General features: G+C 40.9%; 14 protein-coding genes and 1 pseudogene across 22 annotated transcripts; 7 read left to right on the plus strand and 8 right to left on the minus strand.

Annotated features, from left to right (window-relative positions):
• Positions 1 to 6,714: 6,714 nt before the first annotated feature.
• kctd6b (potassium channel tetramerization domain containing 6b) lies at positions 6,715 to 13,815 on the minus strand. The gene is made up of 3 exons (XM_085344725.1): positions 13,677 to 13,815; positions 9,950 to 10,051; positions 6,715 to 7,426 (listed from the first exon to the last, which is right to left on the minus strand). The coding sequence occupies exons 2-3, from the start codon at positions 9,974 to 9,976 to the stop codon at positions 6,740 to 6,742; spliced, it is 714 nt and encodes a 237-aa protein (XP_085200851.1). The 5' UTR covers positions 9,977 to 10,051; positions 13,677 to 13,815; the 3' UTR covers positions 6,715 to 6,739.
• A 294-nt stretch (positions 13,816 to 14,109) lies between these two features.
• On the minus strand, positions 14,110 to 19,300 carry abhd6b (abhydrolase domain containing 6, acylglycerol lipase b). Its single transcript, XM_085344645.1, has 8 exons — positions 19,164 to 19,300; positions 17,543 to 17,699; positions 17,098 to 17,211; positions 16,868 to 17,000; positions 15,246 to 15,403; positions 15,007 to 15,061; positions 14,827 to 14,927; positions 14,110 to 14,289 (listed from the first exon to the last, which is right to left on the minus strand). Exons 1-8 carry the CDS (start codon positions 19,286 to 19,288, stop codon positions 14,110 to 14,112), a joined length of 1,023 nt encoding a protein of 340 aa, XP_085200771.1. The 5' UTR covers positions 19,289 to 19,300.
• A 4,829-nt stretch (positions 19,301 to 24,129) lies between these two features.
• slmapb (sarcolemma associated protein b) lies at positions 24,130 to 32,050 on the minus strand. Of its 2 annotated transcripts, XM_085344855.1 has the most exons (10): positions 32,001 to 32,050; positions 31,643 to 31,702; positions 29,677 to 29,805; positions 29,478 to 29,552; positions 29,078 to 29,380; positions 28,487 to 28,757; positions 28,149 to 28,320; positions 26,131 to 26,265; positions 25,207 to 25,294; positions 24,744 to 24,807 (listed from the first exon to the last, which is right to left on the minus strand). In XM_085344855.1, the coding sequence occupies exons 2-9, from the start codon at positions 31,692 to 31,694 to the stop codon at positions 25,211 to 25,213; spliced, it is 1,221 nt and encodes a 406-aa protein (XP_085200981.1). In that variant the 5' UTR covers positions 31,695 to 31,702; positions 32,001 to 32,050; the 3' UTR covers positions 24,744 to 24,807; positions 25,207 to 25,210. The 2 variants fall into 2 exon arrangements, with proteins under 2 accessions (XP_085200982.1, XP_085200981.1); XM_085344856.1 differs by lacking the exon at positions 25,207 to 25,294 and having other exon boundaries at positions 24,130 to 24,807.
• A 1,903-nt stretch (positions 32,051 to 33,953) lies between these two features.
• Positions 33,954 to 45,827, plus strand: LOC146611075 (ceramide synthase 5-like). Its single transcript, XM_085344647.1, has 10 exons — positions 33,954 to 34,328; positions 36,147 to 36,249; positions 36,453 to 36,583; positions 37,060 to 37,117; positions 37,247 to 37,297; positions 37,438 to 37,530; positions 44,045 to 44,173; positions 44,484 to 44,590; positions 44,723 to 44,879; positions 45,239 to 45,827. The coding sequence occupies exons 1-10, from the start codon at positions 34,153 to 34,155 to the stop codon at positions 45,374 to 45,376; spliced, it is 1,143 nt and encodes a 380-aa protein (XP_085200773.1). The 5' UTR covers positions 33,954 to 34,152; the 3' UTR covers positions 45,377 to 45,827.
• A 216-nt stretch (positions 45,828 to 46,043) lies between these two features.
• LOC146611076 (NACHT, LRR and PYD domains-containing protein 12) lies at positions 46,044 to 49,710 on the minus strand. The gene is made up of 9 exons (XM_085345099.1): positions 49,649 to 49,710; positions 47,945 to 49,538; positions 47,692 to 47,853; positions 47,442 to 47,615; positions 47,169 to 47,342; positions 46,879 to 47,052; positions 46,600 to 46,773; positions 46,352 to 46,519; positions 46,044 to 46,256 (listed from the first exon to the last, which is right to left on the minus strand). Exons 2-9 carry the CDS (start codon positions 49,525 to 49,527, stop codon positions 46,187 to 46,189), a joined length of 2,679 nt encoding a protein of 892 aa, XP_085201225.1. The 5' UTR covers positions 49,528 to 49,538; positions 49,649 to 49,710; the 3' UTR covers positions 46,044 to 46,186.
• Positions 49,711 to 51,485: 1,775 nt separating this feature from the next.
• On the minus strand, positions 51,486 to 55,240 carry LOC146611077 (keratin, type II cytoskeletal 8-like). The gene is made up of 10 exons (XM_085345306.1): positions 54,995 to 55,240; positions 54,572 to 54,783; positions 54,366 to 54,426; positions 54,173 to 54,268; positions 53,894 to 54,058; positions 53,575 to 53,700; positions 52,725 to 52,945; positions 51,855 to 51,901; positions 51,675 to 51,746; positions 51,486 to 51,577 (listed from the first exon to the last, which is right to left on the minus strand). The coding sequence occupies exons 1-10, from the start codon at positions 55,238 to 55,240 to the stop codon at positions 51,486 to 51,488; spliced, it is 1,338 nt and encodes a 445-aa protein (XP_085201432.1).
• Positions 55,241 to 56,906: 1,666 nt separating this feature from the next.
• Positions 56,907 to 58,380, plus strand: LOC146611078 (deoxyribonuclease gamma-like; annotated as a pseudogene).
• Positions 58,381 to 61,522: 3,142 nt separating this feature from the next.
• Positions 61,523 to 69,827, plus strand: abtb1 (ankyrin repeat and BTB (POZ) domain containing 1). Its single transcript, XM_085344435.1, has 12 exons — positions 61,523 to 61,732; positions 63,039 to 63,101; positions 63,193 to 63,248; positions 63,387 to 63,531; positions 63,638 to 63,797; positions 63,895 to 63,940; positions 64,493 to 64,609; positions 66,326 to 66,438; positions 66,510 to 66,608; positions 66,723 to 66,890; positions 68,222 to 68,422; positions 68,807 to 69,827. The coding sequence occupies exons 1-12, from the start codon at positions 61,677 to 61,679 to the stop codon at positions 69,011 to 69,013; spliced, it is 1,431 nt and encodes a 476-aa protein (XP_085200561.1). The 5' UTR covers positions 61,523 to 61,676; the 3' UTR covers positions 69,014 to 69,827.
• Positions 69,828 to 85,266: 15,439 nt separating this feature from the next.
• Positions 85,267 to 101,761, plus strand: LOC146611080 (sodium- and chloride-dependent taurine transporter-like). Of its 2 annotated transcripts, none has more exons than XM_085343983.1 (14): positions 85,267 to 85,360; positions 90,193 to 90,422; positions 90,516 to 90,650; positions 92,717 to 92,951; positions 93,353 to 93,485; positions 94,169 to 94,303; positions 94,966 to 95,069; positions 95,199 to 95,323; positions 96,674 to 96,786; positions 97,834 to 97,971; positions 98,388 to 98,490; positions 99,321 to 99,421; positions 99,582 to 99,752; positions 100,056 to 101,761. In XM_085343983.1, the coding sequence occupies exons 2-14, from the start codon at positions 90,194 to 90,196 to the stop codon at positions 100,209 to 100,211; spliced, it is 1,878 nt and encodes a 625-aa protein (XP_085200109.1). In that variant the 5' UTR covers positions 85,267 to 85,360; position 90,193; the 3' UTR covers positions 100,212 to 101,761. The 2 variants fall into 2 exon arrangements, with proteins under 2 accessions (XP_085200109.1, XP_085200108.1); XM_085343982.1 differs by lacking the exon at positions 85,267 to 85,360 and adding an exon at positions 88,436 to 88,506.
• Positions 101,762 to 104,404: 2,643 nt separating this feature from the next.
• Positions 104,405 to 137,262, minus strand: LOC146611081 (glutamate receptor-interacting protein 2-like). Of its 5 annotated transcripts, none has more exons than XM_085343978.1 (24): positions 137,085 to 137,262; positions 131,803 to 131,883; positions 131,004 to 131,139; positions 129,127 to 129,272; positions 128,185 to 128,268; positions 128,001 to 128,076; positions 127,171 to 127,316; positions 124,487 to 124,634; positions 124,221 to 124,390; positions 121,045 to 121,173; positions 120,681 to 120,842; positions 119,954 to 120,140; positions 113,990 to 114,135; positions 113,822 to 113,902; positions 113,401 to 113,464; positions 112,809 to 112,954; positions 111,746 to 111,890; positions 111,294 to 111,433; positions 110,783 to 110,965; positions 110,536 to 110,695; positions 109,440 to 109,554; positions 108,900 to 109,124; positions 107,276 to 107,422; positions 104,405 to 106,218 (listed from the first exon to the last, which is right to left on the minus strand). In XM_085343978.1, exons 1-24 carry the CDS (start codon positions 137,260 to 137,262, stop codon positions 106,021 to 106,023), a joined length of 3,393 nt encoding a protein of 1,130 aa, XP_085200104.1. In that variant the 3' UTR covers positions 104,405 to 106,020. The 5 variants fall into 5 exon arrangements, with proteins under 5 accessions (XP_085200104.1, XP_085200103.1, XP_085200107.1 ...); XM_085343977.1 differs by having other exon boundaries at positions 131,004 to 131,142; XM_085343981.1 differs by having other exon boundaries at positions 120,681 to 120,806; positions 131,004 to 131,142; positions 137,085 to 137,172.
• Positions 137,263 to 139,129: 1,867 nt separating this feature from the next.
• Positions 139,130 to 142,265, minus strand: rpl32 (ribosomal protein L32). Its single transcript, XM_085343984.1, has 4 exons — positions 142,219 to 142,265; positions 141,534 to 141,634; positions 141,244 to 141,425; positions 139,130 to 139,317 (listed from the first exon to the last, which is right to left on the minus strand). The coding sequence occupies exons 2-4, from the start codon at positions 141,627 to 141,629 to the stop codon at positions 139,188 to 139,190; spliced, it is 408 nt and encodes a 135-aa protein (XP_085200110.1). The 5' UTR covers positions 141,630 to 141,634; positions 142,219 to 142,265; the 3' UTR covers positions 139,130 to 139,187.
• Positions 142,266 to 142,536: 271 nt separating this feature from the next.
• On the plus strand, positions 142,537 to 148,101 carry ssuh2rs1 (ssu-2 homolog, related sequence 1). Its single transcript, XM_085344215.1, has 13 exons — positions 142,537 to 142,866; positions 142,992 to 143,056; positions 143,603 to 143,704; positions 144,385 to 144,460; positions 144,639 to 144,768; positions 144,904 to 144,964; positions 145,171 to 145,292; positions 145,387 to 145,449; positions 145,539 to 145,621; positions 145,729 to 145,821; positions 145,946 to 146,051; positions 147,289 to 147,396; positions 147,516 to 148,101. Exons 1-13 carry the CDS (start codon positions 142,844 to 142,846, stop codon positions 147,654 to 147,656), a joined length of 1,173 nt encoding a protein of 390 aa, XP_085200341.1. The 5' UTR covers positions 142,537 to 142,843; the 3' UTR covers positions 147,657 to 148,101.
• Positions 148,102 to 148,329: 228 nt separating this feature from the next.
• On the plus strand, positions 148,330 to 169,255 carry dcaf1 (ddb1 and cul4 associated factor 1). The gene is made up of 25 exons (XM_085344503.1): positions 148,330 to 148,517; positions 153,207 to 153,327; positions 154,237 to 154,313; positions 154,403 to 154,476; positions 154,575 to 154,688; positions 155,909 to 156,046; positions 156,217 to 156,813; positions 157,333 to 157,434; positions 157,525 to 157,683; positions 157,943 to 158,122; positions 158,277 to 158,486; positions 158,599 to 158,768; positions 158,885 to 159,009; positions 159,368 to 159,603; positions 160,862 to 161,946; positions 162,051 to 162,249; positions 163,356 to 163,438; positions 163,867 to 163,951; positions 164,034 to 164,267; positions 164,709 to 164,802; positions 165,292 to 165,396; positions 165,585 to 165,658; positions 165,750 to 165,845; positions 165,952 to 166,249; positions 168,878 to 169,255. Exons 2-25 carry the CDS (start codon positions 153,215 to 153,217, stop codon positions 168,931 to 168,933), a joined length of 4,704 nt encoding a protein of 1,567 aa, XP_085200629.1. The 5' UTR covers positions 148,330 to 148,517; positions 153,207 to 153,214; the 3' UTR covers positions 168,934 to 169,255.
• Positions 169,256 to 175,667: 6,412 nt separating this feature from the next.
• On the plus strand, positions 175,668 to 227,653 carry LOC146611085 (dedicator of cytokinesis protein 3-like). 2 transcript variants are annotated; one of them, XM_085345546.1, is made up of 54 exons: positions 175,668 to 175,704; positions 182,274 to 182,357; positions 183,593 to 183,633; positions 185,511 to 185,566; positions 190,079 to 190,175; positions 191,592 to 191,740; positions 193,102 to 193,186; positions 194,516 to 194,557; positions 195,161 to 195,315; positions 195,496 to 195,577; positions 195,655 to 195,715; positions 195,806 to 195,953; positions 196,965 to 197,053; positions 198,481 to 198,606; positions 201,653 to 201,777; positions 201,856 to 202,018; positions 202,149 to 202,255; positions 202,880 to 203,051; positions 203,129 to 203,226; positions 203,606 to 203,689; positions 203,789 to 203,889; positions 204,001 to 204,082; positions 204,487 to 204,657; positions 205,295 to 205,487; positions 205,645 to 205,791; positions 205,857 to 206,029; positions 206,138 to 206,236; positions 206,329 to 206,423; positions 206,617 to 206,692; positions 206,818 to 206,918; positions 207,013 to 207,071; positions 208,752 to 208,900; positions 209,013 to 209,098; positions 209,209 to 209,235; positions 209,328 to 209,423; positions 209,513 to 209,573; positions 209,679 to 209,772; positions 216,578 to 216,726; positions 218,997 to 219,083; positions 219,342 to 219,446; positions 220,722 to 220,863; positions 221,284 to 221,450; positions 223,596 to 223,682; positions 223,814 to 223,993; positions 224,102 to 224,185; positions 224,294 to 224,410; positions 224,513 to 224,655; positions 224,945 to 225,080; positions 225,325 to 225,406; positions 225,615 to 225,730; positions 225,842 to 225,926; positions 226,013 to 226,135; positions 226,287 to 226,369; positions 227,045 to 227,653. In XM_085345546.1, exons 1-54 carry the CDS (start codon positions 175,668 to 175,670, stop codon positions 227,651 to 227,653), a joined length of 6,306 nt encoding a protein of 2,101 aa, XP_085201672.1. The 2 variants fall into 2 exon arrangements, with proteins under 2 accessions (XP_085201672.1, XP_085201673.1); XM_085345547.1 differs by having other exon boundaries at positions 205,645 to 205,772; positions 205,883 to 206,029.
• A 4,514-nt stretch (positions 227,654 to 232,167) lies between these two features.
• Positions 232,168 to 271,043, minus strand: LOC146611086 (poly(rC)-binding protein 4-like). 2 transcript variants are annotated; one of them, XM_085344044.1, is made up of 14 exons: positions 270,649 to 271,043; positions 254,416 to 254,605; positions 253,550 to 253,573; positions 252,205 to 252,237; positions 250,567 to 250,683; positions 247,216 to 247,347; positions 244,884 to 245,012; positions 243,677 to 243,751; positions 240,059 to 240,130; positions 237,653 to 237,694; positions 237,484 to 237,559; positions 237,011 to 237,060; positions 234,189 to 234,358; positions 232,168 to 232,889 (listed from the first exon to the last, which is right to left on the minus strand). In XM_085344044.1, exons 2-14 carry the CDS (start codon positions 254,521 to 254,523, stop codon positions 232,544 to 232,546), a joined length of 1,374 nt encoding a protein of 457 aa, XP_085200170.1. In that variant the 5' UTR covers positions 254,524 to 254,605; positions 270,649 to 271,043; the 3' UTR covers positions 232,168 to 232,543. The 2 variants fall into 2 exon arrangements, with proteins under 2 accessions (XP_085200170.1, XP_085200169.1); XM_085344043.1 differs by lacking the exon at positions 270,649 to 271,043 and having other exon boundaries at positions 254,416 to 254,678.
• Positions 271,044 to 283,044: the final 12,001 nt, after the last annotated feature.

Raw genomic sequence — 283,044 nt, forward strand, 5'->3', positions numbered from 1 at the left:
GTAGTGCACAGGTGTACCTCAGACTGCCCACAACAAAAGGCCACCCTGGAATGTGCAGTTTTTTGCGCTATTGGGGGTCTGGGGACCCAGAACCGGTCAGTATCTGGTGTGACCACCATTTGCCTCATGCAGTGCAACACATCGTCGCATGGAGTCTCTCAGATTGTCAATTGTGGCCTGTGGAATGTTGGTCCACTCCACTTCAATGGCTGTGCGAGGTTGTTGGATATTCGTGGGAACTGGTACACGCTGTCGTATACGCCGGTCAAGCACATCCCGAACATGCTCAATGGGTGACATGTCCGGTGAGTATGCTGGCCATGCAAGAACTGGGACATTCTCAGCTGCCATCTGCCCTGAACAATGTGAACCATGATTCATCCGTGAAGCGCACACCTCTCCAACGTGCCAGACGCCATCGAATGTGAGCATTTGCCCACACAAGTCTGTTACGGCGACGAGCTGGAGTCAGGTCAAGACCCCGATGAGGACGACGGGCATGCAGTTGAGCGTCCCTGAGACGGTTTCTGACAGTTTGTGCAGAAATTGTTTGGTTGTGCAAACCAATTGTTCCAGCAGCTGTCTGGGTGGCTGGTCTCAGACGATCTTGGAGGTGAACCTGCTGGATGTGGAGGTCCTGGGCTGGTGTGGTTACACGAGGTCTGCGGTTGTGAGGCCGGTTGGATGTGCTGCCATATTCTCTGAAACGCCTGTGGAGACGGCTTATGGTTGAGAAATGAACATTCAATGCACGGGCGACAGATCTGGTTGACATTCCTGCTGTCAGCATGCCAATTGCACGCTCCCTCATTGCTTGTGGCATCTGTGGCATTTTGCTGTGAGACAAAACTGCACATTCCAGGGTGGCCTTTTGTTGTGGGCAGTCTGAGGTACACCTGTGCACTACTCATGATGTCAGATCAGCATCCTGATGTAGCACACCTGTGAGGTGGGATGGATTATCTCAATATAGCAGATGTGCCCACTACCACACATTTGGACTGATTTGTGACCACTGTTTGGGAGGGATGGTTATATTGTGTATCTGGAATGAATTTTAGGTCTCTACGTCCATCCCATGGGGAATGGGAGCAGTAACAAAGGTGTTGCGTTTATATTTTTGTTGAGTGTATCTAAACTGTGTAGTAGTAATATGAGAAATCAGTAATCTGAGAAATGTAATTTCTCACCCTGACCGGTTGAGGCAGATGGCCGCCCCTCCCTGAGCCTGGTTCTGCCGGAGGTTTCTTCCTGTTAAAAGGGAGTTTTTCCTTCCCACTGTTGCTCATAGGGGGTCATATGATTGTTGGGTTTTTCTCTGTATGTATTATTGTAAGGTTTAACTTATTATGTAAGTGCCTTAAGTTGACTATTGTTGTGATTAAGCACTGAATAAATAATGTCTAAAACTGAAGTTGATACTTGAGGTGGTGTGTGAATGACATTTTGAAAAATTTAAATTGTGTGTGGAAAGACATTTCTTGTAGTTAAGCAAATACTTCAATGAACTCATTTTGTTTGGTAATGGAATAGGATTTAATTTTATCAGAAATCCGTACAGTAATTTTGGCTGTGGATCACAGGGTGCAGAGTGGGGGTCACCCAGAGTCATAATCCAGTGAGATATCTGCGTCACCTCTTATAGTTTTCCTGTAATCTGAGGTCAAAGATGAGAATATTAAAAGTACAGTAGAGTAAATTGTGCAAAGTTTACTATCAATTTTCTCAAAAACCGTACAGTAATTTTTTCTGTGGATCACAGGGTGAAGAGTGGCGACAGCCTAGAGTCATAATCCAGTGAGATATCTGCGTCACCTCTTACAGTTTTCCTGTAATCTGAGCTCAAAGATGTCAATATATAAAGTACAGTACAGTAAATTGTGCAAAGTTTACTATCAATTTTCTCAAAATCCGTACAGTAATTTTGGCTGTGGATCACAGGGTGCAGAGTGGAGACAGGCTAGAGTCAGAATCCAGTGAAATATCTGTGTCACCTCTTATAGTTTTCCTGTAATCTGAGCTCAAAGATGTCAATATGTAGAGTACAGTAAAGCAAAATGGGAAGATTTTACTATCAATTTTCTCAAAAACTGTACAGTAATTTTGGCTGTGGATCACAGGGTGAAGAGTGGCGACAGCCTAGAGTCAGAATCCAGTGAAATATCTGCGTCACCTCTTACAGTTTTCCTGTAATCGGAACTCAAAGATGTCAATATGTAGAGTACAGTAAAGCAAAATGGGAAGATTTTACTATCAATTTTCTCAAAAACTGTACAGTAATTTTGGCTGTGGATGACAGGGTGCAGAGTGGAGATGGCCTAGATTCATAATCCAGTGAAATATCTGCGTCACCTCTTACAGTTTTCCTGTAATCGGAACTCAAAGATGTCAATATGTAGAGTACAGTGAAGCAAAATGGGAAGATTTTACTATCAATTTTCTCAAAATCCATACAGTAATTTTTGCTGTGGATCACAGGGTGCAGAGTGGAGATGGCCTAGATTCATAATCCAGTGAAATATCTGCGTCACCTCTTATGGTTTTCCTGTAATCTGAGGCCAAAGATGTCAATATGTAGAGTACAGTAAAGCAAAATGGGAAGATTTTGCTATCAATTTTCTCAAAATCCATACAGTAATTTTTGCTGTGGATCACAGGGTGCAGAGTGGGGGTCACCCAGAGTCATAATCCAGTGAGATATCTGCGTCACCTCTTATAGTTTTCCTGTAATCTAAGCTCAAAGATGAGAATATATAGAGTACAGTAGAGTAAATTGTGCAAAGTTTACTATCAATTTTCTCAAAATCCGTACAGTAATTTTGGCTGTGGATGACAGGGTGCAGAGTGGCGACAGCCTAGATTCAGAATCCAGTGAAATATCTGCGTCACCTCTTATAGTTTTCCTGTAATCTGAGCTCAAAGATGTCAATATGTAGAGTACAGTAAAGCAAAATGGGAAGATTTTACTATCAATTTTCTCAAAAACTGTACAGTAATTTTTGCTGTGGATCACAGCATGCAGAGTGGGGGTCACCCAGAGTCAGAATCCAGTGAGATATCTGCGTCACCTCTTACAGTTTTCCTGTAATCTAAGCTCAAAGATGAGAATATATAGAGTACAGTAGAGTAAATTGTGCAAAGTTTACTATCAATTTTCTCAAAATCCGTACAGTAATTTTGGCTGTGGATCACAGGGTGAAGAGTGGAGATGGCCTAGATTCATAATCCAGTGAAATATCTGCGTCACCTCTTACAGTTTTCCTGTAATCGGAGATCAAAGATGTCAATATGTAGAGTACAGTAAAGCAAAATGGGAAGATTTTACTATCAATTTTCTCAAAAACTGTACAGTAATTTTGGCTGTGGATCACAGCATGCAGAGTGGGGGTCACCCAGAGTCATAATCCAGTGAGATATCTGCGTCACCTCTTTCAGTTTTCCTGTAATCTGAGCTCAAAGATGAGGACATTAAAAGTATAGTTGAGTAAATTGGGTAAATTTTATTGTTAATTTTCTCTGAATCATACAGTAATTTGGGCTGTGGATCACAGGGGTGAAAGTGGAGATTAACCAAAACTGGGAGTGGATTGTGAAGTAAAATAGTGTCAGGACAGAAAACACTGCGTTTCTAAGCCAGTCGGCACCTATACCGTAATATGCGTAAGAGTAGTGCAACAACATTTTAGGTGCGGCTGGCGGGGCGGCTAGCTTGACTGCGACTTCGTAAGTGAGGGCTCACTTGACCGCAGTCTTTATGCATAACATGACAGAAAAATACACAATGGGTGTAATATCTAACTATATATTATTGTTTCCATTGCTTTTTACGCATTCTCTGAAACTTTTGAAAACGACCTCCGATTCATACCTGAGAATGAAAATGGACTATTTTTTTAAGTTTGATGTTGAATCTGAATAAATACAAGGCAGGAAATGAATCAGTCTTGTATTTGTAACAAAGAAAAGATGCAGTTACACCTGTACAAAATTACATCGCCTTTTTGTACTAAAGCTTTTGGTCTCACAAACATTGAGAATTAATGCCTAAATTCAAATATTCAGCTGTCTGTTAATGGCAAAAAGCCCCCAAAACATATCCATCACTATCCAGGCACTGCTACAGTCTCTATTTTCATTCACGTCTTTCACTTTTTTGGATTTGAAATCTATAGCTAAGGGGACTGAGGACGGTGTAGGCAAAATATAATTTAAGAGGTGCAGGCTATGACACACGTTTAGTTAATAAAATATTAAAACCTCTTTTTAAAAAATCTGTGTATAGGCTACACATTTTTACAATTCACGCAATGATAAATTAAAAATATTATTTAAAAAACTGTTCTTTTCTACAAATGTTCATTGACACTCTATCATACCATACACTTACATCATCCCATCTGTGCTTTACCAGATGGGATGATGATTATTATTACTACTATGAAAGTATCACTTGTTATTTATTCTCTTATCACTCATTAACACTCTGTCCTTTTCTGCCTGTTTGCACTAATGCACATACTGATAGTTCTCAACTGTATCTTGTTTTTTTTACTGCAAGTCTGCACACATTGTTTCTGTTTCTCTTCCTGTTTCTATCCCTATTGCATTGAGGATGCAAAAGGCACAAGAACTTCCCTCCAGGTTAATGAAGTTCTCATTGTATATTCATAGTAATCTAGTTTTTGGTCAAAACCACAGGGAGCCAGTGGAGAGAAGTAAAAACAACAACAACAGCAACAACAAAATGCCACCTGGTGTAGGCAAAAAATAAAATAAACACAAAACTTAATTTTATGATTATATCTCCTTATATTTTGGACCTGAAAATGTACATCAGACTGGTGAGAAAGACCTAGTTTTTCATGTTTTTAAGGAAATTGTACACTGCAAACCAAAAGAAGTTAGTAGAACTTAAAAGTTGAAGCTTATCACACCTCCAATATTTTGATTACATTTAACTAAAATAAAAGTAAAATGTTTAATAATTAAATTAAAAAATACTTAGCAAATCAACCCAAGTGACAAATAGAGAGGGATGGTTTGGATATGTGCAGAGGTGGGATAGTGGATCTTGAAGATTGAGTTCTAAGGCAGGAGAAAAGAAAGTGGAAAGCAAAAACTTAAGACAACGTGGGCTAATGCTAGAATTCAAAATCTCAGTTTGATGTTCATGATAAAGCTCTTTCATTTGTGAATTTTAAAAATTTCTGCCAAAACTTACCTGTATAGTATTTGGGAAAAAAAATCATCGGTCCAATAAGACTGCTGTCAAGTCTGGCGTAGAATGTGTTGGGCATGCTCTGTTTGAACCCCTTTGAAGGTGGATCACTGAGTGCATTTAAAAAAAAAATACATATAACCAAAAATAAAAATTTATTTGTTAAACCTTGCATAATGTTAGTGCAGGAAGAGCAACTGATGAAAGACAGACATTTTACTTTTACTCCATTGTCTTTCTCAGAATCTAAACCAATCCAGCTGTTATATCACACTAAAGACTAATGTCATTTATGTTTGGGGTCAAATCAACCCCAGAAATCAAACCCTTCCAAAGAGGTCTGCCAATTAAATTAAAATAAATTAAAATAATATAATTTAATTTTACTAAGTAGCAGGTTCTTGTGAAAGAGTTACATTACTTAATTTAAGTACTTTGAGTATTTGGTTTTACAATGTACATAAAAAGAACATACAATTAAATCAAGATGGCTTGTTTTGTGAAGAAAATCAGTTTTAAAAAATATTTTTGCAAAACTATTGCACCTAATGTTAAACATATACACGCTTTATTATTCAGATGAATCATTGTGTTTCATAGATGTTCTACTGTATTTCCTCCAAATAACAGCTATAGTGACTTTGTACACGACTGCACGGAGCCTTGATGTTAGAACTGACAAATTACATCAGATCTAAACATCAGAGTTAAAATGAGAAACTATGCAAATTTAATGAAATGAAATACACAGATGGGTTTATTTTGGCTGCGATGGCTGGAAACATTACTGGTGATATGAACAGTAATAGTATGGTGTATTTTAAACCGCGCACAGGACATATGTACAATATACATACACAAAACAGTCAGACACATGCAACAACTACTGGGGGCTTCAGAAATAGTACCATACAAGGGGCTAGACCTAAGAGACTAATTTCAAAATCTACTAGAAACTGACCAAGAAGCTACTGAGCTAAATAAGTTATTATTCATATTATTAGTATTATAAAAAGTATACTCCTGACATCTTACAAAAACATTTAGTGATGTGTCTGGAGTCAATAATAATTTTAAATTAACTTCTACAGTTCTATTTTTTTCTACAAATTGTGGCTTAACTTCGTATGAATGCATTTTTTTTTTTTTTTACTATTAAGGTACTCGGCATAGGCAGACTCAAATCATACCTTCTTTATGACCTCATTTCTAAAGACTTTTTTCTTTTTAAAGCCACCGTTATTCCTATAATAATAATTTACCCACACTATTTTAGTATAGGGACGATTCAATGTCCCTATATGTATAAAATCCCATGTTTCTATGGTAGGCCTTGCACTCTAATAAACATGTGTAGGGATAGCACAGGAAAAGTTGTAGCCCCGAACAGGTGAATAAATCCAAATTCACATCTTCTTTGATTTTTGCTTTCTGGATTTTCCTTTTTTAAAATCATGATTTGCGTAATATAAAAGACAAATCCAGCAGTAGTGTCACCTATAACAATTGTGCTACGTAAACTCAGTCTTCAACTTTATGAGCGGGTCTGCAGAAAGTCCAGTGATGCTCCACCGTGTTCTCATTGGCACGCTCACTCATGTGATGCACGCGTGTGTTCCGAATGGTGAAGCCCTGTTTCATTATGTAGTCCATCAGGTGAACCCTTAGGGACACCTCTTGGTGATAGTCACATGGTCCAAAGGTGAATGACACTTGGCAGTCTCTGGTGTCCATCATGTGTTTGTTCCACTTGGTGAAGTTGTTAGAAATACCTTCTAGCAGGGCATGAACCTTAGTAGTTATGGTTAGCTGCGTGATGATAACAGCAACAGGGTTTGAGTACTTTGACAGTTTCCGAGTGCTGGAAAGCTCCACGACCTGCTCAAAGATGTCAGGAGGGTACAGCGGCTTTGGATCGTTGAGGCACTGGATCAAAGGTTCGATCTGGTAGAAGTCCGCCTCTTTCCTCAGGAGGTCCGTCTCTGTGAAGTCCAAAGGAAGGGTAAGCTCAGATGTCCGCAGGAAGTTCAGGATGTACCGGAAAAGTGTTCCATCCCGGTCGATGAAGTAATTCCCTTGGGAATCGCGGGTTGTAGGGAAATCTCCTCGGAACATGGCTCCCAGCATGGAGTCCGGATAGCGCTGCAGCGTGGATAAACTGGTGGTGTATAGGTGGCCTCCCACGTTCAAGGTAACAGGAGTAGTCATCTAAAAGAAAAGAAAAACCTGTCAAGCTCATGCTATTGGAACTATATTAAAAAAAAAATTACAATGAAAAAAATATGGTAAAACATGAGTGGACACAATACAAGTCACTGAATCTAGAGCCCCCCCCCCCAAAAAAAAATAAATCAAAAACCTTTTAAACATCAAAGTTGCACAAAATAGTTTCCCACCACACGAAATTTATTTTAAGTATCTTCATAGTTTTATTTTTGAAATACACCAATTTTTATATACTGCAGGAAAAACGAAAATAAATATTATAATGCAAATTTGCAAAAAAAAACAGCATATGCATCAAAATAAACTATTTCCAGCAGTGCAATATGAGTCCTAAGCATCCCAGAAACGACACAAAGTCATAAAGTCAAACATAACTTTTAAAAACACCAGTATAGGCTCATAAGGCCCTGATGGTAAAAAACTACATTTCCGCAAAATGACATCACTTCCGGTTTCGGGCAGGACATGGAGGACATGGATAGTTCACGCTGATGGACATAGGAAGTGTTACAAATAGCTGATCGGATTGGCAAAGCGTGTTTCTGGAATATTATGTTTTTGTTGCTGCAAGTGCTTTTTAATGCAGTTTTTGCAAAGCTATTGTAACCCACATCAGATTTGTGGGTTGTGCTGCTGCATAAGGTTGGAGGTGTAATTTTCCCTCCCCGCCGCTAGGAGGCGAGTATGCCTTGAGATGACTTTCTGTTAGTCAACATTTCCTGTTGTGGAAGCCGTTACTCACGAGGCAACCGCTACTCACGAGGCAACCGCCAAATTAGCTGAAAGATCCTGGATCTGAGATCTGTGAAATACGGCCGTGGGAAGCTGCGTCAGCTGGACGAGCTATCTCACCACGAGCTCCGGTAAGGGATGCTACATGAATGTTAGCACCATAAAGACATGTAGTTGACTGCTGTTAATATATTTTCTGCTTTAAAAAACAAAACCAGTCGGAGTTGTGATATTTATGTTTAAAGTACTGTAAGATCACTGATGTGCAGATGTTTAATTTTAAGTGCTAAAGTATACATTAGAATGTGCCCAGCTAACCGCTAGTATTAAGCTACTGCTTAGCGATCTCTGTGTTCTAACATTACTGTGATTCATCTGAGTTTGTTAGCTTTCCAAAACGTTGGAGAAGCAGTAATATTGTCATGTAGTGCTTAAATGCACCCTTTCAGTTTTGTTGACTTAGAAGTTAATTCATTTGATGAAGATGCAAAAAGTTCATAAAATGTGATTATAAAATGTGAGGGATCTCATTACTCTGTTGAATGTGTTAATGTTTAAAGAAGTTGATATATTTTTCTGAGAAATAATTCAAGTTGAAATATCTTAAAAAGAAGAACAGTTAAAAGCAAGCTGTTAAAAGGATAAATATGGGAGAGTGAATCTTATAAGTTTATTTATTCCCAAAAGGGTAAATATAAGGTATATTTTCTGTTGCACTAAGACCTTGTGTGATGTAACTCAAGTTATTTTATGATGGTTGAGACATTGTATAACTAAAATAATTTGTTATACTTGAGCAATACTTGACTGAAAGATGAGTGATGGAAAAGGCATAGATAAAATAGTAATGTATGCACTCTGCACTGTGTGCATAGATTGGTTTTTGACCAGGACTGGATCATTTGAGATCTGAACCCTGTGGGTTCAGTGGCGAGCCAATCCCAAGAGAGTGACTGTCGACGGACCCGAGTGCGGTGTGGCCAGCCGTGGGATCCATCTTCAGCGAACCTCAGGACTATTACTACCTTCCTTGATACAGATAAGACTAACACTTTAAAAATCTACCCGGGTAGTGTTAGAACCAATGGACAGAAACACACACACACACACACAAGGAACTCTAATTTCTCTTTCTAAAGAGAAGTGGACTGAGCAACGGGAGCGGAAGCTCTTTAATTGAAACTCTTTGGAGAATTTCCTTAAAGAGGATGTTGTTTTGATTTTATTTTTGGGCCCTTTAATGTGCGTTTGTGCACTGTAGGAAGCCGGCTTTAGACAGGCAGGGTTTGTAAACTTTACAACTTTCAATACAGTTTCTATTCAAATCACATCTTATCTATCATTGTGTGGTTCCTTCTCTGCTGATCCTTTCAAGGCTCCATAGTCTTACCTAGAACTTTCTGATACTGGTCCAAAGTCGTCGAGACAATAATTTAATGCATATCTCATGTTGTTTAATTGTAATACCTGTTACACTATATGTGGAAGGAAACTTTGACTTAGGACAAGCTGATGGCATAAGATGTAAGTACAACGCCTCCGGTTTCATATGCAAAAAAAATTATTGCGCTAGCTTACATGGTTGCAGTGCTACCGGGATTTAAAAATAGTTACGCAAAACAGAGCGTGCCTGCTCCGGCTGGCTTTAAAGGGTTAATGCAGGATTTGCTTTATTAGACTAAACTAGTTTCAGCTAAAGTGGCAACAGAGCAAGTTTATGTGATTATGTGATCCATTGTCAGACACATGTCAGGTTTCTTAGGTGTCTCTTACCCTATGGCCCCAGTCTCCATTATCCATTTGTAGAAGAATAGCAGCTTGGCCAGAACCAAAATAGAGAGGGAACGAATGAGGATCAGCTCACTTTGATTTCACCTGTGAGAAAACAGTGATATTAACATCAGCTGTAACAAGACTTCATATGCAGAACAAGACGGACACAGTCTTGTTCTAGGTTAAATGAGGTTTTTCAGTACAGACTTAAGCATCTGTGTGCATGCCTTGAGTTATTTGAGTAAGGGTAAGCGTAAATAAACAGACTGTGCAAAAGATTTGAGTGGTGTTATTTTCAATGTGACTTTACCCTCTTACTGTGAAGTCAGCAGCCTGGGATGTTAGTAGATGCTGGGACTCTTGTGATAAGATTTTATTAAATTTGCATTCAGGAACAGGTGGAGCTGAAGCTCTGAACCTTAATCCCAAAGCCAACATGGCATTGAAGTGCTTTGTGTGCTCAGCACAAGTCTGAATTTCTAAGTATGGATTTTATTTAATTTAAAGAAAATAATCTCAAAAGCCACTCTGCATAAACACGAGATGACAGGCTTTTGTTTTAGCCTCCACAGTTACTCATGATAGTTGTCATAAACCTTACTAATCTGGCTGTTCTTTTGGAAATTCTGACATTATTCTTTTTTACATAGTTCTCCAGCTGTACCCAATCAGGGTCAAGAATAACAGAAAAGGGAATATAAGAATACGCTATAAAAACAGTAATGTCCTTAAACCATCATTAAAGTAACAAGATCAACTGGGGATTAAAGAAATACAAATGACAATAACAATGTTACCAGATGTCACTATACAGTATTTCATTGATATTCACTGAGTGTAGTAAAACAATTTGCACTGCTGCGACAGAGGAGGATGTTAGGGTGCAGCAGGGTGATATGGAGGAAGATGACCTGCTGTGGCAACCTCCAAGGGAGGAGCCAAAAAAGGAAGTGCTTATAAACACACACAAACACGCACACACACACACATATATATGTATGTGTGTGTATATATGTATGTATGTATGTATGTATTAGGGGTGCAACGATACACAAAATTCACGGTTCGGTTCGATACTTTGGTGTCACGGTTCGATATTTTTTCGATACAAAAAAAATGTTCATGCCTTTTTAATTTGTCATTTATTAAAATTATAAATATATATTTTAACTCAAAAGTACAGTTTTTAAATTTAACCCTAACCCTTGTGCGTGTTTTTTATTTTGACAGCGAATACGCACCTGCGGACCACTTATGTGCAGCCCTGGTTATTTAGCTCATCATATTGCAGCCACAGAAATTCTTTTGTCCATGAAACCATAAAGCTGCACTTTCTTTTTGCCTTATAGTCTGATTTGTCATAACTTCTCCGTTTTGTGGTAAGCTTTTCTTTGGCTGTCACTTCTTCACCCTGACCTGTCTTATTTGGCTCAGCAGAACTAAAATATATATCTGTCTGTGAAGGTTCTCAGTCATCCAGGTCATCGTAGTCAAATATATATCCTGCTGCTTTTACACACGCACTCACATAAGCTCAGCGATTCTCTGCGCGATCAACCTCTCACATGTTTAAGCTGCGGGAGATTTCACTTGTCATGTTTGCGTTGTAAGCTAACGATTAATAAGACAATGTCAGAGGAATTGGTGCACAAATTATCATCACTCACAGATCAGTGCTGTCGCTCTCTATACACAGTTCGCACGATTGCAAAGTGAAAGCAAAAAAACAAGCGCAAATTCAAACGCAATTTCAATATGTCACATATTGACAGTGGCTCATCGATGCCAATGACATAATTACCCAGCTACATTTCCGAAAGAATGCAAAAGCATTGACATATATTTTTCCTTCCTACAAAAGCCCGACGGGCAGGGCAGAGATAGATTTTGGTACCCCGACTGAAAAAAATCGCTAGCCCCAGGACGTCGGGCTAGCGATATTGCAAGCCCTGTATCTGATTGAGGAATCACTCATCTTTGGAAAAGAGAGTTTATTACAGAGAAATGTCTCTTTCCAAAATAAAAGCTATACTATCCGCTTCTTCTGGGCTATATTCTCAGCAGCATATTAAACAGCTGTCTAAATGACTCGGCTAAAGTTAGTAGCATGCTTGCTTGTTTTTTTTCTGCTTCCACTTGTCTTTGCACTAGGATGATGTCGGCGTAAATGTGCAGTCATATTCGTTGTGTTCCCACTAGTGCTTTCAGGTTAATCTCGTTGAAATGACCTTAACGCCACAGCACGGCAAATCTCCGTTAACGAGCTACCGCCGATCGCCCCGTGCATGGGGCTAGACGGCCAACACGTTAACGAGCTAACTGCGCTAACACACTAGTTCCCACCCATGTAATTGAGCATTGCATGGCACATCCAACATACTGTTTTACTTTAGTCCATGACTCGCTTACCTTCAGGGTCATACGTCACATGAAAACCAAAATAATTCCAAAGGCCAGATCTGAATGAGGGTGGTCCATGGGGGAGGTCCATGTTGTAAGGGGAGCTTAACTTCTGTCTCGCTAGCTTGCCCTGCGCTCTTCCTTCTGACGATGCTGTCTGTGTTGAGCGCTCAGTGAATCTGCGTTCGACTACTCCGCCTAGGCTGCACTGTCGACCCTAGGCGGAGTAGTCGAATGCAGATTCACTGAGCGCTCAACACAGACAGCATCGTCAGAAGGAAAGTTGATAAAATAAATTACAAATTTTGTATTGTTCGATACATATGCGTACCGAACCGAAAGCACTGTATCGAACGGTTCGATATCGATACGAATATCGTTGCACCCCTAGTATGTATGTATGTATGTATGTATGTATGTATGTATGTGTGCGTGTTAATTTAAAGGAAATTGCCAATTTAAATAATAAAGCACTACTATCCACTTTCCCAACTTGTGTACCACAAGGAGACACTTAGAGTATCTGCATATTTCTGTATACTTAAAGTAATAAAGCAAGTATAAGTAAGCCAATGTTCTAAGTAAGAGAGTAACTGATGTAAATTATACTCGCAGAATTTGGTTTTATGATCTGAGCTTTCATCTATAGGCAAATAACGTACGCGGTACAGTCCTCATTCTTAATTTCCTTTAAGCAACCCTTAGTACTCCCCATCTCATTTGTTATGCTACTATAATGTGGCTGGTTGCAGAGCAGCAAATACAAGGCTTGGTTCTATCAATTGCTGCTTCCCTGTTTAAATATAAACTTAACATTTCACTTTCAAAGCATGAAAGTCGGGACTAAATAGCAGAAACCACAAAAGCACTCAACTTGAAACTTAAACCTGGCGCAGATAAGCACCCTATATAAAACTGCCCACACAGACCTGTTTTACTTACAACATTTAACTAAGGTGTATTGGTTCACTGCATGCTAGTGAAGCCAGCTAACCAATGTTTCTTTAAAATATCCAGTCGACAGTGCCTTTGCAGTATTTGCTGCCAACTGGCTAACAAGCTGCTACAGCAAGCCCCGAAGTGCATTTTTAAGTTCAGTACCGTTACTACATCACAAACCCAGCTCGGATACACAGAGCTGTGTGGCGTGAAACACAATGAAAGCATACAAGTTAACATACAACCCGCTAATCTAGCTAATTGCTAGCTTCTGGTTAGCAAGCTAACGCAGCTAGCATCCCATTAGCTGCTCCTACTGCTAAGGTTAACGCCAGGGTCTTAGTAGGACCGAGCAGTGAGTGACACATGAGCTAAAACCATGCCTTACCTGCTCTCTTTCGTGCGTACTTGTGTGTTTGTTTTTATTCAGCGACAGAAGCCTGTGGTTGGTGTCTAACGGTGCAGCTTGAGAGTCACTGATGTTTACCGCTGGTCGCACTGGGTAACTGTGCTCGGCTCCGGGCTAAACCAAGACTGCGCACACAAGGAGGATCAAGGAAGAGAAGGAGGGAGGTCCTGGTGCAGCTGCAGGCGCCTCTCAGTGAATCACGCTCACACATAAACGCATGGTCGTTTTATTATCGTCATGCAGCTTGTGTTATAACAGAAATGTGATTCATTCACACTGAAGAAATGCAGGAAGCCTTCAATAATTTCTTACTATCTTAATTGTACATTTTTGTGAGGTGTCTGCATCTTCTATACAAAAGCAGGAGCACTTGGAGCATTAGAATAACATGAAACGATGAAAAGTCTTTAGGTCAGGTGGCTTTCTTTGTGCCACTTCTGGCATTTTGCTGCAAGATGATGAACTCCAGAATGAGTCTGGCTGTCCGAGAAGGCCTCTCCATCACCACAGAGTGTCCGCAGTTCTCCAGCAGATCCACTCTGCATTCAGACAAGGTCTCTGCAATCACTGCCGCTCCAGAGACATCCACCACCTGAGCAAATGCAGATGATTACCAGTATGTCTATGACAGGGATGCCAAACTAACTTTGCACTGCTCACTTTGATCTTAAGTGGTGTGGACCAGTGAAACTCTTCTTTTTGTCAGTGTAAAGAAGTTTATCTATGAATTTAATCGAAGAGGAAAAATAGTGGGAAAAAGGAACTTCTCTGTTATTTCATTTTTTTAAATTTGTTACCTATTTACTTTGGTGAAGTATAAATGGCCATGGGGGAAGTCTTTATCAGTAGCCAAAGCTGTAAAACGTATAAAAATGCAATTCAATTTACGACCTTCATATTTCCCAAAGCCGTCCAGTGGGCCAGACTGAAGTCTTTCTCAGCCCAAATCTGGTACCCGAGCTTTATGTTTGACACCCCTGCTCTATAAAGTTTCTCTTTAATAGAAAGCCTGAGCCACCACTTTCAGTGTACAGCACGTGTGCACCTGGAATATGAATCTTCAGATTAGTTTAGACGCAAAACCTGCTGTGTAATCATTTATGTACTTGGAGTCATTGTGTTAGTTTACCTGGTCTTGTTTGCCCCATATCACTTGTAAAGGTGTGGTTATTAGATGCAAGTGGTCCTGTAAGGCGTATCTTGATTTCTCACCTACAATCTCCATAAAAACTAAAGAAAAAGAGAATTTACTGGAATTTTTCCACTAAACTTGAAAATACTGAAATATTTCAATACAAAGTGAACTGACCCTCTTGGTAAAATGTGTTGTGAGGCTCTCGGACATCTACCAGGCCTTGAAGGATCTAATCAGCGAAAAAGTAGCTTTAACAAAAAGTTCACAAAATAAGCCAAGCTTCGAATAACAAAGCAATTCAGTAAGACGATTACTACTCTGTATTTGTTATTTTTATAGTCTACATCATGATTGCAAATTATTAGCGCATAAAACAAAACAAAAAAAATGTATACTTGAAATTAAGGCCTGACCTGCTGAGGAATTTTAAAGCGAACATGGGAGCACAGTTTGAACATATCCTCCATCTCCTCGGGTGTAGTGGGGATCAGCGGGATGTTCAGGGTGTAATTGCTGTGTTCCAGGTCCTGCACATGATTGTCAAACTTGGTCTCACATGGATGTCTTATTCCTGCAGAATAAAATGATGATTTTGGACACAAAGTTAATTTCATGCTCTGTATTAATCGGTTTGCTATTAAAAAGGCACTATTTAATCTCCAGAGAGCCCCCGTCCTCATATGGGGACAATAAATTGTGGCTTTCCTGCACCTTATCCTTTACTCTGTTCAATAATGTGATTTATATTTTGCTAAACAGTGTCTTTATCGTGTCTTGGCATAAAATAAACCCAGTCCCAATCATTTAATGTTGCGTCCTGGGAAAATTAATTGCATAATGGGTCCAATTACAGATCCAGTCTTAGGTGGAATGTAGGGTTTATATTAGTAATTAAATATTATGTCTAGCTGAACATATTTTTTTGTCATGAAAAAAAAAGTAACAAACTAAGCAACCTTCACACTTTCAGAGCCCATATGCTGCAGAATGAGTGCTCACTTGGCCAACCAGTTGAACAGCATTTCTCAGTGGCACTACTGGTTAGCCTGACCCATATCCACCCCCCCCCCCCCCCCCCCCCACCCCCACCTTCCCACACACACACACACACACACACACACACACACACACACACACACACACACGTTCCTCCTTAGGATAAGCGGAAAACCACCATAAAAGAAACACTTTGTACATTTTAAATAGTCTCCCTCATGTAAATACACTGACGTTGTCAATATCTTGGTTTTTCATACATTGCATTGTTCATATTCGGCTAACAGTGAAATGTGTTTAATAAATAAACTTACATTAAAGTTCATACTCACTTGTGTTGAGTAATTGTGAAAACAGCATTAAGTTAAATCCACATATATCTGGCATGTCAGGATGTGTCTTTATGATGTTGAATTATGTTAATTTTATTAGCCATTTTGTCAAACTTTTAAAATATAGTATGGTATTACACTACCTCTATTTTGAACAAGAAAATGAATAAAACTAACTGTATTTTGTTAACCCACTGATTCTAAAAACTTTGGATTTTCTGTTTCTACATCTTATACATCTTAGGACCCTACTCTATTTCCATTTGATCACAGAGGTGAAGTCCTTAGTTGGAGCTCTTCCTACATCTAACTTCTTTTTCTGTTTTTTTGGTAAGTTCCTTCATTTCTTTCTATCTGTCTATTAAGAAATGTGAGTGCCTGTTTAAAGTTAAAATATTCACTCTTTCCTGCATCCAGCCTCTCTTTGGACAAAGCACAAAGGGCTCATTGATGATGGTTTACACAGGAACACACAAAAGTGTGTTTCCATGACTTCAGAGGACAGTGTACTGACTTTCATTTCCTAAAGAATTACCACAACTCTAAGCACTGATTGCCGAAACAAGTCTTCCCTCTAAAACGTACTCCCTTTTTCTCACCATATTAGAACTGAACCCCACAAAGTGACCTTGACAGCAGACAGATTTCATCACAGCATAGTACGATTGGGCTCACGCATACACAGACACACAAACACACTGACTGACCATCTGGACAGATGAGAGTCATGCTACAGATTTCTGAGGGATAGCAGGCTGCGTAAACCCCGGCTACATTTCCCCCCATGCCGGTTCCAACCAGATGGAACTGTTTCCTGTTTAAGCGGATGGTTTCCACAAACTGAGAAGAACAAAAGACAAAAACAGAGTTTTACTGGAATGATTTAGGCACCTGACAAACACACCAACATATTTTAAAAACTATCTATTGGGTGTACCTGATGGATTCTTTTGACCTGCCCCTGAATGGAATAATCATCTATGTTGGTGCGTGTTGTCCCCTCATGGCCAGGCATGTCCACACACATAATGTGCAGATGTTTTGGCAGATACTGGAGCAGCAGAAGACAAAAAAGAACGCTTAATGTCATTAATATGAGAAATGCATTCAAGCCAAGAAAGGGTGTTTTAAGAAGAATTTCATAAACAGCACAATATGTATTTATGAAATCATTTCTAATTAATGTTTAAATTGAAATAAATTCCAGTCTTTCTCTTGGATCGTGTGACTGATGGAGCATAACTCTACTGGATAGATGTCTGACTAAAAGCATACATTCAGCCTTTCTTTGACAAAAAGTTTGAGTGTTAGCTAGTTTTAAGCTGAGTGTTAGCCCCATGAGCTATTGGGAAGTAAAATGTGATGTCTAGTGTCAGCCAAACCTTGACAACAGTGAGCCATGTGTCTTTGTGAGCAGAGAAGCCATGCAGCATTAAGATCGAAGGTCTCATTCCAGGCTTTCCTCTGTAGGAGTAACAAAAGCGATAACCACCACAATCCGCATAGCCCACCTGCAGGCCCAGAGTCCTCCTCCAGTACCTGAAAACAAGCAGGTACCATATCTGAGCTACAAAGACTTACATGCAAATTCAAATCTGGGCTTTCTTCGCTGAAATGCTTTAAAGGATTAATGATGAGGCAGATTCTTTTTCTTGGATAGTCACAGCAACTAAGACACAAGAAATATCATTAAACAAAGTATGCTAGGTAACCAATGCCACAGTTTTCAACAATGTCATTGATAAATGAATATAATCTTTAGAGCACCTTTCCAAATTAGAAACCACAAAGCGCATGACAAGAAAGGGCAAAGAAAATCCAGGTACACTATACAATATGTACATACACCACTTTGTTAGGCACACTTGTATAACTGCTTATTAACACAAATATCTAATCAGCCATCACAGGGTGAGATGCGAAAGCTCAAACCGTACATCAGAATGGAGCAGAACGGTGATTAAGTGACTTTGAGAGAATGGTCAGAAAGAGAAACTATCCAATGAGCAGCATTTGTCTGGGTGGAAATTTCCTGTTGATGTAAGAGGACAATGGCCAGACAGCTTTGAACTAATAGGAAGGCAAAAAAAAAAAAACAACAACCCTAAAATAACCACTTGTTTCAACCAGAGTATCTTTGAACATTCAGCAGGCCAAACCTTGAAGCAAATGGGCTACAACAGCAGAAGATCCCATTGAGTGCCATTTCTGTCAGCTAAGGACAGAAAAATCACACAAGCTCACCAAAACTGGACAATAGAAAATTGCCCACTTTGATGAGTCTCCATTTCTGATGTGACATTCAGAGTGTATGGTCAGAATTTGGCATAAACAAGATGAAAGCATGGATCCATCCTGCCTTGTACTAATAGTTCAGGCTGCTAGTTGTGCAGTGGTGTGGGGAATATTTTCTTGGCACACTGGGTACCAGTTGAGCATTGTTCTAAATATTGCTACCTATTTGAGTATTGTTGCCATGACTATCCCTTTATGGCCACAGTGTACTCATCTTCTTATAGCTTCAATATAATGCACCATGTCACTAAGCTAGAATCAGGCTCCAATTACAATGAGTTCACTATACTCAAATGACTCAGTCCCCACATCCCAGTCCAATAGAGCCCCAGTGAGTGGGGTAATGGAAGCCAGCAAATCTGCTGTAACTATGTGATGCCATCATGTCAATATGGACCAAAATCTTTCAAGGATGTTTCCAGCATCATGTTAAATCTATGCCACAAAGAATCAAGGCAGTTCTAAAGGCAAAAAGGGGGTCCAGCCCAGTACTAGCAAGGTGTACCTACTGTACCTACTGTACTCAACAGTGGCTGTTGAGTGTAAATCATAGATTCAATCAGATAGAAACATCAATAATGTGATTAAACCTCATCCTGGATTAAGTTAGCATTCCAAACCAAACATTCTGACTGACACATAAAAATATATCATAGAATAGTATAAAATATAAATTGAAGCACAGCACAAGAAAGTCATCTACATTACCAGTAATACACTTTAATTAATGCAGAGGGCCAGAGAAGAAAGGAAGCCAGAAAGGCCAGGATGGGAATAGCCAGTGTTCCTCCAGCAATAATACACAGGTTCACCACATCCAGATCAGCTGCCATGGCTCAACTGAAAATAAATGAACACAAACTCACGCATTGTCCTTCTGGGGAGAAATCTGTTAAATAAATTCCACATAATTTCCATATTTAGTTAAGACTATAAATAAAGGGATGTCTTTAGGATGTGCATGTGCACAAAATAACATGATACAAGCTGTAAAATAACTAAAGCGCGCTTCTATAACAAAACACACATGCTAAAAAAAACTGTAAAAACTTACCTTTGAGATGATTTCCCCTCCTTTCTTCTATCTCAGGCGGGAGCATCAAAAGTGATTTTGTTAAATAGGTGCACAGCATGCACACTCTACAGCATTTATTTCTGCTATTTTTATGTGCAGAAAGTATCAGTGGTTAACTAATATTTCTAAAATGAAAAGCGCCTGTTGCAGAGGGCAGTTATTCGTTTCAGATTATGCCTGCTCTGAATAAACTCATTGATTCTCATCGTCGGGGTAAAATAGGCCACTCCATCATTGGGTCGATCATTTAAAGTGAACACAGGCCAAGCTTTGTGCAGACAAGATAAATTGGGGTTCTGAATCAGACTTTAAATACTGAAAAAATAATTTTTTAGTGTGTATGACAGACCTGTCTTACTTCCATCTGGGACGAATCCCAGAAATAAATGTGCACTTTCATAAAAGGTGCCTCGTTTGGTCAGATGCAGTGGCACTCACTATTTTTTACTGACACGGTTAGTCTGAGAGTGGAGGCTGAGGAAGGCCAGTCCAAACAGCCACATCAAATTACAAGCTGAAGCTTAAGGCTAAAACTAACCACTGGGTGTCATTATAGAGGCAGACTGTTTCCTGCAGTGTGTGGTAAAGTTTCAAGGGTCCTTTGCACAGGGTGTCGTGAGGACCTAACTTTAAGATGTCGTCACTTCCAGTTCAGTGGGGATTGAGGCTTTTAGGGAATTGGATACAGATTTCATTTGCAGATGTGAGCGACAGAATATCACATCTTTGCAGACATGCTGCCCTACTGCATTGATGCTGACTCATCAGACTTCCCCCAGTGCTGTGTACATTTCTATATTTATTTTTCTATATTTATCCAATGCATAGAGATGTGTCAAAAATATATACAGATAAAAACATGAAGCAGAAAAATAAATCATAACCCTAAAAATTAAAACTACATTTTCCAGTTATTTTCAACTAGATTAAATCTGCTCAACTAAACTTTGCAAAGTAACACTGGGTGTGATTCTGATTTAGAATTAATCAGCAGTGTTTTTCTGTTTATCACCTTGTGTGCATCAGTCCAATCAGAGTCTAAAGGTCTGTAAAGCACACAGTACTGACAACTGTTAAATAAACAGCTGATAACTGCTGTTGGGAAAGTGACGTTCAGCTTCTGAGATCTGCTAAAAACGCCCGAGCTGTTCATTATACTGTGATTTTAGTAAACTGGTTTAATCATTGTGGTTATTCACAAACGATGTCAAAATTTAAACTGAACCCAATACAAAACAAGGATTACAGAGTAAAAAGGCTGAAGTTCACAGATGCCACTCTGCTGCATCTCTGGTCCACTACAGATGACCTACATGCAAAGTAGAGCAGAACAAATGGACACGGCAATGCTGCAGAGGGGCTCGCCTTGCATGGGAATGATTCTCATATTTGAGTGTATATAGGATGGAGGGGATGCTCCCAGTCTGCTCGCTTTGACTACATCACGTTAGCCGTCGTATTATGTCCTGAGAGGAATACTTGGTGGAGCAAAGCTGGCAGAACAAAAAAAAAGAAAAGCAATGTAGCGACACAAAAACGTGTCACGATGACACATTCACACAGGTCAGCTGTTTTGCTGGGAACAACGACCTCATTGTGAAATTTTAAATTTGCCAATAGGATCGTGTTGAGAAACACTCGGCCTCATCCTTAAAGAGTAACTGTGAGTGTTTGGGTTGCTTTAAGGGAGTTGCTGCAGTGAGTGTTTGTCTCCCAGCAGAAAGACAACCACACAGGCATGGATCGATTAGTGAAGGAGCTTAAAAGACCAAGAATCCCTTCATTTGAGCCTCAGTTCAGAAGTGATCAGTAACATTTCTTCATGGAAAATAAACAACTACTAGAAATCGTAAAATTATTCATTGGAAGAAAATAACTAATGGGGTTGTCTGACTATTTTAGAAGAGTATCTTTTGCGTACATTTTCTGCTTGTATGGTTTTGTGTCACGCTTCCATGATACAATTCAATAAAGTTGGAGGGAAAAAAAAAAAGAAAAAGTCAAAATCAAAGCAGCAGAGACTGCAAGGTCTGTACTCTGATGCTGAGGGTCCATCTGGTCACAATTTCTGGAACAGTTTGTTTGTGGTGGCAACCTTGTTTAACCCTGATGTGCTCCAACTTTGCATTCTAGGATGTGGAGGAATTAAACTCAACAGAATCAATGGTCTCACCTGGACTAGCATCACACCTTCATTTGAGCCTTCTGTGTTTATCATTTCTACGATAGACACATCTAACTAAAGAGCAGAGTGAAGGTTCTCCCGCGGTTTTCTTACATGTACTTTGGCTTACATTTCCCCCTCCCTCTTTCAAAGGAAATGAAACTGATGAGAAATACAACAAGTTCCCCCACTCTGCATCTGATTCATATCAGAGCAAACTGACTATATGTTTGGAAATGCCCTTAGCCGTAAAGGATTAACCCTTTAAATACAGTTTATGACACAACCTGTGTTGCAGCTATGTAGTGTTCAGTTGAAGCAGAGATAATCCTGTTGACATCACCAGGTATATTTTGCCAAAAAGTGGCGAATAAGCTGAAACTCTAATTTAAAAGAAAAAAACAAACAAAAACAAAAATGTTTTTCAAAAAAAGAAGTGAAAAAAGTGAAATCTATTAGCTCTGGGAGAATCAGGCATAGTTTGTCCTGTTTTCCAGGATTGTCTAATCCATTTAATCCTATGATCATGACAGCCTATACAATGCAGGACTAGTTATAAATGAGATGACCTATGTACAAGGATTTTTGTCTTAATTCCCACATTGATACCAGCTTTTGCTTTGCTTGTTGAAAAACAGGATGACGTTCAAGCTGATCAGTCTCGTCTGCCACTCTACGCCTCTATGCAAATAGAAGGTAAATTGCAGGCTGATGCCTGTCTACATGTTGACTTTACAACAGCACATGCTTTTCAGGTGATACACACCTTTTACCTAACAAAACATTACTCTCAGCATTAACCATTTTCTTTAAATGTCAACTGCAACACATAGTGTGATAGAAAAGGGAGGGAAAAACAGCAGATATGAGACCAAACTTAACCCTTCCTGGATGACAGGAGCGATATCAATATTCTAAAATGCTACAGAAAAGATATGACCTCCGGCAATTTGTCTACATGAAGACAATGGATGAATGAACGGATGGATGAAGATAATGGTTATTTAGGAGAAACAGAAGCCACCCTCTACTGTCTTCAGAATGAATTCCCTGTTGCATAGATTCAACAAGGTTCTGTAAATATTAGTCAGAGATTATGGTCCATATTTGAGTACAAAATTGAGTACAGTGAACTCATCGCAATGTTCAAGAAACAAGTTTGACATGATCTGAGCTTTGTGACATGGCATGTTACCTTGCTACAGGCAACCATCAGAAGATGGGTACAGTGTGGTAATCAAGTGGTGGCCAACAACAATATTCAGGTAGTTTGTAGTTTAAATAATGAGCTATTACACCACTACCACCAATCTCAACTACTTGTACAAGACACGGTGGATTGATGCTTTCATCTCTGTCCATCCATCCATTCACGTTAGTTATGTCAATTCTGACCTCATGTCTGAATAGACTTCTTCCAATTTTCTTTTGTTCAGTTTTGATGGACCCATGTGAATTGAGAGATTAGAGGATGCTTTAGATGTTAACGGTGCTGGAGCGGTTTAAATCATAAATATACAACAGACTCCAATTTGTAATAACAAACACACACCCATTAGTGCAACTGCAGGAATGATCAGGATGACCTCAAATTTACTGTTTCTTAACAGTAGCATTTCCTCTTTTTCAAAGTTTGATATGGGCAATTGTGGCTCAAGAGTTGGGAGTTTGCCTTGTAATCGGAAGGTTGCTGGTTCGAGCCCTGGCTTGGACAGTGTCGGTCGTTGTGTCCTTGGGCAAGACACTTCACCTGTTGCCTACTTGTGGTGGTCAGAGGGCCCAGTGGCACCAGTGTCCAGCAGCTTCGCCTCTGTCAGTGCGCCCCAGGGTGGCTACAATGTAGCTTGCCATCACCAGTGTGTGAATGGGTGGATGACTGGATATGTAAAGCGCTGTACAAATACAGGCCATTTACCTTTTTTTTTTTTTTTTTTTTTTTTTACCATGTTGTGTATTCAAAGATGTTCTTCTGCATACCTTAGATGTAACAGCTGGTTGCCCTCTTACCCTCTGACTTCAACAAGGCATTTTCTCTGCAGCTCATTTTGTGCCATTCATATGCTTGGTTTGAAATTGAGCGTGTAATCTTAACTATGCCTACTTGCCTAAACACACTGAGCTGCTGCCACATGATTGGCTAATGATATAACTGTGTTAGCGAGCAGGTGAACAGGTGTGCCTAATGAAATGACTCTATGTGTTTAATTATACATTTTAGGTTTCCCCATGCATGCAATAATTTCAGCAACCCTGCCCCTTAAGTTAATTTAGCATTCATGATCATAAAACTGAAATGAAAAGTTAAACAAAACAAACAAACAAAAACAGAAAAAAGCAAAGCAGAAACTAAATACAGATAAGTACAGATAAGTACAACTGCAGTCTAGACAACGGCCACATAAATGAAGAAAATGGATCTAAATGTATGTTTCTGCAATTTTCTTTAATGGTTCTCTGTTGAGAAAAAACAAACAAGATAAACTCCTGCTCAGCTCAATTCTGTCTGAAACGCTATCTATTTTCACATAGACAACAGTTACACCAACTCTTTGCAGTTCCCATCACTAATGCAGTTACCCATCTATGGCTTTCATTACACACTCCATTAGGGGGTGTTATTGTGACAATCTCCATTATTATGACAATTACATAGAAGTGCTACATTTAGAGCTCAAGTGATCCACCTAAAACATTATCATAAATACTAATAATTAGTTGAGTTTGTGGCATATTTATTTATTTTTTACATTCATCCATATTCCCAATCAAAACTGTAAACTTGACTAGACTTCCTGTAAATAACGGACGTACAAACTTACTTTGCACACAAAAATCACATTCTTTTATTAACTTCTCTGCCATCTAAAATAGAGCATCTTAAAAATTAAACAGTTAAATATGAGCCCTCCGAGTTAATAGTGCAGATATGATAAGGAGGGCAAGTTCTGACACCTGAAGACAAATATGGATTCCCTTGTGTGTGTGCGTGGGTGGGTGGGTGGGTGGGTGCGTGTGTATGCATGAATGAGTCGCCCTCAGGTCCTGAAGAGCACGGCAGCAGTCACAGCTGTCAGAGCCACAGCAACCACAGGCCCCCAGATCATCCACAGTTTCTGGAATAAGTGGCAACACAGAAATAGAAAGTTGAGCAACAGCAAATAAACATGCACCCATTTTGGATCACCAAAGCTTTGACAGAGGGAGCCACTGAGATCAAGGCAGTGCACAAATACAAACAGCGCTTGCAGATAAAGATAAGCATTATCAAACACCAACTGTGAGAAACAGTTGTTAAGCATTAGCCATCCAGGCAGGACAAACAGATGTCAGATGTTGAAGCTGTATGATTAGAGAGGTTAGATTTCTGAAGAATTTTTTTTTTTTCCTGGGGGATTTTCCCCTGAGGAAGGCATTCTCGGGAATGAGGAAAACCTGATTAAATCATGCAATGGTCTAAGAGACACTGATGAGGATGAAAAGATGTAGGCCAACTTGACAGGAGTAATGTGTACCTTGCTACCACAATGCGCCGAAGCACCAATACAGCAAAGCCAGGATAAGGCCGATGACTATGGCTTGAACAGGCAGCAATAGGGATGTCTACAGAAGGGAAGGGATATTATAGTAATCAACTGCAATGGGACATACTTTGGTTGGTTTATTATTAGATCCCTCAGTCAGTTCTCTACGCCTGTAACTAGTATTTATACAAATCTCAGTCACACACGGCTGTCAGTGTGTCATTGTTAGTTCACACATACAGATACAAAGGAGCTGGACCTTTATGGCCTCATAAATCCGTAGTTGTGTGTCCGGTGTGTGTTGTGTTTAGTACAGAGTTGACATCCTACATATCAGTGTTACTATACACGGTCATGTTTATCTCCTGCTGTACAGCATAGTTTGCTGAGTTTTTTTCCCACCTTTTTGTATTTGCTGAAGATTTAAGCTGTCAGGTATGCCTGGCATTTAAGTCCATTATCTGAAATGGAAGTGATACAGTTGCATGGTGCTCTCACCTCAGCTTAGCTACCAAATAGCAGCCGTCTGGCACAGCTTTTTGAATCCATATGTGTGAATGGCCCATAAAAGCAACACTAATAGACACTGGATGACTAGAGGGGAGCATATGTGCTAAAATAAAAAAAGAGATAATATTTGTGAATCTTACAATAAGATTCATCTTTTATATCTGGAGATGCTGCGCAAACAGATGCTGAACAAAAGGGGAACATTGGAAATGAAGCCCATGCCCCCCCCAAAACAGAAACTGCTAAAGAAGTTATTGCCCCTGAAAATAAAAGTGCAGATGATTGTTTCCACACTCAATATATTATTTTTTAAACCTGTTATATATCATTATACACGATGCCATTCATATATTAGGGTAAAATGCCTTCCTGTTTTTGCTGTGCGTTTGATAGATGAGTACTCACCTTTGTCCCTTTTCCTTGCAGTTCCTCCATGTTGGCTCTGCATGCCTCGAGTTCATCTGTAACCAATTGTTTTTCCTGCTCAACCTTCTCGTATTTTTCCTTGAGGTCTGACAGCTCCGTCCTAGCCTCCTCGTACTGCACGAAGCAAATTAAACATTTAATTCAAATATACACTCATCAGTTTAGATTAATTTAAAGTTTTTAGTTTGATGGTATTGTGTAATGCTTTTGAGGAACAGTTTCTGTTGCCATTTACAAGATAAACCAGTCTTTCCTGCAGTGCTTAACTGCTGAATTTTCTATACATGAGCTAATTAGGGTGAGGTGCAGTCCTTATATAAGGGACAACATTATTCCCTCCTTCCCCCCCTCATTCATTCATTGTGTCAAAGATGACCCAACTATGCTTTCTACTACTTAGCACTGCCACTCCTCATTAACTGACAGCAGCCAGTGATCCCCATACAAACCTAGAGTAGGTATTGCCCCTGGACAGCACGCAGCAACCTGTGAACTATCTGGGTGGGATCTTTTTTCGTTGTTGTTGTTTTTTTGGGAAGAAGCATGGACTTTCTTTATAATGTCAGTAAGAGTCATAGATTTATTGACACAAGTGTCTTAAAGGCTTCAGAGAAAGTCATTAAGGCTCCGTGATGGCTTCACCATTCAACTGTGGTGGATGTGACTTTGTTCTGACCTAGATGACGCCAACATCGTCTCAAAATAGAAAGCTCTAAATTCTCAGCAATGATCACTCAGAGACACTTTTAGTCATGGGAGAATGTGAGTTTTCTAAAATAGTGCAGTTGTCCTCATCATCCCATCATGAGGTATTTCTGCGCAATCTTAGATGATGAGAAGAAATACAATAAAGTACCTTGAGTAGACGACTTTGAGAACAGCTGCCCGTCTCATATAGCTGTAAATGTCCTGAATGGCAACAATTTGCAGTACTTCTTTTGTAAATTGGTTGTTAACAGCAAATTTCTTTAAATTATGTTACATGAGATTAAATAAAATGAAAGCATTAAAAGGTTTCTTCAAGACACTTCAGTCTTAGTTTGCTCAAAGTTATTTGAGTTCCACATTGATTTTACTGTCCTGCATTAATAATTTGAGTAAAAACCAGATTCTTGTAACTCTGTTGGATATTGCAACTGCTAATAATGCCAAAAACAAATCAAGTGATTTTAATTTGCTCACTTTAAATCACACAAAACTGAGAAGCGCATCATATCAGAGCACCAATTACAAGTACATGTTCTTGAGTCTTGATTTTTAGTCAAATGGCAGTTTGACCATGAAACCGAAGCAACAACATAAAAAGTTTTGACTAATGTGTTATCATAGCCAGGATGTGTTCATATTTAAACTTAAATCACTGAAAAAATGGGAGAACTGGGAATTTTCCAGAAATTATGACTTTACATTGCCTAAAAAAGTTAAATGTAAATCTAAAATGTAATAAGTAATATTGCTAAAGTTATATTCCACTATCCTGATAATACGTTGTCCTTGTATTTCTAATTCTCCTAGGCTTTGTGGTAACTTGCCATTTATTGTAATAAGAGTGTAATTTGACTTTCTTTCAAAACCTCCCCTTTCCCACAGTGTCCCAAAGTAATTTCATAAATACTGCAACAGCTTGTCAGCATTGGCCCTCTAAAGCAGCACGGTCAGCAGCACACTGGCAGCAGCTACAGTCTTCCAATAGCCTCTAAACTGGATCAGTTCTGCCACAGATATACATTCAGAACCACTACCATTTAGCTAGAAAAACTAAAATGCAAAAATTCAAGTGAAAACTAACAGGACTGAAGTCCAAATCAAATTTGGACAGCATTAATGAGTAAAACATGTGTGTGCTTATAAGGCCTGTCAGTTGCAGGACTGTATTAAAAGCCATCCAGGTCAGAGAGGGTTCACTTTTCACATTTGAGATAGAAGTATTCATCTGCATGACACCCACTAAGATACTGGACACCTAAGGTTGATGTCTCAACTTTTGAGGGGCGTACCTCTCTTTGCAGAGCCTTGCTGCGGCTGTCTGCCTCATCCAGTTGGGTTTGCAGTGTGGTGCTATCCTGCTGGTGCTGGAGCTGCAGGGCTACCTGGCTCTTTTCCATCTCCTGCCAGGTCTGTTCAAGGGATCCAAGGCTATTTTTCAGCTCAGTGTTCTGGGCACGCAAACTACCAGAAGCAAAACAAAACTGAGTTCAATATGTAAAAGATGAGAGAAAAAAATTATGTAGTATCGTGTAAATCAAAACACGTGGGTGCTGATTAAAACAGATGAGACAGAGGGAGCACGAAGGTGGGGGTAAGAGCTCCCAGTAATGTAGATCAGTGCACCGACCTGGCAAGGTCCTTCTCCAGCTGCTGCTGTTTCTGCAGGGCTGCCTCCTTCTCAGTGCGCAGTGCTGCACATTCACTCTGCAGGTTGCTTTTGTCTTTCTGGTGAGTCTTCAGGAGTTCCTCATTCTCAGCCCTGAGGGAAGCACATTCACTCTGCAGACTGCTTTTTTCCTTCTGGTGCTTATTTACGATATCCTGTTTCTCAGATCGAAGAACAGAACATTCTTTGTGAAGGCCATTACACTCCACCTGCATGGACTGAAGTTCACTGGCTGTAAAAAGAAACGAGCAAGGTTTATGTAACAATGCTGTTTTTTAACAGATTGTATGTCCTTGATTTGCCTACAGATAAAGCAAAAACTACCAAAAAACATGTTTTTAATTATACTTTGATTCACCAGTGTACAAGTATGAAGAGAAGTCTGCTTGTTAGAAACAAAATACATAGAGAGCGAGTAGGCCTCATGTCTTGGACAAGGAATGGTAATATTATTTGATTTATTAATACACAGTTCATTTCCATGTAAGAATTATTTTCAGTGCAAATGCTCCATTTCATGCGTTTATAACTACCAGGGGCACCGTGTAGTACCTTGTATTTCTGCAGTTTTCTGCCACTGCTTGCTCTGCTGCTGAAGGTCACGCTGCAGGTTGTCAATCTCACGCTCGTACTTGTTGGCCGTTTGACGCCATTTGTCCAGATCATTGGAGACAGTCGCCAGGTTAGACTGGACGGCAGCAACGTCACGGTCCCGCTCGGCAGCTGCTGCCTCCAGGGCACGTTTCAGCGACTTCACTTCATCACGTGCGCTTTGTAGCTCATCGTGTGAGCTGGAGGAGACGTCTATCTGCTCTCTGAGAACAGCCATCTCATCATGGAGCTGCCGCAGCTGACCTGTCCAAACCGGAGTCAGTGTTTGAATTAGAGACAGTGTCAATTTTAAAAAAAGATTAATATTATGCATATGCTTCTAATCCACAAATAGATGTACCTTCAAGAAGTTTTATCTGTTTGGCAGAATCATCAGCTTGTTTTTTCTTCTCCTTTGTCTCTTCCTCCAGGATACCTACACAGCATTTAATTGTACAAGTCATGTCATTTATTTGGTGTTGGGTGCATGCACACATGTGTGAATGCAATAGAAAATGGAGTGGATGGTCCTATTTAACATTGGAGATGTGGCGTGTCACCTTGTAGCTCCATGCATTTATGTTTCTCTGTGTTAGCTAGGTCCTTGGCCTCTCGAAGTTCATCAGTCAAGCGCTGAATGATTTTTTCAGAGTCACCAGAGGAGCCCATCTTTGCCTTGGTCAGATCATCTAATGAAGAAGAAAAAAAATGGGGATCCCAGTTAGAAGAATCATGATCTTAACATGGACAGGCTCCATACATTTGCCATAAAACTACAAAAATAATGAAATGTTTGACAGTTTTACTTTTACTGCAGTCCCAAATATTTAACCAGGACTGACATACTAGATGATTTCCCAAGATATTCAAAATGGGCCTATTACATAAAATAATTGCTAACCCAGAAATAGAAACAAGTGTCTTATCTACACTTTTTTCATTCCAAATTATCCATTACCCCAGTCACATATGAGTCTGTAGCGATTCTACATTACTCATTAATAGTACCTAAACAATGCACAAAGGTAATAGGCTTGCCAGCGTTGTCAAGGGTCTGTTGTGTTTCCTGGAGGTGGAAACAGGCTCCACAAATACTTGTGCTTTGCAAATGCCTAGTGAATATCTCGAGCCCCTAATCTACCACAGCTAGGAAAAGAGATGACCTCATCCCAGAACGAACATTTGGCAGGGGACAGGTCAAGCATGTGCACCATAAATGGAGACGCACCAGAACCTGAACTGCCCTGAAATCCAATATTTATTGTGAAAACTGTGTCTACATCCATCAAACATGGCTACATAATCACACGAAAATCCACATGATTGTAAAAATGTTAGCAGGCGGTATTGATAAGTGTCCCTAAAATGAAGCGGTGTGAAACAAAGGCTGAGAGCTGGTGACACCCTCTGACTCGAGCACATGACCACCCCGCTGTGTGCCAGACAAAGCATGGGGGGACAGTGTGATTGTGTGTTCCTTCATATGCGAGTGAGTGGGCACCCTGTGAGTATGCAATCTGTATTCACTTTCTGTGAAAGATGAATGCCCTACAAAGACAGCACAGGGAATAAAGGGTATTTCAAATGAGGGTGCAACATGTTATCTTTAGCGAGATTAGTTATTACGGCAAAAATGTCTTAGTGTCACAGAATGACACCTGACAGCATAGTAATGGAATTAGTCTGTGTGTAAAAATACCTTGCAGACTAGTTGGGAATATTGAGCATCACACTGCCTCAAGTGACGACAGGAAAGAAAAAAATTGAGGAGAAAGTCTTTTTTTAGCTCCGGTGCTGAAGGCTAGACCCATCGTGGCCCATCTTCGCCTGCTGTCTGTTTCCTTCTCATTGAATGTGACAGCATTCTTTAACTGAATCAGGGGGTTAGCACCACTCGCACGGAAAGTCTACAGTATTCCTTTTAAACTGCTGATCATAAAGGGAGATCATTTTACAGCTAACAAATATTCTTTATGCAGCTGAATCTCAAATATCTTCATCTCTCTGAATTACTGAGGTACACTATTGTTGTGAGGACACTGTTTGCTTTGTGCTCCCTATATATTGTGCAGTGAAGCATTACAAATTCATTCATCATGCAAAATTTATTCAGTCACCAACGTACTTGCACTTTTTCCTATGAATGTCCCCGTCGATTTTCATATTCGCTATATTGCGCCACCATTGCGCTGTCCTTTGCATTCTATTCTTATTAGTCACCCTAAATGTCATAGCTAACACACATCAGTCAGCTGACATGCCCTCTGTGCAAAGAGACTCCATCTTCTAATAAGCTGTTGACACAGGAGACACTAGCCTCTAAAACAAGGCCATCTACAGCACTGTAAGCTCTAAAAGCCATCCAGCTGTCCTTACAGGGCCAGACACTCATTTTAAGTGTGACTCAGGGTTTTCCACCCCCCTTTCCACACTCAGTTAGCGAGATGTGCTGTGTCAGGTAGGAGCCATTAGAGGAGCAAAACAATGCAAAGTCATTCACTTCAAATCAGTGGTGTCTATATTTACCTTTAATCACAGATACGTTATTCAAGGGATCACTCAGCTCTTTCTCATCCATTTTCTTATCTATAACAACATAACAAAAAAACAAGACATATCACATGCACAGATAAAGAAAGAAAGCTTTAAATGAAATTAATATTGCTTAAAAAGACCCCAAACAGACCTGACAAAATCTTTTGTTCTTTTTCTCACTGTTAGATTTGAGATGTTTTTAATTGTAAACACAAAAATGTTTGAACACACAAATACTACTGGAAGAGACAGGTGCAGAGAGCTGCTAGGGAAGAAGGATTTTAGGAGTATGTTACAGTAAAATAATTAATGAAGGGGTTAAGAATAAAACTTAACAGGAAAATATTACCTTAGATTATCCAGGAGCTGCGGTAATCAGTGTGCTGAGGCTACAGCAGTCCCTGACATGAAGAACTCTTCTCCAACTATGAGGTTTGTTCAGATGCGAAACGGACCAGTCCAAACTTGAGGGGGGTGGACAGTGATGACAGACACTTTGTACCAGACCTTCCTGCTATTGGTGGGCTGAAGCCAGTGAGGGGGAAAAATTAAACAGGGTAAAGTAAACAGTAAAGTAGCTTAAATATGATCCTAATGCTACACTAGAGACGCGTCAGATGGGCGTCCTTAAAAATTTGATCCCCCCCCTCTTTTGTGGCTCAGGTCCTCAGCCCCTCCACACTGGGTCATGTATCCAAGTAGGGCATCTCGGAAGCTGCAGCTGCATACTGACACAGAGAGGTTTTGTTCAGGGGGCTGAGCTGCTCTCTGGCTGGTTGGTACTGATGTAAAAACCTACAGGATGGCAGTGAATAGGGACTGCCAGCGTAGGAGTGTGTTTCTTGCATTCACTTCCTCTCTTGTTTTGTCCTGTATTTCACTGGGTTTTCACTTTATACCAATTACTGGCTTTTAGGGTTAGATATACACCGGACTCTAAAGGTGTAATTTTACATGTATAATCTTTAGGGATAATTTATGTATCTTATAGTGATTTCTTACTTTATTGGACTGTGTGTTAGCCTCTTCAGTAGGCTTTAAAATTATGGTGAGAGAGGTAAAAACAATCAAAACAATCCCAAGACAGAAATAGGAGGGGTTACAGTGGGAGGTATAAAAGGGTGAAGGGTGTTTGTTTCCATTTAAACATAAAGTAACACAGACAGGGTACGAAGACCTTATTTGACTAATCTTTCACACATCAGCTCATCTTCTTCTTTGAGGCTGTACAAGCCTTGTTCCAGTAACAACATAATGCAACAGGTTTCCAAGATCAATGCAAGCTTAATGTTTTACTGAGAATTAGTTAGCAAATTCAACACCAACTTAATCCATTTATGCAGGAAAAGGCGAAATATGTTTTTGACTAGGGTAGATTTGTTATCCCTTGGCCATGCTGATAACTAACAGTTGTAGGTCTCATTTTGGTCCTCATCATCTTTCTAACAGCGTCACTTCCCATCTTGAGAAACTAACAAATGACCCAAAAGAATTTGCTAGAAATGTTGTCTAGACGCGTGTATATATATATATATATATATATATATATATATATACACACACACACACACACACACACACACACACACACACACACACACACACACACATACATACATACATACATACATACATACATACATACATACATACACACACACACATATATATATATATACATAAATACACACACACACACATATATATATATATACATAAATACACACACACACACATATATATATACATAAATACACACACACACACATATATATACATAAATACACACACACACATATATATACATAAATATATACATAAATATATATATATATATACATAAATATATATATATATATATATATATATATATATATATGTGTGTGTATGCATGCACATCTCTCTCTCTAGCTAGGTTATTTAGATAGCATTACAAACGGCTATCATTTATCCCCGTTTACTTAAAATTGAGGCATTAAATGTGGCTAAAAACCCTTTTAACTGCTACAACTTACCAACATAATCACTCCACCATGTAAGAACGTTTAACCACTGTTAGTAAGTTAGTTTTAACCTACTAAGTAAGTTAGTTTTAATGGTTAACCTAGCATTAGCTAATGAATAACGTTTGCCGCTAATTGGAGGCGTAACCGACTCCGTGTTAGCGTCAGCTGCCTTTGACTCCTCCTACAATAGGCACGACGTTACGGCGAGCAGCACGGAACCAGTGGAAGCACTTTTGTGAATAATAATTGAGGTGGGTGTTACCTCGGAGAGTCATAGTTGTTACGTGTCTGTGGAGTTTAGTCATAGGAGTGAACCAGAAGAGATGCTTAGATAACTTAGTTCTGCTATTACAACAGCAGGGAGAGGAAGAAGGAGGGAGGAATGACTGCTAAGTTTTTCTTTAGCTAGCCTGAGCTACTACTACATGTACGGCAGTTTTTTCTCTCAGTTACCTCATTTGCTGCTGCTGATCTGCTGTGTTTTGCTTCTCCCCGATGACTTCCTTTATCTCAGCCTGGATTTGGAGTGAAAGGTTTTGGCTTCCTGAAAATGTCACTTGGGCGGACTTGGAGCATCCACCACCTGGCGTGGAGTACCCCAGACTCTGGAACATGCTGTATGCCTTCCCTCTGGCTGCCGTAGTTTACTTTCTGAGACTGCTGTTTGAAAGGTAAAATAGATTTTTGTGTGTCTGTGTAGCGCTAGTTTGTTCTGCACCGGTATGATTGGGCTTCGAGAACTTTTACTTACAAAGAAAAGATTACACCAAACGGCACCATACAAATGTTGCTACATGAACTTTAATATATGAGTCACTCTCTCTGGAGACTAGCAACTCTCTGTGGACCTACTATGTTAACAAAAATCCTGTCACGTGGCTTTTCTTGTGACAGATAATTATAGATCTCTTTTTTTTAACAAGAATACGTAAGAATGCAAGAATTTTTATTGGCTTCTGTGGCAGTTTTATATTTTACTGTGTTTGCATTGTTGTGAGGTGATGACACTGCTGATGAGAAACAGAAACAAGTTTTTTTTTTGTTTTGTTTTTTTGGAGGGAGGGGGATGCAGATCATACATTCTTTCTGATTTGCTCACTAGCTCTTTCACTTCCTGTTTTCCTGTTTGAATAAAATGTCTAGCGATGGACACTATTCTGTACCAATATTATGCCAATTAACAGTGGTTCTCTTCAGTAGCTCTGTGATTCTGAGTCACTACTTCCAGTCCTGATCCAGGCAGTCAAAACAGATACGCCTTTCCAACCAAATCACTCCTCATACTGGTTCCTAATCTAGATCTGGTTTATTGCTTTTGCATAACAAAGCTGAAGAGCTGGAGCTGGTATGGTACCTTAATATTAATTATACCTTCAATCTCATTCATAGACTGTATATAAAAGATGAAGGTACACACACTGATGCTACTCGTTGCTTCGTGAAGCATTTTTTGACACTTTAGTTTTAGAGTTTTTGTGCGGTGCACTCCGATGAACTTTGCCCGTTTTTCAAAGCACTCATGCACTGGCGTCACTGTTCAGTCCTGGAAGCTGCAGTTTATGGCCCCAATTACATTTGAGCCAGTTAGAGAAGCCTTACATGAGTCACCCTCCTTGACAAACGGGATTTTCAAACTGAGCAAAAAAAACCTGATTTGCTGGCTAACTACAATCTTTCAAGTAACATTTCCGATGAGAGAATCTGGTTAATTAAAGAATCTGTGCAGGTAAGGACGTCTTTACGTAGGAGGTATATTAAAATGACTCCTCTGGCATACTCTGGAATGAGAGAATTACATTTAAGGGAATGGCATTGCACGTTATGTGATTTTTTTAAACAAGGTTTTCCTCTGTCCAAACCTCACGACTGCACTAAAAGTCATGTTTTTCAGCTTAGTTTTGGTTCATGGAAACTGTCTGAAATTGAGCATTCAGGGACAGCCCTGTCTACTCTGTGCTGCTATTCATTCAGAGTTTTTTTTTTTCTTCTTTTTTCCGTGTTGTGAAAACTGTTCTAGATATGTTGGGTGTTTTTAGGCTGATGTGTGATGAATTTAATAAACACCGGTCGAGTCAACCAGATGATCCCGTGACACAAATTAGCATTTTGGTAGGCAGAGTATCATTCCCATACTCTGCGTCCCATACTCTCACATGACGAACTTTGTTTAGGCTAGGTGCAACATTCCTCAGGATCCCTTCATTTCAGCATTTCCTTGTGTCTCCCCCTATAGCTTCTGTTATGCTTCCTTCGTCTTAAACAAATGTATGCAAGGCGTAACTCTGTGGGCAAACTGTGAAAGCTCCACAGCTCATGTAAATGGTGGAATCTCCTAGCAAATGTTGGATAACCCTCTGTTTTGTTTTGCTTTTCTTGGAGACACTAAACAACTCTCTCTAAGTCTCTCCCTGTGTGAATTTCTCTTCTAATACCATACACTTCTGCTTCCCCACCCTCTTCTTTTTGCCCCTCTGTCTGTGTGTATACAGGCTAGTGGCCAAGCCCTGTGCCCACATACTTCAGATTCAGGCGGGAGTGCCTCGGCAAGCTCAGCCCAATGCTATCCTGGAGAGGCTGTATCAGTCCAAAGCGGTACATAAAGCCCGTGTTTGTTCTGTAGTCTATTACACGTCCCTGTACACACTGCAGCAGCAACATGATGTTATTGCACTGGAACACACCGCCACAGTCATAATGATATGTTCAGTCAATACCTATTGTCATGTGACAGGCATACCTATTGGTTTTGTGGTTTTACAAGGAGTGGAGAGTTATTTTATGTTTGTCCTCTTTAGAGTCCAGATGAAAGGCAACTGGAAGGACTCTCCAAGCAGCTGGACTGGGATGTACGGAAAATACAGAGATGGTTTCGCGTCCGTCGGAACCAGGACAGGCCCAGCACACAGAAAAAGTTCTGTGAGAGCATGTACGTAGGTTTCTACAGGGGTTTCTGCTTTGTAATGTACAAACAATTGAGGGGATTTAACAGCGCTAGCCCATGCACGTGCATATAAGCTCCTGTCATATAAATTGTTTTGAAATGCTGCGCAGGCATCCACGGTCCCCAGAGAATTAATCCAATGTGCCTGTCAGCATCTGCTTGAGGACTTAGCTTAATACTTTGCAGACAGTAGTTGTTCACAAGAATTTTCTAGATGGGTTGCCATAATATTTAGTGAAAATATCTCTTAAAAATGTATTTTAACCATCTTGGTGATCACTTTTGATACACTCATCAAGTAAAAATGTAAATAGGCCAAGTATTTTGGTTTTGAAACCTTACAGATGCCAGTCTAAGTGCTACTTAGTAAATGTTAAAATGATCACTGGGAGTGTGCTTATGTATGTAAGTGCCTCCGGTGTATGCTAAATTCGTCTTTCTATTCTTCTCTTTCCTTTCAGGTGGCGTTTCACTTTTTACCTGGCGATTTTTATTTATGGCATCAACCATCTGTGGTCGGTAAGTTTAAAATGTACTTTTTTCCCTCTGCAATACTATTACGGTTCACGGAAGCGGTTCTTATCGTTGGCTCGTAATAGGTGAACCTGCAACAGTATAATGCATGTTTTTGTAATCTGTTTCCTTCAGACATCGTGGATGTGGGATACCAGAGAGTGTTGGCAGAACTACCCTTTTCAGGTTAATATTTTTTTCTGCTTACGCATTATATTTGATTACTTTTATTATAAGGAGACTCTGTTTACCACCATAATGTTAACAGGTCAGTTGGTATTGCTACATATTTATCAAAGGTGTGTTTCTTTCACTCTCTCCCAAAGCCACTGAGTCCTGAACAGCACAGCTACTATCTTGTAGAGCTGGCTTTTTATTGGTCTCTGATGTTTTCCCAGTTCATAGACATTAAAAGAAAGGTGAGTCCAACAACAACCGGCCTAACTAACTATTAATTGCCTCAATAAATGCACATTGCCTTTTGTATCAAAGCCAAATCCTTTTTTTTTTTTCTTAAAGGAAGCGTGTAGGATTGTATCTTGATTATGTGCTCTGGCTAAAAGGGCAATAAAGTATACATTCAAAAATAAGTAGATCACATGGAAATTGGCTTGTTTTTCATGTGTTTGGGCAGGCCACCATTTGATCTTGTTTTAAACTGTGTCTACAGATGTAAACGCTTGAACACAACCACAAAGAAAATTACAGCCTATTTCAAATCTGCCTGCAACATTTCAGGGAGCTTCATTTTTCTTCCTGACTGTGGGCCGTTCCATAACCCTCTATTTCTTCTTTGTAAACTACCCATTTGATGCATTTGTGTGCTGAGGATCCTTTTGCCCTTTAAAAGGGCACCTTCCAGGTCCACCTCAGCTCGTGGGCATTTCCATTTTCTTTAAGCACAATATGATGCAGAATTTAAAGAGCAATTAATAACTGCAAAGCTGTAGTACTATAATACTTCCAGTGCCACGCTTTAGATTTGGGATGAGCTTCATATGCTAAAAGCTGTTTTTATTCTGTGCCACTTGTAAAGGATTTTCCTTACAGGTGATTGCTTTATGCCAAATGATTTGGAGCTCTTCCTTTGTCAGACTTGAAGGAATCCAGCCTTTGTAGTGAAAACTTTTTAAGAACGCTTTTTAGATCATGGCATGGTAAGACCGCACACTAAAAGTGAATAATTAAAGAACACAAGATTCTAGATGTCAAAGGTTTAAATAAGAGGTTTAAATAAGAGATTCCTCCTGTTACCACCTAAGCAGGTTCTAATCAACAAATCTGGAACATGTGTTCCCACTTTATGGATTTAAAGTGGTAAATGTAGTTGTGTGGCATTGCTAAATTTTGAAATTGGTTGCAGTTGCAGGTTAGGGATAACAGTTATATTAGACAAAGGATATTAAAAATGGAGCTGCCAGGGAATAGAAATAGGGAGCGATCACAGAGAAGGCTTATGAATGTAGAGAAGGAGAGGGTTGGTGTGACAGGCGGTACAAAGGAAAGGGCAAGATGGGAAAGGATGAGAGATGATCCACTGTAGTGACTGACAGAAGAAGAAGAAATAATTGGATTAGGCATGGTGCCTCAAAGCAATATGGTTCTGGGCTTGGACCTTGCTAGCCAGTTAGGGCCTTTATGTGTGGAGTTTGCAGGCACAGAGAACACATGCATGGATTTACAATACTGTACGTACACGATTTCCTTCCACTGTCCAAAGACATGCTTGGTTGTATGAATAGCTGGAGTGTGTTAAATAGATGAATGGTTTATTTAATTTGTTTTTGTTCAAAATAAAGTACAAAAATGAGCTACATCAGTGAGGTTGGTATCAGACAAACACAAATTTGTGACAGTCTAAACAAATGTTTTAAGCCTGATAGGGAGTAGGTGGAAGTTTAACATCTATCGTTATGTAAAAACAAACTAAAAATGACAAACTGAACTTTATAGACTCTGCATATATTCTCATTAGCTACAGATGTGTGCACATAACACTAAAAATGGACAATAGTAATGCCTACATGAGCAGAGTGAGAACTCAACAGAAAAGCTAAACAACTTGAATTACAAGCTAATTCATCCTCAGATTCACATAGTGATTTGCTTTTACACCATCGTGTGAACTCATGTTTCACTTCTGATTCTCTGCACTGTTTAAAAGTGGGCCAAATGTTGGCTTTTTGAACCATCAGTTTCATCAAAACTTCAGGTTCAAATACACATGACTGTTCAAATACATGTAACTCTACGCCCTACGCTGCCATTCCAGTATTTTCACTTTGTATGATAAACTGCATTCTTGCGTCCAAGATGGCGCTAGAGTGACGGCAGCCTGGAGTGACGGCAGCCTTTCCAAGTAGCTCTGCAACACCGCACCTTTTTTCTTAACTTTAACTTTTTTAGACTAGGTTTTTCAAAGTTTTTTTTCACCTTCCTCTACTTATACCTCTTAGATATAGCGATACAAGATGGATAATGCACTTTTCAAAACTTCTGGAACCAGCTCCTTCATTTATTCGAGAGCGGAGCTGCTGGCACTAAAAACAAAGGGACAGACCGGCATGCGACACAACATCCCGGCCGAGCTAAAGAGGAGCTACAGAGGCTGCAAAGCTGGAGCGAGGAGAGCGGATCACCGGAGGCGATTCAAACCATCAATCCCGACAGTGATCATGGGCAACGTGAACTCGTTACAGAATAAGATTGACGAACTGTGCGCTCTGAACAACCACAGACTATACCGTGAGTGCAGCTTGTTTATTTTCACGGAGACGTGGCTAACCGAGCTAACGCCGCAGGCTAACGTAGACCTATGCGGTTTCACATCTGTGAGAGCCGATAGGGACACGCAGGCCAGCGGAAAAAGCAGAGGTGGGGGACTCATTGTCTACGTTAACAACAGATACTGTAACCCTGGACACGTCTCCGTTAAAGTTTCGGTATGCCGTCCGGACCTGGAGCTGCTAGCTGTTAGCTTGCGGCCATATTATCTACCTCGGGAGTTCAGTCATGTGATCTGTGTGTGTGTTTACATCCCTCCGAGGGCCGACGCAACAGCTGCCTGTGAGAAAATACACACAGTCACAGCAAGACTTCAGACACAAAACCCCGAGGCTTTCATTATTATATCTGGAGACTTTAACCATGCCACACTGGATTCTACTCTGGCTGCTTTTCACCAGTTTGTGAATTGTCCCACAAGGAGCAACAGGACAATTGACCTACTGTATGCTAATGTGAGAGATGCATACAGAGCCACCCCCCTCCCCCCACTAGGGAAGTCAGACCACAACCTGGTTTACCTACAGCCACAATACACACCCCTCGTCCAAAGGCAGCCTGTCACAACGCGCTCCATCCGGAGATGGACCCCAGAAAAGGAGGATGCTCTGAGAGACTGCTATGACACCACAGACTGGGATGTGCTCCTGAGCCCACATGGTGAGGACATAGAGGGGGCGACACACTGTCTTACAGACTACCTCAACTTTTGTGTGGACACAGTCGCCCCTGCTAAGATGGTACGGTGTTATCCTAATAACAAACCGTGGGTAACACAGGAAGTCAAAGCTGTCCTCAACATGAAGAAGAAGGCTTTCAGGAGCAAAGTGAAGGAGGAGATGAAAGCAGCACAGCGGGAGGTGAAACGCTGCCTGAGGGAAGCAAAGGACACCTACAGGAGGAAGGTGGAGCAGAAGTTGGAGAGGAACAATATGAGGGAGGTCTGGAATGGTGTGAAAACCATCACAGGCCACAACACCAAGAAAAGCACAGTGGGGGGGACTGTGGAGAAGGCAAACGAACTCAACAACTTCTTCAACAGGTTTGACCAGCCCACAACCCCCCCACCCTCACCCTCACCTTCACTACAGAGTCCTCTCCCCACTCTCCTGCCTCCCTCGCTTCCCCCCCTTCCTGACACCATGACACCCCCCTCCTCCAATCCCTCTCTCAGCAGCAAGACATCTCCCCCCCTCCCCTCCTCCCAAACATCTCCCAGTGTCACAGTGGATCAGGTCAGGAGGCAACTGAGGAAGCTTCGCCCCAGAAAGGCAGCAGGCCCAGACAAGGTGTGTCCTAGGATGCTTAAGGCGTGTGCTGCTGAACTTGGGGAGCCGCTACAACGAGTCTTCAACCTCAGTCTGCGACTGGGGAGAGTGCCCGCCCTATGGAAGACATCCTGCATCGTCCCGGTCCCCAAAAAGAACCGGCCCAATGAGCTGAATGACTTCCGACCGGTGGCACTGACGTCACATCTTATGAAGACTCTAGAGCGGCTCTTCCTCAACCTCCTCCGACCACAGGTACAACATGCCCAGGACCCACTACAGTTTGCATACAAGGTGGGTGTCGGAGTGGAGGATGCCATCCTGTACCTCCTACACAGAGCCCACTCACACCTGGATGGGGGAAAAGGCACAGTCAGGATCCTGTTTCTTGACTTTTCCAGTGCCTTTAATACCATCCGGCCCTGTATGCTTCAGGAAAAACTGAACAGGATGGAGGTGGACCCCTGCCTGGTGGCTTGGATCTCCGACTACCTCACCGACAGACCACAGTACGTCAGGCTGAAGGACATCACGTCTGACACTGTGGTCAGCAGCACAGGAGCACCACAGGGAACTGTGCTGTCCCCTCTTCTCTTCACCCTGTACACCTCTGACTTCTGCTACAACTCTGAATTATGCCACATTCAGAAGTTTGCAGATGACACGGCCATCATGGGGTGTATCTGGGATGATCAGGAAGAGGAGTACAGAAGTCTGGTGAGGAACTTTGTCGCATGGAGTCACACAAACCACCTGCAACTCAACACCTCAAAGACTAAGGAACTGGTTGTGGACTTCGGGAGGTCCAGAGAAGGTCCACTGCCAGTTCAGATAGAGGGGGAGGAGGTGGAGGTGGTCAACAAGTACAAGTACCTCGGGCTGTGGGTGGACAATAAACTGGACTGGTCATGCAACACAGAGCACCTGTATAAAAAAGCCCAAAGCCGACTGTACTTCCTCAGGAGGCTGAGGTCTTTTAACATCTGCAGGAAGCTCCTGAGGATGTTTTACCAGTCAGTGGTTGCTGGAGTACTTTTCTATGCTGTGGTGTGCTGGGGGAGCAGCACAGCAAAGAGGGACTCATCCAGGCTGGAGAAACTGATCAGGAGGGCTAGCTCTGTGGTCGGCATGAAGCTGGACACTCTGGTGACAGTGGCAGAGAAAAGGACATTAAAGAAACTGATGGACATTATGGACAATGCCAGACATCCTCTGCACACGGCCATAAACAATCAGAAGAGTCTGTTCAGTGACAGGTTGCTTCTCCCCAAGACAAGAACTAACAGACTTAAAAACTCCTTTGTCCCACACGCCATCAAACTGTTTAACTCCTCTCTGGAGGGGAGAGGGAGGGGAAACAGGAGGACAAAGGAGGGGGGAACAACTAAGCTGCAGTGCCTCTGCACCTCACTGTACAATACCTTGTGCAATACTTTTTGTAAATAGTCAACAGTGCAATAGACTCAATACTTGAAATGTGCAATTCACTTGTATTTTTATTTTTTATTCCTATTTATTCTATTTATCCCCTTTGTATATTTTATTTATATTTGTCTCTGTATTTGTGTGTGTGTGTGTGTATGTATGTATGTATGTATGTATGTATGTATGTATGTATGTATGTATGTATGTATGTATGTATGTATGTATGTATGTATGTATGTATGTATGTATGTATGTATGTATGTATATATATATATATATATATATATATATATATATATATATATATATATATATATATATAAAAAACACCCAGCACGCCCCTGCGGGCGGTTTATCCTTCAAGCTCGGGTCCTCTACCAGAGGCCTGGGAGCTTGAGGGTCCTGCGCAGTATCTTAGCTGTTCCCAGGACTGCGCTCTTCTGGACAGAGATCTCCGATGTTATTCCCGGGATCTGCTGGAGCCACTCGCCTAGCTTGGGAGTCACCGCACCTAGTGCTCCGATTACCACGGGGACCACCGTTACCTTCACCCTCCACATCCTCTCGAGCTCTTCTCTGAGCCCTTGGTATTTCTCCAGCTTCTCGTGTTCCTTCTTCCTGATATTGCTGTCATTCGGAACCGCTACATCGATCACTACGGCCGCCTTCTTCTGTTTGTCTACCACCACTATGTCCGGTTGGTTAGCCACCACCATTTTGTCCGTCTGTATCTGGAAGTCCCACAGGATCTTAGCTCGGTCATTCTCCACCACCCTTGGGGGCATCTCCCATTTTGACCTCGGGACTTCCAGGTTATACTCGGCACAGATGTTCCTGTACACTATGCCGGCCACTTGGTTATGGCGTTCCATGTATGCCTTGCCTGCTAGCATCTTGCACCCTGCTGTTATGTGCTGGATTGTCTCTGGGGCATCTTTACACAGCCTGCACCTGGGGTCTTGCCTGGTGTGATAGACCCCAGCCTCTATGGATCTTGTGCTCAGAGCTTGTTCTTGTGCTGCCATGATTAGTGCCTCTGTGCTGTCTTTCAGTCCAGCTTTGTCCAGCCACTGGTAGGATTTCTGGATATCAGCCACCTCCTCTATCTGCCGGTGGTACATACCGTGCAGGGGCCTGTCCTTCCATGATATATATATATATATATATATATATATATATATATATATATATATATATATATATATATATATATATATATATATATATATATATATATATATAACAGTTCTGTAACTGTAACTTCGGTCGTTGCTGTGCTTTTTTTGGAAGTCGAATTTCCCAGAGGAACCCACCCGAGGGATTAATAAAGTTCTATCTTATCTTATCTCTTATCTTATCAAGTTAATATGCTATTATTTAATGTGCCAGTAACATGAACGTCTTCTCTACCTCATTACCTTTCTTTTGTTACCTACATTTGTTTTTCTGATGGCAGGATTTCGTGATTATGCTTGTCCACCATCTGGCTACCATACTTCTCATCACTTTCTCCTATGGTAACAACATGATAAGAGCTGGCAGTATGGTCATGTGTGTGCATGATGCATCTGACATCTTCCTCGAGGTAAAGTAAATCTTTTAGATTTTTAGATGTTAGACATGATCCTGGTAAAGAGGGCTCTTGGCTTAACTCAGCAAGGCTGCCCGTGTAGGTATCCAACATGTATGTAAACACAGCTAGGAACACAGAAGCTGTGATGTGAGATACTTGTACTACCAGTTTTACAGAGAAACAACGCATTGACATTACAGTAACAGTGTGACACTGGTGTATATTACAACAGTGGGTTTTATTCTTATCATTCTTATTGTTGTTATTATTATTATTGTTATTGTTATTATTATTAATCCCTAATGTATTATTTATTCCTAAGGCAGCCAAGATGGCAAACTATGCCAAGTACCAGAGGCTATGTGATGGCCTCTTTGTCTTCTTCAGCATAAGCTTTTTCATCTGTCGACTTGTCATCTTTCCCTTCTGGTGAGGAAAAACAAGAGCTTTCTTCCTTATATTTATTGTAAAACTCTTGTTATCTTCTCACCTGTTTATTACTATTTTCTTAACTGTTATATACAGATACATCTGCTAAAAATCTGCATGTTTTTGTTGTAGGATTATTCACAGTGTTCTGGTTGAGAGCTGGGAGATTGCCGGGCCTTATCGGGCCTGGTGGCTGTTGAATGGGTTGCTGCTGGTCCTGCAGTGCCTTCACATTATCTGGTTCTACCTCATCATGGGCATTGCCATCAAAGCCATTTTCAGGGGAAAGGTTAGTTTTGGGATCGGTTGTGGAAATTGATTTTCACATTTAACCAAGGCTGCTGGGTTTCCCTCCCCTCTTGTATCCTGTCACATTTTGTCAATTTCAGTATATGATACTAAGGCTAAACTGTGCTATTGTTTGTAATACAGCCACATTTAATCTAGCACCAAGATCCCTCAGTATCTCAGTTTTTCTATCATGCTAATCAGATAACATTAGCAATGATGTGACCATGGTAAACATTACTCGCTTAACATCAGCTCAAATTCATTAGGGTACTTATAGTCTCACATTGGAGCTAGCATAAGGTTCAGTTTTTAAGCCATGATTCATAACTAGTAGTTAAACTAATACTGCTTTTACAGGTGGCGAAAGACGATCGCAGTGACGTAGAGAGCAGCTCAGAAGAGGAGATTTGTAGCAGTACAGACCCAAGCCGGAACCAAACCCTCAAGGGAAACAGTCGCACCAGTAACCTTAATGGAGAAGCTCATGACCACTGAGTACCAAAGAGGGGATATTTTATTTCAAGTGTGGCCTTCATTCACCAGCGTGCCTGTGAAACCCACCGTGTCACTGTGACCTTCTGAGAAGAACTGTTGCCCACTCAGAAAAATGTGTTTTTCAAACAGAGGGAGGACCTGAACAGAGGAACTCCAGTTTTGGCATACAGACTTTTATAGTGTGAAGTTTACATCTGCTGTTGCTTACAGGAGTGGACAGCAACGTGTGTTTGTGTGTGTGTGTGTGTTCTTAAAGTTACACTAAACAGCACCAAATGGATGACTGCTCACACGGCTACTGCTGCATATGTACATGTCAATAATTTCTATTTTGAAACTTGGTAAAATGTTTGACTAATGAAAGAAGAAATCACGTCATTTGCCTTACTGAGTTAGGCTTTAGAATACAATTCCAAATGCCAAAGATGTCCTGATTCAAAAAAACCAAAGATTTCGTAATAAAACATTTGCATCAAATCCAGTGGTGATTTTCTTTCATTCTTTATACTGTAATGAGTGTAGAACGAAAACTACTGTCTTGACTGTGAAAACTGTCTTCACACATTGCCTTATTTCATATGATGAAAGCATAACCATAATAATTTAAATATATTTTATTGGAAGAGTAAATGGTAGGAACATTTTGGAACTGTTGGGATTCATCGTATAAACATGCGTACGCGTTACAACCTTCCTGTCCTCACTGCTGTAGCAAGCAAAAATCTCCATGAGTAACATTTATAATAATCAACAATAATACTTAGAAAACAAAACTTAAAGTAATTTTTAAGCAATCTGAGTCAAGCTTCTTCAGTATATTATTTTCGTGCACTTCTCCAACATCTCAAAAAGGTCTTCGCTGAAATCATTGTACTTCAGGCTGAAAGAGAAACAACAGCAGTGGTTAGACACTTAATTTTCTTTCGTGTGCACACTCTGGCTTAAGCGTTATTAACTAAAGTGAATCGCGCTTACTTCATCTCCTGCATCCCGTGGCTGTCCTGCATGACTTGGACAAGTGCTGGGATGGAAGCATCGGTCAGTGAGTTGTTTCTCATTTCCAGCTTCTTCAGTGTCTTACTGGCTCTTATTGCAGTGCACAAGTCTTCAACGCAGGCATTGGTCAGCTGGGTCATTTCAACACTACAAAACAAACAGACCAACATTTAAATGTAGTGGACTATAATGTGGTGATTATGATCACATCATTTTTTTCAACTCACTCCAGCTCTTCCAACAGGCAGCTTGGGTGTGCAACAGCATCCCAGAGATGTTTAACCCCTTGGTCTCCTACTTTATTTAAACCCACGCTCAGGGACTTCAGTTGAGAAGTCCCACTTTTCAGCACTGAGCCCAGTTCCTCAAAGACTGGTCGAGTTAACTCACATCGTGTCAAACTGTAGGGTGGGGCAAAGCACACAATAATGCTGTTATCTGAAATTCACTAAATATTTGAGAAAGGTGTTGCTCTGTCACTAAAAAGTTAATACAAATGAGTCTACCCAAGTTTTTCTAAAGGGCAACCAGGCCGTCTCAGGGCTTGGCAGAGCAACAGCGCCCCCTCCTGGCCTAACTCATTCACTGACAGCTCCAGCTCTGATAGAGTACAGTACTCCGACATTAAGGCCTCCTTCAGATGAGAGCAGCATGCGCCTGTCAGCTGGCACGTATAGAGACTAAAAGAAAAGTTAAAAGGCAGAAAAATATGTAGTGGTGTGATTTTTGTGTTCTTATATTTTACTTTTTTTTTTTTTTTAAATCTACAGATGCAGTTTTATTTAAACAGTCTTACTTGAGGCTCTGTAGTTTACAGAGTGGATGTTGCAGGGATACGCACAAAGCCTCCACTCCGCTGTCATCCATCGTGTTTCGTGCCAGTATCACTTTTTTCAGCTCTGATTGTCCAGAACGCAAAGCTGCAGAAAAAACCTTCATGGACGCTTCAGTCAGATCACATCTGTCAAGCCTTTCAATAAACAATAATTATGTGTGTATGTCAGTGATTTAAATAAAAGCAGACAGGATACAAAAGTTTTAATGAAAACTACACTATTGAAGTACATACTTGAGTTCTTGAAGTTTGCAGTGAGGGCTATGCAGTGCGTCGCACAGTTTTGCAAATCCCTGGTCCTCAATCTTATTGAATGACATTACTAACAAGCATAGCTGAGAGGTGCCTGAGGTCAGCACAGAAACCAGGTCTTCACAGCTTTCCTCTGTCAGATTGCAACTTTGAAGACTAAAACCCAAAGCAGGTAAATCATTCTTCCAATTTTAAAAACAAAGATTGCTTAAAAAAAAAGGGCAATTCTTACCATAATTCTTGTATCTTGCAGTCTCTGAGTCCAGTGCAGAGGATTTTGAACTTTTCGTCACCAAGGCGGGAGTAAGAGAGATCCAGCTCCGTGGTAATTCCTCTGTTGAGAGCTGAAGCGAGATGAGGAACAGCCCCAGTACTCAAAAAGCTTCTTTGCAAGCTGGCGGGTGGACAGCACAGTTTAAAGCAACAATCAATGCACTTTGAACATATGAATCAAATGATGTCAATTTTATCTAAACCTGTCTTACACTATCTTGAGTGATAGACTCATAGCTGGAGCCAGGACTTCTGCCATCTCTTCTGTTAGATTCTTTGTATTGTACAGATTCAACGACTTCGTCCCACCAAGGCATGTAACCACATAACTCCAAGGTACACAGTCTTGAAGGGTCAGGCTGCCATAGCTGAGGCCTATTCGTGCTGAGGAGTTGATGATCTCCTTAACCAAGCTCTCATTTTGAGCTTGATGAAGCAGGCGGAAGCATCTATAGTGCTCGTCTGCATTATATCCCTGCAGTGTATCCTCTGAGCTGCTTTTAAACCACTGCTTGAAATCTTTGACCCGATCAGGGTTGAACTCTCCCAGGAAGTTCTCCAGTGGTCTGCGCTGAGTTGGTTCAGAAAGCCCTGAAAGGAAAACATCTAGAAACTTTGTACCATCTTCGTGCTTCTTCAGCATCTTCTCAGCACTCGTATACGTCATCTTGCCCAAAAAGAAAGACAATGCCAGGATGAACTCCTGGATCAGCTGCGAGTGGAACGAGAGCACACATGTATCAGACTCCATTTCACCATCTATTCGCAGGAAAGTATCAACTGAGGTGAGAAACTGTTGAAAGCCAAAGGAATACATTTGCGCTTTGGTGCAGCTCAAATGCTGCTCAACAGAGCAATGAGAAGCCATCCTGCCGAGGGCCAACACCAGCTCTGTGCCCTCTGCTTGACTCAGCGAGAGCGTCTGGATCAAGCCAACCAGGATATCTACAAACAGCTGAGATAAAGTCTCGGGAAGTTTTCCTCCAGAATCAATAAGAGGCTTGTAAACAGAGCAAACTGTCCAACAAAATCTTGGAGATGTACAGAAATCATAAAAGCCCAGAGACCTCTCCATGTGCATAAGTGCTTTGTTGGCAGCAGCAGCATCTGTAAAGAAGCAGTTTCCGAAAGCTTTTCTTTGGGGCTTCAGAAACCCTAACACTTTCACCTGAGAACCGCTAAGAAACTTCAGATTCGCCGTTGGCCTGGTGGCCAACACAACTGCAGCTCCTTTCAGCAGAGATCTGTGAAGCAGACTGGCCACTAAACAGTCCACTGAAACTGCCTGGGTCGGGTGAGAGCAGAGGGTGAGCACAGAGGGGTCCAGGCTGTACTTACACTCATTCAGACCATCAAAAACAACCAGCACATCCTCGGGCTTCTGCAGAACCAGATGCATGGACTGAGGAGGGAAATAGTGGTGACAGCGTTGGATTAAGGTTTCTAAAGAGAGTGCATCTTCACAAGCATTTAAGTCCTTGAAACGGAAATGGAAGACATATTCAAAGTTCTGTAGATGTACACCCTTTGCCCAGTCCACAACGAGCTTCTCCACAGTAGTGGTTTTACCTGATCCTTCTGAGCCTATCAGGATAACAGTTTTATTCTCACCACTCAGGGCTGTGTGGATGGCTTGATCCACGGTGGGCAAGTTTTCCTCTCTCACTTCGCCTTCTGCAGAGAGTGGGGATATGTACTTATTGTCGTTTATGACTCTGAAAGGCAGGTCTCCACCAAGGAGCGTAGGAGTGCCCTTTGACTTCAGGATATGAATTAGCACGGAGTCTTTGTCCATTGCGTTAATCTCTGTATGTATAAACCAGAAGACAGAATTAAACAATTTGGTTAAAGCGTGCAAGAACAGGCAACATATCATCCGTGTCCACTAATAATTTCCAGTGTGTTAAACTACTTACCAGCTGTGACAACTCAGCTCACGTGTTTACAGAAAAGTACAATAAACACAACTAGAAATAGTTGCCTTGGATACGGTGCTTTTGGAAAACAAACCAAAACACACGAGCGCAGTGGCTCTTCTGTGGTATACTGGTAGAAAAAAAAAAGGAAAGAAGAAGTCACACCCTAACTAATCCCTCAAGCCAGTCCTCTTACGTTGTTTTGGGTTGTATATACGAGACATTACGGTAAGAGAAACTGAGACGCGATTTCAAAATAAATACATTTTAACAATAATTTTAAATAAATACATTTTTAAATATAACAAATTTACTACTATATTAATTCTTAATTATACAAACATTTAAAAATGAAGATTTCTAAAGACTTGTAAAGCCGTAACAAGTAAACTCGATGTTTCCAAATACTAATTTCTCTTTATGAACCGTACACCCTCACGGTGTAAATCAGTGTCAAGTTAAGAACTTTTATTACTTTCTTTGGAATCACATTCACCGGAAGATTGCTTTTATTTTGAAATCATATCTCGGGTTCTCTTACCGTAATACCCAGTATAAAAAATAACGCAAAATAACAGGAGGGCTGCCATGATCGCAGTTAAATAGCGGTTAGCTGAAAGTAGGAAGAGCGCTGTGGGATTTCAAAATGCATCTGTGTCTTACAGATGGCAGAGCTTCGCCAACTCTTCAAAACATTTACCTACTTGTGTTTTTTAGTTTACCGTATGTATTTTGTGCTGCTTAATAGCTAATGTATGTTTACTTTTAAAAAACAAAGGTTTTCCCCTCTTTATTTTTGTTAGCATGCTTTTCAAATTCACATATCAAAACAAAACCTACATATGTTTGGAAAAAAATATATAAATATACAATATAGTATTATGGGTGTTAGAATTACACTGGTGTGTATGGGTGTGTGTGCTTGAGCTTCAGTGCATTAACTGATGGGTGGACAGTCAACTCCAGGATTTTCTGATAGAGAGCAGAATTCAAATTTCCAATTAGCCATCAAGGTCCTGAAGTTCAAGTTTGCTTCATTTTTAGAGGCAGGTAGGTTTGGATAGCTTTCTCTCTTAATACATGATGTGAAGCATAAAAGTGCAACAAAAAACAAAAAACCCCAAACAAAACTAAAGGGCCCAAATTCTTTTTTCCCTGCACTGTATTTTTAGCTGGCTACTCAAACACAGTCCATCCAGCTTGTGGCACTCGAGTCCACTCAAAGCGGTCTGAGACTTATGTGAAATGCACCAGCTGCACTGAGCTGTAGTTAAAAAAAAAACTGTGTTGAAATTAGACTTCCCCTTTGCAATAAGCTCTTTCAGTTGATTGCGTAATAGGTACAAACTTTAACAAACCGACCTGTTGCAACAGTGTCATCCTGTTACAGTAACACAGCTGAAGTGAGCTCCTTAAAACGACTTGGACTATACCTGTGGCAATGACACTGAAAACACCTCAGTTTAGAGATTTAAAGTTGTGACCCAATATCTTTGGGTCCATCTAGTGCATATTAAAAAAAATGTAAACGCTTTGAAGCTATTTTCTCCTTATGCTTTATAAGAGACACATCAGAACAACAGCTGTGCAGCAAGATCTAACAATAAAAAGAATAGTTTTTAATAGTTATTAGGAACATCTATAGAGCAAACTAACAAACGTCTTACAGTTGCTGAGTACAATTTGTAATTTAATGTGACAGAATCACAAGGAAACGAAAAACAGAGACACAGATACACATGGCCTTTTGATACAGTGAGGTTACAGCAGTTTGAAAACAGATTAATTTAAGGGTAGTTTTAAGTAGCAATCGGTCAGTTCAGAGCACTGCTGCGTTTTATTTGCCTTCGGTGTATGTCGTGTCCATGGTCTCCACTGTCTTGATGAGAACAGGACCTGACCTTTGTCTCTGCATGGTAACGGGCACAGCTGTGGAGAAGTCGGAAAAGGGCGTCGCTTAGATCTCTGAGATGAAGGCTATTGTTATGATCTCATCTTTATTTGTAAAATACAGTGCTGTACTTACTTCGGTTGGGCACTGTTTGGACACTGAACACTCTTTCAGTGCCATCAACACAGTCGTTACTGGCAACAGCTGCTGAAAAGAAGACAGAAAAAAGAGAGAAGAGGGTGTCACTCTGATCCCCGAGATGAAGGCCATTAAGATGATCTCATCTTTATTTGTAAAATACAGTACTGTACTTACTTTTGTTGGGCACTGTTTGGATGCTGATAACAGAGTCTTTACCAAGTCTGTCAGGGTGAAAGCAGGAAATACATTATAGGGCATGTACTGGTAAAGTTATTCACACGGTTGTTCAAGTGAAGGTTGCAAAGCCCTTTGTGGCTCTAGAGGGAGCTGTGCAATAAACCTGTCTCATGTTTAAGATCCAGCAAAGAAAGACAAGTGATAAACCAAATTACCCAAAGTAATTGTTTTACCATTTTGTTTTTTTCCTGCCATAAAACTGGAAGACAGACTTCCAATAAACCATAAATCTCATCTATGTGTTACTTGTCAAAGTCTGGTTCTGGTTCTGGATGTGGATTGGGCTTTGCAGATTGGATGTAGATTTGTCTTTCAAACTTGCACCTGAAAGGCCGCTCTGCTCTACGACTGCAGTTACCACCAGTTGTCAAATACCTGTGGGTGTTTGCATTCCACCCCTGGGCTCAGTTCTTTATTGTTTAATGCAACACACCGAGGTGAACTATTTGAATAGTGAGACAAATATGTGGTTGTGAAACTATTAAAAACAACCAAACCAAACAAATAACTTCTTGTTTCTGACTGAGGCTTTTGCTCAAGGTGGTGTTTTTTTGTTTTTCTATACCACACCCAATTTCCATCTAAACTGTCGGATGACAGATGGTATGCACGTACAGTAGCTCATACAACCAAAAATATCAGTAATGATTAATATGTTTTAATCATTTTCTGAATCACTGTAGACAGTTTCCAAGCTGAAACCTTACATCAATGGTCATCCATCCATCCATCCATCCATCCATCCATCCATCCATTTTCTTCCTTAACACATTGTTGCCAGCAACCTCCTAAGTTCTGCTGGCTTACCTTTCTTCCTCTCCCTCCAGGAGTTTCCTGTAGGTGGAGATCTCGATATCCAGGGTCAGCTTGACATTCATGAGGTCTTGGTAGTCTCTGAGCTGCTTGGCCATGTTATGCTTGTCCTGCCTCAGAGCCGCCTCAAGGTCCTTAATGCGGCTTTTTGCATCTATTACAGCCTCTTCCCCTCGCTCTTCCATATCAGATATGCTTACCTCATTGTGGGAATACTGACAAAGAGAAAAGCTTTATTTAAATCTGAGCTTCACAGTGATTCCTGATGATTTTAATAATAATAATGGATTGGATTTATATAGCGCTTTTCAAGGCACCCAAAGCACTTTACAATGCCACTATTCAATCACTCTCACATTCACACACTGGTGGAGGCAGCTACAGTTGTAGCTACAGCTGCCCTGGGGCAGACTGACAGAAGCGAGGCTGCCATATCGCGCCATCGGCCCCTCTGGCCAACACCAGTAGGTGGGAGGGTAAAGTGTCTTGCCCAAGGACACAACGACCAGGACAGAGAGCCCGGGGATCGAACCGGTAACCTTCTGGTTACAGATGCGCTTCCCAACCCCCTGAGCCACGGTCGCCCCGATTTTGTAAAAATTGGGGGTTTTTGTGTGGGTTATGGTAACAGGAAAACCAAACTGCTTTTTCAGAGCAGCTAACAATAACTAAATGTATGCAATTAGCTGTCAGTTCAAGATGAAAAAATGTTTCCTTTGATTTGTTTTCAGTTTCCTTTCTTTTTATGAGAACAGGAGCTAAACCTGTTGTTCCTCTTGATACTTGTTAAAATCCAGTTTAAGATCAAACAGACTATGAGGTAGTCTTAAAGCCCTTCACTCACCTGTTCCTTCATAACATCAATCTCAGTCTGCCGACGAAGAATCATTCGCTTAAGCTCAGCTATTTCGGCCTTAGTGTTTTGCAGCTCGCTGTTATGTTGCTGGACCTGCACTTTCATCTGATCAAACTGGTGTGGAAAAATATCAAACAGCGAGACAAGGATATAAACACAGTAATTATTGGGTTAACAAATGCCGTTTTGACGTTGTAGTAGATTTATGAGCGGTAACTTCTGAGCCCTTTTCATGTCTCTATGCCCATTTTCCTAGTTGGTTTATTACATCAACAGTAATGAGCAAGAATTCATCTTAGACCTTCACCTTGCTCTTGTACCACTTTTCAACTTCTTCACGGCTGTAAGCAGCAATTTCTTCATACTGAGCCTTAACATCAGCTATAATGTGGTCCATGTTCAGGTTGCGGGAGTTGTCCATCTGCACCACCACAGAGGTGTCCTTCACACGCTGCTGCATGTCATACAGCTCCTTATTTAAAACAACACATACAGCGAAAGTTAAGAGGAAAAAATCCAGAATATGACACCTAATTTAATTCACTGATTTAAATTCTGAAAAGGTTTTTAATGTAAGCTTGTTTACCATCTGATACACTTCTTTGAGGAACAAGATTTCATCCTGAATAGCTGTCAACTGGCTTTCCAAATCCACCTTTCTCATAATTTCTTCATCCACATCCTGGAAGCAACAGAATAAATAAACAACTTTTCTTTTCACTGCTATTTTTTTTTTTATTACTCACAAATAAAAGTATTAGTGTCATTGCATACTGCACCTTTTTGAGCAGTACAAAATCATTCTCTGAAGTGGCCCTGCAGTTGATCTCTTCCTCATACCTGAAACACCCACAAATATCAAATTACACACAGACAGACCCCCCCCCACACACACACACAGAGTTCTTATCACTGTCCACTTTATTATCATATATCAAAGCTGAGCTCCTGCAGTGGTTTGATTTCTTCCACCAGGATACCTTACTTAGTCTTGTAGTCTTCCACAGTCTCGACCATGGCTGTGCACTCATTTTCAAGCCTCACTTTATCGTGTCTGCAAAGCTCCAGCTGTTTTTCCAGGTTGGAAATGAACGTCTTAATAATGGACTCCGCATCATCAGAGGAGGGGGCGCTTTGCTGATTCAGGAGCTTCCACTTGGTTTCCAGCACTTTGTTCTGCTGCTCCAGCTGTCTGACCTGACACACGAGAAGGGATACGAACAAATTCCAACACAGTCCCACTTTAGGTTTTAAAAGAAGCTTCAAATGCCACCGAGTTAACTTGGAATAATAATAATAATAATAATAATAATACATTTTATTTATGAGTGCCTTTCAAGTCACCCAAGGACACTTTAATGGTTTATAATAAAAAGATTTTAAATGTGACAGTAAAATTTCCTCTTACCTTTTCGATGTAGGATGCAAACTTGTTGTTAAGAGTCTTCAGCTGATTTTTCTCCATGGTGCGTATAGTTTGGACGGTGGGATCAACTTCTAAGTTTAGTGGGGCAAGCAGGCTCCTGTCGATTGTTACTGGTTTGATATCGGTAGCGGTGCTGATTTGGCGGATGGAGTTGGATCCCATGGAACTACTGCTGAATCGCCCTGAAGGTGAGTTCAGCAGGCTCTTCCGCTTGCTCCTCAGACTCATGGTGCTGTTGAGTTTGCACTGCTGGAAAGGATGGGGAGCTCAGCTGGTAGAAGTGGTGGTATAGCTCTGTTGTGCACGTTTTATCTTTTTGGCTGCTTTATAAGGCAGAACTGGGCGTGTTGTGATAGTGAAGTGATTGAATGTGGGTAAACCAGTTTGACACATACCTCGTGCTCTCCCACCTACCCCTCACTTTAAAGATGCAACAGGAAACTATTCCTGCTCCACAGCTTCAGGTGAGTTCCGTAACAAACTAAAAGTCTGCACTCACACAGTCTGAAAACTCAGTAAATCAAGAAGTCATCAAGAAAAATAAAACATTCCCTGTTATGAATAAAGAAAGATTTTATTTAACATAATGAACTGCAGAGCCACAAGTTTTTAATGTAAATTTAAGTCAGTATATGCAGAAAATTCTTTCAGTAGGCAATGTTACTTTTGGAAATGTTCCCAAATATTATAATATGCATTACACACTGGAAACTACATGCACATCAGTGGACCTCGTAAAACCTCCCTTAACTGAAAGAGAAACTCTGAAGTCCTGAAACTCTAGTAGTACGTTTAATAAAAAAAAGTCACAAATTTTCTGGAAAACTGTTATTTTTCTTCTTGAGGTACTAAACTAGTAAATATGATTGTAAGAGAGTAAAGTCAAAAAAGTACAAGGAAAACCTTACCAACTAACTACGCCCTCATAACCTCACACACTCCACTCATTAACAGGAAGCTCCTTACTTGGTTATTATGGACTAAAGTATTTCTTTATTTCTATCTTTGATTGATCTCCACTGCTGCTGCCTCTGTGCTGTGATAAATTTGACACAGTTATGACAGTTATGATTACAAATTATCAACCATGGGGCAGGGTCGGGGGTTCGAATTCACCGAATGGCTACCCTGAGGTACCCCTGAGCAAGGTACCGTCCCTACACACTCCTCCCCGGTGTGGCTGCCCGCTGCTTCACTGAGTGAATGGGTCAAATGTAATTTCCCCACTGGGATCAATAAAGTACACATTATTATCCTATGGAACAAAAGAGGAAAATAGTTTGATTTAAAAATTTACCACACTTAAATTAAATGTGTTTTCACTAATGTTAATAGAAACCAGTTGTACTAAAAAAAGGGAAACCTGTCTGTTCTCTTGTTTGTTTTTCAAATCCTCCCTCTCTCCCTGCGCGTCCAATTATCCAATCATCGCTTTCCTTTAAGCAAACAACTACTGTACAAAGGAAAAATGTTCTCACATAACCAGATTTATAAGGGTTTGTTTGTATGACACTGAATCTGTGCCACCCGCTCAACATTTCATCAGAGCTGAATAAAGTCAAGAGAACAGAGTGAGCGTCATGCGTATACTTAAAATGCTTTTTGCATGACACTGAATATTTCCTTCGGGTCTTCCTTTGACAGAAATTGCTTCATTCAATTCATTAATTAGTCTCAGATCAATGCTGGATCTGAGACTAAGGTCTCAGATCCAGCGGTCCTGACAAGCCTGGTTAAGGTAAAACATTTCTCCTTGGCGTTAGCGAGGCAAACCAAAGAATGAAATGGCTGATATGAACTCTTTAAATGAGGACGCCGTGTACAGAGTCAACACATCACAAAACATGTGTAATGCATTTCTTCTTTGGAAATTTGTTGTCAATGTCACTCACTCATGAGTGTTGGGAAAAGTGTTGCTGGAAGGGACGATGTGGTCGACCTTATCGATTGCTATCAGTATAAGGATGACCAGGTCGATGATGTGGATGCATTTAAAAGAGAGCCCTATATTCTCTACTTTAAAACTCATAACACAGGTCAATCTTTGCCCCTACTGAAGCTTATGGTACCTGGTTCAGTCAGAACAAGGAGTTAGGTCTGTGTGTGTACATGTTAGTCAGTTGCTGGGACATCAGCAGTATGTACGAGTCATTTTTAACCGTGGATCTGTTTGTTGAATGAGTCTGATGCAGCGTGACATGCTAATTACAGCAGACTGCAGCAGGTTTATCAAGTTTAGTATCTTGTGTGAGCAGGGAAATATGTTTAACTTACAGTATGTAACTACAGAGGATGTTATTGGAGTCAAGTCAACTGTTTCTGTTGCAGTGCTGAGGGATATAGTTCCGATCCCGATGCATTTTTTGAGTTGTGATACACATAGATAAAGATATATAGAGACAGAGATATCAGGTCAGAGGAATCTCATCTATTGCACAACCTGTAAATTATCACTCAGTGTCCTCATATTTTCTTTAGGGATATTTAAAGTTGTATTAGCCTGAAAAGCTGCGTTTTTGGTTTTTGTTTTCTTAATTTCCTTTAGAATGTAATGATCCTGGGAGACTTCAGGGCAGATGGCTGGTATCTCTCATCCAAGGAAAGGGAGGAGATCCACATTCACAGTGACAAGAACTCTTACTGGCTGATTGGTGATAACGTGGACACCAGGGCAAAAACAAGTGATCATCACGCTTATGACAGGTTTGTTAGAAAGATTTGTGGCAAGATATACAATTGTGGTCAGAAGTTTATTTGCCCTCGTTGAGGGCATGAATGTCAATGTAATGTTTGGCTTTTATTGATTTATTTGAAGTGTTTTTTTCCAGGATGGAATAATTATACAGCATACATCTTTAATGATTAAAAAAAAAGAAAGAAGAATTGGATGCATACGTTTGAATTTATTTCTTTAGTGGTCACAATCAACTACAACTGGTAGTTTCTCCAAGATTTATGCTGCACAATCATTGCACCCTGGAAAATGAACAGTTCAAAGAAATTATTGAAAGCCCAGAATTATCATAACATTTATACCCATGATGACTGTATGTAAATGTCTAACCACAACTGCATATGTTGTTATGTGAATTCATGAATTGAATGAATGCACATCTTCCACAGGATAGTTGTGTATGGAGAAGATATGCTGGCAGCCATTGTGCCAAACTCAGCTAAACCATATAACTTTCACAAAGAGTTTCAAATGACAGAAGAAATGGTGAGCTATCTGATCTATCCCTCTTCTTGATATGCACTTGAATGGCTATTTTTCTTTTCTATTTTTCATTTTATACACAAATCCTTGTGCCCTTAGGGTGAGCGATCACTACCCCGTTGAGGTGGAATTGCTATTCCCTTTTGGGTGAAAAAGAGCAACAACAGATGTGCAGTTGTTGACACCCAGCAAGGATTCAGGAGAGCTGTGACAGGTAAAGAGCAAAACACTAATATACTTTATCTTGTTCCTGATAGATGTGGAAAAAGCTGGGATACAACCCAGCTCAGAAAACTAGATGGAAAATTCACATAAAGGAAGAAAGCAGTGATTTCCAAATGCATTTTAACTTGTATTTCAAGAGTCAAGTCGAGTCAAGAAAGCCTTTATTTGTCACATGCAAGTTCCCCTGCAGCAAAATGGGACCCTCCCTGACCTTACATACACAACACAGACATCACATGGGGAGACAGGTCAGAGACCGGTAGTATTATGGAAAAACACTGAAATGTACACTACAATGGGCAAGACGAGGAGGGGGAAAAAAGAGACCTCTACTCATGCTGGGCTCCTATGGGGGGACAGCATGAGAACAGAAAACAAAAAAAACCTCCTCTGCACAAAGAGCACAGAAATGTCCACATCACAACATCATGAAGCACGTGACAAGCAAGCTGACAAGCTGATACACCAAACTGCTGAGGTCAGCACGCTGATAAAACATGAGGAAAACTGTGAAGTCTCTTAAAACAGTGCTCCTTAATGAAAGAACAGGAAGTGTTTTGGACTGTTCGCTACTTAGGGTGTGTAAAATAATTCAAAGTTTTACCAGTACACTGAAAAGCAATCCGGGATTTTGGAGCAAACTACCAACGTACTCCCTTCATGCAAACTGCGTTTTGCATGAATCACAAAGGCATGGCTGCGTAAAAGGCATGGCGTGTGCACCTGCCTGCCTCCCGTCAACACTTCTATTCAATAGAGAAGGTATGTTTGCAGGAAGAATGAAAACAACTGAATCACTGGCTCTCTTGGTGTTTTTGACCCTTAAATGTCATTTAGCATTGTGAAAAAGAGTGGATATAATAAAGAATAGTGACATATACTCGCCTGACCCAATATTTGCATTGTTGCATGTATCAGAATCAGTCATATCTGTGTGACGAAACATTCTCAGTGCAATACAGGCCAAAGGTAATTTGCAAATTGCAGTTGGAATTTAAAATTACGCCTCTCATTTGTTGTGATTAGATGTTATTCTTCTTTTGATGTTTTAGTGCAGTGTAGCCTCTATGAAGGAATTTGGGAGTGTCATTTTTGAATTCAGTTTTCATTTTTGAACCGAATGTGTCATGAATTCAGTGGTTTCTCACATACATCTGCTTTAAAGATTTTGTAACTACTCTATACATTTGGGGTGATAAAAGGTCATGAAATCTTACATCCAAGTTTAAAAGGATGGGGCTTTGGGACATTTTCACTTTTCTTATTGTATATAAATAACAGCAATAATGAACTGATTTTACTAACACTTAGAATCTTTTGGTCCAAAGCCCGAGTTCAGCTATGAGTCATAGAGCTTTTGTTTTTTGTTTATTTTACCTAATAAAGCTTAACTTGTATTTACAGACTGGTCTATAGCTGGACCAACTGTGATGTTTGAAATTAATTTGAACTGTCTGAGCAACAATCTTTACCAAAACTGGTGCACATGATCTATAAACTGGGTCTTAGTGTTTCTAAGTTTTGTCACAGCAAATTCAAATTGGAGTTGAGTTAATATCTCAACAACCTTTTGATCTGTGATCAAAAACAAACTGGTTACACGGACCACACACTGTATTACAGAACTGGATTTAGTCTTTTCCAGGTAACCTCAGGGTTAACCCTGGGTTTGTGTGGGTTAGTGTGAAGGCGGTTCACTTGTTATCTCTGTAAATTGCCATAGTAACATAACCTGCTCCAGAGCAGATTATGTTCCAGATTAGAGATCAGCGAGTAGGAAATCAGCGATTTCTGATCCGAAATTGATTCTCTGAAAAAGCATTGCCATTCCTGGAAAATCCCTCAGAAATCTGTGTGTGAACAGTAGGAGCGTTAAAGTTTTGCAGTAGCGTGTAATGTCTTCGTGTTTCCCTGATGATTAGAAAGAAAAGAGGCAACTTTATTCTTAGATATTTTTTTTCTGACTATGAACAATTTTACAGTTTTATTGTTTGATAAGCCTCAGCACACAATCTTAAAACAGATAACCTGATTGTATTTGCTGACTTTCCATTCAATTTGCATAGAGAGTAATTTTGAATGCAGTTTTCATATTTATCTTCAGGATATTTGATTATAATCCTTCAGATTCTCCTGTCTTAAAGATAGGGTTGAGTCTGTTCACTTGCACAGTTAGCCAGCTTTCTTATCAGGCTTTGCAAAGCGCATTTGTCCAATGTTGTTAAAAGTAAACAACTTTACAGTAATTTGCATCTTACTTTTATTAAGAGTGAAAACAGGAAGTGAGAAAGTAACTCAGAACCATCAATCTACCACACACACACACACACACACACACACACACACACACACACACACACACACACACACACACACACACACTTTTCTGTTAAAGTGTGTTTATTGTGTTTTTTCTCCTCCCAAATAACCAAGCTTAACCAAGTTAAGCTTTTTTTTTCTTTTTAGGATTCTGAATAAATATTGTGACATACAGTACAATACAAAATAAGTAAATATGGGTGTAATGCACGTATTGCCTCTGTCTGTTACTGAACTGCATGACACAGCACTGTGGCCTTGTATGCCTTGGCTTGGCCTAGTTAAGAGCAAGAAAATAGGGCAAGGTTTGTCTCGTAGTTCTTTGGTCAAATAGCGGAATGAAACATCTTCTGACAGCTGCTTAATCCGATGAAAAGAATGTACTTTAACAAGAGCGAAAGGCGCTATTTAATTGCATTTTTACCACTTGTTCAAATCACACATAAACGAACGACGTGACGGCATGACGTGTACCGTTCAAGTTAACGGCGTAAGCTCGGAAATTCAGCTTTTATATATTGAGCACGGGTTGCTACTTGTTCAAGTTATGCCTCTGCGGTTAGAATTATCAGCTCATTGTAAAACTTTTAAAAGATTTCTATTCATGTGGCTCACAAGTAAAAAAAAAAAGGATTTAGTAGTGCGGATAAAGAATAGCATATAGCTGCCGTTTTTGCAGTTATTCCCTTACGTTTGTGAAGTGTACGCTGATGTCACGTGACTGCTGGACCTCTTCGACCAAAACACCGAGGACCCCGCACAGCTTGTCAACAAAAAACAACGGTGACAACTTTCTCAGCGTTCACCGAGCAAAACTCTGAAGCTACAGCAAACCATCACTCACCTGTCCGGTAGACAGGCCGTCTCAATGCATTACAGAGGACCGAAAACACCGCGGCGATTATGGATGTGTACGATTTGTTTAGTAGTTGCAGAAAGGGCGACATTTGTAGAGTCAGGTAACCATCAGCTCTGCTGAGCTTATTATGGCTTGTGTGCTCGATGATAACTTATTTTACTTTACTGTGTTTGCCGGTGAGAGTTCTAGCATAGATTGGGCTAGCTTTTTCTACAATGCAGTCTTGCAGTTTAACTTCGGTTTTATGCAAATAAACGCGAGTTAACCACAGAAGGCAGTGTTGCTAACAGGAGCCACGATGAGCCAGTTTGTAACTGTAGCTAATTGTGTAGGTCAGCTCCTCGGTGTCCAGACGTAATGATCGCACTAGGTATCAGTGTCGGATGCTCAACCGGATATCTAGTCTCCTGCTATAGGACAGAGTTACCCCGAGAATTACGAGGAAAGAGCTTGACAGGACAGCAAAACTATGCTTAGCTGATCGAAGGAATCATCAGTGGTTACAATGTATACATAAACCAATTGTTGCAGAGTCCAATAAAGGGGGCGTGTCTGTACAGTCATGTGTACTAGAAAGTTTTCATGGGATTCATTGCAGTCCTATGTTTCCATAGGAATTAAGAGGCCAAATAGCAACCAGGCTGGCACTAGTAATTGAGTGCACTTGATAATTTGATCACCAGCAAGTGTGAGGAGCTCTATGAAGATTTTAGAGGTTTTAGCAGTTTGCTGGTCTGGAGCATTCACGTGTGTTAACAGAATGTCCAGCAAATTTATCATAGGTTCAGACTGTGTAGTGCTTACAGAAACAAACATTGCACAATCAATAAGACTTCTAGAGCCATGTACTTTAGACAGATGACCATATTTAAACCATAATGTACAGCAGAAAATCAAAAACAACAAACACCTCATACTAGTTGTCAAGCACTGGGATAAAGGGGTGATGATTTGGATTTGTTTTGCAGCCACAGGACCTGGGCTTCTTGCAACAATGCAATCATCAAGTCGAACATAAAATACTCTGTATACCAAAGTATGCCAGAGTCAAATATGAGCCAGCCTAATTATCCAAGCCATCAGAACTGCATGCCTCCAAGTTTTACTTATTAGTACTGTAATAAATGAATGCAAATGATTTTGTAAAAGAATGATGTCATAGTCATGAAAGCGGTTCAATCTCATGCTGAGAAGCTGCTTTTTCAAATTGATTAGAATGAATAAGGGGATTAATTAATCAAACAGAATTCAATAATTCTATAAAATAAAATCATTTGTATATACCCTCCTCATCCTGTGTGACGTATGTATCTGTTTATTTTTATTTAAATCCTGGCGTTTTGTATGGTGAGTCGTGTCTGTGTTTATCGAAGCGCATCACTGTAACCTCTCTGCTCTTTGCCTAGATACCTTGTTGAACAAAGAGATGTTGACCTCAATGTAAAAGATAAATGGGACAGCACTCCATTGTAAGTACAGTATAGGCAGCTGATGTAATTCTCCCATCAACGCCGCATCATAATCATAACTGCTTTTAATATAAACACTTGTGTGCTTCAGGTATTATGCTTGTCTCTGTGGTCACGAGGAGCTGGTCCAGTACCTGTTGGCTAGTGGTAAGTTACAATCAGTTATAATCAAATAACACAGTATTAAATTGATGTGCTGTGCTTTAGAACTGCTCTGACATATTCTGTTGTATCATTCTAGGCTTTGAAATTTTTGATTTCATTTATTCATTTGTTTTTTTTTAGGTGCCAAGTGTGAAGCCAACACGTTTGATGGCGAGAGATGCATGTATGGCTCCCTGAGCGACTCTGTTCGACGCCTGCTCAAAGACTACAAGTGTGTAAGCATCCGCGCCATGCAGCGGGATGATTTCAACTACTTTCTGCACATGTAAGGGTCATGATTTTTATGTTGAAAAGAAACAAGAAAATAAGAGCAATAACAGGATGTTATAGTACGTTTGTCTAATCCAGACATTTCTGGGTTTTTTCTTTAGGTTGCTAGAGCAGGGTCAGTATAGTGACGTCAAATTCCTGGTTCACGGACAAACGTTTCTAGCACACCGATGTGTTCTCAGTGCTCGCTCAGAGTACTTCACGGAAATGTTTGAGACCAAATGGAAAGGGAAGAACTTGATCAACCTCAAGCACCCTTTGGTAAGTCTATATGTTTTCATTAGTGTCCTGTTATATCACCATGTGTAATTCACAATTTTTAGTTATACTGTATGGATAAAGGCTGTTTTGATTTCAGATCAATCCTGCTGCCTTTGGAGCAATTCTACAATATTTCTACACAGGTGGGTGAAAAATATACCAGCTGATCTTCCATGTATCGTACAGGAGAAACCGGTGTTGTTGGGCAGGAAGGAAAGAAGGAAAATGCAAAAGATACAAATAAAATACAAACGAATATAAAATAAGTACGATAATACACTATATACAACGGTAGCATACACAGTATGTGATTATGGCTATGGTTGTGGAAATATGCAGGACATAAATTTAACTATTCTACCACTACTATTCCTATGTAAGTAACAGATATCTATAATTATAGACATGTACACGCACACACACATGTACATACATCTGTATACATATACCTGCACACGTCCATACACATAGAAGGTGCATTATGCATGAAGTGGTGAGTTATCGAATCTGCTTTTGGGATATAAATAAATAATGGTAAAATAATTTGATCTTTAAGAAGAAATTGCACACGCTACTCTTTAATGAAATGTTGTAGAAAGCATGCTTGGATGATAGTTGGATTGTATTTAATGTAATATTTTTATAACATGCAAAAATCTTAGTAAGAAAATGTTGTTTCTTTATCTCTGTTTCAGGACGGATGGATATTGATATAAGTCTTGTGGAGGACAGTAGACGACTGGCTAAACAGTGCAAAATGGCAGATCTCATAGAAGAGCTGGAGAATAAATGCAAACAAGTGTATGAATTTGGTAAGGCAGAACTCTTGATTTATATTTACTTGAGTAATGCACGTACAACTTTAAGCCAGTCTTAAGACACCTCTCATTTCTCTTTTATTGTAATTTTTAAAGAGGTTTTAAGCAATAGTTCTTCAGGCTTTCTTAAAGTCTTTCTCAGTTTTTTTGGGATCATGACAATGAGCCCAAAAAACTCTGCCAGCGTAGTAAAAGCATACCTGGATGATAAAACACAGTGGAGCTCTCCCAGAGCCCGGACCAGAACATTATTAAAGCAGTGTGGGATCATCTTGACAGAGAACTGAACAAAAGGCAGAAGCATCCAAAGAACAGCTTTGTCTTTCAAGAAGCCTGGAGAACTATTCCTGAAGACAAAGAGATTACAAGAAAGCTGCCTAAGAGACTTCATGCTGTTGAAGGTAGTCATACTAAATGTTGACTTTTAAGCTCGTTCCAGCTCTGTTCGCCTTAAATACTGTATTTCCATTGCATGTTTGCACATGCTTCAATAAATCTCTGGACCTATTTCTGCTTTCGTTAGAAAAATATATAAAAAAGGAGTGGCTCAAGATTGCATATTCCTGATGTAATGCAGTTTTTCCACTTAGCCTCAAAATACCAGACCACCTTTTAATCCCATATGTTTTTATCTAGGACCATGTCCACACTAATACGTTTTCATTTGAAAACGCATCTTTTTCTCTCCATTCGGGCCTTTTGTCCACATTGAGACGGCGTTTTCGGTCAAGGAAAACGCAGCATTTTGAAAACGCTCTCCAAAGCGGATACATTTGAAAACGCCGTTTTTGCATCGCACTGTGGACAGCGAACCCGAAGCCTTTTCGAAAACGATGACACATTTTAGTCATGTGATGCAATCATGTGACCTATTAAACTAAGATAGCAGATTGTATTATACAGCAGTTGTTTTGTTTGCTCTCAATTTTGACAGCCCTATTAAAGATTATGGGCGATCGTGGCTCAAGAGTTGGCAGTTCGTCTTGTAATCGGAAGGTTGCCGGTTCGAGCCCCGGCTCGGACAGTCTCGGTCGTTGTGTCCTTGGGCAAGACACTTCACCCGTTGCCTACTGGTGGTGGTCAGAGGGCCCGGTGGCGCCAGTGTCCGGCAGCCTCGCCTCTGTCAGTGCGCCCCAGGGCGGCTGTGGCTACAATGTAGCTTGCCATCACCAGTGTGTGAATGTGTGTGTGAATGGGTGGATGACTGAATGTGATGACTGAAAGTGCTATACAAATACAGGCCATTTACCATTAACATCAGTTTGTACATGCTCCAGATAGCTTTTCTTCAGATTCTTTACTTCACTCGCTTTTGCAAATTTGTACCTTTGTGTTATTCGCAGCAACAACTCCACCTCATCGTTAGTCCATTTAAAAAACTCTGTGCTTTTCCTCAACATTTAGCTGGGACGTTTCAAAGAGCTGGAAAGTAAATAAACGGCAGACAGAAATGAGGCAGGGTCGAATCTTCTTGCGTTTCACGCATGCGCAGGACTGGAACGCAAGCGTTTCCAGCCGTTTCAATGTGGACGCGCAACTCTGTGAAAACGACTGATAATGATAGTGTGGATGCGGAGCGTTTTCAGACGAAAGCGCCATTTTCAAATCTATCCGGGCTAGTGTGGACGTAGCCTAGAGCTGTTGTTTTTTTCGCCCACTAATGATGAGTTTTCCATCTTGTCTTGTTTTCTTTCTGTCCTCATATCAAAGTGTCCAATAAACCGGGAATCTGTGTCAAAGTTCTCACCCTCGAGCCTCACAGCTGTCAACTTCAGGATGAGATGGCTCAGTTAGCAGACTGTGCCCTGCCCACTGAATTAAGGGTGAGGACATCATGGCAGTAAAATAAGTATTTTAGCTGAACACCGCATTCATTCCTGTTGATTCTCTTTAGGTTGGATTTGGTGAGCTTCCCTTTAACAGAGTCGACCGCTTCCCTACTTATCCCGACATCTGCTTCAGAGTCGATGGTTACGATTTCTTGTGCCATAAGGTACGGATGAGAAAATCCTCACAGTGTCTTCTCAGTTACAGTGCAGACTCCCACACCACCGCAGCATAAACATGAATGTGAATGACTGAAGTGCAGTTGTGCGTCTCTCTCCAGGCATTTTTCTGTGGACGTAGTGATTATTTTAAAGCCCTCCTGGAGGACCACTTCAGTGAGGGAGAGCAGCTCCAGTCTCAGCCCAGCACCCCAGTGATTACTTTACACAACATCTCACATGAAATCTTTATCCACATCATGTATTACATCTACACAGATGACACTGAGGTTTGTGCACATTTTTTCTTTCTGTGATGTTTGCATCCCTAATAAATCATTCCGCACTTTTTTATTTAGGAAAAAAAGGATCTTTGAAAACAAACATCGATTATAAACACAGACAAACCTGTGTAGCAAAGCTTAATTGTTAAATACCTGAACAATTGTGATCCTGGTGAGGATTTCTCATCATATTGTAAGAGAAGCTTTCCTGTATTGATATGGCAACATCAGAGCCATAGTGGATACAGAGGCTTACGGCGAAAGTGCTTATGAAATAAATATTGTCAAACTAGACAGATTTTTGGGTCGGTGAAACTGAATGTGATGCGTAAAACTGTTGGTTGGCTCTAGTTTTTGACTCCAAAACTAAAAAAAATCTTTATTGAAACCAGAAATGAGTACAATTTTGGTTAAAATAGGGGTAGGTCCTAATTTTTACTTTCATCTTCTTAAATTAAATTTTTGATTAATTTGGCCTGATGTGAACTACAATTCATAAAATCATAATTGCCTCGTGGGCAAAAAAGGATGTTGACAATAGAGCTGCCAATCAGGAGACAAAGATGAAGACCGTGGAGGAGGTAGATGAAGGTTGGTGTGAAATAGAGGCAGATCATCTTCTGTGGTGACCCCTAGAGGGAGCAGCTAAAAGAAGATCTCTAATGTAAAAAAGTCCTATTAGTAGCATTTTTCACATTTTCTTCCAGTATGCTGTTGAAAGACACGTAATTCACAGAACTTGTATCAGTGAAATGCATACAGCATTTGCATTTCCTCTGCTGGTGCCCTCCGTTGTTAAATAATTCACTGTGGTTTTTTTGTGGAGGCATCCATAAACAGACATGCAGCCAAGTAATAAAGCAGATATATTTACATGTTGTAATATCCTAGGCAAAAGAGATCTGGGTTGATTAGTTAGACTTTCTCTGTGTCACAACAGCTCATTTCCACACATCTGGGCCAGTTTTTTTATTATTACATAAAGCTGCTATAAGCTTAGAATTTATGATTAAAATAGGAGACACGGAACTGGGCACTAATTAGCTATTTTAATTGTCATATTTGGAATTAGAGCATTAAAATCCACAAGTGACGGCACATTTTGTCTCAGAAGCAGACAAATTCTGAAAAAATGCTCACCAGTGATCTCACACTGTCATCTTGAAATTTCTTAACTCGTTTGACAACCTCCCCTGTACCTTAATCGTAAGTTTTGACACTTAAATAAGTGTCACTAAAGATATTGATTTATATGTACAAGGCATCCAGAGGGAGGATTGCTGTTTTGAATTCTCGTGATAATAATATTCTCCCTGCTGGTTTCTCTGCATGTCCAGCTAATGACGGAAAACGTGTTTGATGTGCTGTGTGTGGCTGACATGTATCTGCTGCCGGGGCTTAAGCGCCTGTGTGGAAAGACGCTGGCTAAGACGATATGCGAGGAAAACGTTCTGCACATGTGGAAGACGGCCAAGCTCTTCCGTCTCTCTCGGCTAGAAGATCAGTGCACAGAGTTCATGGCCAAGATCATCGAGCGGGTGCGTGGCAGTGATGGTGTCCCATTGTCAGTGGGTCGTAGTTCTTCATTGTATCTGTACTATTGTTCATGCTCATATTATATTCTAGTCAAACTTACAAATTCAGCTGGGGATCAAATAATTATTTCCCAGATTATAGGTACCTAAATGCATTGAGTTGTTGGAGTTTGATTGGCTAATTAGATGTTTGTGTTAACAACCAGTCGAAAATGCCCAAATGCCAATCATTAATGATGTTTTGATCTCTGAGACCATTTTATAATATTTTTGTTGCTGTTTCAGAACTACAGAGCTTATTTTTCCTTAAAAGTGTGTCAGCATCCCCCGAGTTCTCCATTAGGAAGAATTCACAACTGTCTACCTCTTGCATTCGTCCCATCACAGCTGGTGGAGCAAGCAGAGTTTGCCGAGATGGTCAAGGAGGACGCCGCGTCTTTAGAGAAGCGCCAAGAGACGGACTCGGTCCCCTTGGTGGACGACATCCGCTACCACATCGCCAGCAACGTGCAGACGTACAGTGCAATCGAGGAGGCTAACCAGAAACTGGAAGCCTTGGAGGAGCTGCTGGCGAGGATTAATATTGACTGCTGAGAGGTCTGCAGGTTTGTGATGCAGCTTCAGTGAAAGTTGAGGGCTTTTTTTTTAATGGTGGATACTTTGCAAGGAGGTAACAAGCACGTCTAGTAAAACAAAAGTGAAAAAAAAACACATGCATTTGTATGTTTGCAGTTTTTATTTTATTTTCAGCATATTGCATAGAATATATATTTGAAAAGAGCTGGTTATGTTTGGTGCAGATGTACAGAGAGCTGTTCGTTGTGGCTGTTTAACGTTTCTTTGAGAGACATACCAACTGTGACAAAACATATTTTGCAAAATGGGTTCTGAAGAGATCATGTGTAATATATTTACAACAGACTACAAAATGTCTTTGCACTGCGAACATGTGTGTTTAATTTAGATGGAAGTCGTGTGCAAGAATTTGAATGTTTAAAAAAATGATAAACAAGTTTACTGAACTTCATTAAATATAATTTTTACGTTTTAAAAAAGGCAGCTGGTTAAATTGATACTTTCACACTCAAGAAATATTGGCAAAAAAAAGTTTATGTTCGCTTTATCCAGAAGATAATTGAATCTTCTTCTGATCCCTTTGTTTGGTGTAACGTAAAATATTGCTTTATGCCATATTTAATGTGCAGACGCACCTAAATATTAACATATTTAGTTGTATTACGCTGCTGTAGTTTGCCTCGCTGTTTGAACAGTGACATTTCTCCAGCATGAATACTTACCCCTTCTAACACAGTAATGCACTTTATTTTAACCTAAAATGAGAAATCTGTCGCCTAGTGTGTGTACCAGAAAATAACTGCTCTGAATTTTACCAATAAAACAATATTGCACGCAAGAGTAGTGTTTTCTTCAGTTTCTTCAACACATTGTGATTTTTTTCCCTTTTTTGTGGTCTGGAGATTATCAATAACCAACAGGATGGATTTCAAATTAAATTTGTTGTTTAGTAGGTGAGCAGCAACCACTAAATTTGAGTTCTCTGACCTTTCATCTGCTTCTAAATTTTATCCAGTGCCATTCCTGCCAGCTCCACTCAGCACCGAATAAATCACACAGTTTTAAGCTAATACAGAGAACATTCGAGTGTCATCAATAATATTCCCACCCATCCGTTTTCTTCCATTTATCCAGTACGGGGTCGTGGTGGAGAGCTGGAGCCTATCCCAGCTGTGAAAGGATGGAAGGCGGGGCACAGCTATAGCAGGCCACCAGCTTACAGCAGGGCTAACCATTCACACTCACATTCAGTTTAGAATGACCAGTTAACCTATCACCATGGATGCCTTTGGACTCTGGGAGGATGCTGCAGCTCACTGATAGAACCAATGCGGACAGGGCGAGGACATGCAAACTACAGACAGAAATTTGAACCTAGGATCTTCTTGCTATGAGGCAACCACAACACCACTGTGCTGCTGTCATGATTTAGATTTGCTTAGTTAAATCTGGGTGGTGACTTATTTGGCCAAGCAAGTTACATTCGAGTCTATTTCAGCATTGCTTTGCAGGACAGCCTCACAGAGCTGTTGGGGTGAATGTGACCTGATGTATTCTTCTTTTCCTTAGAAAAAAAATAAGACAAAACATTTTTTTACTCTATAATAACATGGGATAGATAGTATTACTGCTAAGAAGAGGTTTGCTGGGTTTTAGATCCAGCCTTAAATAAAAGAGGGAAACACACTCTTTCCTTTCCACTTGTTTCATTCGTTCATTAACAAAAAATGTCATTGTACATTTGTTTGATTAGAGGAGCAATTTAAGACACCTAAGGCACCTGGTGATGGCGCCATTTCTCAAGATTACCACTAAACTGGGTCCGTTGCTGTGAGTTTCACCACAGAATTGATGTTTCACCGACCCTTTTATTTGTGGGAAACAAATAATTCCTTCATCGGGGTCTTCAAACTCATGGGAACCTTTTCTTAATGGCACTGTTTTACTGTTTTTCCAAATGGCTTCATTATCACGAGTTCTCAACAGTGCCAAGAAGGGCTGTAAACAACTTAGACATGACTGTGCTAGCTGTGATTTAGATATGTGTGTATGTCAGTTACTGTACTTGTTCTATAGTTTACAATTCACATTCCGGTGGGGGCATTAAGCTTCTTTTCCAAGAACTGAAGACAAAACTCTGCGTCAACTTACTGAAGACGTGTTAGGACACATTAAAGTGCCGTTCACACCAAAGGCTAAGGGGCATCCTTTAGAAAACAAAGCCCTTGGCTTCCAGCCAGTATCTTAAAGGCTTAGTTTGCTGAAAAAGACTAGAATACACAATACAAGCAGATATTAAGCCAGCAGCTCCCTTTGTAAAGGTTTACGTGTTGTTCCTAAGCAACTTGTTCTTAGTCTTGAATGGAAAAATACATTCAGTACAATCCTACAATGTCAAACAATGGATGTGTACTCAGGGCCCAACAAGAATATATATATGTTCAAAGAACTATCCTCACTTTCCCTGAAGACTGTTCAGCACTGGAACTTCACACGTTCACATGTTCATTTATCTCCACAGTCAGCAAACCTCAACAAGCCAGTGCCTGAAAACCGTGAACTCTGATTGAGACTTCCTGGTACTAGCTAAATCTGACTTTTGACTGGAGGGATAAGTGGGTTAAGGTGCTGGGTATCTGCTGACCCAGGTGTAAATAAAAATCTTCAACATTTTGGTTTTTATCAAAATAATTAAACGGCTATTCAGTGAATTGTTCTTTGATGCGGTGAGATTGAAGAACTTTTCTTTCAGAGAAACCAGTAGTGGAAAGTTTTCACTTACTTTTCACTCATTTCATTAAAAAAATTAGCCAGCGGACAAGCCCGCAGAGCCCTATGTATGGAGAATGAATCCTAATGACTTTGGCAATCCCCTGATTGTTACTGTAGTTTAACCATGGAGGTTACCTTTGAAGTTTTGAAATCGGGCATTACTTTGGTTGAGGAAGTCACCTTTACGGCCAGTAACAGATGGATAACTCACAGCTATCTGACTTGGTGCTGATTAGGGTTTCTCAGGGATTACACAACCCTTAGCTTTTTTCAGCTAACTTGATCCGCACCCAAATGTTGTGGTAAGCGCAGCAGCAAAAACATTCTTTGTAGCCTGTTGAGCAATTTATCAGATTCTCCCTTTGCCCTTTGTCACAGTATCATTTGGAGTAGTTTGCAAATGGACTTTACTATCAGTGGATCTCATTCACACCTAGCATGAATCGGGTTTTCTGATTCAGGAGTCTAATGGTGGTGCACAATATGCACCTCTATGCAGCTCATTAGCAGCACCAGAGGTAAAAAAAAAAAAAATAAAAAATCAAATGTCAATGTGACATTAGGAAGTTTCTCTGTAACATGTTTTGATATGGCATGCATCAAACACTTCTAACTGCAATTTTAATAATAATTTCCATTTCAAATCCACTTCACCGCACTGGAATGCTAGCACATCAAATGGCTACTCCTCCTTTACGGAGCACACTGACCTGTACCAAAACAGTTATTGTTTTTATTGTTTTTTTTTCCATATCCAAGTTATGACTCATATATCTGTCATGTGTCCAGTACAAACCTTTAAAAAAAACCTTGAAGGGAGGATGAGGGGATGAAATCTCTCAGCTCTGTAGTCATGCCACCTTGTGACTCATCGAGACTTCAGTGTGACAACTGGAGCCATCTGGAAAGGCAGAAATCAACGAGGCAAAGGGAGAAATGGCTGCACTTTCTGGCCTTTGCACAACATCAGTACAAGGTATTGGCTAGAGGCGGGTGTTAATCAATCAATAACAAGTTGGTGAGAACCAGGCAGAGTATAGTTATGGTTTAAAGCACATCAGCTTAACCATGCACCAAAAATCTCAAGAGACCGCCACATTTTATTTTGGCATTATCTCCCAACTTGGTTTCGCTGTTTCATTATAAAATGCCACTTCAGGTGCTACATGGATGACGTGTACAGAACATGCAGAGTTGTGTCATTCACACCATCTGTCTGCCCGCCTTTCCAACAAGCTCCTCTCGGTGTTCTCCTGCTGCACATGTAGCTAACATGTTTGGATTAATTTATATAGTGGAGCAGATGGAAGAGGTTGCAGGTGGCCGATAAGATGAGCAAATAAGATGTGTGTGTGTAAAGTAGGCCACTCCTTCTTTACTTTATTACTTTATTATTCTCTATTTTATTACTTTTCAGTGGTAAATATAATATGTATTACTCTGTCATATGTATTTGATATGTAGTTACTTTGCAGAAATATATTTCACTTAAGTTTAACAAAAAAACAGCTATAATAAGTCCTTTATTCAAAGTTTGCAAAAGCATAATTGATCTGAACAAATATATACAATATAGTGGGGATTTATACCCACCAGCTACTTTATTAGATATGGCTTTCTAGTTTTGATGTTGGACTGCCTTTTGTTTTCAGAATTGTCTTTTAAGGCTTAGATTCTGCAAGGTGCTGGAAACGTTCCTCAGAGATTCTCGTCCATATTTACATGACAGCACCACACAGTTGGTGCAGATTTGTTGGTTGCACATCCATGATATATACTTTATCACCTGTTCCTCACTGTGATGTTCAAGAAACCAGATTGGGATGATTTGAGCTTTCTGACATCATGCACTATCCTGTTGAAAGTAGCCACCGGAAAATGTGTACATGATTGTCATGAAGGGATGGACAACAAATAAAATCACAAGCTGCTGAATATCGACAGCAGCTGTCACATCGTTCAGCTGTGGTGGAGAACAATCATAAAGTATTAAATTAAATTAAATTAAATATATTTGCCTCAAAATAGATGTAGCGTTTGCAGAGATCATTTTGTATGGTTTTGTCAGTCATTTAAACAAGAAAAAAGAAAGGCACAATGAAATAATAAAAGAATAACAGTAAGGGAGAATACAAGAGAAAAGCTGTTTGTTTGTTTTTTGTTCCAGTAAAGGATCTTTTATACCTCTATCTTTACCACGTCTTGTATTTCTGTGATATTTTACATGATTCCATCATTATAACATCAAGTTTAACCATGATGTTAAAGGTATCATCTGTAACCATGTTCTGTGACTGACAGACCTGCACATTTGTGACCTTGTCTCTGAGTATTGACATGTCCTTGCAGGTGTCAGACATAACTCACAGCTGCTGTCACTGCCAATATCCTAATTTGCTATTAGTTGGAGATTACCACCTTAGTGAGAGACAGAGAGGGGGAGAGTGGTAAGCCCATACTTATCCAGTGACTGACCTGAAAGGCTTTGTCTCTTTCATGTCTTTGCTGTAGCTTACATCCCACTTTTATAATTTTCTGGAGAAATAAGCATTTAAAAAGATGCAGGTGCTTCTGACGCACACAATATAAAATTTGCACAATTTTCTTCCTTGCACTGTAGTTACAGTCCTTGTTTGGCAACAGAAAAAGCCTGTGCTTACATATTGTTAGAAAGACTTGGGACTTTCGCCGGCGTAGTGTAGTCCCAGCCAGCCATTGTGTAAGAAATGGCATCATCAGGCCTAAACACACTTAACTGAACGACAGGTTCCCGCCTGGAAGATCTCTTTATTGGATTGCCTTGATATGAGAGGGTTTCAGCAGACACTCATTTCCCCCACATTTCCACTGTTGTGTCAAATTCAAACACCAGGCAATAAGAACTCTTATAAACTTTCATAAAGACCGATTGCAGCTTGAGCTTATCAAATAGGAATTCTGTTTATCTCCGTGCCCTGCGTGGAGGCTCTGCTTAGAAGTGTTACAGTCAGATGCTTACACTTAACATAGCCACGGTAATATGGGATTAAGCCTTACATGCTCCCTTTAAGCATTAGCAGTTTGGGGACAGACAGCGAGCAGTGGTCGTATTAGTCAGCTTTGTCGAAGACAGGGAGCTCTCTGAGAACGCTGAGTAAATATATCCGGCAATCTGCTAATCACAGAAACAAATCTAAACTGCAGTAAAGGTCGTTCTTCGCGGTCGGATCTGTCCGATGTGCTATTGGTCAGATATGTGTTCACTTTATGCTCCATTATTTCTACATTTACTTGTTTGTGTACAGTACAACATCATGTTCATCCTGAGGTGAGTCACAAGGTTGCCAGCAGCTAACACAGCCATCTCTGCAGAGTGATACAGTCTCTGCATGTGAGACGGGATTACACTGTCACCATGTGACTGTTTTGCCCTTAGACAGACCTCTAACGAAAGACGGGCTAAATCCGTCGAGGACAACAACCTTTGGCCCTGAACTCTTCAAATGTAAACACACAGGTGGAATATCTGCGAATATACACTTCGAACCTGACAAACGCGTCGAGTTATGAAGTGTAACCTGCGAAGAGGAGAGGTTCATGCTAGTTCTGCTTTGTTTGGTTAAAACAAAGAGTTTCCACAGATGTATATGAAGCGCTGATGCAACTCAAAAACCTTTTTTTTCATGCAGATGAAAACAGTAAAACAGAGAATGTGCAACATCCTTTTTTCTCTTATAGTTTGCATTTCCTCTTTTTTTGCTTCTAATATTAAAAAAAGAACAACCATCAAACCCCAATCTCTTAAATTTAGGTTTCAGGTTTGTGTGCCTTTGTTACTTATTCAGCATCAGATTATTATTGATAAACCAGAATTTTCACATCTATTAATTTATTCAGAGTTAAAGTCACTCATCTGTCTGTGCTGCATACACTGGTGTGAGCCTGGATCCCAACATTTATTTTTAGTTTTCAAGCATTTTCCTCGTGACTGCTAAGAGTGACAACAAGCCCAGGGACATCATTCCACATTATGACTGCTATCAAGAGGAGGAACTGCCTGCAACCAGTCTTTATAGTTTAATTGTTTTTAGGTCTGTTCAGCTCTTGGCTCTGAGACACAAGTATAAAAAGCACATAATGGCTAAATGATTTCTAAGGACCTCCAAGTTTAAGGCAATGCACACTGACAAGTAAAAGCAAATGAGCTATAAACACTAAGTTTTTAAACTAGCATGGTAGCTAAAAGTTGAAAGACATTCAAATCAAATATATAATCATTTATAATAATCCGTATAAATGATCAGCTTTTAGGTTTCAAAACGGAAGACTAAGCAGAAATTTAGCTCCTTTCAGCTCAAAGAGAAACACTGACATTAAAATACAAACATTAAAAGAATAAATCTCACTGATTCACTAGGGTTGCAAGTTTTTTTTCTTATAACTTATTTCAACTTTAAAATATATTTTTTTGTCATTCCATGTCTGGGATGTTTACTCTGTAGGCATGCCTCCCATTCTTAAGTTAGAGAAAGCTCCCCCCTCCTCTGTGTGTGTTTGGCTAATTTAGATTCAGGGTTGGTTTTTGTTACAAACAGTGAGCAGCCAAACTTGTGTGTTTTTCACCCCGGTCCCTTTCCGGTTTCCTTGCTATTCTATCCTCAGGCATCAGAAGTCAGTCTGTCCCACTGACAGAGCTTTTCTTCTCTGCAGAGTGAAACCTTCACTGAAACCCAGAGGCACAGGAAGGCTTTAAAGGACGCTTTGCTTTAGGCCACAAGAGAGTCACGAGATGTTGCTTCCAAGGCAAATAATGAAACATGCAAGGAAATGCATGCACAGAGTAAAAATAGGGAACCGAATAATCTGTTTTTCATCTGATTTGATTTGAGAGCATTTTTATTATTATTATTAAATTGCACAATGAATTTCTTGGGTTCATTCCAGGTTAAAAACTAATCATATTTTGGTAAATGAAACCATGAGTCAACTTTCACTTCCTGTTTTTCAAACCCTGTATATAAACTTCATCTAATCCATGTGCTCCGTTAAAAATGTGTTTTGACACTGATGCCATAGATTCACAGATAACCTTCCAGCATACACACTGTGGTTCTGTTCAGTGGGCACCGTCTCAGAGAGACAGTGCATGTGTCCCTACCGTCAATGCATGACATACAAACACGTGGCCGTGCCATCTGTTTGATGCTCCAGATTAAGACAAAACTACAGTGCAGTGAGCTACATGCCAAAGAATTGACCTAACCTTAGCTGCTTCACTTCAGGGATCAGGCCTGAAATATTTCATCAATCATGTTTCAAAGCCCAGAGAAGTGGAGGTATGCACTGGATAGTGGCTAAATTAGACAAAGGATGTTGAAGATTGAGGCATCAGACAAGAAGAAAAGAGGAAATCTCAGTGAAGATTCATGGATGTAGTGAAGGAGGATGTGCAGAGAGTTAGCGTGACAGATAGGGATGCACCTGTTACGGCCGGGATGGCTGGTGTGTTAGTGGAGTGAACCCAAATGCAGACACGGGAGAGAAAAACTGAAGTTTAACAAAAAGTGAGCCGCTTATTTGGCTGAATAGCAAAAACAGAAAAACAAGGGCAAAACTAAACTAAAACCTAAACTAGGATAGAACTAAACTAACTATGCAAACAATTATGCAAGACAACATGAAAACTGAACATGAACCTGAGCAGTAGTGAGGAAAAACACTATGACCAGCTATAACTTGATGCTGAACAGAGGAAGACAGTGGACTTAAATACACAGAAGGGTAATGAGGGAAGTGGAAAAACCTGGGGAAACACAGCTGACACAAATGAACGGGATGCCACAGGGGAAGCCAAACTAAACACACCTAACATGGAAACAAGACTTTCAAAATAAAACAGGAAACATAATGGAACGCAGACATTACAACATAAGCTTGACAATAGAACATGCAGACATGCACACACAGCAGACTGGGGAGACAGAACACAAGCAGAGACGCATGGGAACAGATAAGGGAGCGAAAGCACAGGCATAACTAAATGCTAAACATAGAGGAGAAGACAGACTTACACAGAAGACAGGAAAAGACTCATAAACATGGAGACATGGATGAAACATATACTAGAATAAATCACTCAGCTAAACCCTAACTAAATAACACAACTTAAGATGAATGCAATCTAACATAAGAAAAACAAAAATACAATATTAACTTAAAATGCTGGGTCACAGACCAGGCCCCTGACCGCAGTAAGGAGATGATTATGGCGACCTCTAAAGGGAGCTGCTGAAAGAAGAAGAAGTTATCGGTCAATAGATGGAGGAAAATGGCTGGCTCAATGGATTGGTCTGTAGTTTGTGGCCGTGACATCTGGGACAACTTCAGACAGCCATCCTAGCAGCGATCTTTGAGACTTTGATGCTAGCTGAAAATACTGATAAAGTGTCAGGTGTAGGGATGGGTATCGTTTAGGTTTTATCCAATACCGGTGCCAAATCGGTACTTTTGAAACGGTGCCGGTGCTCAAACGGTGCTCAAACCGGTGCTTAAAGAATGGAGAACACAAAATTGGTCCAAAAACCTCTCATGTTCAGCTGGTTTTTTGTAAAAAGACAACAATGTTAGCCTTTTCTGCAGCTATGGGGCATATATGGTATCACTCTTGGCTGGAAGCAGTGCTTAAACAATGGAAAGAACACAAACTTTGTCCAAAAACCTCTCATGTTTAGCTGCTTCCCTCTTTTTCTTTGGTCATTTTAGCCTTTTTGTCCAGGGTGAAGGGAGTATCTGCCATCAAACAAGAAGACAGCTGCATGTAGCTATGATGATGTTTGCTAGTTCACCTTACATGCATTAATGTAATTGTCATGGATCGCTGTGTGGCAGGCAGGAGGAGGACCCAAAATGCAAAACTCACAGACACGGGGATGAACTCAAAAATTACAGCTTTAATGCTGGAGAGGCAGAACGTAGGAAATACGAAACTAAACTGGGAAAACTAAATACAAAGCTCGCCTAGAAACACAGGGAGGAACACACACAACATGAGGGATGATCAGGGGAAGTGGATGCACACGGGGAACACAGGTGACACTGATAATCATAACAAGACACAGCAGGAGTGAACGTAACACTGATGGGAGATGGGCAAAGTAAAACAGGAAGTACACAGAGGTTCAAACAGGAGGGGAGAGAGCACGGGGAGAACGCAGACATAACGGGCTGGGGAAAACATAGAGTAAAACACAAAGAGAGACGAGGGCTCATAAATACACAGAGGGGCACACAGGGGGTGAGAGTCACGAAGGGAAAACACATAAGGAACAACGTAACAGATCAACCCAGGAAGCATGGCCTAAATAAAGAACAAAATACAAAAATACATGAAAACTAAGAATACTGGGCCCACATGGCCCAGGACCATGACAGTAATAACGTGGTTAGCCTACTCAACGTAAATTACACACGAACGACATTAAGCTACTCACGCAGAGAAGAACGGCTGCTGCTGCCATCATCATCCGTCATCATTTCTGCTACACTGGCAGGGCTAGGGGCCAGGACTCTCCTCTTCGGGTTTTTGGGGGATGTTGCTAAATCCGGGTCCGATAACAGCCACCACACCCACAGTGGATGAGCTCGGTGTGAGGTCTCGCAGCAAGCTATCAAATACGGCGCGTTTCTCGGCTTTTAAAAAAAGACCGCTATGCGTCGCCAGGTGTTTCATCGGATTCGAGGTGTTACCTCCTTTGACAGTATCACAGTATCAGCTTAAAGCACTTGTTGCAGGCTGCTGAGTTTGCATATTTTGCTGTGAAGTACAGCCAGACTTTTGACTGCTTCGCCTTGGGCATTTTTGATCTGTAGCTCTGCTCTAAAAGAACGTACGTACCTGGACCCGCCTACTATCCTTGGAAACGTAAAATGATTGGCTAGAAGTGTATCACAGGTCAGGAAAAAAAAAGCACCGAAATGTGCGCTGCTTTTCGGTCTGGTTACTACCGTTTATGTCAGAACCGGTGCCATCATGGCACCGGACACCGGTACCCATCCCTAGTCAGGTGTACTTACAGTGTTACTCATATTAGCTTAGCTTGTTAGCATACTTTGGCGAGCTCAGACAAGGAGGAGACAGAGGTATCGTTTGGTCTTGCTTCCCGTGAGCTAGCCAGGGAGCACAGTCGTTTATTAACATTTGCAGAAGAACACACTGCCGCTAGCTAACTGCTCAGCGCGGCAACAACAACAACAACAACAACACACAGGGCGCCCTCTGACCCCGGAAGGACACACCGTCGCAGCGAGAGGGCGTCACCCGTCACCATGGCAACATACACAAAACATAACTGTACAAACAGAACCCCGATGTCCCCTGCCCCGGCATCTGCCGGAGCAAGCGGTCGATACGGTGAGAGCCTGTCCCGGTGCAACACCACCATGCGCTCCGGGCCCGGCATGCGGATACGGTACACCACGTCTGTTAGCCGCTCCATGACCTCCGCCAGCCCTTGCCAGTGACTGCAGAGTTTGGGGGACACTCCTCTCTTGCGAACTGGGAAGTACACCCAAACCTTGTCGCCAGGCATGAAAACCCCCCCTCGGCACTTGGTGTCGTAGGCTCTTTTCTGTCGTACTCCGGCGCTGGCCTGGGCCTGGCGGGTGTAGTCATGAACCACCTGCAGCCGCTTCCTCAGCCTCCTGTAGTAGTCCATCTCTGGCCCACCATCAATCTCCAGCTCAGGGGGGGACCCGAACACCAGATCCACAGGCGTCCGGAGCTCCCGTCCAAACATCAGAGCGGCAGGTGTGCACTGGCTGGACTCCTGCACCGCAGTCCGATACGACCAAAGGACCAGGGGCAGATGTCGGTCCCAATCCCGCTGGTGGCGGCTGGTGAGAATGGCGAGCTGGGTGGCCAGCGTGCGGTTGAAGCGCTCAACCAAGCCATCGCTTTGTGGGTGGTGCGGTGTGGTTCTCGTCTTTCCCACCCCCAGTCGCCGGCAGATCTCCCCAAAGACCTTCGATTTGAAGTTACGCCCCTGGTCACTGTGGAGCTCAGCCGGGACCCCAAAACGGGTGAACATCTCCTCCACCAGGTTCTCGGCCGTCGTCGTTGCGCTCTGGTCCGGCACCGCGTAGGCCTCTGGCCACTTCGTGAAATAGTCCATAGCCACCAACACATACTGGTTCCCTGACTCTGTGACGGGGAAAGGCCCTAGGACGTCCACTCCCACTCTTTCCATTGGGGCCCCCACCAGGTGCTGCTGAAGGGGGGCAGTGGAGCGTTGAGTTGGGCCCTTCTGTACCGTACAGGTGTCACAGCAGTGCACATGAAGTTCCACATCCCGTCGACAGCCAGGCCAGTAGAACCGTCCCCTGAGGCGGCGGAGAGTTTTGGCGTTCCCATAGTGTCCTGCCCCCACCGAGCCGTGGACCAGCTCACGTCACGTCGGCCTCCTGCTCCCGCTTCAGCTGCTGCGTTGTCAATGGGAGCCACCCCCCTCCGCCGGCTGTGGCCTGAGCAGTAGCCACCCCCAGCACCTCCTGGGCCCGCTTCTCCTGTCGCAGGCCTGCGACAGGAGGAGCCTGCTAGCATCAGTGTCCACAATGAAAGGTTGCCGGGTGTCGGGGAAGGCCAGGACTGGGGCTCTGGTGAGGGCCTCCTTCAGCTGTGCAAAAGCCGCTGCACAGGCATCCCCCCAGCCAAACAGCTGTCCCTTGTCAGTCAGGCGTTGGAGGGGGCTGGCCATTGTCGCGAACCCTTTGATGAACCGACGGTAGTAGGATGCTAGGCCCAGGAAGCTCCGCAGTTCTTGGACGTTCGAGGGAGTCAGCCAGTCCCGGACCGCAGCCACTTTTGCAGGGTCAGTGGCGACACCTCGAGCGCTGATCACATGGCCCAAGAACGTGGTCTCTCTCGCCAACAGCCGGCATTTCGCGGGTGAGACAGTGCACTGTCGAAGTCGCCACCGTGCACCAACAGGTCATCCAGGTACACAACGCAGCGGCTACGAGGGATATCCACAAGCACCCTCTCCATCAGCCTCTCAAACATCGCTGGCGCATTGCAGAGCCCAAATGGCATGACCCTGAACTGCCACAGCCCCTGTCCAATGGTGAATGCAGTCTTAGACCTTGCGTCGGGGGCTAACTCCACCTGCCAGTAACCGCTGCGTAGGTCGAGGGAGCTGAACCAACTGGAGCCAGTAATGTAATCTAGGGCCTCGTCAATCCGCGGCAGCGGGTACGAGTCCTTCTTGGTGACTGCATTGAGACGGCGAAAGACCACGCAGAACCTCGGGCTGCCATCCTTCTTCCCCACCAGAACCACGGGTGCCGCCCATGGGCTATTGGACGGCTCGATCACCCCAGCCGCAGCCATCTCACGGATCTTCTCTTCCGCTACCTGCCGTTTCGAGAGGGGCAGCCGGTGTGGGCGCAGACGGATGGGCCGAGCAGAGCCGGTGTCGATGGTGTGCTGGACCAGACTCGTCTGCCTACAGTCTTTGTCACTGGCGGCATTCTCAATGTCAATGTCCACATTTTCGTCCAGGAGGCACCTCAACCGCTGGCGCTGGTCGACGTTGAGGCCTACGCTGCTGCGCTGCCAAAGGTCATCAACAGCCTCGATGGTCTCAGTCGAAGGAGGGTTTGTCAGGCTGAGAGGCTGAGGCTGAGGCGAGTGGAGATGACCCGGAGCCACCGGCATCCGAAATCTGCTGAGCGGCAGCTGCCCGACACCTGTCTCGTCTGGTCCCCGTTCCCTGCTTTTGGCTGCGCTGGAGAGCAAAAGTCTCTGCGCCAAGAGTGATAGCCAGCTTCGCGGTGTCGACGCAGGCCCCCCAGCGGCTCAGCAGATCCAGGCCAATGATGCACTGGTCTTGAATGTCGGCGAGCCAGAAGTCGTGCACCAGCTCTAGATCCTTCACTTGGATCCGCAACGGTTTCTTCCCCCGCATAACAGTTTTCTCCCCCGTCACTGTCATCAGCTGGGTGTCTGTGGGCAACCAACCCTTCACCAGTGGCCCGGATGTTCCAGGGAGCACGCCAGGTCGTATCAGGGAAATGGTAGACCCTGTGTCCACCAGGGCCTGGCATGGCTGGTCCTCAACACAGCAGCTCAGGTAGAGTCCCTTGAGGTGCCCAACTCGGCCCACCACTGTGCATCGTCCTTGGAGGGGGGCAGGAAGCTGGAGCGGTGGTCCCCTTGCTACACCGCTTCCTCCTCGTTTCCCTGAGGCTGCGTAGTTCTGGTCTTCGGGGCTGGTGCTGGGCAGTCACGCGCCACGTGGCCAGGCTCATCGCACCGGTAGCAGCGGTTGGTCAGTCGGCGAGGACGCAGCTGGGACATCTCGGCGACCTCCCCCTCCCCGTCGCAGTCTGCGGCTCTGATTTGGGGGTAGTTTGGGGGGGGCACCTGCTGGTTAGGTCGCGAGGTGAGCACCGGCTCGGCCCTTTCAGCCTCAAGGAGCGCCTCACGGAGGGTCTGAGGCATGGCCAGGCGGACGTGTTAGCGTAGTCGCTCTGGGAAAAGTCCTTGCAGAAAAGCACGCAGGCTAAGCTCCTTACGGGCTGCTGCTGGAAACTCCGGGTAGCCACGACGAGCATACAGCAACACGTCTGCTGCAAAGGTGCCCAGGCTCTCCCCCGGTCGATGGCTCCGGTTGGTTAGCTGCTCTCTGCTCTGATCAGTGGAGTGCCGCTGCCCGAATTGCCTCTCGAGTGCCGCAGTGAGGGCCTGGAGCTCATGCTGCTCTGCCGGGGCTAGGTCAAGGAGTATCTGCAGTGCATCTCCCTCTAATGCTAGTGCTAGGTGTGTAGCAGTCTCCTCTTCGCTCCAGCCACTATGTCTGGCGGCCAGCCGCACTTGTGAGAGGTAGGACTCTAGCGGGGTTAGCCCGTTGTATTTTGGTACCTTAACTGGCGTGGTAGGCATAACTGCTCGCGGCTGGGGGCTCGGCGTGTGGGTCGACAGAGGTAGCCCATGAAGCATTGCCCTAGCATCTGTCGCGATGGGCCGCCGCCGCGGTGCGTTCGCGCCATCGGGACCCGTCGGACTTACATGGCCGCTCACATCCTCTCTCTTCAATCGCCAGTTTCCCAAGCAGGGAATGTTCTCCTCGACAGCTTGCTCCAGCCTCTGAATGTCTCTCTCCATTACGGCGAGGGTGAGCTATCCCACTTCTGACACCAATGTGGCGAGCTCAGACAAGGAGGAGACGGAGGTATCGTTTGGTCTTGCTTCCCGTGAGCTAGCCAGGGAGCACAGCCGTTTATTAACATTTTCAGAAGAACACACTGCCGCTAGCTAACTGCTCAGCGCGGCAACAACAACAACAATACACAGGGCGCCCTCTGACCCAGGAAGGACACACTGTTGCAGCGAGAGAGCGTCACTCGTCACCATGGCAACATACACAAAACATAACTGTACAAACAGAACCCCGAACAGCCCTGACCCGCTACAATATTAACATTTAATTAGTTGCTGGTAATATTGTAATTCAGACAAATTAACTAAAGTAGGACACTGAACATTTTCTAATCTTTAATGTAGTTCTACAAGATAAAAACGTGACAGAAACATCAAATTACTTAATGTAAACATGTTTTTACAGTATATCAAAGTATAGTATAGTAAAAGTATATCAGTAAATAATTAACAGCTCACCCAATTTTAATGACTGAATAACCCACTGAATGGATTTTAGCAGTTGCAATCACACCCATATACATAGGCCAGACATTCAAAATGGGTAAAAATGGCTTCTTTCCAACAGGTGTGGTTGGTTAAGGGTCCTTCGATTGGTCTCATGGCACAATGCCACGGTTTACTTATATACCTACAAGGAGCACAGTCATTGTTAATGACATTAGGCTACTCCTGTGCTTTTGCTTATATCACCTGTTCAAAATGTCTTCATCCTGTGAAAAATCAAATCTAATTTTACACCATTTGACTAGAAAATATGAGCCTTATGGTGGTGCTAGACAACGAGATAGTAGGATATTCATCCCCTGGGAACCACTCTAGGTTTTAATGAGAGGTGAACCACCTTATCAGAAAGCAACAGTTTATTAATTGATTGCCATAACATCGACATTACTAGAAATGATAGATAGCTTCCCGCTGTAATTTTCCACTTGTATGTCAGTATTGGGTAATAATTGAGCGATACTGCACATAGTCAATCATTTATAAACCACCAATAAAGCCATTAAGTCATACCGAATTCACTTGCGTAATTCTGGTTTATTTCCTATGGTGCTTTTCACTGTCACGTTAAATTAAATTTAGCCCTATAAATGTTCATCGTCTGCACTTTTGCAAATCCCTGATCAATGCCGCATGATGGTTTATAACGTTTGCCGGTCGTTATCGGTCTGTCAGTCAGAAGCTGTCAAGAGAATCAGGTAAAAGGGCGGATGCAGGGAGACTGCCACTTTAAGAGTTGCATGGAGAAGCTAGTGATTTTCCACTCAAACTGATATTAAACGCACACACGCTCATTGAATCAGCGATCTTGGGGGGAGAAAAAAAGTAGATTACATTGTATGACTCGTCGTTAAACACAGGCTACCAAACAAGGAACAACAGGCTGCTTAGTAAAAGTAAGAGGACGGGTAATCCTATATATTCTTAATATATCATTGAGTGCATGAGGTTAATAGACTATGTTTTAATAGGAGAAAATGTGTGATAGGAGAAACCCTAATTAATCCAAATGTAAGTTGTTGTTTGTTTAATATTTAGTGTTCTGATGCGGAAAGTAAGCTTGCTGATCCTTTTTATTCGCTCATAAAAAGCTGAAAACATTTCCTCTTTTTCTTTCACATGATGCTGTGCGCTTATCCGTTACAGAGAAGCAACACTGTTTCAGCCCTGCCATACAAACGACGTGACTAAATTAGGGCATGTTTTGGTCATATACTGAAAAAAAGGGAGGGAAAGGAGCGAAGTTCTGGTCTTTGAACCCTCTTTTGCCTGTTCATCGTGTCTGATAAGACAGCGTTTCCAGTTTCAGTTTGGTCGTATTTGCTGAGCTGCTGTGGTGCGTTCAGGGGCGGTGCGTTCACAGTGATATGTGATGAGGATGAGGAAAATGTGAAGGTGCACCTTCGCTTTCCTCAGCCACAAATCATTAGCTGAGTGAATGCTGAAGTAGGTGTGATGAACTAAGACGTTTACTAGCTTATATATTAGTGACACATACTTAACCTACTTCTTCTGTCTCCGCCTCAGCCAGTGTATGATTGATTGGCGTGTGTCCTTTAGTAACACCAGTCCGCCCTCTCAGCAGATGAAACCTCAGGGGTCGCTGTACCTCTTTTGGCATTGGTACTGAAAATAAAGTCCCCGAATTGGCCCTTCGGAGGGTGTGAGGTGCTCACAAGGTTTCTTGAAGGCTGACTTAAAAAAGTGTTTTTGTTTGTGAACTTGTGACATGTGTAGTAGTTTCATATATTACTGTGAAACTCCTTGTAAACCTGAAAATAAATTGGGATTCTTCGCTAAATTAGGAGGCGATGCTGTTTGATTTTCTTTGATGGTTAGTGTTTTCCTGGATTACTGCAATTCTTCATTTCAAATACAACAACACAAAACACAAACATTTTAATATATTAGCTGACTGCTGATACAACACAGAATCCCCTTCAAAATGAAAGGTCTTTAAACTGTACCCCATCCAACTTTGGCAAGGGGACCTTCAGTTACTGTGATCCTCCTTTCTAAACTGCCTTCTGATTAGATACCCATCACAACAGCTTCTGTTTCTTTACTTTTTTTTTTTTTTAATAAAAGGCTGCTGTGTGGTCAATCTAATGAACATCAAGTCCACTTGTGTCATATATGTGATATGTTTTACATTTTTATTCCTTTATTGCTGATGGTGCAGTGGTGTGGTTGTTAGAACTCCCGTTTCAAAAAGGTCTGGCTTTGAAGCTTCTCACCAGTTGGATCCTTTATGTGTAGCATTTGCATTTTGTCCCTGCACCTGCATAGCTTCCCTCCAGTTCCTCCATATTCCTTCCCACAGTCCAACAGCATGCATATTCGGTTGTTTATTTATGCAAAGAACATTGAATTAAAGCTTAATAACATGTACTATATAAGTGAATTTACATGTGTTGTTCAGACTGCACACAGACCTGATCATCTCAAAGTGAGCATCAGTTTTAAACCCGACACTTTAGCCAAATTGCAGAAGACAAGATGTGAAAGCCTGTAAGAAAAACAAAAACGCAATTCTTAAAGGGAAAAAAGAAGTAGTAGGTGAAAGAACAAAGTATATTCACGATTTGCATTACCCATCCAGTTTGACATTGTTATAGTTAAGTTCATAATTTGTTAGACAGAGACACCATTTTTAGAGTATGGCCTCAGAGGATTTTAAGACGAGCAGTCAATATGTGATTGAAATACAGGCTTGGATGTTTAATTTAGGAGTTAAAATGCATTAACATTTTAGGAATTACACCCATTTTTCATTGCTTAGTCCCATTTTCAGAGGCTAAAGCTAATTGGACAGTTGACTGACAAGCAGTTAAATTTCCAGGTGAGGCGTGTTTCCTTTTTATTTCAGATGAAGCAGACATATCTGAAGCTGATTCAGAGTGTTGAATTTACAAGTATTAACTTGAAGTATTAACCAGAATGATGGGAAGAGAAAAGTATGGAGATGGAGAGAAAGAGCTCATGATAAGAAGTATGCCACATCATCTGTCAAACATGGTGGAGGTAGTGTTATGACATGGGCGTGTATGGTTGTCATTAAAATCAGGTCAAAGTGATTATTGATGATGTAACTGCTGGTGGGAATGGCAGGATGCGTTATGAAGAATCCATGGCTAATTATTAGCCAAATTGTGTGACCTAACTTGGCATAACCCAAATAGTATATAGAGCATGACACTGAGGAACATACTGTATGGATAATGAATCCAAGAGGTGCCAAAGATGTATTTAACCAGCAGCTTGTCACCAGCCGGTTCATGTCCCTCATTTAACTGTGTAAATCCTCCAGTGGAGTTTAAACAGACTTTTCCATGCCAGCCATTGTGAGCCACTGAAGCAATGAACTGCATCCCAATAGACCATTAACAAGCAGAGGAGACACATTACCTTATTTGGCATTGTTATTAGTTGATACTGTACTTGTTTACATTTCCCAGATTAAACGCCACGTGTCATGAAAGGACAGAGGACATCTCGACATGGTCTTAAATTAAATTAGTTTTCACATGAAGATCTCTCTTAAAAGGAAGTGCGGTTGTGGAAGTGAAATTCATTTTTCAGTTCTGTTTAAGTGTCTAAAACAAACAAACAAACAAACAAATAAACAAACAACCTCTCAATGCTTCATTCAGTTGGTCACTTTGTAGCAGATCATAAACCAGTCAAGGACTCTCAGTCGCTTCCTCTGAAATGTCCTCTGTGTCTACAACATGAATAAATAGTATGTGTATGCATTGCTTGTGTGACACACACTCACCCCCCACCACTTGGCAGTTTGTATGTTTGTGGGCAGAGACTTGTAAGTGGAAATTTACAGTCTCCCACGTTGGTACCTGAGTTGTCTGTCAGAGGAAAGCTGTGTCCAATCTCTACTTTGGGTTTAATTGTCTTTAGCCAAGGGGCGGGCTCTGCTGTCAGCTTCACTTCTTCTGACCCTGGCAGCATAAAGACATTCAGTACAGAGGAATGGTGACAGCTGAGAGAGAGGAACACTATACATAGTCGCAGCCATGAAGGAAATGTAAGTTTTTTGTATTGTTTTTCTGAGGGGAGATTTGATTTTACCGGGTACAGCTTGTGTGTGTGAAGTCACAGCTTTGTCAGATTAAATACAGTGTGAAAGAACTGCGAATAGGCTTTGTTGTTGTTGTTGTTGTTGTTTTTGTGATGCAAATTGACATGAAGAAGAAAGGCAGTAATTTTACATTCATCACTGAGGATTCTCAACAAGTCCACTATTTTCGTTCTTAAAGGCTTAGGGATTTTTTTGTGAGCTATATCTGGGGCCAGCCCAAAGGACTGTTCGCTTAAATCTATAGCTTCCTAACACGAGGCAGGCAAGTGAAAGCTTACGCTGAGTGGACGAGAGTAAAAGGAGGGGAGTAAAAGGGATAAAGAGAGAGCGAGAGAGAAACAGGATGAGAAACAGAACTGATCCAGTTATGTAAGCAAGCCTGAGAATGGCAAGCAATTCAAGTGAACTTGTCATGCATAACAGGAAGAGAGAAAACTCAGAATAAGATGGCTCACAGTGTGCACCAATTTAGTGAGGAGACATGTGAGAGCTCTCAGAGAATCTTTTCCCCAATGTTGTTGTTGGTTAAAGTCCATTTCCTGAGAGATGAAAGTGTGATTGTAAATTCAATTGCCTCTTTTTTTTTTAACTGTCTCTATAAAAAAGTTCTCTTGACTAGGTGTCAAGAGGAACTGAACTTAGATTAGTTAGTTTCTGCACATGCTTTTCATCACCTGATCTTTGTTAAGAGGAAGTATCTGATTTTTCTGTGCCAACTCATTCTCAGTAGCATCAGATTCAATCTCATATCTTATTAATTAATTATGGCTTTGTCATTATGGCTCCTTTGTTCTTTCTAAAACACCCGCTGGCCGGGAACTTAAATTATATTCAGCTTTGCCATGCGTTACACAGTTATTCCTACCCTATTAGGGTTGCTTTTTTCTTTTTGGCTCATGCAGCGCAATAGGATACCTCGACCCGTATTAACAAATCCTTTCTTTCGTGGAAAGATGGTTTACACTGTAAACACTCGAGTTAACTTAGGCTGTTGTAGCTTCTTGAGAGTAGCCAGCACTACGGGGAATGTACAAGGATATCGTCCTCTCTAAATTTGGATCCTGTTGAACTGAGTCGCTACTGATGTGGTAAAAAAAAAAAAAAACAGAGATCCTTCAGGTTAACTCGGGTTCATAAAGTCTTTCATTGCATTGTAAAAAAACACTCATCTGAATTACAACAGTGTAATTTAACTGTGGTTTACAGCATGTGTTTAAAACCAAATGATTTTCTTCATCTGTGGGTTATTGCGACAGAGTAAGAAGGACAGTGGGTTTCTTCACTGTGTGATTGCACCAGTGTATTCTGTTGCAATCTGTAGCGCTGATGTTTTGATGTCTCTTGGTAAAATTGTAGAATTTGCATTTTGACTCTTCTTGCCTAAAACGTATTCCATACTGGATCTGCTCTCTTGTCAAAGGCAAATCTGCTCACCAACCATTTCTATAGTCTGAATGACCTCCAGGCATGAGTTGCTCAGATTAGCAAGATTAGCAGCATTGTCGTGTATATTATGCGCTCGCAAAGCAACCTGAAACACAGTCAGGAGATAGCATTATCTCCCTAATGCGTCTCCCGCTCACCTCTCTCCTTTTGTTTGTATCACTGTGTCTTTTTTTTCTTTGCCTGCAGCATGGCACAAAAAGAGAAGCTTCAATGTCTGAAGGACTTTCACAAGGACACTCTGAAACCTTCACCAGGGAAGAGCCCAGGTACGAGACCTGAGGATGAGGCAGAAGGCAAAGCTCCTCAGAGGGAGAAGTGGGCCAGTAAGCTCGACTTTGTCCTGTCCGTGGCCGGAGGCTTTGTCGGATTAGGAAACGTCTGGCGCTTCCCTTACCTTTGTTATAAAAATGGTGGCGGTACGTAATAGATGCACAACAGATAGAATAAAAAAAAAGATCAAGATTAAGGTCACAAAATATCTGAACTCAATCGTGCTTGAATTCCCTCAGGTGCATTTCTTATCCCTTACTTCATCTTCCTTTTCGGGGGTGGTCTGCCGGTGTTTTTCCTGGAAGTCGCACTGGGCCAGTACACCTCTGAGGGAGGGATCACCTGCTGGGCTAAGCTCTGCCCCATCTTCACTGGTCAGTTCAAACACACAAACACAAACTTCTCACCCACAGAAAGAAGGATAAAACCTCTGCACAAATGTTCCCCACCTTGTTCGTTTAATATTTAACACTGAGTAAAAGCCTCATTTGTCTGAGCGAGGTTTCTGCCCTCATTTTCCTCCTGTGTCAGTCCAGTATTCATCTTTTGGACAGCGTGTTCTGCCGAGTTGTCCTCTTCTCTCTGCCAGTACAATTAGACCAGTCTTACCCCATTAGTCTGCTTTGTGTTGTGAAGGTTACATCACAAAGAATGCAGAAATGCAGAAGCTAAGAATTAAAATTCCTGAATATCGAGGTTTGGAGCTTCGGCTGGAGGATACCCATGTTTATATATTAGGTTTATTTCCCCCTCTTTTTAAAAAAGAAAACATTAAAAACCCAGTTATAGCGCTACTACACATGCACAATGCTCAGTCCTCATGCAGACAAGATCACATGTCCCCAGCTTATTCTAACTCTTGAACATAATGCAAGCTTATATTATTCATACAGAAAGCAAAGAAAAAAAGAACAACACACACACTTACCTAAATTTTTCCTACAAGCAGGAGCACATGTGCCAGCCACCAAACAGCTGGAACTGCTGTGAACTTCCGCTTTGTGCGTGCTTCAGCACAACAACACAAATAGCTTATTTGTTTAGTATCTAGCACATAAATGGTTCTTTGCTGGGTGGGAGAGGACAGCAAGTTTTCTCTCATAGATGTCTGTTCTTAATAAGTGTCGCGTCTCTCCCCCAAAATGCGCCTGCTGAAATCGACTGATGAGTTCTTGGTTGCCATAGAAACAGACTGTGAGGGGGGAAAAGTTGCCTAGCAATGATCAGAGTCTCGTGCAAACCTGCTGCATGAGACTCTGATCATTTTGTTGCCATGGAGCTGCAGCGTGCCTGCTTGTTTTGTTTTGGATTATGAGATATAATCAAAACTGTGAGTACTGCGGGACAGCACTGCCTCAGTTGCTCTTTTGTCACCTGGTTTCTTTACTTGAGCTCTTGCCGGACCGCTTATATGCATCCCTTTACATTTGAATGACAGCTGTAGACAAGCACTGACGCACCACACCCGTGGCAGCTGCTTTGACACTCTTACTCATGTTCACACGTGGGACATCACGCAAGAGGAAACTGCATGGCTCCCGGATCTCCAGCAGCTGTCAACGGTCCCTGTTATCCAAAGAATGCCGAAGCTGATGTCTGCCCACCTGCTGTTATAGAGAAAGTCCCCAGTTTGCTGTGGAATTGACCAATCACAGCTCTCTGTGCTGTTCAGTATACCTTAATGTGTTTTTATCGCACAGGGAATATGCGACTTTACTCATGTGGACCGCGTGCGTCGTCTATCAGTTTGCATTTGGAATGTAGGAAGGGGGAGGTGGGAGTGAAAGAGATGATAAGTTTAAAAATACTCCAAAGCAATGGAAGAGTACCGGGGTGTTTGTGTCCAGGTTCCCAGCAAAGTCATCTAAAAATAACTTAAAAACACTAAGGACATTATAACAGTAGATAGTCAAGTGAAGCCTGGGCTGTGTTCCTCTGTGTTCGAGTTCGAATAAAGTCTTCTTGTTCACCTTTGACCACACTCCGTGTCGCTGCTGTAACTTCACAATATTTTCATGTTCTTTTAAAGTGGCAATTATCGATATTTTGAAATAAACAGAGGCTCACATGACTAATTTCCCATCAGCTTGTTTTGATGAACACGCATGGAATTTTAACCCATCTCTGCAGTAAATTATGTGTGCCGTTTTGTATACTTTGCATTGTTTTAATTTCCTGTTTTGGTTCACTCTGACTGAGCTCTCACAATAGGCAGTAATAAAAACAAAAAACCGATAGGGTAGGTGAGCAGCTGAACAAAAAAGGAGAACTGAATCACGTGTTTTGTCAATGTTGTGTTCACAGCAATTTTTCTGCCCACAAGTGGTCACAAATCTGTTACTGCACCTTTAAACGAAGCCGACACAAAGCCTGATTCGAATGTTAAAAGAAAGTTTTACCTTAAAATTCAAATCTGCCCGCCCTCTTATTGTGTCTCCAGGTATTGGCTATGCCTCTATCGTGATCGTGTCTCTACTAAACATCTACTACATTGTGATCTTGGCCTGGGGACTCTACTACCTGTTTCAGTGCTTTCAGCCCGAGCTCCCCTGGGCAAAATGCAAGCAGCCTTGGAACACAGAGCACTGTGTAGAGGACACAGTGCGCAAGAACAAGACCCTTTGGCTGGCAGCCAATGCTACCAACTTTACCTCCCCCGTCACCGAGTTCTGGGAGTGAGTGGCACACACACACACACACACACACACACACACACACACACACACACACACACACACACACACACACACACACACACACACACACACACATATCCACTCTTCAGTATACCAAAGTAACAGTGCTTCTTTATCTTGCTTGTGTAAATGTGTTTGAACAGCAACATTCTTGCAAGGGGAGTGTTTACTTTTAGAAAGCACTAGTTCTCCACTAGTTTAATATAAACTTGGTTTGCACTGCATTATGCTAGTTCATCCTCAAAGTTAGACCGTAACTGTGAAATTAAATTGAAGAAAAGTTTGGTTTTTTTTTCATGCACATTTGCTTTGTAATGTGTTTGGATCTAATCGCAATTTGTGAATTGTTAGTTAGGCACTTACATACGTTTTCTCTGCAGACGCAACGTCCTAAGCATCTCCACTGGAATTGAAGACATAGGGCCCCTGAAGTGGGACTTAGCACTGTGTCTCCTGGCAGTGTGGGTCATCTGCTTTTTCTGCATCTGGAAGGGAGTCAAGTCCACAGGGAAAGTGAGTGTGACTCATCAACACACCCTGTACTTTTTGGGTTGCTTGGATGCAGTTTTTTAGTTTTTCCCTAACAAGTCAGTGACAAAACACTGCTGCTCAGAGAAAGCCCACATGCTTGGAAACAAGGTTAATAAAGATGATTAAGAGACACAGGCCTCCACGTTGTCCTGGAAGTCAGTCCTTGGCTAGACACACTGTCTGCTGTAAACACTTGACTGGCGCTCCTTAGTCCTGTCTTTGTTTCTGTTAGCAGACCCGAAAATGGGTTAGAGGCAAAAGGCTTTGAAAGTCTTTGAAAATGGATAACTCTATTAGGAACTGGAGGTGTGCGTATTTCCCTATTTTTGTGACAAATTTGTCTTAAAATGATTTAACCTTTAATCAGCTAACAATTCAGGATTTATTGTATGCAGATTGCACGAATGCCACGTTATACTGTGTCATGCATGACTTTTCTTATAGAAGAAGTGTATCTAGGCCCTCCACTCAGCTATTCGTTGGGGGAAATTGTTATCACCCAATAAGAACAATGTTTCCTTTGAGCTGGAGCTGGACAAATATGAGTGGAAATGAAACTTAAAAAATGAAGAAGCGTTTATCGCACTATATCTCAACAGTGATGAGTCATAACCATGTAAATGTTGTTCATTGTTTTTAGCTAATAAATCCTTTGTCCGGTCTAGGTGGTGTATATAACAGCAACTTTCCCATTTGTCATGCTGATTGTACTGCTGGTGCGTGGGGTGACGCTTCCTGGAGCCAGAGAAGGGATCAAATTTTACCTTTACCCTAACGTAACCCGCCTACAAGATCCAGAGGTAAGAATGAAAACCTTTTTTATTTGATCTGTTAAAGCTTCCTACAATAGTCTCTGGGCCATATAAAATTATATAAAGGAAGCCGTTCACACATAAAGATCCCAAACAGCACCTGCATAGCTCACAAATCAAGAGAATATAACTTTAGTCCATTAAACCAAAAGATTAAACAAGGCAGCAATGAAGCAGTTTAATAGGATACAGTTGCAATAGCAAGTGAATATGCTTACATTACAGGCATGACTCTGACCATATATTTTTAAAAAGACGAAGTGATCTCTGGATTTTGCTGGTGGATTTTATTACCTTTGGAAAGAGTCAGAGGCCGTCTGTTTCCTTTTGTTCCCAGACTTTTTGCTAAACTAAGATATTCCACTGCTGCTGTTTATGGCTTTACTGCACCTTCACATCATGCACATGCTCCTTCTCCAAGTCAAACAACATGGTCACGATTTTTAGCTTTCGAGCAATTTTCAGTTCATTGTTTGAATTTTACTGGTCACAGCTTTCTGTGTTTTGGATATAATAGAACAAGATGATAGGATGATGATGATGGAGTACTTAACCTTATTTTTACTACCCCTAAGCATGTATCAGTGATTGTAGAGTTAAGGCAATCTTTTGAAATCTTGAAAAATCAGCAATCACATCCTACTTCTCAGGTGTGGATTGATGCAGGAACCCAGATTTTCTTCTCCTATGCCATTTGCCTGGGCGCCATGACGTCACTGGGGAGCTACAACAAGTACAAATACAACTGCTACAGGTGAGCTGTGTTTCCACTAGGGCGAGTGGGAGTCTAGTAGTGACAGCAACTCGGTTGCGTGAAAAGAAAATGGGAACTTCGGTTCCACCTGTGTTCATTAACAACCTCCATGACATATGTGTGACATAGGGACTGTTTGCTGCTGGGAGGCCTCAACAGCGGTACCAGTTTTGTGTCTGGCTTCGCAATATTTTCCGTCCTGGGCTTCATGGCACAAGAACAAGGGGTGGACATTGCCGATGTGGCAGAGTCAGGTACGAGGGTCCAAGGTGATGGCAGCAGTGATGGTGGGTGCTGCTGCCCGGAAAAAAAAGAAAAGAAAAGAAAAAAAAAAGACAATTGGAAAAATTGAAAATTGAATTCAATTTAAAAGAAGTAGCTTATGTAAGTCTCGAAATCTAGCAACGTAGAGGTATCGGCAACTGCGCACTCCTTGAACAAAAGCCTCAAAGAAACAGGTTTATTTCTACAAAGTGTGATCCACGTTTTCTAAGGACAGATTTCATGGCATTGGTGAGATGCTGTGTGTTTTAGCTACACAATGAACTGCGGCGTTAAAGAGCTCCTGCACTGTGCCGTCATCATTACTACAGCTGTTCAGTGGCACCAGTCTGTCCCACAGTCATCCTCCTCATGCCATTCAGTAACTTTATCTTTTGGACCATTGCTAAGAAGACTGGCCCTTTACTGTATGTATGTAACTGTATGTTGTAAGCCCAGTTCTGCTAACAAGCTGTGGATCTCCTGAGATGGACGCCACTGGTTCTGGATCTGTCTTCCTCTATTTCTTATGTTGACTTTGAAGGGGAGGTGTCTTCTTTAAGCATGCTTTCTCTGCTCAGTTTAAGTTAGAAGTTTTGCTATCTGGAATATAATAAAGTAATCAAATGAACACTAATTCTATGCTGCTTCCATCATATATGGAAACCAAAATATATCTATATATCTATATGTATATGTTTTTTCAAATATTTTGACCTACATTTTTCTCAGCTGTTCAATTGATGGAGTCTCTTTCTGATGCTCTTATAATATCTCACTGAACTGGTTCATTGCTTTGCTAAAATCCATGTCTGCTTTGTTTAAATTAAGTTTATTATCACTGCACACCTTGATGCAGTGATAATAAACCAGCATGTCACAGATACTGAGTGCTTATCGAAATGCATCCTGATAAACTCATGTTCAGAATGAATGAGCTGTAAATATTCTGTCAGGCAGCTGTGATTTGTACAGTAAGAAAGGCAATATACACTGAGTAACAGTCGGCAGTTATGTAATATGTTACGTGTGAAGTATGTATACTTACATTGTATACATAAGTATGTATTTTTGTTGATTTTTGTTGCTTGTGCTACAGAGGATAAATTAGATTAAAAACCAATCTAAAGATGGTTTTAATATATGGCCAGCAAAAAAAAAGGAACCATTTCACACAGTTAGAGCTATTCCATGTCTTGTTGGCCATAACGCAGTATTTCCTTTGCTCTTTGCTACTTTATTTTACCATTCCCTCACACTGTATCGGCCAAGCCAAAATTAGATAGAAATGTTAATTCTGTCCTCTCTCCCTTCTCCCCATCCCCTCTCTGTTCTCCTTCCAGGTCCCGGCTTGGCCTTCATTGCCTACCCTAAAGCTGTATCCATGATGCCACTGCCAACCCTGTGGGCCATTCTCTTCTTCATCATGCTGCTGCTTCTGGGCCTTGACAGCCAGGTCAGTGTTTTTGCTGTAGTGTAAAGCTATCCTCAGAACAGTTGTTTGGTCTTGTGCCCGTTAATTTGAGACGGACACCTCCAAGAGTCTGTGAGTTCATTGACCGAATACGTAAAACACATTTAGTGTCTCTCCTTTCTGTTTCTAACCTCTCTAAGTTATCAGATGACTGACAGACAAGAAACCGGTTTAAACAAAGGCATTTTACTACCACATTTGATTCCTTAAGGATCACAGTTCCTTTGTGGAAGTTGGTGGATGTCCAAACATTTAGTTAATAAAAGTAAGGATAATAGTTTGTACGCAAGCAGCCTAGCTTTCATACGAGGCAGAGCTCTGATTAAGACAAGATAATCTAAGTAGACAAAACACAAGTGTACTCCCAAGGGATTCTCCAGCTATATCACATTTCCTGCCTTCAAGTGTAATTCTACTCTTGTGCTAACTGAGTCCTGCACATGGCAAGCTTCTCATCTCAGTCAGTTGCAAGATCAGGCCATCACTCTAAATTTGAGTACATGTAAAAGCTCATGCAAGTGCTGCTATTTCCATGAGAGAACTAATGCCAGTGTGTGTGGGTGCATTTATTTGGCCGTAAATTATATGCACATTTGTACTCCTGAATGCTATATATTGTTAACCTCGCTCACACATACATGCCACAGTTGTGTAAGGGTTTTTTTCTTTGTTATTGTGCAACAAAGGAGCGTGTTCTCTGTGAGGAAATTTATAGTTTTCTTGAAACATATTGTTGCTTATGAGGCAATGAGGAGACACAGGGGAGCGAGAGTGTTACACAGACAAGCAGACAGAGACAGTGATTCACTGTTTTGTTGCTCTTGTGTCTTGGTAGCAACAAGCCAGTGTTGCAGAGAGGAGCCTTGTTTAAATTCTCATTACTGCCCAACAAAGACGGCCCTCATTCTCTAATCACTCGTTTGTGGAGGCAAAACAAGAGCTGCGCACACGCAGAAAGATATGCACATTTTTAAATGTTTTTTTCTTTTTTAAATTCTCTGAGAACTTTTTTTGCTTTTGTCCCCACAGTTTGTTGAAGTGGAAGGTCAGATCACCTCTATTGTGGATCTGTATCCAGCCGTCCTGAGGAAAGGTTATCGGCGAGAGATCTTCATAGCTGTGATGTGTTTCATGAGCTATCTCCTGGGACTCGCCATGGTGACAAAAGTAAGTCCATCAGCAGTCACTAGCGCACATACTTCTGATGGCTGTCCTGTTAAGATAAGGAAAAGGAACAGATGAACAACAGCGATAACCCCGCACATTTTCTACATGCCTCTCTGCTGCTGTATTGTCATAGCCAAATATGGCTTCCTAGCACACTACCACACACACATCCGGTATGTCAGAATGGAACAATTTGGAATGCTGTTTTCCATTCAGCATTTAACCGTGCTTCAATGACGTCTTAGCACCTGTTGAACTCTACGGGTAGGGTGCCAGGATTCTTGTGTCCTGCTTTCAGCACCCTCGCCCACCCTTATTTAATACCCCCTTCTATCTCTGTGGGGTCCGTTTTTTCACCACACACACACATGTACACACAGATAATTAATGCAGCTTTCCGTCTCCTCTTTTTCCAGGGTGGCATGTATGTGTTCCAGCTCTTTGACTACTATGCAGCCAGTGGTGTGTGCCTTTTGTGGGTTGCGTTCTTTGAATGCATTGCTGTAGCCTGGGTTTATGGTAAGTGGAAGTGACTCTAGATGTGATAGGTTTCTGTTGTGTCCATCAAAAAGTTTCGTAAAAGAGGTCTTAATGATCTCTGGGGTGTAAAACAAAGGTGGCCTTGTGAGGTTTTCAGACGTCAGGAGTAAATAACTTTAACTGTGGGCTTGCTTTGAGGTTGAGGGGAGGTGAGGATGGAGTTAGTCCCCTGCTAGATTGTCATTGGCCACTGAGAGTTGCCTCCCACCAGATTGTACCCTACCAATATTAACAAAGCGACATTTAGCCAGAAGAGAAAAACCTTAAATGGAATGGAAGTAAAGCTGCACCTTCCCTGCTAATGCCCATGTGCTTTAATGGCACCCCTTTTATTGGTGGAGGCTCTGTGGTCCAGAAAAGTAGTTCCCGGACAACATTTAATTTGTGAAGCTGGGGGCTTTTGTGCTGAACTGATGCTGTTATAGTAGTTATTTGTCTATTCATCAGCAAAAAAGAGGAAAAGAGTAAAAACAGAATAAACAGAATTAATATTCACATCAACAGCTAATGTCTTGCACAAACCAGTGGACTACAGCACAGTTGCACTAAACACACAGCAATCTATAGCCAGCCAGTAAAGACCATTAATGGTCTTTTAAGATGTAAAAGACAGAGCTAAGATTATTGATACTAGATAGCCATGACCCAGTGAAACTCCAATGCAGTCCAAGGTCATTCTATCATTGGAAACAACAACACGTGTAGATTATAGAGTCGCTGGTATCTAATGTGCACTATTCACCATTTTAGCAAACTTTGCAGAAACAAATAGACTCGGCTTATTGTTTATTCTGTTTTGTGTTGAACAGGAGTCGATAACTTCTATGATGCAGTTGAAGATATGATTGGCTACAGACCAAACCCGTGGATGAAATGGAGCTGGTCCATAATCACTCCTGTCCTCTGCATGGTGAGAGATCAGTGGCACTTCACTGTGTTGGAGGAACTGGCGTGACAAATGTTGATTGCTGAAGGTCACATGTAAGGGGCGCAGCTTGTGCTAAATGCAGTGTGCGTGTGTGTGTGTGTGTGTGTGTGTGTGTGTGTGTGTGTGTGCTTGCTCCCTGTAGGGCTGTTTTGTCTTCTCACTGGTGAAGTACAAGCCATTGACCTATAACAAGGTGTATGAGTACCCTGACTGGGCCATCGGTCTGGGCTGGATTTTGGCTCTGTCCTCCATGATCTGCATCCCAATGGTGATGGTCATCAAGATCTTGCAGTCTGAGGGACCTCTGATTGAGGTGAGCTTTTAACGGGAGCTTTCCTGCAGAGATTTAAATGAGGGAAATCAATCCAAAGTCAAGAGGAAACAGACTTCCCGGCTCTTTGCAAAAGCAGAAAAGTCCAGTCAGCAATTTGCATGTATTTTTGGTTCATTTGTTTCAGCATTTTACTTAAAAAGAAAGTACACAATAATTAATAATCACATAAACTGCCCTTAATCAACCGCCCTTGTTTATTTTCTTGATAACTGTCATTTCAAGCCCTAAACCACCCCAGTTTCTGACGATCATTATTTTAATGTCTCATCTTCTTCCCTTTAGAGGATCAAAGCAGTGGCAGCCCCAGCGAAGTCAGGCGTGAGCTCCCGCCCGAAAGAATACAACTTGAAGGGCAGTGAGCTGACACAGCCCCTGGACCCAAATGGGAACAATGGCTTAATCAAGCCCACCCACACCATTGTAGAAACAATGATGTGAGCGCTCTCTGTGAGAGGAATACGATTGATGTGCTTTCTGTGGTATCATATTTGCTAACTTTAGTAGGTTTACGTTGTCCGGTATATTCACGTTAGAGATAGTCTGGTTTGATTTCTATGAAGAGGGTTTTATTATTGTATTTTATTTTTCTTGTGATTTTTTTTTTCATTTTTTACAATATTGATATTGTTGTTGTTACAGTTGTTGTTGCTGTAGTTGGCACTGATCTCAGTTTGGGCAGTATTTCGAGATAAAACATTTTAAATGTTTACTACCTTTCTGTTGATTCCGGAAAGATGAGGAATTTGCTTTTTTTTTTGCCAGTGCTATAGAAGAAAAGAGTAAATTCTCACTTTTCATGTTGTTAAATAAACTAAATGAGTAATTAACTGCAAAAAAAGGTGGAAGGTGTCACGTGATTGTGACGGTCTTGTTGTACTGACTTCTAATTTTTATGTCATTTTATGCCACAATGAAATGAATGTACCTCCGCTTGCGGCGGAAGCCAGTCACCTACATCTCTCAGAGAACATATCCATGACATTTTAAGCAGCAATATGCAGTGTATAGAGTAATCTCTTGCTTGACAACTTTTAAGTTACAAGTTGGTCTTGGCCAAATACTGTGAGAAATGCCTTTTTAAGACGATCCATCCTGAAAGCAGTTGAGATAAAATAAGAGAAAACGACAGGTAGGAAATAAAAAAAAAAGGGGGGGAAACAAGGGAAGTGGCATTTTTAGAGTATTTGTACACTGCCTGTGTGACTACTATAGTCAGTACCAGTGCATTTATTGAAACCTCTCTTTGCACTTTATATGTTGTTTCACCTTTATTGTAGTGTGTTTTTATTGTTGCAGAGTATCGCAGCTACATTTGCAACATGTTTCAGGAGAAATATTTTTAGCTTCTAACTTTTTGAAATTGTAAACTTTGATATGAGGTATGTAGTTGTCTCTTGACAGATGACAGAATAGAAAGTAGAAACTTGCCATCAGATATTCAGATTTCTCATTGTTAGTGGGATCTGTGGGAACATCACTCAGAAGCGTTAGTTTTTACTAAACCGCCTGACAGCTCTCTCCGTTGTGCTTTCAGTAGCAGGTGCGCTCTGCAGAACGACCACTGGAGTCTGGCTTTTAATTCAATTGTATTTGAGAGACTATTTGTAGAATTTTAATTGTTTGTAAATCACATATGCCTTTTTGTATCAATTTTATACTGCACATCATCTGAACACCATCACTGATTCATTATTTTAATCAAAGCTCACCAATGTGTTTCGCTACATGTCAGTTATCGTGAGCCCGGATTTGCACATTCAGGGTGCAATATTCAGTGAAGCGGTGGCGTAGTCTAATCATACGTAATGCATAACAAAGAAACAACTTGCAATAGTTCAGTACAACTTCTTGAGGATTGTTTTCCTGAAGCATGTGTAGGAGCCGCCACACCACCGTACCCTGCTGCTTTCTCCTTTTAAAAAATTGCAATGTGGAAATTTAAATGTACCAAAGTATTTTTGTCTCACAGTTTTTCCCTTTGAGATGCACATTGCATCATTTCTATATAGATTAAATAAACATATTTTTCTTTGGATTTGTGTGTATTTGATATTTCTGAAGCTATGAGAGTTTCTTTGTGTTTATGCCTACTTACTTCTATCATTAGATCTCACAGTTTATGCTTTATATACACTTTATTAGGTGTTCGCCCAACCATTCATTTTCTTCCACTTATCCAATCCAGGAGTGACACTGAGCTACGTATCATTTGTAGCTCTTAACTTTCAGAACGGGGACAATTTGGGTTGTTGCACCAATGTTTTTGACCTGTGTGCAGAAAATAAGCTCATGGGACTGCCTCCCACTTTAACCATTTTCTGTTCCGAGGTTTGCTCCTTGCCCAAATCATAATACATAGTGATTCCATTCCTAAAATAGCCATCTATATTTATTTAGACGCCCTCTGGTGAAGGCCACCAATGTCACCCTGACTCCCCTCTCCCTGCGATGGCTCATTGACCTCTGTTCTAAAGTTTTTTCAGGATGTCTGTCCCTCCATTAATCTACTGTTCACTGGTAGTAGCAGGTGGGAACAGCTCTGACATCGCACACACAAATGCAGGGCTGACTTATTTGGGCAGGTCTCTGGTGTGTCATCATTCAAACCCTTGGAGCACTGATTCTCTAAAGAAGTGTCTGAGTGCAGGAGGAAGCAGGGGTGTAAAAGGATTCCAGGGAACTGGGAGAGCCCTTTGTGAAATCATGTTTGCAGATCGATTTAAGTCAAGAGTGAAGTGCAAGGCTCATTTTTCACATTGAATTTAATCACCTTAAGCAATAGGATGTTTACTCGCTTAGAAAAAGGCATAGCATGAGGGCGCCAGTATAAATCACTGAGTTGAAGAGGCAACCCATATGCCAAAAGACTACTGTAGGGGCCCAGGCCCAGGCCTCCCTGTATATTGATTTCATCTTCTTTTCTTTCCCTCTTTTTCTGTTCACTCTTCTTTTAAATTTCAACAGAACAGTAAAAACAAATCTTTTTTATTTGCTGCATATTTTTTTTTAGCACTTAATCTTAGTAACATATTTATATGAACTGTAAAAAATATCCTTAATAAAAGTATTAATTTTGCTCACTTAATTGCAAAAAGTTAAAAAGATTCTTACTCCAGCGGTTGCTGAGTATTTGCACGTTTATTGGCTCATAGTCAAATTCTCCATAAATGGAAATGACTAGAATTCATTTTACATTTTCAGGTTTGGCCCAGTGCTTAACACTATTGCCTCACAGCAAGGGGGGTCCTGGGTTTGAACCTGGCTAGCAGTGTGAAGCCTGCACGGTTCCCTTCGTGTTCCACGGCTTCCTCCCACAGTCCTAAGATATGCTTGTTAGATTAATTGGCAATTCAACAATTGGTGTAGCCGTGACCGTCACAGGATAGCCCTGCAATGGGCTGGCGAACTGTCCAGGGTGTATCCTGGACATTTGCCTTGGGAAATGGGATAGACTCCAGTCCTACTGTGACCTTTATTGGATAAGCAGGAGAAAATAGATGAATGTGCAACCGACATGTGATACTTGTCAATCACAGGTGGTTTGTATACTCCAGATAATCCTCTCTTCTTAAACAGAGTACGTTTGAGATTTAAAAAAGAAAAAAAAAAAAAAAAAAAAGTGATATAATCAAACATTGGATTTCTATAGGACTTCTCTTGAGGTCTCTGATTTGACGTCTTTCGTATTGCTCAAGAATTGTCCACCATCTTGGAAGTGATGCAACCACTGGATGCTCGGGAAACGTGTATTCCCTGACTGGCTGGTAGTGGTTCCTGGAAGTTGGTGGCTCTTGTTGGATGAAATTGGTTGAAAAGAAGGTACTTCACCAAAAATCCTCCAGTTGCTAACCAATTGGCAACTGTGGCAAAGGTTTTAATGTTTACCTGCAAATACTTGCTAACTAGCCTAGGGGTCGTAACTGCAAATGGAACTTCGCCTTTTGAAACATGTTGGCTGAATCACGGAGGCACAGTGCAAACTTTTCAGGCAAACCGGCTCCATTTGTGGTTTGCTTTACAATTTTCAGTTTTCACAGAAAAACTGAAAATTGTAACGTAGTCCTTCAATTTCATTCAACCTACAACCATAACAATACTCAGTAATACACATCAGTAAGTTAACATTACATAGTGGTCACATGTATGCAAACCCTCTTTTTGCTATTAGCCCCTAGTAGCCATTAAAAAGAATGCAAGTTTCAGACACTATGTTAGCTTCTGGATTGAGAAACTGCATCGTCTACATAAATTAAATACTAACATAAGTTTTCCATGTTCAACATCTGAACTCATGGTTAGCATTCCAATATTTGTAATTTAGCAGTAAGAGCAACATCAGGAGAGACTTGGATTTTCTCAGTCATTTTATTGTTGTCCCCACTGTGTCAAGGAATTAACCTGAATCATCTTGAAGTACAAGTGTTAACCAGGTCATGGTAACTCATTGCTTTAATGCAAACACACGGGGACAATCAAATTAACGACCACAAACCAGAAATCAGTCAACTGTAATCTCATAACTTTATTGTCATAAAAAGAAATACATTTCTTACTTAATAAATTAAACAAAAATAAAATATCCAATACATTTTTCAAGTTCTTGTGAAATGATACCTGACATATTTGGGGAGGATGTAGATGTTTTATAAAAAAAAAAAATAATAATAATAAAAAAAAAAATCACATTCAGCATCACAGCTTACATCAAGACACCATGCGATGTGCATGTCAATAAAAATAAAGCACTGCATACATGACATTTTACGCTATAATAAAAGGGGCAACGCATAAATTACTGTAAAACCTTAAAAACAGGCCACTGTAAAAATATGACATTTAATTTAAATTAAGAGGTTACAGCCTCACAGATGACTCTGATGCAATTTCCCGTTATGAGAAACCTACAGACCAACTCAAAACACGTTCACATGAGCCAAACACACCCAGTGAAACAAATGCTTGTTTCCAGGCAGTCTGCTTAATCAGCAGGTCACATTTCCTTCAGAGGCTTTTATAAAAACAGTGTCATGTTGATAAGCGCTCATGATCCTGCTGAAGGAAACTGATAACACTCCAATACGTATTATGGAGTGACTTACTCACCGAACAAGTCATATGCATGCTTAACATGCTTACACATATTGGTAGGAACTTCAGAGAAAAATAACCTGATAGCCAGCTGAGTGAGATGAATGAAACACTTTTCATCCTCCTTTTTGGAAAAGGTGTAATTCACTTGAGGAAGCATCAGTGCCCAAGTCATTCTGGTGCAATGCCACATGCAAAGTCATACAGTAATGTGAAAAATGTGAACATAGGAACTCTTAAAAGTGGAATGGTGCAAATGTGGTGCCACAAATAAAAAAGAAAAATGCAAATGTTGTGAAACTGAAAATCTGTCAACAGAAAAATAAATAAATAAAGCATGATATCTAGGGTGATTCGGAAGCAATGAAATTACTAAAAACTAAGAATTAAGTGCCTTTCTATGAATTTGTGACATTAACATAAGGGAATTTAAAATGTGGCTAATGATACTCACAAGTATCAGACAGCATTTGTCTATTTGGAGGCACTGTCCCATCTCTAGGGCAGGCAGTGTGGAGTAGAGACTGGAAACGAGGGCAGTGAGCCAAGTCATGGGTGAAATAACTCAAATAGGTGCAACATTCCTTGAATCTCGAGCCTACTCGCACCTTTGTGTCTCTGTATGACCGTTTTACATGCACATGAAATACTGCATTTGGGGCTTCTATTTGCAAATGTGTAAATGAAAAACAGAGCTAGGTTTTTGGTCCTTGAATGAGAAAACCTATTAAAGAAAACGGTAACTTGTGCAGTGAATGCAATGAGCATTCGAGCCTCTCTAGAACCGAGGCTTGTGTATTTGACATCCTGGCTCCGTCAGACACTATGACTCCCCTGTTATATAAGCCTGCATGTGGCTTTGCCTGTGGAGGTGGAATGGGTGGGGGAGTCTGCCCTTAAGCCAGAGCCTCCCCTGAACTGCATCATGTGAACACAGTGACTAAAACTGGCAATTGTGAACACATGCACTTGTGACTTTGTGAGACAGAGAGCGATGCTTTCAGGGGAAGAAAGTGGTTGAGTCTGTGGATGTGCGCTGAGTGCTGAAAATGAGTGTGAAGGTGTGTCTGAGAGGTACAATGTGACGGGCTTAACCACGTGATGTGTGTGTGTTCAAGAGAGGTCCCCTATACTGCAGAGTTAGAATCTCTCTTTGTGGTCAGAGGGCAACTATGTTGTTCCCGTGGTTGGGGAAGCAGAACAGTGAGTTTGAGGGGTCGTCACAGTCGTTTGGCAGCTCTGCGTCTGCTGCTGCCAGTGGATTCCTGCTAATGACCAATTCCAGGCTGTCTCCGGCCTCCATAATTAAGGGCACAGTTAGACAACAGTCCAAGTCCCTGGTCCTTACACGGTTCACCTGGGAAATGACAACCAGTTCTTTTACTATTCAGTACACACTTCTTTTCCCTGAAAGAGTCATTTGGTGGACGAGAGCTATTATTTCATAAAAACAACTAATGATGAAATGCAAAGTGGTGTATAAACAGTAGCAACAGAGTAAAGAGGAAACACTCAGTGGGATCCCTTAGGAGCCTAAGTCTTTTGCAGTGTAACTGAGGGAGGTTTCAGGGTGACCTCATCCACCCCTAATGCTTAAAGTAAAGTGGTTTCCCTGTCTCCCAAACTCCAAACTGGAAGCTGGTTCCACAGAAGAGAGGCCTGAAAGCTGAAGGCTCTGCCTCCCATTCTACTTTTAAATACCCCAGCAACTATAAGCACTGTTTTGCTGTGACATAACACTAGGAGATCTTTAGGATAAAATGGGAGTATTTGTGACCTTGCACGTGGAGAAAGATTATAAGTTTAATTCTGAATTTAATATGAAGACAAGCTTTTTTTTCCTGTTTTTTTTTTTTTTTCCTTTTTTAAAATATTAGCCTTGAACAGCATATCCTCATCAAAAACAACTTCAGGATTCCTCACAGTCTTACTGGAGGTCAAGGTAATGCCACGTCATGTTTCTAATCCCAAGAGTGTTGCTTTCCGATGAATTATGACTGTGTGTCTTTGGCTAGTCAATAAGCTGGAATGAAAAATTGCTGCCACTCCTCTGTGGGCTGTGTTTTGATTCGATAGTGATTCACTTAAGCATATTCACCTTGCTGCGAATTTGTCGTTTGTGAATTTTTATGCTTAAAACATTATTTGCAGATTTTTGGTTTATTTTTTGATGGTCTGGAAGCAGACATGGTCACTATGGAGGGTTTTGGGGGCATCACTGGAAGAGAGAAGTTGTAGAGTGGGGTGCAGGACTGAATAATCAAGGTGTATCTAACAACGCAGCTGGTGAGTGTAAATGAAACGTCTCAGTGTTCTCACCCAACTTGCTGCAAAAAACCCAAAAAAACAAATGCATTTTCCAGCATGTGAAACTTTTTTTCCCCCCCTTTCCTTTTTGTAAAGGCAAACAGTACCTGAAGAATGCGGTCAAAAGGTTTCAACCCTGCTTGGTCAGCTGGGCCACCAGGCCGGATCATATTCACGTAGACACCCTTTTCCAGCAGCCCGTCTGACACACTGAAACCAAAGTCACGGCTTTCGCGATCCTTTCTTATAGTCACCTATAAACAGAGGGCAAATTGCAGTCATAGATAAAACATTCTTCAGCATTTGGAACCTTTTTCCTCATTGGCTTTGAAAGATGTACTCCAGCTATAGATTTTTGTGAAGAAAAATAAAACACTACAGAAATATTTGTATGCCTTTAGGTGAAGCAGAGGTAACAACCCCCCCACCCCCAACCAAACAACTCAGGTCTGACATTGACGGTTGAGTCATAAGGCGACTTTGACATTAAACATTTTCTTGAAAAGGGAAACATCAAAGTAGAGTGTCTGAATGAGACACGGAAAAGCTATTGTTTCTTGGTGATCACTTCTCTGGAAAACGTTTTGCAAGATATTTTGGTACTTGGCATTAAGCACTGCCTTTCAAAGAGTTAGATGAGATCATTTTCTGTTTGTACATAATGCTAAACTAAGCAACCGGACACCCGACAATAACTTAAGAATGGAAACTAGTTTAAACAGCTGACCTGGCTCTGGACTGTACATTGTGTCTTTTATTGTGTCCACTCCCTGTGTAAAGACTAAACAATTACAATGCCCACAGCCACATGGCTCTTTGTTTCTCAATTTCCATGTTCCCTAAAACAAGGTCGGCAGCTTTAACCATAACCAAATAAAGCAGGTTTAAGCTTGTACTTGGTGATTTTTCCATGATAGCATATAGGTTGTGTCAACTAAAAATATTGTTAATTTCCACACTGCAGGACTGATGCCCTCTATTACTCCCAGTCATGGTGCGATGCACATATGACGCCAAACAGACTTCTCAGTGGGCGTGTAGTCACAAGTTTCACAGATACTCAGGTAAAGCATCACATGAATTTGTCTCATGTGCCAGTCCCGACGAGGTAAGTCACGTAGAAGAGATAAACACGCATTACACACCGATTTTTACAGAACATGCTGTTCCATGTTCATCAAGTGTGCGTGCACTGGCAGGCCTATTACTACAGCTCAAGTTTAAAACCTGCAAATCGGATAACACGCAAGATACCAATGTAGGTATTAATTTTGTAAATGCAAAGTCTTTGAGATACTGTATTTAAACTTTGGTTTTCGTGAAAAATTGTCTCATGTACCAGAACGTGTGAGGAGATATCCAAAGTTAGAGTAGCTGATCTCTCACATACAACCCAAACTCCACAAATTTTGGGATGCTGTGTGAAATGCAAATAAAAGCAGAATGCAATGATTTGCAAATCTCACAAGCCTGTATTTTATTCACAGTAGAGGATACAAAACATTTCTAATGTTTAAACATTTTACAATTTCACAAAAAATAGCAAATTTTTAATATGATGGCAACAACAAGTGTCAAAACTTTCTATGGGGCAAGAAAGGCTGGGACGAAAACAACGACGACAACGACACGAGGCGCACACACACACGCGCAGCCTGTAATTACTGTACAGCGTTAAGAATAACTTTTTTTCTTCAAATTAAATAATTATTTCATGACCCTTTTTGTCACCTTGTGCAGTGCCAGAGCTGTAGGGAGCAAATTTTCAGAGTTGTCGCCTTTGACCCTGGATGAAACATCTCCGGCTCCAGTTGACATGTTCAGTTTGCTTTTGTTTATAGTTTCTCCATGGCTTCCTTCCCTCTTGATTGGACTTATTTCAGAGGGAAACACTGAGTCTTCATTTGTTTTGGTCTCATCTAGGTACAGACTAAGAGCGCTACCCGTCATGGATGCCTGAAAGACAAGAGAGGGATTATTAGAACATTTGTTTTAAAAAAATAAATGATTTAAAAGGAACAAAGACTTATTTAGATTCACACACATAGATTAGAGGCCAAGGCATTGTGCAAAAGCCTTCTGCAGTCAGCATGGCAGCAGGTGCCCAGCTTGCCTTGTCAGATTTAATAACAGATTATAGCGATGATGGTTATCGTAATGCTTCATCTGGCATGTTCATTTAGGCCAATGCAAGTCTGAGAGTACACAAGTAGGACAAAGCTAGAGAGGAAACTGAAACAGAAGGGGGATGGAGATAACAGGCGGGCCTACCTCCAGCTCCCTGAGAATCTCTGACTGGCCGCAGGTCTCGAGGTCCTGCAGAGCCTGGGACCAGAAGCTGTCTTCCTGGTTCAGGGTGCCATGGCAACGAGGGGGGCTGACAAATCTATGACAATGCAGGAACCAAAGCATGAGAGCAGTCCTGCAGTCTGGATGTTGGCGCTGCATACAAAGGCAGCATGGGAAATGCAGTTTTTTTTGGGGCTGCAAAGCTGAAGAGTCCTTCTGAGAATCTCTCAGGACCACAGTGAGGGTTTAATGTAAAATCTTTCTCTTGTAACAGCTCAAAAGCCGCAGGAGTCCATTAGAATAAGATAAAGACTTCAAATTCACAAAGTGACGTCACCCCCCAAAAAAGCAGGAAATCTAAAGCACATGACATAAAAGTTCAGGGGGAAAAAGAAAAAAAAAAGAAGAAGTGTGACGAGACAGATAAGGCTGATCCTTGGGCTCTTTGGATGTTTTTCTGAGGAAACTGTTTTTTTTGTATACGGACAGGGGTGACAGAAAAAGATGTACACATGTGAAACACCAAAGAGCTTGTGGGCAGTTAGTAAAGCAGATGAGAGAGAGAATACCTGAGAAAGAAGAGAAAAGGACAGTTTGGAAAAAGCCCAAAAACATGAAGGCATACAACACAAAATGACAAAATAATCCAGAATGCACTTTTGTGAGTGACCTTAACGATCAGGGAAAGGAAACATCACAGGAGAGTTTGCTTATACAACATATTATTGAATTAAGAAAACCACTTAAAGCTAAACTGACAAAGATGTCGGAAACAAGAAGCCACCAAGGTGTGTGACCACGCAGCACAAGAGCAAAAACAACTGCACATGTTTGACAGATGAGGTGGGTTTGGGTGTTGTCATGTTACTGAATAAGGATATTTGAGCTGCAACCTGACACATTGCACACACACAAAGCCAGTCCTGACAGATTCATCCAGTTAAAAATACTGATTTTTAAATTTTATTTGCTAATACTGTGTTTAATGCTGTCCCTGTTCAACTGCACCAGCATCACCCACCCTCAGACATTCACCAAACTAAATGTCTGGGATGGACCTCAGGGCCTCTGTACTTACCCAGGTATCTTGTCCCACTCATCCTCTGTGAATCTCCCATCATACAATGAGGTGTGGTGGACTAGGCCTGCAGAACTGGAAGTGGTTTGGCTCCTGTGCTTTGTGCGCCTCCACTCATTTGGGTTGAGCAGTATATCGGATCCTTTGTGAAGATATGTCCCTAAATGAAGAGAAGAAAGAAAAATCTCATTAGATGTGCAGGAGAATGTGGTTTATCTGAAGACTGCTCGTGAACATTAGATTTCACCTTGGCTACTGTAGCCTGCATCAAACCCCGAGCTATCCCAGGAGCTCATGGCAGAGTCTATACTGGGTATAGTGGCAGAGTAGAGCTCTGAGTGTTTACTGGTCTTCTGGGAGTCTGTCAGATCATCCTCTGTGTCGCTCAAAAACGCAGCTTCTCTTTCTAAAGGCCGTCGGCCGTCAGACTCTGGGAATGGACAGTGAGCTGGCATGAAACAAGATGTGCACTTTTTCACACCACCTGAGTAAAACACTGCAACACTTCCACAGCAGAAGCATTTATTTTCTGCCTTTTGTGTCCCTCATCTCTTAATTCCTTTGACAACAAGGTGTTTTGTAAAGATTTGAAAAGAATTTGCTTCACGCAAAGAGGGACTTTAAAAGCCCCAGAATATTTTTTTTTTTTAAATAAAGGATCTACTTAGGAATAATGTCTCAGATCCATAAAACAATTAAAGTAAAATTTGGTTCATTCTCTTCCCCTAACAATGAAAAACAAACGAAAAAATATATACGATCAGCTTGTTTCTTGATCTTGAGGGTGACTGACTCCCCGGCCATCTGCAGGAGATGAATGGCCTCACTCAGTGGCTTTCCTTTCAGGCTGACACCATTGATGGCTAGGACTCGGTCCCCTATATGGATGGCTCCAGTCCTGCAGATTTAGAAGAGCAGATGAAGCAGAGATCTACCAGACAGTACCAACAGAGATGGCCAGGAGAGCTGTCAGGCTGCCAGCATGCTGACCCAGACAGAAACAAAGAGGCGTCTTGTTACAGGAGAAAAAAAAAAAAAAAAAACTAGCCAGCCATTGTTTACTGTCTCATTTATTAGGAAAGAAAAAAAGAAGAAGAAAGAGGCAACTCAAGAGATGACCTGGCTTAAGGTCAATGCAGCACCATTTTCTTGTACTACTACCTTGAACCCCCCCTGCAGCTCCACATGTCACGCCCTGCCCTTCACTCACCTCTCAGCCAGGCCTTTCTTAGTGAGGCCAGAAATGACGATGGGATCAAAGGGCTCCTCTGTGCCAGAAATAGTGATGCCCAGTGGTCCGTTATATCTCTTCAACTCCACTGTGTAGATTATGGAGCCTGACATTTCCAACTCATCTACAGCATGCAAGGACAGAGGATAATGTACACTCAAGATATGAAGACTTACAATAAATTGTTTAAAACAAATTATCAAAAGAACGACTGATAATAGGAAGTATTCACATTAAAAATTAAACCGTACAATATTAGAACTGGAACTTTTCCAGTGTAAGAACCAGTCAGCCAGCACGGGCTCTGGGTATGTGAGACACGAGCTTCTTTTTTCCAGAAATGCACCACAGAAGAGTTTGAGGTCACTCAGCTGTTGTTTATGAAATGAAACCACATTTTTATGTTTGTTTGCTTTTGTAAATCTAGCATCAAACCGATCAAGTATTTCATGAGCAACAACTAATGATCCATGAAAATGTGGAACATGAGTTTGAGAGAAATGTTGACACTGGCCAATAAAGTAAAAAGATTAAGATAACTGGCGGAGAATGACAAATTGCCTTTTTATCCTTTTTGCTTGCCTTGAAGGCCATAATCGTCACCGAGTCACCTCTTCACTGCTGACAAGACTCATTGTCATTTCCTGTGTGGTCAATATTATTGTCACAGATAACAGAAACAAACTGCTTTTCATTTCAAAGCAATGACATTTCAAAGTGACCACAAATCTTTGAGAGGTTGCCTGCATGCACCAAAGAGTTTCCTGATCTAGATAAGGGTAACAGTTAGTCTCTGTGGTCATGCGCTGGTTCACACAGTGGGTCGAGACCTTTATTCTTCAGGTTCACTTTCTTATAAACTGGAGCACTTGTAATTTTTTTTTATTTTTATTATTATTAAATGAAACCACCCGAGAGGTTTAGAGGGCGACCAACTGACAAATATCTGACATCAAACCAGGACCCCTATCAAACCAAACAACTAATGGGATAATCTGGTTTAATCTCCGACAGTGCAATGTATTTTAAATGGTTCGTGTACCAATGTTGTCCTCATCTTTCTGGATTCGGAGTTTGACCATATCTTCTGCTTGTTCCAAGACATGCATCGCGTCTTCCATTGTGCAGTTTTCCAGACGCACCGAGTCGATGGCCAGCAGCCGGTCTCCGGGCTCCAGAGTGCCTGTTCTGCAGGACCCAAGAGCAAGAAGATCACAACTGTTAAACTGGGACCGGCCACTCCTCCCGACTCACTGTCAGAATCCTATTAGCTTCATGTCTCAGTGGGATCCTTGGGGGTGACCGTAACCTCACCCTCAGCCTACTCAACACTGAGCCCTTCTGAAATGAAGTTGCTGTGGCCTACTGATCCAGTTTTTAAACCTCAATCCAATTAGGCTTTTGTTATATAGTGGATAGACAAAATGTAATTTTGTAATTAATAATCCCACCTAGCCCCAGAAAACCTAGATCACCCTGAAGTGTTGAGAAGTCTTAGAAGTTTGACTTCTATTAAAAAAAAAAAAAAAAAAAAAATATATATATATATATATATATCAGTATGACCCAGCCCTGAAAAAGCTGGACTAATAAATCATTCAACATTATGAGCTCAACATGATGACAGCACATACCTGTGCGCAATGCTTCCTTTTCTGATGTCAGAGATGATGAGGGGCTTGCCAGGTTTTTTACTCGCTGTTAAAAAACAGAATACATTTTTTTGACATTTCAGGCAGCAAGATATGACGATTAAACCAGTTTAACTAACTAAGCACTTTAGTCTCTTAGTTTCCTTTTCGTTTTGTTGCCCTGTCAATGTCGGCTTCCTGCTTGTGTCTTTTTTTGTTTAAAGATGGTTAGAGTAGACAGGGTAATGATGACTGTTGGTACAGGCCAGTATTATTCAGAGGTAATGAGGTATGAGCTTCATGCCTTTTTTTCCCTCTCTCCTTTTTATGGATCACAGAACATTGATTCACGGGAGAGTTTCAATATGCAAACATTTTGAGCAACACTGCCCCCTTCTGGGTGTCTCGCATTCAACAAACCCACCACTGATGGTGATGCCCAGCTCCATCCCTCGCCGTTTGGGGAGTTTAACATGGAAAGTGCCGCTGCTGGGAACCACCGACTCTGATTGAGATTTAGAACAATGTTAAAAGGGAAAATGGAAAAGCTTATACGATTTCACAATATGAAGTTACTGTTCCTGTGCAATACCTGCAACATCGAACTCAATCTCCAGTGTGACCTTGTTAGCCAGAGCAGAGTCTCTGAGCAGCTGATGAGCTTCCTCCAAAGTGCCATCTTCAGTTGGGATCCCATTAATGAACAACAATCTGTCGCCAACCTGCAGCAGCCCACACCTTCACGCAGCAAAACACACAAATATGAAAAGAACAGATTTTAATTTCACTTTCTGCCCATAACTGTTTGAAAATGTGTTTTTTTTTTAATGAAGAAAAAGAAAAGGTTGTCGTGTTCTCAAGAGTGTGATAGTTTTGTTTTTAAAACCAGAGAAACCTGAGAACAAATGACAAAATATCAGCTTTTTAGTTCAAACTAATACAACCGTCCTGAAATAAATCCTCCCTTTATGACAATCTTAAATGTTCTTTTTTATTTCCAGGGGGAAACAGGAGCTAACGTTATTTTAAACAGGACAAATCTACAGATGTTGCTTAGACATGGCTGACAATTTTCTTCACCTCAGTGAAGGGAAAAACAAGTCTGTTTCTGGCCCTGTCAGATTTGTCCCAAAGGTCACGGGCAATCTAGGTCCTGTTGCCATATCTGCCAAACCTATGTGAAACCTAACCTTTGGGTAACCTTTGACTTAGCTTTCACTCTGGATGCTCACATTCAGTTTCAGGTTTGCTCCTGCTTTTAAATAACTTCAAATCTGTTGCCATGTTGAGCTTCATCGTGTCACACTCATCAAATCATTGTTTGTCTTAAAATGTGTCATTTCAGCAGGTTTATAACCAAGTCTCCTAATTCAGGTCCAGCGGATCCCCCTTAACGTCAGTGTTCACTTTAATATTCTGGTTTTTACTTTTAGAGCTCTGCATGGAGAAGCACCAATCATACATCCCCAGGAGGTGCCTGAGGTCATGTGATCACAGCATGCTGGCTGTGCAGCATATATGGTTGAGACGTAAAGAAGAGTTTTTGCCTCCAGACGCAGGATCTCTGAGAGTGAAATCAGTAGACTTGGTAGTCTCTTTCAAAAAGCAGCTTAAAAAATATAAATAAAAGTTAAAATCTTTGTTTTATTGTCTTATAAAATTATTACAGATATTGATTCAAGTTTATATTCATCGGGTATCATTTTTACTAGGGGTGCAACGATACACAAAATTCACGGTTCGGTTCAATACTTTGGTGTCACGGTTCGATATTTTTTCGATACAAAAAAATGTTCATGCCTTTTTAATTTGTCATTTATTAAAATTATAAATATATATTTTAAGGCAAAAGTACAGTTTTTAAATTTAATGTTGCTGAAACAAAAGTAATTAAAAAAATAAATATATCTCAGGGCTCTCAAAATTTCAAAATCCCTGGTAGCCCTTCGGGCAGGGACTCTTCAGTTTTTGGTAGCCCAAAATAAATTTAAGCAGCCAGAATAAAAAAAAGAGCAATTTTTTGATTGATGTTTTGTTTCCTTTACAATATTATACTTTAATGTATAATATTGTAAAGGAAATAAAACATTAATCAAAAATTGTTGAAAAACAAATTACAACATTGTATAAAAATTACAATCATCAACTCAAATACTTGGTTCTAATTGAACAGAAATTTCTATGAACTTGTAAGAACTGTGTAGGACATGAATCAGTCTGTGTCAGATCCTGAATTTGAAATTTCCACTGAAGTCACGGGTAAGAGACAAGTGGAACCAAGATCTAGGCCATTTGCTTTTTGAAGTTTGCAAAGACTGCTAAATGTTGCCAGTGGTAGTTCACTCTTTGCAACATAGTACACTGTTCTAAACAGATTTTTCAGGTTTATTTTTAGTATGTTATTTGCAATCTGTGTTTGTTCTGGGAAAGATATTGCAGACTGAGCAATAATGTATTTCTTGCATTTCTCATGGGTTCTAATGGGGCCTTTCTTAAAATGACTGGTCCCAGTAACAAAGGCGCTTGTCGACTCAGAAATCGAGAGAAAACCAACAATACACCTGGCAGAACATCATGTTATTTATACGGGTGCACATAAGTGGTCCGCATGTGCGCATTCGCTGTCAAAATAAAAGACGCGCACCAGATAAGAGGTCGCAACGCGCGTTTGCGTCCATATAAAAAGCACTGTTTTTGTCCACTAGAGTGGGATTTTCACGGCACATTCCGCACCACATCTCTGTGCGTTCATCATTTGTTTGAAGCCAGCTCACCTCCTGCAACCACTTTTCCGAGAATACGTGCTGCTTTTGTGGTTCGGACTCCTTCTGACATTTGTTTGGAGGTGGAGGAACACCAAAGTAATTGCTTAAATGAGCTTCTTCGACATCTTTAAGAGTTCTAAACAAATGTCTGTCCTCCTCCAGAAAATCTTATGTATGCAAACACGCGTTGCAACTTCATATCTTGTGCGCGTTTTTTATTGTTTTTTTTTTTTTTTACAGCGAATGCGCACCTGCGGACCACTTATGTGCAGCCGCAGTCATATAGCTCGTCATATTGCAGCCACAGAAATTCTTTTGTCCATGAAACCATAAAGTTGCACTTTCTTTTTGCCTTATAGTCTGATTTGTCATAACTTCTCCGTTTTGTGGTAAGCTTTTCTTCGGCTGTCACTTCTTCACCCTGACCTGTCTTATTTGGCTCAGCAGAACTAAAATATATATCCTGCTGCTTTTACACACACACCCACACATAACTGTCAGCGATTCTCTGTGCGATCAACCTCTCACATGTTTAAGCTTGCTGCGGGAGATTTCACTTGTCATGTTTGCATAGTAAGCTAACAATTAATAAGACGATGTCAGAGAAATTGGTGCACAAATTATCATCACTTACAGATCAGTGCTGTCGCTCTCTACACACAGTTCGTGCGATTGCAAAGTGAAAGCAAAAAAACAAGCGCAAATTCAAACGCGATTTCAATATGTCACATATTGACAGTGGCTCATCGATGCCAATGACATAATTACCCAGCTACATTTCCGAAAGAATGCAAAAGCATTGACATATATTTTTCCTTCCTACAAAAGCCCGACGGGCAGGGGAGAGAAAGATTTTGGTACCCCGACTGAAAAAAATCGCTAGCCCCAGGACGTCGGGCTAGCGATTTTGCGAGCCCTGTATCTGATTGAGGAATCACTCATCTTTGGAAAAGAGAGTTTATTACAGAGAAATGTCTCTTTCCCAAATAAAAGCTATACTATACGCTTCTTCTGGGCTATATTCCCAGCAGCATATTGTAGCGGGTCAGGGCTGTTCGGGGTTCTGTTTGTACAGTTATGTTTTGTTTATGTTGCCATAGTGACGGGTGACGCCCTCTCGCTGCGACGGTGTGTCCTTCCGGGGTCAGAGGGCGCCCTGTGTGTTGTTGTTGTTGCTATGCGGTTGCTGTGCTGAGCAGTTAGCTAGCGGCAGTGTTGTTCTGCAGATGTCAATAAACGGCTGTGCTCCCTGGCTAGCTCACGGGAAGCAAGACCAAACGACACCTCCGTCTCCTCCTTGTCTGAGCTCGCCACATTGGTGTCAGAAGTGGGATGATGGTGGCACCCCATGTTCTGACCCGAGTGACTTTTCCCCCGCCGGTCGTGACCGGCCGGTGCGCCAAAAGAAGGCACCTGGACATTTGCAGGACTTTGTGTGGGGTAATGGGGTCGTCGGGGACGACTGACCCCTTAGCGGGTCAGGGCTGTTCGGGGTTCTGTTTGTACAGTTATGTTTTGTTTATGTTGCCATAGTGACGGGTGACGCCCTCTCGCTGCGACGGTGTGTCCTTCCGGGGTCAGAGGGCGCCCTGTGTGTTGTTGTTGTTGCTGCTATGCGGTTGCTGTGCTGAGTAGTTAGCTAGCGGCAGTGTTCTTCTGCAGATGTCAATAAACGGCTGTGCTCCCTGGCTAGCTCACGGGAAGCAAGACCAAACGACACCTCCGTCTCCACCTTGTCTGAGCTCGCCACAATATTAAACATATCAGGTCCCCATAAGGAGAATCATGTGCTAACGGCTGTCTAAATGACTCGGGTAAAGTTTGTAGCATACATGCTTGTTGTTTTTGTCTGCTTCCACTTGTCTTTGCACTAGGATGATGTCGCGGTAAATGTGCAGTCATATTCGTTGTGTTCCCACTAGTGCTGTCAGCGTTAATCTCGTTGAAATGACGTTAACGCCACAACACTGCAAATCTCCGTTAACAGCTACCCCTGATCGCCCTGTGCGTGGGGCTAGACGGCCAACACGTTAACGAGCTAACTGCGCTAACACACTAGTTCCCACCCATGTAATTGAGCATTGCATGGCACATCCAACATACTGTTTTACTTTAGTCCATGACGCGCTTACCTTCAGGGTCATACGTCACATGAAAACCAAAATAATTCCAAACGCCAGATCTGAATGAGGGTGGGGGAGGTTCAATTTGCCATGTTGCAAGGAGAGCTTAACTTCTGTCTTGCTAGCTTGCCCTGCACTCTTCCTTCTGAGATGCTGTCTGTGTTGAGCTCTCAGTGGATCTGCGCTCGACAGTGCAGCCTAGGCGGAGTAGTCGAACGCAGATTCACTGAGCGCTCAACACAGGCAGCATCGTCAGAAGGAAAGTTGATAAAATTACAAATTTTGTATTGTTCGATACATATGCGTACCGAACCGAAAGCACTGTATCGAACGGTTCAATATCGATACGAGTATTGTTGCACCCCTAATTTTTACCATGTTGTCTCCACTGAGTGGAGGTAACAATGAATCCCAAACACGTCACCACACACACCAAAATCTAAAGCAATCGGAAGCATCCATTTAACATAAGCAAGGCACGTTTGAAACTCTGATGAGCCACACTGTGTCATGTACTTTAACACCACATGTCAAATAGTGTGAATGTTTAAAATGCCATCCATAACATGAAATGCAGGCCCGAGGCTCGACATGAACACATTCACAAAACTGCCCTTTTGTGAACTTTAAAACTACCTCCGCACGCAAAAATGTATGAAGGAGAAAAAAAATGTAAAAAAATATAACACATTTAAATTGTGAGTTCAAACGCAGAGGCCCTGTCAGCTAATATTAATTCACTAACCACCGCTGCTCATTAACCTTGTGGGGAGGTTGAGACAACAGCATCACAGTCAGATGCTGTACTTGAGTCACTCCTGTCCAACTGCTGCTGGACTAATCATGTTACAACACCCAGGGGAGGCAGCCCTGCACCGCCAGCAGACACCATCATTAATCTTGCACCACAACAACAATAGATAGGCCTACTACAAGTTGGCCACATCTGAGCTGCGTGTTAATTAGACTGCAACACAGAGTCTTGGTCAATACAGAACACAGCTGTAATGTAATGTAAATATTAATGGTTGAACCCTCAGCAGCGCTGTAATCTTGGCTGGCCACACGCCTCTTTTTTTAAGTGGAGATTTATGGGATTTTTCACTGAGTGGGTTTGACTTCTGGAAATAGACATTGCTGCTGATAGAGTACCACAGGAATGATCAGTTACTACCTTTATATTCAAGGGAAGGGCGAAATGCATGCAGCAATATCTCCAAAACATCTCACACAAAAACCAACAAACCAACCAAAAATGTGCAAACTTAATCTGACATGTAATACTTCCAACATGACCTTGTTGGTAACTTCAAACCTTGCCAAGAAGATGCTCAAAACTCAAATATCTGTCTTGTAAATTACACTATATGGGCAAAAGTACAGGAGCCGATTGACCATGGAAACCTATGCCTCAGCTTTTGGTGTTTGCCAACTATTCACATAGTTGTTGTTGATCCTGTCAGTGATGGCAAGTATATAAAATCTCAACGCATCCTGTATAGAAATTGAATAGGAGAATTTAGGGGTGATTTCTTTGTCATTTAGATATCAGGCTTTCTTCCCCCCACAAATGGCAGGTCATTGTGAATAATTAACAATAAGGCACTCTAGTTCAAGGTGACTGCCTACATGATGTGTGTTTACTTGTTAGGCGTCTCATTGCGTTACCTCTCAGCTGGGCTGTCGGGCTCAATAAAGCGGATGACCGGGGGAGCGGATAGGGTTTCTGTGGCAAAGACACCTCCCTGCAGCTGGATCCCAAAACCTGTGAGTGGATCCCCCCTCAGGATGACCTCGCTCGTTTCCACATGAAAAACCTGTCCCCCCGGGCCGACAGAGCTCGATGCCAAAGATACTGTGGGAGGAGGAGGGAGGGAAGGAGGGGACACATCAGAGGCAGACAAATAGTGCAAGAAAGGGATTGTGGGAGACAGGGAGGAGGTTAAGGGGAAAAGACGTGCGCCCACAGAGATGACATGGGAATGGGAAGGGAATGAGTCACTTAATCAGAGTTTATGTCAGTCATGCTTACGTCAGCAATCAGTCAAATCTGTTCACACACACAAACAGGGTGAAACAGTAAAAAGGTGGCTTGCATATTAAAAGCTCAGTTCACTCAAATAACAAAACACTAATTTTGACACTTTACAGCAAACAGCTGCCCCCAAATGACCATAGAGCTGAATCAACAACCCCCTCCCTGTAATCCAAGAGTCCTGCAACAAATTACTAGCTTAGTTGTACCCAATTCATTGGTAAGGTGTATATCTTGCGCTTCTGGAACCAAAAAAAGCTGCACAACCTGATTAAAACAGTTTTAAATAAGAAAATACTTGAACTGAACCAAGCCTTTAATTTGGAGGGGAAAGAGGAAAAAGAAGGTGGTTTGCTATACATGAGCTCTTGTGGTCCTTCTTTCTGTTCCTCCTCTTGCCGGTGGAGCTCCGAGGGCTGGTGGGAGTGATGGGAAGGATGGGGCAGGGTAGCGTGTTGCTACCCTGGCTGCTGAAGCCTGAGGTGGCTGTGGAGGAAGGGGAGAAGCCACCACTCACCAGAGCTGAAAGGAAACACGTATCAAAAGGCTGGTACAGTAAGCTCTAAATTCATCATCCACAGCAGCACCATTGGAACATGCAACAAAAGAAAGAAACCAGTGTTGGGGTAAACCTCTTGGAAAAAAGATTTAACAATCATACTGAAGAAAGGGCTCCTGCTGTGGTGTCTTGCCAGCAGCAGTGCTGTCACAAGTGATAACTTACATTTGCAGTGGTCCTGCTGGTTGTGTGGGTGGCTTGGGCTGCTCCATGTCTTGCTGTGGCTGGCATGTGGGGGATGGTAGTAGTTGCCGCTTTGGTCCCAGTGATGATGGTTGCTTTTCTGCACTTTTACTGCAAGCAGCAAGGAGGAAAACACACCGACAGAATGAATGAAGCAGCGGCGCGTCTCCGTTTTCCACATTTTTAAAAATTCTGCCCATGAAATCACACTTTCATTCCCATGTCTAAATTTATACCATACCACACAGAGCCTGGAAGGATCATTCAGAGCAGAGTAATTGATATTTAATGTGTTCGTCATGGCACGCTAGATTAAATCCTGTGGTTTAATGTATTTTGTTGAGCATCTGAAAATCAGTTCGAAACACACCGCTCTATGAGAAGCAATCTACAATCTAAATTGAAATCCTTACTCTTAGTAGCAAGCTTCCAAAGGGATGATTTCAAGTTGAAGATCATTCTTCTACATTCATTTTCAAAAAAGTCCAAAGGTGCAAAAAGAGAAATCGGACTACTGCTGGACATGGCAAGGAAGTGACGCTAGCTGTGGAAGCATGTGGCTTGACCTTGATTGAGTGCAGCTGAAAGCTTGATTGGTGTAAATGTAGAGTGTCTGTCTCTGCATCTGATTGTCAGTCTATATGGTCTGCTGTAATTCTTTTCTCTTTTTTTGGGTGTTTCTGTTAAGAAATTAAGCTTGTTGTTTACGCTGAAAGTCATCTTAGCCCTGATGCCAGAGCCTATGTAACACCGAGTAGTCAATCAAGCTGTGTTCATGAGGCATTCAAAGGGAAGCAGATGACCTGCTGTGTGACACACACCTCAATAATTAACTTTATTTAAACAGATTAACTCAGCTAAATGTGTCAAAAAAATGCTACACGTGACAGTAATCTTTGCTGCTTCGTCTGGAGGCGTCTAATCTCTGACGACTTGCTCTCATAGATGAGGATTTGCTAGAAACATGGATGAGTACAGTTGCGCTTCAGATGTTGCCATACTCTGAGAATTTGGTTGAACAATACATGAAGGAAAACCTCTGGCCCTTTTCAGGAAACTACTTTCTATCTGACTCAATCAAAAGAGCTGAAAAGCTCTGGCTCGGCTGGCTTATATTAAGCTCACCTAGGGGAATCTCTCCAAGAGATGGTGCTTTCATTCCACACTGGTGGAAAGAAACATTAACGCCTAATTTCTTAGTGGCCGTATCAGTCTTCTTAAATCCCCAGAGCAGATTAGACAAATTGCATCTTATAATCACGTCTTATCCTGGAGGGGGAAGAAGCTGTGAAAAAGCTGCGTGCTATCGTAACACCACAACGCCTCCTTCAAAACCAGATAAATGAGTGAACTGAAATTTAATAAGATGTGCCCGTAAATTTATAGGGAAGCGATAGCCTGCTGTGATTTGAGTTGAGATGCTGTATTGATTACAGTTCAAGGATTTCAGCCTTGACAGTATTCATCCATGTCACATGTATTTGCGCCGTAGTGATAAACATTAGTGGTGGCAAGATAAGCTACATTTACTCTGCACTTTATTACGATATGGAATACATACATAATCTCATATGTAGAATAAAGCAGAATATATAATCATTTTCATCAATTCAATCATTTCAGTGTGACATAGGTATCTTTAAAGTAAAATATCCAAATTCTTTCCTCTGTTTAGACGATTAAATATTTTCAAAACATATTAGAAGAAACCAAAAAATATATATATAAGAAAAGCACTGCAGACCAGACCAGAGAAAGAAGTGAAATAACTGTGGCTCATTTCCCTTTTGTTGCTTTGTGATTCTTCCAATGGCTACATGTTAAGGAGTCCCTGCAGCTGCTGACCCAGAAATAAGCCTGCAGAACGTGGCAACATGATCTCTGACAGAGAAAGGGTGTGTGTGTGTGTGTGTGTGTATATTTGTGTGAGGCTTGTTGGTATGCAAAGAGGCAGAGTGTGTACCCAAAGCCAGAGGGATTGTGGCCGTATGCACACACAAACACACGGACTAATTCAGAGTGGATGGAGGAAGTAAGCAGGGAAGCAGTGAGGCTCTTTAGAGCTGTCGGGAATACGCAGAATACAAATGGTGAGGACTGCATCCTGGATCCACTGGATTTCCACACAGTGCTGTGGTGATTAAGGGACAGGTCGCTTATTTGAGATTTCTCTGTGTGAATCATTTGCACTGATGTGCACTGAACATTTTTATTGCATTGCACTGATGCACTACTCATCCACATCCACTAAGTCTTACGGAGAATGGCCTGCTTTTTAAGCCAGGCCTCGGTGGCTGTTTGAGTAGTTTTGGCATTGGTGTGGCTCCTTTTTTGTTGTTGCTTACCTTAGACTCTTATGTTTAAAAAGCCCAGCTTTACAGCAGAAATACAGCAAAAATTTACAACCTGGTATATAACACATTTATCTAGTTTTATCTTTAGCTCACTTCCAAAGAGTCAAGGTAAAAACAAAAAATTAAAAAACAACTTTATCAATGGCCAAAATGCCAAACTCAAGGCTTCAAACTGTATTTAGAAACATCACAGTTGCTACATGTCCACTTTTTACCACAGATTTTTTTACCAGCCGCTAAGATTATTTTCGATCTTTTGCCAAACAAGTTCTTGCCTCTTCTTTATCAGTTGCCTGTCTTCCTGGTACTTAATAGTTGTGTCTGCCGGCCTAGAAAGTTTCATTTTCATACATTACCTTAAAGCTGACCTTTATCTCCCTGTCTGGGTTTCATTGACTGGGCTCTAATCAAAGTCATTAGAAGTCTAAGAGCAAACCATGCCTGACTTTAGCCACAGTAATCATGTGATAAATTCTTTTGATCACAGAAACTTAAAGTGTGCCAGCTGGAAATTTCTTTAAAAGCTTATTCTGATTTTATTGTTTTAGATGTCGAGATTCAATATTTTCCTCTTTGTAAAATTCAATATCTTCTAAGTTTTTGGCCTTGTTTGATATAGATCTAAGCAACTAATGCACTTATACATTAAAAAGAAACACTGTCCATCACCTGTTGCAGTCCTGACATAGAAAACCTGTCTCCTGTTTTAATCTGAGACAGCTTCCTCTGTCACTACTGTCCTCTTTTCCTCCATAACCTTTAAGAGCCTTCCTCTGCTTTTTTCGTGCCACCTGCAGGATGTACCTGTGTCATACGGCCTGATGGGAAGTCTGCTCTGGCTTGCTGGAAGAATCTCCAGTTTGACAATGTCAGAAGTGCTGGCGAGTAGCTGTGCTGCTTCCATCAGAGAGCAGTGCTCTGTGCTGGTCCCGTCTATGGACAGGAGGATGTCACTTACATGCAGCGCTCCACACCTGAAAGAAGTGAGACAGAGGCGGATGGTGTGAGGAAGTTTTCTATCAGGAAGCTGTCTGTTCAGTACTATTATTTGTTTAAAAAGTGAGTTTCACCTTTCCACCACACTGGCTGCTTTTATCTTGTCGATAATAATAACTTGTTTGTTCCTGTAGACTGCCGTGGCGAGGCTGATCCCCAGGCTGGCAGAGGGGCCTTTCACTATCTCCACCAGCAGAGGGCCTGAGGCTTGCTGCACTGCCTCTGAAACCATTCATATAGACAGATATGAGAAATATCAACCAAGTTAATGAATGCATCTAAAGAACCTGACTCAGTAATGGATGAACTCACTGTGCTTAGTTTTTTAGTCTTACAGATGTTAGTCGCTGTGGCATACTTGTTCATTTTATAAATACACACATTATTTTCTTTGTTGTTGTCATTCAGTCACTAGGATTTTGGCTGTCCTCTAAAAAGCAGAGGTTTATAAACGGGATAAAAGCTGGAAATAATATATTTTTTCCCTCAGTTTTTATAATCATATTAATAAGGTCACCAGGACTCTGAGAAATTGGTGGATGCATCCATATCAAGCAGGTTAGACTACTGCAGTGCTGTATTTGCCGGATTATCCAAATCATCAGTGTGGCAACTTCTGCTTGTCCAAAATGCAGCATTTGAACATATAACTCCAGTATTGAAGTCACTTCCTCGGATGCCAGTTTAACACAGTCTTCCCTTTAAAGTCCTTCTGTTAGTTCATAAAAGCTCCCAATGCTTTGGCCTTTTACTACATCTCTGACTTGCTCAGTGTAAATAACCCAACTAGAGCTCTCAGGTCATCAGGTGCAGATCTCTTAACTGTTCCCAGAATTAGATCTAAGTGTGCTGAGGGTGCTTTCAGTCGCTGTGGTCCAGTTCCTGGAACATGTTGCCCACTGACCTGAGGTCAATTACAACTGTGTCTACATCCAAAAACAGACTCAAAATCTTTGTGTTGTCACAGGCTTACAGTTAATAACCATGTGTCTGTTTGTGCGTTTTGTTCTGTTTTTCCTTGTAAAGTTTAATTGTGTTCTTTTTACCTTAAGACATTGTAGAGATCCATATATTTTTTAATGTTTTTACCTTATATGGGAAGCACACTGAGGTCACTTGTAATAATATTAATAAAATTTACATTGACATTATTGTTAGTTAACAAAGCATTTAGACATTAATATTGTTTGGCAAGTTCTATTCCACATGTCTTGATGATAACCACACAGAGAAGTTAAATATCTTGAGTGACATCTTCTTTGCAGGACAAATGTTGTGACACTTATTGCTCATAATTAAAGTTAAGCAATGTTTCAAATAAGGAACTTTAATGAATTTTAAAAAGCACAACCAGTGTATTCTAGATCTTAGTGTTTTATTCGTTTCCTAAATGTATTTTTCTTGTAATTGTGAATCCTGTGGCTGGTCGAATCTGGAGCCAGCAGGTCTGAATCCTTAGATTCCACACACAGGATATGTGTGAATATGTGTCAGCTGTCCTTGGTGACCTGCCCTGTTTTGCATAGAGCAGTTCAGAGTGTGCAATCTTGAGAATTAGTCACTATGATCACATTGAGGTTATAATTAGGTTTGTAGTCATGCAGTGTGTTACTGAACTTAGAGATATAGCTTTCTACTTTTTACCCAACAAAGAGGATGTTTGGTAGAATATCAGTTGTGCTGGATTCTTTTTGTGTCCTCAGGCTGACTTATGTTTGGTGTTTTTTTGTTGTTTGTTTTCCTTTTTAACTCCATTATTGTTTTAAACTGAGCTTAACAAAATAAAACTGCAATTCCAAACTTCTAAAAATAATGGTGGTATGTACCATTTATTGCATTATAGTCCAACCATAACTCACTTAAAGACACAATATCATGAGGGAACACACTAAAGTCAGCGTATGAACACGACCACAGGCTGTACGCAGGCTTTGAACAAGCTCCATTTTTGCAAGTCTGAGAAAAATAATCCTGGTGTAATAAAGGTGACTCAACTAAAACCCATTACTAACTGTGGCATGTGACCAAGAGTGAAAGACGTGCATTGTGGGAAATGTAGAATCCAGGATTTTTTGTCAGGATATCCTGATATCTGCTGCTTCAACTTATTTATGTAAGCTGTCATTATGAACACTCCAACTCAATAGAAACACTAAATCACAGAAGTGCTTATTAACCTTGTTTAAAACACACAAAAGACAAAAAGTAATAACTAATAATGATTATTTTATGGGGGAAACATTGTGCTATAACAGCTTTTAGTGTGTGCTTTGATATCAGCATTTGATATCATTTGGGCAGGTGAACAGATTATTAAGGGTACTGGGGTTGTTGGATAGCAGAGGGACATAACTGGGACAGACTGATACTATCAGTACAATCAATATAATCAATACACTGCTTTGAAAACTTCCCATCTTTTCTCCTTAAATAGCATCACCAAGGATTAGGGGACATGCAATATAATATCTCCCTTTTGCTCCAACTTTTATTTAGAAAGAAAATGGTACAAAAAAGCAACATGTTTTAAATTTTTTTTTTTTTAGCAGTCATTGTTCGGGAACAGACAAACACATTTTCATGAAACAATCGTGTCCCCTTTCCCAGTGTGCTCTCGGGCCGTCTCCAACACAGTCACTCAGATCCACACAGCCAAACGGCCACATGATTTACCCTCAGAGCAATGCTGCCCTATATGCCTCCACATATTCCCTGTGTGTGTGTGTGTCTGTTTGTGTGTGTGTTTGTGTATGCTCACCCATGACAGAGACGTCATACTCAATCAGGAACAGAGCTTCCTGGCCGCTCTGCATTAACATGGTCAAAGCGTCAGCGTGCCTCTCCCGGCTCAGAGGCATCCCATCTATGCTCAATACTCGGTCTCCAGCCTTAATAGTGCCCTCTCTGGAGAAACACAGATGGATAAACAAAGAACAAAAAACAAAACATAAACAACCAGCATAAGATGCTTTTACAAGCAATCGTGCACCAGTCACAGTAGATGATTAAGCAGTTCCACATGAATGTTTCCTCCCAGGTGAGATGAAGGATAAATGAGATAAACAACCGTTAAGTCTTTGACGGTGAATTATGTTCACTCCAGTGTTTAGTGCTCGCAGTTTTCATGTGGGAAAAAAGTGCAATGTTACATTAGCCTCAGGATGAGCGCTGGCCTTTCTGCTTTGAAGATAACATACTCTGTATGTGTCAAAGCCACAGTTTCACAGAGTGGCTTGAATATATGGTAATGAGGAAGAAACAAAAAAGTCTGCCGCACACATACAAAATCGTTTCAACATTATTTTAGGTGCATTATTCTAAGGCCTAAAAATCAAATTCCACCTGAACAGCAAATGTTTTAATAGTAAATTATTAAAACACATCTATTAGGAAAGACACATACACAGTACAGATATATGCATTCATGCATTCGTAGAGTAATGTGAAAAGCTCACTCATGCATTCTCAAGACATAAAATGCAGGCAAGAAACATGAATGGCTACACTTGTAATGCATATAGCCTAAAGATATAAACACTGTTTCCAGTAGACATCTATCTTTGTCCATATCTGTGTCCTTATCCTTACCTATCAGCCGGACCTCCAGGCCTGACGCTGGTCACCACCAGAGGACGAGATCTGCGCCAGTCTTCATGGAAGCCTCCTGACCCAAATCAGAAAGGAAGAAAAGAAAATCAGAGCACACAGATCAATGGAAAACTATATGTATTAAAGGACTGGAAAAACAGAGAAAAACATTCTAGGCACCCACCTCTCATGACAAAACCAAAACTGTTGCCCTCCTTGTGTAAACACACCTCGATGCTTTTGGTTATGACTCCTGAGGGGTTCTGGACTAAGAGTAAAGCAGAATTGACAAAATGATTAAATAAATACTAGCAGTACAAAAGGTTTGTCAAAAGTTTGATTCCAGTATAACCTGAAATGTTGAATTTAGAAAGTTGATTACTTGGTAATAGGTGAATAACTTTATGTGTTTGACCTTCTGGTTTGCAAACAGAGCACTGCCTGAGGACCAGGTCAGCTTCCCGTAGAAACATAGTAAGCATTGATTTGATGATTTTCATCCTGAAAGTTCAAACCGAGCCTGATTTGGCAGATAGGTTTTAGGTTACGGCTGTTCTTTTAATATAGCAGAAATATTCATTAAGAGCAGCTGTGCTTCACGCGTGCATCAGCATTAAACATCTGTTCAGAAATACTTTTTCTCAGTAAGCGCTGATTTGGTGGGTTGCTTTTAAAAAGATGTCAGGATGTCTGGATCCAAACATGTAGAAAGGCCACAGTGCAGATGAGTGTGGAAGTGAGGGCTGAGCCCTCTGGCAGTGCAGTGTCCTCATCATGACCTGCATCATTTGGATGTCCAGAGATCTTTCTCCTTTACTTTTGCCAATTATCATTCATTTCCTTCCTTTCAGGAATTTAAAAACTTGTCAAACTAGCCTTTGAATTTAAACCTTCTTCATGTTTTTGTGTGTTGACCTAAATACTCTGTTTTACTCATAATAAGCAGGATAAAGAATGCTTTTGAAAGGCAACTACATTTTTCTCCTGTTCTTGCATTTTAGATTTTTGGCTGCAGACCAAATATTTGAAAATAAAAATAATTTGCATTAATGATAAGCATTTTCATACTGTCATCTCACACAACTCTTTCCATCTGCTAAAACTGTGAATCAGACACACCACCTACCAAATGGAGGCGGTTCATACTCCACTTCCAGCACAACTCGCTCCCCAATGTTCTTCAGCAGGCTGATAATCTCATCGTGACGAAGCTTTGACAGATTGATGCCATTCACTGACTTGATGTAGTCTCCTACATTCAGCTGGTCACTCCTGTGGAAAGTCATAGACAAGACATACGATTAGGATCGGCATTCAGTTACTAAGTGGACAAAGCAGGCAGCTGTTCTGAGTCAATCCACGTTTGTTACCAAAGTTTAAAAATTTGCACCACTAATGTGCAATATCAGCTTTTGGCTGCATTACTGTGTTACTTAATACGTGAGGTGAAAGGTACAAATATGTTTAATGTAAGAGAAAGCTGTGAAAGCTTCAAAATGAGAATTATCAGAATATTGGGGGGAGCTCATTGCTTTGGATTTATAACTCACTACAGCCCTCACCCTGAGCGATTTGTAATCAGCGAGGTGAAATAAGGTTCTTGGGGCGATTGTGGCTCAAGAGTTGGGAGTTCGCCTTGTAATTGGAAGGTTGCCGGTTCGAGCCCCGGCTTGAACAGTCTCGGTCGTTGTGTCCTTGGGCAAGACACTTCACCCGTTGCCTACTGGTGGTGGTCAGAGGGCCCGGTGGCGCCAGTGTCCGGCAGCCTCGCCTCTGTCAGTGCGCCCCAGGGCGGCTGTGGCTACAATGTAGCTTGCCATCACCAGTGTGTGAATGTGTGTGTGAATGGGTGGATGACTGGATATGTAAAGCGCTTTGGGGTCCTTAGGGACTAGTAAAGCGCTATATAAATACAGGCCATTTACCATTCTGAGTGGCTTTCAGTGCATCATCCCTTTGTGAAAAACAAACAAATAAAAGTGAGAAATAAACTTCACAGAAATAATCATAGTTGGTTTTCTGTTTTTGTTGAAACGGTTATGATAATTGGATCCGACGTGCATCAGCAGTAAGCCGACTAACATAGTGAGCCACCTGTGCAAAAAGGAGAGTGGATGCTGGAGCAGGTTGGCTGAAAGCCTCACGTCTTCACACACTGACAGAGATGATTGTACATGGTGTCTGACATGTGACATTCTGAGTCAACACGAGGCTCATCAGAGAGCTAATTAATTAAATAGATGTTCTGCCCTGCTTGCCCTTCTCACCTTTAGGCTACTGACAATCAGCACTGACAGCAGTAAGAGAGATGTCTCAACCGGCAGAGCTGAACGGCCTGTCGCCTGGTCCAGTCTCGTCACACTATGTCTTTGCCTGTCGCTCTCCTGTCTGCCTGTGTGTCTCTCCACCAAGTAAATTAACTAGCACTTCCACACAAGCATGAACTCGGCTGATGGAAAACAAGCTGCTCGGAAGAATTAGCACTGTGTCTGCGTTTAAAACCTCCTTGGATTTGACGAGTGATGGCATATTTGGCCAAGACATTTTCAGAGGGGCTGTGTCATTCTCACAAATCTGTGTGTGTGTGTGTTTCACTGTGGTCACATGCTGCTTAATCATCATGAAATGTGAGTTTTCCAATGAATTTTCTTATCACATGGCTGATGTTGGGGAAAATTAGCTTTATCTTAATTAAACAATCTTTGAGCACAAAAAGCACGCTCACAAAACATTTATATTGAGTTATCACCACAGTACAGCAAATCAAGCATGAACTGATCAGAAATAGAGATAAAATTTAAATCTGCTCTTGGACATAGCTCCATTGATCCTGTTGGGGTGTCACTCTGGGTCAAGCTGATCTAACACATTGCCTACAGCCCTGCAGTTAGTGAGACGGTGCAGCTTTGCAACATGCGCACGTTGTCAGGGGGCAGAATAATAAGTCCGGGCAGCTTGGTGTGGTTGCCAGGTTTTAAATGCATCACGGAGCAGAGATCTCACCTGGCAGCTAGCCCACCTGGCCGTAGGTTTGACACTCTGGGCTTGCCATCCTTATCAGACCCTCCGGAGATGGTGAGGCCAAGGCTGCTGCCTTCCCTTTTCATCAGATCCACGGTGGTCACTCCTCGATACTCTTCTGCTGACAGATACAGACGCAGGCACAGATCTGCAGTCAGCATTAGCTTCTGCTTGACAGAATCACCCTGTCTGAGGGGCAACGAAAGACTCTTTCCCTGAATCTTTCACAGAAATGCTCTCTGACATAAGACCTCCTACTTTATTTTCTCAGCCTCCTGTCTTCTCCTTGTTCCTTCAGATCTCTCTGTCTCAGTTAATCTTTGTGAAGAGTTCAGAAGGAGGATGTGGAGAATAAAACTGGTTTTATTCAAACGACTCTACATAAGGATTGAGAAAAGAAATGCATCGAATTCATAATAAAGAACAAGCTGGAAATTATCTGGCCTGTCAACAATTGATGGATATGTGCTTATGTGTCAACGGAGAACTCATTCTGTCTTGCGCTCCACATTGTGCTGTGCTTTTAAATCAGTCTGCAATGTGTGGTTTTACTACCAATGACAGGTTTGCAACACAAGCAAATATTTTACCTTATCCAAGCATTCAAAACAGTGCAACTTCAAGCAAACCGCAGGACGTAAACGGCTCTACAGACAAGCGTCTCAATCAAACATGGAGGGATGCTTCCTCTTCTTGGGGACTCAGGTGAATTGAGCATAGTAGCATGAATCAGACAACAAACAAAGTAAATGATGTAACATCAGGTTTGAGTGTATTGTACCTGAAAGGCTGCGCCTCCGAGACGAATGTGATTGGTCAGTTGCCCCGGACTCTTTGCTTCCCTTTGAGTATGGTCCTTCATCTGAAGAGACAGTGTGGTGATAGGATATGTAGGGAAATGCTGCAGCAGAAGACTAAATGAAAACGACTGCCCCAATGCACATCGTGACAGCAGCCCACAGTAAGGGGTTTGAACTTCACCCTCTGTCATTGAGGAGCTTTTGCAGGGAAACACTACAGCCAAAAATACTTCTGTCAGGACTATCTGAGCTAGAATGGTCACCTCAAACTCAGGACCTTGAAAGGTCACACCACTTTGTTTCCCTAACAATCATATTAAAGGGTCAAGGAATTAAAATAGCTAGCCCCTGTCTCCAGCAAGGACCTTTAAAGACCTTTAATTTAACACAAGGATACATTTGCAACAAGCAGCTACTACAGCATGGGAGCCTTCCTGAAAGAACAGCATGCAGTTAATGGTCTGTTCATGCATAGAGAGGAAATCATCATTTCATGTCATTTATAGCAGCTGTCAGATAAAGCTAGGGAATGTGCTCTGCAGAGCAAGGTAGTTTTTATTCTTAACCCACAGTGGGACTCAGCACTGGACCGTCCTCAGATTAGTGGAGCAACTGCCCAGCCATCTGAACCTGAAAGCAGCCATGCATCCATGTCAGCAGTCGTAGTGATGAGGAAACTGACTTGGCATTTCGCTAATCCTGTTCATTGCGGATTAGCTTTTTCAGCTGTCCAGCACAGCGATTGAACATCACATTACAAACTTGAAAAATAGCTGTGCCAGGTCCACACTTGGATGAGATGAGTGGAGGAGAGCATGTTGCTGCTTTTCATATGACGTGCATCAAACTGAAGTACTCACAAGCAAGAGTCTGGAATGATGACTGCGTTAGTACTGCAGAGTGGAGACACTGGTAAGAATCAGTCCTAACACATTAACTGCACAAGCTTTTCAAACCGCTGGACGGTGAAGTTAAGTATTTTTGATTGGTACATAGTTTTGGCAACGCGCAGCCCCAGAACTCTTGAAGGGAACTGAGGTGCCATACATGTTTTTAGATTTAGGGTGATTTACACTGTGTGAGAGTGTCACAATAATTACAATATTCATCTGAACAAACGTCCATAAATCTGTCTACACATCATTGAGAAGGCAAACCGTGGTACTCTGCTGGGGAATCATCATAAATGTACATTTTCCTCAGTATTAAATGTAATGAAGCCGTGGTTTTCGCAAAATCCATAAACACACTGCAAACGACACCTGCTGCTAAAAGCTCATTATGCATGCTTTTTAATGGTGCCAGATGTAAACAGTCACAAGAAAAGCAGATTTCAAGTTGTAGCCAACTTCAGGGCTCACTGAAACGTGACAATGTACAAAATGCAAGTGAGACAGAGGATAATAATAGACAAAAAAGAAATCAAGTTGAATTACATATATGTACTGTATGTCCATATATGAGAATGCCTATGAGAATCAAATATTCATGTATGATCTCCTCTCATTTGCTCTAGGTCAGAAATGAAAGAAGTAAGTAAGCTTTCAGGCTTCAGATTATATCAGTTTGACAATGATCTACTGACAATATATTGGTTTGACATGAAGAATGTCATTTCATTTAGTCTGACATGTCTTTTTTGTTATCTGCACTGATTTGCAAAGACTGAAGTGCTTGAAGGGCATCAAACCCACCGCTTTATCTCTGTCCACACCGAGTCACCACATCTGTCCAACTGAAGCTGAAGCCTTCGGACAGCTGAGAGGCATAGATCCTTTGTCATACCTTTACTGACCTGAAACCTTCAGGCAGCCGCGGGATACGAGAAGAAAATCCAGCCTTCGCGTGGACACATCCGCATGAGTCAAAGCTTAACTAGACAAATCTCCGTCTTGCACGTTATGGCGATTTGGAGAATATGCACAAGCATAACATTGTCATTAATTTACCTCACGTCCCTGCACAAGTCCTGTGTCCAGTAGCTTTGAGGCACAAAGCACACAAAGTGAGTGACACATCGCAAACATGTCAGGCAAGGCAAAAGCCTCGTAACCACACGGACTCCTGGGGGCCCTGACGGTCCAACAGCTGTCATTGCTGTCAAAAGGCAACACTGGCTCTGGGTTACACAGACCCAACACACCGCACGTGACTGAATGCTACTGTACCATCAAGCCATCCTCCAGGCATCCTGCTTCAGCTTTGAAAAACCAGCACCCAAATCAAGAGCCAAAATTAAGATTGGGATGGTGTTGATTACAACTATGAATCCTCTCAGTTCTGTTTCTTTAGAGGAAACTCTTTTTTTAAGGGTATGACTACTCCTCCATCTGAAAGACCTGGTGACTACAAATAAGATTCTTCCTGCATAAATATTTAGGGAGTTGATTAACTTCCGAATCAATTAAGGGCACTTTTTACTATCCTAGAATGTAGGTTAAATATGTGGGCGGTACTGACTGACAATGAAATCATATTGCTATTTTCAGAGGTGAAACTTTATTTATAAACTGGGCCCTTCCAGACCCAGTTTATGCTGCTATATCTGCCCTAATTACACATGACAGGATGATATGCAGAGCTGGTGGCTGAGTCCACTGACATTTAAATCTCTCGCAATCTATTACTGCTGCATTGCACGCACTGTAATGATTCCACCATCAAATTCATTTGCATTAAAGCTGAACAGATTTAAGACCGCAGGGACGTAGGCACCTCTCAGAAGTGACTGTCTTAAATCTTCTATGGCCACACAAAATCTGTACCCTTTGACTATGAATGTCAGAATATGTTCCTCTTACCAATGCTGTTCTTGGTGTCTCTCCTCAGACCACAGAGCATGGCTGGAGTTAAATCAGCGGAGCCACCCTCTAGAAGTAACCTTGCTGATCTTTAGTAGTGGGCAGAGAGCTGTGGTGAAAGTAGGCGACCCAAGAGACCAGATCTCAGCTGCTTAGAAAAAACATCTTTCTTCCTTCATTCCTGTGCATCAACTCCAGCATGTCCTTAAATTTTGACACTATCCAGGAAGGTCTGGAGCTCCAAAGGGCAAATTTTGATCCTCACTACCTTCCTAAATGATTATTCTCAATGCTCACATACATCTAAAACTACTATCTGCCAAGCTGTGCTCCTTCTATAAAATCCAAAGCAGGGAGAGAAATGGTTCGTGTCCTTTTCTTGCCATTTCGCTGTTGTCCCGTTTTTTTGCGCTATTCTTACTAATCGCTCGTCTTTTTTCCAGAGGATTTATCATGCCCTCTTCATACACTCACATGAGCTCACACACAGCCCTCTCATACAGAGCTACAGCGTTTGCTCTCCCCTCTTTCTGTCTCCCTCTCTGCCAGAGGGGTTCAGTGAAGCAGGCACACACGATAGTCACTCCCTCCCCTTTGCCAACCCCCACACACACATAGACAGACTCTTTATCCACTTCCCACCAAGTCAAACACATTCTCAGCACACACATAGAGTACACACGTTCAGATTAGACACGACAAAACTGCGCACACCCCACACACTCAACTCTCGGAACAATTAACACCACCTGCACATTCATTGTCAGACAGTGTCACGTTTTTCTCACATGGAGACAAAACCGTTTTACAGAGCTTGTGTCTACACAGTGCTCTTATCTTCTCTCTTTTTCTCTCATGCACGCACACGTGCACACGCAGCATATTGGAGGAAGCATATGTTAAATTCCTGTGAAGAACAGCTGCCTGTACATCTTGCAGTTGTTGCTGCTTCTAAATATTATGCAGTCGTCAAGCACAGTCGACATTCAAACTGCAATCGTGATAATAAGTGAAATATATTCAAACGGCAGTAAAATAGGAACACGTTAAATCTGAGCAGCTTAATGAAACTGTGAAATCTGTTTCCTCTGAGGCCTGACATCTCATGTTTCACCCTCTGAGGGGTTAAAGGACCCTTTGCTAATCCTTCAGGGGCCCTCCACCCAAACACGAAGGGCCCATCACTGCACCTGTCTGGGCATTTGTCACGCACAAAAACCTCGGCGCCTGCCACTTCCTGACCTGCGCTGCAACCACTATCAAAACAAACCCCTCCTTCAGCATCACTGGCAGCTCCTGGAAACCTCATCAGCCTCTGTTTTTGGTTCAGTGCAGATCGTTTTTGTCATCACTTTAGAGGCAGATTAAAAAAAAGGGATAAAACCAAAATACATAAAATTCAGAAGCTCATAAAAAACATTAGACCCTTTGTTCCAAAGCGGCCTTTTGCCCACATGTGTAAAGTGATTACAAACAAACATTTCCATGTTTCTATCCGCTGTTGCGTGGAGCCTAATTAGTCAGCTGTTCCAGTGGACACAATACTCTTTGGTGTAGATGATTTCCTCTGAGACTTTTGTCCTTAATACCCCATTTACAGTGTGAGCGAGTGTAGTCTTTCAGAGCGAGACTAATTAATTTCCACCAGAATAAAGAGAATTGGGAGATGGAGCAGTCTGTTGGACTGATAAAAACCTCTGGGAACCGACTGGCAATGTTATAAAAATGGACTCTTTTACATTTGCTCTAGACGATAAATCAACATAATTGCTGTAGCATTACTGACAAGGTATTGATTAGTATAAGAGTGCCCTTTTTTTTTTTTTTTGTTGTGACCTTGGCATAAAAACAAAGATGTGTGATATTCAATATTTGAAAAAAAGAAAAGAAACTGGTGCAAAATATTTCGTGATCTCAACAGACATTGGTGTGTGACTGGTTTCGCTGTTCGATGCTGATCCATCTCCATTTACGTAGAGAAACCCTCACGAAAGTGCCTACATTTACTTCACATGACCATATTCCAGACAGGAGGCCGTGGAGCTTAACCTCAACATCGATCAAACTGACCACACTGCCATCTTATGGTTATCAGCTTCAGCTGCAAGTGAAAGTGTGAGGAGCGAAATGACTAAATCACTTGTCAGCCAGCACATATCAGTGTGAAGAAAAGGAGCCAGAGGAAACGCGTGTCCCACACATCACACGCCTGCGTTCCTGTTCACCTCTAAGAATCATCATCCAAGATTTTCTTCAAGCGAATGTTCAGTTTCACAGGTCTCAAGCATGCTCACACATTTATGTTTGACAGGCCTGCAGCATAATGTACATGAATTAAAGAGTGTTGAAGGTTATATACAGAGGTAAACTTGCGTAAGTATTTTGTTGGGATTACAAGATAAATTCTGGATACTCCATAGAAGTCTTGGGTATCTTGTTAAATATTAAATGTCAGATTTTACCTTTTGTCCTTCCTCTGATGACACCCAGTCGACATCTGAGAGAAAAGGAGAACATCCTTCTCTTTCCTCCTGCAGACCGGCTGCCTTTCCTCAGGGAATCTGTCTGAGGGAAGGCGAAGAAGAGCTGTTTGGAAGTGAGGCGCCCTTTTCCAAACGTGACCCTTGCTGACATGTTCATTTTCTGAGCAGTGAAAGGGAAAAAATAGATTCTGTCCTCTTCCTGACACTCTCACCATCTCTCAGACGTTGCAGTGTCTGCCTGCCCTGCTGTTCTCATGTTCTCCTCTCTTTCTCTCTGGAGAACATCCAGTCCTCTAAGGTGAGTCTTCCAGGACACTCCACAAACAGGTGCTGGTTTCGGAACGAGGAAAGCTTCAGATCCAAGATTCTGCTTGTTTTTTCCAACCATAATTGGTAACTTACTTCCACATCCTAACAGCCACAAGCTGACTGGCCAAATAAATGTTGTGTTTTTGCTTCTCTGGCAATGTCAGTTTTACGGGAACAGATGGCAGAGGGCTCAGGGCTGTGGGGCACAGCTTGTCTGCCAGAACGCAATGGAAACTTTCTCTGCAGGGATCCGGCTCTCAACATCATCAAGCAGTACACAATCTGAGCAGGCCAATTCAAGCAATGCCTTTTGATTACATTGTCGTTGCTCTATTGACACAACTTAAGTAATTACATGAGTGTGTCAGCCGAGGCTTTATCAGAACATATTCATCCACGTTGCCAAACTGACTCTAAGCTCCAAGTTAACTGGTCCAAAACCAGTCAGCCAATACAAGTCAGGTGGTAACTGTTGGCTTCCTTTCTATACAGAAGACTTGAAAAATGTCCTTTATGGCTGAGAGAGCTTTTAGTCAGAGATAATGTCATCAAGCTTAATTTTGGATTAGGCAACACATATGAATCTTTACAGAAAGGCTTGTTATGAACTTGCTGTAGCAGGTTTAACAAATTATGTGTGCTTCTTTTACTTATATATAGCAACAGAAATCCCAAAAAGCCTATGAGTACACCTCACGATAAAACTAAATAGCAATACAAAATGTTTAGGGTACCATTTAAACTACACTGACATGACTTTTGTTCAAGTTCTAAATAATATCAAATTGTAAAAAAACAAACCTTATTAAACAAACCATTAGGTTCACTTTTACATCTGTATTAGAGAAGGTTTTTAAGTACTCCTTATTTGTGTTACACTGGACTTGAGTTCATCCACTGTCTGAAAAATCCATATTGGCTTCTTTCCCTTCAGCTGGAATCTCATTTGATTGGTTATCCCTCACAAACAGAAGGTTGAACAGCAAGAGTTGACCATGTAAAGGGCATCCGTTCTCATTTACATTATGCTCAGCATAAAAAAAAATGCCTGAATTAGTCTGAAAAAGTCTGCTCTTTGCGGTCATAAGATTACTTGTACATATATTCAGATCATCTAAATCTTTGGACACCTTAACACAAGAATCACCTGTCTAATCTCCCTGTGTCAAAAACATAATATTTATGATTTTTAATGGTTTACGAGTTTATAAATTCAGGATGTCTTTAAGAGGAGGTGGTCTTAAAACAAACATGGTACCACAGGTAACTGCAGTTTGGGTTATTTCACAATGTAATAAGAGTAATAACTGTCCATAAGTTCTGCCCTCCTCTGTTTAAAGTGCAGGTCAGTGCTTCTCTTCAGGTATCTTGCCCCTTTTGTTCTATTCCATTCACCGACAGGGTTTGGTAAAAAAAGAAAAAAAAAAGATAATAATAATAATAATGTTGCCCAGGGAAAATGAAACCAGCTCTCTTGGGTAAGCATTTCTTATCATTTCCAGGGAAAAATAAAATAGCTCTTCCTTCCACGAGTGATACTCCTTTGAATGTAAGAAATAAACCAATTTTTATTTTATAAATGCACATTTGACCAAATGTATGACCAAAATCTTGGTACTAATTTTGATCTTTATAGTATTACTCCAGGTTTAAATCGGTTTCATATATTCACACGAGTCTTTTTAAAAACAGCCAATTAAGTTCAAAAGTGGAAAAAAAAAAAAGATCCAGAAGCCATTTTCCATTTTTAAGTCTTTATTGTGAATAACCAGTTTATTCGTTCTCCTCACTCCTGAGCCTGGCGTTGGGGTTCGTGACCTTAATTGCCAGCTGAGCTGCCCTCTCCACAATCAGCTTCCTGTTCTTGGAGGAGACATTGTGGGCAATCTCGGCACAGTGAGTCCTACAGAGGCACAGAATCACATTCGGTTAGTGAAAAGGTGTCTTCAAGGAAATATAAGCAACTGACATGTGACATTTTTGTATTTATCCCAAATAAAATAATTATAAAGAGTTTAGTCTGTCACAATTTCAATAAGCACAAATTCAATCACAACTTTATGGACATTAGCAAGATGTCAAAATGTCAAGCATCAGGATTCAGTCCATGTTCTGGCAAAGACAATCCTCTGAAAGTTGTGCCACAAATTACGTGAAAACTATGCAGCTGATCTGACCCTCATCTTTACTGACCAGACTATCATCTCTGTGGACTTATGCTTACACCTGCTTCAAAAAATAAGTTATTTTTAAAAAGAAGACGTGAATGAGAAGAATCAAACTGCTCCCTTGAACCACAAACCATATGCCTAAAGTTTGTCTGTCCAATACAGCTGAGAAACTGGGGTCCACATCCTCCCGTAGCAAACAGTCTGAGCACTATTAGGGTTCTCAACACGACCTGTCCTATGGGATCAATTATATGCCTTCTGAATCAAACTAACTGCCGAAACACTGAGTAATCTCAAAAAAGATCAAGTCTCTGAAAACAAGCTAAGTGGCTTTATTATAGGTTTAAAATCTTTTTGATAACCAGAAACTGTGTACACGTACAATAAGAAGTGAAATTCCCGCTGTGTCTGACCATGGGAGAACTCCTAGCATTTCAATGTAGGTGTTTAAGTGTTACAAACTTCTTTCCTCTAAACACTGAACCCTCCACTCTACTTTGAAACAGTGACCAAATAAACTTTGACAACAAAACATCTATTAATAGGATGTTGGGAATTCAGTTATTGTGGAGGTACATTGACAGTCAACTTCCTCATACAAGATCTTTCTTTTTTTTTTTAAATGACATCTGTATTTCTGGTTATCAGACTGTTAGGTTATTATATTAGTCTCATGAACTAAAACCACCTTTAAAAAATATTATCAGGGGATGAGTGGTGTCTTTTCTGGCCATGGCCTAGTTACAAAATTAAATATCCTAAAAAAACAAAACAAACAAACATCCATTCGCTTCTGCAAACAAACAAACAAAAAACAACAACAACAAAAAACAAATTTGGGGCTCATATAGTGGCTCAATCCTTCCAGCGTTTGGTCTCACTTGTTGAGGTTTGAGACATGGGACAAAAGTATGCAGCTACTTCAACATACTGGAGGCAAAAATGTCATTTTAAAAGTCTTTGAGTGGCGACTGATCAGATAGGCTAAGGGTAAAGATGGGGCTTAAAAATTACAGTCCCCTGTTATTTTTCTTAGGTAGAAGGCCAAAAATTGTCAAAAGCAAAACATCTTTAGGAGGTAATACTAAACCAGCAGCAACTTTCACCAGAAAAATGCCAAGATGACTGAGAATGGAAACATCACTCACTGTTGAACCAGTCAGTGCAACTGCAAACTTTAAATATATGAAATGCTCATCATCTTTTGCACACATATCTCAGAAAAGTCATCAGCACTATAACATGATAAGTTTTACTTATTGGGGTTTCGCTGACTCAAGCAGCACCTTGTGTTTATGGACAAATACCACCAAAATGCACAGGCTTCTGCTATATTAAACCTATTTCTTTACTGTACCGGTACATGATCTCAACATGCATATATGCACAGTCACAGTCTTAGAGGCTTTACCTGAACAAGGAAGACTCCGTAAAATCCTTCAACATACTTTAACTACACAAAAACAATTACTCTAATGTCTCCCTGTAGCTGTCTAATTTAATATAGTGTTTGCATACTTTTAATTATAATAAACTTTTGCACAGACATTGGGGAAAAAACCTATGTATGACATTATTCCAATACAAGCCATTTGGTGCACCATGTCCTCTACATCTACGGCAGCAGTAATCTACATGCATATGCATTCATAACTTACTTGTTGCTCATCAAAAGGACTTCAAGCTCCTTGACATTGTGCACCAGGAACTTCTTGAAACCAGTTGGCAGCATGAACTTGGTCTTCTTGTTGCTACCATAACCGATGTTGGGCATCAGCATCTGGCCCTTGAACCTCCTGCGGACCCTGTTGTCAATACCTCTGGGCTTGCGCCAGTTTTTCTGTAGGGATATGTGAATAAACGTGTAGGTAATATAACTCACTGACATGAGTTAGTCCCCGCAGGTAAACAGTCCAAAACTGATGGGCATCTATGACATGACACTTACCGCGATCTTGACATATCGGTCAGACTGATGGCGGATGAACTTCTTGGTTCTCTTTTTGACAATCTTGGGTTTAGTGAGGGGCCTGAGGGCTGCCATGGTGACTGAGGACAAACCACATGAAAAGACAAGTTTAGCACAAACTCAACATGCCAAGCCTCACCGTTGCTGCACTATATTCTGTCAATTACAAGCTGAAACAAAAGACAAGCATAGCCTTTATGTCTCAAAACATCTACATCTACTCCGAGAAGTGAGTCTCAAAGCAAACGTGCAGACCATCGTTAGCTAGCGTCTCCGGTAGGCTCAATGTTTAGCTAGCTAGCCAAGCCATGCTACTCTACTGTAAGGATTTCACATGAGTTTGAGGTTAAACATAAATACAATTACGTACAACTACTTTTGTTTTCTGTCACGTATTAGATTTATGAGCAGAATATATTTCTATGAGAAATTTAGTACAGCAGGCCTTTGCTGAAGACTACAACTCCATTTCACGTCGATGGCGCTGCCAGCCGGTAAGTCTCTTTAGCACCAGCACTTTGCTCAATTTAAGCACATTTCGCAAGACAAAACTATAACTCGTAGCCTGTACATATATAATAAATGTCAATGATTCGTGAACCATGTCAGGATGGGCGAATAATGCCCAAAATCTAGCGGATTGTTTCAGATTGTACCAACTCACCCGCCGATGTAAATCCAAAAGGGACTTCGGGGATGGCGGAAGGAAAGAAAAAGGACTTCCGTGAGCATTGCAAAGGATTATGGGTGCTGTAGTCTATCTAAAAAATACTGCAACATGCTTTTTGACTCAACCGGATTGTCTTTGTCAAAACTGTTTTAGCTACATATTTGGACTCTGGTCGTTGTTATTATTCGTAAAGTGTTTTGATACCTTCCGATGGTGCTCTGAGGCTTTTAGCTGTAAATACACCATTATTTGTAACACGCTCCCAAAACTTGGTGCGTACTTCCTGAGCGGATACTTTCTCTTTTGGGGGGAGTGTGTATGTGCTGGGGTGGGTTTTTCTGTACTTCTCTAAACTATCAATAAAACACGGCAGTTCCTATTTTGAGAAAACCAGAAATCTTTTTTTTTTTAAAAATCCTGTTTGACTGCTGCAACCAGAGCTGGCAGCTGTGAAAAACTGGGAACGTAACGCAGGAGTGGGGCAATAAAAGGCGAATGATCAGTCTTATGTCACATGATTGATGTCTTGTGATGAAGTGACAGTGCATGGTTCTAGATCACATCTGAAGACTTTGCACGGTGTGACTTTTCTCTCGTAGCTGCTGTGAAACGCTTTGGAATGGAGCGACAGCCTTTTCTGAGGTAATGATCGCGTTATTCTGTATTTCTTTGCTTTAAACTTTAACCCAGCTCGCATTTTATTGTATTTATTAATTTTTTGCCCCCCCACTCTGATTATCTTAACTTTCGTTTCCCCTTACTTGCAGTCAGCCAGGCAGAGATTATGGAATAAATAATCCCGGTTATATACCAGCAGCTGCGGGGACGCCTGGTAAGATCTTTTACCCTCCTTGTTATTTTCTTACTCATTGATACAGATTGTTGTGATAAAAGTAATAGTTATCATCTTCCGGCTGTGGGAGTGACGTCATCGCGGCGTACAGGTTAGGTGTCTGTCGCTGGAGAAGTCGTATGTAGTGTGTAACATAAGACTGCTGGGGGTGTAATGTCTAGCGAGATTTAAGGAAGTTTTAAGGAAGTGAGATCAACCCCTGTCTGAAGTAGTTGGTGCGGGAAAAACAACTCAGTATGGATACGAACATGGAGTTGCACAAACGTAAGTCACATAATTGCACCCTAACAGCTTTATAGGATGTTGTGAAGCAGTGACGTGTAATTTGGACAATGCCCGGAGATTTCAGAGTAGACTGAGTGATGGAGTTTATTTATTTATGTATTTATTTTCCAGCTTTCTTTTCCCGGTTTTCTTTTTGGTCTGACTGTGATTCGTGAAAATGTCAATACAGGATTGAAATTTTATACAATTTCAAAGTCTGTCTGTGGCTATGAGTGAACTGGTTCTTCTGGTTTGTTTCAGCAATGTTTGCCCCACCCGTTGCTGAGTCCATTGGCCCCACCGCTCCTCCAGCCAGCATGTTTGACAACATGCCTGGATATGAAGGAACAGTCGCTGGGGGAGGTATCGTATGCCGGACATAGTTTGTTTGCGCCACTATGAATGTCCTATGCGGAGGCTCAAATGGTTCAATAAAAACACATTACAAAAAAAAAAAAATCTGAAAATGTTACACCTTGTATGCTATGCTATATTTATACTTAAAACACAATTTTCCATGGCTGAAAGGGAAGAAGACAATGAATGCAGTACTCAAATTAATATTTACTTTACATCATGTTACAGCGTACAATCATATAACAAAAGAATTATGATGATGAGGTAACATGCATCAATAATTACAGATTTTACAAATATTTACATTATTTACCTAGTTTTGCAAGGTTCCCAAATACACACTATATGCTCTACTTTGGGTATACTGAAAATATGAGGTGTTAATACAATCAAATGCATATTTTGAGATTGTAACTTCTTGGGGGTGTCGGATTTTTCTGCGGTGTTGAAAAGTTGCCCTCAGCTTTGTAAATCTTTGCAAAGTACAAGAAAATGTCAGTATAAAAGATACCAGATCAATATTTATAAATAAAACTGGACGTTGTCAGCAGGTTTTTCAGATATGATTAATCGTAGTTCCAGACTCAGAGAAAAACTCAACTGGCCAGACTTTGAGGTCTAGCGTTAGGCTTGTCTTTTTGTTGTCTTTTTTTATTGTATGAATCTAAAAACGTTTTGATTTTAAGGTGGATTTCTGCCGCCTCCCATGCCCACATTCCCAGCAGCGCAGCCTGAGCCTGCACTGGATCAACCCCAGTGGAAGTAAGACTCAAACCACTTTCTTTCACCATACTAGCTCATGATATTGCAAAACATTTTCGATGATCGGATTTTAGGAAGCAAAAAAAATCTCAGTGCCTCAGCACCCAGACAACTGAAACTTCATATTAAAAGGGTAGACAATGTGACATATCATATCACCTTCCCTTATTACTGGCAGCATTCCCTCTATATCTGAAAACACAGCCCGGGATGCCTTACTCCTGTTTGTAAAGAGTAAATGCTGCTACAGTTCTGCACCAGCAAAGGATGGAGTGATCACTAACATGGAGGCATTCAATACATATAGGGTAAGATGAAGTAGGCTGTATTTGGAAAAACCTGCCACAATGACAATCAAAAATAACTTTTTTTTTTTTTTTTTTAACATTACAGAGCATGAATAATCATTAACAATAACCAATACAAACATTTATGTTTTTTAGTACCGCCTGGACACTTTCACTGAATCCAGATCTACAGAGTGGAGTCACGAACCATACACAGGTACAATGCTGTTTAAATAAGTGTCCTTTTTTAATGTTAAAAAGTAGAATTACTCTTAAGTCTGAAGTAACATTATGAATTTCATGTCAGACAAACAGTCCAATAGTCAAAGATGTAGATCTGCTTATCAGCATGTTACAATGAGCAAAATTCCATTAGCTTTCAGCTGTCAGCTAGCTATTTAGGATGCATTTTATTTGTACCAGGTCAGACGGTGGATGCCTATGCCCAACAACCTCCAGGACCTTGGGATATTCCTGCTAAAACCCCCCAATTTTTTTTGGATGACAAACAATTTATTAAAGTTCCCTACACATCATCTGTGAAGGTAAGCTGTGGAAAACACGTTAAAAATAACTACTTTTACTTTTTAAAAAAATGTTTTGTTTATTTTTATCTCACGATAAACATTGCATTCACAGCCCTGCCATAATTGTTTGGGAATTGGCCGAAAACCATGCAAAGACTGTGCCGGAGCTGGTAACGTAAGTATTTTTGCACGGCCCTCAGGAGAAAAAAGGATAAATGATAAAATTCCTAAAAGCCTTTTCTTTTTCTTTTTTTCTCCTGACAGAAAGTTTGCTGGGTGTGTAATGGATCTTGTTATCGTCACGGAAATGATAGGTGCACCCACTGCAGTGGCAGAGGAAGAGAAAAGTAAGCATAAACCACAGATTTCTTATTTTTAGGGTCAAACAGGGTCATGTATTATGAATCAAATTTTTGCTTTTTTGTGAAGCAAAATGATAGTTGTTCTTTTACAGTTGCAGTTCCTGTCATGGGCAAGGATCGAGGCAGTGTGACATATGCAATGGAAAACAACAGCTCCTGGTTTACATCAAGCTCACTGTGAAATGGTGCACATTGATAAAAATTACTTAACTAGCTTAGCCAGCGCAATAGTCTCTTAATAAGATGAATCTCAGTCATATACGGTGTAAAGCTGCTATAATAGAAGACTGAATTTCCTCTTGCTTCCAGGACTAACAACTCTGATGCCTATGTTGTGGAACAGTTGAGTGGACTTCGGGTGGAAAACCTTAGCAAGGTGTCTGGCAAGGAGCTCTTCAGAGACACCCAATACATGGTATTCTGTCTATGATGATATTACTATCCATATTTGGTGTGATACCTGGTACGCCGCAAGAAAATAATTGAAAATAGATCATTATATATTTGTAACTAAAGAAGGAAAAAAAATACCCAGAAATTTTTCTGTTGATTATAATTTTATTTTAAAGTTTGTGACAGAACAATTTGAATAAGACCGAATAAGTATGGCTTGTTTGGAAGAGATGCCAGGAGGAAGCCTCTTTTCTCTAAAAAGAGCAGCAGCACGGCTTAGGTTTGCAGAGTTGCATATGAGCAAACCACAAAACTTTTGAAACAATGTGCTTTGGGCAGATGACACTAAAGAGAGATGTTTGACTGTAATGCACAACACAGTTTTTGAGAAAACCAAACACAACATATCAGCTTAAACACTTCATACCAACTGTTAAGCACTGTGGTGGAGTGTTGATAATTTAGGCTTCTTCTACAGGAATAGGACCCGGGCACCTTGCAGTCATTGATGCGTCTGTATAGTACAGTCACATGTGAGGCAATCTGACAGCTAAAGTCAATATCCAGACCTCAACCTGACTAATATGCTGTGGCAGGACTTTAAAAGAGCTGTGCATAAACAAATGACCAAAAAAATTCAATAAACTGAAGCAACATTATAAAGCAACAAAGTGAGAGACTGATAGCAGAAAACGACTACTTCAAGTTATTGCTGCTAAGAGTTGCTCTGCAACATACTGAATCATGGGCTGTACTTAGTTTTTCCCAGGACTGCATAGAGCCATGTGAAAACATTCACATGTCTCTATGCAGTCCTGTCCTGACATTTTACATGACTGAATATTTGGAGCATCTTTAATCACATTATTATTCTCACTAATGTTGCAAGAAGAGATGATATGTTAAAACAATATCATTATTTTAGCCCATGTTGTATCTAACACCATTTACTGTACATTAGGTTGTTACAACTAGGAAAACATTGGAGACCACAATGACATCAAACGCATCCTGTGAGACCATTGTGTAGGACTAGTTGCTTATCTGCTGCTTTAACTATGCAGTTTTCATATCAACTTATCAGAGCTTATAACTGTATACCTTTGCATTTCTCGTAATGTAAAAATTAAACTCTGTTTGTTTGGGGTTTTTTTTTTTTTTTTAAATCTGCTGGAGCTATTTAACAATAGGTCAGTGCAGTTTAAATAGTCACATTAACTCGGTGCTTAACTTAAATTCACTGTGAACACCCTTTGTAGGTATACCCACTTTCAGGATTCCCTGACACTTCGGTGGTGAGTGCTTCTCAGCGCCTTGTCAGTGAAAGTCAGGGAAAGTACATGCAGACATCACGCATTCTACAGCAGGTATTTTTTGTCAATATTATATTAAAAAACATTTGTTTATCTATTATCTAATGACTTGGTTAGTTAAAGAATAATTTAGCAGCATGCACCCTACTCATATTTTCTTTCTCTGTCTGCAGCGTCAAATCATAGAGCTGATCCCCATCACCAAGGTCACATACACCTGGAAAGGAAAATCAAACATCTACTTTGTTTATGGAAACGAATTCAAAGTTGACGCAGATGACTACCCTGCCACCTGTTGCTGCACTGTAATGTAAACACAATAGCTGGGCATATCAGAGCCTTTTACTCTTACTAATTAAACCACTAAAAAGGAGATCATATTTACATACTTATGGTTCTATTTTGGTGATTTAAAAGGGAGCTGTGTGACATATGGGCAAAGATGACATTATCAAAGTTTGATGTAATGAGGGAGTTAAAGGAGGCATTGAATGTATCATCTCACATATTAGTGGAACTGAAAAGGCTTGTCTATTTTTCGTGTTGCATGTAATGTCAAAGGTAAGGGATAGCGATTGTTATGTTTTTGTTTTACATGCAATTTTAATGTATTCACAGTGTAAACTCTAATGATATGTTATATGACTGTTTATATTAACTGAATCCTTTTGCATTTTCTTTGCAACATGATAGTAGTGATTTTTTTTTTCCCCCCCATTATCAATAAAATCAAATTTATGATACCGTGTATTTGTATTTCTTAAAGCAGGGTCATTGTTAATTTAGAAATATATATTTTTAACACAATCAATTTCAGGTTGCCGAAGTATGTTTTTTTTTTTTTTTTTTTTTTTTTTTTTAATATGTATGATTGTGTAATATTTGTTTTGAAAAATGAAGCTCTGATTAAAAATATTTCGCAATGTTTTGCTGCGTGGTTGATTTCGTCATTACTAGTCGCCGGTCGCTGGTAAAATGACGCGCAGAACGTGTTCGCCATAATGATAATAAACCGCCAACACAAAGCTGCAATCAAGCAAATTAAGCTGAGGCTGTGAGTCAGTGATCGATGCATTGATAAGCAGTTATCGGCTATTTAAGTCTGGACTAATACAAGTGGATGCGAGTCGTTGTGAAATTGAGAAAAACGAGCAAGAACTGAGCGGAACAACAAGGTAAAGTTAGCATGCTAGCTAACTATCCAGGTTCACCTGTAGGTTCACGTCTAGCTTCTTCCTTAGTGCTGTGTTACATGTGCAGGAAGGTGTTGTCGTAATCTAAAATGACAGGTTTTGCATTTCTGGACAGTTCGTCCTTACTGCAAGCTGTAGTACTGGAAGAGAAGAGTGGCTACTTTAGTGTGCTAAGTACATTAGCTTCCTTGTTTAACAGCTAGCCAAACATCGCAACAGGCAGTAGATGTGAGTTTGCTGCTGTCTGTTTCAGTTAAGGTGAAGTGCGTGTAGGAAAACAAGGAAAGCATTTGAGTTTAAATGTGTTTCAAAAAGAACAGAAAATATTTTTTGCAAACACTGACTTAAACAGAAATTTGACAGTTGCGGCAGTCCCTGGAGGACTGCTGCAGCTGCACGCTCAGCTGTGAAAAAGCAACGGAGCGAGTCAGCGTGCTTTGTTCTCCCGACTGGAGCCAAACAACCTTCAGACTAAGCCAACCGAAGTTCTCGCATGCTCCCCTTTAATAATGCCGTGGTGTTGTTTTTATTTTTAAACGATTATTAGCTACGGATAGTGGCAGCACACGAGTGTGGGCTAAGCTGTAAAAAGTGCACAAATAAATAAATTCTTTCAGTGATCCTAAATTATTAACTGGGCAGATGAGGTAAATGCCTAATTGCACCAAAACTCTAAGGTCCCCCAACGCAAGTTTGTACCATGTTATTTTGCCTACGTAATCCCTTAAATTGCAATTTTGTTGTACTACTTCTGACCTATAAGTCATTTAAGCAAAACAAAAAACCCTACTAAACAAAGAACCAATTTTAATTTGTGTCTTTAGCCACTTTATTACTGGAAACCTGTTGTCATTTGTTGCATTGTCTTTGGTCAAATTTTTTGATCACCAAAGATAAGTGTGGCAGGCATAAAATAGTATTTATGTACCAAAAAGGAAATGACTGTTAGTGGAAAACTTGTATCTCGTATCCTTAAGAGAGAAAAATTACAACAACAAAAAAGTACAATTGGAGGAGAAAAGAAGTGGGAGGTTTAAAAGTATTTGCATCAAACGAACAATATCTGAAAGTCATTCCTTGAAGAAATGTGGGGGGGATTAAGCAAAGACTTGGATAAACTGGATGGCTCGATGCATCTGCTGTTCGCTGATACTTCAGAAATGGTCTGAGTAGAAAGGTGGCTCTCAAGAAGCTCTGCTTAAGGAAAATGGGAAGACATGGCTGAGATATGCGAAAATACACAAGAACTGGACTGAAAATCAGTGGCAACAGGTCTTATGAATCGAAGGGCATTTTCACAACCATACGTTGTTTTTTTCTGGTCTTGATAAGTTGTAGCTTTCCCTGTGATTTGGTTATCTGATTTGTTTTTTTTTGTTTTTTTTTTTTTGGGGGGGGGGTTCACACAGCAAGCAAACCAAAATGCATCACAACAATCCACATGCGAATTTTCAGGCTGCTCATTGGCCAGATGTGTCTGGGGAGGGGCAACAAAAGTAAAGCAGGAAGAAGGTGTTGTATTCTGGGCTATTGGAGAACATGGAGAATTTGCGTTCATTTCATGGCTAGTTGCTAACCCCCACAGAGCATTGCACAGCTGTAGTATCTTGCTGCATTCAGAAAACAAAGTATACATAACTACGAGAAGTTCTGTAACGCAGACTTACAACTAGAGCTGGGCGATATAAGATTTTTTTCATATCACGATATGTTTTTTTCATTTCAGGCGATAACGATATCTATCACGATATAAGCCAAATAACTATATTTGTAAGATTTAAATGTGCCGTTGCTCACAAGTAAAATGTGAAATAATCAGCAGCTTGTTTTTATTTAAATATTTATTTCCCATAATAAGTTCAACAGGGTAGATGTACTTAAGGAACATGAGACTTTTTTAGATAAATAAAGGCAAATATTGCAAACTACAGAAAAGGCAGCCGCTAAAGCGTTTTAAGTTTCAAAATAGAACAAACAAAACAGACTAAATTGTCAATTCCACTTAGAAACAAAATATTAATTCTAAAAATAAATCTTAGTTTGTTTTACAGAAGAACAGACAAAATTGACTAACGTTTGTCAATATCAAATAAAGTGAGAACTAAAAAAAAATTCTCAATCTCTCCTTGTTGTATAGCTTAGCTTTTCAAACAGTTTTAACAGTTACTTTAGTCTGACAAAAGCCGAATGACGAATTAGCGCTTCCAGTCAGAGACTGAGGCTACGTCCACACGTACACGGGTATTTTTGAAAACTGAGATTTTCCGTTTTCGTTTTAAAAAATAATCCCGTCCACACATAAAGGGGGAAATGAAGGAAAACGCTGCTATGAACATGCCAAAGCAGCAGGTGGAGCTAGATTCCTAACCGTGCAGAAATGTTGGCCAATCAGAAGTCTAGAAGCCTCGGTGGGAAAAAGTAAACAAAGCTGGGGCATAGAAGAGTCGGGGCATAGAAGCAGAACCGAGTCGTATGTGTGGAGGGACAGTAACTGTGTGTGTATGTAAGCATTTAAACACTGCAGAGAGTAGAATTAACAGTAACAGTATTGTAGAAATTCATTTCACCGAAACAATAACGTGGCGCACAGTGTGACGTCAAAAAATGCGCACACCTTTGACGCTGCGTTTTCTCCGTTTTTCTAGTCCACACATAAATGCAAAAACGGAGTTTTTAAAAATCTTCGTTTTCAGTGACCAAAAACGCCGTTTACGTGTGGACGAAAGGTACAAACGCATAGAAAAATCTGCGTTTTCAAAAATACCGGTACGTGTGGACGTAGCGCATGCACCAGTTTATTGTATTTCCAGACTTGCTTTCGGCACAATTTACAGCGCACGCTACTCTGTTTTTTGTCAGACTTGAAATAGCCGAAATACCTTCACACTACGGAACTTCTATGGCTCTTCCGTTCGACAATCTCTCCGGCATTGGAACCATCATCTGTTTTCTCTTCGGTAACCTTCGGTCACGCTCGGTTGATTTCTCTAGTCGGCTCACTCTTTTCCTTAATTACCCGGGCGGTAGGGTGGCTGGCTGCTTCCCAAACAAATACACATGTGCGGCTTGGCACTTGTGCTGTACGTAACAAGTCACGTGACGTAACGCTGCGGCTGTGATTGGTTTGGCTCTGCGCTACGTAATTTGGATTGGCTGTTCTTTTTTTCTTTTTTTCTTTTTTAAGAGGACAAGAGCGGCGAGGTCTAGTTTAATTTTTCTATCGAGAAAAAGTTATATCGCGATACATATCGTTATCGTTCTATCGCCCAGCTCTACTTACAACATACACCTGGTAGTTAGGATCGGATCAGGTTCACACTTTAAACAAACCACTCTAGAGTTCATCTGGAACCGCACTGAGACCTTTTGGAGTAGGTGGTTTTGTTTCGGCCTGCACCCATGTGCAATTACTGCACAAACAAACCAGTGTGAGATCTAAATTGACTAAACACTGCAGGTGGGAAGCACCCTAAATTTGAAATTTAAGGTTCAAATCATCATCAGTATTTATAGAGGAGGTCAGGAGAGGGGTACAACAGTGAGTGTCTACAGTCATCTGTAAAACACGGTGGAGGCTCTGTCATGGTTTGAGACTGCATTTCAGTCAGTGGTGTTGGAGATCAAAATTAATTGTATTATGAAATCAGAAAAACTACTCAGATTATGATCCACTATGCAATGCAATCTGGAAAGCACCTGTGAGGCAGTGGCTTCATTTTTCAGCATAACAATGCAGTAAAAGCATACCTGGATAGTGTTCCTGTGTGTGTTGGTTTTTCTGGTGTTGTTTTGTTTTGTTCTTTCTCCCTATCAGTCATCGGTTGGCTTACACAGAGCCTGGACCTCAATATCACTGAAGCAGTATGTAGCCTTCCTGATCAGTCTTGATAGAGAAGCAAACAAAAGACATCCAGCGTCCAAAGATGAGCTTTGAATGTCTTTAAAGAAGCCTGGAGAATATTCCTGAAGACTTGCAATTAAAGAAATTACAGGAAAGCTTGCATAAGAGAGTTCAGACTGTGCAGAAGAATAAAGAGTCATAAAAATATTGATTTTCAAGCTTATTAGAATTGTTTAAAAAAAAAAAAAAGAGAGAGAGAGCGAGAGAGACGTCCAGCTTTAAATTTATGCCTTGAACTTATATTTTGTTGAAAAGTTGTCATAACTGGTTGGTGCAAAAACTGACTTGTAAAACCTCCAGCCAATGTCATATTATGTTTTCAGAAAAACTGCAAGGCTCTCACCAACAATTGTCATTCTAGGTACATTCAATAGTTTTTTGTGTATATGAAGTTTGTGAAATGGAGAAATATATGCCCTTTATTTTTTCTTTCTTCTGGTGAGCAAAATGAAGTGTATTTATCACTTGTTTGCTTTTGACTGCTGGTGAAACAAAACAAGACATTTTCTATTTCTTGTGACAGAAAATTGTTAAAACTATCAAATATTCAGATTTGAGAAGCTGGTACCACAAAATTTGAGGAAGCTTTGAATTTTAAAAATAACAAGGTGATTAAAAGAAGGTTCTTTCCGTATCTTTTTAAGTCTAAAATTGTGTTTTTTCTGGGCTGTCGGAAAAATGTTAAAACTGACATAAGTAGCATGACACGTGGCTTCTTAAGAGGCTAATCCAGACATGATGTTAAGTGCATTTTTGTGCTGTGCTAACAGGCTGTGCTATGGCATCGGCATCTGCCAGTGTGGACTCCAAGGCAGAGCTGACTTCTCTACTTGAACAATGGGAGAGAGAGCAACAGGGCAACACGCAGGACCTGGTCAACATCCTCACCAAGTAAGCTTTGCATATTGTTTATGTTGGTGGCACCCAGCCTTTGTAATGATCCCAGAGGCCTTTGTTGAAACCACCTGTGATGTCTCAAATTAAATTCTAATTCAAAATACTTCAGATAAGGTTTTAAGTCCTCATTGTGGTATTGAAGAGTCAGTGTGGCAAATTGTGTACATTTGTACTAGCATGCAGAGGCAGAACTGACTGTGTGTAATTTCCCATTACCTCCTGATACTTAATTTAGTCTTCATTCTCAGACTTCTGTTGTTTATCCCACATGTAGCTGCAGTCATTTATTTTTACTTTGAGCTAGCTTTTTACTAGTTCAACAAACCTTATACTTTCACTTTATTCTTAATGTTATCCTTTTTAACTGTTTATTTGTTGCTTTTGGCTAAATGGTTAGACTTTTTTGGTTTTTGGTATCTAGATTTTTGATTCAAGCTCCTTTTTTCACATGAAGTTGTAATTTTCTTAAAAAAAACAACAAAGTTCAAGTGTAGTTGTACTGAATTAGTTTTGAATGATTGACACAAAATAATACTTATTTATTGTATACTGGTACTTTGTGCCACCCTCACTGTTTAAGAGCATCCTCCCTTTAGGCCAGCTTATTTCTTCAGAAGTAAGGATTGCACACACCCAGAGCAGTGTGCATGAGGTCATCATATTGTCAATTGCACTGACATCATACAAATCCCAGAGCAGAAAGAACTCACAGGGAATACTTACATGGTGACCTCTTATTTAAAACTTTGGCCATGTTTAATAGAAATCTCAACCATTGTAACGGATAGAAATGGCAAAGAAAGAGCAGCTGGCCTCACAAAGGACTGTTTTATGCAGTGTAATTAGGATGATTTGAGGGTTAGTTAAAAAGAGTTAAACGTGCTCATGCGCTGTAATTTTCAGAATCTCAGAGCTTGTTGAGAAGGAGACAGAGGAGTACCACAAAGCAGATCCTGACCCTTTTGATGATCGACATCCTGGTATGACAAACACGGCGACCATAGAATTGCAAGTCTACTGCTGATTTTAAGTGTAATTTATGTTTTCACATTTTCCTTTTTGCCATTAGGGAGAGCTGATCCAGAATGCATGTTAGGGCACCTCCTCAAGATCCTGTTCAAGAATGATGACTTTATGAACGCAGTAAGATTATTGGATGGATTTGAGAACGTTACCTTTAAAATAATGGGCATTTTTAGCAGCTCACTCAGAAGATAATTAATCTTTATTTCCCTTTGTAGCTTGTGAACAGCTACGTGATGACCAGCAGAGAATTTTCCCTTAATGCCGCAGCTTGTCGCCTGCTTCAAAACATCATGCCTGGATTGGAGACAGCTGTGGTGTTTCAAGAAAAAGTATGTTACTCCTGACTTCATTATGAGATAACTGTGAGATTTAGTCTTCAAGTTTTCTGGTTGGAAGAAAATGGAAGACACAATATTTCAACTATTGTTATAGCCTGTAACACATTTTTGGAGTTTTGAAGATGTGTGTCTTAATCAGGTGTTTTCAGCGTTTAAAGGTATGTAAATTGACTCCAACAAAAAGATGTGGTTTCCTTTTGATTTTATTGTGTTTATTTGATTTTATTTGATTAAATTCATCAAGTCCCAATTTAAGAAACACCGTGACTGTAGTATATTAAACAAATTAAGCAATAAATAACAGTACAGGCTGCAACTGAAATTAAGATCTCTTTAAACCTCCTTCAGCAGTAACAGCCACCCTCAGATGTTTCCTGTAGCTGCTTGTGGGACTTGTACCACCACACACACAAACAACTGTCGTTGACTGAACAGCGCTCATCAGGCAATATCACTTCCTCTCAGCGTGCTTATTTAAGCCATTCCAAAACAAACCAAAAGCTCTTTCTTCTTTTGAACTGCTCTGTTTATTTGCTTGGCCGCTTTCGATCTATGACTTGTTGCATCATAGATCATCTTGTAAGCATCAGATAACGGACTGCTGCCCTTCCACTTCCCTGTAAACATTTCACAATGCAAATTTGCAACCAGAACCTGAAAAATCAAAGAAGGCCCAAATGGCGATGTCTCTTTCACTATGCTTTGATGTTTTTGAGTTTCAAACATCAGGTAGTTTTTACTTCTGGTCTGTTTGGTCACAAAGTAAGATTCATTTCTTTGAGGCGGTGATACTGACTGACAGAGCACTCCATCACTTTTAAAAACACTGTCTAAAGAAGTCAGTTTTGTTTGTTGTGTCACAGTCCAGTCTACAAGTTAAAATTTAACTGCAGCGCTGTATTATTTGACCCATGAAGATAAATGTCATACTGCTTTTCAAAACACAAGACCTTAAAGCTTTATTTTAAAAAGGGAATCCACATTCACTATGGGGGGGGAAAAAAAAAAGTACAAAACTAGTGACGTCCTTGGTGTGCGGATCCTTGGTCAGGTTAAAAAGTTAAATTACATCTGTACAAATCATGTGAATTTTTTTTTTTTGAAAGTCATGCATTCTTATTTGAGCAAAGAAAAATAAGAGCCACCTTTTGATGAAATTTGGTACTCTGTGTCTGCATGTGCTTCATCACTCCTGTGTTTGCTCTTCTTAGGAGGGCATAGTTGAAAGACTCTTTAAGTGGGCTCAGGAGGCCGAGCAGCCCCTCAGAATCTATGCCACAGGCTTGCTGGCAGGTGCCATGGAGAATCAAGACATTGCAGCAAACTACAGAGAGGAGAACTCTGTTTTGGTCAGTGGAGGTTTCTACTCTCTTATGTATCAGGTTGCATTAACAGGGTAATGGCATGCAATGATGAGACAAGTAAATACAACAGGTGATTTAAAAATGTTTTCCAGCAGTTTGATCAGAACCAGTAGGTGGTGTAAAGCAGCTTGCTTTTTCTTCTTTACTTTTGACAGGTGCCTTTGATGCTGCATCGGTTGCGTGAGCTTCAGAATAAAGATGCTGAGAACAAAAGGGATATCAAGCGGCCCAGCCCCAGGAAGACACTGAGCGAGCCTTTGTTACCTCTGGATGAGGAGACGGTTGACGGAGGCTTTGAAGAGAAGCCATTCACACCTGGGAAAAATGGAGCCGAAAAGGAGGGGACGGGACAGCCGGAAGATGGTGAAATTTCCTTCTCAACTATGGAGCCTGAAAACGAGCTTTCGTTCCGTCTTAACTCCCCTCACAAGACCAGCAGCCGTGCCAACTCGGCTGTGAAAACCATGATGAAACCCATGTCTGCTCCGGGATCTTTGGCAAATCAAGGAATGTCTGATGGCAGCAGTTACCTAAAAAGAAGAGCTGAGAGGGAAAGTGGCAGGACCTCAAAACAGAAGCTAAATTTCTCTTTGCCAGAGCCAGAGAGGAACTTCAGTGAGCTTTCCAACAGCAGCTGGACTGAGATGAGCCCCTGGGTGATTGGTAACAACTATCATCTGTACCCTTTGACCCCAGAGATTGAGCAGAGGTTAATCCTGCAGTATCTCACACCTCTGGGGGAATATCAGGAGGTTGGTCCACTTTTATCAGCCTATAGAGTGCTTAAACTTGCAAAGATCAGCTGAATAATTGATATGGATTGATATTTTTATAATCTGTTAGTTTAAACGACTTCAATGTCCAAATTCAATTAATTTTTTTAATTTAAGGAGTAATATGATAGTGAACATCGGGCATTTTAGACTAGTGTTCTTTGTAGACTGTTGAGGATTATACAAGTTTTAAATAATATTGTTTTAATGCAGCCCTTGTAATATGAGTTTTAATCATTTGTAGTTCATGTGTTTGACTGCGTTTGTGTGTTGGCACATGTTTACCAGCAGATGTCAGTCTTTCATAATTTTTTTTTTTTTAAACTTCTCTTCTGATTATGTTAAAAATGTGTTGTTTTTTAGTTGTTTTTTTTTTTAGGTGTGACCTTATACATTTCAGGTTCATCTAAGAATTTAAAAAAAAAAAAAACCTAGCAGGCAGACCAGGCATTGACAAATTTTTAAAGTACATTCTGTCCCACTCTCTCCTACCTGCAGCTGCTGGCAGTGTTCATGCAGAAGGGAGCTCGGGAGTTGCTGATGCATTACATGGATTTAAAACAGACCAATGATGTGCAGCTCACCTTCGAGGCTCTCAAGGTAAGCAAAGTTTCATGTAGTCGACCTTTCACGGTGCCTGAAGCGCAACAAGGTGCTCAAAAGTCTCCTGTTTTCTTCTCATCCTCACAGTATCTGGCTTCGCTGCTGTTGCACAAGAAGTTTGCTGCAGAGTTTGTTGCTCATGGAGGAGTTCAGAAGTTGCTGGAAATCCCCAGGCCTTCAATGGCAGCTACTGGAGTGTCACTGTGCCTCTACTACCTTGCCTATAACCAGGATGCCATGGAAAGGGTACGGAGAGTCACAGTAATATACAGCAATGGCTATTGTATCCTTATTTTGCTTTAGGTTTATTTTGTGGACTAAGATGAAGTCACTTGTTAAAAATTTGAAATGAGATGACTAACATAATGATACTATGTTAGTGATCTGTAGAAGATGACATAATTCTGTGCCGTCAGTCAAATATAATTTTTTGATTAGAAGCTACACTTAGGTTTAATACTAGTAGCAGTTCATGTTTATGTTCATGTCTTTATCTCTTCTCAAGGTGTGCATGTTGCCTCACTCCATCCTGTCAGATGTAGTTGGCTACACGCTGTGGCTGCTGGAATGTTCACATGCATCTGGCTGTTGCCACGCCACCATGTTCTTCTCCATCTCCTTTTCCTTCCGTGCAGTCTTGGAGCTTTTCGACAGGCAGGACGGCCTCCGACGTCTCGTCAATCTGGTGAGACAAACCAGCAGTCCTCGCTTTAATGTGTAAAAGTAAATGTGTTATTTATAGAAAATAACATAATGTGGGTACAGCATTGACTGCCTTTCTTCAAATGTAGAAGATCCTAATTGTGTACTTTCCTATGCTATGAACTGACTGCTTTCAGATTAGCACACTGGAGATCCTGAATCCCGAAGATCAGGGGGCGCTGCTGAGTGATGATGAGATTTTCTCCAGCAGGCAGACAGCCAAGCACACCTGCATGGCGCTGCGCAGGTACTTTGAGGCCCATTTGGCAATCAAGGTGGAGCAGGTGAAGCAATCCCTTCAGCGCACAGAGGGCGGTGCCCCCATTCACTCACAACCGTACTACAAGGTAAGCAGAAGACTTTTTATCTGTTAAACATTTTGAAGTATTTTATGTTGTATTTAGTAATGCATATGTGTTTTGATGAAGTAATCTGTAGTGATGGTGTCTCATTCTTCAGGCTGTCAGCTATAGCCGTGAGCAGGTTGTGGAAATGATGGAGTTTCTGATCGAGCACGGTCCACCGCGACTCTATTGGGAACCAGCAGAGGTCTTTCACAAGCTGTCATGTGTTCAGCTCCTCCTGCAGCTTATATCCATTGCCTGTGACTGGAGGACCTACTATGGCAGGTATTGACATAGCAGTCATTGTTAAAATGCCTTTCATACATATTTTTTCATACATATTCTAGACAGTAGGTTTTATCAGTGCACTCAAAGTGATGGTTATTGTTCTTTCTTTGTAGGAGTGACACTGTGCGCTATGCCCTTGACATCCTGAGTATCCTCACAGTTGTTCCCAAGACTCAGCTGCTGTTATCCGAGGCTGTTGCTGTGCTTGATGAGGGAGGATCCACAGTTTCCACTGTTGGTAAGTTGTTCCATTTTAGTTGACATTCATCTATCAAAGATCAAATACAATTACATTATTATCTTTTAATATTAAAAAGTCTCATTTTACTTGTATATCAGTGGTATTCACTAAATGGTGACACATTCAAACAGCTTTTTATATGGCCATCTGTTCACAGAGCCATTAGAGAATTTCTTGTACAATAAAATCAAAATTTATTATCACTACCCACTGAATGCAATAACATGGAGCAGCTCTGTTTTTATTTGTTTATTTTGTGGAACCTTTGCCCAGTCCTTTTGAGATATGGCGTAACTCCAGGTATTCCTTTACAAGGTTTTTAATTTCATCTTTTTGTTTTGTTTTGTTCTCTCAGGGATGAGCATAGTTCTGGCAGTCGCGGAAGGAGAGGTATTTGTGAATGATGCAGAAATTCAGAAGTCAGCACTGCAGGTTGTCATCAACTGCGTTTGCGCTCCAGATAAACGCATGTCCAGCATTGGCAAGTTCATTGCAGGAACTCCCCGTCGTCGCCTTCCACAGCAGACCAAAGCAAACGAAAGTGTGCTCACTAAGATGTGGAATGTAGTGCAGTCGAACAATGGCATCAAGGTAGAATTAACACACAGCACACAAAAAAAATGGGTGGTTTTAATGTTAGAAAGATAATATTGGCGCTTTTTTTTTTTTTTTTTTTTTTTTTTTTAAAGCACTAACAAAAATGGCCTTCTGGCAGATCAAAGTATATCTTATATACTGACAGGAGCTGGAGTGGTAAATGAAACCGATTTATTTGATAGCTTTTATAATGGGTAACACTTAAAGGGTGAACTTCTTAAACCCACAACCACCCACATTTATATACTGATGTACTCCACTGACTTACACACTAAGGATCTTCTGAAACCTGTACCAGTGCAGCTGAAACATTACAGACAGAACTACCTAAATATTGTAACATTTGAATTCAAAGACTGCAAGAAAGATGTGGTGTTTTCTTGTAAACTTAGCTTAAGTTTGCAGCTAAATCTATTGAGGTTGTCCAGGATTTGGCATCGTCTCATGTAAATGATGGTGTATAAAATCACAACCTGCATCTGTTTTCTTCCACTTATCCAATTCAGTGTCGCGGGGGAGCTGGAGCCTATCCCAGCTACCATAGGGCAAGATAGCATAGATCAATCCGGGTTACACCCATGGATAGGCTGCCAGCACGATAACCCAAAAATGAGGCGATGTTCAATTTTCACATTTAAACCATAAATGCATCTGTTAGGAGGCTGAGGGGAAGCACTAGCGGCTAGCAGCACATCTTTTTTGTACAAACATATTTTGTCAAAGTCACCTTGACTTCACAGACAGAATTCAAGTTCAGCAAAGCCAGCTGGATGAGGTGTTCCTCAGCAAAGAATAGTGGGACGGTAGTTTTCTCTTTTTAGTAGGATTTCCATTATGTTTCTTCTCCTGGTCTATGGCTGCGCTACAGTGAGGGTATAATGTAAGGAAGAGATATAAAGTTGTAAATGTGATTCCCTTTAAACCTCTTCAGAAGCTTCTTCTCTCTTTGTGCATTTAAGGTATTGAACAATCCTTAAAAGAAAACGAGGAATGATTTCCAGTTTGGGGAAGGATGTAAGGAAGCATAAAATATGACAATAAAAGCACTTTTACTAAAGCACTATGATAACGAGATCAGCTAAAGCACTGAATAACCTACATTAACATTTACAGTTTTAGTCTGCTGCTGCTTATGCCCTCTGCTTAGACACCATTGTTTTATTCTCCTCAGTTCGGAGCTTTCCTGATCAAGACACTTTCGCTTATGCCCTCAGCCCTTGTTTATAACTTACACTTTGTGTTTGTCCTCTAGGTTCTGCTATCCCTGCTGACAGTGAAGATGCCCATTACAGATGCAGATCAGATCCGAGCTCTGGCCTGTAAAGCTCTGGTGGGTCTGTCTCGCTCCAGCTCTGTCAGACAAATCATCAGCAAGCTGCCGTTGTTCAGCAGCGGACACATCCAGCAGCTCATGAAGGAGCCTGTGCTCCAGGACAAACGCAGCGAACATGTCAAGTTCTGCAAGTTTGCTGCAGAGCTGATCGAAAGAATCTCTGGGAAACCGTTGCTGATTGGTACAGATGTGTCTCTGGCATGGTTGCAAAGGGCCAGTGTGGTTGCTCAGTCCAGGATCACCTTCCCTGAAAAAGAGCTGTTGCTGCTTATTAGGAACCATCTTGTGGCCAAAGGCCTGCATGATACTGCCACCACACTCACCAAGGAGGCAGATCTCCCGATGGCATGTTTGTCTCACTCTTCGCATTCTTCTTCTACCTACCCACCTGTTGCCCCTCCCCCTCCTGCCTCTCCTGTTGCTACTCTGCCTCGCACACCTCGGCTGGCCAACGGTGTTGGATCAAGACTTGGAAGCAACCCCTCTCATTCATCCACTCCAGGATCCAGCCACCCTCAGACACGTCCATCAACTTCACAGCCCAGTGGAATGCCTGCTGCTGCTTCTTCTGCTTTCCCATCAACATCTGTCCCTCACTGTAACAGTGGCTCACCACTGATTGGGCGAATTGTTTTCTCACGTGAGCGGCAAACAGGGTGCAGTACAGTAAGTTGTAAAAGACCTCGGGTGCTGCGGCAGAAGTCTGACCATGGGGCCTTCAGCCAGAGCCCAGCTATGAAGAAACAGTTTGACAGGCATCTGCCGTCTCCTCCTGCATTAGACAGCATTATTACAGAGTACCTGAGGGAACAGCATGCACGCTGTAAAAACCCTGTCGCAACCTGTCCACCGTTTTCCCTCTTCACCCCCCATCAGTGCCCTGAGCCCAAACAGAGACGCCAAGCACCCACCAACTTCACATCCCGACACACGCGGAGAGTCGTATATCCAAAATATGGAGGTGTAGATGGAGGATGCTTTGACAGGCATCTTATTTTTAGCAGGTAAATATCTTTGTTTCATTTTCTGTTTCTGAGGCTCAAGTGCGAGTTAATCGGTCAGCCCCCTCACAACCACTGATGTAATTCCTCATATTTTCTTTGTCCAGGTTCCGTCCCATCTCTGTGTTCAGGGAGGCAGACGAGGATGAAAGTGGATTCATGTGTTGTGCCTTTTCAGCCCGTGAGCGTTTCCTGATGCTCGGAACGTGTACGGGGCAGCTCAAACTCTACAATGTGTTTACAGGCCAGGAGGAAGCCAGCTACAGCTGTCACAGTTCAGCTATCACTCACCTGGAGCCATCACGGGTTAGTAGAGAGAACCACAAGTAAATAAATTAAAAAATATATATATATACAATTTAAAATCCACACTGATCATCATATTATGATTAAATTGCGTGCTATTTATTATGGGCTTGAAACATGTGTCATGTTATTATGTTTAACCTACTAGGACCTGGCGTCCACATATGTGGACATCACATTTTGGGTTTTCTAGACTAAAATAGTAAATTTTGCTCTACAAGCGCCTGATATCCACTTACGACAGGGGTGGGCAACTCTAGGCCTCGAGGGCCGGTGTCCTGCAGGTTTTAGATGTGTCCTTGATCCAACACAGCTGATTCAAATGGCTAAATTACCTCCTCAACATGTCTTGTAGTTTTCCAGAAGCCTGGTAATGAACTAATAATTTAATTCAGGTGTGTTGACCCAGGGTGAGATCTAAAACCTGCAGGACACCGGCCCTCGAGGCCTGGAGTTGCCCACCCCTGACTTACGTTATACTGCCACTGTTCTATCAAAATTTAAAGGGAATGTCCTCATATGTGGATCGTATTTTTCTCAGAATCAAAATTAGGTTAAAAAAAAAAATAAAGATGTTCGTGCAAAACACAATGTTTAGGTTTCTTTAAAAAAAAGTCAGCAGGAGGCTTGTTTGTATGATGTGTCCTCCAGCTGTTATTGTGACTGCAACACGGAGGACAGAGCAAAGAAAGAAACTGCTGAGGGATTGCAGCCATGCGTCAGCATCTTACAATCCACATGCATCATACTCGTGTTGTACCCAAGGTTGATTAGATCTGTGTCAGACAGTGTGCCTTGCAGTAAACTTACAAAATCTCAGCGTGTAGATGCCTTAAACAAGAGTGATGACAAATCTTCAAAACCTCTACCACTCATACAGTGAGACTAAATGTTTAAAGAAGACATCCTGTCAAGTGTTGAAAGTAAACGCATTTGCATTTTCAAGTATTATGTATTTAAAAAAAAAAAAAAAAAAAAAAATTTTTAGAAAGGAGAATGGGATGCAGTTATAATTTTTTTTACATCAAGGCTGTTGAAAATTGCTTTTTCTAGAACTGTATTGTTTGAAAACGTGTCTGAAAGAGGATCTCGTCGTGTCTTTTTAGGATGGTTCTCTGCTCTTAACGTCGGCCTCTTGGAGTTACCCGCTGTCTGCACTGTGGGGCATGAAATCTGTGTTCATCATGAAGTAAGCAATGCATTCACAAAACTCTGAAGTCATATTTACCCAGCTACTTTGAAGTGCACATAAAACACATTCCATTAAGTAAAATGCATAATTGAAATATTTGGAGTATGAAATTATTAGAAACTGCTGCCACGTGACTTCTGATTAAGTCTGTCGAGATCTTACTGCCTCTATGTATGTGGTGATCTTTGCCCAGTGGTATAGCAGCTTTAATCTGTCAAAGGAGCCGCCAAAGGGAGTGTGATTTAACTATGCACAATAATGGCCTCTGGGCTGTAGTCTTTCTGGAAAACAAGCATGTGGCTTTATTCATCCGAATAGTTTAACCAATGCAATATTAACCCCGAGATTCTCAACAGTATGAGACTAAAGTGCTCTGCTGACTTTGTTTTTTGCTTAAATGTTAATCATGCTCTCTATTTCTTTAGGCATTCGTTTCTGGGCGACCATTATGTGGAGTTCAGCAAGCTTTCACAAGATCATGTCATCGGGACAAAAGAGCACGTAGCACGTGTACGTATGTTTTCCATAATGCATAAAAACAAAGCATCCAGCAAGAGGGTAAATGTTCATTCTCATTACTTCTCTTCACCAGATATATGATATCCAGACTGGTCAGGTTACTCTAACTCTAAACAACCCAGACCTGGCTAACAACTACAAGAGAAACTGCGCCACCTTCAACCCAACGGACGACCTGGTGCTGAATGACGGTGTGCTGTGGGATGTGCGCACGGCTCAGGCCATCCACAAGTTTGACAAGTTCAACATGAACATCAGTGGAGTGTTTCATCCAAACGGCCTTGAAGTCATCATCAACACAGAAATTGTATCCTTTCATTGTTGGGTTGGCACAACTGCAGTTTTAAAACTTTTACAGTAAATTTGTCATTTTGATCTTTAGACCATTTTATACCTCTCACTATTGTTCTCCAACAGTGAGGGGAATGTTTTTAAGGATGAGGATATTTAAATATTTATTTGGTAAAATTCTTGTTTTGATGAGTTTGATGGAAAACCAAAAATGCTACCCTTTCTTAATGAACTATTTCAATGGAGAGATAAAGTGAATGCATAATTACAGGTCAAGGAATAGTTGTCAGCAGTGGACTTTCACTGTAAATATAATTACTGTGACTGCTATTGGGAATCGTTTCACTGAGCATAAAATATTTATTCCATTAGGGTTAGGGTTGTCTTGGGAATGGTTATTTATTGTTCTTGTTTCTATACAATTGAGTGTATCGTGGTCTTTAACTGAGACTTTTAGTGGGATCTGCGCACTTTCCACCTCCTCCACACGGTTCCTGCTCTGGACCAGTGCAGAATAGTCTTCAACAACAGCGGCACTGTCATCTATGGAGGTAAATGCAGAATTCACTGCGTGATGGGTAATGTAGCACATTTGGCATCAAGCCTGCAACTCACTTCACAGTCAGTACAAGTGTGTGAAATGTGTGTTTAGGTAGAAGGTTGGTAAGTGTGAGGTAAAGTGAGCACGTGTGTATTTGGTGAAAGGTGTGAATAGAGCCTGCAGCGGTAGAGTGAGTGAGAGTGTGTGTGTGTGTGTGTGTGTGTGTGTGTGTGTGTGTGCGCGTGCATGCTCACGCGCAAACTACTTGATACCACAAAGTCAGTCAGAGCCATATGGACTGAAAGCTCAGTGTTGGACTGGCAACAGAAAGAACCAGCTGGTTCATGCCACCTCACAGGAAGAGCCATGGGCGTGCAGTACTGGCTTTGTCTGTACAGCGAGCGTTTCAACCACTGAGGAGCCAGAACCAAAGCTAACCAGCTTGCTGGGTTCCTTTTATTTACTCTCCATCTCTCCCTGTGGCTTTTGTTTTTTGTAGCAATGCTGCAAGCTGATGATGAAGACGACATGATGGAAATGCAGATGAAAAGTCCATTTGGTTCATCATTCAGGACTTTCAATGCCACAGACTATAAACCCATTGGTGAGGGTTCCTACATTTAACTAGCTCAAATTTCAAATTGAGCCTTATAGTTTTATTCATTTAATAATAATCACTGTCACTTTTTATATTCTATATTTTATATTCTGTATTGATGAACGTATATATTTTTAAACCCACTGTAATACTTTCGTTAAACATGTTTTTCCTCCCCCCCCCCCTCTTCTCAGCCACTATTGATGTAAAGAGGAATATATTTGACCTTTGCACAGATACAAAAGACTGCTACCTAGCCGTGATTGAGGTAAATTCCTTTTCATTACATTTTTAATAATGATTGCGACCATTTTTCCAAAAATACATGAAAATGCTGTTTTGTCCCCCCCCTCCCATAGAACCAAGACTCAGTCAACACTGACACAGTGTGCAGACTGTATGAAGTTGGTCGGCAGAGACTGGCAGAGGAAGAGGAGGAAGACGAGGAGGATCAGGTACTATTTATTTTTTGTTGTTTGTTTTGCTTTGGATGCAACCTCTTTGGTTCCATTACGCAACACTAAAATTTCTAACAACTGACCTTCTCTGTTTGTGTTGCAGGAGGATGACGATCAAGAGGAAGATGATGACGACGATGAGGATTCGGACGACGATGTTGACACGGATCCCCTCATCGCCGAGCTGGAGAATGAAAACGGCGGAGAGGATGAAGATGACGAAGAGGAAGATGACGGTAACGATGAATTCTCTCCTTCCGATGAAGAAGTAGCGCGTCTCCTCGAAGAGGATGTTGATGCTGCAGATGATGACGACGATGATGACGATGATGATGAGGATGACGACGATAATGACGAGGATGACTCTGATAATGATGATGTCGATCTGGATGGCGATAATGGTGAGCAGAGGGTCTACAGTTTACCTTATTCTTCAGGCTATAGCAATTTTCTTCATTTCATTGACTCCAAACCTGTCTGCTTATAGAAACAGGAAAAAACACGTCCAGCTATAGCAGCATGAAGTTTGTTTTGTTTTGTTTTTTCATTTGAATAGTAACATTTCAGTTGCTCCAGTCAACATGAATGGAGAAAATATTTGTGATGCCAGTACATTTTTCTTTTTCTTTTAACTACAGTGTATTTTAAATTGATTAAGTCTATAAACAGGAGGGACATCTGTTGGTGTGCCAAACTACCTGCTGCCACTATGTTCTGAAACTTGGCCACCTATCAAAGACTGGGTTATATTGGGGGAGTGGTAGTTTGTACAGCCTATTTTCTGAGCTGTTGGTCAGCAGGGGTGTTGTTTGTTTTTTCCTCCTGAAGAGTGAAGGTGACAGTCATAGACAGAACATGGACACTTTATTAGGTACACTTTGCTCGTACTGCCTTAGTTCTTCATGACATAATTTCAGGAATGGACTGGAAACATTCTGGTCCGTGTGGACACATCATCATGCAGTTGCATTTGTCGACTGCAAACTGTATCAGGGAGGCACTAATTTGGCGTGAGACCTTGTGGATGCAGAGGCTATTTGAGTACAATGCATTCATTGTCATGTTCAAGAATCGAGTTAAGATGATTTTAGTTTTGAGACATGGCGTGTTATCATGCTGGAAGCAGGCATCATAAGATGGGTACACTGTCCCCAAGATAGAGGACCAAGATAGAGGCAGCAGATGGCTGCCCTTCCTTGAGCTGGAGGTTTCTTCCTGATTTTAAAAAGGAATTTTACCTTCCCATGGTCCCCAAGTGCTTGCTCATATAGTGTTGTCTGATTGTTGACGATTTCTGTGTTATTGTTGGGCCTTTACTTAACACTATAAAGCACCTTGAGTCAACTGTTTTGTCATTTGGTGCTCGTGAGGAAAAATACTGAGGTAGGCTGTGAAGTTTAAGACTCTGTACTAAAGGGCCCAAGAAAATATCCTCCATACAGTTACACCACTGAAGTCAGGATGGATATTATCCATGTTTTCATGTTGTTTAGCTCACATTCTGACTCTACTATCTGAGCACACAGTAGTCCTCTGACCTTTGGCACCAACATGGCATTTTCACCCAGATTTTTAGGGTTAACTGCAGCTGAATATTTTTCCTCTTTGTGAGGAAAATGCCAGTAAAATACAATTTCTGAAATATATTTACAATAAGTCACTCATGCCACAACTATGCTACATTCAAAGTCCATTAAAATCACCTTTTTGCCTCATTCTGATGCTCAGTTTGAAATTTGGCAACTTTGGCACATTGTCAAGTTATCTTGACAATGTGTCTAAATGAACTCTATTGCTGCCATTTGATTTAGACATTTAATTTGCAGTTGAGTAGGTGTATGTAACAAATTGGCCTTTAAGTGTATTAAACACTAGAAAGTGTAATATGAGAAAGCACATAAATTATGCTTGTCCATTAATCAGCACACCTGCCTGTGAGTACAATCACATGATCAGCATTATATTGATTAGTTTCACATGCACATTTTTGTAATTATAACATTAACAAACTAAATGTGTGCCTTTGTATAAACAACTGGGTTAGATAGTAGGGGTGGGGGAAAAATCGATACTGTGTAGTATCGTGATATTTTGTTTGCTAATAATGTATCGATACAGGGACAGCAGAAATCGATATTTTGTTACAAAAAAAGTTTTTGTGGAATGGAACATGCTCTGACTTGAGAGCACGTTGATCCTTTTTCTGAGCAAGAATCCTGACATTCCTTCACTGTCCAAATGGGTTTAACTTTTTTTTTTTGGCAGCAATAAACATGACAGTTTACTTATTTTAATTTAAGACATGTTTTATTTTAATTAAGTTTAAAACTTTTTTATTTAATGTAAAATTATATTTTGTTTTAATTTACTTTCAAATTCTTCTGTTGCTGAAGGGGCTGCATAGTTTTCATAAATTTCATAGTTCAGAATAGCTATAATTGTACCAGATGGTTGCATTCAGTTAAGCTGGACTAGACTGTAATACAAACCGTTCAGTTTGTCAACAATAAAACTGACTGAAATGAGAGACTGAGTGTGAGACTTTGATATTAGATAAAATAAATATTGATAAAGTTTACCTTTATGTACAGAATCTGAATATCGCAAAATATTTTTAAAAATTGCAATAATATCGTATCGTGGGATGTATGGTGATTCCCACCTCTATTAGATGAGAATTATTGGAATGTAACCTAGAAGCATCTTTTAATAAATACAGCTCTGATGTCATGTAAATGATGCAGCACAACTGTTTGGTCAAATTTCTGTTTTCATGCCTGTCTGGTCATCCCCCCCCCCCCCCCCCCCCAGTGGAATTTAAAAAAAAAAAAAAAAATGCTGTCTTGGTTTATTCCAGACGTTGAGACGCACAGAAGAAAAATCAGAGTGGACTTAAAGCTCCTTAACATTATTCCAAAGCTGCTTTGTTTTTGCCGTTTTAGCAGTTTCATCCTTCACCCAATGACCTATTCAGCACAAAATCTCACTTTCCCCATTTCTAAATCTGTATTTGTCTATCACACAAACAGACAGCTCTGACAACTCTGACCTTGAGGATGACATCATCTTGTCCCTGAACGAATGAGAAGCCATCTGCATCGGGAATAAAGGAAGCCGATGACCCGTCCACTTCTGCCCCGTGGACGATTGGTGCATAACGTGGGTCAAACTTGGAGCCCGGCCTGTTTGAAATGGCAGGTGTCTGCACACTTTGATGAGACTGAGGAGGAACGAGCTCACAGAGATCGAGCGGGAAAATCCATGCGCACAACTTGGCTTAACGTTGGGCATAAATGATTGTATATGATATAGTTTATTTAAAAAAGGCTTGTAAAATTTAAAAAAAATGGCTGGTGTGAAAATAGGTTAAAAGAAAAGTTTTATATTTTATCACAATGGTTCTTTAAATGAGCCTCTTCATTTGATATTGACTGATTTTCTAAGCCTGTTTGGTCACAGATTAGTCTTTGTAGGAGATGCAGCTTACTTTGCAAGGCTCTGGGTCTGCATTTGTGTAGCTAAGGATACAACGCTCTCTCAAGCTTGTACTTAGCCACGCTGCCTAGAGTAATCACCAAAAGTACTGGAGTATTGAATTTGGCAGCTATTCTGATGCACAAACATGTTGCCACTGGTTCAGAAAGCATTCAAGTACCGCTTCAGGATTTACTTTCACCATACAAACTACACACAGCAGTGCTATTAGTGAATGTTGCCTCTTGATTTCAATATGTAAATAGAGAAAATTAAATCAGCTTGGTGCTCTAACTAGTGTGGACACTGTACACCTGCTTGCTGTCAGCATGACAGACATTAAAGAGGCCTCTACAGCTTTCCACCATTACACCCCTTCACCGGGTCAACACAAGGATTTGGATTCAGTGGGTGCTTCTTAAGATTACAGGGTTTTGTTTTGTTTCATGCTGGTGGTAACATCACAGGTCCAATCATTCATTATCAGTAAATTGCATTTATTGCAGTGACTTTGGCTCATTAAAGGATGGACATCTGGCTAATTCCTGGAACATTCAGCAAAAAATATTTCAAATTTGTGTTTTCTCTGAGAGAAAGACAGGATCTATGACTGTCAGCCTTGTGAAAACTGATGCCAAGCACATGCACACTTTCAGTGCAGTGCAGACATTTCATGATTTTTGTTTTTTGCCTTGTAATTATTAATTTTTACCTGTTTTCGTTTCCAAAAGGAAACTTGTACGTTGAGTTTCTTGACAGTTTATGTACAACTTGTATGTATCTAAAGTATTTTACTAGAAATAAAGAAAGAAATGAGGGGAAAAAAATTATATCTTTAATAAAATAAAGATTTTTCTTAGATCAGAGGCATCAAACATAAAGCCTGGGGACAGAATTGGCCCGCCGAAGACCCCAATTGGCTCGTTGGACGACTTTGGAAAGGAGGACATAAATTCCGGACTTTTAATTGTATTTTCAGTGTTATAGCTTTTGCTGCCCAATGGCCATTCATACTAAACCAATGTAATTAAATGATAGTCCTGTCATTTTACAAATTGACTTCTTACAGTTTAAGCCCAATGAGTCGTGCTAATAGATTTCTCTAATTTACAGCATTTCTTTATCATGTAGAAAAACAGATTTGTTATTGAAATTGTGCTTTTTTTTTTATATTAAAGTATCTCATTGATTAAGTGTGTAGTTACATTTCTGCACACTGAGAAAAATGGGAGTTTCACTGATCTGGGCCACATAAGATTGAAGTGGGCTGTATGTGGCCCACGATGTAAAATGACTTTGACATCCCCGTCTTGGATAATGGCTGTCCGGCATAGCAAAGGCATCTTAAACACTGTGAACTTTTACAGTAAGGTAGAAATTTAATTGTTCTTCAAACAAGGAGCCAACAAAGGAAAACTTTGAGCAAATCTTTTAAGAAGAGAGTTTTTACTTTTTATACTTTTACTGTGAAGCAACTGGCTTGCAATTTCAAGATTTAAAAAAGGTGTTTCAAGATGAGAAAACCACTGTGCCATTAATCATGTGTACTATATTATGGATATATCCTGTGCTGTGCCTAATAGCAACAAAGGCACTACATGCTACTACTATTGTAGAATTGTTACTTCTTAATACCACATGAGTAAATACTGACAATTACTTTGCATTGTGTAAACAGAATGAATTTAGACATTAGATCAGTGTAATTCTTTCTATAGGGTTGGTGTGATGGAAGGGGATGCTAAAGATGGAGTGAGATTGCCGTGGAGACTAGTGATGTGCGGATCGATACTGAAATATCGATTTCTCCGATACCAGTCATTTATGTTCTAGAATCGATTCTCGCATTAAAATATCGATATTTTAGTAATTTAGGGTAAATTTGTAGTTTATCATTAACAGGAACACAGTGGAAATAACCTATATCCTTCAGATTGTCTACAATTGGAAGGAACTACTTCCTCTTCCACCTTTCATAGTCATGTGCGAAATATGGCTGTATAAATGTGTCGCAGCCCCTTGGCGTGCACACTCACAACAATGGCTGATCGTAAATGGAGTTATGTGCGGACGTGTTTTACATCCACAAACAGCCGAGACGTGGTTTGCGATACATGAATATCCTGAGTATTACTGGATCGGAAAGGAAATCAGTGGTATCGCACATCACTAGTGGAGACCCCTAAGGTTAGCAAATGAAAGAAGTACATGAAGAATATGACCACCTGAATTGTTTTTGGGCTTGTTTACATCTATGACTGACCTAATGTTGCCATTTTATTTCAGGTTCCTCTGTTGAACTCTGTTCTTTTGCAGAATAGGTCTTGCTCTCAATGAGAAGATCATATAAAGATTACAAGAACAATTTAATGATTAAATACTTCCACATTAAAGTTAAACTGGACATATCTATTATACCGATTTCCATTTCCAGCTCTATACTTTACTAGAGAAGTTTATCTCCACTTCTTTAAAGCCAGCTCCTTTCTAATTGGTTGCTCTTCACAAACAAAAGGTTTGAAGAATAAGCGGTTCAGCCTACTGTGCTCACCACCAAATATTTGCGCCTCAGGTTACCATGTTAGGAACAGCCACTCTGACTTCATATAGACCAAGAGTAGAAAAGAAACCGAAAAACTCAGCGTTTAAGGCAGTCTGAAGCGTGAGTTTATTTTCACATATGCTGACCTCAATATTAAAAACTTTGGCCAAGTTTAATATGAGCATCAACTTTTAGAACAGTTGGACGACCCCTAGGTGATCACAGTACTGAGTCTGTCTGTTCTGTATTGTGCTGTGCTTTGTCTTGCAGGAGCTAATGGGAGGGTAATTAGCCTTATGAGCTACACCTGGGCCCAGTGAGTTTGGCAGTAGAAGTTCCCTCCTCCCCGCAGTCACACTCTGACTCTGACCAGCTCAGCTGCACCACGATCTTAGGGCTCTTTTTTCTTTTCACTGCCTCTCATTTATACATATGTTACACTAACTTGCTTATTTAATTTACTGATCTTTTTTCTTAGTACATTTGTTTTTCCTGACTTGTCTTTATCCCTCTCATTCCTTCTCACACCGGCTGTGATGCAGTATATACTGTACATGACACGAAATAAGGAAAGCCATTGCAGATCCACTTCAAAGTTATTGTGATTTGGGTTTTAATGTGGGATGGGAAAAAAACTACACCAGATCCATTTATGGCTATGCTGTACATTAGATCCATATGAATAATCACATCTTTATTTATGTGATATCCCTCGTAGTGTTTCTCGATTAGGTGACTTTCCTCAGAGCTCTTCACTGGTGTGCATTCAGAAATTTGCCACTAAACGTTTTCCTGTGGCCTCCCCCACAGCTAATAATAGAACACATTAAAATAGTCACCAGAAACACATTACAATGGATCAAATAAGTATCCTAAAATGTGTGTGCGCCTGCACAGGCACATGCGTTTCCATGTGCTTCCAAGGCAGATTAGTTGTACCGGGGAGCATAAAGTGCATGATTGTGAGGAGTGTAAAGACATACAAATGTGCGTGCATGTGTGTGTTGCTGTGAAAGCAGATGATGGATGAGATGGTAGCACATGCTTCTTATTACCTCCTCTGCTGCCTCTTATTGTCTGCTGGTTTTGGGAGTGCTGAAACAGATAGCAGCTCTCACCGTATCAGTCAGTCCACGTTTGCAGTGGACCCGTGGCTCGTCCTCGCAGTGCTGCTGCATCTGAAGGAGCTACATATTAATGCCTAAATGAAAGAGTAAAACACGGTGTTTAAGCCATTTCTCAGATCTAGCATTACATAAAACGTCCTTTTTTTTAACCATTTGCATGAATTAGTGTCCGTTGAACATGTTTTTTGCTGAGTTTATTTCCTTAAATGTTTATTAGCTGGGATGCATATTTGGCTTACAAAATGCCCCGCACTCCTGCAGCTTTATGTATGTGATTGGAACACCGCCCACAGTGTTCCACTTGAAGTAATAGACAGATGGGAGTCAGTCACAGCATCGCTATGATGGAGAGAAATTACCCTGCTGAATGCTGCCCTCCCTCCCACACTACATCAAACTCACTGGACGCTCAATATTCACCAAATCACTCTATTTTTCTAGTCATGACTGCCTTGTCTATAGGACAAGACAGCTTAATGCACTGAAATGACCACATGTGATTTGAGCAGTGGCTGAGATACTGTATGACAAATTTTATGAGTCGCTGCTGCACATTCATCTGATTTCAAACATCAGTTCTCTGGTTGTGTATTATTTTCCTGCATATATGAGAACATTTCAATCAATGTCGGTCTGCTCGGTGGATGAAAAGCAAATATTTTGAGAAAAAGCATTGATGGAGTTCTAGGATGAATGCATTTACTGGCATTAGGTTGCAGGGATTTTTATACCTCATGAACAAACTCCACGGCCTTGAAGTTTCACAGAAAACTGATGTTCATAGAGTTACTCATTACCCCACACAGCATTTTAAAAGCAGTGAGTCATACTGTGACACCCAGTGTTTCAGCTAAATTCACTGCATCATATACATGTCCCTAAAATCCAAATTAATGGGCTTACAGTCGAGCTGTTTGCTCTAAAAGCTGTTTAAATCTACACGGCTGAGTGTTGATCACATTCATTTGTTAAAGAGCTATGGTTTTGGCAACCTGAAGGAAAATTACTGTGTGGCCTGGGTATTTTATATTATTTGCACACGTACATGCTTTGACTTATTTAAATGTGAGGGTTTTTTAAGCCTTGAGGATATTAATGGGCAAATATATCGTTAATGACTACAGATGGCTGGTCCTCTGTAAGTCTTGTTCTGCCAGAGGCTTCTTCCTGTTAAAAGGGAGTTTTTCATTCCCACTGTCACCAAAGCACATGCTTGCACTTGGAACATTTGATTGTTGTCTTTTTCTCTGTATTATTGTAGGGTCTTTACTTTGAGGCGACCATTGTTGTGATTTGGTGCTATATAAATAAAACTGAACTGAATTGAACTGGATCACTAGTTTTTTCCCAGCAGCCTGGAAGCTTTGAAACATAATTTGAACATCCAGGTGTGAAAATGAAAATGTAACTGAACACTTAAACTGCTAATATTCAGTCCTGGGAATTTATTTCAACAATGTGTGGACTGGAAAAAGAAGAAAAACACAAACTGCTCTCGAGTGCAGCAGTCTTAAGTCTATGTCCAAAATTAAGTCTCTACTAATGTCCAGTAATCTTTGATTTTATAATCCACGCTTGTGAATAAATAATGGAAAGTCAAATATCAGACCGTGAAAGCCATCCATAAACCAGACAGAGGTGTTGGGATGCAGGTCATTTGGGAAACCCAGCTTGCCAAACCCATCAGTCAAATTCAAAGGATCAAAGTTCCATCTCTCCTTTGTGGGAGCATGACTGCACTATGACAAAGCATCGCGGGTAGTGGGTCCGTTTCTTTGAAATGACTCAACCAGGAGGTACTTCCCCACACGGTCAGGCCTGATGTGCATCACTGGGAGCTTTTCTTTATGCCCAACAGCTCCACTAAAATAAAACATTCACACACACACATACACACACAAAGAGAGGCAGACTGCCAGCCAGTCAGCATGAGCGTCCTAGCAGGAGAAAATGCAGTTTGTGTTTTTGATGGATGAAAGTACCATACAGAGAGAGAGAGAGAGAGAGATCGTGCATATATTTGCAAATGCTTGACACATCAGTGTTGACAAAACAAGTCATGTGACGACCGCGAAGATGGCGCAGCTTTGGGTATATTGCAGTTTTCTCAGTATTTTCTTGCACCAACTCGGCAGTTTGGACCGGTGATCAAATATCGCGACCTATTACCTACTAATTATCGAGCGATCCCGCGCGTTCACGCTGGGTAGCTCTCTGTGGACGAGACAGACTTGAGCGGATGAAATCCGAGGAAAGAAGAGAAGCACAAAGAAAATAAATAAATAAGCTTCGAGGAAAACGAATCTCTCAGTTCCAGCTGAAATGCGTCTGCAATAAAAAAAAAAAAGAGAAAAAAATTTCTTTTGTGGAGAACAAAAAACCGCTCACCGCGTGCGCGTGCGTATATGCGTGTGTGCGTTACATTAGGTGGACACAGAGACTGCATCAGGCTAGAGACACACGCCGGGACATAATAGAGCTGAGACATCGAGGCTTTGATGGTCCTTCCTCCCCCCTTCCACACACGAACGTCAGGATACTGATTCCGGTCGAGACATGTAGTCCCATGTATCAGCAACCAGGATAATTTGTAGCCTTGAGCTCTCATTTTTAGCAGCATCATCTCACGATATCGACATAATGTGGCTTGCTCTACCGAAGGGAAAATAACCAAATATGTGGATACCTACTGAAGAGGAGAAAATCGGAGTTGGTGAGTCGACAACACCTTTTTAATGCTAATTAACGATGCTTGGTTTCTAGTTTTGTTGTCTGTTTTTTTTTTAAACTTGACTTTATTCATTCAGCCTCTCGATGACAGTTTTTACAAGAGAAAACACCCAAATTTTGTTCTTCGAAATCCCGCATTGGCTATGCAGCCTGATTTCCCCCCCATACTATTAAGCCCATTACATCAAATGAAAAACAGACTTATAATGGCTGATATACACGCACAGTGCCTGCATAGAGAGGGGAAATTGCGTGGGATGATACAGCCTACAACCAGCCACCTTAAAGATGCCATCACGGTCTTTACACAACCGCAGGCGGCCCGTTAAATGCGCTCCCAGTCTTTAGTTTGGTGGTTTTATTCACACATATATAAAAATGCGTCAATGTAGCGGTTTAGCCTTTTCTTCTTCCGAGCGCTTGTAATGGGGGGAGGGCGCAATTTGTTTTGAAACCACGAGGGGGCATCGTGACTGCGTCCCTCCAACAGGTGTAGGCTGGAGTGAAGCTGAAGTCTACCTGTAGACAAAAAAACAAACAAACAAACAAAAAAACCCACAACCCCCCCAAAAACAATAAAACTGACGTGCTTGGTGCCGCAGCAGCAGGGACTGCAAAGTACCACTCTTTACATTTTCTGTGTGTGTGTGTGTGTGTGTGTGTGTGTGTGTGCGCGTGTACTTTGAGCAGCATCCTGGGCTCATGACAACATTTTATGGAGAACAAAAGCGAGCTGTACACGATTTAATAACCAGTGGATGCAAAAAATGCCGTCACAAGATCCCGGAAGGTGTTTATAAATTGACTGTTGAGTCCCGAAGTGACTATGGCGAGAATACACTACAGAGGGTTTTCATTAGGGGAATGAGTCATGTCCAGATGCTCTGCTGCTTCTTATACTTGTAGGGCTACTCGTACTGAGTCGCACATGATACCCCCCCCCCCTCTTCATACACACGCCCACACATATACACTTTTTTTGGAGGCATTGCGTTGGTCATGATGGTTTCAGAAAGACCGCAGGCGGAGAACCCCAAGCGGCAGCCCTACCATAACATCACCACTTCCAGCTGCTGCATCTAATCGTCCCCGTGTTCTTCCATCCTTCCGTCCATCGCAGAAATCACTGCAGTACTTTTCCAAGCGCAAACATCTAGGGGTGGGGGGTGTTTTAACAGGGGAGGAGAAGGTAGTTTTGTGTTGGTGGTGGGGGGGTGGTGGGGGGTGGAAGCAACAGTTCGGCGCAGCCAACGCGCCAGTCAGTGCGGAGTGACCTGGCGCTGTCCGTGGTGCTGGAATCTGGAGATGACGCTGTCCACGGTGCTGAAATGCGGGGAAGCAGAGCCACCGTGTACTCGGTACACACTGTACCTTGTGAAAGCTGAACACATCGCTCCGGTGAATATCCCCCCTCTGCCTCAGACAACATGCTGGCTCGCGAGGTTCAGTATTTCTCCGGCATCACTGCAGATGAAGCCCACGCTGCTGAACTGTTGCGATAAATGGTAATACAGCCCCAAAAGCCTGCTATCAGTCCCTCTCCTGCCTCATCTGTGGTGTTAGTGGCACCATTTTGCATTTTCCCCCTATCTTCTTGCCTTATTATGTCACTGCGTGTAATATTTTCTCATATTACCCAAATTACCATGCGCAGATATGAAACAGAGATGTGGTCCGTCAGCAGCCAACTGGGCCTTTCTTTTTTCTGTTATCTTCACAGGCTCCATTTAAAAGGAGGCAGCTGAAGACCCCTCATGAAACGTTAATGGCTTTCTTACAATCCTGGCCTCCGCATTGTTTGGTTTTTGTTTGTGTTTATGTCGGAAATTTTTGTTTCTATATCTGCTAGTGCTGTTTACCCTAACTTTAAAATGGCCAGTGTAGTTTATCCTAATGCACAGTTACGTTTATAATAATTTGCCTTGTTTTTCAGATAGGAATTAGTTCTCAGTTTGTCAAAAGTAGCTAAAAATACAAGCCATTATGCTAAAACATTGTGATATAACATAACTCTGAGGATGCCAGGAGTTAAAAATAACACAATAACATAATATTGAAATGATTACTGTTAAATCACAAGCCTAAAATTAGTTTTCTTGAAATCTTTTCTTCCTACAAGCTGAAAATGTTCCTTTTTCTTGTGCACAAATGAGTCACTGATGGATTTTTCTCATATAGGCAGCAATATTCCTTTACATTTTAATTGGAAAGAGCTCAGACTGCAAGTCAGTACCTGCCCACATGAGAAATGAATCAGATGTCTTCATCTGTGGCTACATGGATGTGGCTCAGATGCAAAGCACCAAATAATCAAGCAGTCAAGGCCGTCGTCTGAAACAGACAAGTTTAGGATAAAATGTTTTCATGACAGAATAAAAGACAGAGATAATGTTCAGCTGACAGTGGGATTACAGACATCCGCCCAAAGTAGCATTTCTCCAGTTTCATCCATCCTTCCTATATCTGCAGTGGAAAGTTTAGCAAGCTCGTTTCATCACGGCCACAGGATCAGCTTATCATTATTACGTTTCCTGTCTTGTCGCTTTGCTAACTTGTCACTAGCAATAAAACAATAAAAATAGGTAGTGTTAATGGTGTGACAGTCGTGTACACAGGAATTTAAAAGTTACACACACTCCTGCAGTTGGGTGGCATGGCTAGATTTCTGGGACACTAATTTGGAAGCAGATATAGTGAAATGCTCCTCTGCCTCTGTGGCAGAAATCGCTTGGTTGGCAAGACTTCGGTGCAGTAATGTGTCTCAGCAAGTGAGTGTGCATTCAAGTCGTGCTGAACTCCATGACTCAGTGGGCGAAGCCCAAAGACCATTGTGTAATTTTTAACTTACCAGAGATCTGGGACAGGACTATTCAATCCAGGAAAGCAGGACTTCCATAGTGTGCATACGTTCTACCTGTTATGGCTCACTGGAACTAAAAGGCAAAAGGAAACACATGTAAATAAGTTCACGCCATCACTGCAGCATAGATGAGCATAGTGTCCTCTTTGATAAAGCATTTCTCACTACAGTGGTGCCATTAGCACTCAGTTGTTTGAAAATACAGCAGACAATTTATAATCCATAACAGTGTTTACTGTTGTACTGGCAGGTTTTTGATGGCATTACCACCTTCTCTGCAGAATATTTCTCCCCTGCGGGCCATCATGCAGTTAGGCACTGTATGTGTCTATCACTACTTCTCAAGCAAGGCCATATGGCTCTGTTTAAAACGTCACTCTATTACATATAGCAGTGAAACATTTTTCAGCACATGACAGCAACAGTCAGTGTTTACACTGGAAGCAATACAAACATCTCCTTCGTCTGTTGTACAAAGGGAGAATTGATTTTATTTCAGAGATAGACATGTCTCAGGAGTAACAGGAAAGAGAAGGGTAGACAAGGAAAACAGGTCAAAGATGAGACTTAAACAAACACACAATAGACTGATGCTAAACAAGCGTGTAGAGTAAAATATTTTTATGGACGGAGTGCATATCCTGTCATCTCAGCTAGTAATGTCACTGATAGCAGATAAACTCTAAATGTGACTTACTGTTTTTTAACGCAAAGGGACAAGCAAACAGCATCACCGAGAAACGAATAAATTCTAAACACAGCATCCATATTTCTGGAATGTGCCAATTTCACATAAAAATATCTGTTGATATTTAACTTTTAATCATTGTTTCTACTGTTTCTATTGCATTGTTTCACAGCACGTTTTTCTTTCATGTTTAATGGTCTGTTAATGTTTAGTCATTTTTATCATAATTCTCGGTTTTCTACACAACTAGTAGAAATGGATTTGGGTATTTTAACCTCCCTGAAGTTTCAGACTCAGTGGAAAATTGTTCATTTAATTCAGTGTATTACAATGAATTTAAAACAGCAAGAGTTAAATACGTTTGCTTTAAAAGAGTCTATCCTTTCTTTTAATCTGGATTTACACCTCTTCATTAGTATTGGTGTTTGCTTAGCTGATCCAAATCTGATACGTGACAAACGCTTTGACTTCGGCAAAGTGTTTGTGGTGCTACAATTCTCTCTTTTAACACTGTGGAGATGTGGATGGGTTGGAAGTTTGGGGTTCTCAATTGCCACATTTATCTGCAATCATTGCTTGAAAGACCCTTTTACACTTCATCACTACAGGATTGAGTCAAGGGGGACTTTGGTGTTCACTCATGCAGTCAGCTTACTATTTCAAAAACCACGCTGAGTCTGTTCCCACATTTTCTGATTATATTAGCCTTTTTCCTACACACCATTGGTGACAGCACTGCTGGTGAAAAGAAGTGAGTTAGAAAGTAATGGCCCGACAGAGGAAAAGTGTGAGCGAGTCTCACGATTCTCACGATGGCGTGATTCACATTCTCCAATTTGAGTCTACTCCCCCTCGGTGATTCTCTGTAGTAGGTGACCAGTGTGATGCTTGACGGCTATAACGCTGGAACGTTTCGCATAAGATAATCCAAGGATTGTGCCTCTTTTGTCACATGTGAGGTGTTTATGATGAAGGCTGAGTGCTGTCATAGAAACCCAACTGCAGCTTGTCTGCATTCTCTGTGCCAACACAGAATACTGAACTCTTAAAAGCTTTGAGTTTGTATTTTCGCCTGTTGATGCAATACAGTAAGCATGTACGTTTGTCTGTGCGGTTCTCTTTCTAACTTAGATTGAATTCATTATTCTGGAAAATTGCTGCGCTTACACTTTCTGAAAGAATGATAAAGCCATGAGCTCATTTTCACTCATTTGCTGCTGATTATAAATTATTTATGAAAATCCTTTTTGTGCTTTCACTCAGCTCTGAAAGTCACAACCTAGAAGCTAGACTCCCAAAGCTAAACTTTCAGAAAGATGTGTTTAATAGCTGACAAATAAATGAAACCAGGTGGCTCTTATGGAAGAATCGACGTGTATTTATGTCATACATGGAACAATGTAGGTGAGAGGACAGCAGGAGTCTCCTGCTGTGCTCAATCCCCATAATTCCTTCCAATGACTTACTGGTTACACAATAGCAGCCCTCAGATGCCATGTGGATCATGAATTCAACTAAATAGAGGGACAGTCTGGGCTGGTATACTGTTGCGGAGTGGAAAATGTTTGCTTTTTGCCAACATTTTCTACTCCCTGTCCCGTCATTCCTTCCAACATCCTACGTTCAACATGTCGAAGTCTGAAGCTGAATTTTGTTGGTTATGTTTTGAAGATATGCTAATGCTCCGCAGCTCTTAGGCACAATGAAACAAGTGTGTGTCTGTGTGTTTACACAGCTTGGAGGTTTTGTGAGGGAGGACTTTGAAAATATGAGCCTGCGTTCTGTGCCCAACTCTGTCTAACATGACAATCTCATCTTGTTCTGACGTGGCCTCCGCTGAAGAGTTTTCAGATGCTGTGAGTGCAGGTTTTGCAATTCAAATGAAATCGAGTCCATTAAAGAATAGGACTCTGAAATAGGAAATACTTAGCCCTGACTGGAGGCAGAACGGAAAAGGTGACAAGGATGCTCTTTGAGTCTGCCCATCTCTCTTCCTAATACATCTGAACTCTAGTGCAATGCAGCATCCATAAGCTTGCCATTTTAAAATGCCCTGATCCTGCAGCAGTTACAGTGAAGAAAGCCCTCCAGTTTGTGATGATCTGTTGCCATAGTTACCCCAGCACAGGAACTGAGCGCTCGCTATCCTCAAACAGGCAACGGAGCTGAGCTCAGGCTCCTCCTTCCCTTCCTCCCCCTCACTGGTTCCCCTGGCTAGTTCATTAGCATAATGATTCACGCCAAACTCTCCTTGAAGGGCCACCATTTGTAGGTTTTTAAAATCATCAGCGGAGTGCCGTCATTATTAAACAAGTTTGTCTTTACTGGGGCTTGTATACTGTTTGTTCCGTGGCTCATGTTGCCGAGCTGCAGTGCTGCAGAGACAAAATCCAGCTCCAGAGCTGATGCAATTTTTAAGGCCTTCACTGTGGCTTCTTCTCCCCAAAGAATAATCATGTCATCAGCGTTTGAGTCAGTGGCTGTTACTGAAGCTGGTACAGCAAAAAAAAAAGCAGGTGGCATGAAAGATTTCTGCTAATAAGAACTTGTGATAAATCACCGTTTAGCAGTATTACTTAGCAGTTTGTGTGGGCTCTACTTTTGGGATAGTTCAATTAACTTAACATAAGAAAAAATCAGGTCGCTTAAGAATTAATTGCTTATTAAAATGACTACCCACTTCAGGGTGGGAGCTTGTTTACAGTTCGCTAAGCTGTGCTTCCTGTGTGACACTGTGTTTAGATGTTTGCATTAAACAGCTTATTAAAGCGATGCATTGACTGCCCCGATACAAACCCAAAACACATGCCGTGTGAAGACATGACAGTGAAGAGGGATGTTCCCTGCTCAATCAGAGGCCACAAAGATGAAAGCAAGCATAGATCTTAAATCTGTGATGTGACTTTTGTTAACAGCAGTTACATTAAAAAGTGCTGTATGGCTAAATGCTTTTTCATGACTTGATATCTAATCATTTGATTCGTTTTTTTTTCCTTCTGCACAGTAATCTGCAACTTCCGGTCACCAATATGCCAGGCGTTGGTCCTGGAGATTGGGGAAACTGTACAGATCCTGGAAAAGAGTGAAGGTAAAATCAGCCCGGTCTCTTATGTCAACACTGAATGTATAATGGAGCTTATTCCTTTTCAGTTATCTAAACTAGTTTATTATTACGTGCTTTTATTGGGTTTGCTGTTTACTTTTTAGAATGAGTAATGTCACTACTTTTTGGGCCAAATAAACAAAAAACAAAGCACTATCTGATGGTAAGAAAGAAAACAACATTATACTGCCAAAATAAATTTAAAAGAAGATGCTAACTGTCTAAAGGTTGTGAAGCACACTTTATTTTGTCTTTTTATAAAGAGTTGTTTGGTTCCAGACGGATTTCCTGTCTCCCTGAACAATTGTTCTTTTCAAATTAAAAACAGTAAAAATAATAACTCTGAGGCTTATCTTTTAGAGACTGTAGTGACATAGATAACAGGAATTTGACTCATACCATTGATGCGGTTTTAACCCTTAGTCTGGTTAATTGGGTGATTAACCAGATATGGTAGCTTGATTTTCCACAAAACAGTGAAAAAAATTTGCAAAACAGTACAAAAAGCTTCTTATAATACCTTCCAAAAACTCTGGTGCTGACAGTTTGAATTTACAGCTATTTCAGTTAGTGCCCTATAAAGGCTTAAATGATAAAAAAGAGTTAGCACCCTGTGTAAATCTTAAAAACACTAGTACATTTGAACAGACTGACTTGCAAACCATTAACTACGATAACATCAAATGTAAAAACTGTATCATAGCCAGATTATTTCTATTACTAGTAACAGATTCTGTGACTCTGAAGAAATCTCTTTACATTAAAATGAAAAAGGCTGAAAACCAATATTCAGTGACTCCAAATCTGTCATTGGAAAACATTCAATACACTGTGAAAACCAATAAACTGTCTCAGTTTGTAAACTGGCATGTTAGCTTTTAAATGATTCACAAATCTCTGCAGTTTGTTCTTATTTACATTAAACACCTTATTACCATTTTTTGAAAGACGGTTGTATAACTGATATTGTTTGAGTCTACAAAGCATATAATGCTGAACTAGCCTGATAGTTTAGATATTATTGTCATAGATTTGTTTATTTCATGTAATTACATTGACTATTTAGTATCCAGACCATGAGTTAAAACATTTCACTTTGAAACTCTTCAAACCAATGGAGACACAGCAGAATGGAGACTTGAAAGATTAACATTTTATTATATTATTGTTATTTTTTGTGAGGGTGAACCTTTCTCATGTGAATTCCCCTCTTTCTTTAGGCTGGTACAGAGGGTTCTCTACCAAGAAGCCTTCTATCAAGGTAATTAGAGCATCTTTAATCACTTTTAATAGTGTGATAATTTCCATACCTTCACTATTCTGCATTGAAATTAGGTCAGCATAAGGCATTGTAAGACTCATATTTTTATTTGCATGCAAAGGCAAAAAGACACTGTTAGCAGTCGATGTGTTATATCTCTGCAAGTGTGGGCTCCTTTAATAATTCAGCACTTTTCAAAGACTGCAGACTAGTAAAGTTAAGATTATAGCAGACAAATCAAGTGTCATGAACACGTTTATAAAAATGGCTGCCCTGCAATAGAATGTGAGCTCCACACGAAGCTTTTATCAAAGCCTTAATCGTTTTTTTGTGAATGATAATGCGATATGAGAGATGTGCACCACCAGAAATAACCGTGTCTAGACAACAAAGACCTTAATGGCTGATGAACTTATCGAATATGGCTTTGATTTGACAAAAATAGAAGATTCCTGACCTGTATTTTCCAGAGGTGCTTTTAAAAAGACACATTTTAACCAAGATGTTCTGACTTTATGGTGCAGATATATGACAGCTTTAATGTTTTATTCACAAATAAAGAATATATGATGATGAGAAAAGAAAAAGTGCAATATAGATATGTTCTATGCATATGCTGTGCTGTAGTAAAATATGTACCGCTTCTGGCTTCCATGAGCAGAATTCTGTGGACGATTCAAATTGTTTTTTCCTTTCAACCAGCAGATGGTGCAGTTATTAACTTCATTTTACCAAAACAAGCTATTTAAAAAATCCTAATAACTTCAGTTTAATTCTAATCCATATCACAGATAGTTTACACGGGAGAAGTGCAAATAGAAAGAAAGTTCAGCTGAAAGGCGAGACGGAGAGGCCAAATCTAAAAGTCTTAGTTCTCTGTTGAGAGTCTGTTCATGCGGCGTCATTATTAAGATAAATCCTCTGCTATCTGCTCAGTGGGAAGAGGCTGTAGATGCACCACAGAGAGAGATCAATAGCTGCACTAATTCAATACTACATGGTTAACATATATCTGCCTCCCATAGAGTATGGAAGTGTTCAGCAAGCATCATTGCTCACCACAGCACAGCAGTGTGGAAACTCATTGTGCTAACAGCAGATATCTAAATGTTGCCTAAATGTTGCATGTTCATAATAAAAGCAATGCCATCAGAAGCAAAATACCAAATCTGCTGTTAGAAAGATAAAAGCTGAGGGTAATTTTTGCAATTCATTGTGTCTCAGTTTGCTTAAAAATGAAGTGTCAGAAGCTTAAGTAATATGCAGTGTTGCTGGAGTGTTTTAAAGAAAACACAAATGCTGTCCAGTCCTGGTAAATGTAGGTGTTAGTGGCTACATGCTGTCCTTCTCTACTCTCATCAGCTATTTACAGTTCTTACTAACACCCCTCCATTTTGTTATGTACTCCGCTGCCCACGTTTATTCGCCCCCATACTCTCTCCGAGCTGAGAGAATTACTTGTGCTCACTCTGGCCAATTCTTCACATCTGGTAGATTAGAATAAGAAATATGAACTGCAAGGGTGGCAGCCAGCACCACTCAGTCTCTCGTGCCCTTCTGCCGCTAAGCCAACACACAATAGGTATCCTGCACTTTGCTCTGCCTCCTGTCTCTGCACCTTTTTACAGGAATTCTAAACACACAGCAGAAAATGTAAAAATACATGTAAAGCAATTATTACACTTCTCTCAGCATATAATGTTTTGCCAGCAACAAAATGAATTAAAAAATGTCCAGTTGCTGCAGCTAACACGGTTTAGGATAGACTACCTAATAACACAAACATAACACAATAGGTTTGGTCACATGGTGCTGGAGAATTAGACATGTAATCCTGTCACACCCAATAACATCGTTGCTCTGTCCTCCATCCACAGGGTATTTTCCCAGTCAGCTATGTCCACTTGAAGAAATCTACAGTGACAAACAGAGGGTAAGCTGTATGATTGAGTGTTTTTATTCAAGCATGTGCAGCATCCTAAGTAGAGCACAGAATGTCAGTCTCAAATCTGATTTTCAAACTGCACCACAGGGTGTCCACTCTAGCTGATAGCATTCTTGTCCCAAAATAGGAACTCATCAGGACGACTTTCCCTTGCAAATGAAACCGAATGAAGCATTATAACTGATATCAGAAACATAACTTTACTTTATGTAAAGGCCGTAAATATCTCAGCTGGAGACATTTCTCTGAGATTTTGATCCATGTTGACATGATAGCGTCACGCACTTAATGGAGATTTTTCAGCTGCACACCCATGATGTGCATCTCCTGTTTCACCACCTCTCTGCTTGATTGAGGTTTGGTGACTGTGGAGGTCATTTGAATACAGTGAACTCAATGTCAGTTTAAGAAAATGGTTGTAGATTATCTGAACTTGACATGACACGTTATCCTGCTGGATCAGCCATCAGAAGATGGCTGCACTATGGGTGTGGAAGGCAAAAAGGTAACAAAGTATCTCAGGTGTTATGTGACATTTAAACGTTACTCAGCTTGGTACTGAGGTGTACCAAGAGAATATACCCATGACCATAACGCCCCCAACAACAACCTGAGTTGTTGATACAAGGTACAACATGCTTTCACATATTTAGGTGATCTGAACATCACAGCAGAAATAATTCAACAGACCAGGCAACAGTTTTCCAATGATGTCCAATTTTGGTGCGCCTGTGCGAATTGCAGCTTCAGTTTCCTGTTCCTAGCTGACAGGAGTGGCACCCGATGTGGTGTTCTTCTTCTGCTGTAACCTATTTGCTTCAACGTGTGATGTGTTGTGCATTCGAGAGATGCTCTTCTGCTTTGGTTGTAACACAAGTGATTATGTGAGTTACTGTTGCCTTCCTATCAGCTCCAAGCAGTCTGGTCATTCGCCTCTGACCTCTGGCATCCACCAGGCATTTTCTCCCAGAAAACTGCCATATTTTATCTTTTTCAGATCATTCTCTGTAAACCTCAGAGATGGGTGTTTGGGAAAGTTGCAGTAGATCAGCACTTTCTGGAATACTCAGAGCGGCCTGTCTAGCACCAACAGCCATGTCACGTGGAAAGCCACTTAAATCCCCTTTTCCCCATTCTTCATCTTGACCATGTCTATATGTCTAAATGCATTATGTTGATACCATTGGCTTAACAAGGAGTTAATACAGGCATAACACAAGTGAGCGTATTTTCCTGATCAACTCTTTAGAAAAGCAGACATGTTTGTGACAAAAGTAGAACTGATGTGGTTGTCTTAAGTACTTTTTATGCATTTTTTTCACAGCCAGCAGAGGTTAGAAATAAAGCAATGCCACATATTTCCCAAATCAAAGTTTAGCAACATTTCACTGAGTGTACATCAATAGTAGTGCAGTGTTTTGCACATTTTCCCTGAGCTGTTAAATAAATGTGATCAAATCACACCCAAACAGTCCTGTTAAGCAAGATTAGCGGAGCTAAATTATACATCTTGTAATAGCACAGGCCCTCGAGGCCCTCGAGCCCCTCAAGACACGAATGCTGTAAACCATTTTAAGATACCCAGACCACAGCTATATTGTTAGCAACAGCTGCAGTTGCAAAAAAGTTCCCTACTTTGTAATTAGGATGCATACATATCAAACTATAAAAGCATAACTATTTTTTCCCTTTGCTGTTTGCTTGTCTTTGCACGTGATCTTGAATCCCTGCACAATTTTCACTGTAAGAGTCCAATTGAGAGTCCAATTTAGTCTTTTTATTAACAGCGGGTGGCTTTAAGGAGTTGATCTGCTAGTAAATAAAACTAATTATGTTTTTTGGACTGTTTTGTGGCATAATTGGATTTATAGAGTTTTCTCCATCAGTAAGAGATAAAGTGTATTGTTTTGGAAACAATCGCTATGATAATTATGGTGCTTTTTACTCTCATTCAGCCTAATTTGGAGCATTTCTAAAGGTATGCATAGCGTGTCAGAGACTGACAGATTTATATTGGCAAGCCCTTCTGCCAGCGTCAATCCCAATAGCTTCACTAAAATTAGGGTGAAGGAACACCTTTTGCATAAAAGAAACATGTCATCATGTGTAAATGACTTTTTTATGTTTAAGTTGACACAGTTAAAGTAAAATCCTTTGCAGTACTGAGAATTTCATTTAGAAGGGCGTGTGCTGCTCGAAATACACTGCCAATGATGTTATGTACAACTTCAGCAGCAGTGATCCATCACCATCAAAATCAGGCCTTTATTGAGACATACTGCTGGATGACAAGAGGGTGATATGTTTGTTTTTACTGGTCAGATCTATTGGCGCTGATAGAGTTGATGGAGCTTTCTTTCTCTCATTACACAGCCAGTGTGATACTGATTAATCAACTGATCAATGTCAGTGGATGCAGATCCCTCCCTCCTTTGCCATCTAATTTTGCTTCACCACTGATTAGTGACAATGCCATCGTCTGGAGAATTACCACCTGACAGCTGCTGACATGCACGCACACACACACACACACACACACACACACACACACACACACACACACACACACACACACACACACACACACACACACACACACTGTACACTGCAGTCCTCTACATGCATCTGGTAACAATAGCCGGCCATGGGTGTGCGGGGCCAGAACGGAACAGAGAAAAACAGGCAGAAGAGCTCTGTGTCTGTAGCTCAGTGTGAATCAGGAGTTTGCTCTTATATCACCATCCTCCATTTGAGTTACCACATAGCAGGAAAACTCTCATTTTCACCGAAACAATTAAAAGTACAGGCTTCAAAATTGACATTATTATACTTCCTCGCTCCAGGAGCTGCAGTTTGGGAAATCTGCTTTGCTGTCTCATGGAGTTAATGAGCTGACACACCTACTGCATCTGTGTAGTTCTCCCAAAGCATCCCCACCACAGACAATCACCCCCACTCACTGTGCAACGAATGGAGATGCCTGCGTTGTTCTAAAATGTTATACAGTATAAAAGTTGGAAGCCAGAGCTTCACAAGCATCTAACCTTTGCTTTAATATTTCCCCATGAATGTGGTCACACAAGAAGGATGAGTGTTATGGTTTTTATTGGCTAGCTCCACCCTGTTTCCTAACTGCATTCAGAGAATAATTACATAATTCCTCATTGAAACAGTTATATTGATGTGTAATTGTGACTTCACCCATTTCTTAGCTATACTGGAGACAGCTGGGAGTGGGAAATACCATTAAATTAAGTTTCAGTGTGATACCAACACCAGGATCTCCAGTATTCATACTGATATTATAATTTAAATCTGATAGTGTACAATAGAAATAGTGTATGTTCTTTGATGTGACCTACTTCAGAATATGTTTTAGATAACACCAAAGAATTTATTAAAAGAGAGGCATTTCTTTTTATTGTTCTCTATTAATCATTTATCATATGTACAGTCATGGTAAAACAAAGTGAACCCTCTTTCAACTCTAAGATTTTACATATCAGAACATAATAAAAATCACGTGGTCCTTGGCGGGTCTTACAATAAATATAATCTGAGATGAGCTAGAAAAACATGACATCTTATATTGTGTTATTATTTATTCCAACAAAAAATTGAGTCAAAATCCATAAAGAGCATGTCAAAACTAAGTACTCCCTTACTGGTAGGTTAAGTAGCAGCTAGGTGCAGCTACTCAAATGCATTTTATTCACTAATCATCAGCAAATGTGTAAAAGCAGAAGTTTTTGCAGTTTTATGGTTTGGGGCATTCAGGTGTGTATTAACACAGTGCCAAGGAGGAAAGGTATCAGCAATGATCTTAAAGAAGTAACCGTTGCTACTCATCAGTGTGGGCAGGGTTATAAGGCCATTTCCAAGCAATACAGAGTCCATCATGGTACAGTGAGGAATAAGAAAGCATTCATGAAAGCTGCTCATTGTCTCAGGAGTGAAAGTCCAAGCAAATTCACCCTAGTGTCAGACCATATTTAAGTATGGCTTGCTTAGAAGGGTTTCCAGGAGAAAGTCTCTTCTCTCTAAAAAGGACATGGCAGCACGGCTTATGTTTGCAAAGCTGCATCTTAGCAAACCACAAGACTTCTGGAAGAATGTCATTTGGACAGACGAGACCAAAGTGGAGATGTTTGGCCATTACGCACCGGATTTGCCACAAAATCTGAGTATCTTGCAGTCGTTGAGTTGACCACGAACTCCTCTGTATACCAAAGTATTTTAGAGTCTAGGGCTCATGCAGCAGGACAATGATCCCAAGCACAGCAGCAAACCTACAAAAGAACAGCTGAAAAAGAAAACTATATGTTGAAAACACAGTTTCATGCTAAATACAACATTTTCATTATGCAGCTTTTCTAAAATAAAGAGGCAAATGCTGCAATTTTAAGACGAGTCTTCATATTGTGTAGTATGAATATTTTTTTGTACCAGTTGTATTGATGCTTCAGGGATTGATTTGAAATTCATGTTTTTTCGCTGTAGGCTGTGCGAGACGGTGGTACCCCTCGAGGACCCTATTATCACAGAGACCACCTCCACACTGCAGGAATGGGGCGTTTTGTGGAAGCAGCTCTATGTGGTCAGTAGCGGTATATTACAGTACATCTTGCTTATATCAAAACAAACCACCAAGCAATAAATGTGCGTGTGGACCTGAGATTACTAAGATTTCCAAGGGATTTGACAAAACAGCTTTCGCAAAGAAAATGCATCCACCGTTGCTTCATTTGCATTCCCCTAAGTGGTTTGATGGAATCATGTTTTCTTTCCTGCTCCCAATTCAACACCTGGTAAAATAAGGTTTTGCCGACAGAAGTAGTGATTCGCTAGAAATATAGTCCTGCGACATCTCCTTAAGATATTTCTCCACTCCATGTCGTTCTGACTGTCACCCTGTATTTTCATGTACTATCTATGTAGAACAGACATGGTGGTTGGACACAGATAATGGCCTACAGACCTGTCGTATGCAATTTCATGCTGTGTCATTCTGCCATTTATTGATCTTGGCCTGCCTTTCTTAAGATCCACCACCTTCACTCAGCCTTTACTTTGCCGGGCAAAAAGTGATTACTGGAAACCTAAAGCATCCTTAATCCTGCTAAGTGTCGAGGGGGCAGGCAGAAGTGGTTGGTAGGGTTTTGAGTTCGGGAGCTGAGCGGCTATGTTGCAGAACAGGCAACGAGTTTTTACATAACCTCTCACTGAGGACTGCTCATGCTCTGAGCAACTAAGCAGCCTCCGGCATTGGAGTGGTGATGTAACTTCCTCTGAAGCTCGACTAATATGAAGCCCTGATTTAACAGTGCTGGTTTTGGTGCTCACCCCCCTGTAGGATGCGGCATTGGCTAGATGTTGATACATTTCACCTTATTGTTGCCAATTAGAATTCATGGTATTACTTCCGGGAGCAATGGCCTAAGCATAGCTGTGTATCCATTATAATGCACGTAAATAGCAGTCTGAAAGGGCTCATCAACCCTGACAAAAATCTTTGTTTTCAGCAGCTACCAGCCTTTGAAAGCATGTAGTGTTTATCCTCATTAAATTTATATTGGCATCGTAGTGGTGTTTAATCTTTGCGTTTATGTAAACAAACCTGGGTGGTTATGTGGGCTTGTCATACCATTAGGGAGAACAGAGAATGCCTGAATTAAAACTGTTGTTCTTGGTCCGTGAGAGATGGTGATGAAATTCATTACTGTGATGAGGTCAAAGCAGATTTGTGAGGGAACTGTATTTTTTTTCCCGTTTCATTAACAAAACCAGTGGGCTTGAAACTCAGTTGCAACACATATTGTTCTGCAGCCTGCACGGGCTGGCAGAGGCCTGGATTCAAAGCATGATTTTGTCTTGATCTCCTGTTTGGCCTGAATGTAAAATGAAATCACTGAATTCTTATTTCAGACCCATGGAGAGAGAGTTTTTAATCTCTTGTTTTTTTTGGTGAATTTGTATATCCCAAACCTAACTTTTTTGCCTTCTTTAAATACAGAAACACAAGGTAGATCTATTCCATAAACTGCGCCATGTGATGAATGAGCTCATTGACCTTCGTCGGCAGCTGATCCAGGGTCACCTCGCCCAAGACCAGACTCGCGAGATCAAGCGCCACATCACCGTACGGCTTGACTGGGGCAATGAGTGAGTAACACTCGCACTGAGTGCACTGAGATTAAGAGAGTGGGTTAAGCGAAGTCATGCTATAAAGCAAACATTTGTTTCAAACTACTGGCCACCAAAGAATAAAAAAATAAATACAAATGACACTGGAGAGATCTGCCACAGTGGATGAGTGGGTGTGTAAGAGCATTGCTGTGATGTAATTTTATGGTCATTTAGCAGATGAGTGAATCTGAAGCAGCTTAAAGTCAATGCAAATCCCCCCGGAGGAACTGTAAAGCCATATTCTTACTGTTGCCAGTTTCAAACCCCTTCCAACTGAGCTGTGACAGGCATCCATAACAGAAATAATGATGCGAGGGTTTCAGTTCAGCCAAGGAAGAGCTCTAGGTGGAGGGAAAATCTGTCAGTTTAAAAACAGATTTAGAGATTTTTGGTCATAAAATTCACTTTAAACAACTTTACTTGGTCAATATTTGTGCATATCGTGCTTGGAATCAAATATACAAACTCTTAAAGTATGGAGTCGTTTATCATGCGAGTTGAGGTCAGTGTGTGGTGCATGCTGATCTGAGAGCTGCAGTGATCTAATTTCATGGTCCGCGCAGAGTGCTTCACGAGTTAAGGCTGCACAGTTTTGCTTAAGTCAAGAGTTACAGTATGAGATGCAACCACATGAGACAACTGTACCTGGCAACAGAGCACAATTATTCCAGTACTGTTCTTAACCCCTTTAGTGGGTTACTATAATGCAAACTCATGTTGAGTGGTTAAGTACCATTCAAACCCATAAATCCTCGTTCTACTACGGGTTTCCAGGGATGACAGAAATGTCTTACTGAACTGCTGGAATAAAATGATCTAATATTGTCTGCTGGATGTGGTGCTGTAGCCTTAAAAAAATTAACTTTTTTTTATTCTGTGTGGGTGATACACCAACCTGTACACAGTATATGGTTTATTTGGGTTAAAATGGTTAAGGGCAGGTGTTTCTCTTGTGTATTTCTGCTCCGTACTGTATATATTTATGTCAGCTAACCAAGATTCACGTGAGGAAAATTAGCTGCTAAATCTGTAACAAATCAGGCAATCGCTTAGCAATCTTAGCAATTGCTATTTAATGTTCCCGAGTATGTTTTGTTTGGATTTATTCGTGAGCTTTATATGGATTTATAGTGACTATTATTATGCTAAGTTTCAGGTAAATTTCAACTTGATGAAAATTGTGGAGTAAGTGGTGTGCACTCAGAACCACTGTTATTAAGGAATGTTTGCAGATTTTATTATGGTGATATGACACCTTTGTTTCATTTGAGCTAAAACCTCTAATGTCTTTTCCCCCTCTGTTTTTCTTTACTCACACCAAATCCCTCTCCCATCAGACACCTTGGCTTAGACCTTGTTCCCAGAAAAGAGTTTGAAATGGTGGATCCGGATCAGATCAGCGTATCAGAGCTATACAAACTGGTATGTTGGCTGGAAATATTGTTGAACCAATTCACGCTGTACAAACACATCCCTTTAATTATTAAACAGAATAAGTCAGTGCAGTGCATTTGTATTCTTTGGATGATAAAATGCAATTAAATGTGTCCCTGCAGCATGGATAAACTATATATGTAGGCATGACTCACTGTTTTGCACTCTATCCTTTTTTACCTACCAAGCGCTTTTTTTTTTTTTTTTTTTTTTGCCATTGCACACGCTGTTTTTCCATATAGGATAGGATTGTGTTATTGTAGTGATGTGTGAATGTACCGATTATCAAATCATCCATAGCAAGGTGACTCACCAGAGACTGCACGATTCAGTTGTTGGAGCTGCGTCATGTGACTTCTTCTTTATGCTTATCTTACAGCCATATTGAATGTGTCCCTTTTCTTACATGCACGTGACTGTAATGCTGTAATCTAACTAGTAATGCATACATAATGCAAAGTGACAGGCCCAGGTGAGGCTGTGGGAAAAGTACAGTACATGCAAATGAATATTTAATTGTTATTTTTTAAAAATAAATTGCAGATTTAAGTCTTGCTTGCTTTAAGCCAAGAACCAGACCAGAGACACATTTCCATGAATAAGTCATGTCTCAAATGTGCTTTAGTTGTAGTGATGTGGGACTTCCAAATCTATACACACAGAGGAGACTTGCTGAAGCAGATCCAATTTTAGAAATGTGTGATTACAGCACAGATGTTACGAAATCTAATGTAATGCTGCTGGAGACTGCTATCTGGGAGGGAGATCCTTTCTTTTCAGTGGCTGAAGCACCATATGCTGATGAAAACACTCTCCAACTGCCCTGCAGCCTCCCATTATCCCCTTGCCATGTTTCTCAGCTTTGCACGCTGAATGTTTGTGCACTAAATGCTCTGTCCAGAAACAACAGCGCAGGTCTTCCTTGCCAGAAAGCCTCCTGACTCTGTCGATGAAAGTGAGCTTGTCTTTGGCAGGGCACAAGACCTTGGCACCTCCTGAAGGATGGGAGTAGAGGAGTTCTTTTAGGCTGCTGAGCAGAGAAGGGGTGTGTGTGGGCGATACTGGCTTTGTCCTCTTCTCTCCCACATGCTCACGTTTTGCCTCATGTGGGCTTCTTTTAGCGCTACAGGAACACTAGCGTAGCCACTCGGCAATGTACGTAGGTGAAATTTTGTCAGATTTGAAGCATCAACCAGGGCATCGCTCAGGTGGTGTTTGTCTGAAGCTCCTGTAAGGTAAATAAGTTCAAAGCTGTGTGGGATGAAAAAACAACAATGGACTCACTGATCTGACATCTTTTCCTCTGAACTTTTTTAGCATGTATCCAGCAGACATTGTGGTCAGCAAAGCACAAACCAGGTACGGCCATTTCAGTGGTGATCACGAACACGTCACAGCTCATTTTTCATCAGCACATCTCATTTTTCATTTCTTTTCCAAACACTCTGTCGCAAATGAGCGTCCTGAAGTCAGGCCACTGCTCTGGCACTAAGGCTATCACATTTAGACTCTTTGGTGTTCGGTGCCTATAATACTGGTGAGAACCTGACACCAACTGACACCAACACTGCCAGGGTGTGAGGACTGGTTCCCACTGGAATCACATATGTCCCAGTGCATGCACAAATGGTGCTGTAGGCCATATCATATGCATCTTTTCATTGTTAAACTTATACATTATATAAACACAGGATATTGCACCCTCCCTTATAGCAAAGCCACCAATTTTCCATCACTCTGTTCATCTTTTCACATCCTAATTGGGATGAAATCGTTCATCTCTACTGACTCCACTATAAATAGACTCTAGTTACAACACTGTAAAGCTTATTTATGAATTTTTCAACAGTTTCAATACTTCCATTGATCTGTTTAATAAACATATCTATATACAGAGTGGCAGGTATTTGGCCTCGCTTGCAGTGTGGTCTTGTGAGCGGTCACTTTCTTTTTCGTTCTCAGGGTGATAGCATAAGACAGCGCCATGGTGACGGTTGCCGTGTCCCTGTGTCGCACCACCTCTTCATCAACCTGAAGAGCTTCACTTACAACAGCATCAGCGAGGATGCAGACGTCTTCTTTTCTCTGTACGACAGTCGCGAGGCCAAACAGATCAGGTACACCGAGGAGCCTCAGCGCGCACATAACAGCCTTGAATGGGCTTACAGTAAAGTACAAACTGTATCTGTTCAAGAGCACAAACATACATACACATCTACACACAGTCTCTGCCCAGCAGATTGAGGCATTCTGTGGTTGTCAGACACTCTGAAACTGTGATTTGGCTTCGTTTGCAGCGAAAAGTTCATGGTGAAACTGAACAAAAATGGAGGACCAAAGAATCCAGAGAAGGTTGATCGCCTGTGTGCTCTCTTCACGGTAAGATATTTGTACTTTTTTTTACTTTTTTGTTCCTTCTTGAATCTGTTAACATTTGTTTTCCTGCCTCTCTGTAGGACCTAAGCAGCAAAGACTTGAAGAGAGACCTGTACATTGTTGCACATGTCATAAGAACGGGTAAATAACAAGTGTATGATGACGTCTTACTCATGGTTATAACTTTTTAGTGGTTCTTCTTAGCAAATTATTTCTCTGTTTGTTTTACAGGCCGAATGCTGCTGAATGACTCAAAGAAAGGCCCACCGCATGTGCAGTATAGGCGACCTTATGGCTGCGCTGTACTTGCCATGAGTGATGTTTTCCACACCATCACCGACCTCAAAGAGGAGAAGGACTTTGTGCTCAAAGTTTATACGTAAATATACCACTGAAGCTATTCTTCTTTTTCTTTTTCTTCTCCTTCTGCTTAGCCTTTTCATTGCTGTAAGACTTCTTGCTTTTGTGAATATAGGGTTAACGAGTCTGTGAGGAGCAGCAGGAATCTGTAAATGTTCTCGAAATGTTGAGCATGACAACCTAGTGTTACACTGCTGATGCTTGGTGTGTTTTTGACCAGAATGATAATGAAGCGTCCTCTGGAAAATCAATAGCTTCTCACCCTGGGCCTGAGATAGGGCACTTGGCATGTTGTGAATCTGGCTGCTTCTGTTAGGCTTTGCCACAGAAAGACACTCCTGTACACCAGCCAGCCCAGCGAAGGAAGGAGACACAGAGAAGGAGAGGGGAAGAGGCCGAGAGAGATGACACATAGATAATTGAGCAAAGATAGAGGACAAAGCAAAAATAACGCCACACTCAGCATATTTTCTTGTCAGTCAACAGTTAGAGTGTCTCCTCGTATCTGCACTGTCCTTCTCTGAGCTCGCTCCCGGTCAGTGATCGTCTTTACACTTTGCCATCCAGTTACGTTCTGTTTTTCTTGTGGAGTACCATACAGCAGCTCAGTGTGAAATAAAGATTTCTCGAATAGAAAACCGCCGTTTTTATTGGCTTTCTCGGTGGACACAAAGATCCCTTCCCTTTAAAAAGGAAGCAGTGATTCAGTGCTGAGCTGCCTCCAAACTGTCGGCTCTTATATCGCTCTAGTATGTGCATTTCCCCATGCCTTTCCCAGGGGCCTTTGGGCCCACAGTAATGAAAAAGGCTGGTAGAGAGCTGACTGTCAGGTTTGCTTAGTGCGCTGTGCATTTCGGCTAATGTGCTGCTTGATAGCACCTCCCCCTGCTGCTACCTTTTCTTCAGGAGGAAATCGGCTCTGGGACTCATGCTGCTCGTGCAGTCCCCATACACACAGTCCTGAACCATCCATCTGGACCCTCTGATGGGTGTGTTGTTAACAGCCTTCCCCAACTGTCTTTCTCTCCAGATGTAACAATGAGAACGAATGGTACCAGGTACATGAGAACATCATCCGCAAGTCTAACACCAAGTATTCAGCCCCCAGCACCAACTATGGTAAATATGCTGTTTCTGCTGATCTCCCATTAAATTTCCACCTCTGTTTTTCTTTTCTTTTCTTTTCTTCTTTAAATTAAAAATACAAATATAGCCTTGTTTCCAAAAAAAGCTAGTTAGATGTAAACAATAACAAAACTTCCCATATTTAATTCAAAATTGTAAACAAACAGCACACATTTTTTTAAAAAAGAGAAAAAAAAAGAACATTAAGCTCATCTCGAAGCCAACAACACATTTCTGAAACTGGGACAGGGGCATGTTTACCACCACGTTGCATCACTTCTTTTTTTCAACAAAACTCTGTAAGTGTTTGGGAACTGACAAGACAAATTGCTGGTGTTTTGAAAGCCGACTGTTGATATTATATTTCAGCTTTTCAGGGACTTCATTTGTTGTATTTCTGATTTGTGATATTTTAAATATTTTCAGTAGTTGACAGGTCAACTGCTGCAAGGAGGCCAGTTTAGCGCTGGGAATCTTTCATTGTGGAGAAGAATCTATGTTGGCATTGTATTGCTGAATCAAGAAGGCTTTTCCTTAACGATAACAACTGAATGGCATGCTGTCTATAGCCTTCCAGTGTGCACAAATATACCTCCACATATTCTGGCTATCTAATTGTGCACTGATAACAAGCTTGCTAATACCCATTCCTCTTAAAACAGACACCCAGAGTTGTCCACAATTTAGTGGGCAGTGGAAAACTGTCCTGTGATTCGGCTCACAGGACTCCTCGGTCTGTTCTAAATGGGCTCTGGTGTCCCAGTTTTATTTAAACTTAGTTTTATGGGGGTTTTTTGGACAATTTTATCTGTAACTTTTTTACAACTGTACTTAAAAATGGGTCTGTTTAACTATAAACTTCTTAATGAAAACAAAAGACCTTTATATTCAACTGTATGCAACACATGCAGCACATGCAACTCAGCCAATTTGTTTTCTGCTTTCAAAAGATCGCCTCGAGTCTCGTTAAACCGTCTTGCTTTGTGAAATATTGAAAAGTGGAGAGACTGTAAGGGTTGATCTTTCATAATTCACTGTTACATCTCTCCCTATGAGTATCTCATAGGTTATTTAAGACTCAAGCCTCACAATAATACGTCCCCGGATTTGTGCAAAACCCATATTTTCCCTCGATTCTTTGTGTAATTCCAGAACCCAATTTTTCCCTCCCTCCTTATGTTCTGGCTCTGATCACGTCTCTCCATTCACTCTTCTGTCTGTCTTCTCCTCCCGCACATTCTGACTAATGTCCTTTAAATACCCCTCTGTCCCTCCCTTCTTACATCTCTCTTCTTCTTTGTCCCTGTGCTGTCTTTTATTCGATTCTGATTTCCACCCACGACCTCACACCTCTTCATTTGCCCTTTTCCCAATTTACACACGATCATTTATGCCCACCATCCCTTTGCCCCTGCCTCCAGGCCTCATCATTTCCCTGCAGCTGCTGCGAGGTGAGCTGGAGCAAATCAGACGGGAGAACCAGGCTGTGTTCAACAGGGCTTTGGCACTTACACGCAAACTGGGTTTCCCAGATGTCATCTTGCCAGGTAAGGAGGCAAAAAGTAGAGGGCTATAATGGACAAAGAGAAGTTCAGTGTACAGCCTCAGCTTTAAACTGTTAAAACATCTAACTACATGCAACCTTTACTGTTTTAATGCCTGGCATCCACTAGAGCATCAAAAAGCGAAAATCATCTGAGCAGGTAGCAAAGAAAACTTGACATTCGCCTCCTGATTGGATGTTATAAGTCACATAAATTAATCCAAAAGGTTTTAGCTTGGCTCACACACCTTCAGTTGTTTAATCCTTTATGGGTAATTCTTGTCTTGTCCTTCTCTGGCAATTGATTATCTTTGTTTTCCAAATATACAGGAACAGTTCCACCTCATTACTGGTCCAAGCAAAGAACTCTCCAGTCTTACTATTAGCCCAAAAACCAACCCTTTGCTTTGTGTGTACACCGGCAAATGAATGCCAATATACGTGAATGGTCATGTTGCTCGGTTTACAGGCATGTTATTATAGCTATTCCAATCTGGATAGAGACTGGAAAACATGTAGGTGTGAGTAGCATATTGCACTAGTGGAAAATAACACAGTAAGTACATTTACTCCAGTACTCCACTAAGGTACTTGCACTACGGTAGAACATTTTCATTTGATACTGCTTGGTACCCCCACATATCATTGTACTTTTTCCTGCTGATGTCTGTAGGTGGTTTAGCTGACAGAAGAATGACTGTACTATTTATCAGGACTTTACTTTAGAATATGGTACAATTTATAAAGCATAGCGCTTGTACAAAGTGTATGAAATCAGTGAGCTTGCATCACATTTCAGGAGTCTTTAAGTAATCTTTGTTTAGAGATGATTCTACTGTAGCCCTCCCTGCTTAGAGAGTTTGAAGCTCTCTGTATAAAATAGTTAAAACCAGCGGATTACAAATCTAATGTTATATACTCCACGGCCACTTTGTTGGGTACACCTGTTCTGCTTCATGTTAACGGAAATATCTAATCAGCCAATCATGTAACGACAACCCAGTGTACAGACATGGTCATAATGATCTGCTGAAAAACTCCGTATCAGAATGGGTGAGAAATGTGATTTAGGTGAAGATGGCATGGTTGTTTTTGAGTATTTCAGAAACTGCCAGTCTACGGAGGTTTTCCCACAAAGCCATGCCCACTTTTTACAGAGAACGAGGATAACCTTATTCTTCTTCAGACTTGTTGATGCCAGGCTGGTTTGAACTTACAGGAGAGCACCTGTAACTCAAATTAGCACATGCTACAACCAAGGTATCCAGAAGATCATCTTTGAACCCACAACATAATGAAACTTGAAGCAGATGGGCTACAGGAGCAGAAGACCACACATGCCACTCCTGTCAGCTGAGAACAGTAAACTGAGGCAACAATTCACACAAGCACACCAAAAACAAGCAATTGAAGATCACAAAAAATGTTGTTTGTTTTAATGAGAGTCAATTTCTTATAATTTGGCCAAAACAACATGAAGGCACGGATCCGTGCTGTTCTGTATCAACAGTTGAAGCTGATGGTGGTGGTGGTGACATAATGGCGTGGGGGATATTTTCCTGGCACACTCTGGGCCATTAGCACCAGCTGAACATCATTTAAACGCCACCTGCCTGTGTATTGTTGCTGACCATGTCCATCCATTTATCACCACTGTGTATACTATCTTCTGTTGACTGCTTCCAGCAGGATGAAGCACCATTTTACAAAACATCAATCATCATAAACTGTTTTTCCAAGCATGACAATGAGTTGACTGTACTTCAATGGCATCCAAAGTCACCAGATCTCAGTCTAATAAAGCCCCCTTGAAGTGTGCTTAAATGCAAGATTTACATCATTGTGCAGCTGACAAATCTGCAGCAACTGTGTGATGCTGTCATGTCAATATGGACCAAAATCTCTGAAGAACGTTTTCTCTGAAGAACGTTTTCCACAACGCTGGATTGTGGAAAACCTGGCCATTGAGAATTCAGACTCTTTTAAAGGTAAAAATGGGTAATGTACAGTACTAGTAAGGTATACCTAATGAAGTGGCCAGTGAGTCTATACGCGTGACACACAAAAACAATTTTTTGCAGGAAAAAGACTTTCCCTTTTATACCAAGTACATTCAGCTTGTGTTCTCTGTGTACTTGAACTTACATAATAAGTAAGTAAAACTTTTAATTGAAATGGCGTTATGCTATGTTGTTGCCACTGCAAAGTACTTTTTCCACTCCTGGTGTTTTGTAGACTCTACGTTCTTCGCTCTCTCTCTGCGCGAGATCAGAATGTAGGTCAGGTGCAGAGCAGATTTTAAAGAGCAGAGGTCTTTAAAGATAACTCAAAGAAAGAGAAAAGGGAGAAGTGTGTTTATTTCGGAATATTTCATCAGCTGACATTGCAGTGCTTTGTGTCTACTGAGAATGCATAATCCTGTCCTCTCCTCCCCTCTCCAGCTTATTTCCAGTTAGCCTGAAATACCTCCCAATATCACTCCTTGTGAGTCATCTGTCCCCAAGGAAATGACTTGATATAAATAACTATAATCTGATTTTATAAATAACTGCAATATCTGCATGCACTGTTGCTACTGATATTTCTTTCATTAAACTCTGACCGAACAAAAGGTGCTGAGGCAGTCATGAGCTGGTTTATTGCAACTCAGTGGGGTCACTTTGCATTGAGGAGAATGCGACATACAGTGCACATTCAAGTCCACATGAAGGCTTAATTTATGTTGACCGCTCACACTTCCTCTGTGGAGCAGAGGCTCGCATGAACATGGCTGGAGACAGGGTTGTTGTCGTAGTTGGGGAATTTCAGAGATGTCTTTGCCTTCCTAATGCAGATTAATTGTTTTCCAACTCCAAACTTCCAGATTATTTTTTCATACTCAGCTGACCTCAAAGTGATCTTACTTGAGGCAGTCACATTTTCAAAAGTCCCTCTGGAGCCACAAAAGGCTTCATCATTTTTCTCTCTCTCACGAACAGCAGCGTTCTCTCTGACAAATCTGTGAAATCATTTCCCCTCTAAGTAAAATTCGGGCTGTTTAATTTTCCTAGGTGACACACGCAACGACCTGTATCTGACCCTGGAGCGGGGGGAGTTTGAGAGGGGCGGCAAAAGTGTCCAGAAGAACATCGAAGTCACGCTCTATGTGCTCTACGCCGACGGCGACACACTCAAAGTATGACGCATGTGCACATGAGTTAATACGTGCCATATCGTCAGTATATGAACTACAGCAAGTCTGCTTTTTTTGCAGGATTGCATCAGTTTAGGCAGTGGGGAGCCTAACACCTCTGAATATCGCTCGTTTGTCCTGTATCACAACAACAGTCCTCGCTGGAGTGAGATGGTCAAGCTGCCCATTCCTATAGACCGTTTCAGAGGCTCCCACCTACGATTTGAATTCAGACACTGCTCCAGTGAGTCAGTAATGCAACCCAGTGGCACCCCCAGTACACACGTTTATTCGGATGATTGCTCACAGTATGCAAGGTTTATGCAGCATAGTTAAGTATATGATTCAGGATACTGTGATGTGTTTCCTTTCAGCTAAAGACAAAGGGGAGAAAAAACTGTTTGGTTTTGCCTTCACTCCTCTGATGAGAGAGGATGGGACCACACTCTCAGATGAGAGTCATGAGCTGTATGTGTACAAGGTAAGATGCTGCAGACATGTGGTGCTCTGCAGCAGCTGTAGAAGGTGACTCATACACGAGTGAAAGTCCTGCCTTTATGCAATATCTCATCCTTGTTAGCTGCCTGACATGTCGTCAGTTTTTGATATGTGATCATGCATGTGTACTTAGCACATTAAAACATAATTATATAAATAACTGAGCGAAACACCGAGGTCTAGTGTGGCACTTGGCTGGTTTTTTTTTTACTGCTCCCAGAGAGAAGAGCCAAATTCATTTTCCCATTTACCATTTTTGACTGATATTTTGCTAAATACGCTACATATACAAGGCACATTCACATAGAGCTTTTATACTATACACGCAGGGCTTCTCCTAACATGCACGTATTCTGATGGATAAATCTGGGGCAGTTTGGGGGGTTTGGTACCTTGCCCAAGGACACAAGGACATGGAAGTTGGAGGAGCCTTATGTTTAGTGTAAAACCCGCTCGACCTTCTGAGCAACAGCTGCCAAAAGCCACAGCTACAGCCACCCTGTTATTGACTAGAACTGCAGCTCTTTTTGCTGCAGTATTCTTTCATTAAATATTAATTGTCCACATGTGTGTGTCCAGCTCTTACTGTTCCATTTCAATCCTCTAGTGTGATGAAAACGCCACCTTCAGCAACCAGGGCCTTTATCTGAGCCTGCCCTGCTGTAAGGAGGACTTTAACAGCTGCCCCAACCTACCTGCTAACCTGCCCTTCCAGAGAAGCCCCAAAGAAACCTTCTGGGTCTCTACGATACTCTGCTCCACCAAACTAACACAAAATGGTAATCTACCACCTTATACATGCTGCTCTTCCATGCTGTGTCTTCCTGGTCAGCTTATTTGGCTTTCTTTCTTTCAGTGGACCTTCTGGCTCTTCTTAACTGGAAGGCCCACCCAGACAGGGTGTTGGACATCCTCGGTCGACTACGCCAAATCAGCGGGGAGGAGATTGTCAAGGTTATTATTTCTGTAACTGTAGCTTTACTGAGTTCAGTTTTTTTGACAATATCTGAAGATCATTTGTTTTATTATCCTGTTATGATTTTATTTTGTTTATTTGCTAAATATTGTGTTGTTGTGATTAAGGAGTAGGATTTCTTTGTGTGCATCCAAAATACACGTAAAGTTTTTGTAGTATTTAGAGAAATTGCGTTGAGCTGGTCTGTCGAGCGGTCACATTAGCGTGTCAGGAAAAAAACAGAAATGTTTTTAAAATGTTTGTGATGACGGGGCTATCCTTTTTTCTTTTGTCCTTGTTTCTATTTTAGTTAGCAGTAAAGCCTTTAATGCGATGCTTGTTTTGAGACGTGCTCTTTTTGTTCCCCTCTCTTTGCAGTTCTTGCGAGATGTCCTGGATACGCTCTTCTGTCTTTTAGATGACAACACTGATAAATACGGGCCGCTGGTTTTCCAGTCTTTGGTAAGAAAATGAAAGGAGCTGTACTCACAAATTAAAATATGTATTGTGACTTTTAGGCAGAGGAAGTGTTTTACAACTTATATGTATTTGTGTGCTCAGGTCTTCATCATTAACCTGCTCAGGGACAGCCGTTTCTACCACTTCAGACCCGTCATGGACTCCTACATACAAAACCACTTTGCAGGAGCTTTGGCATACAAGTATAAAAACATTTACCAAATTCTTTGAAGTTAGTCTGTAGCACAAATAAAGAAGAAGCTCAGGTTCTGGTTTTGCGCAAAGTGTCTTACTTTGAGACAATTTGTCTGCAGAGAGCTGGTTCGATGTCTAAAGTGGTACATGGACCGTTCAGCCGAGGTCGTCCGACAGGACCACATACAGGAAGCCATGAGGGTAAAGTCTCGCACTCATTCGCTTCTGGTTCTTCCTTGGCTCATTCTGCAGCGATTAATTAGCATGGCATGAGGAAATGGTCAAACAGATGTGCTGATAAGGAATAATGTGACATCGTATGAGGCCTCAGGAAGCGGATGTCCTTCTGAAAGAAAAGCTAATGAAAGGAAGTTATTAAAAATGACATACAGAGTGCAGCATTTCCATGTGCTCTTTGAATTTCCTTTGTGATTGAATCTCTTAAACAGATACTTTGTCACAGGGCCTGATTAAAAAGCATTTGTTTTATGTATTGATTTTCAATATTCAACTCATCCAGCATGCAAGTTTCATTCTTTGTTTGGAAACTGATGAAGTGAGCACCAACTGACTCCCTATCTACATCTCCCCAACAATCAACTCAGGCGTTAGAGTATCTGTTCAAGTTCATCGTCCAGTCTCGTATCCTGTACTCAAGAGCCACCTGTGGGATGGAGGAGGAGCAGTTCCGAGCCAGCATCCAAGAGCTTTTCCAGTCGATCCGCTTTGTCCTGAGTCTGGATAGCCGCAGCTCAGAGAATCTGGTGTTCACACAGGTCAGACGCTTCACGCTTCAAACTACTCTCAAAATCCCCCTTATGTCACCTGCTCACCAGCCATTTTTATCTTTTGTTATAATTTTTTTTTGTAATTTTCAGTTTTATTCACTCTCAGTTTGCATTCATATTTCATTGCTTGAGTTTGTTAACTTCTTTTATTCCTGTGACTTTTATTTGTTGTGTTTTTTTGATTGATGCTTCCATCCTTCACTGCCACTGTTGAGCCCTCCTTGGCTTGATTTTTGGACAGTCTAGGGCTTTCATCAGCTGCATGCCTCTCTGTGTTCATGCTCCTGGGCTCTCGTCCTCCTCAGTAAGTGACAGCGCCCCCTTGTGTTTGTTCCACAATGCAGCAGATGCTGCACAACCTGACCCTGGATCTGAAAGATTAGATGTTTTAATTTGAGAGTAAATATAAAATTAACTAAACCGTTTTGTGCATCAACACATTTGCTGGATTCCTTTGAGTTTCGGCTTAATTTGTTTTTTCATTTTATGTGTGTATGTCATGGAGAAAGGCCTTTTCATTCATTTGTATTATGACTTTCAGTTTATTTGTAGCATCTTTGAAACTGAATTTTTGTTCCCTATGTATTCTACTAATTGCAGCTCTGTGTTTTGTTTCCCTCTCAAGGCAGCGCTGTTGAACAGCTTCCCTGATATCTTTGATGAGCTGCTACAGATGTTCACTGTTCAGGAGGTAGCTGAATATGTCAGGGGCACCCTAGGGAGCATGCCCAGCACAGTGGACATTGGCCAGTCTATGGATGTGGTCAAGCTGCAGTCTATTGCTCGCACAGTCGAGAGCCGCCTCTTTTTCTTCCCCGGTGAGACAATTGTGAAGGTTTTAAGAAAATGTTTTTCTCTGAAGATGACAGAACAGCATGGTCTGACAGTTTCAGCCCATGCAAATCTAATGTGCGTAAAGTGTGTTTTTCGTTTTATATTCAGTTTGCTTCCTTCTTTTCTTTCCCCTTTTGCCAGAATCTCGTAGTATATTGTTGCCAGTGGTTTTACATCACATCCACCTGCATCTACGCCAGCAGAGGGAGCTGCTCATTTGTTCTGGGATCCTGGGCAGCATTTTTTCAATAATCAAGACAAGCTCAATGGTACAGATCCCTGTTCTCTGTGCATACTTAACACATACTGACGTATTGTATGCTAATGTTTTTTAGTTGCGCTGCATCCGTCAGTTTACTCCTTTGGTTTTTGTTTTCAGGAGTCTTCTGTTCAGGAGGAGGTGGAGATGATGGTGGAGAGCTTACTGGATGTGCTGCTGCAAACTCTTCTGTCCATCATGAGCAAATCTCACTCTGTGGAGACATCCAGAGGACAAAGATGCCCCCAGTGCACTGCTGAGATAACGGTAAACTGTCGCGCATGCGGCATCTTTGATGGACAGTAAAAATAAATTCCATTTAGTTCATCTTTTTCTTCATTAACCTTTCTGTGCCTGCGATGTTCTTGCATGCAGGGGGAGTATGTTTCCTGTCTTCTGTCCCTGCTCCGGCAGATGACGGAGATCCATTTTCACCATCTACTCAACAACTTCCACAGCAAGGAGGAACTAAAGGTGGGAAACTCTCTGAGTCTCAAAGCTTTGTGCAGTGGCCTATTTACTACATTTCAGAACTGCATACTCTTTCTTAATATATTCCTCTGCAGGAGTTCCTGTTGAAGATCTTCTGCGTGTTTCGCAATCTGATGAAACTGACTATCTTCCCCCGTGACTGGAGTGTCATGCGGCTCCTAACCAGTCAGTGAGTCTGCTTTTTCCATTTCTATCATGCAGTCTTTGTCCCAGAGATGGTAAGGGAATACAGCCAACCATTAGATCAGGCTTTCTTCAGATAATCCTACTCTGAAGGTGACGCTTGTGTTGCAAAATGTTTCATCTATTTTTGGCACCTAGCTCATTTTGTAAGCTGACAGGGTAATGTTTGCTTTCTGCAGTATCATCGTAGTGACAACACAGTTTCTGTCTCCGGCACTGCACAAGAACTTCTCAGATGCAGATTTTGATTTCAAGGTGCGTGTTAGGAGAGCAGCTAGTGCTCACTACACCATGAAGCCACACAGCAGCTAACTAGCGCAATTTAAATGTCATTCAGTGTTGCGTTTCTTTACTTTTGTTTATAATTCTTTGTCTGTCAGGTGTGGAACTCCTTTTTCAGCCTCACTGTGCTGTACATCAACCAGCCCAGCCTGCAGCTGGAGTCATTAGGTCCTGCAAAGAGAAAGAAAGTCCTAGATAAGTAAGAGTTTTTTAATTGTGTGTGCTTTCTTCCAAGCATCGTGTTAATTATGTCATTTTCGACATTTGATCTCTTTTTGCTGTTCTATTTGTAGGTATGGTGACATGAGAGTTATGATGGCATATGAGCTCTTCAGCATGTGGCAAAAATTAGGTTTGTGATGCCCACTTTTAGCACAGACACATACATGTATCACTAACAATTACACTACTGTACAAAATTCTCAAGCCATTCCTCATTTCTGTTTATTTTGATAGGAAAACTGGGAATTGGGTGGAACGACTTATTGAAACGTGCAAAAATCCATGAAAAATAGTGACTATAAGGCAAAAACAGAGTTTTATAGTTACAATGTGCTTGAAAGGCAGTATTTGGTATGACCACCTTTACTCTTCAGCACAGCCTGAGCTCCTGAGAATAGTTCTCCAGGCTTTTTGAAGGACGTTCAAAGCTCTTCTTTGGATGTTGGCTGGTTTTTGTTCCATTCTTTGTCACGATGATCCCACACTGCTTCAGTAATATTGAGGTCAGGGCTCTGGGGAGGCCAGTCCATGACTGATAATGTACACTTTTACTTCATTGACAGTGTGTTTGGGATCATTTTCAAGTTGAAAAATGAAGCCTAAGGCAATCAGAAGCATTTTAGATGGTATTGTGTGGTGGAATAAAACTTGACTGCACTTTTCTGGCTGCACCACCAGCTGAAATGCGGTCCCAAATCATGACAGATTCTCCATGTGTTTTAGAATTGCCTGTAGACACTTGCTGTTCTACCTTTCTCCTGACCTCCTCTGTACATATTGAAAGCAATTTGAACCAGAAGTTTCATTTGGATTAAGCACTCCATGAAACTTGTGGCCACTGATGCATTGATGTCAGGTGTCCTCCACTTGACCAATTTCCTCAAATTCCACTAAAAAACTCACCATTTTCTCATATACCAAGTTTGCAGCTAATAGCTCTTTGGGATTCACCTTGCTAGCAAAACAATATAGTTTAGGCCCATCAAACTGTGGTATTTTTTGTAGCTAACAAAAGAAATTAGAACAAGTGTGTTTTTGTGACATGCTTCTAGCAACAACATGCATAAAAATACAGTTTAGAACTGATTGTATGCTAAGTTGTTGTTGTGTAGAAACAACAGAGGTTCATTCTTTGAATCAGGCATGTTTTTTTATGCTTGAAAAACCAAGTGTTAAGTTACTTAACATCTGTTTACATCCCTGCAACCCTGCATCCAATTTAGAGTTGGGGGGTTGCTGGAGCCTATGCTAGCTAACATAGGGTAAGAGGCTGTGTACACCTTGAAGAGGTCACCAGGCTGTGGCAGGGATAACACAGACACAGACAACCATTCAATGACCAATTAATGTAACCCCACTAACCACATGTCTTTGGACTGTGGGCGGAAGCCGAAGTACCAGGAGAGATCCCACACAGATACAGGGGAAATATTCAAATTCCACAAAATCCAGCAGGTGATTGGTAGATTTAAACCCAGGACCTCCTTGCTAGGAAGCAACCAGGCTAACCACCATGCCACCCAGAAAAAAAAGGGATTTCTCAGAATGTTTTTTGAAAATGTACAAGTACAGTGACTGGAAAAAACATGAATGACAGAGCAGCTGATGCCCAAAGAAGAACTATTAAACACCCTCAGAAAACCTGGAGAACTATTGCTCAAGACCACTTTAAAAAAGTAAAATAAGTTCGGCTACTTCATAGCAAAGTATAAAGAAATAAAAGGTGGCTCAAGACTTTTCACAGTACTACGTATATCCATGAAATTAGTGCAAACAAACTGGTCTGTCTGTATGAATCTTCTTAATCCAGGAGACAATAAGCCACACTTCATCCCAGGAATGATGGGTCCCTTCCTTGGTGTTACGCTGGTTCCACAGACCGAGGTTCGAAATATTATGATCCCAATTTTTCATGACATGATGGATTGGGAGCAGAGGAAAAATGGAAACTTCAAACAGGTAGCATAATTATGACATTGCACTATGAAATGAACCCATTGTTAGCTTGCAGCGATGGACAGGCTCTTTGTCACATAACATCTTTTGGCTGAATGTGTTTGTGCTTGTGTAGGTGGAGGCAGAGCTGATGGATAAGCTGGACAGCATGGTGTCGGATGGGAAAGGCGATGACAATCACAGAGAGCTCTTCAGCCTGTTGTAAGCATCAAACCCGTGTTTAGCGAGCCTGTGTAGTGATATTCAGGATAATGCCACTCTATTAGTATTTCCTTCTAACACGCTTCTTTTTTGTTTTGTCGTCACCCGAGGACCCAACTGTTTGGTCCGTATCCAAGGTGAATGGACTGGCAGACATATTTATTCATATGTGTTGCATTTCTGTGCTCATCGCCTTTGGTAAAAATGCTTTAATGTATTTTCTGTGCAGCCTGCTGGAGAAGATTGAGCAGGAGACCTGGAGAGAAACAGGAATCTCATTTGTCACATCAGTCACAAGACTTGTTGAGCGAATACTAGATTACAGGTAGGCTAAAATGTAGTTGTCATCTTAACTATGTTGCTTTCTAATAATAAATCGCAGAGCAATAAGAAGTAAACACGTCATATTTATAGGGACTGCATGAAAGGAGATGAGATGGAGAACAAGAAAATTGGTGGCTCTGTCAATCTTATGGTGAGAAGTTTCATGAGTTTTTATTCTGGATTTTATAAAAGCATATATTAATATTTTCAAAATTGGGGAGACAAATTCACCATTCGTGTTTATTTTGAAAATCAGAACTTCTACAAATCAGAGGTCAACAAAGAAGACATGTACATCCGTTATATCCACAAGCTGTGTGACCTGCATCTCCAAGCAGAGGACTTCACAGGTACCTGAGATATTTAATGGAATATCCTTTAGAGTTTGCACATGAGAATTAAATAAATGCAACAAAAAAATGCAAGATTTGACCTTCTCTCTTTGCCTCTGTGCAGATTTTAATTCAACTGGAGTGCAAAAAAGTCTCTTTTATGCCAGTCTGAGATACTGACCTTTCATATTGCTGTTTTATGACTGCACAGGACAATGATGCAAGCAGCAGAAGGGAGGATGCTATTGCTGTGTAGTCATAATTTGCAACTTTGTGGACTGTTGTTATTAGCCTGCTAGCACTACCCCCACAGTTTTTAGCCACACACACAAGTGAATTGTTCCTGGTGAAATTCAGTTTGACTTCATGTTCAGGAGAGCGTGTACATGTGCATACCCTTTGATGGACGTCTCCTTCATGCTCCAGTTGATTTATTACTCCTGCACATGAGACTTTACATACTTACTAGCTTTGCTTCACATAGTTGGGGTTTTTTGTTGCCTAAGAAGAATGAGCTATTGAGCAGGTAGCTGCAGTAAGTCAGCTTTCAGCATCTGACACTCGGGGATCGTCCTATTCAAACTGGGGGAAACTTCACTACAGCTGACTGGATTCTTTGTTGGGCTGCAGATGAAGAAGATAATAGAGAAACTAATGGTGTGCTAAAAACAGAGACATCACACAAGTGTAACGACACCCATGGTTAAATAGATAGCTTAATATCAGGTAGAGATAATTATGTGCTGTTAGCTTAACATTAAGAAGTCAAACTATTGCATGGCGGTTGTACAGCCAGCTTTTTTATGTAAGTTGTAAATGTGAGATTTATATCACATTTATCCATTTTATTTGGAGAAGAAGGGGCTTTACAGTACATTTACGATGCGGTAATGTCACTTTAGTCACATAAAGCAGAAATCAGGGGAAGTTGTCGCGTAATCTTACTGTGTAAATGGCTTGTGTGAGTAAAGCTTTACTCACATTATCTCACATTATCAGCAGTGGTGTTATTGTGTGCGCATAAATGTAGCCAAATGTGACTAATTGAATTCAATCTTATTCATTGCCGCTTATGTAAAACAAACAACAGGCAGCTGGGAAAATGACCAAAACACATTTAAGTGTCCAGCAGAGTTGGGTGTGATTGCACATGTGGTTATTGTGTGAATCAGAACCAACATTAAAAAACTTTGCTTTTTTTTCCAAAATATGATTCAATTCAAAGGTGGGATCAGCGGGTACAGTGGGTTCGTAGTGCTGGAACACTTACTTTTTTTTTTTTATTATCAGTTAATCTGCCAATTTATGTGTTTACCAGATTAATCATTCATTATGTAAAAAGTCTTCTTTGGACACAAAGGATAATCAGCATAAAATGGATTTTAGTGGAAGTCTAGTGTTGGTTGAAAATTCAAATAGTCCAACCAACACTCAGAAACTCAAGGAAACTTAGTTTATCATTTCATAAGACAAAAATCAGCAAATTGTAACAACTGAAAATCTTTTTGAACTAATAATTTCAGTTGTACTTTATGTGACATTACACCTACCAAAGTGTGTTGACTTTTTCACAATTAACAAAGAGTCCATAGTGGAGACAACTCACTATCTATTTGTTTAGTTTAATAAAATTTTTTTATACTCCTCACGGTCAGAAAAATAAACAGAGAGTTGTTCATTTCATACTTAAAAAAGTATAAATACTGGCTAATATATATATATATATATATATATATATATATATATATATATATATATATATATATATATATACATACATATATGTACATATACATATACATATATATATACATATATATATACATATATATATATATATATATATACATACATATATACATATATATATATAAAAACACCCAGCACGCCCCTGCGGGCGGTTTATCCTTCAAGCTCGGGTCCTCTACCAGAGGCCTGGGAGCTTGAGGGTCCTACGCAGTATCTTAGCTGTTCCCAGGACTGCGCTCTTCTGGACAGAGATCTCCGATGTTATTCCCGGGACCTGCTGGAGCCACTCGCCTACATATATATATATATATATATATTGTGGATGTTGGGTATCGAAGAATCCATAGGTCCCTCATCCTATTCATGTAGCCCCTTCCGCCGGGGTTACTTGCGTAGTAGCATTCCAACAACACCCTGTTTTCGTCCCTTGCCCACCGATGCCTTCTTGTTCCAGTAGCCCACTTTTCGTCAGGGTGCCCTGGTTCCTCAACACCTGACGCGGACCTTGTTGATCCGGGCGACGTCCGAGCCGGCATGCCTTCATATTTATCTGTCTCGCTCATGTCTGCGGTAGGCTTGCTTAGCATAGGGGGTCTAGCCTTAGGACCCTTACTGGATACAGACGCCCCAGGCAGGAATCGAACTTGCGATCCTCTGTTCCAAAGGCGTGTAGTCTAACCACTACGCTATCCAGCTGCTGATACCCAACATCCACAATGACGGCGAAACAACTAGTAGCTCAGTGTTCCAACATTCGAAAGAAGGGACTGCTCTCACAGCTAGAGATTGACGAGGTACAACACAAATGCTACGGCAAGGAGGAGTCAGGACGCCAGGTCAGGGGGGAGATATCATCACCCCCACCCGAGATTGGGTACATAGCCCCAAGTGCGATAGGAGAAGGATCGTTGAGTGCGAGAGGAACTGACCTGAAAAATAGGATCATGGCCAAGCTTGAAACCTGGATCCCCCGTAGCCGGTTACCAAGATTACGTGAAGTACCCTCAGAAGGTCTGCTAGATGATGTTAATGCAGCACTACGGGCAATACCTACAACCACGATTACCGACACTAACAAGCTGATCTACAATACGGCAGCAGTGATCAGTGAGATGCTTGGCTACAAGTTGAACAGCCACAAGGGGCAGTACCCTCCATGGAGAAGGAGGCTAGAGGGCAAGATCAAAGTAGCACGGAGGGAGGTTAGCCAACTAACGGAGTTGCAGAAAGGTGCGACGAATAAGGTGCCTAAGAAATACAGCAAGCTGTCCATACCTGAGGCCTTGGAAACTGCCAAGCAAAGACTCACAGCCTTGGCCAGCCGCTTGAGGAGGTACACCAGAGAGATAGAAGGCAGGAGAATAAACCAGCTGTTCTCCACAGAACCAGCAAAGGTGTACTCTCAGTGGCAAGGGAACAATAAGAGAACAGCACCACCAAGGCTGGAGACGGAGCAATACTGGAAGAGCATACGGGAGAAGGATGCAACCCATAACGGCAATGCTCAGTGGCTAGTGGATCTGAGGGCAGACCACAGCGACCTCCCTGAACAGGGTCCAGTAACCATCACAGTGGCAGATATCCAAGAAAGGGTCTCCAGTATGAAGAGTTGGACAGCACCAGGGCCCGACATGGTTCACGCCTACTGGCTGAAGAAGCTGACTGCACTCCACGAGCGTCTGGCAGCACAAATGAACCAGCTGCTAGTTAACGAGAGACACCCGGAATGGCTAACTGAAGGCCGGACGGTCCTGATCCCCAAGGACCCCAAGAAGGGACCGGTCCCCTCCAACTACCGACCAATAACCTGCCTCAGTACTACATGGAAGCTCCTGTCAGGCATCATATCGGCTAAGATGAACAGGCACATGGGTCAATACATGAGCGGGACACAGAAAGGAATTGGCAAGAATACCAGAGGCGCAAAACACCAGCTACTGGTAGACAGAACAATCAGCCGAGACTGCAAGACCAGACTGACCAACCTGTGCACTGCCTGGATTGATTACAAGAAGGCCTATGACTCAATGCCCCACAGCTGGATACTGGAATGCCTAGAATTGTACAAGATCAATGGGACCCTAAGAGCCTTCATCAGGAACTCAATGGGGATGTGGCGTACAACACTAGAGGCCAACTCCAAGCCCATAGCACAAGTTACCATCAAGTGCGGGATCTACCAAGGAGATGCTCTGTCCCCACTGCTGTTCTGCATAGGCCTGAACCCCCTCAGTGAGATCATTAACAAGACTGGCTACGGATACCGACTACGGAACGGAGCAGTTGTACATACATCAAGCTGTATGCCAAGAGTGAACGAGACATCGATTCACTGATCCACACTACCAGGCTATACAGCAATGACATTGGAATGTCGTTCGGACTGGAGAAGTGTAGTCGGATGGTAACAAAGAGAGGGAAGGTAGTCAGAACTGAGGGGATTGAACTACCAGAAGGCAACATTGCAGACATAGAGGACAGTTACAAGTACCTGGGGATCCCGCAGGCAAATGGGAACCATGAAGAGGCCGCTAGAAAGGCTGCAACCACCAAGTACCTGCAGAGGGTCAGGCAAGTCCTGAGGAGTCAGCTGAATGGTAAGAACAAGATCCGGGCCATCAACACATACGCCCTGCCCGTGATCAGGTACCCTGCTGGGGTAATAGGCTGGCCAAAGGAGGAGATAGAAGCCACTGACATAAAGACAAGAAAGCTCCTGACCATGCATGGAGGGTTTCACCCCAAGTCCAGCACCCTGAGGCTGTACGCTAAGCGGAAGGAAGGGGGCCGGGGACTGGTGAGTGTCAGCACCACAGTCCAGGATGAGACAAGGAACATCCAAGAATACATTGGGAAGATGGCCCCAACTGACCGAGTGCTCAGTGAATACCTCAGGCAGCAGAAACCCAAGAAAGAGGAGGGAGACGAGGAACCATCATGGAAGGACAGGCCCCTGCACGGTATGTACCACCGGCAGATAGAGGAGGTGGCTGATATCCAGAAATCCTACCAGTGGCTGGACAAAGCTGGACTGAAAGACAGCACAGAGGCACTAATCATGGCAGCACAAGAACAAGCTCTGAGCACAAGATCCATAGAGGCTGGGGTCTATCACACCAGGCAAGACCCCAGGTGCAGGCTGTGTAAAGATGCCCCAGAGACAATCCAGCACATAACAGCAGGGTGCAAGATGCTAGCAGGCAAGGCATACATGGAACGCCATAACCAAGTGGCCGGCATAGTGTACAGGAACATCTGTGCCGAGTATAACCTGGAAGTCCCGAGGTCAAAATGGGAGATGCCCCCAAGGGTGGTGGAGAATGACCGAGCTAAGATCCTGTGGGACTTCCAGATACAGACGGACAAAATGGTGGTGGCTAACCAACCGGACATAGTGGTGGTAGACAAACAGAAGAAGACGGCCGTAGTGATCGATGTAGCGGTTCCGAATGACAGCAATATCAGGAAGAAGGAACACGAGAAGCTGGAGAAATACCAAGGGCTCAGAGAAGAGCTGGAGAGGATGTGGAGGGTGAAGGTAACGGTGGTCCCCGTGGTAATCGGAGCACTAGGTGCGGTGACTCCCAAGCTAGGCGAGTGGCTCCAGCAGATCCCGGGAATAACATCGGAGATCTCTGTCCAGAAGAGCGCAGTCCTGGGAACAGCTAAGATACTGCGCAGGACCCTCAAGCTCCCAGGCCTCTGGTAGAGGACCCGAGCTTGAAGGATAAACCGCCCGCAGGGGCGTGCTGGGTGTTTTTTTTTTATATATATATATATATATATATATATATATATATATATATATATATATATATATATATATATATATATATATATGTACAGACTTAGTTATTTAATAAGTGATGCAGAAGATTCTACGATGTCTTTTAACTCAACAAGACCGAGGCCTATTAACTTCTCCTCAGTGATCACAATTGACTTATTGGACACGACTAAACAATTCAATATGCAGCCGAAATCTGAAACTGCCCACACGGAGAGGCCAAACGCCTTCTAGAGAAAAGGTTTATGGTCAGTTGAGACAAAAATTGATCTCCAATCTACAAGCTACAATTGGCTACAATGACAAGAGACATGTTTGGACAAGTAAAGGTGAGGCTTCAGACCTAAGAACACTACAACGCCAAGCATGGTTGTGGTGGCATCATGCTCTGAGGCTGTTTTACTGCCAGTGGTACTGTTACATTAGACAAAATGAATGAAATAGCAACCTCACCTCAAATCAACTTGGACATAATTGGTTATTCCAACAGGACAATGATCCCAAACACACATGAGTATTGGTTTTGGAATGGATAAAGCAGGCTAACATTAAACTTCCTAAAAAATTAATTGATTACCCTTAAAAGCCAGATCTGTGCCAGGAAGCCAACCAATTTAAATGGTCTCTGCCATTCTGCCAAGAAGAAGGGTCCAACTAGAATTACATTTACCAAATATTAGCAGAGGTGTATTTCAGCCTATGAATATACTTTTGGTCTTGCTTGAATTAGAGAAAATCCAAAATGAATTCAAACTTTTTTGAAAAAAAAAAAAAAAAAAAAATGACAAAGGATGAACTGAAGCTCTGCCATCACGTAATGTCGCATACTGCTGTTTCTGATGTCATTTAGAAAAAAAAAAACAAAAAACAAAAAAACAAAAAACAAAATGAATTCAAACTTGTGCACACAATTCTTGATTTGTTTTTTTTAAACTCATTAAACATGTTGTATGCTGCGCAATTAGTAAACCCTGGAAAAAAGAATGATTCAAAGAAACCATTAAATCCCAAAGTTGCCATGACATCCATGCCCATGATTAGTCAGCTTCAGTCAAAACTATATTATAGGTCTGATATGGTGTTAACTGTGCAGATGCTCCCTGTAGTCTGACTGCTTTTAAACAAAACCATGATTATCAGGGGAGCTTAGGTTCATCCGACTGTTTTATGTCATACATCATCTGTTCACAAAAACTGGACAAAAAAATGTAACTGTGCCTAAAGCCTTTGGGTTTTTACTTTTATAGAAGGTAATCTCAATTTTTTTTCATACCCTCTTGACAACAGAGGCAGCCTTCACCCTCCTGCTGTACTGGGAGCTGTTACAGTGGGAGGACCGGCCCCTAAGGGATTTTCTTCACTATCCCTGTCAGAGCGAATGGCAACGTAAAGAGAACCTGAGTCGTAAAATCCTCCACTACTTCAACAAGGGCAAGGCAAGTGAATATTTTTTATACCTTTCCTTTGTCTCCTGCTCCTGTTTCCGCTGACTTAAATCCAGTGTTTCATGCAAATGTTAAAGGCCTGTAATTTCTGACCTGTGCTAACCTCTGACTGCACTGCAGCGGAGCCTCCAGCAGCGAGTCAAATGAGGAAATGAAGTAAAGGCTGAGTTAACTTTATAGTGATGGATTGATATTACTAGGTCGTGCTGGACAAGTCACATTTGAAGCTAAATCAACTTAGATAAATGAAAGCGACATTCAATTTTATAGCTTTTTTTTTTTGCTTTTTGTTCAAAGGGCTGTTTGTTCTCATCTGCAGTGCAGCTGCTCCCAAGTATAATCAGATTTCTCCCTCATTAAATCTGGGAGTGAGTCAGAGTCTTGTAGTGCTTCTATTCAATGTTTTTCCCAAGTTTTTAGTGTGTTTTACATCTTTTGCCAGCCCCAGTAATTGCATATCTCCTCTTATTTTTCACAAGTTAGTCCTGCATGCTTCTGTTAAACTAGAATTCAGAGGGGCGAAAGAAGCACTAACCCTTCACCCAACCCTGCAGTGTAAAACCATGCTGTATAAAAGCTTTAAAATGTAATTTCATTACTTATTAGCATTTTAAACTGTAATTGTGTTATTATTACCAGTATAGGCTCTTTATGAATATTTCTGTAGAGCATTAATGCTGTGTTAGGTGGGTAGTGGAGCTACTGTTCTACTATTCTATGCAATCTTCAGTTGTTACATCTTTTTACTGTTTACTGTGCAACCCAATCATCATATGTGGAAAATCATTGCAACTAAAACCAGTTAAATTAAGTTAAGAGTTCTCTGTGCTAAAGTAAACACAGACTATCATAATACAAATACAAACATGCTGCCTTTGCACGCAGCAGCGAGGGTCAGATTTCTGTTCAAATGTGATTTGCTTCCCAGAATCATTCCTCCCTGGCTGGTATTCATCCACCAAATTGGATTAGTTGACTGGTGTTGCTGCTTTGGAGAGGACAATGCCCTCTGGACTCTGGGAGCAGCTGAGAAAGAAATAAAAGTGGCCTCCTTCATTAAATCAGTGTTATTGCTGCTCTCGTTTAAAAAGGGAAGCTGTTCTTTACCTGCTGCTGCATTTGTTACAGTTCATACACGGCGAACAGAAATCTGTATCTGTTTAAAGGAAAGCTTGTGAAATAAATGATGAGACTTAGAAAAATGTTTCTACTGTGTATGAATCAGAGAGAAAACAGCTAAGCGAGGTTACGTTTTTAGATCTTTAATACTATGCTCGTCTTTTCCTCTCGTTTAAGCACAATTTTAACACATTTTAAATGTATTTTGTAACACATTTAAAATAAACTATGCTAACCACCTTCACTTTCATACACCGCTCTGAAAAGAAATGTGACTAATAATGCTAGTTTATTTAGCAGCAACAAATTGTATCTATTAAACATTCATAGCATAATTACAATAACACAATAATAGAAAGGGCTTTGCAAAGCAAATAGATTATAATTAAATAAATAGCTTAAAAAACACAAATAAAACAAGGATTAGGAAATTGAAGAAACAGTGGGAATAATATGACAGGTTAAATGAAGAAATAAAAAAAATGATAGATGAGGAAAAAAGCAGATTTAATAGAGTTTGGCGAAGTGGTTTAAAATTATATGCAGTTTGCTGCAGTTCAGTTCTCCCGGTAAGAGTTTCAGCTTTTACATCATTGCAATTTGAATTGTCTAACATGAGATGACTCAAAAGTCTTCACATGAATGAAAAACATAAAAAAGTTAAATTAACCGAATACAGTTTTGCAATAATAACATAGAAAATAAGAGTTGACTAATCCTAACTTTACTGCATAAAACTAATACTCATACTTTTTTTTTCATATTTCTTTTAATCCACCAGATAATTTTTTTCAGTGTAGATCTCAGTAAAGCTGCTCCTGCTGCTGGTAATGAAAAATGATGAATGTAAGGTAAAACTGCCAGTAGATAGCAGACTCAGCAACACGTTCTATCACACATACCAATTAACTCTCTTATATGGAGAAATGGAAAAAATAATATTAATAAAAGAAAAAGAAAACCTGAAATCATAATGGTCTCTTTGCACTAATCTGACAATTTAGATGCTGAAATTGTTCCATTTAAAATCTTAATAACCTACAACCTTCCCAAAACACACTTTTAATGTTATGACATTTCTCTTGATTATTAAGGATAAATCAAGATTTATTCTCATTCAGCTTCATTTTATGACTTTGCAGTGCTGGGAATATGGAATCTCTCTTTGCCGGGAGCTAGCTTTCCAGTATGAGACTCTATATGATTATCAGAGCCTCAGCTGGATACGGGTAAGTCCCGCATGTTCCTCATTTCTGCTTTTATTAACAAACAAGCATCCTTTGTGATGAAGAAGGTGGTAGTGTTGACAGCTTCCTCCGTTATCATCATGCTCTGTTATTTGGTGTGACGCGTGCACAGCGGCAAACACAATGTCCTAATTACCTGTGCACGCCCACACTCCCAAGAAAATGGAGTCAGCTCAGTAATGTGTGTGATTGCTCGATTATTCATCATGACTCTTTTGCATTTTTTTCATTCGGTGACAGAAAATGGAGGCAGCATACTATGACAACATCATTGAACAGCAGAGGATTGAACCGGAGTTCTTTCGAATGGGCTTCTATGGCAGGAAGTTTCCTTTCTTCCTCAGGGTAGGACTTTCCAAATCCAGTCTGACACAGATATAATCCTGCCCATGTGTTCAGATGTGCACTTCCACCATTGCTTTAACTGCAGTAGGCTGTGCAAGATGAGAAGTTAAAAAGTAAGATTGTTTACCAACCATTACTACCAAATATGTCATGGCCATCCTGGCAGATTTTAGGGTGATGCATTAATTTCTTCTAATCTAAGTAAGTCTGCCCAGTGCGGTCCTCTGACAACAGATTTATTTGCACTCATTGCCTTGCCTGTTACCCTTAGTTAAAGTAGCTATAATCTTTTTGTTTTGTTTTGTTTGTTTTTTTGTGAATGTATTAAAGAACACTGTGAAAATTATCCTAGAATTATCACCTAAATCTCTCATTCCTGAGGGCTTTACAGAGGCTTGTTTAGTTGTCTGTCCTATTACTTTGCTCCCTGTCACTTCTTTCATACACTACAAAGACCATAAGTATTGGGCTACTCATTCATTACACCTACAGGAGCTTGAAATCCATGCATGAAACTCCCATGCACAGTTTTTGTGTTAATATCAATGCCAGACGAGGTGTGGAGCTCAGCAGAGCACTGGTGAATTTTACACACTTGGTGACCCCACTATGTTGCCTGCAACTTTGCTGAGTTGCTGTGGTTCCTAAATGCTTCCACTTACAGTTTATTGGGGAATATCTACGAAGGAAGGCATTTCACAAACTCACTTGTCTTACCAGCGACGTCCTATTATTGTACCACACTCACTCAAATTCAGTGAGTTCATTAGAACAACCCATTCTTCCACAAATGTGGTTAATTTTGTAATTTGCTTACTTCAATGTTCAGTAGCTATAAAGAGTTAGGTCTGCGCTTGGTTTTAGTTAGTAGATAGTCCACTAACTGAAAAACCACTGTATGCTTTTCAGTTAGTCGCCTATCTACTGCTGCACATAAACTATACGGACACAAGTATTCAGCCTCTTAATCTTTAAATTAAGACGTTCTCAGTCCACTTGTCACTGATGTATAAAATGAAGCATCTATCCATTCAGTTTGACTCTACAAACTTCAGATTATATATTTATAGTCTGACGAGTGCACTGGAAATCCAACCATACGCCCTTTCTTGAAATGTAATTTATTTGTGCAATACCACCTAAATTTAATAGTAAATCAGACAGTACTTGAAAGAATTAAGCAATGTCCAGAGGAATGCCTCACTTAAACTCTGAGAATCATTTGCAGCAGATTCTCAGCAACATTTCGGTCTTATGTCTTTTCTCTTTCTCCAGAACAAGGAGTTTGTCTGTCGTGGGTATGACTATGAACGGCTGGAGGACTTTCAGCAAAGGATGCTGGGGGAATTTCCGCAAGCCATCGCCATGCAGCATCCAAACATTCCAGACGACACCATCCTGCAAAGTGACGCTCAGTGTATCCTGGCAGTTTCACTATGGCTAAAACGACTTCATTATTTTTTCTTTAGAGTGAGAGACCATTACAACATCAGTCCGCAGATGTTCATATTGCATTGAGTCATTCGAAAAGCAGTAACCAGATTTATTTTGCATTTTTGCCTGGTAGATTTAATGACTTGAAAAGCAGAGCGATTGCTCCACGTGTTGTGCATTTTATTGGCTTTTGATTACTCTGCTAAGCATTTGAGTGTTGTTATTAGAGATTATTACAGATTAAATACTGAACTAAACACTGAAGTTGATTTCCAGGGTCACACAGGAAAAACTAAAGCTCTGTCTAAGTATTTCTTTTGAACATCCCCTCTGCTCTTCCTCCTCAGTGAATATGCATGTATGTCGGACTTTGTCTGTCACTTCCTTGACACTTGGCTTCTAGACTTGCAGATCTATGCGGTGACTCCAGTGTCAGACATTTCTGATGTGCCTCAGCTGGAACGTGTGCCTGAGAGGATCAAGAGTTTCTACCGCATAAACAATGTCAGCCGCTTCCACTATGACAGACCTTTCCACAAGGGGCCCAAGGACCGCGAGAATGAGTTCAGGGTACGTTGAGCCCGCAGTGCCAGCTCAGCCCATTTCTGACTCACTGTTTAGTTTTTTTTACATGAAAATACTGAATATGGCTGTAACGCTATTATAAAACGCTATTATAAAACAATGAAACGGATCCAACTCTGTGGAAATTGCAGTGTAATTATGCAGACATTTTTTCATTTAAGAGACATAAGCAGGTATAGGTGACGTAAGCAAGTGCAACACTTAAGGTGGCCACAGGGGAGTGCCTACAGCTCTTAGACAATAACGCCTTTAAAGCCCTTTAATGCCTTTAAATTTCTCTGCTACGTAATTGAAGATAAATATAATTAGATTTACTTTATTATGAGCTATGAGAAAAAATTGCAACAAAGTTAAACCAAGTGTTAATAAGATTTTTAGTATTAAATCTGGTCAGCTAAAGTCAATATTGTCACATTTGCCGCATTATTATTTGAGACACATTCTGGTTTAATAGTTCTTCTGTGTGGAGTAAATTGAGTTTGTAATATCAGGTTTTCATTCAAATATGACTCGCTTGTGTAGCAACAGTCACTGAATAAAATGTGACCACATCAGTCGTAATCACTGCAAAATTGAATAATGCGTGAAGAGGAAAAGCAAAACTGCACTAGCATGAAATAATTATAGGCACATAACATATATAGATACAAATAAATATACACTCATCAGCCACTTTATTAAGTACATCTCGTTAGTACCAGGCCTTCAGAGCTGCTTTAATTCTTTGTGGCATAAATTCAATAACATACCTCAGAGATTTTGACCCACCTTGACATGATAGCCTTTCCTGAATGATATACAGCAAATGATACAACGATGAAACTGCCTGCCTATCTTATGTATGAATTTGGTTCCTTCTTAACATTTTCAGATCACTCAGTGCAGCATGTGACACAGTAACGGTTTAAAATGTGCTGAAACCCAGCAGCTCCTTTGGATATAATTCTCTTCATACATTTGGGAAATAAATTCTTAATAACCTCAAAATCTGTTTGAATGTATCTGCTGGAAATGTCTTTTCCCACGCCAGTCTTATTTACTTTCTGAACCATAGCTGCTCTGTTCCTTTTTGACTCCCAGCCAGGGCGAAATGTCACCATCAAACGATGAAGCGAAATGTAACAGCGCACAGAGGCCGTGGTAAAAAAAAGTCAGTGATGAATAATGGTCTGATATTTAGATCGGCAGTTTCTGAAATAGTCAGGCCAACCCATTTGGCACCAAAGACTATTACAAAGTCACTTAAATCATCTTTCTCCCCCATCCTGATGCTTGGTTTAAACTTCAGTAGCTCATTTTGCTTAAATGAACACTTTAGCATGTGTGCCTAACAAAGTGGCCGTTCAGCCTATGTATTGGCTTAATACAACAATAATAAAAGAAGAAAGTCATCTTGACAGGTGGTGAAAAGCATTCATTGTATCAAGTTAATAATTTCATGATATATTTAAAGTCCTAACCACTTAATCTTATTTCACTTAATCTTTCAGATTTATTTCAACTAAGTTTGAAACACAACATTCGGGATCTTATTATCACCAAACAGGATCATAACAGTATCAGATTATAAGAGGCTATCTGTACCAAAAAAGGAATTTAAAGAAGGTATTTTCTATACTGCAAAATTCTGTTTTCTCAAAATAAGATGTTTACATGTGCATAACACAACCAGAATACTCTGACTGTGAGTACTGTAATACTGGATACTACATGTACATAAGGTAAGATAAAAAGAAAAGAAGAAATCAATTTCCCTTAAATTATAACTTTAACAGTCAGTAAATTAATACAGTTGTTTAACTTTTGCTGCTGTTGTTTTTATTGTTGTTATTTTACCTGCCATTTCTATCTCGATGCTAACAATGCTCAAATCCCTACAACCTTCAGGGCTTAAGAGACTTGTAGGTATGATGCTGTTTGTCCTGACACAGTAACCCAAATTCAGAACCACACCACACAGGAATTCTCACTAGTCTGAAATGACCTATATCGTACTCTACAACACGGTGCTGAATAGTTTGCCAGCCCAGTATCTCTTATACACTGTCGGGTCTCCACTCGGTTTTCTTTTATATTAGTCTAGCAGATGTGGCTAATATGAGATGGCTTCTTTGTCCACATGTTTAACAGAGTCTGTGGATTGAGAGAACAACCTTGATCCTCTTGCGTCCTCTCCCTGGTATCTCCCGTTGGGCAGAGGTCGAAAGGAGAGAAGTGGTAAGGAGCTCAAACGTTCTCTCACTCACCTTGTATCGTACACATTACCTAAAGGCCAGTTTTCTGTTAACATTTAAAGGCCATCTCCTCTTTCATCAAAGCTCAGAGTAAATATCTGTATTTATTTCAAGGTGGAGGTCAGCCCTCTGGAGAACGCTATTTACGTGGTGGAGAATAAGACCCAGGAGCTGCGGACTTTGATTAGCCAGTACCAGCACAGGCAGCATCATGGGAACATCAACCCGCTCAGCATGTGCCTCAATGGGGTCATAGATGCTGCTGTGAATGGAGGCATTGCCAGATATCAGGAGGTACTGCTGTAGGGCTGAGGGAGAGGGGAGAGAGGATGGCAGAAATGATGAATGATGAATTGGCGTTGTGAGAGAGATCTTTATTTTTTGCCTCACCCTCTACCACAGGCGTTCTTTGATAAAGACTACATCAGCAGTCACCCAGAGGATACAGAGAGGATCTCACATCTGAAGGATCTAATGCAGGAACAAGTCAGGCTGGGTTTAAAAAGTTCAAAATATACGTTAACTGTATGTTAACCATAACATATGGTTATGAAACCTTCAGGTCACTATTGATTCCTCTGATTTCATCATCAGGTGCACATTCTCGGAGTAGGGCTGGCTGTTCACGAGAAACTGGTGCATCCAGAGATGCGTCCTCTGCACAAAAAGCTTGTGGACCAGTTCCACATGATGAGAACAGGCTTACACCACGTGAGTAGAGTGACACGTGACTCAAACTATACGCCAAGTGTGTTTCAGTGCATTAAGTTTATAAGTAAGTGTATGCGTGAGCAGTGTAAATATTCAGAGCAGTATATGGTTGGGTCCCAGCAGGGTCTGCCTGGCGTGGATCGATTTGGACCTGCGGGGTGCCCAGGGGTTAATTCTCCCAGAGGCATCCTCTCCTCCCACAGCCACATGAGCCCTGAGAGCGTGCGGCTCATGCACAGACACAGGTCAGTCGTGGTGCTCTTCTAAGCTAGCTTAGAGATTCATTTGGTGTTTTAGCCTCATAATTTCCAAACCTTCAAAACAATACCCAGGGCAGCTGTATGAATTTATGCGCTATGTTATGACCGTGATGTGAATCTACAATGCAGTATGAGCCAAACTCTTGAAATTAACACCAAATGCCCTCTGAAATAAATCTGTACAGGCTGTAAAAGAGGCATAAAAATGCAAAATGATTAAACAAACACAGAGATAAATGTTTCAGTGATCTCAACCGTTATGTCTGTCCTGCAGTCCTCTAAACCTGCAGGGCTCGATCCGACACTCGTCCTCCTCCCTGTCCTCTCACACATCGAGTGAGGCAGGAAACCTCGTCATCATGACCGACGGCCTGATGGGGGAGCACCCTGAGGAGGCATTACACATGCAGGTAGGAGTTGGATGACGTAAAAACGAACAAATACTGGTGGGAATGTGCTTCAGCTTGTAATAATTTGCGTTCTTTACAGAGTGCAACTCACATGAGATCCGATCTTTTGAGGATGTAAACTATAATCTAACTCTTTCACTTAATTGTTATTGTTTTGATGAACTTTTCTTTTCACAGCATTAATCATTGGTTTATTCTACAGAGTACAAAAGCACAAAAGACAAATAAAAGTTTTGTTTTGCAGCCAAGCCCTTCGTCCTCCAGCCTGAGCTCAATCCGCTCCAACTCTTCCCAGATTATTAACTCTGCCCCCTCAAGTGCCAGAGGTGAGGAACAAAGCAGAAAGTCACATCTGATAGTTACTACTGTATATTACCCATACTAACCATCCTGTAATAAGATGCTCACATAAATAAGCAACACTAGAAAGTAACAAGGCTGCAAAATTCTGCACTTTTATGACAACAAACATCTTTGTCTCTTACTTATTTGCAAATAGAAATCGTTTACTTGCGCGTCTTTTCTTTTGTCCAGGCTCTCCATCCTTACCCGATAAGGCCAAACACAACCGAGAAGTGATGATTCTGTTGCCGTCTCATCGCGAGAGAGCCAACAACTCCATGTACTACAACATGGCAGAGAATGGGCAGGTGGGGGAAATCTGCAGTCCCGTAATGCTGAATGAATATACAAACAAAAATGTGTTCTGTTTCTGTGTTTCTGATTCATTTTGTTCTTTTGCTTCATTTTATTTTTTCCAGAACAACCACATGCAGCGTGCCTTACTTCAGCAAGTTAGCCCCTGTAAGCCTTGTACTGATGTTCATATGACGCTACCAGAGAAAGGTAACATATATGAGCAGCAAACTAGCTATTTTGGTGCATAAGATGTTTGTGCTGTCTTAAAAAAAAGTTTTTGTATTCCCTTTCAGTCTTTCCCAACACTCCCAGTAGCTGGAGTCTGGATGGGGAGAACAGGGAGCAGATGACCTACATGCCAGCTTCTACCGGAGGGGTAATAATGCCCCCTGTCCCACCCAGGTCCTTCCCACCAGGTACTATTTCATTTTACTTCACAGTTATGCTTATCGAGGATTTCAGGGAATCTGTTTGGTTAGGGTACTACTCCTCATTGTCTATAATGATCTGGACTTTGTGGGCTTTTATTTTTTTATTCCTTTTCCTGACTTGAACTTCTCTTCACAGGACATTTCCTGATGCACTGTGATGCATTTCACCAACAGAACAGCGACCCTCCTCCTGCCCTGCCTGTCCGTTCCCTCCGAAAGGTACAAGCTTAAGAAAAACATCATCCACTTTGAATTTATAATTTTGTATTTGCCTGTTGTAGCAAAAACCCTGCCACATTAGGGACATTAACGCACACACTGTCAGATATGGTGACTAGTGTGCTTGGTTTCTTTATTATTTACACACTTTTATCACCGTCTTTTCAGACAGAGCCGGAGCTTTTTCAGGGCGCCAGCCGCTGTAGATTTCTGGCTGCCAAACCAAGTTCTGTGCAGTCACCTCAGTCTCAGTGCGCTACTGCATAAGTAGAAGAGACATGATTAGATAAGGACTGACAGTTTCCAGCCAGCCTCTCTTGGCACGGTCTTCTAAACCTTCTACTCCACCCCTCCCCTGCATCTGAGCCAAAGACCACACCCTGCTACCACACCTGCTTTGTTCAGGACGCATGACTTTCAACACTGGCAAATGTTTACTTTGTTTATTTTGATCTTTTGATTATTTGAGGTTTCTCCTATCCTCGATCCACTTTTAGATATCATCTTTACTCTTTTCCCCATTAAGATGAAATTTGACAACAGCTCTAAAAAGCACCCAAGAGGGAAAAAGTTAAAAGAGATATCAAGCCGAAATGTAAACGTTAAATGTAAACAACATTACTTTAAAAAAAGACACCCATGACATCCTCTCTCTTTCTCTTTCTCTTTCTCTAGTCTCCTCTCCACCCAATCCCTGGCTCTCCTACCAGTCCTCAGTCTGCTTTGGGAGGCAGTAACTCCACTCTATCAGGCAGCGCCAGCAGCGGTGTCTCCTCCCTGAGTGAGAGTAACTTTGGGGGTCAGTATCCTGATCCTGGACCCATCAGGAACGATGCCTTGGAGCCTCTTCCAAGTCACCTGTGGTCCCCACCTGACGAGTACATGGCGTCTCCCTACATGCACATCCACTACGGCGGAGGAGAAATCGACTCCATGGACCCGGTTCGCCCTTTCCACTACCGCAGCCCTGCGTCACACCCGCACAACCACCCGCACCCTCACGCTCATGCCCACCCAGGGCTGGACAGCCACTCACATGGGCCACCAACTCACCACCACGCCCCTACTCATGGCCCTCATCACATCCCTTACCGCAGACCTCAGCCTCCAGCTGTTCCCCCCAAACCCTACTTGAGAGAGGGCTGCATTCCTGAGGAGGACCTGCCACCTCAACCCATCCCGCTCCCCCGCAGGATCTTCCATTCCCCTCATGGCCACAGAGAGGACCAGGGCAAACATGCCTGGGAGCAGTGCATCAGCGAGGAGCACGAGGAGACACAGTGATCTGAAACTCCAGCTCAGTTTACGTTAGAGCTTTCTTCTCCTTTTCTTCTTCCCTTCATTTGCACTGAGTAAAAGGAAGCGGTAGTAGAACAAGTCTAATGTGACGCAATGGAGCATGCTCGATTGTCATGTTCTGCGGTTTAACTTCAGTGCACATGAAGGAAAGGAACGAAGGAGCGAAGACGGTTGAAGCTACGGTTTGAGGCACAACCGCTGCCGCTGCTTCGTGTGGCCTCTTAGAATTAAAAGAAAAATATCTCTTGAACAATGGGATCAATTAACTTCTGTTCAAAAATTGATATTGATTGTACACAATTGTACAACTCGTCTGTGAGCATGTTTTTTTTTCCACTTGAGAATAATATGAAAACGGTTTTGTGAAACATGACGACCACGATCATAACCAACATGATCCCAGGTGCAGTATAAGCTGTGAACTCCCTTAATTTTGCTTTTCATGTCATTTCACAACACGAGGAAACTACAGAAGGTTATTAGTCACAGCGAGGTGACTTCTCTGCTTTAAATGCTTCATATATATGAATTCTTATTTTGATAAATTTGCTACATTATAGTGTTTTCAAAGGCTTACGTCCATTATGTTTTTTCAAAACACTGTTAAGTGCTCCTTAATAGTGAATCATATCAAATGCGCACTGTAATACGTGTTGCTGCTGGGCTGTCGCAAATCGCTGGTGTACTTGCAGCTCTCCTCTTGGACCAGCATCTCAAGGGACACGAACTTAAGTCACTGATGATTTCCCATCCGTACCATGCGTATGGAAACCCACGTGAATGTATTCAGATGAGATGTTCCTACTTGTATTGCACCAGCTGCAATCCTGGCTAATGTTTAAGTGCTTTAAGTTGAGTCTTTGTTGAAGACGTCTCTATTTGTCTCTTCTGTGTGACAAAGATATCTCGAGAGGAATGAAGGTGTTTGGGAGTCTGAAGGCAAACTGAGGACAGTTGACAGACAGGCCCCACACCTGTCAGCTTTCATGTTCACGGAGAATGAAGAACTGTCCACTTCACACCTGCTGGACTCCAAACTAACACCAACACCACTCTCTCGCCGTCATTTTCCTTCTCTGTGTATGGTTGTCAGACCATGTTGAGCAGTGAGGGCTGAACCTGGACAGCTGCAGTGGCAATTTTTGTTGCGCCTGACGACACTGTCGAGCCCACACGCCCCCCACCCATCCGCCCCAACTGCTCAGTGACCGGTCGAGGAGCCCACACAGACAGCATTGGAATCGCCTACCTGCCTTAAGTGCACTCAAATGCAGTTTGACCTCTCATCCGGACTGTGGGGAGCTCATGTAGTAACAGCCATTCTCCTTTTCACTTTCTTCACTGTAAACTCCCTGAAGGAAAAAAAAATAGAAAAAAAGAAGATATCTACCTAGTGATGTTTTTGTATGGTTTTGTCCCGCTTTGGTTTCAGATTGTTGTTTGGTTTGTAGCGCTAATATTTCTTATTCTGCCTGCGGCTCTTTCTCAATTACCTTCTGTTGTTTCAAAACTGATGACATGTTACACAAGAATGCTGAAGCCCGGACTGGCAGAAAGGTTTACTTTTACTGTGGGGCAGAAGGAACAGCGCTCTTTATCGTCCCGTGGGGGTTGGAAGGATATAGCTAATATTTTAACAATTACTTGTTTTCCTGGTTGTTTTTTGCAGGTGGATGCTTTGTGTTACTGTACATCAAGTTGTCAGCTGACTAGACAACATCTATTTTTGTATGTGAGATCATCAGTTGTGTGAACATATTTCAGAAACCGTACCGAGACAGAAGGCACTGAATAGGCTGCTGTACTTTGTATGGAGTTGAACATGAGGTCATTAGATCTGTAACGGCACGTGAGTATCTCTTGTGAGCTTGATGGCGTTGAGGATAACTGGTGACTGAAGTGATACTCAAAATATAGGTACAATAGAATTTTTCAATGTAAATTCTGTTATTGTACATACAGCAGTATTGTGAAATATTTTTGAGAATTATTGCAGAAACCCCCAAAAGGTTTATTGTTGTTTTGTGTATATACATGTACTCCAGAGATCAATGTAATTGATAAATATCTATAATCAGTGTTTGGAAAAGGACGAATCCATTAGACTGTGGCCGTCTCCACCGTTCTTGACTTGAGTCCTCTCATATAAATACTTTATACACTTTTCAATGTGCTTTCCTGTACATATGGTGTTAGCATGATCAAACAGTGTTTGGTTGTAAAAGTGGTTTTCCTACTCCCATAACTGCTGTGGTATGGAATTCATTAACAATGCCAAACATTAAAGACAATCTTTTATCAGCTCTAACTCTTCCTCGCTACCTTTTTCTGTACCGTGAAGGGTCACGCAGAATATTGAGTCGACAGTGGAGGGTGCTGTTTGTCACTGAATTACTGAGGCTGAGCGCTACAGTGGTAAGAATGCAGATATTTGTGCTATTTTCAGTTTTGCGAGTGTCTGTGCATAGATAACGGCATGCCACACATCCCCCGAGTCCACCACAACTGAAAGAAGAAGAAGAAAAAAGAAAATGTGACAGCTAAGTGACAGCTAGGGTCCCAGCTGTCACCAGCTCAAACTTCATGCTTTGATATTCTAATGCAACGTATCTGGTGTGTGGTAATGGAGCTGGAATATCAGTGGAGTTTATCTGTTCGTGTAAAGAAAGCATATTTCACAGTAAGCTATTGGCAAACCTTTAAATACTATGGACTTTGATCTGTTTCAGACTATAAATGCTATAAAACTGTAACATAATCACATGATAGGTTTTTATAGTATACTAAGGGTCAAAGGGAATGGGTTAGTTAGAAATAGACTGCAGTCAGAGGCTAAAGTTGACGTGTTTGACCACAAGGGACAGCACCATATTTGGTGAAAAACAAATACTGCACATCAACACAAACACCTCATACAAGCTGTCCAGCATGGTGGTGAAGTGATGATCTTCTGGGCTTAGAACAGGAGCTGGACACCTTGCTGTTGTTGCGCTGACCACAAACTCCTCCGTACTTAAAGTATTTTGGAGTCAAATGGTGGGTCATCTGTCAGGCAGCTAAAACCCAATACTGGGTCATGTAAGAGGACAAAGATTTCAAGTACAAGAACAAACAGAACAGCTGGAAAAGAAAAGAAAGTGTTGTAATGGTCAAAGTCAACCTGCCTGAAATGAGGTGGTGGGCCCTTAAGAGAGCTGTGCCTACACGAATGCCTGCAAACCCCATTGAACTGAAGCAAAGAAGAGTGGCCCAAAATTCCTCTACAATCATGTCAGAGACTGATCATACAGAAAATTGTTTTTTTGAGTTACTGCTGAAAAAGGTGCTCTGATTTGTCATTTGAAGGTGATTTTACAAGCATTATATCTTGGCATGTACTTGGATTTTAGGAGGTCCTAGAAAGAATAATATATAAACTCACAAATTATGTTACCATAGAGACAGAAGAGAAATTCAAGGACCTCAAAGATCAAGTTTTCTTTGTGTCATAATTTAGCTTCACTGTTTGCTGGACTTCAGCAGAAAGTCTATGAAACTGAGGCACTGGCTCTTTTTTTGTTTGCCTCTGAAAAGTGAATGCGTTTGGTAACAGTGAGAACTGCGCATTCATAGTGTCTCGCATATCCATGATGCAGTGACAGAAAAAAAAAAAAACAGAAATAGTTAGGATGAAAGGATTGTAGCTGCCTCTCCTGAGGATGATGATGCTGTGGTGCATGCTGATGCAGATACAGATTTTTTTTTCCACAGCATCGCTGTGAATCCTCAGATCTTTTCTAGCTCCTAGCCATGTTAGTGCCCCTTTTTTCCCCCACACAAACCCCTCTGCCTTACAGTCTCTCTACACTTTGTCTCAAGGGACTTACAGAGCGCATTTTCTCTGCACAGAACGCCATGTGATTGTGCGCTTTTATACATGCACACTTACATGTCAGCACATTGCCCATCATGCCAGCAGAGCTCTTTTCTCCTCTGAGGTTGCACCGTCTCATTCTGCAGTTATTGTTTTGGGGCACATGAGCACAATAGTGTGAAACGAATCTCTCATCAGTTCTTGCAGCTAAAATGAGAACCTCCCATCTTGTTGTTATTTGAGAGAAAACCTAAATGTGGCGTTGTCTTGTTTTTGTGTGTGTGTGTGTGTGTGTGTGTGTGTGTGTGTGTACACTGTTTCCTCCTGAAAATGAGTTTCTGCAAAGCTGCTCTTTGAATGCCTGTGAAGGAAATAGATAAAGCCACCATTAACAGGACCAAAGACTTTTAATAAGTGAAACAATACTAATAAATAAAGATTAACCAAGTTGCACATTCAAAATAAATTCCAACAAAAAAGACATAACACTGAACAACGTAAAGTACAGTAATATAGCACAGATTATTAAAAAAACAAAAAAAAACAAAACACCCCCCAGACATTTACAAATTTTCTTAAAAACTTCAAGAGGCAAACGTAGACATTGTATAAAAGCATCATACAGTAGAGCATCTGTCATCTGAGTATAATTTACAAATTTATTGAGGATAAATACTTAGCTGATCTCTAACTTGAGACACACATGTAAACACTGGTAAACATGTGTGTCTCAGGTGAGACCTCAGCCCTTTTTTTTTTTTATTGTTTTTTTGTGATCAATAACAGTGATGAGGTGACAATGAAAGCTGTCCATCAATTCATGGGTAACTCACAAATTATCTATAGTCGTAAATAACTTTTAATAGCTTTATCCACATCTCCATTGGTCTCGTCTCTGTTGGTGTGTCATAGAATAAAAGGCAAGAGCATCTCTGCCAGCGGATATGGCTACATCAGGGGTTTGTGAAAGAACACTGCAGCTGTCCTTCATCTGACTCTGCGCACGGAGCTCAGAGGCTTCATCAGTAGGGAGCGAACTTCTGTCTCTCTGGCTTTTTGATGCAGTTGGCTGAAGAGATTTTGGCTGTGTAGGCAGCCAGAGTGGTGTGGGAGGGTGCTGCAGTGACGGCTACGGCTGGGGCCGGGCTGGACAAAGTCAGAAAGGGGACGGACTTCACCCCCAGCAGCCCGGAGAGGGGCATGGCACCGTACGGAGCTCCCAGAACATGAGCTGGGGTCAGGGTGCTCACGGCAGCCAGGGTGGGTGCAGGAGAAGCAGCTGGGGAGGCTGGCTGGGTGAAGGCCATGTTGAGGTCAACTGGACTTCCCATGCTGGCTGCCTGGGCTGTACATTTGGCTGTCTCTAAACTATGATAGAAAAAAAAGAAAAGAAAAGAGTCGTGAAGATTAGAGGATTATTCTGTTGCTGCAACACTGGGGGAAGTTTCTGGAAAATCATTAAAGGGGAACTCCACCAAAGTTACTTATTGTAGTTTGTTTGCAGGTCTTGGAAAGCATTAATGCATGTGTGGAAAAAAAGAAAAGCTTTTTGTGGCTCCAGAGGGAACTACGTTACATTATAACAGATTTACTGGAAGTGATGCCTTTTAAGTCAGCGTCCGTTAGAGGTTAAAGAACGCAAATGTGAAAATAAGAAGAATCAGAGGGCATGAAAACCAAGTGTTGGAAATACCCACTGCCCTCTTAAAACCCTGCCTCTTGCCCTATGTCAGCTGGGGAAGGCTCCAAGCTCCTGTGACCATGAAGTGGAAGGAAATGGATGAATGAAGATGTTAATATTGCAAGTCTATAAGGCGGCCTCCACCATTTGATAAAAAAAATCTTTGTCAGGGAGTGTATCATTTGTTCCATTTGATTTGTCTCCCATAACTTTTTGAACTAGTTGTTTTACAGGTTTGAGCGACTTCACTGTGATCCACTTTATTGCTGCAGTAGCTGTTAGCAGTATTCTTTAATATCTCACCCTCAATATAGTATTTGTTTATGACGTGACAAACATAAGTGAGTACGATCACCAGTATATGGCCCAAATTTTCTTCAACACTTGTTCAACTTTGCTGGAATATCTTTTGCCCCCGTTACTGGTATCCAGAAAAATCTCCTGGCTACCTGTCATTTGACTCCCTCTATGTATTGTAGTTGGTTATCAGGTGCAATCGAGTACATACTGTATATAAACTTTTTTTTTTATCATTGTTGACACCTTTTTGTCACTGCTAGCATATGTTTTACACAGAAAGAAATGCGGTTTGAGGAACACCAAAAAATAATGAGGCAAAGCTGATCTGAATCAGTTACAAGAATTAAAGTGGGAATGTTTTTGTATTTTTTCCTCTTTTTTTTTTTTGAATTGTTAAAAGCAAGAACTGATAACTACATTTAATGCAGATTAATTTCCTTCCTTATGGTCTTATATAGAAGAAAAGCTAATTTAAAAAAAACATGTCAGAGCATAGCAATGCCTGAATTCCAACAAGACATTACTATCCAGCACACAACACAGACCTGCTCTTACTCATTCTTCATACCAGCAGCACCTCATTACCACTTATAGCACAGCCTTTGACCCTTTTAAGTCGGTGCTTTTCTGTCAGGCCTGTGCTTGCAATGATTCATTAGATGGCTGTGTGTGTCACTGGGCCTTACCAGGAGGTAATGAGGTACTGGGCCAGGTTGATGCTCACTGGTGTTCCTGTGATAGTGACATGGCGATCGCTTGTCCCGTCCAGCTGGCTCCCGATTTTAATCTGAGCTCCTGACACCTGCCTGATCTCGTTGATCTTAGTGCCCTGACGACCAATGATCGAGCCAATCAGCTGCGGGAGGACAGAGTTGAGACAGATCAGGTCAGTTTGATGGAAAAATTAATTACTACGTAGATATACAGAATCTGGGGGGTTTAATAAATCATTTGACTGAACGCAGCGTTTTCCCACTGTCGGCTCTGTTGTGCTGATCAAAGTGATTCTGACAAAGGGGGCAAAGGAGAGGGAACACTATGAAAACTGCACTGCTGTTGAGCTGACTTAATGCAGCCCACTTCAAATATTGCAATTACATTGTTTGTCTTCACTGGATTGGTCATTCGTCATGCATGTCAAACCTCCTCCCCCCCTCTGGCGGGTCTCCCTTAATTGCTACTGTGTGCGCACCGGTAAAAGAGACGAGAGAAGGCACATTTGCCTCTCATTAATCTGAGTGGCTAAAAGGTTATTGATTCCTCAGAGTGGTGATGACTTCCCAAACAAATCACTTCCCAAACACACGCCAGCTAGATGCATCTCTGCACTAATGGAAAACATAATGGGAAAATAACTCAAATATATAATATACAGTCCCATTGGCTTGAGTGTTCTCTCTGCTGAGAGCAGATTAGACAATGACACGAGTTTTATTGCATTCCAAAATACATTATCACTTTTGTTTTGCTTTCATTACCTGCACCCTTGGCCATTAGTGACAATATTCAGCAGAGCCAAAGCTCGGGGCAACAGCTCAAGTGCAGGGTGTCAAGGCTCAGGCGACAGGGTTATGCTGCCAAATATATTGCGAGTGGGCCAGACAGTGATGAAGTACTTGTAGTAAGTGAGTGTGCAGGAAGTTTAACAGTGGCTGACGTATAGGCAGAAGTACACAACACACGCGCGCACACACACACACTAACACAATGTCCTCCCTCCATTTTACATTCCTTTCCTGAGAAGTAAGCAGCCTGTTCCACAATGTCTGATCTGTCACACAGCGACCTGGTTGCTCTGCCTGGCTATTATTGGCTCCGCAGTTTATTTAGAAGGGGAGAGATACACAGAGAGTGGCCAGCCTAGAGAGCAACTCTAGAAACAATGCTCCCTACAGAGCTCAAATCACAGATAACATCTCTACCCCACTGAGACTAAAAATCATGGGCCTTTTACACCAGCTTGCCCACACACATCTTTGTGTGAACAAACTGGGAAAAAAGAACAAAAAAAAAAATCGGATAATTAAACTTTTGGGCTTTTTAAAAAGCTGTTATTTTAATAAACAGTAATGTTACACAATGCTCGTCGTCCTCACTTGTAAGTGGCCTATATTTTGTTGGTTTACTGCTGAGGCAGTCGTTTGAAAGGACACAAGAAGAGGGATGGGATGGCAAAGGTGCAGCCATTTTTCTTCTGGCTAAATCTTCCTTCCACCGCAGAACTACTGTATACTGCTGACTGGGTGTAAGCAGTTTCTGAATACATCTGTGTGTGCGTGCAACTCTCCTTCGGCGTTCAGTGTGCGAGCACAGAGCAGGATTGTGAGGCCGGAGTGTGGCCGGCCTGGGCTGAAGAGGCTCAGTCATAGCTGTAAGTCCTCTCTTCTGGAACAATGGTTGGAGCTTACAGCTGTCCCTGTCACGTATAGCACTGGACTCCCTCATACCTCTGATGCGTTGTGCTGCTCGCCATGCGGGGGGTTTACATGGGGGAAGAAATGCCTTCAGGCATTTTAGAAATGTTGTTTCAGGGATGTGGCTTTATCCTATACAGTTAAGCGAACCCTTGAGTAACCAGTCCAGTTCTTCCTTTTTTCTTGTTTTCAACAAAGACAGCAGAGTTAAAGTTATTTTTATTCCCTTTTTTATTGCCAAAACACACACCTAGAGGAGTATTTCGACACCGCCATGTGGTTAGATACTCCGTAGCTTTTATTACTCTATGGTCCAAAGACTGTTTTATTCCTGCTTCAGTCACTTCATCAGCACCTTTTTTTTAAAAAGAAATTTAAACTCCAGCCTTATGGTTGAATTTTCAGAGCAACATTTCATTATTGTGAATAATCATGCTTCAGGATAATTAAATGTTCAATTATAAATGACCTCATTACAATTTCAACTTTCAACCCCACCCCACCCACCCACCTACCTACACACACACACACACACACACACACACACACACACAAATATCCCAGAGCAGGCCATCTGACCAAAATGACCAAACTAATAGTGAATTTAAAGATAAATGTGTGTCTTGCATTTTCATCTCTCAGATTGGAGAGGCATTTCATCAAACCCTGGTGGAGGCTAAGTGGAGAGGGAAAGGATCTTTGTCTGTTTCCTTATTGGCTGTTTTGACAGCAGACAGCTTCTAAGTAGGTCAGGGAACATGAGAGGATTTACTGAACACTCACGGGAGTCCCTCTAAGACATTGCAACTGCAGCCCAGACAATAATGCGAAAGGATCCATATCAGCTCAAAATCCCTTTAACCTTGGGTTAGTCCGAGGTTAAAATAACGCGGATAATTAGTAAGTCGTAAGCATGTCTCTCGTCTCTTTTGAAGTCACGCCAGATGTCTTTGCAGTCGCAGCCAGTCACATGCTTCGGTGCTGCGTACATGTGAGCTGAGCGTCGGCTTCCTGTTGTTTTTGCTGTCGCTCAAATGGGACAATATAAACAGCATAAAGAACAAAAACACAAAGATCGACTTGCTTTTCCTTACATCATTGGGAATAAGCAGCTCCTGAGACGTCTGAGAGTTTGAGTCCATGCCTGATAAGAGAGAAAATACACGCATCAACTGAATACAACTGAATTGAAATATCATTCGGCTCTTTTAGTTAGCAGAGCCATACAAAAACACCATTGAGATAGAGAAGAAACCCTTTCAGCTGCAAACTGCCAGATATAGTAAAGCATTTAATTTCCATTTTAATGGGCTGATGTTTAACACAGCACTCATTCTTTTCTTTCCCCTAGTTTTCTGACTGCGCACAACGTATCGTTTCACTTAATAGTTTCTCTCTCACACTAGGAGATATAAGAAAGCTACAAAGCCCCCCTCTCCTCACTTCTGACTGACAAAAGCTCACAATCAACGCAGATAAAAACAGCTGGCATTTATTTCTGATGTCTAAACACAGGTTAGCAATCTGAAATTAAGAAAGCAATGATTAAAATGCCTGCAATACACACCGGGTATGACAGCTGAAGCAGGCTGGGCAATAGGACTCAGGCCTTGCTGCACTGAGAGCTGATGTAGCTTGGCCAGCTTTAAAACAAAGAGGAAGAACTTGATTGTACACAAAACCACAAACCATTCATGTAATATTAAAATTTTAACACATCCATCAAATGGTCATACCTCTGAGTGTGGAATGCCATATTGGTTTTGCAAAGTGTAGGCCTGAAAAAGAGCATCATACATTAGGTAAATTACAGCAATAAAAACGTCGCACACAAGCAATAAATCTGCAGCCGCTTAATGGAAGTGCTTCGCTGTCAATGCGTGCCTTTTTCTGATAAGTAAAATTAAATGATAATAAGAGAACCAACTGATCGCACTTTTACCAAAAATAAATAAATAAATAAAAACTAAATTCACTTGTATTGATTCAAGCAATGCAAACACTCTGCATCCATCATGAGCAATATAATTTGTCTGTTTGTCAAGGAAATCACATAAAAATGCTCGGCCAAAGATCCTGAAAGATGGTGAAGAATGAACACACAAAGAAGCCATTAAATGTAGGATACCAGCCACTGACCTTGGTGGATGACAGTGCAGTGCTTTCCTTTGGGGACTTTCTGATTTTTGTTTTGTTTGCCCACGTTTAGAAATATCTACTCCTGAGACGTCAGAATTTGACTTGTGGTGCTCAGTGCATTAAGATGACTTATAAAACATTCATCAGGACATATCTATATGGGCAGTGTACCTTTACTCTTGGTAGTCCACAGGATTACACAAGGACTACTTCATCAGTTTTAAACATTTATATTAAAAATTGTGGTTGACTATTGTGAGAAACTGACACAGAGTTAAAAAATACAAGACTTCGAAAGCCTTGGACCTAGCTGAGATTGCCTTTACCTCTTCATTGTTTGGCCTCCACTGCTCTCCTAATAAAACTAGTTTTCCACCCTCTCTTTTGAATGTATATGAAGCAAAAATACTGAAGTGGAACCTTCTCATTGCCACAAACTTGGCTTGCACATTTTGTGAAAGGGACAAAATGACCAGTGGGCATTATTATAAACAAAAAAGGAATACGAATGAATGTTTTACTCATTATGAGAGGACATTTCTAAACAAATGCAATCTAAAATGTAATCTACTTTGGTTGCCAAAAAGCCATTTACAGACAAAAAAACGACAGTATCCCGACGTGCTGGCAAACCTCCAGCAAAGTCTCATGAACTAGCGATTGCATATAACAGGAAATTTAAACAGAGTAGTTTAATTTTGAGGAAAGATTACGTCGTAAACACTCATGTCAACTCCAATAAAGTTTTAAACGAAATCTGCATTATAACTAGATTTTACAGCGGGGCTCTCTGAGAAACAGAAGTACGGCATTATTTTTTTTTTTTTTTAGCAACACTACTGAGACATGTCAGAAAAGCTTTTAAAATTAAGTGTGTTTTCGAGCTCTGGGACCTCAAATAGAAGATTAGGGTTAAAGGCAACGGTTTAACTGCTTTAAACTGCACAAAGATTCCTTTTCTCTACATTGCAGCAGTCTGATAACAGGCACCCGAAACCTGAAATGTCTTAAAACCAGGGCAAGAAAACATATATGGAAGATAACCACTGAAAGTAAAAATTAAAATTATTTTTTTACTTGATTTGTGTGAAGTGATCCTTTAGACAATTAGCTAAACCCAAGTATTTCTTATAGAAATATTTTTTGTGAAATCCTAACAATACTAAATGTAAAAGTCATTGTACTTGCTGTCTCATTCTAACCCTAACAAACTGAAATAATAGCATATGATCATTAATATTAGTGTAAAGCTTTCTTCTTCCCATTTTCATCCATCTATCCATCCATCTATCTATGGGGTGCTGTGCAGCCCTCCCTCAGTATAGTTACAGCTCGACCAGACAGCACTTAGCTTAACTCGATTCTGCCTGACGCCAGCGGTCTGGCTGCTATTACCAGTTCATCCTATAAGGTCATAAACTGGAGAGGCGAGCTCATCTTTACAATGCATCAATACATTGGAGGCTCTATTTATATAGGAAAGCATACACAAACCACAAATTCACTGCAATAATCCTACCAGCTAGAGCACAAGTCATTTCAATTGGGAACTCTTTATATTTCATGAGCCACAGTTAGATTTTGTTTAAGTCTAGGGCTTTTTTGTCAAAGGTTATTGTTTCCTTTCTGGCATGACAGTATCTGCTACTGCTGTCATGGGAAGAATATTCCTAAAGCCGCAATGTTTCTGGAGCAGAGAGATGGCAGAGCTGTGGTGGAGGTGGTGGTGGTGCTGAGTGTGATGGTATCGTGTTTCAGGAGGGGTTATAGCTCTTATGACAGGCCAGAACAATAGCTGCAGCTTACACTCAGCTGTTGTTTTTAATACCTCATGCCATATGATGGAGTGTGTAACTCTGGGCATACCACACAACCCCTCTGCTCACTCACCACGCAAACCATCGCAACCCTGACACTAATTTGTGCGCTCCACATTGGAATCCAAGACCAGCGTTTGAATCCTGGAGAGATTTTTTTTTCTGTTTGTATTATTGCCCAGTTACCTGCTGGAGGTCCAGGCCACCCTGTGCGACTGAGTACAGAGGGTGGGGTGCAAATTCTGATGCCTCAAACACCTACAAAAACACAAGAGAAAAGGAGACGAGCAAAAAATAAAAATATGTCCTGGAGCTTATTACCCAAATATTTCATGTTTTGCAAGTTCTGCCATTGTTTTTGAATTGACAGTGATGACTCGTGGGTGTCTGTGCTCACCAGCTGAAACCTTTACTGGTAAATATGATGCAAAAATAATGAGTAGGAAAAAAAAAAAAACACATTTCTTTTTTTGCCTTTGGCTTTAGCTATAGAATTAGGCCTGAGATGGGCTCTCAAGGCTCCATTTCTGACACCTTGCCACACCTAACAGGCTTATAGGCTATGACTCATCCACAGACCCTTTCCCATTCCACTTCATTTTCTCCTCTGACAAATTATACAAACATCCCTTATCACCGTACTGCCTTCATTAAAGATATCTCCGAGCGACCAGGATCACGCCCCGGGTTTAATTTGATAGCCTATTATGAAGAATATCAAAAACACAAAGCCATTCCATAAATTGACCGTAGTCTGTGGCTGCACAAACTGTGTAGGAACTGCTGACAGCTATGCAGAATATCTGGCTGCTGTAGCCAGAGGAGACGGCAGGTCTCCAGCAGAGGTGGGACCAAGTCATTGTTTTGCAAGTCTCAAGTAAGTCTCAAGTCTTTATCCTCAAGTCTCAAGTAAGTCTCAAGTCTTTATCCTCAAGTCTCAAGTCAAGTCTCAAGTAATGTCAGGCAAGTCAAGAGTCGAGTCTCAAGTCACTGGTGTAAAAGTCCGAGTCAAGTCACAAGTCTGAAACTTTGAATTTCAAGTCCTTTCGAGTCTTTAAAAAAAACAAACGAAAAAATAATGTTGCAGTTATGCTAAATGTAAATATTAGACCATGTAATTTTTAAATCTGTGTTTTTCTCAACACATGACAAAATAGTGAACTTAGAAAATATACACAAATTGTGAAATTGCACCTCTTTAAAATGCAGCTCAATTAAACCTAGCTCCAAGAATAATTTTCACCGACAGTTCTGAGATAAGCTGCATGTTATTCTTGGATGCGGTTGTAGGACCAGCTTTAAAATCGCATGACAAAAATATCATACACATTAAAAAAAAACTGTATCACCAACGTAGCCTGGACAACATTTGCTAGTTAGATGAAGTCAGCTATCTCATCGTAGCATATTTATATGCATATTTATAATCATACGGTTCTTGGAGTGAGTGCATACACTCATGAAGTTTAGTAACTTCAGGTCACTGCAACAAGCCCAGGTACAGTTTACCGACGGATGGGTACAGGACCTTGAAATGCACCGTGTAGAACGAAAGACCATCGTACGTATCATAAGTTTACCAGTCTCACAAATCGTCTTCATAAATACACATTCATTAACCGTTTATTAATAGGACCTTTGAGCTCAACGGTAATTAATTAGTAGTGGAAATCATTTCTGGTAGCATCACAGAAATGTAGCAGTGACAATAATATTGGATGCTGTAATCGTACTGGGCAATTAGTGATACAAAAAACCTGTTTTATCCTGTGAATAAAAGTATATATTTTTGTCAATGTACCATAATAACAGAAGCGAAACGCAATATTGTGTCAGGACAATTCACTATTTATGCACAATAAATAAAGGAGCATAGCGCGACAATTTCTGTTCAGCGCCAGACTTGCTTGTAACCTATATCACCAATTATGTTATGAAAATGACGTATTAACTACTACAAAACACTGACCTTCGTGTAAATGCTTGGAGCAGACTAACATGTGAGCTGGAGTGTTCTGGGACGTTATATTTGATCTTTGAATGGCTGCAATCCAGGCCATCCGTCGCGTCTTTGTTACTTCGGAAACATGAACAATTTCTCTTCAACGACGTAATCCGATAACAACCGATCTCTTTACCCGTCGGCTTCCCGTGGCTGTCATGCGACCGGCTATTGCAGTTAATAATACAACAGCTTCTTGACATTTTTGTGTTTCTTTTTATCGCTGTATAACTGATTTTAATTGAAAGCCTGCGTGCGCTAGTACCGCTTGCCACGAGTTCCCAGAATCCTTTGCGGTTCTACCCGTGAATGACGTCACATTTTCAATCTCTATATAATATGCATGCTAAATTTTATATTTGGGGTAAAATATCAAGTCTTTTCAAGTAAACCGGTTCAAGTCCAATTCAAGTCCCAAGTCATTGGTGTAAAAGTCCAAGTCAAGTCACAAGTCTTAGAACATTTTTTCAAGTCAAGTCTAAAGTCATAAAATTAATGACTCGAGTCTGACTCGAGTCCAAGTCATGTGACTCGAGTCCACACCTCTGGTCTCCAGTCTCACTTGCTAATCTTGTGACTCGCTCCATGGGAGGGTAGATATCTGTCCCTTCTCAAACAGCAGCATATATACAGTACTTCTCAATCCCACCCTCATGCACACACATAAAAGAACTGATCCCCCACTGAGGACCCTCTGCATGAGTCTTGTTTCAACACCCGGGTTAGCGTCCAAGGTTGTCTGAGATCCAAGACGTCCAAGTGAAGAACAATGCAGTGAATGGAAACACCTCCTCCACACACTTTCCAATAACCATTATGCTTTAAACAATCATATATTTCCATGCAACGCAGACTCGAATGCTAATTCAGCTGTTCTTAGACTATAATGGCACAGAGAGAGTGGCAGCCTTTAAGATTAACAAACAAAGCCAGCATCTAGGTGCCAAAAAAAGAGCGTTTCCCTTTGTGGTAGGGTTAATGAGGGTTACCGATATAGGAATTTCAAGACCGATAGCGATACCTGGTGATTTATAAATATGATATTTTTATCCAACACAAACCGATTTCCCTAACATTTGTTAGGGAAATCGTTAGGGAAATAAATACTCGCCCAGGCGAGTATTTATTTACTCGCCTGGGCTGCTGGTTGTTTGCGGTGCTTCAAACTTGCAGAGTCGCCTCTGGTGGATAAACTATGTAACGTCAACACTCATAATATGGTTGAAGGGTGTTTCCCCAATTATCTATTCTTTATTTAAAAATTGTATTTATTAGCAGTCATAAAAGCAGATGTTCACCACTTTGGTTCATTTTCCACACATCCTTGTAACTTGAATTTTCCTCTTGCACCACAGTGATGACATTTTCCCCCTCATAGCAAAATATCTTGACAACAATTCTTTCATTTACGAGGAATCATGGAAGACTGTGCCTGGTTTCTCACCATCAGGTCACATTTTATTCTGGTCCAGTACTTCTAGACCCTCAGTTCCTCCCCCTCAAATATCACGAGTGTTTTAGACTAAATTGGACATTTTAGCATGTTAAACTGAGAGGATAAAAGGATCTGTCGCACTGAATCTTGCTACCCTGCATTGTGACAACCTTGCTAGTCATGAAAATGTGTTTTCTGTTCCCATAGAAACAAATTGATTAACTTTTTGCTAATTCAACTCCTGGTGTAACCCCCAGTAAACCCACTATATCTGTAAAGGTGGATTCACCCCATCTTTTGAGAATCACTGTGCTACTCTATCACAGATAAGTTAATCAGCGCGTGAGGTAAAATCTTATTTTCTCACCTGGTTTCCTGCAATGAGGAGAGCAGCTGGTGAGGGGCTTGGTCGATAGGGGATGGTTGCACCCTTTGGGGGAGACTAAGGAGTCAAAAATAGGCCATGAGGTCAGAGAAAGCAAGATAAGCTTTTTACCATGAATAAATCTTTTAGACGTGGATAAGCTTTACACAGCTAGTCTGAAATAAAATCAGCGATGGCGCCGAAGCCTGAAAAATGAAGTGCAAATGGTGTTAAACTCCCTGCAACATTAAAACACAATAACAGTTAATGATGAGCTAAACTGCTAATGACAGTGACATTATTCCCAGCCTTATTTTTCTTTTGATAATATTAGTCATTCATTGAATAAATGAAGTAGTCTAGTGAGCACTTTTTGTGGATAATAGCTTTGAGCTTTAGTGTGTGTCAGAGCTCAAGGCTTTGCTAAGGTTCGCCCTCTGGATAAATCAACCATCCACTGACATTTGAAGATAAAATTCTTCAAACACTAAAAAGAAAAGGAGATTATGCACTGAACATGACACTGTATATCTTATCAAGTAACTGCAGTGTTGGCAATACTGTTTTGGGGTTGAAAATGTAGAGCAGTCACAGCAATTTTTTTTTTTGTATAACTTTGCATAATTTAAATCTTTGAGCCAAAAGCAAGGCGCCACTGGTACAGAATCCTAATGAAACTCGCAAGCCTTTGAAGAAAGCCCTGGAAAACTGGATCAAACTAGCAATTAGTCAGTCAGGTCCAGCTGCGATGCTAAAACAAAAAGGACTTGTGCACTCCCATGAACACACAGGGTGAAACTGTGCTTGGGGTTGTTTTCCTCTCATCTCCTCCTCGGTTTTCTCAAGAGAGCTGTTGTCTAAAGGTGGACAGATTTTGCTGCAGGCCTGTTAGTTTTCTGTTAGCTGACTAGTGCCCTCTGCGAGAACGCTGTCCTCTGACCTGAGACAGGCACCTTTCGACTTTATCCAATGTCTTGCGAGGCGAATTACAGAAGGTTCAAACAATAGAGAAACTGAGCATTTTCTGTGCTGCATTTAAGGATTTACCCTGCTTAAAAAGGCATTCATTTCTGCTCCAGTGAAACAGACAATAACAGACAGCATGCTGATGAAATAAAAGCATGCATGTGAGCTGCAGGAGCAGCGCAATGACAAAATATCAGCAATGTGTTGGTGCATGGAGGAAGGAGAGGAATGGTATACTTCCTACCTCCAGGATTACTGTGCAGATGAGCTTGACACACTGGATTACCGAGTCCTGATTCCCAGATATCGTCACACCTCGCTCAGTTGAGTTGGGTAGCAAATCCCCTGCTACCTGTATCTGAGCTCCGGTGCTCTGCAAATGATAGGGTTTTTAGAAAAAAAACATAGCTTGATCCTAAAGATAAGGTGAGTTGCGATTACACTGCCACAGCTTCTTTTTGTCCCCCTCTGAGCTGGATTTGCTGACATTATATTTCTCCACCCCTACTGAAAACCAGCTGCACTGTGACGTGCTAAACGTCAAATTGCGACAAAAAAAACATCCACTTCTACAATTACAAGATGCCACACTCCTAATTGTAGCTGATGTATCACTAATACAGCATGCCTGACGGCAAAGAGTGCCGGTTGAGTTAAAACTTTTTAAGCTTTATCTACACTTGCTGATATCGACCTATTTCTGGAGGCGATCGTTGAAAGACACAAATCACCATTGTCTTTGTAACTGATGGGTCCTGTGGCAACCAAACAAAACAACAGAAACAAGTTTAGGAGATGAACAAGACAGCGGAATCCATCTAACCGCAGAAAATCACCTGGATGCCATTACTGGGGAAGGTTAAGCTAAAATGAGCGACATTCTATTTGTAGATTGGTACAGAGCTACAGTTAAGGAGTCAGATGTCTCTGGCAATGGATCTGATACGTTTAATCCTAACGTTTCAACTGGGCCTGAATGCAGTCAGGAGTTTTTCCTGTTGTCACTGCTGAGTCACGGCCTATGTCGTGTTAAGTAAATATATCTGGGCTTGACTGTTTCATCAATTTTCTGCACTTATGGACAAACTTCACAACCCGAAAAGTAAATAGTTCATATTAACAGTGTTCACTTGTGTTTTTAGGTGAAACGCACCAAGAGCTATCAGATACATTGCTATTAAACTACAGAAAAAATGTCACTTCGGTGACTTCCTTCGTTTTCACAGAACATTTTAAGGTGAACATTTCATATCTCTAATATTATGTTTTATGATCGAATACAAATAAAACTAATTGGCTCGGCTACATTCAAATGGCAAAACGGGGTTCATGTTTTCAGTAACTAATATCATTTTCTCTGAGTTGGTGTTTATGATATCAAATTGATCCTCACAGTGAAGTTAACACAGGTGTTAGTTGTAATAACTGAATATAAATTGCTGTTTATTTGACATATGAATGCATTTACCCTCCAAATCAAGATGAAAAACATTTGCAATTCCTCTGATAACAGTTTAGAAATGCTACATATTTAATGCTTTTTTTTAGATTTTATGTAAAAAACAAAACAAAACAGTTTTTTTTTGAGGATTCAGATTTTTTTTAAGGTTTGTAATACCTGAACATACCTTTTATGAATACATGTATGACAACTGTAACTGAAAATAATCAACTACAATAATTTGTCTGAAGTTGTAGACTTTTCATAAAAACTAGTGTCCAGCAAATAACAATTTCTTTACCACACTGAATTATTTATAACTTCAACATATACCATGCATATGATATTACTGCAGGCATAATATCATATGCATGGTATGCCTGAATTTTTACATCATGTGGCTTATACACAACACATTAATATGCATGAAAGAGAAACATTTTGATATGTTTTACTCAATTATATGTCAGATTGAGAAATACATTACTTTTCCAAGATGATAGCCACACTGTGTTATTTAAAATTGATCTGCATACAAAAATAAAGAAAATAAGTTTATTGTGTGAACTGCAACAGCTGGTAAGTGTAACAACCATTCTAATTTATTATTTGTGTAAACGCCACAAATTTTTACACCTTATTTAAGAAAATGATAAAGTAGCAGAAACAATTATTAAAAAAATGTTTAATTATTTAAAGAAATTGCCAATAATTTATAGCTTTTGGCTGTTTGCCTTTGCCTGACAGGTCCTCAGATTCTTATCAGCCTCAGTTGCTCTGTGTTTATTGCTAATTAGCAGAAAATAGATAAAATAGAAATTCCAACTATAATGTTTTTTTCATTAAATATGCCAACCTGTTATCACTAGTTGCAGCTAATTACACTGTTCTTATTGAAGTAGCATACTTGAACTGTAAATGCAGCAATTCTAAATTAGAGTTTCTACTATATAAAATGCATGTGGGCAATTATGCAGCCTGCTAAAAACCAGAAAAAAAATGTAGAAGAAAATATCACTCCCTTCTAGGTACAGCTTCTTTTCTAGGAGATTCATTCTGTCAATATTTCAAATATGAACCTTTCTGTGAAGTGTGGGCATGGAGCATGGACTGGATTTGTGTTCTGGGTGCTCACCTCCCTGATCTCCTTTATCTTGGCCCCTCCCTTCCCGATGAGGGAGCCACACTGGCTGGCAGGGATGACCAGCCGGAGGGTAACCGGTGGCTTGGAGCTGATGGTGCCGTTGGCCACCAGTGCAGTTAAGTCCTGGAGGGAGATTTAGAAAAAAAGCAAAAATGGTTTTGAGAGTCAACAATAAAGCACAAGAAGGAAGAGAGGATCTAGGAGTATGGGTCAAGGAAGACAGAGACTGAACGCAGCTCATTTTACCAGTCAGTTTTGGATTCATAGCATCATTAGCATTACATCCCAGTCTAAAACTATGACACCAGTGAAGACAATATAATCATGGTTTGGGCTGGACCAGATATAGTGCAGCCAAACGTAATTACTGCTGCATCAACAGGAATCCAACAACAGAAAAAGCCAGTGGGATCCACACAGGAAGTGTCAGGTGTGAGGCAGATAGAGTAAAGAGCAATCCATCATCTGTACCTTATTAACCTCCGTCTCTGCATCTCTATGTTCCTGTATTGGGGTGGAGCAAAGTCCTGGAGTTAAATCGTTAGATTAGGCATGAAAAAGTTTTTTCTTTTGTAGATTTAATAAAAGGCTCCATGTTTAAGGGAAATGTAATGTGAGGATATGTTTTTCTTTTTTTTGTTCAGTTAGCATTCTTGAAACTCGTGTTTTAAAATACATTTTTTAAAATAAATCTATGATTCCTTGAGAAATATCCTTATTTACCTCAGGACTTCACTCAACATAGTTCAGGTTATTATTTTAACATTTTGAGTTAATAACTTGAAATTTTGAGGCAATAACCCAAAATCTGGTCTTGCAAAAAAATTTCTTTCCTTCCATTCATCCCCATTTCCTTTCCTTGCTGTAGATGACAGCTCAGTTGTTTCCTTAAGGAAACAATATCACCTGAATAACAAGCCTTAGCCAAAGTTAAACATTCAAACTTTTAGAGTAAATGCGTTCATATGCCTTTCTTATCAACATACGCTGCTTTGAAAGTGAGCAGAAACTGGATTTTGAGACTGAGTTGATGAGTGTTTTTATAGTGCAGGTAGCAAAACATCCATCTGATCTGCTGTGGGTGGAGATCGAGGTTTTAATTAATGAACAGTGTCTCTCTGTGAAGCTTTGAAATGTAAATATGCTTCCCATCAGAGTTCAACCAACAGCAAATCTGACAGAATGCAAAACATGCAGCTTGACTTGAATGGTTTGCACTCGGGCCAGTCTGTAAAATCAGCAGTTTGCCATAAAAGGGGACAGCATGTGTGTGTAGCCTTATGGGATTTTACTCATGAAGAAAACTGTATAATATGTCTAATATCGCTCAACTTTAAAATTTGAAAAGCATATTCTGGTGTGCCTCTTGTGAATCTCTGCTCCGCGTCTATATTTATCAAGGCAGATCGGGCTCTCTGACGTCTCGTCTCATTAGAAGATGCACACACGGCTCATCTGTACAATCACAAGACTCTCGGCGTCATTCTCTTGATTTGATCTAAAAATACGAGCCACATCTTAACAAGTGTGAACGTTTTGATACTTTCCATAGAGAAGAGAGGCTCTTAAAGCAAAATTGGTGGAATTAAGATGGCTGGTTATACAAGCGCTGCTCACACAAAGGGTTCCTCAGCTTAAATCCCCAAAGCATATTGTGCTGCTGGTGGGGTAAGGGCTCTAATACAGAGAGATTATGTGGCTTTTATGCATGCTGTGCTTCAACACCTGAAAACAAATTACATGTATGAAAGTGTTGCGAATTTCCTGATCATTAGATCACTGCATTTGCACAAATGTGGCAGCAGCTGGGGAAAACATGAGCTATAAATCACGTGAGCATAAAACTCACACAACTGATCAACAGCCAAACTGGAAATGAGTGAGGTCGAGCCGCTCTGTAATCACAAACTGTTGAGACAGAAACAAAAGCGTATACTAATAGTCAGTGGCCCAAATTTATACTATTTCCCTTTTGGTTTTAATTAAAAGTGTCAGACATACAATAACTCAGCTATGGTGGAAGCAGTGCACAGTGGGTCAGCCAACATGTTGCCATGGAAACTCAGGCGTTTCAGGGTGAGTGTGAAAGATCTTTAATGAATACTGCACTGTGCTCCCAGCCAGAGTATGTTTACTGAAGGCTGCCGACCTGAGCAGAGAGCACCTGTTCCGTTGCTCGTATCTGCTGCGACGCTAAATCACAGCGAAGGCGGCTCTCATTCCACCATATTAATTAGCACTGTGATAGACAGCCACCTTGGGGATTAATAGCATGAAGAAACTGCCGTACTTCACCTATAGATGACGAGAAGTGTACGACACATACTCATTAATGAGTACAAATTAGCAACATTTTCCTCTTTTAGTACCCGGACGGTTCATAGCACTCCAGAAAAGCATAAAGAAAATAACAGGAAGGAAATATAAATGATAGATGTAATCCAACAGCTTGCTGCACGTCATTTATAACGACATTCTTGCAAAGGTCTGAATGGTTTCGCAACAGCAGTTACATCCACCTATTCAAGATTTTGATCTGCAGAGTAATCTAATATGAAAGCACATCAAGAGCTATGCAATATAGTCAGTTTTTTTTCCCCTTCCATCACTGCAGTTTAGAGTATAATCGATAGCGATAAAAGCACATTAGTGGTAAAGCAGAGATGAAGCACAGGAAATGATTTCTTGTACTAATGTGACGAAATGGCTTCTTTCACTTTTTCCAGGTTCAGCAAACAAGATGTTATGGCTTCACTAAGAATTAGACAACTTCAAAAGGCAAACTGCACACATTTTCTGATTTCAGGTTGGTCTCCTACATGACAAACCTTCATATGCATGCAACTATTGTAAAATAAATAAATCTGAGTGTCACAGCAATGAATAACAGGCCTCATTTTAGCTTACAAACCTCTTAATATATACATAGTGCTGTATTACCCCAACAGAGCACTTGGCTGTCAGAGAGCAGGCTCATTGTCTGTAAAACTCCCTGCTGCTAAGACTGCTGGGAGACTTCCCATGATGCACTGAAGATTCTCCTCCTCTCCCTTCGTCTCACCCCCTGTGTCTATAGGCTGCAACTGCATATCATAACTTTGTCTTCTCTCTCCCATAGTTTATGTTTTGTCCAGTTTTTTGTTTTTTCTCTTTGCGCTTCTTCAAATCGTTTCTTTGCCCTCACTCCAACCAGTTATGGCTGTCCCTTTGAGTGGTTCTCCCAGAGGTTTCTTCCTGTTTTGCCAACAGCTTGCTCACTTGTAATATATTATATACTAAAACTCCTTAAGAAAATGATTGCTATAACTCAGCAGTATATAAATAAAAGTGAAGTAAAAATACCTCCTCCAGTTTGTATGTGATCATGGTAAAAGCTCTGAAGACGCTGTCTGTGGAGCCCGTGATGGTGATGATCCTTTCAGGACAGGATCCCTCTGAAATGTTGACTCGTGCGCTGCTCTGTTGAACCAGAAGTCAGCAGGTTATTTAAATTTCAGTAAAGGAATAGTTGGAAAATAAGTCCTTTAGCATTTGTTCTGTATAACAGTTGGAGGTGTGATGCTATATTTAAGGTTATATACTTAGCGTACGAACTTAGCGTAGTGTAACTTGTGAAGAGGAACAGGCCTGTTCCAGCTTTTTGGACAGCCTGGAGACACTTCAGTGATTGCCCCATTTCCACTTTTTTAGCTAATCTTCTCACAAATTTATTGGAAACAGGGAAGATAGAGCTGGCCTAGTGGATGCCTTTAGCACACTGTGTCCCATTTATGCAATACATAACATAAAGTGTGAAAAATGCTGAACTTTTTACCTTTGGTTGCTGTAGCCCCATAGTTAACATACAAACACAAATAACATATCCGTCCTGTTTTCTTACTCTTGACAACTAAAAATATGATACACATTTCCCCAAATTTCAGCTCGTTCTTCTTGGTCTGTTCTAAAGTGGCAGTACAGCTCATAATTTTAGAGAAAGTAGAGTGATAATGACATAACATTGACATGAGAAGGTGACGCTGTTTCTGCCCTCGTCTTCTTCCATTTTGTATGCTGGCATTTCTGGGTAAAGTGAGCAGACACAGGACTGTGTTCTGACCTCTGGGACATTTTCTCCAGGCAGCCCACTGACTCATTCCCCCCACTGTGACTGTAAGGCCCAGTGAGGACTGACAGGATGAGGCTCATATAATTGGGAAGTAACAAAAGGCCAGAACTGCCAAGCTAGATGGATGGATGAATGGATGACTACCACTAGTGAGAGGTTTGTCCCTTGTCCCATGACCTAACTATTCTTCTGTTTATCCGTATACCTCATAAAATACGACATAAAACCTTAGCAGCAAGAGAAAGAATCAAATGTGCTGTAAAGTGTCAGCCTAATTACTTTCTAATACAAAGAGTTATCCAAGCCGCATTAGTTTGACTGCACCCTTGAGATTTATAAAGAGGGAATAGAGGAGCAGACATAGAAAAGAGGAAGTTGTTTTAAGCAGGAAAAAGAAATAGAAAAGAAAATTGAGAGAGAGAGCAGCTAGATGAGGTGCAGTGAAGAGAAGAGAGGGAGGACTTAAATTGAAAAAGGTGCTGTTATTGCCCAAAAGGCAATTTGGACAATGCACCTGTTCTGTATGCTTTTCAGACTCAAACCTCCAAAACAAGAAGAGAGAACTGAGCTGTATTATTATTATTACATGCAACTGCCAGAAAGCCTGACCAGTATTAGACGGCCTCTTGAGATTAAATTATGTTTTCTCTGGAGATGAACATACTGAGGGCCTAAAATAACAGAGATCTAGTGACTTCATGTCTTGATGTAAAAGATAGGGACAAAGTGGTGCACGGTAACAGCTAGTCACATCAGAGAAGCTGCATTCACTAGTCTCAAATGACACAAAAACATAATAATTAACACAGCAGAATGCTAAACAATTCTATTGAATGGTGTCGGAATGGTGATCGAAATCATGGACACTGTACCTCTTCCCGTATTCGTTTCACAGTCTCTCCTTTCTGAAAAAAGATAAAACGAAGGACAGCTTTAAACAGATGCAAATGTGCTTCAGTTCACCAAACAGTTACAACACATTGTTAGGCAAAATCTGCCATTTCTAACCACGTTAGATGGAAATTGCTCAGAAAAAAAAAAAAAGCATCGATAAGGCTTCAGTCTGCAGTGTATGCAGCGATGTTGTCATTTGCACTAACTTTGCAAAAACATATCAAATATACAGCATCTGAGCATATGAAGGAAATGTACACCTGCTGTAACGGCTGTGCTCGCAGCGCGTGTGAAGAGCTCCTGCCAGCGACAATAACATTTTGTCAGACTTGTGTCACACTGCAGCACATCCTCCGCTGATTTTTTGATTGCTTCGTCTCCCCTCTGCTATTTTATTTTGGCTCAACTTCATCCAACCTGTCATACCTCTGTTCACACTTTCGTGCAGCAACTGACGACCACTTTCTTTCACCAGTACCAAAAGCAATGTCATCTCACACCTCGGCAAACACTGTTGTTTATGATCTCGGGAAACGTATTACTTGGAGTCTATTGTGACTGTGCTGCTGGTGTTCTATTGATGGGGAAAGGATGAGAGGTTTTCCCAAAGAGATAGGAAGGGGAAAAAAGGCTGGAGGGTGGAGCAGTTATTATTTAGACAACTTATTAGCTCGAGTACTTCAGACTCTGTCGAGCTGCACAGTATGCCCCATATTCAAATGCTTTCACCCGCTTCCTTTTTTACATTTTCTGTTGTCCACATCCATTGCAAAATCATTCTTTCCAGCACTTCACAGTTTTCTGTATTCCTCTATTTTTCTTCTTTCATCCATTGTGATGCCTTTTGTAGGTGCAGAAGGCTCGATAGTAGGGGCTACTGAAGCAACACAGTCTCAATAGGCATTTCCTAGCAGACACTAAAAGTGCCCACAAGGGGCCAACTGTAATGCAGTATGTCTTTGGAGCTCAGTTTCAACAGGAGGCTTGCAGTCGGTGCTCTAATGTTTTTGTTTGATGGATTACTATGGCGCTTTGTGAAAGGTGGGGGAGGTCTTAAGAGGGTTGGTTGAAGACAATTACATTTAGGATGGGAATATTCAGAACAGCAAGTCTTTGTTACAGAGCTTTGTGTTCTGGTGATTCAAAACAAAATCAAGGCAGAGGGAAATTATTCTGCAGATGCTTTGAATGATGGAAAATGGCTACTGAGTTATATAAGAGCAAAACATCACCCATATATTTTAAATCACTGTTTTTTTAATGATTATTCCCTTTATATATGCAGATATGTTTACGAGTAGAATTAAAAATAGGAATTCTCACCTTTCCTATGATGCTGCCAACCTCCTGAATGCAAAGGGATGAAGATGATAGAGCATAAATAGAAACCAGGGAAAAGGCAAAAACTGATCACCCTCATAGTAACTGTTTATTTTTAGCATGTATGATTATGAAAAAAAAAAAACATTTTCACAGGACTCTGTGCACCTGTGAAAAACTAAGTACACCCCATCATTCAGTACCTTGTAGAATCACCTTTAGCAGCAATAACTTAAAGTAATCGTTTTCTGTGTGACTTTATTTGTTTAGGATTTTTGCCATTATTTTCATTGAAACACCTTGATTTTTTTTACAGCCATTTGGTTGTGACCTTTTTTTGGCCAAGCTTTGACGGCCTCTGTTTCACTCTTTGAAACCATCTTGACTGTCAGTGACTCCGAGATGGCCAGTTCCTGTGACTGCAGGACCCGTTCATCATGTTTGTGCTCATAGGCTTTGTTTGGTTCTTGACACATGTGGCTTGGAGTTTCTCTAAGCATCGCACGGTCTGACTTTAGGGTGAATTTGCTGGGATGCCCACTCCTGTAAAGACTGTGGTATTGTGTTAACACGCAGCTGAATCCTGGAGGCCAGCAAGCTGCCAGAACTTGTGCTTTTACAGAGGTGCTCACTCTTTGTCATAATCAATTAATCAAATGCATTTGATTATCAGTGCCTGGCTGCTGTTTGCCCTCTTAATTCCGGTGGAAACAGTGAGGGTGTGCTTAGTTTTTCGCAGGCCTGCCTATCACATAATCCCGTGAAAGCTTTTTATTTTTCACATGACTGTGATGTGTGAGGCTGTGACAAATCTTGTGCTTGAAAATGCCTTGAGTGCTGAAGCATGCGTGCATTCATTCATAAACAACCTTTCCATGCATGAGCAGTCGTAGTGTGAGGGTCACTCCCAAGCCCCCGTCGCCAAAGTCCTGCTCACAGTTCATGGTGATGTGGGAGTGGCACTCAGGGAGACGCATGAACAAGGCTCATTCGCTGGTCACACAGTCAAGCGAAGGCCAGCACTCGTTCTGTGGTTGTCCGAGATCGTTCAGTGCTGCTCTGGGAGAGAACAGAATTCAGAACCACACATATGCTCATGCATACACTATTGTTTCTAGCTCATGGATTTCTGAACAAACATTATAAATACTTGAAGAGAAAAATTAATTCAGCAACATCATTCACTGAGCACTATGTGGCACTATTATAACTAATGGTGTTCTCATTCATTTCTGGGAAATTGGATGCTTGTGCTGTATCTAACTCTATTGTTTACTAAACGATAATTCTGGAAGATCAAAAAAATTCAGATAAATGAGGACAAATCAAAGCGGAAATCAAACACATTTGTGACACGGAAGAGCTTTCAGGCAGGCAGAATGTAATTGTGAGCATCTCGGTGAGAAAGTTGTTCATTAGTTCAAGTCGATGTAATATCGATGGCGAAATTCATAACAAAGTCCTAATGAACACCACTGTGCATGCAGGGTATTGACCAGGAGCACCAGCAGTGTCAGCGATGCTGCATCTCATCATAGCTTTGGGATTGGAAGAGACTGTGGGTGGCCATCGATGACTAACTGTGTCTTCATTACCTGACAAGCAGTTTCTCTCACAGCAAGCTGAGTGACTTTTAAAATTGGATGTAACAAAGAAAAAAAAAAAAAAGAGTGTAGCAGGAGATTCATGCAAAGTTAATCAAATTCATAAAATGGAAAATGTTTGGGGCTTCTTTGGGGATCTGATTTTATCTGCTCCATCACACTCGGATGGAGGGAAAAAAAGTGTTATGGCGAAGCGGAGCAGAATTTATACACAGACAGCAAATTAGATGCATCTGTAGTCATCCCAGGATGACATTGTGGCAGCAGCTTTGTGCATGCCAGTTATTTGACAAACCGAATGATGATTAATGCCTGAGTCACCTGGATGCTTACAGTCTTAGCATGACGTGCATAATTAGTTCACTGAGTCATTTTTGCTTCCTCTTGTTATTTTTTTTTTTATATTGCCTTACATTTGTCAGCATGGAGAGCAGAAGTGCATGTACAAGGGTGAAAGATGTGGATTGCTGCATCTAAATAAAACTGTTTCTTATTAGTTTTAGAACTTTCCAGTTTCCAATTTTTTAACAAAGTGAGCAACAATATTTTTTTAGTCTAAACTAACTAGCTAAGGTTGGCATCACGTACCAATCAATAAATTAATAATTGGTGTATAAATGTTGAACATTTGTGAAAAATGTTGATCACAATATCACAGCAAGAAGAAATTGGATCATTTTATTTTATTTTATCCTTGTTGATTAGAATAATAACGCTTTGGCTAAAAGCTAATGTCAACTAGTGAGCATCGTCAAGAGCAAAATGGCAGGCTTTAATGTTTCCAAGTTAATCATCTTAGATTGATGTGTTAGCAGGCTATATACTAATTAGCACTAATCCCAAGCTACAGCTGAGGCTGATGTCATTATTGTTACTGCAGTATTCTTAAAGGTTCAATAAATGAGATTATGAATATTGATACAACAGCACATGGCTCTTTGCTATGTAGATATGAATTAGTAAAATAATGATCTCTTAGCAAATAGTGAAGTCACATTTATAAAGAGGCTACTTCAGCGAGAGGCTGCTCACTGCACATGACACTGGCTCAAGCCCCATCCCCACCCTAACTCTAACCACACAGACCCATTTGGCTCTGCAGTGAGCGCCATTTGAAACCAGGAGCCCTGCTGTTAAACCATCCCTGTGTTTTGTTTTGTTTTGTTTTAAGAGAAAAGTGGTAATAAAGGCGGAAAGGTGGAGCACAGTTCAAAGCATTCAGTCAACTCAGACCCCATAAAAACTGATAACAGAGAAAATTTTAATTAATGTATTTATATATCACCCAACTTAAGTGCACTTGTTTTATCTCGGTTTTACTGCTCTGCTTTACTCTCTGTTTTACAATGTGTCTGCCTCCTCTGTGAAGGAGTAGAGTTAGCTTAATTAACATATCACCATCTTCCCCTAATCTCTACAGAAAAAATACATAAAAACAATGCTTCCCAAGCATCCTGCAAAACAGCGAGTATTGCTGAGCAGAAACTCCCAAAAACAAGCTTGGTGATGGTGGCAAATGGAAGCAATAACCAACAGACGGTAATAGCAACAATCGACCCCTTGGATAATAAAGTAGGCTTAAACCACAACCAGCTGCATCAAATGATTCTTTGTGGGGCTTCATAGCACATAACAATTAAAGCTCAAATTTATAATAAAGAGTTTTTTAAAAACACTATTCCTACATGATATTTCCAAAGTGTAAATATTATTTTCTCTATTCTGTGATCTACTATAGAGCTACATTTGTGCTTACCAATTTCACCCATATCAATATATCTGTGCTCCTATCTTCCTTAGAAATTATATAACTACTTCTTTGGTCCAGTGGACTAAAAAAATTCGATACCTTTGACCCTACAGTAGAAAACCTTTTCAGCGGCAGAGTGAGCATTTATTCTGTGGTTCAGAAATTGTTATCATTTTCTTTAAGAATGTCATTAAGAATAACAAAATTATCTCCTTTGACTCTTTATTTGAAAAGTATAAAATTTGCTATGAAAAATTCAAATGTCCCTTTAAAGCAGTCCTGTAGACAGTTGCTAAAGATCAAACCAAAAACCTTAAAGTTCCTTTTTTAAACCTGTAAGACAAAATCCAACACATTAATCATGCAATACTAACTAAGATAAAAGATGCCTGAAAACAATGCCGCTTGGGATCTCATTATTAGCTACATTTACATGCCAACTTCAGTAGTTTCTCTGAGTATTAACTGCCAAAAAAAGTTCTGAATCTGTAATTCAAGTCATCCAAGATGACACCAATCACAAGCAACAATGGGCCATAAGTTAAGGTAATCTAATTTCATTTAAAAAAATATTTAGACTTCAGTCTTTGAGCTACACAACAACAGTGATCCTAACACTTGTATGGCAACAACTGCTGTGTCACGCAGATCAAATGATTTGGGATGTAATGCACTTTTAGCCCAGTGCTTAACTCGAATGAGATGGAAGGCTGCCTGTCCCCATTCAGTGGATCAATGAAGTCATGACCTGCTCTGAAATGAAGAAGGTGAGATACTCTGTTTATGTTTCACTTAAGAATATATATATTACAGAGTGTCTTCTTTTCTTCACTGATTATTGCTTAGGTGTAAACAACTTGTACTTTATATAGACACCTTAATTTCCATGCACTGTAAATCTGTTGTTTTCTATTTTGCTTTTGTTATCTTTCTTTATTGCAAGGAGGCAAACAATTGTTAAGTGTTTAAATAACTAAGTTTAACTGAGTGAGCATTGCCTCTAAAACAGCCCAGGGGAGGCTACATGGACCCATTAGCTCAACTAAGTTTTGAAAAACAAATGAAGAAAAAAGCAATGCATAAATTTATAAATAATGATGTTTGAGAGTTTTATATAATTTAATAATAATTTAGCAGTATGCACTTTCATATGACTGATAGCTAACCATCTAAGGTCTACGCCATCATAACCCTAACCCTGCACTTTGGCATGTCAGTATCAACCATTGCTAGCAAAATGGTGCTTTGCAATATCAAAGAAAAACAAACACCTGAATCCTAAAATATCTACTGAGGTGATCTAAAGTGTAACACTAAATGTAATTCAGAACATTTGAGCTTTTTTAGGTATTATTTTACATAGTTTAAAGGTACCAGTATGACATCATATACAATCTAAAACCCTTCTGTGACATTTACAGTAAAATGTATCCACACAGCATAGAAAAATATAAGCATGATTAATTTGTTGGCTTCAACCTATTTTCTTAAACGTATCAAACCGTCAATAAAATCCACATAACTGAACTGTTGGGATTAAACTGGAATATAGTTTAAACTCTGCACTTTCAATACAAGTTGAAATGGAGACTCTCTGAGACTGCTGCATCTTTGGAGTCAAGCATGTTCATTGACTCCAAAGGGTTAAAAAAGTTGAAATTAAACTTTTGCTACTGTATCTTAAGTAGTTCTGAAGCTGTGACAACATTTGTCCACAAACAGGCAGACAAACGCCTGTCCAGCAGCTTTATGGTGGTTCTTCAGTGTCTTGGGGACTACATTTTTGAACCATGACACACATGCACTCAGAGGGCGAAAACAACAACAGCTACGTTTTTGCAGCTAGTAATTAACGTCTCCCCTTTGACTCATCAAGGCCACTTGTCTGCCAAACACATTCCAACCAGCCTACAGTGCTAATGCATACCAGCCTACTGCTGCAGTCCTTCTGACAATGCCTGACTTATGTGTGTGCGTTTATAAATCTACATTCTGTCTATACATTTGGTGAGCTATAAGAGGAGATCATGTTTAATAAATGGCTGTTATTTTAGAGTAGATCCTATTCCGCAGTGACTTGTTGTAGGCAGGTTTATTGCTTTTACTTAACGTGCAAGGACATCGCTGTTTGTTTGATTTATTAATGCACTGGATGCCTGCAAAGACATGTTCAAATACTTGCACACAACCTTCTTAAGATGTCGCAGAGGTTGACTGTCTCTGTGAGCTTTATATTCCCACCGTGGCCATGGCACGTCTAACATGCTAGCCCATCAAAATGTGGCAGGAAGTGGAGCGGAGTGCCTTTGTGCTGGATTCAGTTGCATCAAATCAATCAGCCTTCATCTGCTTTTTTTTGAAAGTGATGCTCATTGGATTGACTTACAAAGCTATCAGTTAGGAGCTCATCTACATACAATTTCCATAAATATCAAACAGAGCCAAAGGGGCTGGAGATAAACAAAAACTGGAGCATTTTACTTGCCATCAGCTACAGATTTAAGGCTAAGTAATCATGACTTTAAAGTTGATCGATGCATCCTGAACACATGTGTTATCACAGAGCACATTTATGCAACCCGTAGGCTAACTTCATTATCTTTAGGCACTGAGGGGCATGGCTAAAATGTTAGCACTTATTGCATTAGGAGTTAATGGTTAGAGGGATCATTATGTGCATCTCTGTGGGTTGATAACAAGGCATGTGCTCTGTGTCTGTGTGAGGGCGGTGAGTCTCTGAACTCTTCATTTCCAGAATCCCAAGCAGCACTGTTGCAGGATGAACAGAGCCCCTCTGTTCTAAATTAGACCTGGTAACAGAGAACACGGAATTAGCAAAGTGCAGACTGCAGCACTAGGCTGCCAAACTGCAGTCAGACTAGGAAAGAAAGGTGAAGAGTCCACCTACTGTTCTGCTCCTATGTCACTTATATTGTGACCTGGGTCTTGCTCTGCTTGACTGCATAAAGCATGAAAGAGCTTCAGTTATGAGTCACTGCTTTTATCCAGCCTTATATACACCGGATTAGGCATGACTTTGTAACACAAAGACTGAAAACAAATGACCATAAGAGTCCTTGGTTACTGTTGACTAAGTAAAAGTAGCCAGGTTCAAATAAATTTTTTTTTGGGGGGGGGGCTGCTATGCTAAACTGACCGAGTATGTAATAGCAAAGGTCACCACTTTATTAGTTCATCTGGATGTTTACAAAAAGCAGTTTGGGTAATAACTGATTCAATTCAATTGTATCTATACAGCACCAATTCACAGCAACAGTCACCTCAGGGCACTTTACACTGTAAGATAAAGACTTTCCAATATTAAAGGTAAGAACCCCAAACCCTTATCAGCAAGCACTTGGCAACAGTGGGAAGGGAAAACTCCTATTTGCCAGGAAGAAACCTCCAGCAGAACTGGGCTCAGGAAGGGCCAGCCATCTGCCGTATCGGTTGAGGGGAGAGGGGAAAGAAAAGATGTTGGGGGCATAAGAAGAGATAATTTTAGCCTTGCTAGCAGCTTGGCTTTGGGAAGGCAATGCCTACACCAAAATATCTCAACAAATAATTCTAGTGGTCATGTATTCTCCTAATTTTGGTTATTCTAACTTGTTTTTACGACATCACTAGGCTGACTTTTATGGATTTTACTGAAATCATTTTTGCACAGATACAGACTTTCCTTCTCGCTTGTGTCTCTGTCACTTTTTGCTTACTAGTATCGCTATACTGCTGAACTGTTGGATGGAGCTTTTGCATTAACATTTGTGATTTTATGGACATTTGTGTGAAAAATACTTAAACTAATCACATTCTCATTAGCCTTAGCTGTCCTTTTGGATTAATGCAAATGATCATGTCAGCATGCTAAATTCACACGAGAAGAACAGAGCTGACGAGCCCCAAAATGGAGGCCAATGTGGAAGCGTATTAAACCTCCTCTGGTTTTAAAAAATTAGTTACGTTTGAATGGAAGTCAATGGAAAATGACCCTTTATATTTCACCTCGGTATTCCTGATGAATTTATGACTGTCAGTTGCTAATTTTGCTAAGTTATTCATGTTATTAGCTAGGTTCAAATTAGTGAATACAACAAAATGGTCAAATAACTGTTTCCATTAGTGTAAAAAAACAGCAGTGGCAAAGCAGATTATGTTTTAGAGTGGTCGCTTCTTGTGACTGACAAATTACTAATGCTCAGCTCAAAACCACTTAAATAGAATTTACTAATCGTTGATGTTTTGTGGCCTATATACAGTCTATGGCTAAAGTAGATCATTGCAGTAGGACAATCTGCGTCCTTTCAGTATTTTCACTATCAATATGTAAGATTAAGTTGAAGTTTTTTGCTCAAAGGAACAATTTTAGCCTTGTTGTCTTTATGAAAGTTGGTGTCTTCAAAATACTTGTAAATCTTTCCCACAGTCATTAACTGAGAACATATAGCACAGACAACATGACAACGAATAAAAAATCGACAGAAAATCCCAACACCACGCTTGTTATTAAAAAGATGTAACAATGTAAAATTATCCTTAAAGTTAAATCGAGCAAGAATCCAGAGTTGGTGTTTTTTTGTCAACCGTCCATAACCTCAAAGATATCATGGATAAAAGCAATCGGCATACATCCCCTGACAGCAACCACAGTTTTTTTTCTTTTCCTTGCCAGATTTTCAGGTGCTTCCACTACAGAGAGTCTGTCAAGATGAAAAGAATGTTTTACAGCGGGCTTGTTTGGAGGACTGGGCACCTGTTCTGAGACAACCGTATCCCTCACACAATTCTGGCAAATAGGCGATTCTGGGCTGGCTTAGAGGAAATGAAGAAGGACGTGCCTGGTCTCCATGGTGAACAACAGAAACAGGGTATGCCCCCGCCTCTCCATATGTGGGACCGGGAGTATTGTGTGTCTGCTCCATCAACACGCATAGGCGAAGAGGACAGGGTGTCCCTCGGGTGGGCACATATGGAGCAGTAAGTGGGAGGGTGTCAATGTGTGTACACACGCACAGTGAGAGTACCAAGAGGTGAAAGACCATTTACACATATGTATACCCCCCCACCCCAACATTCATATGCCTATGTGCCCCAAAACAAAACTCAAAACAAGACACACACACAGCTGCTGGGATGAAAGGAGTCAACAATCCACACAAGACACACACATACAGACAGTGTCCAGTGGAAGCACAACAGCGGACAGGCTTTGATCTACTCAGAACTTCCACAGGAAGACTTTATACACCCATCTGTCACGACAAACTCAAACTGCTGCGATGTTTGAGTACACGGGGTGACACAATGAAAGCGTCATCTCCTCAGACAATGATGAAAAAATACAACAGACAAAAGCAATAAATCTCCAGGCTCCTCTTTGCTACTGGTTAGTCGGTCTCCAAACTTACATGAAATGCACACGTCTGCTCGACTTACGTCTAAACAAACGTTCGGCCATTTTAAGTGTCTGTCTGTAAATCTGATTACTTACAGCAGAGGAGAGGGTGTGTGAAAGCACTAACATAGCTAATGACTGCATACTGAATAGAAATGATGCAAAGGCCTCTTGATCAAATAAACTCTATTCCTTGTAATTGAAATTTTCAAAGTGGAAGAGCTTGCTTGGATTAGCTTTAACCACATCACAGCAAATGGTCATTCCAAGATGCAGCACTTGTACCGCTTTTTGAGCAGCGTCACAGTGATGTCAACACATCTATGTGACTGTGGAATTTTTAAGTGAAATTTTTGCCTTTGTACAAATAAAGCGTACCATCTCATGAATGCTTTCAAATTCTCTTTAAGCTGCAGCTAATAGTAAAAACATCATTAAAGTTTAAACCTCTGCTTTAGCGCTACAGCGTTGTGTGGTGACTCAAGAAAAACTTTCTTCTAGTCTTCAGTGAGGAGCTGCTAAATCCTGATCAGACCAAAGAAACATTTTGCATCACCCACGTTAGATTATGAAGAAAAAAAAAGAAGAAAAACTACAATAAATTGACAGTAAATCCCTTTCAGTATAGTTCAGCAACATATATTACAAGAATAATGAGCACTCGATTGAAGAATTAAACGGTTACACCAATACAGCTGCACTTCCATAACCTCTCCAGGGTCGAGAGGCAAAAAAAGAGAGAGGAGAAGAGGGCTTTAGTTGTGAAATAGGAGAGGCTTGAAATTAAAGAGTAGTGTTTCATCTCTCGGCATGTCTGTCTCAGCTCTGTCATATATAATGGGAGGGGTCAGCCCTTGGCACAGAGGGGACTGTCCTCTGCTATCAGCCCACCGCTTCATCTAGCGTTAAAGCATAACCGTGTAAGCCTGCAGTTCAAGTCGCCTGTCAACCGCAGGGCTCCAGAGAGGGTTATCAGGCCCCCGAGCTGTCGGCTGCTCCTGCAGCAGAGAGAACGGCCAGCGGTCACATTCACTACGGCCACCGCGCCTAAATGTGGGCTGACGCTGATAAGATTACCCCAGGGCAGTGTGTTTTTAAAACATTCAGTAAAACTACAAGATTTCTGATTTCTGATTTTATAAACAAAGCCGCTGAAAAGCTGTCTTCACAATGAACGCGCCTAATTGAAAATCCTGCGATAACACGCCTTCTGAAACTTTGTGGGTTTGTCAGCTGGGTGGTGGTGCGGGGTAATACATTTGTAGCCATTTATACACACAATAATCTTATTCACACAAGCTGTAGAGCCACTGTTTATTTACATCACTGATATTGGAAACGGCTGCATTTTAAAAGTGGCAGGAATCGTTACTGTCAAGGCTTCTTCTTGTCATTGCAACTTACAGTCATGTCAGTTTGTCTATACAGCTTAGACACAGACAGCTTTCTGTGGCAGAATCTGCATACTTACAAGGGAACCCGGCAGCTAATGAACAGCAGTGTAATTGACATACTAGCACGGGAGTCTATAAAATGCCATCAGTTTCTCTCACTGTCAGGGTGGAGCAGTATTTATTTAGTTCTGGCTCAATGGGGATTAATAAGCATATACCCTTGAAGGAATGTGGCCACTCTGCGATTGATCAGTTCTAGATGCAGTTGTTTTTTACAAAGAAACACATCCCCTCATTAGGTAAACCCCAATCCCTCCCTTCTTCTCATTATTGCCAGTGGGGGGAAAAAAACAACAACAACACAAACATGCAGATAATGACCTTATAAGGAGATGTTTGTGGGCTGTCAATTGTTATATATATGCATATATATATATGCATATATGCCATGTGGCTGTTGGACCCAGGCACAGCGTGCCACTGTCTGAGCCTGTATTTACACTGGCTTTAGTTAGCATAGGGACAGTGGGGCCCAGGCATACATATTGTACAACTGTCATTTAACTGTCAAATCCCCCAACAAAAAATAAACAAATAAATAAAAATCTGGTTTCAAACAAAAATCTTCAGCATATTTCATATGCTGTCCCCGAGTGTTTATCCTTCTGGATACAACATTGAAATTTTCTAATCATTTGCCTTGCCTCTCCTTACAATGGCGTGTCTCTTATTATCAGAGAGCTCCTACTAGGACCATATATCATTTTGAATGGCTTTTTGGCATGGTGGAGAATACACTTTGGCAGGGTATTAACTCCAGCTTTTATCCCATCCTTCTTACTGGATGAAGGTCACTCCCTCTATCTGCAAAATGACTTTTCTCTCTTCTCTTTCATCCCTGCTTTCCTCCCATCCTCCACACCAGGGCATGAGTCAGAGAATCTGACACCTCACAGGAGAGGAGAGTAGAGGGAGGAGAAAGTGAGCGAGATGGGAGACAAACTGAGGAAGAAAACAAGCAGAGATGGAGACAGTTGGAGGGAAGAGAGACAAGTTGATCAATATCTCGCAGAAACAAGGAACCTGAGACGATCTGGAGTGGCCCCCGCTTCCTTGAGGTACAAGACGCTGCATTAAACATGGCAAATCCATCAGTGCACAGATGGTGCAGGAATCCTCATCATAATTCTCAGCTGTGCAATGTCCTTTATAGTTTCGCACAGTTCGTCTGCAGGATTATACTGCTTGCAGCATCACTACGCTTAAGTTGGCTGACTCAATGGTGTATTATTTGACATAAAACATTACCGCGCGTTGAGCTGAAACTACGGATTACATAAGCTTCAAAACAAACTGAGCACAAACCCAAAAATAGTGCGGTCCCTGTTAAATATTTCACGCGCTAGGCAGCTGAAGGGGGGATAAAAAGCTTCTCTCCTTCTCTGTCGCATACAAACACACACACACATAGATGCAGATGGCCAATTGAAAGAAAAACCTCCATTTAGTGTTCTGTAGGGCAGAGCGGATTACTTCATGAAGGCAGTCTTTTAGCTTATTCGCACGACATACAGGACTTACTGGATTTGAGTGTTTAGAATACACCTATCATTACTTCTTAAGGCGCTCTGTAAAGACAGCATAAAAGGTCCTCTTTGACGGTAACTTCTGGACTAAATAAATCATGCTCATGAGACTCTTTGTGAGACACAACAGGAGAGTCATGAGGCTTGCTTGGTCAATCTTTGGAGCTCAGCACAGAGCTATCTTTTCATAGCAGGGACAGCCCGAAGCTCTGTCAGCCACTGGGTCTGTTTAAAGAACAGCAGTGAGGGTCACATTGTGTTAGAGAAGAAAGGGTCTCTTCATAGCAATACAAGAAGATTCAAAAAAGGCTCTCTGTGCTGTTTATATGCAGGGAGGGCACCAGATCACAAATCAACAAGTACTCATGTAATGTTGTTCCATAGCTTTCTTGTGTCTCATGGTAAAGCATGAGAATAATAATGATCACAATAGGAGTACAGCCTCAAGTGTCTGTAGTTATTAGATAGTGACAAGCACAGGTTAATCACTCAAAAGCAGGTTAATTGCTACAGGGGATTTATCTCAAGTATTAGAGAGGAAATTGATATGTATTGAAAAAATGCTCCTGTGATACAACATCTAAATTAAAGCCTGAAAAAAGGCGATGATACTTCTAAGCTTCAAACACTGCAAGGTATTACAATTAAATTACTGCTGAAAAGCAGAAAAAAATAAGACAAAGATAAGTCTGTGATGCGATAAAATCAATAGAATAATATTGAAATCTGCATGCAATTTAAGCTGTTTGCTGTCCCATGCACTGCTTTCACTACAGGAATGCTTTTCCCGTATTCTCCTTATGAGTAAAAAGTGATTGAATATCCCCTCATATCACTCTGCAGAACTCTTTATTAGAGTAAAGCTGCTGTGCTGAGCTACATTTACTTGATGACTGCAAAGCAAAACTAAGCATTGTGCCTTTTTTTACTCCCTCCTGCTGAGGGATTATTGGCAGTTCCCAGACGTTGGAGCAGCACGTGTCAGGTCTGGCTTCTGTTATTTATGAGGCCTCGCAGCCCCAGCCCTCACTCTGCAGCAGAGATGCAGGTGGGGTTTCATTATTGAAGATGTTCTTCCACTTCTTATTAGATCTCTGACTCTCAGAGTGCATTAAGGAATTGCAGCTGGACAGAGAATCAGCAATACATGATGGCCCACCTCTTTGCCCCCCAGAGTGTTTTTAAAAGATACGTGTGCCTCTTATATCAGACAAATTGTATGTCCTACTCCCTTCCCAGAAATAAATAGTGTTTGCACTCAAGCAGATGCCCCGTTCACTACACACAGATGAAAAATCAGTTTCTTATTGATCTCGCCTTTGTCCTTTCAGAAAACATATCTAAATCATGTTCTGCTCCTTCAGTAGAACCGCCATACAACGCACTGCATCCGAGCCAAACATCTATACTCTAAGTAATGTGCAATCCTCTAATTGTGCCCCCATTTCTCTCCGGATGTGAACATGCAAGATTCATGAGCATCTCCAGGCAGCAAGGATGATGATTTCCTAAATCGATGAGAAGGTCCACTCTCAGATGTTTTTTAATTGATTCTATTGTACTAAGGAGCCTAAACAATATGCTCAGATTATTGCAAAATGTAAATGAAACTGCAAGTGAAAACTGAAATACCAGAGCCAATATATTTGGAAGCAACAGCTAAATGAGAATAATCCTGTAAGGAGTACTGTTTAGGAACAGTGTGTGCACAATTGAGAGGAAAGTCAAAGAGTGTCATTTGTGTTATTGTTTAGAAACTTACAGTTGAGCAAATGTGGACGGATTCATACATTTAGGGTAAATTATAAACATTTCCAGACAAAATGCGTTTGCACAATATATACCCCTACGTAGGGGTCAGCTTGTTGGGTGGATGCCGTAGGCATCCACACTATTGAGATCCTGTTTCTCTTTATTCTTTATCCTTTATTATTCTAGTTGCTCCGTTTCTTTGCCGCTTAACTACTCCCTCAGTTTTCAGCCGATTTTTACCATTCAAACTCTAAACTGTTCTGCTATTTCTGCTTTCGACTGCTATATCTTTTGGTACTTATTACTATTATACTTTTTAAAATATTACACTTTTTTCCTTTAATTTGTCCCATTGAAATGAATGGGAAACTTCTACAATTCTGCTAAAACTTGCTTGTCTTTGAAACTTAACTACTTCCTCATACTTTCACCTAGAAACTCCATTCAAACTTTAAAACGTTCTCAGATGATTGGGCTATTCCTGTGTGATTCAGCTTTTTCATATCTGTTACCGTTTTCATGTAATGACTCTTTAAGTTTTCAGTTACAACTTTGTGATTTTTCAGAAAATACATGTGTTGCTATGGTTGCTATGCAATTAACTCCCACTGCACACTCGTCCGTTCTGAATTTTCTCTTCATGTCTGAACAACTCCTTGCTACTCGCTCAATTTCCACTCAACTTCCACAAATTATACATCAAAACGTAGGTATTTTTGCTGGCTTTAAGACAGTGTCACTATAATTATTGTGAGAGTTACGTTTTTTTCACAATTTGCCTCGAAGTGACACATGGTCTAAAAACTCCCCATTCAAAGTCTATGGGGAGGTTGTGAAACTCAGAGCTGAAATACTGAAACTGAAGGCATTTTCAAATCGTCATATCTCCTTAACGAAGCAAAGTTAAGACATGAGGCTTGTCCCTGTATATCTTCAGACACTCCTGACACTCACAATTCAAGAATTATTTTCTCACCTATTACCGTTCTGAGATGAGTTAGACTTGTTTGAGGGGTGGAAATCTGTCCTCCTCTCATTTTTCAAATTCCGAAAATGAAGCCGTTTCTTCTCTCGTCATATCTCCGCGACGGAGATACAAAGAGCTATGTAAATCGCAGTCAAAGTACACCAAAGTCCGCTGATTCACCCAGTGCAAGAATTATGCTTCTATCCCACCTAGTTTTTGAGTTACACGACGTTTTGTAACTCCAAAAAACGGCGTTTTTCGCGTCTCACCGCGATCTAATTCTGACTCCTCATCACCCTTTTTTTCAAAGCGCCCGCCCCCTTAGAGGTGGCGCGATTGGTAATGACACCGCTCTTCAGACCAGAGGTCGTGGGTTCGATTCCACCTTGGCCCACATGTTTTTTTTTTAACTACAAATTTATACACTATCACAGACCGGTAATTCATATTGATAATTTATTACAATTCTGCAAAGTTTAATGATTTTAGCAGCTTTTCTAATATGGACCTCAGATTCTGGTTAACAGTCTATGGCAGAAATACATACAAGTACACAGCCTGATGAAGCAGACAGAAGCAGTACCTCTGATTGGTTCCGCAGTTTCACCTCTTATCAGCACAAATCTCACCCTCTTCTGCTGTTTTCACCTCTTTTCTGCTAATTTGAGCTTCTGTTCCACAGTGCACTCAGCCTCTTCTGCTGTTTTCATTAGAATTTTAAGCTTTTCCACCTTTTTTCAGTTACGTGAGAACCAGTTTGGCTCAATGAGTAGCTGAAAAATATCAGCCTCTTCTGCTGTTTTAGCAGGATTTCAGAGTTCAGCTTTTTCACTTGTTTTAAGCACAAATTTCAGTTTCTTTACCTCATTTCACAACAAAGTTCTTCCTCTTCACCTCTTTTCTGCTAATTTGAGCTGCTGCTCCACAGTGCACATTTTCCCTCTCATCATATCTTTGCTTGTGACCAGAACTCATTTGGCTCAGAGGGTAGGGCATCTGTCGTGAGACCCGGTGGCAGAGGTTCGAATCCTACCTGTGACAGCTGCTACACATGTTCACTGCTTGCATGCGCTCTGCTTTCTTGACACTCTCCAGTGTGTCATTACACATACAGCCATCTTCAGCAAGCACTTCTGCTTCTACACTTCTTTTCAACTCGGCTTTTTGCTTCTTTACCTCTTTTCAGCAGAAATTATTCCTCTTCACCTCTTTTCTGCTAATTAGAGCTCCTGCTCCACAGTGCACTTAGCCTCTTCTGCTGTTTTCATTAGAATTTTAAGCTTTTCCACCTTTTTTCAGTTACGTGAGAACCAGTTTGGCTCAGTGAGTAGCTGAAAAATATCAGCCTCTACTACTGTTTTAGCAGGATTTCAGAGTTCAGCTTTTTCACTTGTTTTAAGCACAAATTTCAGTTTCTTTACCTCATTTCACAACAAAGTTCTTCCTCTTCACCTCTTTTCTGCTAATTTGAGCTTCTGCTCCACAGTGCACATTTTCTCTCTCATCATATATTTGCTTGAGACCAGAACTCATTTGGCTCAGAGGGTAGGGCAGCTGCCGTGAGACCCGGGGGCAGAGTTTCGAATCCTACCTGTGACAGTTGCTACACATGTTCCCTGCTTGCATGCGCTCTGCTTTCTTGACACTCTCCAGTGTGTCATTACACATACAGCCATCTTCAGCAAGCACTTCTACACCTCTTTTCAACTCATCTTTTTGCTTCTTTACCTCTTTTCAGCAGAACTTCTTCTGATTCACCTCTTTTCTGCTAAATGTTTAGCCTTTTCACCTCTTATTAGCACAATACTAAGCAGCTTCTGCTAATTTCACCAGAATTGTCAGTCTCTCCACCTCTTCTTTGTAAGAATCAGTTTGGTCCAGTAAGGTGAGACGCCGCCTATAGATCAGAAAGGCCAGGTTCGAATCTCGCTCAGGGCAATGTTTTTTGTTTTTTCAACTTTTTCTGCTTTTTTCAGCAGAAATCTTCAGCGTAAGGCATCCACACAGCATTTTCGCAGGAAATGCAATTTTTTCTAGTTATGATAGTTCTTCCATGCGGTGCAATACAAGTGCACTTAGGCATCTTGGTGAATAATGGTGCTGTCACATACACTCGCTGCCTCAGCACCAAGCGGGCGCCCACAGTACGGGACTTGTTGAGAATGATCTTTGTGTTTCAGGACGGGCCTGGCCAACGGGGTCCACTTTCATTATCATAAAACCGTGCACACACACAAGAGCCCAATTGTCTCCCCGCTCTTACTGCTGTCCCCTGCTCATCTGGGGACTTTCTGCCATATGCTGGATTTAACAACCCAGTCATTTTACGGCTTCATTAATTCAGCTCCACACACAAATGATTTCATCCTACACTGTTCTCACATGAGTGCGCACGAGTAAAAACATTAGGGACTGTAGTAATTTAGAACGACGGCAGGAATTAGGCAGTTAAAGGGCCTGATTGTGGTTGTTGAGACGAATGTGTAAGCTAAATTGTAAATATATGGCTTGATGTAGGCCTAATTCGAGAAATAAGACACTATATTTGAAGCCGACAGCGAGCAAGAATGTCACGTATTGGATAAGAGGTGTTTTAAGTTGGAGAATAGGGAACTAGCTGTCCAAAAATGTGCCTTTCCAAATAAACCGACACTTACCTGATTTCATGCAAAGGTCGCAGTCAGCAGTTCCCTCTAAACTATCCCCATGGATCTGTGTTGGCCGGGCTTTGTATCCACATAGAGTCCAATGACACGGAGGTGTAGTGCGGACTGTCCTCCCGGAGTGTCAGCAGACTGGAGTGCAGAGCGCCTGTGCGCTGAGGAGAGACACACACACACACAGAGAGAGAGAGATGCAGGCAGCGACCACCCCGCTCACCCTGATAGCCAGTAACCGAGGCAGCCCGTGGGACAGAGCCGAGTGTTCTTTGGGTAAAAATCCTCCGGTTCAGCTGCTTCCAAGTGTCTGATATCTCTTCATCCCTGCCTCGGTCGGTGTGCTGCTTTTGTGATCCTTCCAGTCCTCACAGGACCTCTGCTGAGAGCGTGCCGCGCCTCTTCGCCCTGTGCGTCGCACCGCAGATTGACACACTCAAGATCACGAGTGCTTGCTCGGTCTCACTGTACACCAACTTGTCTCAGTCATAAAACGGAATCAGATGGAGAAATGCACAATGATCGGGAGAAGTTTCATACCTGAAGGGTATGCCAACTTAACCTAGTTTAAAAAAATAAATAAATAAATCACAAAATATTACATTACAACTGATTTTAATTAACCACCTTAAACATTATCCCGCTGAGTGCAAGGCAGATTACCCATCTTTGAGTACAGTTTCAGGCTTTAGGCTTTACATATCAATGATAACGGTAATCTTAATAATGCAAATATTTAGTCAATTTATAAAATGTGCAGATCAAAATTCACTGGCTCCAGCAAAGTTGGTGGCGCAGGGCTTAAATTTAAGCTTTCTTTTGAAGTTTTAAACCAGCAACTTTCTCTCACATGGCGCCATCTAGTGTCTATGTCTTGATATTGCTGTTGTTTTAAGCGTTTCTGCAAAGGTGAGGGGCACAGTAATAAACTGTGTATCATTTTAAATAATTCGCAGTATATACTCTTTCTGAAGTCACTTATCCTGTGAAGGGCTGGGACTGTGATGACTTTAAATTACCCTGATTTTTCACAAGTCTTGGCATTCCCTTCTAAGAAATGTGAAATTAACAACGTTAAAGTGGCAGAAGGAAGAAAATTTGTCTGTTTCACACCAAGCAAAAGACACCTACAGCGAATTTCACTTCACGAGAAACAGCTCATTAATTTAAAAACACTAGAGCAAGACATCCAGACAGCTCCCACCGCTCCTGAATGAAGGAGGAACCGTCTGGGTAATTTGAGCATGACATCTCCATCTATTTCACAAATTATCTCAGGTGGCTCTCATTCATGCCAAAGAATGAGAACAGGATGGATGTGAACTTGTATTTTTATTTCTAAATAACAGACTGTTATTCATTACTGCTTGGCTTTTTTTTTTTTTAAACCAATGTCTCTGCACGCTGTTACATTTTGTTTCATCGTTTGATGGTGACATTTCGTCCTGGCTGGGAGTCAAAAAGGAACAGAGCAGCTATGGTTCAGAAAGTAAATAAGACTTGTGGGAAAAGATATTTCCAGCAGATACATTCAAACAGCTTTTAAGGTTATTAAGAATTTATTTCCCTAAGGTATGATGGCAATTATGTCCTAGGGAACTGCTGGGCTTGAGCACATTTTAAACCCTTACAGTGTCACATGATTTACTGCGTGCTCTGAAAATGTTAACAAGGATCCAAATGCATGCACAAGCTAGGCAGACAGGAACTGCCCAATGTTTTTATCAAAACTGTGGTAAAAATAAAGTATGGTATGGCTTTCACAATCAGACTGAATGACAACGAGAAACAAGAATGTCATTCAGGGAGAAACCTTTGGAAAGACAGCTGTTATTTGTGTATGCCATTCATGATCTTGCCACTTATTTGGATACATCTGTTTAACTGATCATGAACGCAAATATTTAATCAGCCAATCACATGGCAGCAAATCAGTGGCCGCAAACATGGCAAGGCGACCTGCTGAAATTCAAACTGAGCATTAAAATGGGAAAGAAAGGAGCTTTGAACATAATATATTTGTTGGTGCCAGACAGACTCGTCCGATTATTTCTGAAACTGCAAAACTACTGGGATTTTCCCACACAACCATCTCTAGGGTTTACAGACAATGGTACGAAAAAGAAAAAATATCCAGTAAGCAGCAATTCTCTAGCTGAAAATGCGTGTTTTTAATGCCAGAGGTCAAAGGAGAATGGCCAGACTGCTTTAAGCCGACAGGAACAATAGACAATAGTAACTACAGTAACCTCTTGTTACGACCAAGATATGCAGTAAAGTATCTCTCAACACAAAACACACTGAGCTAGATGGGCTACAGCAGTAAAAACAAACAAACAACAAAAACACACCAGGTGCCTCTCCTGTCAGCGAAGAACAGGCTGCAGTTCACGCAGGGTCACCGAAATTGGGCAGCAGAGCACTGGAAAAACATCGCCTGGTCTGATGAGTCTCGAGTTCTGCTGTGACATTCGGATGTTAGGATCACAATTTGGCATAAACAACATGAAAGCAAGGATACAGTCTGCCTTTTATCAAAGGTTCAGGCTGCTGGCGGTGTAATAGAGTGAGAGACATTTTACCGGCACACTTTGGGGCTCGTAGTACCACCTCATTGTGTAAACTCCACAACTTACCCGAGTGTTGTTGCTGACCGCATTCATCCCTTTATGACCACAGTGTGCCCATCTTATGATGACTGCTTCCAGCAGGACAACGCACCATGTCCCAAAGCTCAAATCAACTCAAACATGTTTCTGGAACATGATAATGAGTTCACTGTACTCAAATGGTCTTCACAGTGTATTGTCCTCATCATCCAAAATCTCTGAGGAATGTTTCCAGCACCTTTATGCAACAAAGTGAGGGAATTAAACGAAGGAATCAGGATGAGTTGTGTGAAAACAGAGATACAAATTTAAAAATGAACAGGACTAAGAGGAAAATTGTGAGAATTATCAGGTTTGATTGGTGAACAAAGTCATTTTATACCTGACACATTACAGTAGAAAGGAGAGGAGAGACACATTATAGTGTTTCTTTAAGTTTGGGCTTTAAAGCAAGCATTACTATTGCTTTCCTACTGTTGTTGGGTCTGTCACCGCATGAACCAGGCACTCAACCATAAAGCTTTACTGAATAACTTACCGTGATCCATGCAGCCCGGTGGCAGTGTGAAATGCTGTGTTTCAAACAGCAGGAGGAGCTGTGTGATTTTAAATCTATCTTGCAGACAAAATTGATACCTCCACCACTAGGGTGCGTGGGTCCTACAAGTGCCAGTCTTTTGACATGATGGAGCCAACCTGGGTGATGAATAATGATGATGATGATGAACAAATTCATTTATCTAGATTTGAGTTTTCCTAGAAATTAATCACATTCCCTCCCTGTTATATGTGTTTGGATGCTGCATTGCTGCTGCAGTATAACATGAATTTGGATTTATTTTTAGTGATTCAACTTCAACTTCGAAATTTGCTTTAGTTAAGCCTGTGATGCTTCCATTTGATTTCTTTGTTACATAATAATTGCTTTGATCAAATAGAGTTAGAAATGATATCAAAATTCACAAAAGCTCTGCTCCTGCTTTAATCAGCCGTGCTATATGGACCCCCATTTGCTTTGCCAAACAAAATGTATATCATCCCTGCTTGTCTGGGACCATTCAAGCTCAACAAACGCCCCTCATACTTAATGGCATTGAAACATCAAGAGATGACACCAGCACAACAACTATAATTACTCAGCTGTGGAACATCTTTCTTCTTTTTCTTTGCTCCTCTCATGCACAAACAAACATGGTTTAACATTCTTGCCATTGAATCTTTGGGCCATTTCTTACTTTGTCCTGACTAATGGTGAGTGAAAATGTACGGGAGGGAGGACTGAACATAGTCTGCTTTTGTGTGCTTCCACATGCCAGAGCTCACAGTAGGTTTTCCTTTCATTAAAGTTACTTCTGCAGTAGTTTGATCTTCTTGAAAGCCAAATTCATCTTTGATTCTCTCTCAAGCAAGGAGCAATGCTTTGACATATCTTTTTTTTTTTTAATGTTTACTTATAAAACATGAGGAATTTTTTTTTTTTGTAGAAGCTTGAAAAACCAACTTCCTTTATAATTTATGTTCTAAGACTACAGAAACAACAGGTTTTAAATTTCCAGTAAAGACGGGCAAATGAGAAAACACAACTTCGACATGCACAATTAAATCCTGTTTGTATTTAAATGTTTAATGCTTATTTACAAAAACATATCACAATAGTTATAACTGTCTTTGACCCATAAGTGCTTTCTGTTTTGCTTGTCAATACACAATAAAAAAAAAATCTCATCCCTGTAAGAGAACAGGGATCATTTTCATATTGTGATTCACTTTATATTCATGTCACGAGGCGTGAGATAATCCATTTCATCAATTACCTTGAAGTCTCATGAAGACAAGTCTAGCATAAATATAAATATATAACAAGTATAAACACAAGTGCACAAAAATATACATGCATACTTCAAAGAGGGAAAATGTGTTTTAAAAAAGCACCTTTTTTTTTCCAGGCGAAGTAAAAAAACAAAAAAAGGTCAAACCAGGAACATTTCTGAGCAGCATTTAAAGAAATCCACTGGATGAGTTTTCCTCAGATCCACAGAAAGCTGTTCCAACTTATTAAAGAGACTTTTCAGCCCTTTTTTAAAACATTTCTATCAAAGCTAAGATTGAAGGGGAGCATCACACATGCCTCACAGCTCTCAGTGTTTTCGATCTGTCATTTGTAATGAAGTTCTCCGCTTGGCCAGTTACGGCTCTAATAAATATTTATATTAAACAACAACATAGTGAAAGGGGTTGCTGATAAAGATGAACCTACGGAGAATTATCACTCAAATCTGTAGCTCCTTTTTTTAAATAAGAGCTTTGTAGCTCCAAGTTTCAGCTCATTGTTTCGTTGTCAGGCCAACAACTTCATTGTCCTCTAGAAATCCATAGTAGACTATCTGCCTGGCACCGCAGAGATAAAGAGCTAATTATTTTCCTCATGAGATGCTAGTTTTTTGTTTTTTAAAGGAAAGAATAGGGTGAAAGAGAATTGATTTTGAGCTTACAGTACATTGTCAGGTGGAAAGAAACATATCTCCAAATGAATGATAATACCCAATGCACTGTAACTGTGGAGGAGGTTAAATAAGCAACTGTGCTATTTAAAAAGGTGAGAATACGTCAATGTTCTGTTTAAAAGCTGTCACGGCTGCCAAAGAAATCAGTCATTGCAGGTTTAAATTCTCCATCATGAGAGTTAGTCAAGCATACTGCAAGTGCCATGATTTAAGCTGTTGTTTATCGGTGCAATGGTCTTCTGACTGGTGCAATATTGAATTGATGACGCATTCCTAAAGCACTTGATCACTACTAAGTGATCACACCAATATGTTTAGTTCCCTGATGCATTCCCTTTATGTCCATCTGATAACAGTCATGCAATTTAAAAAAAAAAAGATTCAATAATGTGATAAATGTAAAAAAAATTAAATAAATCAGCATAATTTATTTTACGTAAGTCTTTGAATCATCTCATTTCTAAGCAACACTGATGGCTCGGTGGTTTCACAGACAGCGCAGTCGAAGCTGTCCTTGAGCAAAGCTTACAAAGCTTGCTTTCCCATCACTGCACAAAACTGCATAAACACAGCTTAAAGGTGTATATACAACTCTCAGCATTGTGAAATCATTGCAAACATATTATCGGCTCAAATCACAAGGTAACAGGAAACCAAAGCGGTGCGGCTTGACAGAGGGAACGCCTCAAATACCACATTTTCCATGGTAAGCGTTCAGAAAGTTACGTGTACATATTTACCAGGGGAAAAGTGACGTTTTCAAGATACAAGAGTATCTCAAAGGGACATTTCTCCTTATCAGTATTACAATGGACATATCTCAAAGTGTTTCCTGCTTAATTACAGCTTAAAGTTCTGAGTTGGCATTGTTTTAGATGTAATGGCAGAAAAAATGTTTATCCTTAGATGTAAAACAGTGTGACACACTACGACACCACTTAGCGCTAAAACGTCTTTTATCTGAACCCAAAAGCAGAACTTTAAAAGCACTGTTTTGGAGCTTTGTGGATGCAAGACTATCCCTCCGCAGTTTTACAAAAGAATCAGGTCATTACCATATTTCCTTTCATTTAATAATAATGAGTCTCCTCTTGCACCAAGATAAATGAAGCTTTATCCAAAGCTGTGTTCTGATTTTAATAAAACCATTTTTTAAAAGGAAGATTTCATGCAGGTCGTCTTTTCTGCTTTTAATGTCTCAAAAACAAGACCACAGTCAAGGCTGTGGGTTGTAGGTCTCAAGGAGGTGAAAAAAAAACCCCCAAATGGAGATGACATCATGGCAGCTGTGAGAGGAAGTGCTCCTTCAGGCTATGTCTCGAACAGGGCAAAAGATAATGTATCATCCGCAGGTGCACAAATGTGCAATGTAGGCATTATTATGACGGGATAGTTTCAAGTGTTGTGGCTGGAAACAGCCTGTAGGCAGGAACTCAATCTTATAAGTATGTCGAAGGGGGAGGGAGTTCTAGCATTCATTTCAAAGATGTGTAAAAGAGGGAGCAACACTCAAAACTGCATAAGTAGAAAAGAAATAACAAATGTTATGAATTCTGAAACTCTCTAATTACTGTAAACAAAAGATGAAGCAGATTACATTTATTAAATCTTGAAACTTTACTTTGCATTTTTCCTATCTCAGGACATCTCCAGGCGCTTGATTATAACTTCAGAGAGAGAGAGCTATATGCTGACTGTGTTGCGTCAGGTATGAAGTGAACCTTCAAACAGCTTTTGATCTTGATAGTGAGAGACTGCGTTAGGGAAACAGGTAATGAGATCAGTGCTAGGACACAATACCTTACTGTACACAACACCGCAACAGTGTGGCAACATCAGTTATTGTGAAGTTTGGTTGTTTTTTGTAACTTTGACAGGTACTCAAAGTTGGCAGTTGAACCGTTAAATAGCCTGTGTTTGCTGACACAAGAAATACGCATAGAAGCAAATGTGGCTCAGTTAATAGCAATCTCCTGCCTGTTTGTGTAACACTTACCGTCAAATAGGGACAAACTTTGTCCCACGCTGGGCTTACAGCAGTGACAAAAAGGATAAAGGCCAAAATGTTTGTAATAGGTACCTAACAAGGGGGAAAATACAATCCACAAGAAACACTATTATAGAGAGTGGGTTTGTGTGGCACTTTGTGCCTGTTTTTGTCCCCTTGGGATTTAATTATTGAAACAATTGTTTATTCACCAGCTTTAACCCTTTGCTCTTCCATTCACTATTTTTCCAGGCACACTTCCAATTGCTTGCATTACTTTCTAGCAATGCAAGCAGTGTTCGGGGTTTGGCAACTGAAAGGCTTAACTGATGTTAGGGCTAAATATTAAATCTCAACCTCAAGTAAGGCCAAGGTAATTACTTACTTGTCTACCAGGCACCATTCTAGACAGTTTTCTTGTGCAATGGTTTATGTTTTAAAGCTTGAAAACTTTGGCAACTTTTTTCCAGCTCTAACAAGAATCTATCAAGAAGATATATCTTTTTTATTAACTTAAAGTTGGTAAAATGTTTTGTTGTTTATTGATTAAATCATCTTTCTCATCAAAAGCACAAAACAGTTCTAAAAATCAGTACTAGTTAGGATTTAAAAACCTTGCTCAAAAGCACACTGACTGTGAAAGACCGGTTGACTAGTCCACTGAAACACAGATTATTTTTTCATCATCAACTGAGTTCTGAAGTCTTTACTCATATGTGGGTCATATTAAATTTAATCTTTGCAGCAGATTTGTTTGACTGCTCGGAGCTATGATTCTTTATTCAGTAATATATTGGAAACAAAAAAAGAAGTACATTGCTGGCTATGATTCACATCTGAAAAAGAAAATAAGAGCAATTCAGGTGGATAAATAGAACAAACACACTGAGATTTATATCCTTTAAAATCACATCTAAGCCTAAGGGGATAAAGAGAAAAGATCCTCAAGGTTTTGTTTGTCTGCACGTGCCTATACACATTCCAGTTATGTGGTGAATGGCGAGCAAGTGACAAGAGGGGCCTTGTATTTCTAGGTCTATCTCCTGCCCACCCTGTAGATTAGCCTCTTATCTCTTAAATGAGACAGTGCCGACGGATTTGGATAACAGGAATTTGGCATCAGCACCATGCTCCCTGCACTGAGAGCTCTGCTGGATCACAGAGAGTCCCTGTGCAAGAGTTAAGCAGCAGAGACAGCCTTGGACCAAGCAGTGGGTGGATATGGGGAGACATATAATAGGCAGCTTCAGATGCTGGCATTCCTGCTCCTTGAACACTGCTGGTGCTTTCTTTTTTTTTTTTTTGTCCTGTCGGCTCTTATCATAGATGCAGCTAATTTTTGGCCACCCCTGGGCAAATTACATACTTTGCTGATTTATATGTGAAAAGAAGATAATAAAAGCAGTGCAACAAATTAATAAAAAAAAATTCATAAAATCTTCATATGTAACTTCATGATTTATTCTTATTTCATGGATATTAAAAATGAATTAAAGATAATAAAACTATAACTGGGGCAGGTGCAAATACACCCTTCACTATTAACTTGTTGGGCTTTTAATTGACTCATTAAAACTAGTCATTAAAAACTGGGAGCTGATTCTGAGCCGGTGATGGTTCAAGACCAAAAAAAGAAAAAGAAAATCCATGGGGTTGACTGAATAACTCGTGAGGTTCTAAAAATGAAAGCCTCGGTGTAGGGGGATGCTATGAAAAGGACATCAATGCTCTCTTTAGGCTGTAATATCCACTTTTTAACATGATCAAAAAACTAAATGGAACCAAATGTCTGCTGGAGAGAAAAAACTAAACATCTGCTTCAGAAACACTGCAATACACCTACATTATAAGAGCGGTGGTGCAACACTATACAGTACATACAGCTCGGTTTGCATGCACTCCATCGTCACAGGTTAACCACACCCGCATTCTCAGTACAAAGGTCAACACACGATGCACGCAAAGCAACATGTAGCTAGGATGGAGTGATTTAGGACATGCTATAGACATGTCAAGCTAGCAGCCTCCACCACTACTACTGCGTTTAAATCATAACGTGATGGTAATATTTGGCTTTTTATTTATTTTACAGCCAGTGACACAGGAAAGAATTGCACAAGGAGAGAGAAAAAAATAGATTCATTTAAAAATCAGCAGATGTGTTCAAATATCATGCAGTCGGTGAAGAATTTGCTACTGAGAAAAAAGCTAGCTTTTCTCACAAGGTAATTAACTGGAGAAACAAAATCCGAAGCTTTTGGAATAGTCACCTGACTTTAAAATCACTGAAAAGCTGTGGGTGGATCTTAAACATCCAGTGAGACAGCCTTAATATATCTGCTGAAGCGCTGTGCATAGAAGAGTAGGTGAAAATTAAATAAAGCCAGAACAGAAAGCCTGTGAAGCTGTGATATTTGCTAAGGGGGACTTACTAAGTTCTGACTTAGAATACGAAAACTTCTCCAAATGTCTGTATTAGCTTTCATTTTTGTTTAAGTTTATGAAACAAGAAGTAAAAATTCAAAGATGTTTGTAGAAAAAGTGCTTTTAATGAGCGTTCGCTGCAGCTGCAGGGCTTGTCTTGACTTCTTTTCACTTTAAATAACATCAAAATGTGTCACTTGCTCCGAGGTGCAACAACTGTATGCATACATTCAGTGTAAGATTTAGAGTAATACTTCATGACTGAGTCTATATTCAGTTCACACTCTTGTACATACCGTATCACCTGGATGGATTCTTGTGGCAGTTGACTCATTCCATCTCAGTCTGAACCGTTACCATGTGACTGACCAGGCAATAAGGCAGGCTGAAATGCATCCCCCAACTCTGACTCATGATTTGATCTGGCTTGCAGTCTGCCTCACCCCAGGCCGGAATTGATAGGTAGCGTTAAGTGCACACCTGGGACCCAGAGTTGGGTCTTTTCGCTTTCTCCCCATTTTCATCCTCCCTATGCCCAGGGCCTCAGACAGATATTAAGCAGGAGTGGTGTGCCACACACTTGGCAGCCCGCATAGACTTACTGAGACTGAGCTGCCTGCCACGTTAGGCGTGAATGCCAGTCACCGTCAGGTCCAATGGACAAAACTGGAGCACATTCCTGAGACACAGTCTTGCTAGTTAATAAATCTCTAATCCTGCCTAGGACAGAAAACATAGGGAGGTGATGATTATCTAGACCAGAGAGGTAACAGCAGAGGACACGGAGTCAGGTTACACTGAACAGGCTTGTCACTCTCACAGGGATTGGACTCTCCCAGATATATAAGTCATACTCTGCAGGTAGGTTTGACATCTAAGGTTACCTGGAAGGTCTACATGAAATAACAAGACTAAGGGTCTATGGCCACGCTGATAGCTCTGTGAAACTCTGCTTGGCACAGTTGTGCTATGAGCAATACAGACTGTTTATACAAAGTACTGTACAAGCTTTTACCATCCTCACCACTTTAGTTATACACACTGGATGTTTACATGTGAATGTTTGCTATTTGCTCCAAAACACTAAGTACTGTTGAGGCTGAAGAAAGTCATTAGTTTGGGGAGAATTTATCCAAAAAACAACTGATTTTCAAGTAAAATCAATGTGATTCATCCAAATGTTACCAAGCAGAGTGACAAATGTCTGCTTTATTGTGAATCAATAAATTTTATGGGAATTTTCAAGAAGCTGCTGTGATTTTTTTTTAATCTAGTCCAAAAGAGATGGGAAAACCACACAGCCAATACCTTGGCAAACAATTCCACTGAAAAAATAATGCTACCATTAAAAAAAAAAGGGGGGGGGGGGGGGGGGGGGGGGGGAGCTAAAATAAGACATTTCTAAGGTCATCGCTCGGTCAGAGACTTCTTTATAATGGAAAATAAGGTATTGATGAGAACTTGTGGAAGGCTACTATCATAATTAGGTTCAGGTTCATTTGGACTCTTGTTTATGGCTGTGTAATCGTGCAGTGTTGGATTGTGTTTAGGGTATTTCAGGTAACTGCTAAAGTTACACAACACATTAAGGGGCCATTGAGGGCCTGTTCAGTCGCCAGGTTGGGATTTGATTACAGCTTTTCATTGGGGTCATCCTGTGGCCATTCCCTTTGATGATTTCTGTATTTGCTGATGTCTTCTTGATGTGTTTCAAAGTCATTAGGCGTGTGTGTCTCTGATAACCAAAATATTGCCCCAGTCACAACGGTCATTAGGGGCCTTTCCTCACACTTCCATTTAGCATGAAGTCTCCTTAAGAGCTTTGTGTTTACCCTGTAATGGAGCAGCCTGACCTGCCACTGGTCGAAGTACAGAAGCGTCCCATCGCCTCTAATTGCCTTTAGGGCGTCTGATTGTGGATTAATTATGCATCTAATTTGCAAATTATCAGCTAACTCACCGCAGCAAGACCAAAAAGGGATTAATTTGCTCTGAGATGCATGTAAATATGACAAGCTGAAATCACAAGTCCCAAATTACTTTTCAACAAGACAAAGTATTTGGCAAATAATTAGTTTTTCTTTTACATCAATAGGAGGTTTTCACAGTGTGTTAGCTTGTTAGCAGCGTGTTTCAGCGTAAACATGCACAAGTGATAATGGTACCTCTTTGGAAATCTTATTTGTGCTGAGCAGCAAGAACAGATAGCCAGGGGCACGTGGATGGAAAAGGAAATGGTAGTCTGGTCTAGATGCTGCAGTGAAAGGAAATCATCTTTCTTCCTGTTTTATTGCTGGAACGACATGACAAGTGACAGAGTAAACAAGTGTCCACAGTAGACCAGAAACAAAAGCTTGTTACAGGTAAATGACATGTTCCCAGAACATTTTTAAAAGTGTTTCACTGCTGACCCTGATGAAATGGCCCAGCAAATTACTGTAGCCCTGTGCCTCATCATGTGAGTCCAAAACACTTTTGCAGATACACTAAATTATGATGTGTGAGAAAAAATTGTGGGCGAACGAGAGAGAGCTGTGAGCACAACAGAGAAAAAGTACAAAAGGCTCCTTCCGTTTGTTTTTGGGTAAAGCCGAGAAGGTTGTCTAAAGTAATCTACCATTGTGAGAGAAATTGGCTTCATTGAGGGTCTCACTACTCAGCCAACCCCCTCAGCGGTCTAGCAGACCGCTCAGAATAACCCTTCTAATAAGTCACTTGGAAGAAAATGTGGGGAGTCAGCTGATTCTTAATCCTCTCTCTTTCTCTGTGCTCACACATCAAGAGTCAGACTGATATGTGAAATCACATGAAAGCCCCTCTGCGGTGGGCCTATCATGGTCTAGTAGACTTGCAAGTATTGTTGTGTATGTCA

This window comes from Diplotaxodon limnothrissa, linkage group LG20, assembly GCF_057381915.1.
Source record: "Diplotaxodon limnothrissa isolate DT_005_m linkage group LG20, D_limnothrissa_male_GT1.1, whole genome shotgun sequence".
Taxonomy (NCBI): Eukaryota; Metazoa; Chordata; class Actinopteri; order Cichliformes; family Cichlidae; genus Diplotaxodon; species Diplotaxodon limnothrissa.

Bases quoted from the DNA above. Each gene is read 5' to 3' on its own strand.
- kctd6b (XM_085344725.1), bottom strand. From the start codon at position 9,976: ATGGATAATGGAGACTGGGGCCATAGG. The intron at 7,427-9,949 runs GTAAGAGACACC...CTTTTCTTTTAG, and splicing joins ATGGAGACTGGGGCCATAGG to ATGACTACTCCTGTTACCTT.
- abhd6b (XM_085344645.1), bottom strand. From the start codon at position 19,288: ATGGCAGCTGATCTGGATGTGGTGAACCTGTGTATTATTGCTGGAGGA. The intron at 15,062-15,245 runs GTCAGGCCTTAA...TTCGCTGATTAG, and splicing joins GCTTTAAAATTCCTCAGCAG to ATCCTTCAAGGCCTGGTAGA. The intron at 14,290-14,826 runs GTAAACTAACAC...GCATTTGCTCAG, and splicing joins TATGGGGCAAACAAGACCAG to GTGGTGGATGTCTCTGGAGC.
- slmapb (XM_085344855.1), bottom strand. From the start codon at position 31,694: ATGGATGAGAAAGAGCTGAGTGATCCCTTGAATAACGTATCTGTGATT. The intron at 29,806-31,642 runs GTAAATATAGAC...CTTCTTCATTAG, and splicing joins TAACGTATCTGTGATTAAAG to ATGATCTGACCAAGGCAAAG. The intron at 29,381-29,477 runs GTACATCTATTT...CGGTTTGGACAG, and splicing joins ACAGATAAAACTTCTTGAAG to GTCAGCTGCGGCAGCTCCAT.
- LOC146611075 (XM_085344647.1), top strand. From the start codon at position 34,153: ATGACTTCCTTTATCTCAGCCTGGATTTGGAGTGAAAGGTTTTGGCTT. The intron at 37,118-37,246 runs GTAAGTTTAAAA...TGTTTCCTTCAG, and splicing joins GCATCAACCATCTGTGGTCG to ACATCGTGGATGTGGGATAC. The intron at 44,880-45,238 runs GTTAGTTTTGGG...CTGCTTTTACAG, and splicing joins AAGCCATTTTCAGGGGAAAG to GTGGCGAAAGACGATCGCAG.
- LOC146611076 (XM_085345099.1), bottom strand. From the start codon at position 49,527: ATGGACAAAGACTCCGTGCTAATTCATATCCTGAAGTCAAAGGGCACT. The intron at 46,774-46,878 runs GTAGACTCATTT...CCCACCCTACAG, and splicing joins TGCCCTTTAGAAAAACTTGG to TTTGACACGATGTGAGTTAA. The intron at 46,520-46,599 runs GTGAGTTGAAAA...TTTGTTTTGTAG, and splicing joins TGCCTGTTGGAAGAGCTGGA to TGTTGAAATGACCCAGCTGA.
- LOC146611077 (XM_085345306.1), bottom strand. From the start codon at position 55,240: ATGAGTCTGAGGAGCAAGCGGAAGAGCCTGCTGAACTCACCTTCAGGG. The intron at 54,269-54,365 runs GTGCAGTATGCA...TGTTGCTTCCAG, and splicing joins ATTTTGTACTGCTCAAAAAG to GATGTGGATGAAGAAATTAT. The intron at 52,946-53,574 runs GTGAGTGAAGGG...TCTCTTTGTCAG, and splicing joins TTGATGTTATGAAGGAACAG to TATTCCCACAATGAGGTAAG.
- abtb1 (XM_085344435.1), top strand. From the start codon at position 61,677: ATGGATGTGTACGATTTGTTTAGTAGTTGCAGAAAGGGCGACATTTGT. The intron at 63,102-63,192 runs GTAAGTACAGTA...TGTGTGCTTCAG, and splicing joins AAATGGGACAGCACTCCATT to GTATTATGCTTGTCTCTGTG. The intron at 66,439-66,509 runs GTGAGGACATCA...GATTCTCTTTAG, and splicing joins CCCTGCCCACTGAATTAAGG to GTTGGATTTGGTGAGCTTCC.
- LOC146611080 (XM_085343982.1), top strand. The intron at 95,324-96,673 runs GTACGAGGGTCC...TTCTCCTTCCAG, and splicing joins TGCCGATGTGGCAGAGTCAG to GTCCCGGCTTGGCCTTCATT. The intron at 98,491-99,320 runs GTAAGTGGAAGT...TGTGTTGAACAG, and splicing joins TGCTGTAGCCTGGGTTTATG to GAGTCGATAACTTCTATGAT.
- LOC146611081 (XM_085343977.1), bottom strand. From the start codon at position 137,262: ATGAACATGTCAGCAAGGGTCACGTTTGGAAAAGGGCGCCTCACTTCC. The intron at 114,136-119,953 runs GTAACGCAATGA...TGCTGCGTGAAG, and splicing joins CCCGACAGCCCAGCTGAGAG to GTGTGGGCTGCTGCAGGTTG. The intron at 112,955-113,400 runs GTATGTGCTGTC...TGGGTCCTGCAG, and splicing joins AAAGGAAGCATTGCGCACAG to AACAGGCACTCTGGAGCCCG.
- rpl32 (XM_085343984.1), bottom strand. From the start codon at position 141,629: ATGGCAGCCCTCAGGCCCCTCACTAAACCCAAGATTGTCAAAAAGAGA. The intron at 141,426-141,533 runs GTAAGTGTCATG...ATATCCCTACAG, and splicing joins ACCGATATGTCAAGATCGCG to AAAAACTGGCGCAAGCCCAG. The intron at 139,318-141,243 runs GTAAGTTATGAA...GTGCCTCTGTAG, and splicing joins GTCCTTTTGATGAGCAACAA to GACTCACTGTGCCGAGATTG.
- ssuh2rs1 (XM_085344215.1), top strand. From the start codon at position 142,844: ATGGAGCGACAGCCTTTTCTGAG. The intron at 143,057-143,602 runs GTAAGATCTTTT...GGTTTGTTTCAG, and splicing joins AGCAGCTGCGGGGACGCCTG to CAATGTTTGCCCCACCCGTT. The intron at 145,822-145,945 runs GTGCACATTGAT...TCTTGCTTCCAG, and splicing joins ATCAAGCTCACTGTGAAATG to GACTAACAACTCTGATGCCT.
- dcaf1 (XM_085344503.1), top strand. From the start codon at position 153,215: ATGGCATCGGCATCTGCCAGTGTGGACTCCAAGGCAGAGCTGACTTCT. The intron at 161,947-162,050 runs GTAAATATCTTT...TTCTTTGTCCAG, and splicing joins AGGCATCTTATTTTTAGCAG to GTTCCGTCCCATCTCTGTGT. The intron at 164,268-164,708 runs GTATCCTTTCAT...TGAGACTTTTAG, and splicing joins TCATCATCAACACAGAAATT to TGGGATCTGCGCACTTTCCA.
- LOC146611085 (XM_085345546.1), top strand. From the start codon at position 175,668: ATGTGGATACCTACTGAAGAGGAGAAAATCGGAGTTG. The intron at 205,792-205,856 runs GTGCATACTTAA...TGCATCCGTCAG, and splicing joins GGTACAGATCCCTGTTCTCT to TTTACTCCTTTGGTTTTTGT. The intron at 207,072-208,751 runs GTTTGTGATGCC...TTCTTAATCCAG, and splicing joins CAGCATGTGGCAAAAATTAG to GAGACAATAAGCCACACTTC.
- LOC146611086 (XM_085344044.1), bottom strand. From the start codon at position 254,523: ATGCGTCTCCCTGAGTGCCACTCCCACATCACCATGAACTGTGAGCAG. The intron at 237,695-240,058 runs GTAACTGGGCAA...GCTCTTTTTCAG, and splicing joins GTGGCCTGGACCTCCAGCAG to GCCTACACTTTGCAAAACCA. The intron at 234,359-237,010 runs GTAAGGAAAAGC...GTCCTCCCGCAG, and splicing joins AGCTGCTTATTCCCAATGAT to CTGATTGGCTCGATCATTGG.